Source organism: Pipistrellus hanaki, assembly GCF_964339955.1.
Source record: "Pipistrellus hanaki genome assembly, chromosome: 8".
Taxonomy (NCBI): domain Eukaryota; kingdom Metazoa; phylum Chordata; class Mammalia; order Chiroptera; family Vespertilionidae; genus Pipistrellus; species Pipistrellus hanaki.
This window is the reverse complement of record NC_140510.1, coordinates 77,493,254-77,726,150: the sequence shown is the minus strand read 5'-3', so window position 1 is coordinate 77,726,150 and position 232,897 is coordinate 77,493,254. Positions and strand designations below refer to the sequence as shown.

The following is a 232,897-nucleotide window of genomic DNA, read 5'->3' as shown; positions in this document are numbered from 1 at the left end:
TAAGAGAGGAAATGGAACTGACAGTATAGCTGCAAACAAAATTCAAACTGACAAGCAAAGGAGCCAAGAGAGATCCTACATAGAAATAGGTTGAAGTCAGCAAAGAGGCCAGGATTTAATTTTCTTATATGAAAACTAGAGGCCCAGTGCACAGATTTGTGCACTGGTGGGGTCCCTCAGCCTGGCCTGCAGGAATCTGGCCCGAACTGGCTCTCTGATACCCCCCGAAGGGTCCTGGATTATGAGAGGGTACAGGCAAGGCCAAAGGACCCCACCAATGCACAAATCTGTGCATCGAGCTGGTTTCAGCCTGACCCCCACAGGCCTGGCCGAGGAACTCCACCAGTGTACAAATCTGTGCACCAGGCCTCTAGTCCTATATAAAAGCCAGCCTCATGGCTGGTGAGTGCAATGGTGGTGGCAGGAGCCTATCCTGCCTCCGAAGCAGCACCAAGGACCCCTCAGGGGATGTCTGCCGAGGGGTCCTGTACCGTGAGAGGGCACAAGCTGGGCCCTCCCCCTGCCCCAGTGCATGAATATCATGCACTGGGCCTGTACTATGCATGTAAGATATTTGGTTAATCTCTTCCAGCCCTCCCCCCTTTCCCCTTCCCTCTGAGATTCACCAGTCTGTTCCATGTTTCCATGCCTGTGCATTGAGTGTCTGCCTCTGGTGGTCAGTGCACATCATAGCTACTGGTCAAATGGTCAAATGTTTTAATGGTCACTTAGTCTTTTATAGATAGATAGATAGATAGATAGATAGATATAGAAATATAGATAGATATCTAATGATGGCCTACAGTTCAATTTCCCTCATAGGAACCCCCTCACACACACCTCCTTCAGCTGTTGAATCAAACTGAATACAGAAATCCAGAAAACAGAAGGGAAGGGAAACAAGAGAAAAGCTAATAAAAACAAATGTTATTAATGTACTTTTTAAGTTGTTACATCTTTTCCTTTTTTTTTTTTTCTTTTTACAGAATTTGAAGGGTCATCTTTGGATATGTAACAGAGCAAATTAGACCAACTCTAAAAGTATCTGGTATTGTAATAAATATAAGAAGACACATGATGTCGGTATTTAGGGAAGAATAAAATAGAAAGATTTACTTCAGTCTTAGATAATATTATGCCAGACAATTAAATAACAGTGACAGCGCACACACACACACACACACGCACACACACACATCAGAGTTCAATTATTCTCTGTATCCACTCATATAATTATTATCAATTTCTCATAAATACTTTGGTATCAATTGTTATTTTTTGAACTACAATAAAATAATGTCACTCATTGTGCCCCTGCCTATACATCCTTCTGAGAGAACCTGCTTCCTCCTGCAGATGATACCTAAAATATGGGCCTGGGGGGCCATGTTTGCTCAGATTTTCTTATTGTGTTGGCCTCAATTGATTGGGCCAGGATAGACACACCTTCTTCAAGGAGAACCAATCAGATTTCCTCTTACTCTTAGAGAAAAGAAAAAGGGCCTGAGGAAAATGGATGAGTAAGTTGGTGTGTAAGGGATGGTAATGGTGGTGAACTCGAGAAGACCACTACGTTCTGCCCATGACCCTGCAGAGCTGGCCACCACCCCCATAAAACCTGGTGTTCACTGGGTTTCCTTGGTTTAATTATCTTTACAATAAATCACAATCTGACTTTAGCTTAGATTGAATAGGTTTCTGTTTTGTGACACTAGATGTGGCCTCAGTTTTGAAAGAAAAGGATAATATTCTTACATTATACTTACACGGCATGGTTTAAGTAAAAGTCACAGTCTTTTATTAAAGCAGTAGCAGTCAAACCAATATGCCCGTGGATTTTTTTGTTTTAAGCCAATAAAACCCTTCACAGATGCCAAGGAGGACATTTTGAAAGCCCAGGAGTCCTGTAAAAACTGCTGATATCTGTGCTTTCTCTGTCCTTTTAAATCGGTCTTAAGATGCACCTTACTTTCTGAAACTTCAGTGAAATATCAGCTGCTGCTTCTGATCATCGTGATTCCAAACCATGACTAACGTTCCCTTGTTTTCAAAGTCAGCACTTCCTTTGCTGTTATTGTGAGGAAATCCTAAGGTCTGTCTGTGTAAAGACTTTGGTTGGGGTTTTGTACCCTAATCTTACCTCTGCCCCTGCCTCTCCCTGTGGGGTCCCCAACCAAAGGAGTGTGAGCACAGGAATAAGAACTGGTGGGAAGACACCAGGTGCTCTACACACAGCTGTGCATGCGGCGATTGCTCCTCAACATTCAGGGCTTTTTTTTTTTTTTAAATTTCTTTATTGATTAAGGTATCACATATTTGTCCTCATCCCCCCCCCCATTCCCATCCCAAACCCCTCCCCACGTGTGCCCCCACTGCCCCTGTTGTTCATGACCACTGGTTAGCCTTATATGCATGCATACAGGCCCTTTGGTTGATCTCTTACCTTCCCCCCCACCCTCCCCTACCTTCCCTCTGAGGTTTGACAGTCTGATGGATGCTTCCCTGTCTCTGGGTCTGTTTTTGTTCATCAGTGTATGTTGTTCATTATCTCCCCATGCTAAAATGGAGTTCGGTTGGAAAGTGTGACCGAGACCGAGAAATCCAAGCAGAGCTTCCTGCTCCGCTCCCCTTGAGTCAGGAGTGCCAGTCACTCAGCAGCAGGAGCTGGTGGAAAAGCTGGAGCAGAGACCACACATCACCTTTCAAGGCAGTGGCTCTGCTGCTGAGTGAGCGGCATTCTTCCCAGCGGATGTCAAGCCCTGACCAATCAGATAACCAGCTGCTTCTCTAGGAAGAGAGAGATGTGGGCGGAGTTTCTCCTCTTTGGGGGCGCTGGGAAGCATGGGGCCCATCCCCACCAGCTGTACTTCCCAGGATGAATATGAGCCATGTGTCTCAGAACCACTGTAGGATGACCCGGAGGCTCTAGGAGAACAGAGCAAACTGATCTTAATCACCATACCCACTACCACACGTTTGTCCCAGAGTAATATACAGCACAGAATCATGTCAAGAGTAAAGAACAGTAGGCTTTCCCCACCCCCACCCCCCCACCCTCACACACCTCTTTATCCATGGCTTCATTTTTTGACGTTTCAGTTACCCGTGGTCAACTGTGCTCTGGAAATATTAAAAGAAAAATTCCAGAAACAAAGCAATTCATGCATTTTAAATTGCACGCCTTTCTGAGTAGCATACTGAAAACTCAAACCATCCTGCTCCGTCTCTTCAGGGACATGAATCATCTAGTTGTCCAAGGTCTCCACCCTGTATACACAATCATCACATCCCTCTTTGTCATTTAGTAGCTTCTTACTTATCAGATCTACTGTTGAGGTGTCACAGAGCTGGTATTCAAGGAACCCTCATCTTACCTCGTAATGGCCCGAAGTGCAAGATAGTGATGCTGGCAATGTGGACAGGCCACAGAGAAGCCAGAAGGAGCTTCCTTTAAGTGAGAAGCTGTATAGTAAAGTAAGATATTTTGAGAGAGAGAGAGAGAGAGAGAGAGAGAGAGAGAGGGAGAGACATTTACATAACTTTTATTATAACATCTATAATAATAAAAACATAATATGCTAATTAGATCAGACATCCTTCCCGATGTCCTTCTGGAAGACGTTCTGGATGAAGCTGGGGCTTTGAGGAAAACCCAGGTCCCAGGTGCCTGCCGTGGCGTGGCCTGAGGGAAGTCCAGTTCCCGAGTGCCGGAGGGAAGCTGGTGCAGCAGCCAGGGGAAGGCAGGCATACTCTTGCACGAATTTTGTGCACCAGGCCTCTAGTATTACTATAATTGCTCTATTTTATCACTTTTAGTATGAAGATTCTTGAGCACCTGAATTGGTCAATGCCAGAAATCTGCTCACCTCTCCATAGGGCAGCACTCAGAAAAGCATTCCAACCTCCCTCTGTTGCTAGTACCTTTGCTATATCTTGATGCAGATATAATGAAATACAAAATATTTTAAGTATAATTTCAATTTGGAGTCTGCAGCGCTTAGCTTAGGTATAATTTCATGTGAGATAGCCTTGCTGTCTTCCTACATTCTCTTACCTGCTCCCAGAAAATCAATAGATTTATATAAAGATAATCGATGTTTTGCCCCCTCCACCTGACCCCTTTTGCCTCATTACTAACCTATTTTTATCTTTTTAGTGTCCCACCTTCCAGTTATTAAGAAACCAATAATGTGATTCTAATGCTTTTCAAAAATAAAGGATCAATTGGCTATGCTAGGATATCATACCCACTTTTCAAAATAGATTTTTATTATCAGACATTCTAGAATAGATTAGTGACTATTTATCATTATTATTTTAAAATATATTTTTATTGATTTCAGAGAGGAAGGAAGAGAGAGAGATAGAGAGAAAAAGAGAGAGAGAAAAAGAAGAGAGAGAGAGAGAGAGAGAGAGAGAGAGAGAGAGAGAGAGAGAGATCAATGATGAAAGAGAATAATTGATCAGTTGCCTGCACAACCCCCACTAGGGACGAAGCCCCCAGCCAGGGTATGTGCCCTGGTTCATAGGTGGATGCTCAAACACTGAGCCACACCTGCCGGGCACCATTTATTATTATTGTTTTAAGTGCCTCTACTGGGACCAAAGACAGACATTCTGGCTCTCTGGGTACCACTCATTAGTATTATGCCTGTGCTTAGTTCTTAGTTTTTTGAAACACATGTTAAAATTGACTCCCTACTTCCTTGGCAGCCTAAAGACATTATTGACAAAGTTCTAATACATTTGTGACACGTTTTTGGTTTATAACTCCCTTAGGATTAGAACATGTTTATTTTTAATCATAATCCAAACCTCTTAAAAATACATTTTAGATTATAGTTAAAACTTATGAGGAAATGTCTCTTTGTAACAAATTATTATTATCCTTTTGAAAGCTTGCATTACATTCGGTGCCTTTATAAATTGTATGACAGTACCTCCGTATTTAGAAATGAATTAATCAAATAAACTAAATTCCAGCCCAGCCGGCATGGCTCAATGGTTGAGCATCAACCTAGGAACCCAGAGGTCATGGTTCGATTCCCAGTCAGGGTTATGGGCTAAATCTCCAGTGTGGGGAGTGCAGGAGGCAGCCAATCAATGATTCTCTCTCAGCACCAACGTTTCTATCTCTCCCTCTCTCCCTTCCTCTCTGAAATAAATAAAAATAGATTGTAAAAAAAATACTAATAATAGACTCCAGTCCTAGGTCATTCTTACCTAGATGGTCAGGAAGGAGCCTGCTACCTGGGATGGAGAGCCCTCTTACTGTTTCTAAGCGCTATCGTCACCGCTGCCCTTCAGAGCACCCAGAAGTTTTCCTTGCCTCTCCTACACCTGAAATTAATACGGAAACAGAGATGCAGGAGTGGCATTAAATTATTCAAGATCTTTATTACTAATGAATGCACTTCTGTGGGGCCCTTAAAAACAGTGTAGATTCAATGCCACTGTTTTGCATGCAGTTGCTGGGCCGTCGGGAATGCCACATCTGGGAATCTGTTATCACTCAGCTTTTCTTCTTCCAAAACTGCTGAGTAATTTGTGCAGAATGTTTGACTAAAATGATTCTTCAAGGACGTGGAGAAAGGTAAGGACCTGGGGTGGAGGCAGGGGGATTGCACCTCCACGGTCATGTTGACCGTCAGGAGGCTGGGTTTTCTGCACCTGCTGAGGGCTTCAGGAAGAGCTTGGGGAGCATTTTTGCACCAAGAAGGGTTCTTACTGATTCCACTTCATATGACTTTCCAAACAGATTTTACTTGAATGTATTTGAAACTTTTTTCCTAGTTTTGACAAATCTGTAATCACCATTGCTGTTATATTTTTAAAGACCAAATGTTATCAGTTTTTGCTTCAGTTTCTCTCTTTGTAAAATACGATTCATCTGTCCAACAATTTGTCCTTAATTCATTCACTAGACGGGGGAAAGTACTATTTAAATTTGATTATAATGATTATAATGTAACTTTTTAAAAAAGTTTTCCACGGCTCATGTTAAGAAATGTCTTTTTAAAGAATTGTATAATGTTTTCTTATAGCATAGCCCATCTTTTTTTGTTCAAAGCAAACACATACACATATATGTGTATATATATTGAGTTTGAACAATAGTTACAACATGTAACAGTAGCTAGCTAATTTACTAAAATTAGATTTACTAACAGGAAATAGTGACTAAATTCTACATGTAGAATTGTGTGGCAACGCGTTTAAATGTATATAATATTTGTCAGGAATTTAATATGCAGAATTGTTAATTTTGTCCTTCAAAATTCAAGTAAAACTACATTTTGTTGAGGTAAGAATCCACTTTACTCTTGAAATGATAATGCCTAAAAAGTTCTAAGTAGTCATGGTATTGGTTTCAGGAGCTGTTCTCAGTTTCTGAGATACAGCTCTAAGTTCCAGAGTATGACCTGTATGAGAAGCTTCTACCACTCTGGTCCTTATTTCTTTCCTCCCAGGAGACTATAGAGTCTTCCTAAACACCTCGAGTTCTTGTTCCACAGGTGAAACAACTTTTAGTTGCCTGTTTGTTCCCCTAACCCTATTCTTCACACTGCAAAACCTTCTGCTTAAAATGTTGGTTCATTTTCAGTTTGGATGACCTTCTTGCCATCCACCCTTCTAAGAAACTCTTGAAATGGACCCAGACAATCAAGGTGAGCATTTTTGTCAAGTTTCTGAGCATAGTTTGTATACAAAAAAAATTAGGCACAGATGTTATATTTTCAGACTTCGGAGTTGCAGCAGTGTAGACATTTGGCAATTTTTTGGCTGAAAAAGAGACTATTTGGTGAATTAAAAGACTTTTTCTTCTAAACAATGCCAGTGTGTGTGATTCTCAGCATCTGAAAGGGGTTCAGGAATCTGTAAAAGGGGCTGCTGTAAATTAATCAAGAGTCCAGAGACAAAACATAATTTTGGAAGGCATTTTGGGGAGCCAGAGAAGACTGAGCTAAAGAAACCAAGTTCTCCTGTCACTCTGGACCCCTTGCTTTTTATTAACAAAAGTTGTCCTAGGTCAAAATAGATATACATTAAAGGCAAGGTTTAATATACAGAATCCATTGTCAGATTGGGGGAACTGCCTTTGGCTGTTCAGGTGGTTGGCCAATAAGAGGCAGTAACATGTACATTGAAATGCCCTCAGTTGTCTGGCAGCAAGCAATCATCTATGCAAATCTTTAGGTGTGGGGGAATGCCCTTAGCCATTCCAGATGATTCAGAAATTCATATTTAAGAATATTTGGTCTATTGTCAACAAAGCATCCAAATAATTTAACAAATTACTTGTTTTCAATATAATTATATTTCAATTACAAGTTATTTTTAAATTATTTTTAAATTATTCTTATAATTTACTGTAGAAATGTTCATTCAGGAGTTAAGTTCCCAGTACTATGTGGGCCCAAAGTCGGGAGAAATATCTCACAGCTATAGTTATGTGAATATTTGATAAACAAATGTGGGGGGACCAATCCCCCTTTCTTTTAACACATCTGAATGCCAGCTTAGGCCCAGGACTGGTCTAGGATATTTTTATTGGTGGGTCTAGTTGCAGCCCCTAGTTAAAATCTAGATTGTTAATTTTAATTGTTCTATATAAAATTCAATAATAACTCAAGCTATTTATCTAAAACAACAAGTTGAGTAATTCAAATTATCTTTAGGTTTCCCAAATTTAGACCCTCATATTAATAAGCTTAACACAGAGCAGTAGATAATGTATTCAAAGCCAAATTCTCTGTGCTAAAGATGTGTTTTTTTTAAATTTAGTGTGTAAGCATCACATGTAGTGTTGGTAAAAAGACTGGGATTCACCTACAGAGTTAGTGCTCCAGTTGGTCCAGGGTGGGGTCCAAGAATTCATTTCCACAAATTCCTAATATTGCTCATCTAGGATACTGATGATACTGATGTTGCTCAACTGGGATCACACTTCGACAACCACTGACCTAAAATACCTATTTCTGGATATCTAAATAGATTATGGCAGTTGAAACCGATTTTATTATATTTTTAGTATCTGTAGAAAACGACACATAGTGATTTGGCTAAACAAAATTAAGAATCATTTAAAGCGAAACACATTTCCCAGTCCAGACTATATGTAACTTGCATTATTTCTGTAAGCATCTAAAAGTACTTTGTTCATAGCTTTGGGCTCAGTATGTCTAGTAATTTTTCCTTTCTTGAATTTCTTCCACCAACAAGGGGGTCGGGAGCCTTGAGGAAGCTGGGCTGTGGTGAAGGCCCTGGGCTGTGCATACTTTCCCACACGGCACTGTATTGCAGCCGGCCACACTATGCTGCGTCACTTCATCAGATGACACTGCAGAATAGAGCCTGGCCCGAGGGGGATGGGCCAGATGGTAGATAAGTTACAGAGTCACTCTTCCTCCAAGAACAGCACCTGGAACCTGCAAGACCCCTAGTTTACTGATTCTCTGTATTCATTTGATACATCCGAGAGCATAAAATGGGCCAGTTTCTAGGAGGAAACAATAATATTGGGTATCATGCTTTTGTAAAATATTTCCAGGCTATTATTATCTCTATTCCCAATTTGTTTTACTTCCAACATAGAGCAGAGGTGTTTCTCACTTCAACTATGCTCTAAGTTTGGACTCTTATCTGGAAAGAAAGTATGTTTTAAAAATAAGGACACATTAAATGACAAAAACTTTAGAACTAATTGTAGGGTGTGTGTTTATATATATATATATATATATATATATATATATATATATATATATATATATATATATATATATATATATAATTGAGGCACCTGTTCAAAAAAGAAAAAAAAAGTGGAGCTTTTTAAACAAGGTTCCTGGTATTGGTGGCATTTTCAGGCACAGCCCACATTCACCTGAAGTGGGTTCTTTGACTCATAATCATATATTGATCATTGAGTCAATGTATGTTCAGGCAGAGGCATTTTGTGGGCTCCAACTCCTCCAGGATGGGTCTGACCCAGTCCAGGGTAGAGCATAGTGCCTGGTATTCAACACCCAAACGTGTAACACATAGAACTTGACTCCATGACATTCAAGGGCAAGGCATCCTTTTCCAAACCAAAATGCAGTCACTGTGGCTTGGCATGAAATGGACAGTGAGCTAAGTCTGGGAAGAAGACATCCCTGTGAGACAGACAGAGACTCTAAGGTTTTTATCCTGAACATTTGGTCTGAAGTGGTCAGAGCATCTGGTCTGAAATGCCATCATGACCCTCACTTGCTGTATTTTTGTCTTTGGCTTTGGGGTCCACTTAAAGACACAATACTCCCTGTTAAGACTGAACACAGAATCTGGTGGAGGGGAGCAATGGGGGGGAGGAAGGGGGAGAGGAACATTTGTAATAGTCTGAACACTAAAGATTTATTTTAAAAAAATAACTAAATAAATAAATAAATAAATAAATAAATAAATAAATAACTAGACTGGACACAGAGATCTTTGTGTAACCTAGCTCTGATCTCAACAGTTACACCTCGCAGTCATTCTCTGTACTTGGTTAATCATAAAAAAGCAGGCTGTATTTAGCCCATAGCTGATGTCCTTGTGGCTTCCAGATACTGAGCTATTGGCTTGTTTCTATCTTCTGAAACTCATCTTCCTCGGCCTTTTTACTATTGTTATCTCCTGGTTTCATTGGCTTTCACTTCTCATTCTTTCTCTTAAATTTCTTTCTTAATTATGAAAATAATATAGGATAAAAAATTTAGGTAATAGCACCAAGTAGAAAGAAAATAACTATGAACACTAATAATTCAAGCACCCAGAGATACCCACCACTACCAATTTGGTGAATGCTTCTAAGATTTAAGCTCCACACGGCAGGGATTTTTATCTGTTAACTGCTATTTTTTCAAGGGCCTGGAATCATGCCAGGGCCATATATAACAAGAGCTCAATAAATATTTGTTAAGTGAATGATTGGATGGATAGCATTTGAATTGCTATATATATATATATATATATATATATATATATATATATATATATATATATGTGTGTGTGTGTGTGTGTGTGTGTGTGTGTGTGTGTGTGAATGAGTAGAATATATTAAGAAAATGGAGTTTATATTCTACATTGAGTTTTTTAAAATATATTTTTATTGAATTTTAGAGAGTAAGAAGGGAGAGAGAGATAAAACATCAATGAAAAAAACACATTGATCAGCGGCCTCCTATATGCCCCCTATTGGGGATTGAGCCTTAACCGGAATCAAACTGTGACCTCCTGGTTCACGGATCAACTCTCAACCACTGAGCCACACCAGCTGGGCTACAAAGAGATCTTTATTCTATTTGTTTATAAGATTGTTTCCTCCTATAAAAACATAGATTTGTGGGGGAATCCTCACTTTTGGTGGATTCCTTAGTTTGGTGGACTCTGACGGTGAGTCTAGGGTCCCCTGCAGCCTAAGATTCTGTAGTGTAGACCATCAATATTTGTTCCTAGATGAGAAAGAGAGCAAACTAAAGTGGGGCTATATGATCCCTAGGACTTCCTTCCAGGATGTGGGATTTATCTAATGAGATGATCATTTATCCATGTTATTTCATGTTTTCTTTACAGATGCTCTCAATAGTATTGAGAATTCCATTTATAGAACAGCCTTCAAATTAAGATCTGTGCAAACCACCTGTCAATGTAAGTAGAACAGTCTGAAATACTGGAAATAATTGGATCCTTATGCACTATGCAAATTCATAAAGCAAATCAAAACTCATGTGAGTGAGGTCAGACTACAGAAGTTGGATCTGTGCATTTCTACCACTTGTAACAGAGAAGATGGAGGGGGAGATGACACTATGTGTGTTCAACCTAAGGGTAGCTTTGTTGACTGAAATAGAAAATGATTTTTGGATGAAGATTTTTTTCCCCTATTTTGTTTCTGCAAAAAATTTTTTAAAATGTTGGTTTTCTTTTCAGGATAACGATATTAACACAAAATAAAATTACAAAATAGGTTAGTTTAGAAATCTATACTTGTAGATTTAAATTTAACATTTTTAAATTTCTTCTACCCTGTAAGATTTTCATTTTCAAGTTGTACTTATCTCTCTGAACATTTAAAAGTAGGTTCAGGTGAATAATCCTGGGGCCATAAATTTTAAAAACGATGTCGAGAATTCCCTGTGAACTGCTCTTTTGTGTTAAACTTAGATCTGATTGAATGCTATGGTTTTCTCTTCCAATACTGTTATCTAAGCAAAATAAAGTAAATGTTGTAAAAACATTTATCCTGGCCTGCCAAGCATGTCTCAGTAGTTGAGCATTGACAGGAGGTCACAGTATGATTCTGGTCAGGGCACATGCCAAGTTGGGGTGCTCAATCCCCAGTATGGGCATGCAGGAAGCAGCCAATCAATGATTCTCTCTCATCATTGATGTTTCTAGCTCTCCCTCTTCCTTCTTTTCTGAAATCAATAAAAAATTCTAAAAAATATTTATCCTAAAAAAATTCTCCAACATGAAGTAAATTGGGTGTTGGCTGTGAAAAGCAATAGGCATTCACCATACCTAAACTTACTGATTTCTAATAAATCGTGTATTACATTTTAAAAAATTACTTTATGTGAATTTATTTATGACATTATTATATCAGACATAAAAGAAGCTATGTTATAAATATAAATATAAATATAAATATAAATATAAATATAAATATCCTATCTAATAAAAGAGTAATATGCAGATTGATCATCACTCCAACACACAGGATGGCTGCCCCTATGTGGTCAAAGATAGCTGCCCCCATGTGGACACAAGATGGCCACCACAAGATGGCCAGCAGGGGAGGGCAGTTGAGAGGGACCAGGCCTGCAAAGGAAGGCATTTCAGGGCAATCAACCCTGCAGGGGAGGGCAGTTAGGGGTCGGCAGAGGAGGGAAGTTGGGGGCAAACAGGCTGTCAGGGGAGCAGTTAGTCATCGATCAGGCTGGCATGGGAGTGGTTAGGGGTTAATCAGACTGGCAGACAGAAGTGGTTAGGGGCAATCAGGAAGGCAGGCAGGGGAGCAGTTGGGAGCCAGCAGTCCTGGATTGTGAGAGGGATGTCCGACTGCCCATTTAGATCCAATCCTGGTGGGGTCCCAGATTGGAGAAATGCAGGCTGGGCTGAGGGACATCCCCCACGCTGTGCACAAATTTCATGCACCAGGCCTCCAATATATATATATATATATATATATATATATATATATATATATATATATATATATATATATGAAATTTTTCCTAAAGGTTGAACTTTTTTGTATTTTCCTTTTTGCCTAATAAGTTATATAGACCAATGAATTTCAAATTGTGCTTCACAACAGTTTGTGCATGGGTATGATGTAGGACACGAAAGGGTTAGCAAGGTGGGAAAGGAAGGATAAGCAACTCAGGAAAACTCAGAAACCATCTCCTCCACCAGAACACCTGTATTTCTCTATTTCCCCTACTGCCTTTCTGTGTAAGGGTCTTTTGAAGCAGGGATTCTTGACAAAAAAAAAAAAGGAAAGGAAGAAAGAAACCAACAAAAATCCCTGATTTAGACAAATAAAATCACTTGTAACTAGTATTTGTTATTCCAGGGATTAACGAAAGCCAGAATAGGCACACTAAAAAAATACATCCTCAGTTATGCTATTTTCTTAGAGAATTTCTCCCATTAAAGAAAGTTAGCAGCAAATGTTTATATAAGCCTCCATCCTTTCTGCCTGGGCACCAAGAATGTAATTTGAGGGCATTCCTTTTTGTACTTCTTATTATCCCTGGCATCAGAAACAGTACATATGAATAATACTCATGGGAAATATTAATAAGACACAAAATTAGTAGTAGGAAAGTTCTACCCCAGGAAAGATATGCAAAGGAAAATTTGAAAGCAAAAAAGCCCATATACAGCGATAAAGCATGCTGGGAGTTCCAGACGGCAGGACCCGGGGCACATCGCTGCATGAATCTGGTAGTGAGATTAATGGACACCGGTGTTATCTGCGCTGCTGTAATACCGAGCCCTCCTCCCGCGTGCCGCTCGCAGGGCCCAGGCGATAGGCTTTGCGATTGAGTAACGATAAAAGGTTTGGCAGCCTGCAGTCAGGTTTTTATTAAAGTCACATCCTGGAACCTACTCCTCGCTTCTTTAGACTCTCCCCTTAAAAGCAGCACCAGAGAACAAATAAAAATATTTTATTATACTTGCTAGATTTCTTATCTGCGAGATTGATTTATGAAGCAGAGAAAAGCACAGGGTTTTATCATTTCACAGGCTGAGGCAGTTTAAGTGCCAGCAGCTCTTGGTGCCACCAACATCCGCATCTCTCCGATGATACAATTGGGTGTTTATTAATTTTGTCTGTCACCCTCCATCTGTAAGAAGCCATAGGGTTAGTTCTATTTCATTCGTCCTTATATTCATTGCCTCGTAAAATGTTTAAGAGGTGATAAAAGTATACAGGAAATAACCCGTTATTTTTTATAAGCAACTTTGGTTTTATTTTGTGCCTTCCTCAGATAATAATACTAATGGAACCAAGATAAAAAAATATAATAAATATTACTGAGGCAGGGTGGAACCCAAAGAGTCTGATATCAAATTCAACAACTGCTCGGCCCTGGCCCAGTATAACTTCTACTGGTCCAGTATAACCTCTACTGGCCCAGTATAACCCGGCTCAGTTGGTTAGAACATCAACCAGTTATGCCAAGGTTTCAGGTTCAATCCCAATGAATGCATGAATAAGTGGTACAACAAATTGTCATTTCTCTCTCTCTCTCTCTCTCTCTCTCTCTCTCTCTCTCTCTCTCTCAAAAATCAGTCAATTAATCAATCAATAAAATTATTTACATTCAGCAACTGCTCTTATATAAATATCACTAGGTTTCTTAACTAAGACAATCGCATTTTGACACACACCCTATTCTTCTAAAGCTAGGCTATAGAAAGGAAGAACAATATTTGAACATAAAAAGCTAATTTGCTCAATCAACCTAAAAAATACAGTATTGTTTTCCCCAACCTTTCCCTGGGGGGTTCTAAATTCCTTGGAAATTCTGTTTTTCGAGTTTGTCACTTTTTCTCCTCCCAACATCATTTTATAAAGTACCATCCTAGAGGTTATACAGGACGTAATGTTATAACTGTGCTTTACTAGCAGACACACTTTCCACAGTCCGATCCTCTGCCTGAATTATTTGCACAAGAGACAGGCACCCCAATAATGGTCATATCTAATTTTCTTTCAAGGAAATGGCTACCATTAAAAAAAAAAAGTCTTAATTAAACACAGGTGGCATTTGCCTTTCGTTCCCATCAGAAAATCAGACTCGACTCTCCATTTGCTTTCTACAGTGGACTTGATTGACAGTTCCCAGATTCAGCACATCCTACTACGCCCGAGTTTCTGGGAAGCACGAGAGAGCCCGCTCTCCATGCAGCATCTCTTCCAGGCCCTCCAGGAGCTGTTCCAGAGAGCCAGGGAGGGGCCGGGCCACGCGCACCCCGGGGCCGCGGAGCTCACCCTGAGCCTCCTCATGGCCATGTATGACAGGTGAGGGCGCGGGGGGCACACGGGCCTCAGGGGCAGTGTTCGGTTGCCACTGGTCGTCGACTATTTGGCGTTGTCTAATGTTTGCTTACGGTTTTATGTAAAAGATGGCTTCTTTGTTTTCCACATATGAACTACTCATTCTGGAGGGCGATGAAGAAGACACATTTATCTGCTTTACCAACACAAGTGACCCATGGATTGCAAAGAGGGGGGAAAAAAATCCACATTACTTTCTCTCATACAAACTGGTTTCTGCTCTAGAGACCATGGGCACCCTCTGCTGTGGCAATTGTAAGCTATGCATGCAAAAATGTACACTTTTCTTTTGAGAAACCTTAGGAAGCAAAACTATCTGCTCTATGGAGACAGGAAGGAGCCCTAGACCACCTGTGCCTAGCACAGTGCTTAGCAGGGAGGAGGCACCCCGCAAATATTAGCTGAGTACATGAATGAATGAATGAATGATTAAATATTTTAATTCAATTATTAATCTTGTCAAATTCTAGATATCAGAAAGCAGACAGTGGAAGACTTGAACTTGTAACACCATGTCAGAAACGTCCATTAACAGTTCCATTTTTTATAAGCCACTTCACCAAGAATCACCCTGCCTTTCCCATTCTTGTCTCTGCGATTTCTTACCATACAGCACAGGAACCGGCTTTCTCAAGCTTACACCTGCAGCTGCTGCCCTGATTGCCCTCTCGGGGGACAGCCCTCTTACAAAATACAGAGGTAAGACCCACAGGAGTTTTGAGTGTCTGAAATTCAATGGCCTCCAAATCTCAACCACATTATGCTCCTCACCTGCTACTATGTCCCAGCCACGTGGTTTTTGTGTGGCATACACTCAGCCCGACTTGGAATTTTTCAAGATGTTGATCTGTGCTTTCTACTTATTCATTCCTTCGTTACCCTGGGTACTCATTTGTGTGAGGATAATTGACACCAGTGGTTATTATTCCTAAAGGCTGGGACTCTCCTCGCATTTACCAACCTGGTCTTCAACATGGCTGTGCTGAATTACCAAGGGGTTAAAATGTGGATTGGGTTTTCAGTAGTTATCAAATTATCTAGCTTGGGAAGCCTTCAAAATAGAAAGCAAAGAATCAAGAAGAGAACTTTTCATTTTTCCCCCCTTCATACCCACAAATACACTGTTTAGAATTCAAAGCACATACTCTTCAAAGATACATTGCATGCATTTAATGTAGAGATCTTTTCTCCCTTATGTGTCTAGCTCTTTTTCAGCTCTATGCAGAAAACAAGAGGGGAGGTTATGATTCCGGGGCACGTATGACCCGAAGGACTTTGAGGAACCTACTAACAGATCTACAGCAGGTAAATCTCTAATCTTTAAGAATTTTTAAATTTGTTCCAGATGACAGCCACATTATTAAAGAACCTGATTTTTAGTGTCAAGTCCACCTTAATAGAAGTCTCCATGCAACTCCTCCGCTCCACAGCCACTGCTACCATCTGAGCATAGGTCTGACCTCCTGCAATCACTCTTTAATGGTTTCCTCAACTCAAGCCTCTCCTCTTGCCAACTCCGCCTCCACACGACAGCCAGTGACTCTTCCAAAATGCGTATGTCACCCTCATGCCCAACATTCTCCATTGGCCATCCTTGTCTACGGGGAAAAGCCTACCCTTAGCATCACACCGCCTTAAGCTAAACAACAAAGAGAAGCTCTGAGCTTCTGAGTCAGGGAGGCAGGTTATGAGAAGGTGACCATGAAAAGTCTGGTTCAAGGTTTGTTATTCAGGTTTAGTTTGCTCCTTCCCCATTAATAAGTGTTGTAAAGAGTTCTCTTCCATGATACCTTTGGCCCATGGAAGTTCCCTTTATAAATGCACGTTCTGTTTACAAAAGGAAAATGTGTGCCCTATTTTTAGAGCCTGTCCTGCATTGATTGGTTCTCAATAGACTTTAGCTCAAATAACTCATATGCCAAAGAGGTATATTTTGAGTGATATATTCTGCTGCCCATCAGGACCAGGGATTCTGGACTGGGGATAGTCATGATAGGCGTGGGGAGTAGGTATGTAGGAAGGTTATTGAATTCTAGAAAAGAGACTATGGTTAGGAACAACTATCCAAATACTTACCCCAAATACCTCTTAATATTAATGTTTCATGTTCTTACTGATTGTAATAATGTTCAAGTTATTCTGAAAATTCCAAACAGTGTTCAAGATGTTCCTATTTCTTAAAGGAGTAATAACTTTGAACACATGAATTAGGTTCAAGCATCAGGCGTAGTTCTTTCAGGGCTTTTTGGGCGGTTGTGGCAGCACAGGGATCTCATTGCCAGTTTCCTGCTGACGCCCAGGCAAGCCTCAGGGAGCTACCGCTTCAACAAGCCTCACATCCCAGGACTCCAGCTGGTGGGGAGCCAGAGGGAGCGGAAAGTCTGTTAGCTCATTTACATACTCAGACGTGTAAGCCTGGCATGTGGAGGTGGGTGTGAGGGGAAAAGATGGACTAAGAGCCATTTTCCTTCTCCTGTACACATCCTGTGCTTGCCTCCTGACTACTGTCGCTGACCTCTAACACCCTGTCCACCCGGCCGTAAACATCTGCCCTTGTTTCAGCCTCAACTGAGGTCAGTGAGCTGCTGAAATGGCAGCTCCCACAGAGCTGTCTCCCCCACAACACATTATCATGCTCCTGAGAAAGCTTCGAGGAAGGTGGAAATTTGCATAGCAAATTACCAGCCCATGGAGTTCCATTAAGAACTCCGGGATGGAGTCCCATAAAATTCCAGGTCCCACTCTGTGATTCAAATCCCGCCCCCAAGAATTCAAATGATCATTCCGAGTGGTGTTCTGCCTGTGCCAGCATGTCATCGAGTCATGTTCAAGTCTTCCACAGAACACCTGCAGGAAACTGGTCACCAGGGCAATTCACCCACAAAATCTTTGTGTACACACATAAGGCAAAAACTTGGTTAAAACCCATTGCCGAAGTGAATTTTCTTCGGACTGGTGTCAGAATCACAGAGCTGGCAGGCCAGTCCCATCCGAGACACTTTCCTTATTTCACAAATCAGGTTAACCCCCGTTCCCAGGGCTCAAGGACAATGTCCACACGAGTGGTCCGGTGAGTTCACCAGCATTCACAGGCTGGGTGATGAGTTATTTTTTTCAGACAAAGGCTAAAGAACATGGGGAGTAGTTACTCGTGTTCAGCTGGGGATGGGGTTATTATCAATGTGCAGCACAAGCTGTCTTGTCAAGATTACACAAATGTTTGTTGACTTCTGCCTGGCTAATTGTCAGCAAAGTGGTTCTAAGTGCCACTTTCCTGATTAGAAGAATGTTTATTCGGGTTGATGGACTCAGCGGGGGGGGGGGGGGGGGGTCTTTGAAATTACCTCTGAGTTTGCAGGCAGTGCCTGCTGAGCAGCCTGTGCTGCCCAAGACATCAGACCCAAAATTAGGACCCCCCACCAAATAGGCATAAATAGAGGTGACAAGTCAATGTAAATGCACATATTGAGAATGTCAGATCCAAGTCCCTGGCCATCTTGGCAGCCACAAGGCATTCTTAGTCCCTTCGCTAAACTCCTAATGGTGAAAGTGATTGAAAGATGGAGACCACAAAGGGCGTGCAGACTGAGCCATTGGAATACACATGAGTCTGGAGTGTGACAAAGCTTGGTGAGAACCCCTCAGCAGAGTGAGGAGTCTTGGAGCGAGATCTCAGTTCCGTAGCTCTACCTTGCTCTGATTAACCTTGAGCAAAATAACAAATCTCAACCAGTCCTTGCTTTAAACAAGAACAATTATCCGTGCCTTAGCCCAGAACCTGGCATTTGTTAAAATGAGATGTTATGGAAGTGTTCAAAAACGTTTTTTTAGAAAACTACTCTGAACTTTTAATACAGTATCATTATGCGTAATTCATAGGTAAACAAGAGCAAAAAAAAAAAAAAAAAAGAGGGAGGTGTTAAAGTAATTTGACGGGGATCCTAAGAAACAATGGAAGCTGGCCCTGTATTGCCCCGATTGCCAGACTTTTCTCTCCCTCTCCTTCCTCCTCCCTGCTCCACGTCTCCCCACTTGTTCATCTGCTGTCTCTATTCACACATTGCACAAACCCCGTACATTGCTTGTTTGCTTGGATTGAGACAGTTCGTCCAATCTCCGACACCCAATTCTTGTGACTCCATGGCTGGAGCACCACCCAGCAGGCATGCTGGTGTCAGTGTGCACAGGTTTCTCCACTTCTAACGGCTGACACCGGGCTCCTTGCCTCTTGCAGATCCCAGCTGTCGTGGGTGAGAGCCGCGCTCTGTGCTCGGTGGAAAGTGCTACACGCAGCTGCTTCCAGGGGGTGAGTGCCACGCAGATGCCCCTGGGAGTGGGGCACCAAGGTACATTACAGAACCATCACTCCACAGGGCACCCCAGCCAACCTGATGGAGGAGGTAGGCCTTGCCTTTGGCTTCTCACGCAATGAACGTTCACAGCACAGCTCACGGAAAGAGCCAGGAACGATGAGAGTGCACAGCTCATCTATCCTGGAGACCAAAGTCACTTCTAGAAACACATCCACGTGTGCTGCTGTTTTTCAGGTGCTGAGCCCAGCGATCAAAGAGGAGAGATTCCTCTCTTGGGTACAGTCTGAGCCTCCCATCCTCCTGTGGCTCCCCACCTGCTACCGACTGTCGGCCACGGAGATGGCCACGCACCCTGCTCGCTGTGGCATATGCAGGAACTTCCCCATCACCGGGCTGAGGTACGGCCACTCGTCCGTAACACACGGACAGTAACGTCAGGTCCGAGTCATTCCCCAAATGAGTCCGGGGCTGTGTCTCTCCAGATTCTCTTGTGGTTCCTTGCTGGAAACCAAATCAGTTTCACTAAAAAAGAGATGTTGACAGGAAGCCAGAAAGGCTGGTCAACAACCTTAATTGCTCTAACCTTTAGTTGAGACATTGTTAGCTAAAACAGAATCTACAAGTTTCTGTTATTTCCTGCCTAAGGGCTACATGTAAATTTCTGTTTATGTTGCTTAAGATGTCTTCCCCAAAGCCTCAATAAGAGGGATGGCAGGGCCAGAGCAGGAGTAGTTCTCCCACTAGAGTTGGACTACCGCCTGGCCCCCCAAATCGTCAAATTGAATTTCTTCAAGTCTCTTTTCATTTGTGTGCGGCCCTTCTCCAGAACCTGAACCCTGAATTGGAACTCTTTCTACGCGGGCCGTGAAAGAAAGTCCTATAGTTCCTCCTGACACATCTGAAACTCGGTTGATTTGGGGGAGTCAAAATTTCCTGGAGGGATCCTGGCGGAAAATAAATATTTTATCTTCTGTAATTAATGGAATATGAATTCTTCCATTAATATGTACTCTGACCAAACACATTTTTATTTCTCTAAGGGAAAATATATTTTGTCCTTTGTTTAAAAAAAAATCATTTCAAATACTTCGGAGCCATTCATAATATAAACAATAATTTTTGCCTTTATGAAGTGTTGAAAAAACTATTAGATTTAAATAATCAATGTGGTTTACGTGGATGATTTCATTTATAACTCTCTGTAGAAGGTGGTGTTATTATCTCTGATTGGCAGAGAAGCTAAACAACTAGCTCTGGTTCACAGGGTTAGCAAGGGGCAGAGCCTGGCAGTCTGAATGCGGAACCCTTGTTTTCAATCATGATGCTATGCTGCCCCCCTGTGGAGAGAACGGAGAACACGCCTTGGGCTCACTCCAGATCTCTCTGCCTAGACTGGAGGAAAGGGCGTATTTGAAAGCTAGGTTTGCAGGTAGGAAAGACAGATCTTTATGAATGACAGCCAAAATCCCATCTTAGAGGAAGAGTGTTATAGGGCTGCCATAAATAAAACAATAGGGAAGGGAAATTGGAATTATTATTAAAGACTTGGGGGGAAGAGAATGAAACCAACAGGTGTAAGCCAGGCACGGGGATGCTATTATCATGATGAGTGAACACAGGTGTAGAGACTGCAGATGTGGAAGGACTGAAGACCTGGGACAACCAGGGAGCTACAGGAGCAGGAAAAAAATTCTTGTTCTTCTATGCTTCCAAGTTCTTCTGGCTGGACTAATAATCTAATCATCAGGAGGCAGGTTTAATAGGGCAAAAGGACCAAATCTATTACTTATGTTTTTATAGGGATTCCATAAGAATAGGAGGTCCAAAGACACACTGGACAGCCGAGGCTTATATGCCATGCTGGACCAAAGAGAGAAAGGCAGATGAGAAAGAGCAAACATGGAAAACAAATGCTTGGCCAACCACGAACAATGGGACACAGGGGGACCAAACAAACAGACTTGCTTGAATCCTCCCTGTCTGCCATGTTTAATTCAAATACGCTATGGTTCCCTTCCTGGAGCAGGTTTCCTACCTGAAACCCCTGAGGCAGGTAAGGGGACGGAAAACAAGCAAAAGACCCTCTTCTTGAGCTTTGATTGTTTTCAGCTCAGGAGACTGTGCAGGCCCAGTTGGCACACTCTAAGGAGGCTGTTTCTAGACTCTTACACCCATCCCTAAAAGCAAGTCAAAGGGGCAGGAATCCGGGCCTGGCTCCTGCTCACCGTTTCCCGGTTCCTCCGTGCTCCCAGGTTTAATGAGCCCCAGACCTTAAACCTGCTCCCCACAGGTAGAAAGTAAGTCTGCTGGGCCCACTAAAAAAAATGCAAATCAGGTTTTCATTTTGCTGAAAATATAAATTGGGTTTGAAAAGACTTCTGAGGACACAGTGAAACTCCACTAATGAAAAATTCTGCAAATAACTGAACTTTAAGCAATAAAACATATAAATGAACAAGGCTATTGAAAACCAAGTGAGCCAAGCCAAAGAAATCTCCACACCACAATGAAAAAGATGTTCTTTTCATATTTGACTGGAGGCCCAGTGCATGAAATTCGTGCACTTGGAGAGGTGAGGGGGAGTGGGGAGGGAGTTCCTCAGACCAACCTGTGCCCTCTAGCAGTCCGGGAGCCCTAGGGGAATGTCCAACTGATGGCTTAGGCCCACTCCCCACCGTGAACCCAGCTTGTGGCTCCTGCATTGGATGTCTGCCCCCTGGTGGTCAATGCGCAATGAACAGCTGTTCCACCATTTGGTTGATTTGCATATTAGCCTTTAATTATACAGGATAGTGGAGGAGCATGAATATTATTTACCATGTTATGTATATAGTATAATCATTTAACCAATAAACAAGTATAGATTAAGCAGTTACTATATGTCCTGCACTGGGCCAGGTACAAAATTCACTGTAATTATATCAAACACAACTTTCTACAAAAATTTTTCCCCCCAAAATCATATGTCTAACATATAGCAGATATTATTATTCCTATTTTATAAAAGACTTTGAATGACTTGCTAAAGTCACTCAAAAGCAAGCAATGGTAGCCCGGCTGGGTAGCTCAGTGATTGAACATAGACTTACGGACCAGGAGGTCACGATTCAATCAATTCCTGATCATGGCACATGTCTGGGTTTCGGGCTCCATCCCCAGTGTTGGGCATGCAGGAGGCAGCCGATCAATGATTCTTCTCATCATTGATGTTTCTATCTCTCTCTCCCTCTCCCTTTTTCTCTGAAATAAAAAAAATAAAAAAAATATTTTTAAAAAAACTAGCCAAAACCAGTTTGGCTCCTCAGTGGATAGAGCGTCCGCCTGCCAACTGAAAGGTCACAAGTTGGATTCCGGTTGTGGGCACACCCCCAATAGGGGTGTACAAGAGGCAGCTGATCGATGTTTCTCTCTCATCGACGTTTCTAGCTTTCTATCCCTCTCTCTTCCTCCCTGTAAAAACTCAATAAAATATATTTTTTAAAAAAACACAAACTAGCAGTGGCAGAGGGCAAGCAGGACCACACTTTAAGTTTTGGATTATGTCCCTATCTATTCAGGAGGCTCACTTGTTCTTAGAAGACCATCTATGTGAACTATCTCTCCTAGACATTCAAGGCCATGCACAGTTCTCACATTATGAGCCCGCTGGGTGAGCTGGGCAAGGCCTGTATCCTCTCTGAGCCTCAGTTCTTTGTAAGGAAAACAGGGAGGGGTGGGTCAAATGATGTCATTGGCCTCTTTTAGCTGTAACCTTCTGAGTCTATTAGAAATGGCTTCAGTGCATTACAATCCTGACCTTAATCCTGTGTTTTGGGCTCTCGTAAACTCCCAACCACAGCCTCAAGGCTTTTCATTTCAGTGAGCTTAATAAAGTCATTTCAGAGTAGTGTTCTCAGATCTGGAGGTAGCAGGAAGAGGGCAAAGACTTGACCTTCTAAAGTTAGAGGAAGTACAAAGACTCAAGGTTGTTCCTGAGCCAAGAGTTATGTGTTAGCAGGATGTGTCCCATTCATGCTCTGTAATAGCCATTGAAGGCGGGGATGGGATTGGGGGAACCGTGGTTCTCTGTGGGTAAAGGCATCAGCGACAGGCCAATCTCATTATCTTCATTACACTCTTTCTCACAAACCTGCAAGCAGTTTCAGAACCTAGAGTTGTGGTCTGCAAACTGCGCTCGTGAGCCACCTGAGGCTTTTTGGCCCCTTGAGGGTGGCTCTTCCACCAAATACCACGGCCTGGGCCAGTCTATTTTGAAGAAGTGGCGTTAGAAGAAGTTTAAGTTTAAAAAATTTGGCTTTTAGCCGAAACCGGTTTGGCTCAGTGGTAGAGCGTCGGTCTGCGGACTGAAAGGTCCCAGGTTCGATTCCGGTCAAGGGCATGTACATTGGTTGCGGGCACATTCCCGGTAGAGGGTGTGCAAGAGGCAGCTGGTCGATGTTTCTCATCGACGTTTCTAGTTCTCTATCCCTCTCTCCTCCTCTCTGAAAAAAATCAAAAAAAAAAAAATCAAAAAAAACAAAAAACAAAAAAAAAATATATATATATATATATATATATATATATATATATATATATATATTAAAAATTTGGCTTTTACACGAAATTTTAATCTTTGTACTGTTGATATTTGGCTCTGTTGACTAATGTGTTTGCCGATCACTGACCTAGAGGAACTAATGCAAGGCTAGGGTCAACGTACCATCCTAAATGAGTCAACCGCAACCTTAGGCAATACTGGATAAAGCAGCCAGGGCAGGGTATTATTCATTTTCCTTGTTCGCCTGAATATTATTTTCCTTGTTTGCCTACTAGTAGTGATGCCAGCCCCCCTTCCATTTTCATTGGCAGGTACCGCTGCCTGAAGTGCCTCAACTTTGACATCTGCCAGATGTGTTTCTTGTCTGGTCTCCACAGCAGGCCCCACCAGACGTCTCATCCTGTGGTTGAGCACTGTGTCCAGGTAACACCTAACCTATTATCCCAATCTACTCCTGAATCGTGTCAGTACCAGCTACAGCAGTTTAGAAACTTTCCCTCTGGAAAAACCAGAGTCTGCTCCTTTCATCAGAAATATTTATGACTAAGGAGGTGAACCTCAAATAGCTCTCAATATAAATGTGTTTTCTTTACATTGTAAATTTAAATAAAACCTCTTGGGGACCGGAAAAGGCCAAACTGAGTCCCTTCTGAAGCCATTGATCCCAGACTGTGGGCCAGAAAATGTCTGCTGCGTCAGAGGAACGGGGCGTTGGAAACGGGGGCGGGTTAAACAGAAAAGGCTCTGCTTGGTAAAGGTGATGCAACAAGGTTCTAGCTGCTAGGACATTTGGGGAGTTTTCCTTTTTAACATCTTTCTCCTGAGTCCTAAATGTCAAGTGCTTTTTCTCAGAGAAAAATGACAGAGAAAGGTAACTGTCTCGGTTGTTAGTGGAAGATGATAAAACCAAGACTTTTAAAGGAAAGTTTCAGTCATCAGCAAGAGAATTCAGATCTTTCTAAGAAGAAAGGGAAATGGGAGAGTACATTTCCATCAAAGAGCGTTTAAACTTTTCCAGAAAGAACTCTTTCTTCTCATCACAGATGACGTCACCCTCAAAAGCCACAATGGTGAATGAAGTGTCTTGATTAGCTCGCTTTTCAGAGCACAGTTTTCTCTCCTTTTCCCCTTTAGCCCACATGGTCCACAAAGTCAAGTGTCTGCATCTTGCCAAATAACTCCCAGTGGGCATTGCTTTGCTAAACTTTATCAACCCAAATCCTCAGGCTCAATGGCCTGAGATCTGTTTGCAAAAGCCTGGAGAGAAATAGTCTCATCGGTGTTAGACTGACACCGTGTGGCCACTTTGTTATTAGACCTAAGATTTTAAGTGCTGAAAATTTCAACAATTCATTGCATTCCTTCTTTGACTTTCCTTCTTTTTCCTCTCTTCCTTCCTTCCTTCCTTCCTTCCTTCCTTCCTTCCTTCCTTCCTTCCTTCCTTCCTTCCTTCCTTCCTTCCTTCCTTCCTTTATTTCTTTCTTTCTTTCTTTCTGTCTTTCTTTCTTCCTTTTTGGCAGAGGTTCTTAATGTGGGGTTGATGGGTGGACTTTGGGTGGTCTGAGCATATTTCTGGAGATAAACCCAATTCTCAAAGGAATCCATAACCCAAATGTTAACGACCATGGACTTAGTCCTCTTACATTCCCCCCTTCTAGCTTTAACATCCCACAATCCTGGGTGGCTCAAAGGGAGAAGAGTTACTGTGGAAGTTGGGGGATATGTGCTGTGTACCCATAAACACAGAGAACATAAAGAAATGCGGATAGTAAGAAAGTAAGATGATTTTTCTGAGGACATAAAGGCAGGTGAGGTAATTCCAGGGACCCTCACTGCAGCCGTCTGCCAGGTAAGGGAAGGAGACCCTGTTGAGACGGATCTGAAGCTCCTTTGTAACATTGGCCATTCCAGGAGATGTCCGCAAAGGAGTACACCAAACTGCTCCTGGGGACCCTCAGGAGCAACCTGCTGCAAGAGTGCTGGTGGAGGAAAGAAGCTGCGAGAAGGCAGCGGCTGCTGAGCCTGGGGAAGCCAGAGGCCCCGGCTGACCGCTCCCAGGCCAGGTGAGTGTCTGTGAGCGTCAGCGGGGCAGAGAGGCAGCCCAGGCTGGAGCAGCAGCTCCCATGACGCTGACGACCCTACGAAAGGCAGGAGGAACAGGGGAGTGAGCTTTCATTTTAAAGGAGAAAGATGCAAATACCTTCAATCAATTATTTAGAATTATTTCAACAGAAGGTGTCAGCCACTAAAGATTTTAATATTAGAGTATTGGAATAGCTTTGTTTCATATACCTACTTTTAGTTTGTTTGCCTTTGAAAGCTTATTTCAGAATTAATATTAAAAAAAAAAAAAGGAAAGGAAAGGAAAGACAGTATTCCATCACTCACAGATGAATGCTTTTCACACATTAGTGTTCCAAAACAGGAATTGTGCTATAAGTACAGTTTTTCATTCTTCTCTTCGCCTGCATTAAGTGAAGAGCTTTTCCCATCTCATTAATTTCCAAAATGTCGTTTTTATTGGCCTGACACTTATAAAGAAGTGCCACAATTCACAAGCAATTCATTATATCATTGAAAATGTTAGTTATTCTCAAATTTTATCCCCCTAAATTCTGTTATCAACATCCCTATACACGTATGTTCCCATACTTTTATACACGTATATTCCCATAACATTTTTAAAAGATAAATTTACTCAAGTAAAATCTTGGGCCAAAAATGTGAATGTTTTTAACTCTCAAAATTCAGGATGCCAAATTATGCTCCCGGGGGTCATCCCAAAGCACTCCGCAGCCCCCCCTGGTATAGATCACCATCACACAGCTGATCATCGCCAAAGGTGGCCTGTACAAGGTCTCTGTGACCTTAACTTCTGAAATAACCCCTTCTTCATAATTTAAAACTTGAGAAGGTAAAGAGAACAGAGGGTGTTTCCTAGAGCTTATGGTCATTAAACTTTTGGTAGGCAGAAACAGAATTATTTACTCCCGTTTTACCTACTGGGAGAAGAAGAAAAGATCAGTTTAAATTGGTATTAATTTGTTGATTTCTTTTGTAATTCTCTAATTTTTCTCAGGCATCCACCAGTAAAATTCTATCTTAACCCCAGGCCATATTTCTGTGGTTATTTTGTCATTTTACAATTTGGTATAATTAAATATATGTTTTAGCTCTTTAAATAAAAAAAGTACATATTTATTGACTTCTCAATTAGAGGGCATTTACTATGTCTGTATCACATTTTCTAGCAGGTTGATATCAATACATTCTTATAAAATTTGTGTATCATTTGGGTGTATACCTTTAATAGAGTACAAAGAAATGATGTTGGACACCCCCAAGGTATTAAAAATGATCTTAGCCCTAATTGGTTTGGCTCAGTGGATAGAGCATCGGCCTGCGGACTCAAGGGTGCCAGGTTCGATTTCAGTCAAGGGCATGTACCTTGGTTGTGAGTACATACCCAGTAGGGAGTGTGTAGGTGTTTGATGTTTGTTTCTCATCGATGATTCTAACTTTCTATTCCTCTCCCTTTCTCCCTGTAAAAAAAAAATCAAAATCAAAGAATGTATTTTAAAAAATAAAATAAAAATGATCTCAGATGGGGTAAGAATAGAGCCTGACACTCACAAGATGCATGACAAAGAAGTGATGGGCTATCCTGCTTTTCTACCCCAAATTGCCTACCCCTTTAAACAAATAATTAAATGGGCTATAGAAGAATAATTGCTTCTTTTCCTGATTGTCCTTGAATTCTGTTGAAAGAATCACATTATGTAAAAAAAAAAAAAATGATTGTCTATTTGTCTGTTATTAGTTGTGAAGTCTCCGTGAACAAGGAGTTCTCTGCTTCCTTAAAAAAAAATATATATATATATATATATATATATATATATATATATATATATATATATATATTTTAATCTGCAATAACTCAAGATGGTAAGAGGTTTTAAATAGTTTTTGAATAAAGGAGTGAAAGGAAATGAAGTTCTATAAAATGGAACACTCCTGACCTTAAAATAGTCTGCTCTATTCTATGTTCTTTCAGATGCGACATCATAAACCCACAGCTGCACTTAGAGCCCCGAGTATCTGACCTGGACGAGATGACCTAGGAATTTCCTTAGTCATCCCTGAATGTCTTTGCATTCTTATTTCTGGATGGTCAAGTGTGTGTGTGTGTGTGTGTGTGTGTGTGTGTGTGTGTGTGTGTGTGCTGGGGAGGACTGAGGGGAGGGGAGAGAGGAGGAATTTCCGTTCCTATTATTAGGTAATTGACTATCAACTGAGTAGTTGGAAAGAGCACAGAGAAAAAATGCTGGGCTATTTTATTGCTATTGTTTGGATATCAAATTTAATATATGATTTAACATTTTCTTAGACTCTCCTTCATGTCATGCCTGATATTAAAAATTATTACAACCTCCCGTAAAACTCTCCTTTACAACAGGCTCTCCATCCAATATCCAATTGGTCCAGTGGAAACAGCTGCCACGAAGGCTTCCAAACGAATAGGTCAAAGGATGTCTCAGGGCCAACAAACTGATGACGGCGGCCCACATCCCCAGGTGAGTCCAAAAGGGAAAGGAGCCGTGGGAAGGCACAATTGGTGTGGGCCATTCCATAACGATGCAGTCAGATTCCGTGAATCATTCCCGGGTTTGGGGAATATTTTCAAAAGAAAAATCTAGGAACATACTTTTAAAATAAACTTTTTAACTTCAGTCATGAAGTGCCACATATTTATTATGGAAAATTTGGAAAAGTTATAAAAGAGCAAAGACTAAAGTCAAAATTCCAATCAATCCCTAATATAACCATCGTTAACTAATATAATTTTTCCTGCTAACATTTTTAATATAGTTTATATCATATCGGGTATATAGTTCTTTATCAATATACTAGAGGCCTGATGAATGAAATTCATGCAAGGGGATTGGCCCTTGTGGCCCCGGCTTCATCCAGAAGGTCATCCGGACGGTTGTCCAGCAGGTCATCTGGATGGTTGCTCTGTTGTTTGGTCTAATTAGCATATTAGCTCTTTATTATATAGGAAGTTATGTTGTGAGAATTTTCATTGCCATTACAGTTCTTCAAAAAAAAAAAAATCTGAATGGTTGTATAATTTTTATTTAAATGAACTTAACATTATTGAATACCTCTGTTATTTGGTATTTGGGTTATTTTTGATTTTTTATTATATTCTAAAATTTTACTATCTCAATAGAAATAAAACAAACAAAAAAGGAAACTATTAACATTGGGTTCCTTTGTAAACAATTCCATATGAGCTAAATTGATGGTGTGTAAGATCATATAGAAATGCAGTTTGAATAGAAAAAAATATAATAGAGAAAACTTGTTCTAGAATATTGTTTTTGTGTCCAGAAGCAGGAATGCTGAATCACATGACAGTTTCATTTTTAACTTTTTGAGGGACCTCCCTACTGTTTTCCATAGTGGCTGCCCCATTTACATTCCCACCAACAGTGTGCAAGAGTTCCTTTTTCTCTACAGCCTCACCACGTTTGTTATTTTCTGTCTTTTTTATAATAGCCATTCCAGCAGCTGTGAGGTGCACTCTTTATGGTTTTGATTTGCATTTCCCCAAGTGACGTTGAGCATCTTCTTATGTACCTGCTGGACATTTGTATGTCTTCTTTGGAAAAGTGTCTATTCATATTGTCTGCTAATTTTTAAGTCAGATTATTAATTATTTTTTTTTTGTCATTGAGGTATGGGATATATATGTATATATTTTTATACTAGAAGCCCAAAGCACAAATTTGTGCACGGGTGGGGTCCGGCTGACCTGCCCCAATTGGGGCCAATTGGGCAGAGCTGGGCCAGCCAGGTGGAGGAGCTGTGGATGGTTGGCCGGCCTGCCCTACCCGCAATGGGGGGATATCAGTTGGGGGAGGGACCAGTGGGGCGAGGGGCTGCAGGCAATTGGCCCGCTGACCCCACCCCAGATCAGGATGGAGAGAGCTTATCAGGTGTAGGGTCAGCTGGGGGGAAGGGGTTGCAGGCAGTTGGCCGGCCAGCCCCGCCCCCTGGTCACCTAGTCAAAAACACAATTTGCATATTAGCCTTTTATTGTATAGGATATGTGGGATATCTATATATAAAAGGCTAATATGCAAAGTATCCCTTCAGGAGTTCTACCAACTGTGAGTTTGATCTCTTGCTATGACATGTGTTGAAGGAAGACCCTGGTCAGCAGCTGGCAGCCAGAAGGCCCCAATCGGTCCTGATCACTGGCCAGGCCTAGAGACTCTACCCATACATGATTTTCATGCATGGGGCCTCTAGTATGTATATATTGATATATGTGCAGGATATATATATATGGTATACATACACATGTTTTCCTCAATGAACTCTCAAAACTTTGTGCTAGTTCAAATGCTGTCTTTGTTTGCAGTGGCCTCCTGGCACCTACTGCATGCTGGGTTCTGCCAGTGTTCCAAGATAAGCTTACTTTCCTATCATCCTATGTTCTCACTAGAGCACCCTGGGTATTTATGTTTGTTGCTGCTATTGTGAATAAAGCCCTTTCTCATTTGTATCTTTTTCTTAATTATTAGTGATGGCATATTACAAAGTTATAATTTTTGAATAGTTATCTTTTAAAGAGAAACCTTTCTGAATTCTCTTAATAATTTCAAATATTTGTTTAGTTTTAATCTCTAAGTGGTCTGGGTCAAAAAGATGTTTTGGTCTCTTACTGTACAGTACTTACATCTCTCAGTTCTGTTTCATGTCTCCATTTCTGAAAGACTCCAAATCTTTCAGAACAATTGAATAATACAATGGGGTAGATATTTATCCTTCAATGGGATTAGATTTAATGTGGGCATTTCCCTAGTGTTTCTCCATTAAATATGCTGCTTGTTGTTGATTTGAGATTCTTTTCAATGAGGAGGAAATCATTTTCTTTTCCTATTTTTTAAGTGTTTTGGTACACAATCAGAAGTCATCGAATTTATTTATTTTAAATACCTTTTTAGCATCAATCAAAATTATCCCATGTTTCCCTTATTGGAAGTATTGCATTAGCAAATAGAATCCTTGATAGCAAACATCCCTGGCATTGCTAGAACCAAAAGCTATATTTGTTTGTAGTGGATTATGCTTTAAATCCACTTTAAATTTGATTTGCTTGTGTTTTAAAAATTTAGAATTGCAACATGCAAATTAGAATAGTATATTTCTCTCTCTCTCTCTCTCTCTCTCTCTCTCCTTCTCTCTCTCTCTCTCAATACTATCTTTGTCAGTTTTGAGAATTTGAGTTTTGGTGGTTACATTAAGCAGCTAGCCATTTTTCATCTTTTGTTGTCTTTAAAACAATTCATCTTACATAAGTACTATTTATTTAACAATTACCAGAATTCAAAAGTAAAACCCCAGGACACTGGACCCTTAATGATATTTCAAGACATTTTTCTGGGTAGAAGTGTTTTGGTACACAACCAGAAGTCATCAAATTTGTTTATTTTAAATACTTTTTTTAAAAATTAAAAAAAAAGGGTATGTAAAATACCTTTATGGATATGGAAGAACAGAAGGTCTTGTGACCACCCACTGATGCACAGCCTGTGCGGCTGCCTCTGGGATGCTCCTTCAGGTCTGTGAGCATGTTTGTCACTAGCTCCTCAGACACCCCTCAGAACACCTGGCGTCACTTGGCAGCGAGCTGAATTACACTTGTGAGGACAGAGGAAGCGCTGCTCCCAAGAAAAGAGGAAGAAAAGCCATTTCACAACACAGAATCATTTTTTTCTTTTCTTTTCTTTTCACTTTAACATGTATTTGTTCTGAGGAAGAAATTTTAAAGAGGTTTTGCTCTTTGAGTTTTCCTCTATTTTACTCTCCTTTAATCCCTTGCATCTCTTTTTCATTGTTAAAGTTGCTGCAGCCTATCTTTCTTTGATTAAAAAAACAAACATCTTTAACAACCTAAATAACACCTGAATCAGTTTGTCTTATAAAAAAGTTAAAATATCACAGGTAAAGGTAAAGTCCTTCTGAACCACAATTCTCAACCCAGATCTGGTCCCTCGTTCCCCAAAGGTAATCTGTTTGAGTTATACCTTTGCTGACTTTGTTCTATGCATTTTCAAAAATGCATACGTGACTAAGTATTTGCAGAATGTACACTTTTAAAAAACCAAGAAGCATTTCCAATCCATTAGCTGAAAAAATTTCATTGGGAGAAGCTCAGGGAGCGTAGCCACAGCTGCTTACAAATGTAGAGAAATGAAATCTTATCTCCCATCCAGATGTGTGGGAGCCAAAGGCTGGTACATGGTGTCCCAGGAGCCAGAGCCAGCCTGGGTCAGGTCAGGACTTGCACTTGGGTTTCAGAGTCTGACGTGAGAGACAAGGTTTTGTGGCAGGATTCTAAATGAGAGTGGAGCTGACCGTTATTAACTCAAAGAGACGTGGTGAATTCCAAGAGAAGTGATGATGCAAAGTACACATCCAATTAGGCATCAGTGGAAAGAAAGTTTAAGTAGAAGGTGGAAGATAGAAGTAAAAGATTTCTTGAGCCAAGAGAAAACAAGTGACCCAACTGCTTTGGCATATGCCTTTGGAGAAGGAGATGTCCTGGCAGCAACTTAACTTGAGCAAAAGACTATTATAATTTAATTTTAAAACCTAAAACTCACCTGGCTGGTGTGGCTCAGTGGTTGAGCATCAACCTATGAACCAGGAGGTTACAGTTTAATTCCTGGTCAGGGCACATGTCTGGGTTGCTAGCCTGATCTCCAGTGTGGGGCATTTAGGAGGCAACAGATCAATGTGCTCATCACTGATGTTTTTTTTTTGTTTTTTTTTCCTCTCTCTCTCTCTCTCTCTCTCCCTTTCTCTCTCCTTCTCCTTTCCTCTCTGAAATAAATAAAAATATATTAAAACAAACAAACAAAAACCCTCTAAAACTCTTTTTTTATGTTTAAATCTCTTTAAAGGAAATTTTTATGTAAAAACAATATTATGTGACTACTAGGGGCCCAGTGCACAGATTTGTGCACTTTGAAAGGAACTTTGGGCTGTGAGGCTGCGGTGGGCACAAGAGGGGTCTCAGTCCATCCTCTGAGCCCCCACCCGGCCCCTCCTGTTGTGGCCCTCAGTTCTCTGTCTGCCGGCAGCCCTGCTACCATGTGCTGACAGTGCTGGCCCCACTCACACCACTGATGGAGCAGAGCAATTGGGGCCAGCACTAGCAGTGGGTGCATGCGGCTGCTGCCCCGATTGCCCCTCAGGAGCAGGGGGAAGTGGAGAAGTCCTCAGGGGCAATCAGGGTGGCAGATACCACTTGAACCCACTCATGGCGCCAAGTGATTGGGGTTGGCGCCAGGTGCCAGGCTCCAGCAGTGGGTATGAGCAGTGGCTCTGGTGTCAGCAGTGGAGCTGGCACTGGCAGTAGGTGAGAGTGCCCAGTGGGACCGTGGTGTTCAGGAGCAAAGAATTTTCAATAACTACCAGAGACTTGCCCCAATGACAGTGACTGGTGCCCTGCCATGGTATGGTGCCCCTGCTTACCTGCTCCACCATCCTGCTACAGCCAATGTCTGCCATGTTTCACATGCACTCCCTGGTGGTCAGCACATGTCATAGCGACCGGGTTGTTTAGTTGTTCAGTTGTTCTGCCGTTCGGTCTATTTGAATATTAGGGTTTTTATATATAAAAATACTTTGAGCATAAGAACAGTTAGATGACATAAACCCAAATGTTAGTCATGTTTAAAAATAGTAACTAATGAAATTTTTAAAAATAACATTATTTTGTTATGGCGAATTTTTAGGAATGAGGATTCAATTTAAACCGAAAACTTATTTTCTCTGTTTCTTGCTTCTTCAGGCCCCAGTCAGCATTAGAAATGAACTGTGGAGGACTCATGAATATATTAATGCGCTCCATAGGGAAAGAAGGTAGGAACCAGGGGCATGCACAGATACTGACAGCAGAAACAAATCAATAGCGTTTCTTTTTCCTTTTATAAAAAAAATTTTCTGCCATGATTTTACCATGATTTTTTAAACCTAGGAGATATTTCTTAGAGAAATCCTATGATTCCAGTATGAAGATGAAAGGAGGCTTTATCTCTATGTGAATATTTAAACATAGCAGAGATCAACCGGCTAATTGAATCATGTTTTGAGTTTTTATCTCAGTCCTGGAAAATTGGTTAAGCATTTTCAGCAAAGTTTGATTCTGTGTGTGCCTGGTGTGTGTGTTTTTCCTTCTTCTAAAGAAATCAGTACACGTCCCCCAACGGCATCCAACTTTCTACCAGGTTTATTAGGTTTGTTGGAAACTGCCGACCACCTTATTGTGTCTCAAGGGATTAATTATTCCTTGAGTTCCTGTCTCCTGTTGTCATTTCTTTAGAAGATGGAATTTATGATCCTCAATGAGAAGTTTCCCCTAAGGGAAGACCTTGATTTCCAGGCACAATGCTTGTTCTTTAGCAGATGCTCAATATATATGGAAAGAAAGAGAGAGAGAGATGTGTTCCATACTATAAATGTATGACAGATAAGGGACATTTAAAAAATCTGTGATAATTCATGAAAATATGCTTAACAACACTTTCAAAGAAGTTAAATAATTCAAATGTTAAGAGCAATTTTAATCTTGTTTATGGTGTAAGGAAAATAAATTAGAAATAAAATTAAGGAAAGTAGTGTGGCAATAGAAAGGCAGTTCTGATTCTTTACAGCTTAATTCTTAGAATAAGTATTTTAAGCTGATTATTTTAAAATAAGTTATTTCCTTTTATATGATTCCTACACACTAAATATATACATCATTGGTCTCCTGGTAAGGTATTTATCAACAGAGTACACCAAAGTGTGAGGCTGATTAATGAATGGATCTATGTGAAGGCTTTGTCTTTGTTTCTCTCTGAATTATTATTTGTATCAATGAATTGGGTAAAATAGTAGAGGGTATGCTTCTCAAATGTGTGTGATTTGATACCAGATGGCCTAGACAATAAGCTGAATGACAATCTGGGCTCACTAACATGTGATAGCCTAGAACACTCGGGCAATTAATAAAGACCAAATTGTAAAGAATTAAATTCTACAATTACAGGCAAGTTCTACAATTACAGGCCCATGTTCAGAATAAATAGTCTGGAAAAGACCTGAGATATATAGTTAGCTAAGTTCAATATCAGCCAATATTGTGTCACTGGCTACTTAAAAGGCAACTCAGATTACACTAAAAGGAAGAGCATCATTCGATCACTAGTTCCCTGTTTATTACTCTGTCCTCCACTAGGTGCTGATCGAGGAACGAAATTACTGTGTGTGTGAATCACTGGAGCTGGAAGTGTTCCCATCCTATTTGAAAGCCCATTTACAAGGGAGATTCAAGTTAAAGATAAAAGATTTTTTAAATTGTCGAAAAGAAGATTTTAGATCATTTGAAAGGAATATTTCTCAAACAATCTGAATTGCTTGTGAACAATGGATATTTGCCTGGAAAGTACTGAGCTCCCAATTGCTGTAAATCTTGGTATCGGGTAAATTATATTCATCAAAAACTCTGCAGGAGAATTTCTCCTTTAAAAAATATGGAGTAAGAAAATAACTATACTTTGAATAGAGTTGTAGCTACTTTCACCTGGATTGTGGGAGGAAGGAGGTACATGGAAGATGGCCGAGAGAGAGAGGAGAAAGAGGACAGGAGTTGGGGGGCAACATGGGAGAAAGAGAAACTGGCATCACTAGTGGTCATAACAAGCACATTCGGCCCGGGTGATACTGTTAGGAAGGCCTTCTGAGAACGGTTAATTGTCTGCAACATCAAATCCCTGGGCCAACTTCTTTCTGAAAACCCACCATACTACCTAATAAAAGAGTAATATGCAGATTAGCCACCACTCCACTCAAGCCATGCCCACCAGTCACACCCACCAGCCAATCAGAGTGTGTATGCAAATTAACCCCAACCAAGATGGCTGCAGCCACAGAGAACAGTTGAGAGGTTTGGGTTTGCCTGGCAATAGAAGAAGCCAAGCTTTCCACACACCCTGGCTGGCCTAGGCCTCCACTCCAAGATACAAAGTTTCAATTATAGAAGATAAATCCCAAGAAAAATGGTGGCAGCCACAGAGCTGGAAAGAGCAGGATAGGATTGCCCCGGCAATGGAGGAAGCAAAGCTTTCCACCTGCTCTGGCTGGCCTAGGCCTCCACTCAAGGCTACAAAGTTTCAATGATAGAAGGTAAACAAATTCAAACAGAAATGGCAGCAGCCACAGAGGGAGCAGGAGGCTTGTCTTCGCTCCAGGCTACAAAATTTCAATTGTAGAAGGTAAATAAATTCCAGAAACCAGGGCCTCTGCTTGGGTCGCCGAGGGACGTGGCCAGCCTGCAAACCACCACAGGCCCCTCACCCAGGCTGCCCCATACCCCAAGGGAACCTCCACCCTGATCCTGGACACCCTTCAGGGCAAACCAGCTGGCCCCCACCCATGCACCAGGCCTCTATCCTATCTAATAAAAGAGTAATATGCAGAATGACCATCCTCCAACACACATAGCTACCCCCATGTGGTCAAAGATCCTGCCTCTATGTGGACACAAGATGGCCACCACAAGATGGCCAGCAGGGGAGGGCAGTTGGGAGGCACCAAGCCAGCAGGGGAGGGCATTTGAGAGAGACCAGGTTTGCAAGGGAGGGCAGTTGGAGGCAATCAACCCTTCAGGGGAGGGCAGTTAGGGGTGGCCAGGCTGGCAGAGGAGGGAAGTTTGGGGCAAACAGGCTCGCAGGGGAGCAGTTAGATACCAATGAGGCTGGCATGGGAGTGGTTAGGGTGATCAGGCTGGCAGGCAGAACTGGTTAGGGGAAATCAGGAAGGCAGGCAGGCAAGCAGCTGGGAGCCAGCAGTCCTGGATTGTGAGAGATGTCCCAGATTGGAGAGGGTGCAGGCTGGGCTGAGGGATACCCCACACCCAGAGCACAAATTTCGTGCACTGGGCTTCTAATAAGGTTATACTTGAAACTTCAGTTACGATTCTGGAATTTAGAGTCAGGCTCCTGTTTCTCCAGAGTGAGACTGTCTGGTAGTGTGAAGGCCAGCCTCTAGAAATGCCTGCTTCTGACGGAAGCCCAAACTAAATTCCAGGAGCTCTCCAAGGTTTGGAGCAAATAGGAATTTCAAAGACTAACCGTGAAAAATGTTGCATTTCCCCACCAGAGAGCCCATTTCTCCAAATTCAATAAACATGTCAACGCACTGATCAAAGAATGAGATTGTACATTTCTCCAAATTCAATAAACATGCCAACAGCACTGATCAAAGAATGAGATTGTGCTTTAGTAAGCCACTTTGAACTGTGCACATATCTGTAACAGGGACTATTGCAGGCCTCGGTCTGAGGACATGGCAACAAGCAAAACAGAAAGGAAAAAAAAAGTTGCCAGAATAAAGAAACAGTAAGTAGTTATTAAGTAATAGAGTAAATCATATATTAACACACACACACACACACACACACACACACACACACACACAGGTTTTATGTCATGTAAGGCTGGAGACTAAGTCAGAATCTAAGATCTCTTCACACTGGGGCAATTCGATAAACAGGCCATGGAGATACTTAAAGAAGGGGAGGGGGTGGGAGGTGCTAGAACGGATTGTGGGGACTCTGATCTGCAATTTCAAGTAGGGTAGTCAGGGACGACCTCTCTAAGAACATGGTGGTGAGCAAAGACTGAAGGAGGAGAGAGTGAGCCAAGCAAGAACCCGAGGGAAAGAGGGTCCAGGGGAAACAAGGATGAAGCCTTCACAGCACCTAGCAAAGTACAGGTGTCAGGAGGTTAGCCATGGCATGTCTACTATCCTTTACTTGGAGTATTTCTAGACAATATGAAAATGAATAAAGTCAGTATTCAGATTTGAGTGCCTGGTGAAGGTTTGCATGATGAGTTTTCTAAAACCTCTCAAAGCCAGTGAAATTCTTAGTGGAATTAGGTATACAATAGACCAGAAGGACAGCTGCACATGGTGCACAGTCCTGTATAATAAAGAGGTAATATGCTAACTAGACCCAACAGCCGAACAACTGTCCGGAGGACCTTCTGGATGAAGCTGGAGCTGCGAGAGCCGGCTGGGGCTGCAGGGAGCTGCGAGGGCCGAGCCCCTTTCACGAATTTCGTGCATCAGGCTTCTAGTGATAAATAATAGTCAAGGCACAGACTTCTCCGGCATCTTGTCTTATGGAGGAGACCTGGAGTACATCTTGGTACACACGCCTCTACTTGGTCTGCTGGCCCCTTGCCCTTTCAATCCATTCAGACCTGTTCTTTTCCAGGTTCCTTAAAAAACAGTTAAACCGATACAAAGACAAGTTGCAAGCCTTATACACCTCCCAAGAAGAAAAATGTAGCAGATTTGAGACAAAGATTCACCAACTCACAGCCAACCAGGACAGTCTGTGGGCCAAGCTACAGCAACTGGGACGGGAGTCACAGGTATGAAATGTGGCCACCCAGACCACCTGAAAGTCTGACCTCCAATCCTCTGGTCAAGGGATGGCTGCAGCCTGACACTTCGCATCTCACCTTGATCAGCCTCTTCCTTTTCCCTCTCCTCTTCATAACAGGACCCACTCCAGCTTTCCTTTTCCAGACTGTCCTCCTGCTTCGTGAAGGTAGTGCCATTGGGAGAGAACAGAATTAGTACCATTTAGAAACAATAGACCTGGGGCAACGAGGTTCTTTACAGCATTCATTCTTAAACCTTTTGGTCTCATTATCCTTTTACCTGCTTTAAAAATTCTTTTTAGGATTCCCAAGGAGCTTCTGTGGGTTATATCTATCACTATTTGCCATAATCAAAATTAAAACTGAGCCATGGAGGCCCTGGCTGAGTAGCTCAGTTAATTAGTGCATCCTCCCGATATGCCAAGGTTGAGGGTTCAATCTCAGGTCAGGGTACATATAACAGGCAACCAATGATTACATAAATAAGTGGAAAAACAAATTTCTCTCTCTCTCTCTCTCTCTCTCTCTCTCTCTCTCTCTCAAATCAATAATAAACATATCCTTGTATCAGGATTTAAAAATTTTAGTAACAATTTTAAGCGGTAATCCCATATTTTTAAGACTGAGAAATATAGCATCATTTTGCAATTTTTAGAAACCTCTTTAATATATGGCTTAATAAAAAAATAGCTGGATTTTCATGATTGCTTCAGCATTCAATCTGTGGGAAGATGTTTTGGTTGAAATTTATATATATAGATTCCGCAGGAGGAGGTAAGATGGCGGAAGAATAGATGGGCGGATTCTGAGCCCTCTCCCGAAGCAGAAAGAGAGAGCAACTGAGGGTCGTGTGCTGTGAGTGTTTATTGGCAAGCTGGGAGACAGCGAACACCAGAAGAAACTGCTGGGGGGCTGCTGACAGAGGTGCCCCTCACAGGGAAGCACCCACGCGGGCTGTGTCCCTGCCCGGAGCTACCTACCGGCTTGGACGGGGAAACCTCGCCATCTTGAGAGGAAGATAGGATCGTGTCAGAGGCCTGAATATCCACAGCCGCAGCGACCACCAAGCATCTGTGACCCCCAGAACGCGGATCCCAAGCGGCGCGAACACTTGCCCTCACAGGATTGCCCCACTGCTCAGCGAAAAGGTCAGATTTCGCGGGGAGAGGGTGGAGAGCACTCGCGGCGAAAACAAAAAGCCTGTGCGCACAGAGCGCGCTCCCGGAAGCTGGAGGACAGGGGTGGTGATTACAAGTAGAAGCCCCCGCTGTTGGGCGGTTGTCACCCTTGAAAGTGGACGGGGCTCCTAACAGGGGAGATATCTAAAGAGCAACACATTTGGATCCGGCTCGGAGGGATATCGGAGAGTTGCGGGAGATTGCAGTTGCTCGGACCTGCCCCCTCCCCCCCTCCATAGTTCCAGCTTCAGAGAGGACGGAAAAAAAAAAAAAGCTGGAGAGGCTTTAGAGTCTGGGAAGTCAACCTAGAAACACTGCCCCCAGAGGCTAATTCACAAATTGACTCTAGTGTAATAAAAACAAAGCAAAACCTGCCTAAAAATCAGGACTGGATCATAACAATAGAGGAAGCGAATGACCTTCATTACTGCTAATTTTAATTAAATTTTTAAAATTTTATTATTATTTTTTTTTAATTTTTAAATTTTTGTTTTTTACTTTTGTTTTCATTATTTGCAACGTTTACTCAAGAAACTATTTTTTTTCTTTTTCCTCACTTGATTTTATCTTGATAATTATTACATTGTATATGTAATCAACATTATTACTACTACTAATTTACCTTTTTCATCTTATTTTCTTTTGTTTATTTTTATTATTTTTATTCCATTTGATTATATATATATATATATATATATATATATATATATTTTTTTTTTTTTTAATTTCAGGATTACTGTTCTACAGTCTTTATCTATCCTTCTTTCTCCAACGCTTTATTCTATCTCAACCCTACCTTTATGCCCTCACCCTCTTTCCAATCTTTTCCTTTGATACCCTGTTTATCTTAACCCTTTCCTGCTCTAGATTTCCCCCATTCCATCTGTCTACCCCCTCCTAAAATTTCACCCTACTTGTATATATCTAATTTCCAACTACCTACTCCAAACCCATTCACACCTCCCTCGCAATTGTCCTAAAAACAAAAAAAAAAACAAAAAAAAAACAAAACAGTCTTACTCTCTAACTCTGAAGTTGTATGTTGAATGTTAACTTTACTGAAGTTGTATGCTTTTCTTTTATAAGATTGATTTGCCTATGCTTTTTGTTTGATTGCATGTTTTTGTTAGCTGGGTTCTAGTCACCCTTATTGGTGGTTATTAATATCGCAAACACATTTCGATTCAGTGCCTTGTGTGTTGTACCTGGTTGTGTTGTATTTTGTGCCTTTAAATCAAAGCAGGAGAGAGAGAACTACACAACCAGACATCATAGATCATGGGGAGACCAAAAAACAGCCCGCATATGAAAGAAAAGCAGGCTTCACCAGAAAAGGAAGTAAACGATATAGAGGCAAGCAACCTACCAGAGCAAGAATTCAGAGTAACGATCTTAAGATGGCTAAAAAGAATGGAAGACAAATTTGACAATTTGAGTAAGACCCAAGAGGAAATGAAAAAAACCCAAGAGGAAATGAAGATGACTCAAGATGAAATGAAAAATGACATCGCTACTATGAAAAACTCAATAGATAGCATCAAGAGCAGACTAGAAGAAGCAGAGGATCGCATCAGTGAGCTAGAAGACAAGATAGAAAAAAATACCCAATTAGAGCAGCTTCTAGAAAAAAAAATTAAAAAGCAGGAGGAGAGCCTACGGGAGCTTTGGGACAATGCAAAACAAAACAATATTCGAATAATAGGGGTTCCGGAAGGAAAGAAAACCGAGGTAGACATGGAAAATGTATTTCAAGAAATAATGACAGAAAATTTTCCTGAGATAGAGAAGAAAAAACCCACACAAATCCAAGATGCTCGCAGAGTCCCAAGCAAAATGGATCCCAGAAGACCGACGCCAAGACATATTATAATTAAATTGGCAAACACCAATGACAAAGTTAGAATCTTAAAAGCAGCCAGAGAGAGACAGAAAGTTACATATAAAGGAACCCCCATCAGACTAACAACTGATTTCTCAACAGAAACTTATCAGGCCAGAAGGGAATGGGATGAAATATACAAAGTCATGCAAAGAAAGGGTCTGAATCCAAGAATACTGTACCCAGCAAGACTATCAATCAAAATTGAAGGGGAAATCAGGAGCTTCACAGACAAAAAAAGACTAAAGGAATTTATCTCCACCAAACCAGCAATGCAAGAAATGCTCAAAGGTCTACTGTAAAAATAAATAAATAGGAAGCGAAGAAGGAACACAGGGGTATAGAATAAAAATGGCATCAAATGAGTACCTATCATTAATAACATTAAATGTAAATGGTTTAAATGCTCCAATCAAAAGACATAGGGTAACAGATTGGATAAGAAAACAAGACCCATACATCTGCTGTCTACAAGAAACCCACCTCAGAAAAAGAGATGCACACAGACTGAGGGTGAAGGGATGGAAAAAGGTTTTCCAGGCAAATGGAAATGAAAAGAAAGCTGGGGTAGCAATACTTATATCTGACAAATTAGATCTCAGAGTGAAGGACATAACAAGAGACAATGAAGGCCACTTCATAATACTAAAGGGAGCAATCAAACAAGAAGAAATAACCCTGGTAAATATATATGCACCCAATACGGGAGCACCCAAATACATAAAAAAACTGCTGGAGGACATTAAGGGAGAGATTAACAGCAATACAATCATAGTAGGAGATTTTAATACCCCACTGTCACCCTTCGACAAATCATCCAAACAAAAAATCAGCAAAGAAATATCAATCCTAAATGACTCACTAGACCAGATGGAATTAATTGACATCTTCAGAACATTCCACCCCAAAGCCACAGAATATACATTCTTCTCAAATGCACATGGGACATTCTCAAAGATAGACCACATTTTGGGACATAGGCAAAGTCTCTTCAAATTCAAGAAGACAGAAATCATATCAAGCATCTTCTCAGACCATAATGGCATAAAACTGGAAATTAACTACAATAAAAATAATCCAAAGAAATCAAACACATGGAGACTAAACAGCATGCTATTAAACAAGGACTGGGTTACCAGAGAAATCAAGGAAGAAATTAAAAACATCCTGGAAACAAATGACAATGAAAACACAACAATCCAAAATCTATGGGACACAGCAAAAGCAGTTTTGAGAGGGAAGTTCATATCCTTACAAGCCTATTGCAAAAAACTAGAAAAAAGTGTAACAAATGATCTAACTCTACAACTCAAAGAGTTAGAAAAAGAGCAACAAGAAAAGCCCAGTGTAAGTAGAAGGAAGGAAATAACAAAAATCAGAGCACAGATAAACGACATAGAGACCAAAGAAACAATACATAAGATCAACAAAACCAAGAGCTGGTTCTTTGAAAGGATAAACAAGATAGATGGACCTCTAGCCAGACTAACCAAGAAACAAAGAGAGAGGACCCAAATAAACAAAATCAGAAATGAAAGAGGTGAAATAACAACAGACCCCACCGAAATACAACGGATTGTTACAAAATACTATGAACAACTCTACTCCAACAAACTGAACAACCTGGAGGAAATGGACATATTCCTAGAAAAATATAATCTTCCAAAACTCAATCAGGAAGAATCTAAAAATCTCAATAAACCAGTGACTTGGGAAGAAATTGAAACCGTCATCAAAAAGCTTCCAGCAAACAAAAGCCCAGGGCCAGATGGCTTCACAGGAGAGTTTTACCAAACATTCAAGGAAGAACTAAAAACTATCCTCCTCAGACTATTCCAAAAAATCCAAGAGGAAGGAACACTTCCAAATTCCTTCTATGAAGCCAGCATCACCCTAATACCAAAACCAGATAAAGACAACTCAATGAAAGAGAATTACAGACCAATATCCCTCATGAACATGGATGCTAAAATCCTCAACAAAATTCTAGCAAATCGACTCCAGAAGAGCATCACAAAGATCATACACCACGACCAAGTAGGATTTATTCCAGGAATGCAAGGATGGTACAATATCCGCAAATCAATAAACGTGATACATCACATAAACAAATTGAAAGATAAAAATCATATAGTCATATCAATTGATGCAGAAAAAGCATTCGATAAAATCCAACACCCTTTTCTGATAAAAACTCTTAACAAGGTGGGAGTACAAGGATCATACCTCAACATAATAAAAGCTATATATGATAAACCCACAGCCAACATTATACTCAATGGGCAAAAACTAAAACCATTCCCTCTAAGAACAGGAACAAGACAGGGATGCCCACTCTCGCCACTCCTGTTTGACATAGTACTGGAAGTACTAGCCATTGCAATTAGACAAGAGGAGGAAATAAAAGGCATCCAAATTGGAAAAGAAGAAGTAAAGTTATCCTTATTTGCCGATGACATGATATTGTACATAAAAAACCCAAAAGACTCCATTAAAAAACTAATTGACTTAATAAATGAATTTGGTAATGTAGCAGGATACAAAATTAATGCCAAGAAATCCATGGCTTTTCTATACACCAACAGAGAAACTGCAGAAACAGAGACTAAAAAAGCAATTCCATTTACCATCGCACCAAAAAAATTAAGATACCTAGGAATAACTTTAACTAAGGAAGTAAAGGACCTATATGGGGAAAACTACACGACACTGAAAAAAGAGATAGAGGAAGATGTAAGGAGATGGAAGAACATACCATGTTCATGGATTGGTAGGATCAACATCATCAAAATGTCCATACTTCCTAAAGCAATCTATAGGTTCAATGCACTCCCCATTAAAATACCAACAACATATTTCACCGACCTAGAAAGAACTCTCCAAAAGTTCATTTGGAACAATAAAAGACCCCGAATAGCCACAGCAATCCTGAGAAAGAAGAGTAAAGTAGGAGGGATCTCAATACCAGACTTCAAACTATATTACAAAGCCACTGTTCTCAAAACAGCCTGGTACTGGCACAAGAACAGATATATAGATCAATGGAATCGAATTGAGAACCCAGAAATCAACCCAAATCACTATGCTCAACTAATATTTGACAAAGGAGGCACGAATATACAATGGAGTCAAGACAGTTTCTTCAATAAATGGTGTTGGGAAAATTGGACAGACACATGCAAAAGAATGAAACTAGATCACCAACTTACACCATTCACAAAAATAAACTCAAAATGGATACAGGACTTAAACATCAGACGGGAAACCATAAAAATACTAGAAGCATCCACAGGCAGCAAAATCTCAGACGTATGCCAAAAGAACTTCTTCACTGATACTACCCCTAGGGCAATGGAAGCTAAAGAGAAAATAAACAAATGGGACTACATCAAAATAAAAAGCTTTTTTACAGCAAAAGAAACCATCAACAAAACAACAAGAAAGCCCACAGTGTGGGAGAACATATTTGCAAATGATACCACTGATAAAGGTTTAATCTCCAACATCTACAAACAGCTTATACAACTAAATAAAAGGAAGATAAATAATCCAATTAAAAAATGGGCAATGGACCTAAATAGAACATTTTCAAAAGAAGACAGAAGGAAGGCCAAAAGGCACATGAAAACATGCTCAAAGTCACTAATTGTCCGAGAGATGCAAATCAAAACAACAATGCGGTACCATCTCACACCTGTCAGAATGGCCAACATCAACAAATCAACAAATGACAAGTGTTGGCGAGGTTGCGGAGAAAAAGGAACCCTCGTGCACTGCTGGTGGGAATGTAGACTGGTGCAACCACTGTGGAGAACAGTGTGGAGTTTCCTCAAAAAACTGAAAATGGAACTCCCATTTGACCCAGTAATCCCACTTCTAGGAATATATCCCAAGAAACTAGAAACACCAATCAGAAAGGATATATGCACCCCTATGTTCATAGCAGCACAATCTACAATAGCCAGAATTTGGAAACAGCCTAAGTGTCCATCAGCAGATGATTGGATCCAAAAACTTTGGTACATCTACACAATGGAATACTATGCGGCCATAAAAAATAAGGAATTCTCATCATTTGCAGCAAACTGGATGGAACTGGAGAACATCATGCTGAGTGAAATAAGCCAATCAATGAAAGAGAAACACCACATGACCTCACTCATTTGTGGATAACAAAGAGCATTATAAACTGATGAACCAAAAGATAGATATAGAGACAGTAAATCAACAAGTAGACTGTCAAATTACAGCAGGGAGGGGAGGAAGATCTGGGGGAGATAATAGATCAACCGAAGGACTTTTATACATGCATATAAGTATAACCAATGGACACAAAACTCTGGGGAGGGAGGGGATGTGTGGGAGGGAGGGTGGGGGGCAAAAAAAAAAAAATCAATAAAATATATTAAAAAATAAATAAATAAATAAAATAAAATAAAATAAAATAAACTTATTCCAGATGGCCAAAAAAAAAAAAAAAAAAAAAAAAAAAAAAAAAAAAAAAAAAAAAAAAAAAGAAATTTATATATATAAAAGGCTAAGTGACCGGCCAACTGGCCAGTAGGTATGACTCACACTGACCACCAGGGGCAGACACTCAACAGAGGAGCTGTTCAGCGACACAACTTTGCAGTGTGCCCTCTTGCACCCCGGGACCCCTCAAGGGATGTCAGACTACCCGTTTTGGCCTCATCCCCTCAGGTGAGGCTGAGGGACCCCACCTGCCCGAGGGATCCTGCTCACTCCACAGATTCTGGGGAAGGACCATGGGAGATTGGCTCCAGGGCATGTCTGGCCCATCTCCCCCAGTCCCATCCCACCACCACCTTCTAATTAATTTCCTTTCATTGTGCACAAATCTGTGCACCAGGCCTCTAGTATATTAATAAATGTGGCCTCAGACAATTTGCAGTTGAAAAGAATATTTTCATAGATTTTTTAGGTAACTGAAGAATTTCTTTGATACTACACTAAAACATACGAAATTTTTTCTTAAAGGAAATTGAATATGAAAACATATCTATTTTATACTCCATTTTTAATCTATCAATTCAATAAAGGCTGATGTTTTCAAAAATTCCTTACAATCTTAGGATCTGACTGTCTAGAACCTAAAATTTTTCAAATTCATTCTGATTATTCCCTGTCATATTTTAATATCTGAGCTGTTTTAACTTTTGTAGGCAATTTTAGGTTGATATCAAATTAACAGTATACATTAAGATTAATGTATTAAGAGAGCAGAAAAAAATGGCACATTACAATTTCCTTTTGGAATATTAAAATAAAATGCATGTATTAAAAAAGCAAGATGAGTGTTAATTTCTTCATAAATAAAGCCATTTTTTCTCCAGGCAAAGTTTCAGCCACTCCATCCAGCTTCCTATCATATGATTTCCAAGGGTGACCATGAAAAGGGTAAAAAGTTTTGGAAGAAAGAAGATTCTTCCCAGAACAGGGATGCCAGTGTGGATGGTCCGGAATGGAAACCTCTTCTTAACCCCACTGTGATGGACAAAAGTCCACAGAGTCAAGCAAAAGGAGAGCATGCTCTGCCAAATTCAGAATCACCAGAGGCCATTATGCAGCCAAGGTCAACGCAAAGCACCAGGGCACAAAGCCAAGCACAAAAGACCTCAGAGGAAATCTTTAGCTCCCCAACCAGTCCCCAGGAAGAACTGCTACAAGAAACCCCCCAGATTGCTCCTACAGAAATCAACAGTCCTGCTCTGGACCCCATGGAAAGGAAAGAGACAGTTAACATCCAGGAGGAAAAGGATGAGCTGGAGGAAGAGGAACTGCAAGAACTGCTATCAAAACTTATGGATGCCTTCACTCTAGAAATGCCAGCAGGTAAGATTTTCACAACCAATAGAGATAGTGATGGCCTTTTAAGCAGCCTTTTAAAAACACTTGATTTACAGAGAAACATCAGTCAGAATGTCAAACCTGAGGGAAGGAAAGGGATGGTGGGGGTAAGGGGAAGAGATTAACCAAAGGACGTACATGCATGCATATAAGCCTAATCAATGGACACAAACAATAGGAAGGTAAGAGCATGAATGGGGGTGGGTGGGTAGGGGGTAATGGGAGAATAAGGACACATATGTAATACCTTAATCAATAAAGAAATTAAAAAAACCTTGATTTTATAACATTAGTCCAACAGCTACAATTCATCTAGAAAGTACAATTCATCACCAATCAGAGTAGTGAATCTTTTGCACATCAGTAGCATCTCTCAACATGATTTCTAGTCCTGCCTAATTCATTCTAGTTGTTGTGAGCATGAAATGTGATAAACCATCTGAGATTTTAGTCTAACACTTGGCACATACCAAGAATTCAGCAAATGTTCATTACTTTCTTATTGCAATTACTATTATCAATAGTATTAACACATATAACTGGTCAGCCTGATGTTACCATTTAAAAATAGGTAAAAATTATGCTCTATTTCTAGAGGATAATTGGTTAAGGTTTCTATGTTATAAGTGGTATCATCATTATATTCATCATATTCTTCATAAACTATGACTAAATTTTAAAGGCTCTTTTTTCCAATCCTTTTTTCCTGTAGTTATTTATTCTGTTTTGACATGATGTCTTTTTTATATTTTGTTATCCTAGCATATTGATATTGATATCTATATCCATTTCTTTTTAAGGAAACCTAAGATCTTTTATGTTGGAGTACAATTCATCTAGACATCTAGGTTCTAGAGACTTGTGATAAAACAAAGGATAACTTCCTCATGTGTTTCTACATCACAGGAGGTCTTCTCAAAATATTTCTGAGTTGATATGTTAGTTTGCTAGAGCTGTCATAACAAAGTACCACAGACTAGTTGACTTACGCACACACAAAAAAATGATAATAATAAAATGATAAGTAGATAGATACATTACACACACACACACACACACACACACACACACACACACACACACACTTTTTTTCTTAGGGGCCTTGGGGGCTGCAAGTCTGAGATTGAGGTGTCAACATCATTGATATTTTCTAAGGCCTCTCTCCTTCGCTTGAAGATGGCTGTTTATCGCTGTGTTTTCACACCATTTTTCCCTCTGCGCATGCCTCTATCCAAATTTCCTCTTCTCATAAGGACACTACATAGTGGTTTAGGACCAACCCTTAAAGCTTCATTTTAATGTAATTAACTCTTTAAAGACTCTACCTCCAAATATAGTCACATTCTGAGATACTGGGGGCTAAGGCTTCAATTTCTGAATTTCTAAATTTCAACTTAGACCATTACAGGTAGTAGACTGTAAAATGAATACATAGTGTCAGTTGGATATTGAACTTGGTAGAGCCAAGTCCATTAAGTAATTATTTGGCGAGTCCAAATTCTCTACTGTGAAGGGAATGAGAGTTATTGTTGTATCAAAGGAACAGCATCACAAAGATGCCAGAAGTATGCCCAGACTGTCTGAGACAAGGATGGCATAGGAACTCCTTGTGCTTGATTCTTAGGCTGACACAAGATTCCACCCACTGTATTTCCATCTAAACATCACTGGGGTCATGATAAATATTCAAAGCAAAGTCAACATCCACTTGACCTTTTCTTATTTCTAAAATGTTGTGTTGGGTCAGCCATAACAAATGTAATCCGGCTATTTTGCACAGTTCAGATTCCTCATAGACTAGATCTATACATATTTGGAAGACAACATCCCACACTGTGTTCAGGTTGAACACAGTTCATAAAGATAAAAGAATTATGGTGCCTTTGTTGTTGTTGTTAATCCTAACCCAAGGATACTTTTACATTGATTTTTAGAGAGTGGAAGAGAGAGGGAGAGCAGAGAGACACTCGAATGTGAGAAAGACTTATCGATTGGTTGCCTCTTGCACATATCCTGGCCAGGGCTGGGAAACCTGCAACCAGGGTATGGTGCCCTTATCTTGACTGAAATCGAACCTGGGACTGTTCAGTTTTTGGGCTGACACTCTATCCACTGAGCCAAACAGGCTAAGGCAAGACATGCATATTTTAAATGACTTTATTAAGATCTTTCAAAATCAACCACTAGAGGAAAATCATGAAAAAGTAAAGTTTACTTCTCGATTCAGACGATGTAATAATGAATAAAGATGCAATTAGCAATGTTAAATAATGTAGAAAATATAAAAGTATATGTCTGAAAATTTTTCAGCTACTCACATTTACAACCAAAATAGAAACACTGAAATACTTATGCAGAAATTATGCATTATTATATTAAAGTGATGCACATTTTCCCTTTTTGTTATTAGGGTGCTACATACTTCATGATTATTCAGCAAACACTAATGATCAGATTTTAACTTATAGTGTAATCTACATATATAAAAGCCTAAGCGACTGAACAACCAGTCGACTGGTTGCTATGACGCGCACTGACCACCAGGGGGCATGCACTCAGCGCAGGAGCTGTTCCCTGGTGGTCATTGTGCTCCCACAGTGGGAGCGCCACTCAGTGAGCTTAACAAGCAGAGGCAGTGGCAGGTGCAGCAGGGCCAGGATGAGTGGGAGCAGCAAGGCATCCAGCCTTGGCTCAGGTTCTTCCCTGGCTGCCTGTCGCTTAGCACACTACTACATCCCTCAGGGATGTCAAACTGCCAGTTTTGGCCTGGTGGTCTGACATCCCCCAAGGAGTCCAAGATTGTGAGAGGGTACAGGCCAGGCCAGTGCATGAATCAGTGCCCCGGGCCTCTAGTTTATTTTATATTAGTCTTATTTCTTTGAGGCTTTTAGGCATCAGATCTATATTAACCTTCATGGTTACTGTTTGCAATTATTAAACACTGCCATCCTTCACTTAAATATTTCCTACATTTTATGTTCTTATTTAGTCTGGTATTGAATATGATCCTGTTTGTAAGTTCTACTTAGCCATTGGTAATTAGAGGTCAGGTGGCTCAGTTGGTCAGAGCATTGTTCCATATACCCAAAAGGTTGTGCGCTCGATCCCTGGTCTAGGTGTATAGAGGAGGCAACCAATTGTTGTTTCTCTCTCTCACATTAATGTGTGTGTGTCTCTCTCTCCCTTCCTCTCTCTCTAAAATCAGTAAAAACATCTTCAGGTGAGGATTAAAATAAATAAAATTAAAAATTGCATTCCATAATTAATGTGGAATGTAATGTATGGATGCTCACTAGAATTACCTCAAACTTAATCAGAGACAGAAGCATGATAACCATCCTGATGAAGATGTGTGAAAAGGTAAAGAAATTAAATTAAGGTATTGGTTACTTTTGTTTTATTTTTGTCTCTGTCATGAATGAATCAGACCATAGCAGGAAGTTTCTGATAATTTTACTGTCCCACTTGTGTGTGTGTGTGTGTGTGTGTGTGTGTGTGTGTGTGTGTGTGTTTTAAATTGAGGATTGTTACAAAGATTAGAAAGAGCTACTATTTGTAATATGTTAAGATTACTCACACAGCATTAACATATCCACCCAGTGTTGTGATTATCCTTGTGATCAACCTATTGGATTGGAGCTTTACTAAGGAGTCAACACATTTTGGAAATTAAAATGACCTTTATATCACTTAAGGCTTAATAAGATTAAAATAGCAAGCCTGATGGTCAGTTTGGGGGTGATTATTGACATTAACTGAATAGTCATTCAGTCTCAATACTTAGGATAACAGGATTTTAAAAGCCTATGGAAGTTTAATAGAAAAGAGAAAGTATAGAAAGGGACTCTCAAGCCTCTAGAAATTTCAAATGTTCAATTGAAAAACCAGTAGCAGTTTGTTCAGACTTTCACTAAAGGGATTAGATTTGAAATAACATCTAACAGGACTTGCGTCAGTGGTGATAAAAATAAAAAATAAAAAAAAAGAGACAGGAAAAAAAAAAGAAAAGAAAAGGACATAATACTCTAGTCTTACTTTCTCATTAAATTATTTTCTTTCTAGTTTGAGTAAAATATACTGTGTATATCTGAAATCCTTTTCCCAGTTCCTCTCCCATCCCTTTTTGCCATCTATTTGCCACTATAGGTTTAAAGGATGAGAAGGCAAAGGAGTAGACGGATGGCATTAAGGGTGGAAATGCTGGATGTCTATTCCTGTTCTTTTCTTCTCCTCTGGAACCAACATCTAAATTCTTATTTAAAGCTTGAACTTTAGCAAATTGTAATAAAATAAAGAACAGAATGTTAGCAACCCAGCAATAGACATTGGACTCTGTATTTGTCTCACTTATTTAGAAGGCAGTCTTCTCAAATGTTGCCTGGAAATCATGCGTGCATACATTCATGCATTCACTCATTCATTCATTTATCACATGGTCATCCAGCATTTACTATGTGCCACATGCTGTGCTTGAGGCTTGATGTATCTATCTATTTTGAGATAGTGTTTTTGAAATACTCTCACATTGTGTGGAATGTGGCTGGCAGAAGGGCAAGAGGGTGAGCAAAGAGACCAGGTAATAGCCTGCTGCAGTCTAAGCAAGATGTGATGGTGGCTTGGCCTGGGTGGATGGTGATACACTATTGCCATGAGGGAAGCTGGGCACATTGAGGTGGAGGTGGGCAAATCAAGAGTTCTGTTCTGAGCACATTAAGTGTGCATTGCCTGAGAGACATGAAAATGGATGCATCAGAATGGCCATCAACATGTACCATCTGGAGCTCAAGGGAAAGGCCTGAGTACAGTAGATATTCGTTTCTATTGGTTTGCTCAATTAATTATTGTTGAAAGGAAGACATGGACTCAGTATTTCAGTTGCCCAGAAAGGTAATCATAGCCTCACTAACCTAATACTTTTAAACTTCCATAGCTGTCAATCTGATAGCCCTCTCCTTCACCCTTGATTCATTCAGAGACCAGATAGATTTTTACTAACATTTAAGTAAAATTATTTTCTCATTTTGATGTCTTCTGGACTATTGATTTCATAGATAATTTCTAACATTTCCACCTATATGCTATAGAAATTCAGTCCCTATACGTACTGAATTCCAAATGTATGCCAAACCACATGCTAGGTGCACATCTCTGGCTATTGTTAACATTTCAAGAGACTGGAACTTAAAAACAACCAAACAATGAGAAAAAACTTCCATGCATAAAATGGATTATTGCTTCCCTGTTTCTTTATTGCTATGTCTTAAATATTTATCACTGTGGGCTGAGAAACAGAATATATCAAACAATAAGTTTGCCTCTGGACAAGGTTTTTTATTCAGGCAATAAAATACTGTTTATTCAAAGTCCTTATCATTCTGGAGCAATGTTAGGAAATGATAGAGTAAATAAGGCATATAACCTCTCTTATGTTCAACAGAAAACATTATCTCAAGTGTGTAACTAACAAAACAACCTTTCCATGTTTTCATTGCCTGTGATCTTTTTTTTTTAATTAATTACACAAACAATATTATATGACATGCTCATCATAAAATTAAAATGCCTAAGCAAAGACTTTTTAAAGAAATGAATTCATCATCATGCCCTCCATTCCTTGCTATCTGTTTTGCAGAGGTAACTAGCGCTAACAGTTTAGGGAGTTTTTCTTTCATCCCTTTTTTTCTTCCTATACAGGGTATCCCCCCAAAAATGTATACATGTTTTAATAGCTGTTGGCTCAATTTTGAAAATGAAATGTATTTTAATAAACACTGCCTTTATAATTATTCCAAATGTGTGTGTACGTTTTGGGGGAATGCCCATATGTATCTTTGCTTTTTTTCACTTGACAATATATCTTAGACATTGAGCAATGTTATTTTTTTTTAATGTGGCACAATATTTCAGAGAGAGAGAGAGAGAGAGAGAGAGAGAAAGAAATTTACTTTAAAGAATTGGCTAAGAGATTATGAAGGTTGACAAGTCCAACATCTGTAGTCAGCAACCTCAAAGCCAGCAGAGCCAAATGGTAGTTCCAGTGCGAAAGCTGGCAGGCTCAAGACCTAGGAAGAGCTGATGTTTCCTTTTGAGTCCAAAGGCAGAAGAAAACTAACATTCCAGCTGGAAGGCAGGCAGAAGAAATTCCCTTACTCAGATTTTGTTCTCTTCAGGCCTTCCTTCAATTGACTGGATGCCATCCAGCCACATTGGGAGGGCAGTCTGCTTTATCTGGTCTACTTATTCAATGTTCACCTCATTGAGAAACACCCTCACAGACACACCCAGAATGGTGTTTGACCAAACATCTGGGCTTCTTAGTGCAATCAAGTTGACACATAAAATTAACCATCGTATATTCTGAGTCAGAATTCTGGGTAGGAACTGGCAGTCTTTTCTGACACTTCCCAGGTGATTCTGATTGTACACCCGAATGAGTGGGCTTTCTGACTACTCAGATCTGTGCTTAGAGTCATGGGAAATGCCTTTTGAGAACCCACAATCTGGTTGGATGGGTCATTGATCCTGGTAAATAATAGTTACCTCATTTGCCAGCTACTTTAGAGAGAGTGCATTGTCATCAGGAACTGAGGAGAGGTGGATTCTGCTTCTTCCCTGTCCTGGAGCTTTATAAATATCAGCTTGAGAACCTACAGGTACCTTCTCTGAAGGACTCTCTTGTTTATTGATTTCAGATCCTCAGTCTTCCATAAACATGGACCTGTATCGTGGAGCTGAGCAGGTGAGCAGGGCCTTCTCTGCCCTTGTTGATCAAATCACCTTGCCCAACTGGAAGTGAAAAGAAGTCCAGTCTCAAAAGTCCCTTGGGGTAATGAAGAAAAGTATTTTCAAAATCTGTACGGAAAGAATTAAGCCTCCACCCTCTCTCTCAATAGTCTGGGGTGAAGCATGAAGAAAGTTTTTTCTTACTCATGTGTCAGTTCTTAAGGTTAAAGCCTTTGGGAGTGAGGGATGGTTGAGGGAAATGGAAAGAAGAGGCTGAATCCAATCCGGATGTGCTGAGTTTCCAGTAGAGGGCCATTCTTACTTTAAAATCGTCGGAAGTAATATTCAAGTCTGTGATCTAAATGAAGTTGTGTAACTACCTTCTTTAACAACATTTAAATTACTGAATTGATGAGCTAATTTTCTATCTGGTTGCTCTTGCTGGAAAATAAGCTCACACCAAAAAAACCCTAAATACACTCACATATAATTGAGTGCACTGAGAACTGGTGAAATCTGAATAAACTGTTTGTACCAATTTCCTGGCTGTATTATTATGCTATCATTATGCAAGATGTTGTCACTGAGGGGAAGCTGGATGTACTGTCTATAGGATATCTCTGTATTATTTCTGACAACTGTATATAAGTCAACAATGATCTCACGTTTATTTTTAAAACATGACTGTTTCTCTGTAAGACCCCATTCCAATGAGGTTGGCCCAAGTACCTATGTGCCTTCTTTCTCTGTATGTATAATGAGGATGTAGATGCTTAATTTAATGATGTCCAAAGTAATAGCTAACACTTTTTACTATGACAGCACTTTGTTTCTAAGTACCTTGTATGCACTAACTCATGTAATCACTACAACAAACCTAGCAAGTGGATATTTCATAAGAAAACTGAGGCACAAAGAGGGCCGGGAACTTGTCCAAAGTTATTTGGTCGGTGCATAAAGAAGTTGAGGTTCAAATCCAGTTCCTAAGCTTATCCTCTAACCCACTGCTCTGTACTTTCTCTCAAAAAATATTGTTATGGTTTCATTGCTTTACCAATTACCTTAATGAATAGTCCATGTTGCATTTAGAAAGGCCTGAACTTTTATTTATATGACCTATAATTTTTAGTACTGTTTCCAGAGTGAAGCAATGTCCAATTGGGTAGGATTAGGACTAAGTTATCCCTGTTCAATCTCATCCTAATATTTGCTTTTCAGTTTATCACAAACTTTTTATTTTAGTTTTGTTGCTCAATGTATCGCCTCCTTCTTCCTTCATCCCAGCTTGTTCTTTGCATGTTCTGTAAGCATGCCAGGCAGCAAGCTACAGCCAAGGGAACAGCTTAGCTGCTGCTGATTTTGCACACGCTATGATCCAAGAGTGGTTAGGACATTTTCTTTTTAAATAATGGGGAAAAAATCATGAAGAATAATTATTTTGTGACACTTGATAATCCAATTTCAGGGTCCATAAACAAAAATTTCATTGGAACACAGGCATGCTCATTTATTTAGGTCTTATTTACAGCCACTTTCATTCTACAAAGGCAGAACTGATGAGTTGCAACAGAGACTGGATGGCCCTCGAAGCATAGAATATGTACTTTCTGACCCTCTAAGAAAACTGAGGCAGCAGGTGTTGTGTAGACAGGTATTATAAGCATCACAAGAGTGGCATCATTTAAACAATTTATAAGAGGTAATGAGTTTGTATGATGTTTTTAAAGAATGTGATTAAAGACACTAGAGAAAGTGGCATGAAAGCAAAACCATGCACCCATGTAGAAATGGCAGCCGAAGTCTGGCAGCCTCTGATGTGCTCGTTCTAAATGAGAGAAGCCTGGCTGGGCCCCTCCTTCCCCTCTCCGAGACCTGCTTCCCCAATTGCAGGGCTTGGCTAAGCCTCAGGTGCTGCTGAATCTTCTAATAATAACCATTTAGAGTTTTAGTTTAGGGAGGGCCCAGCCTAAACCTTCCTTAAAACATTTACCGAGGTTTCCTTTGGACCTGAGAAAGCAAGTAAATCGCTAACGTAGCTGAAGTTCAAACTGGTTCTCAGTCATCGGTTATCATAGAATGATTGGAAAAATAGAATAATTATATGATATTAAAAGAGCAGCCGAAACTGGTTTGGCTCAATGAGCATCGGCCTGTGGACTGAAAGGTCCCGGGTTCGATTCTGGTCAAGGGCATGTACCTTGGTTGCAGGCACATCCCCAGTAGGGGGTGTACAGGAGGCAGCTGATTGATGTTACTAACTCTCTATCCCTCTCTCTTCCTCTCTGTAAAAAACTAAATTAAAAAAAAAAGAATATATATATATATATATATATATATATATATATATATATATAAAATTTTATTTTATTTTATTTTATTTTTAAAGAGCACTGTGTCTGGAACTCATATAAGCTTGCTAATTGGATTTCTCTGCTATGAACCTCATTCAGGCCTGCTTATTTTAAGGGGGAAAAATGCTTACAGGTAATTTTCATATAAAGCTGTTCATTTACTTTTAGCTTGCTTTTCAATGCAAAGTCTAATCAATTATAAAGTTTTCATAGTTAATCAGACAAAAAATACGCTTATTTAGAAATAACAAACTTAATGCTTATTTATTTGTGATTTGATTATCATTAGATAACATTAAATATTGAAATAAAGAGACTTCAATAATATTGACTGGGGTCCAGAGCTTTTATTAATGTTGTTTCCATTAGAAGAATTTTTTATTCACCAGGTGTTTTTTTGTTTTTGCATCATTCAGTTAAAATATTCAAAAATATTCTTTCAAAGAAGCTTCGGGTATCACAGGTCATCAATAACTGCTAATTAACATGCCTGAACATAAGCAATCCAGTGGTTAATGGCTTGGAAGTCATGCAACATATTCAGGTTAAATGTATGGCACTCTATTTCATTAACAATGTCATGCATCCCAAAACAAATGCTCAAAGTGAATACAAAGAATCTGATTATTCTTGAACCTCTACTCATCCTTGAAAGCTCTTTTAAGTCTTTCAGATCATCACATTTGAAAAGAACATGCTAGCAGAAAGGTCAACATTTGAAGGAACATGCTAGCAGCCTAAAGGAATGAAACTAAGTACTCTGTGGCTTAATATTTATCTCTGGACATTCCCACCATTTCGAGTGAATACATGATCAGTAGTCAAGAAAATATATATATATATTTTTAAATTCCAAGACTTGAGTTATCTCTGAAGTTAGATTTATTTTCTCTTCATTTCAAGGCCACTGCTTGCTTTTCTAATTAATTTAGACCGTCTCCTACGTATGTACAAGCTTAGCAAATCTTCAATCTCTTTCTTCTTCAGGGAAGGAATTCTTGGTTGCTGAGAATGTGCACCTGAAAGTAGAGAAAATGAATGAACCATTAAGTCACCAAATATTTTTCAGGTTAATTAAATATCAATAAATTTGTTTTAAAATAAAGTTTGCTGTTTCTGCCATTCCACTATCAAAATTCTGTATAAATTTACTCCAGAGGTGGATATGTAAATATGTGTTTATGCAGTTTTGTGTCCTATGTAGTTCAGTTATATAAATTTAATTATAATAAATACATTTCCTTATTAATATGTATTAAGATATGTTTCTGATTTAAAAAATAAATATGGGCATCATATAATTTTTGGTATAAAAATATGAAGAAAAATCTTCAAGCCATCCATAGCATAATCTTCCAAAAATAACCATAGTTTTATGCATACATACTTTATATCATACTTTAGTTTACCATTACCCTATTATGGGTCATTTAGACTACTTTCAAATTTCCTGTTAATATAAATAACACTGCAGTGAAGAGCCTTATACTGCATCCTTGATTACATCTCTGAATGTCTCCTTAGAATAGATTTCTAGATGGGTAATTTCTGAATATGCTCCTTGGAAAATTTCTTGGAATAAAATAGAAAATCAAGCATTTGTAATTTAATTATTTGTATATCTGAAGCATTGTTTTCTCTTCTGTTTTATGTTTAAAAAATAAGCAGTATCGCCCAGTGTGGAGCAGTTGGTTTAACATTGTCCCATGCACCAGGAAGTTGTCCATTTGATTCCCCATCAAGGCGCATGCCCCAGGAAACTCATCTATGAGTTAACCACTACTCTGTTATTTTCTATCTGAGAGTTATCATGAGTCTACTCTTTTCCTAAATTAATTAATATCTTCAACTTTCTCCATCTCTCTCCTCCCCCCTTCTTTTCTATCTTCCTCCTCTCCTTCTATGCCTTTATATAATTCATTATAATTTAGTGGGTAAGCCTTGGTACACCATCCTCACACCTCCCAGATATTTCAGCATTCAATTATTAGCTCTTATCTTTCCAGACAAAATACCAATGATCTTTTGAGATTTTTCTCAAATGATGTCTATCCTCAGAGTTTTTGGAACTCTCATTTCATTTTTGGACTTCCTCTGTTCCTGCTTATCATTGTTACAAACAACCACGGTGTCCAGGTCATCCATCACCCTGGTGGATAAGCTGTCCTTGGGTAAAGCTCTTCTAGATTCTTTTCAGAATGAAATACATACCTTTTGTACATTTCATTCTTTAGACACACAGAACATTAGAACCGAGGGCCTGTAGAGACTTTATGGGTCATCTAATTCTTTCTATACCCCTCTTTTCCAGATGAAGAATCTGATGTCTAAATAAATTAACTTGCCAATTACATAGCTATTTGATATCTATTGTTTATACTTGTTGGCCCAATTTTAACAAATATAACATTAACACAAGTATATAGGAGTTTTGTTTTTAACAAAGCATGATTTAAAGCAACATCTCTCAATTTATTTAAACTATTTTATTCCAAAACATCAAAGTAATAAGAACTTTTTGCATATTATGCAGGCAGTTCTTGACTTCTGTTCTGATGATTTCCCTGATTCTTTGATTTTCCTGAGAACAACAGAGACTAACACCTCTTCACCCTCATCCACATCCTGACCTGATAGCAAAAGAAAAAAATTGTGCGGAATTTGTACAGGTACATCCAGGACCGATTGAGTCACTAGAGATTTAATCAAACCTCTTGAGATGAAATCTCAATGTTCCTTCCACGATTTAACTTTTTGATATAGTGTCTTCGTGACCCAAGACACTCTTTCATTATAATTGTACAAACTAAGTGGAAGATCTGTTTCCTGATCTTCAAACAATTGCTTATGTCAGATGTTAAAACAACTTCAATAAAGTGAAAAGTTCACCCTTGTTACTTGCGTAGGTAGCAACTGCAGTTAAAGTTTGTAGACCAGCTGGGTCAATAGCAACTCTGTATCAAGAAGGAAGTGGCTTTCAAAGCTGAAGTTAATGGAGGATGGAAATGCCATGTTGAAGTATGCCAAAAAAAAAAAAAAAAAGTCTTAGACTATTCAGGTAGATGAGGAGAATATACAGTCCCTACCGAGTCTGATGCCTTGGCAGCCTCTGTTCAAAATATTTTTAAATATTTATAACAAACATTTAGACACTCATTTTGTCTTTCTACTTTAAAGCTAAGCTGCCAAAAGAATATTTCCTCTAAAAATAAAATTAGTTTAAGTTATAATAACACTGGCTAAAATAATAAATAGATCTATAAATAATATCAGTGAATTATCTGGCTTTATGGATCAGCAAATCATGAGGATTTTTAGTTACTAAAAATTTTTAGTGAAAACAAACTAGACATAGAAAGGCTCTACAATATCTTGGGAAAGTATTCATCTGAAACTCTTTACGGTTGATTGCTATTGTAAGAAATTATGGTACTACATAAGAATTCTCACAATAAAATGTAGGCATGCAAAATTTAGTTATGCCTTAGTGTTCCACTTGTGTATAAATAATTCTAATTTTATAATTAAATAACTTAATTATTAAAGTGTATAATTCTAATTTGCTAATTCACTGCCACTCAAACCGCCCTTGCTGCAAGCATTGGAAGCTCATTAGTTGAAACACCACCAAGAAAGGAGCAAAAGCAATATGTATAAGGCTAAGAAGGTATCTCTCAACTTACTCCAGACTAATTACCCATCATCCTAATTCTCTAAAAGACATTTCTTCTAGTACCTTCAAAGAAGACTGTATTTTAATATAATATTTACTGATGTGAAAATCTCTAAATTTATAGGAAATTCCAAATTATTAAATATTAATCATTCAGCTTGCTGGAAGTTAATTACTTGAGATTTGTTTAAAAAGCCATGAGGAGTGACTTTGTAAGCCAGCCATTTTTTCTAGCTTTTACTTTATCAACTAAGTACATCTCAAGGAGTCCTTCCAATTACATGAAAGCAATGTGTTTGCTGTTTGTTTTATTTAAAAGTGGCAACACTTATGTGTTTGTGAACATTCCCCAGGTTTATATTCAAATCTTTCCAAATCTATAGTAAGTAAACACAGGTTATGACCCAATATTCAGGCTAATGGTAAAAAAAAGAAAAATGTTAATGTGGAGGCATCCTTTATAATTTCATGTTACATTTTGAGACCCTTCCTTTTCCCTTACTCATCTTTCTGACTTTTTCTTGGTGTATAAGGATGAGGACAATATTCTAATATAAATAGCTACTATAAAATACAAGAGGAAGTACTATCTATTTTCTTATCACCAGTGTGCTTGTAGAGTTCACCCCTGAGAGGAACATATGTGGCAATGGGTCAGTCTAAAGTCACTTCCCTCTTCCTCACAATTTAGCACATCTATCCTGGATTGACCCTTTCCAGACCCGGGACCCGGGGTTGACCACCTTGTTTCCTCCCTGAGTGCGGTGGATGCACTGCAGAGATCTCCTCTTCCTCTTCGGTCAATTGCCTCCTTCCTAAGCCATGGTTCCTGGAGAGGACACAGTCCACATAGATGTCCCAGAAGAGCTGCGCCAGATCCCAAAACAGTGCCCCATGCTTCAGGTTCTCAGATGATCTCAGGTAGATCATAAAGTCCCAGAAACCTGACACGGTGTTGGAAATCCGAGGCTTCCGCATTTCCAGGAGGAGCACTGAGGAAGATTCCCAGCACTGGGGATCAGCATGGTGAAGAGCCAGCAGGTCTGTCTGGCTTTGACAGAATGAAGGAGACAGACAGCACACTCCCACAATGAGCAGGGAGCAGGTGAGGCTCAAGGGACGGTAGATCCCTCCTCTGTTCCCAGGATCAGCCATGGCCCTGAAAATGCACATGATGGAAATATCTCACATGAGTCCCTGCTTGTGCTCCACTAAGTAAAGAAAAATAATTATGCCTTTAAGAACCTTGATGACAGCAAGGGAGACACAAAATTGCCCCTAGGAAGTCTTACCATTTTTACCATATCACAGGCACTATTCTAACTAAAATGATTCATTGTTCAGCCGGGTGGTGTAAAATTAGGAAATATAGACTAAGAAATAAATATGTACTCCTAAGATGTACACTCATCCTTTAAGATGAATGAGTGAACACATTTTTTTCTAGCAAAGGAATATAATTTAAAAGATCTTAAGTGAAATTTTAAAATCTTGTTGCATGGCTTTCATTCTTCTACAAAATCATAATTCAGCTTAGCTATCCTAATCAAGGACTCCTGTGCAATTAAGAATTTTAACATAGCCGAGACCGGTTTGGCTCAATGGATAGAGTGTCGGCTTGGGGACTGTAGGGTCCTGGGTTCGATTCTGGTCAAGGGCATGTACCTTGGTTGCAGGCATATCCCCAGTAGGGGGTGTGCAAGAGGCAGCTGATCGATGACTTTCTCTCATCGATGTTTCTAACTCTCTATCTCTCTCCCTTCCTCTCTGTACAAAATCAATAAAAAAATATTTTTTTAAAAAAGAATTTTAACATATCTCACCCTTGGATGCTTTCCTGTTCAGGCAATTTTAATTTTTAAAAAATTGATAAGAATTGTAAAATGTTGTAAATAAAAATAAACAGGAGATGGTGTGCCAAAAAGTATGTGAACCAAGGGACATATATTTAACCCATTAGAGTAGACTCAATAGACATTTTACCAACACCTAAAATATTCTCCAATTCTGATATAACTTTCATAAAATGATGTTTTCTCATTTCTCTTTTCTTGCTATAAATCTCAAAAATTTTAACAAAAATAATTTGCCTCATTAATTTTTTTCTAGCTATCAAAAACTGTTACAATAAAATCAAGGCATCCATATACCAATTTGAAATTATGCTACACTTAAGACACGTGCAATGGGAAATGATATCCTTAAAATAATGATAACCTAATTTTTTTCCCAGACAGAAAGGATATCTGACTCTTCACAGACTGTACAAAATGCATCCCAATTTGCACAGGAGGGGGTCACTTTCAGCTTTACCTTACAGTTCCTAACATTTTAGATGTTGGTTTCATGGAGGCAAGCAGGGTACAGCTCGTGGAAATACATCTATATTGAAACATTTAATGATAACACCATAATATGGGATCTTTTCCTCCTGCACAGCAGCAGATCGTATTGAGACACCCTCACAACGATATCTCACCAACCGTCTTTGAACAAGTATGTTCCTGTGTTTGAGGAGGCATGTTAGATTATTCAAAAATTGTTCACCCTGCATTTCAGATCATTTACACCAGATCTCTACCTGAACCAAATTCCATTCCAGTTGTCCTCCTCTGGACTAAACTATCAGAGCGGAGGGGCGCCAAAGTTGAGAGGACTGGTCCATGATGCCAACGCTAAGTTTAAGACAGAGGGCGAGGCGCTGTCCAGCGTGCTGAAGTTGGCGCTCTCCGCGTCTCCCTGGTCCCTGGCAGCTTGGGCCACAGAGCTCTCATTTGGGCTCCTTTAGGAGAGCCCTCCTCCAGCTTGGAAGTTCCTCAACCCCGGGGTCCTCCGTGCGCCCACCTAAGAGTCCCGCGCTGAGCCCGGTGCTGCGTCTCGCCCCGCACCTGGTCCCACAGCCTCGCCCTCCTGAGAGCAGAGCTGCCAGGGAACCTCTGTGTGTCCTTTGTGCCCCACTAGCCTCCTTACTCCACGCCTTTACTCCCAGGGCACAGAAGGGCGCCCCTCCGCACTTACCTGCCCAGCCCGTCTGGATTCCCGGAAGCGACTGGAGAGAAGAGGCTCTGGCTGCTCCCGAGCGAGTGCAGGTCCCCAGCTGCGGCTCCTGCCTCCTCTTAAGCAGTGGGAGTGCCCCGCGCCTCTCCAGGTCTACGTCAAAGCGCCGGGAAACGCCGCCACCCCTCGCCCCCAAGTCTGTCTCCAACATCCTCTCCACCCTCCCTCTCCCCCCCCCCTCGAAGATCTCACTTCAGGAAATGAGCAGACTTAGCCACACACACACTCACTGACCGTGACCCACACCCACTCTCCACTCAGCGGAATTGAGCCTTGGTGCGGTTAGTTTTGGCTTTTCCCACCGCTGCAGGTAGGAACTGGAAAGTTGAGACCCAGCCCCAAGCAGGTCTAGGAGTGAGAGGAAGTCCCCAGATCCCACTCCCCAGGCGTGTCTTGTTTGGGAATCAAGAGAGAGAGAAGACCTGGACTCCTAAAGTCGGGGAAGGCACGTGGGAGCCCTCCCCTCAGTCAGAGAGGGCTGCAAGGGCATTCCTTGGTGTGAATGTCTCCTAGTAAAACACTGCTGGGGCCAGGATGTGGGTAGGGGTGTGGAGCTGCTGGAAGCTCCTGGCTGGGTTCAGGAAACCCCTTTATCTCCAGCCCAGGCTGCTACTGGCTTAGCTGGAGTCAGCCCACCGCTCCAGCTTCACAGTGGGGTCCCTTTGACTCTGGACTCGCACTAGTTAATATCCCAGCCCGGGCTGGAGTCCTTCTGGCTTCCACTGACCATGAGCGTCCACCCTAACTGGAATATTCCTAGCCCAGAGACAGGAGGCAAAAGACCTACTACCTTTGCAAGTGTTTCCAGATTTTGTGCCCCATGTCAAATCCCTCTAAGCATCCTGAAAACCACTTGTAGTATCCATTTAATTGAAGGCTTTTATGCCAGCTCAACAGTATCCATGGTTACCTTCCAGAGGGGGCACAGGGAGGAACCAGACTTGTAACCAGGTTTACTGAAGACATGGAGACCCGTTCCTACTGAAGTGACAGGAAGAGACTATTCCTAAGGGAGTTCTCCTGTTCTGGAACTGGATGAAGTACTTCCATTTCTCAATCTGTGATCAGAGCGTACCAATGAATGCTTTACATTACATCCTAAGGATATGGGAAAAGATCCTAGGTGAGGTCTCGGATTTGCTTCCTGAACTTCAAGGAGCCCCCAGCCTCTTGGAGAAGGTCATTAGAGAAACACAGTGCGTGTGCACAGGGACAGAGTGTGACATGAGAGAACCCCAAGAAAGGGATAATGAACGGAGGGGACAGTGAAGGTATCTTTGAGGAGGTGACTGGCAAATCTCCTGAAGAAGGAGTTACACAGGTGTTCCGGAGGCCAAAAGTGAGGGAATGGTCTCCTCCAGTCAGAGAAGTCAGCATGAGCAAAGGCATGGAGGGAGCATTCAAAAGAAAGGAATGTAGAGAGAGAAGGGAGAACAGAGGTAGGGATGTGGGAATTTAATTCTGATTTGGGACATGTCAATAGTTGCATTCCCCTTAAAAACATCAGTATAAAATATGCAGTGCTGACTTTATTTTTAGTGCCTATGTGCCAAGCATTATTCTAGACATTGTGTATATAGAAGGAGCAAATCAAAGTGCCTGTACTCAGGGAACTTACATTCCACCAGGGGTGGAGAAATACAATTTATATTTTATGATTTAAGTTATATAAAAGTATACTGATTTGTGTTTCTAGTTTCTATGTTGAACAGTGAGAGTACAGCTATGTGTCAAAAGCAAACACATCACTAGCTAATTGTGTAAGTAAATAGTGATATGCATGAATCAATAATGAGATTCTATCTATTATTCTGAAACCCAAGGAAAAATGTCTAATAAGAAAGAGCAGATGATCATCAACAAAAGGTAAAGCAGGATTAGAAAAGGATAATGGAGAATAGTTATTTTATATGGAATACTGAGAAGCCTTTCCTAATGAGGAGATATTTGAGTAAAAACCTACGGAAGTGAAAGAATGAGTCTCATATATGTGTGAAAAAAAATGTCCCAGGTGAGGACTGAGAGAAACATGGAACAAGCATTTTTGTGAGAAGAGTGTTTTCTGAGTATAACAGTAGGAGATGAGGTCAGAAAGGTGGTCTAAAATCCATCCTGGCTCCTCGAGGATAGAATGGAGGGGAGCAAGGGCAGAGCAGGGAATTCAGTTAGGAGCTGGTGCAACAATCCAGATGATATATGATAGCAAATGAGATAAAGGTGTTAGCAGTGGAGTCAGTGAAAGTGATAAGATTCTGAATGCATTTTGATGGTAGAGAGAGCGGGATTTATTGATGGACTGGACATACAGTTCAAGACAAAAGGAAACTGAAGATGATTCCAAGTTTGGGAGGCTAAGCAACTGAAAGTCTAGAATTTTATCAGCTAAGAGAGGAAAAAATGTTTTTGAGTAATAGTTTGGGGAAAAGGGAATCAATAATTTAGTTTTCAAGATGTTAGGTTTGAAATGACTGATATCCACGTGGAGATGCTGCACAGGCAGGGAAAAGGTGGGAACTGAAGATAAGCACTTGGGAAATAGTGCACAGGAATGAAGTCTAGACTTGGGGGTTGGATTTGCCTCTAGTCAATGGTTCAAACCCTCATGGAAAGTATGGAAAGTGGCCTGAGGATAGAAACTGAGAAATGTCATCCTTTACATGATCAAGAAATAGAGTTAAAAGGAATCAGGAGAGCTTGGTGCCTTGAAAGCCAATGAGATAGAGATACTTTAAAAAAAAAAGGGGGGGGGGGGAGACAAGATATCAACCACATCACACAGATTCAGAAAAGGAGTCAAGAAAATGAAGACAAAAAAGTCCATGAGGTCTAAAAAATAGGAGGTTACTAAGTTGCTAATTATTAATTCAATTTCAACTGAGTGTTAGGGGAGAAGTGGTGAACAAAGGCAGAAATGGGAAGTGAGGGAAGGTAGACAGACCTGTAAAACACGATGGAGTTTAGAACAGGAGGTTAGTGGTTGGGTCTCTGTCAGGTTTACAGGCTGGGGGAAAGAAATCCTTAGAAAGGGAGGAGTTGAAATTCAGGAGAGAATGGCGACTAACAGTCTCTGAGGAAACAAGAAGTAATAGGGGCAAGAGAAGGAGGAGGAGCCAACGTTGATCAGAAATGGGGATAGTTTTCTCTCTGAACAGGAGGAAGGCACGCTGTCCCTGGATATGAATATGTCTATAGGTAGTATGTTGGGTCAGGAAGCAGCAATTGAGAGAGATGGTGACCAATGGTTTCAGTTTTCTTAAGGAAGTAAGACCCATAGTCATCCACAAAAAGTGAATGAGGGAAGGTGTTAAGTAAGAAATTTAAGGATAGAGAACATATTTTTGAATAATCATTGAAGAGAAGAAGAGAGAGAAAAGATAAAATAAGAGAGAGGAGAGAGACTAAAGAAAGTACTAAAAGCCCAAAGTTTGAGACCAGAAATTAGTAAATAAATAAATAAATAAATAAATAAATAAATAAATAGAAATTTGTAAGCTTGTGTGGTTTTTATGAGGCAGAATAGCATAACAATGGAGACTGCCTGGGTTTGTGCCATGACTCCCTCACCTGTCATATTTCATTGATTCTTAGATGCATCTTATTTTTACATTTAACACTGTTGAAATCAAGATGTATCTATCAACTGATGGCACCTTGCAATTAGAATTGCAGCATTTTCTTTTGCTTTGTTAAAATAATAGGATGTCTATAATTGATGGTGTCTTTCATATGATGTAATGCTTTGAACAAGTTACTCAACCTCTGTAAAGCAGTTTTCTTGCCTGTAAAATGGGCAAAAAATCTCCCTAATGGCTAGTGAAGATAAAATGAGATAATATACATGGAAAACACTTAGAACGGTGCTGTTTGTTAGGAAGTACTTGATAAATGCTTGTTATTATTTTTTTTTCTCCTGGAGTGCTTATCTGACTAAATGTAAGAGAAAAGAAAGATCATTATTACATTGATTCAGCATTAGAGCTTTATTGGGTTAATGCGGATGAAGAAGAAGGAGGCAAAGGAATCAAGGGTAAATGAAGATCAGAAAAAGAGAGGAGTCTAGGGTAGACAGATGAAAGACTGGGAAGAAATGGGAGGAAACTGGAGGTCTCATTAAAAGGAAAAAAAAAGTATAAGAGGAGTAAAGAAGGTTACTTTATGATCGCTGACTTGCATATTTTTCTCCTTTAGGGAATATTTTAAGAATAGGATGCTTCTTCAACATTTAGGATCAGATAGCATTCTTATATGTTCAATAGCATATAAAATGTTTCATTCAAATGGTTTGGTGGTGGCTTTATTTTTATCTAAATGTGCTATCTCACTCATCTCTCTTCACTATATAGTTTATCTTTACCCTCTTTATTTGCTCCCCAATACCAACTGGGAGGGAGTATATGGCAGCTTCAACTTAGAGAATACTTTTACCAAGAATCAGCTTATCACATTATTCTGACGTATTTTTTTAAAAAAGCCCGTTTGGCTCAGTGGTAGAGCGTCGGTCTGTGGACTGAAAGGTCCCAGGTTCGATTCCGGTCAAGGGCATGTACGTTGGTTGGGGGCACATCCCCAGTGGGGAGTGTGCAGGAGGCAGCTGGTCGATGTTTCTCTCTCATCGACGTTTCTAGCTCTCTATCTCTTTCCATTCCTCTCCGTAAAAAATCAATAATATATATATATTTTTTAAAATCAGAACAGCAATGGGTTCATTTAAAAGTACATGATACTAAATAACTGGTTTTGACTGGCATTTCTCATCCATGGAGTTGTTTCACTTTTATGCGGTTGCAGTCTAGAGAGAAAGAATGACTAGTTGAGAAGTAAATTGTAATTAGCTGAATGTGCCCCATGGATAGCTTTTCTGATTTTTGCCACTTGAGGCAATTCTCAAAGACATTAAAAAAAGGACTTCCGATTAATTTTAATGAAATTGGAAAGCAGTTATATAGATAGTTTGCATCTTCAGTGGTGCATTAACTTGCAAATGGTTGGGACAACCTTTAAGAACAGGGTGCTTTTTAACATTTAGGATCAGATAGTAAAAATAATTACTTTCTCTCATTCTATTATGCTTTCTCATCATTTGAAGATGGCAATAAACAAGGACAATTTCCTGGAATGCCCACTGGGGTAAGTGGATGAGTCAGTAAGTGTGAGTAAATTCATAAGGACAAGTTGCAATGAAGTAGTCAGATGATATTGGACATTGTTTCTAATTCTAAAATGTGTGAGAAAGGAAAGTTACTTGGGGATACAGGAATAGTTCATTCATATTTTTCCTGCTTGTACAAATGCAGATACTGTAGCTGTAATCATAGATATAATGGTGGTTTCTTTCTAGGGCACTTCTCAGAATACACCTATCCTTGGCCCATTTTTTCCAGTAAATTAAAAAGACCCTATGAAGTTTTATGGCTTTGTCAGGAGTTGAGTTTATCTCTTGCAATAACCCCCCCATTTCAAGAGTGACCAATATAACTATCAGCTTTCAGAATTGTCTTGTGCTTTTGAGCTACTCATTTTCAAAGGAAACTACATTGCAGTAATATGTTTTCAATTTGGTCTTTGTACCAAGGCAACAATGACCAAGATCCTAGTAAATCTCTTTTTCTAAGACTTCAATTATGATGGAGTAGCAGAAAACAGCATAGCCTCTCTATATCAACACATATAAAAAGAGAGGAGGAATTCACAGTTCAGAAAATCAGGGGTCCAGGGACACCTATTGACTTCTGTCAAGAAGAAACATCTGTAAAAGGACAAGAAAGGACATAGACCGATATGTTGAAGGCACAAAATAACTTACAATGTAATCAGAGCTCCTTGGAAGATAAATTTTTCCTTGGCTTGTGTGTGTCTAAGGGAGTTAGCTCTGCTCTTCTCTAGATTCCTACACAATTTTGCTCATACTTTCATTATGCACTTACTGTGTTCTAATTGCTATACGTGCTTCTCTGTCTCTCCTCATGAAACTGCCACCCCAACCACATTCAGCTCCTTCAGAGTGGGAATCATGTCCGATTACTCTCAGCTTTAGAGCCCAACACACATATAACAAGTTCATAACCATTGTTGGTTGGACTTATGTATGAGAATAGTCTCATTTTGAACCTGAGTTGGAGTAGTGATTAAATTAATCAACTTTGCACTAATAAAATATCTTTTGCATGTATTGACAAAGAAATTAAAATATAGGTCTGCCAAGTAAGAATTTTAAAAATTGATTTTAGAGAGAGAGAGGAAGGAAGAAAGAGAGAGAGAAACATAAATTTGTTGTTTTACTCATTTATGCATTCATTGGTTGTTTCCTGTGTGTACTCTAACCGGGGATGGAACCAACAACCTTGGGGTATTGGAATGACACTCTAACCAACTGAGCTATCCAGCTAGGGTCTAGGTTTTTTTTCTTCTTCACCAGTGGCCAAACTTTTTATTACACTTTTGCTGAATGTAGATATTACTTTTATGTGAGTATGAGCACATCATCTGAAATGGAGTTTTGGATTGAAAGATTATAATCTAAAAGTAATTGTATAAAAGTATACAATTACTTTTCCCTAAGGGGAAAACCACTTATCATTCAATAACAAGATTCTAATTTTTAGTCATTGGAAAATATGGAACATTCCAAAACTAGTTTGAGACCATTTTTGTAAATTATATATTAGTTAGGAATGCATTAAGCTACAAGTAACAGGAAACCTGACCATAGTTGCTTAAATTAAAAGGGGGTTATTTTTCTTACCTAATAAGAAGTCTGGAGACACGTGACTGCTGGTATTAGTTCAGTGGCACAATAATATTAGGCCCTATGTTTTTATGATTCTTGTAGCCTTACCTTAGACTCACAGGGTAGCCACCACAGCTCCAGACATCATATTTACATTCAAAGCTGGAAGTAGATAGAACGACTGTTCTAGCTCAGACATATCTGATACTTTTTAATGAAGAAAGTAAAGGTATTTCTATAATCCTCATCAGTGGACTTAGGTGTAAACTCAGGTCACGTGGTCATTTATAAATACCAATAAGTCTTGGGAAAAGAGCTGCAGTGGGAGACAGTAAAGCACTTTGTCCATGGAATTGGAAATGGGTTTCAGGGAAATAATTAGAGAAGTCAGCCCCACAAGGCAATGTGAACTGATGAAAAAAACTATGCATTGAATAAATTCAACTTTAACCCTATATTGGGATAACTCCTTTACAGTTTGTCTTTTTTATTTTCTTAGGTCTCAATGTCTTTACCTTAACAATGGATGTTTTATTATTATTTACACAACACTGCACATTTGAGAAATAGAAGATACAACTTGAGAATGCATCTGAAAACCCCTTGTTTCTAAGACTTAGAGCAAATCATTGTATCTCTCCTATGCACCAATGTTCTCTGTAAACTAAATGGGTTCAATTAGATCATCTCAAAAATAATTTCTGCTTTACAGTGTAGTATTCTATCATTGTGGCAATAACTCATTCATTAAATAAATGACTAGAAATTCTGGAGCTTAGAAAATTATTTAAATCAAGAATTAGAAGCAGTACAATCACTGTAGAAAGGAGTTAGACATTGGTATACCTCATGAGTAAACAATTACACTCGTCAATACAAACACCAAAGAAATCCTTGCATTTGTATACTAATAAATACAAAAGAATGTTTGCAGAGACACTATTCACATAACAAGTATTCAGAAACAACTCAAATGCACAGAGTAGGAAATAAATACATGGCAATATGTTCATACAATTGGAACATCATGGATGGTTTTATAAATATAGTTAGTATTGAGAAGGAAAATACAAAAGTCTCAAAATATTATATACAAAATGTCAATACCATTTTTATAAAATTTAAACAACTGAAACCGAACCATGCATTTACTAAGAATATGTAAAAAAACAAACTATGTACATCTCCAAGTGGCAATAATATTATTATAAGAATCAACATAGTAATTACATTAGAAGGGAGGATCCAGGACACATGGAGAAGTTTCATATAAACAATATCAGTTACTATCAATGTTTTAATTACCACATTGAATAAAGATTTATAAATACTATGGGATTTTAAATAAATAAGTAGATAAGTAAATAAATATATACATGCATACAAAAGGCCAATGGGCTAATAATAGTATCAAGAACCATGGATTATGATAAATTCCATTCTGTTTACTTAAACTTCAAGTGAAAAAAATTAAAAGTTCAACAGCATAGAGAATATAGTCAATAATATTGTAATAACTATGCATGGTGCCAGGTGGGTACTAAAAATATCAGGGGGAATACTTTGTAATGTATATGATTGTCTAATCACTAGGCTGTATACTTGAAACTAATCCAAAATAATACTGAAAGTAAACTGTAAGTTAAAAAGTTAAAAGTCCATATATCATCTATGGAATGTCTTTAAAATAAAGACCTTAAGCTAATATTCTTCATTCCTCATGTAAAACAAATGATACAAAAATTCATTTACCAAAAATAGTAGAACTTCTTGGTTACTTAGGATGTCCTCTATTAGAATAGCTGGTCATGTAACTAGTGCTAATAAAACCAAAAGGCAAACCAGAAATACATCACACTCTGCCCTGAACCCCAGTCCCTCTTGGGATGACAGCCACTTTCTATTCTCTTTGACCACCCCTGTCCTAACTTCTGGAGTAAGGTCAGGACAGTGAGATGTGAGGGTCCATCCATAGCATCTTCCTGAGGAGAAAGACGATTGCTGAGATGACTGAATACTTGTTATTTCAGAGCATGTCCTCTACGGGGTGCAATGAGAGATCATTCATATATCATTTAAACCACAGATGAATCCATAAGCTAATGGGGAACACAGCAGATGAAGACAGCCAAACCTCCTCTTTGTGTGGCATTGAGAATATAATTTTGAGACTCAAGAACAATTACCAACTTTTTTTTGGTTTGAGACATATACCCAAACCAAAGCAATTTATTTGTTCAAAACACACACACACACACACACACACACACACATTCACACACTGTTATGGGATATATATATATATATATATACACATTCTTTGCTCTTATAGAATTTGTGTTTTACTGAACAAGACCAACAATAAGCAGTCTTTGCTCTTATGGAATTTATATTCTACTGAAGAACACTAACAATATTTAAGTAAATAAGTCATTTAAAAGAGCAAAAGTGAAATGAAGAAAATAAATATATGCAATGTAATAGAGACTGAGAAGAAAAACATTGCTTTAGAGACAAATGACTTCAATCCTCTTTTTAAGACCTTCACACACTGCAAGCTTTGAGACTGCATTAGTGTTCATTCAAACAAGCTCGAGGCCCCTTATGCTTAAGGCTGACTTGCATCAACTGATTCAAGTGTCATTAGGTACACACATCTGAAACTACTGAAACCTGACAAGATATGTGGAGAGCATAAGCCTCTTCACCATTAAGCAATCAGGCTCCTTTTAAACCCTTCCCGCACCTCTTCCTTGGAAACCTTCAGAAAGCTAGGTGACTCACCCCCACCTGTAATGACCAGCTACTCCTGAAGAAGAGTGAATTTCTTTTTACAGGCTCCATACTTCTGACCTATCTGAGCTTATAACTTAAGGGAATTTAAATGTATATATAATTTATATAAGCACAGATTTGGAAGAGCATGTAACATATTCAAATATATATGTGTATGTGTATGTGTATGTGCATGTGCATGAATATGTATGTATATGTATATGTACTATATCCATTCCATCTTGGGATACCATATTCAGATGAAGTTTCACACCTAAAAAACTTCTTGGGAGGACCTAATCATACAAGGCTTTGAATTAATAATCATGCAGAAAACTTCTAAACTCTAAGTGTGACATCAGCCAATACATTGATTAAATCTTAGTGAGACATTTACAAATTGCTATCTATAATCTTGTAAGTTTTTTTCTACCGGTAAACCTGATCTAAAGTGGCTGCCAGAAAGCTGACCACCTCTGCTCTTTGACATGACATCTGCTGCTCGCCAACCTGGTTTGTTATCTCTGACAGTGAAAGAAATTGTATTTTGGGATAAATTTCTTGAGGTTTCAGTTCAACACTTCTTTCTCACTAGGCAACAGGAATAAGTGGGAGACTTGTAGAAGAGATCTTTTATACAAACATTGCAGAGATCTCCTTGAAGATAGAAAGATGCCTACATATCAGAAGCACTTGTGTTAAACATTTCATCAAATACCTGGCTGTTTTTTAAACAGTTTGGTGAACTGTTGGATGTGAAGACTGTTAAATCTCTTTCTTACCTTCCCCAGTTGTAAATGATTCAGACAGAAAACCATAGAATTAGGGAGAAATAAAGACAACAAACAAAAAAAAGTTAAAATCATGATCATCTGCTAATAGACCCAACCCCTGTCTTTCTCACCATTTGTGAGAAGTCATATTCACATTTCTAAATCACCATAGGTTAGCCATAATCTGTCCAGAACCATGATCCCAGTAGCTTCCTGACACCACACTGCTCCCTTGCTCTAAAATGGTCCCCCATAACACATCCTATAGAACAGCCCCACTGAACAGGATCCTGAAGGCATTCTCAGGCTCTTATAGATTGAGGGATGGGGGTAGTAGAGGGATTGGATTATGCAATTAGAGATGTTTCCAGGGTATACTTTTCCCATTGTGGGGAAAAAAATATCTTGTTTTAAAATCAAGGTGTCAACATTATTTTCAGTTGTCAATCACGTACAAGGAGTTTATTTTTTTAAAAATATATTTTATTGATTTTATACAGAGAGGAAGGGAGAGAGATAGAGAGTTAGAAACATCGATGAGAGAGAGTCATCGATCAGCTGCCTCTTGCACACCCCCTACTGGGGATATGCCTGCAACCAAGGTACATGCCCTTGACCGGAATCGAACTCGGGACCCTTCAGTCCCCAAGCTGACGCTCTATCCATTGAGCCAAACTGGTCCCGGCAAGGAGTTTAGTTTTAGATATCGACCATTGTTTAGGCAAGGAATTCAAAATGTATCTTTCACACTAATAAAAGTAAATATATACAAAGCTTTGTAACCCAACTAATTGCAAAACTATGTAGCTAACTGTCAAGATATTACAGGAGAGTCAACCAAATAGGGAAGTGATCTATAAAATATTTTAATAGTTCACTAATATCAGTGATATATGATTTGTGGATATATTAATTGCTTGTTCTTCTGGGTAACTGACTGGGAATTGTACAGACTTGGATAGTCAGAACACTGTTTCTAGAGACATTCATCTGTAGCTCATTTACCTATAAAAACCCAAACATTTTTTATTTCATATGAATAGTTACCCACTCATGAATATCCTGAGAACAAAGCAAAAATAGAGTGGATTGACTAGATTTTCCTCCTCTCATCTGAGTGCTTGGTCTCGTAGGTATTTTAGAACAGACCCTAGAGTTTTTTTTAACTTTAATAAAGATAATTATATTTCTTTATTTTTAACCAATGGAATGTGGCTCTGGGCCACGAAAGGAGAGGTTAACAACTTTCTGAGAACTCAAGGAACTTGAAAGCCGTTTTGAAATACAGAGTCACCTGTAACCATGACTTTCTACTTAGATTGGCTCCTTTCATTTCTATGTTCAACTCATATTTCTTAAAATGCCTTAAGCCTCTTCTTTGTGTGGCATTGAGAATGTAATTTTGAGACTCAAGAACAATTGCCAACTTTCTTGTGTTCCACCTTTTACCAATTATCTACACTGATGCTGTAGATGTCCAGAAATAACATTTTTCTGTGGAGAATTATCATGATGCTATTAATAAACAACTACTCTGCTGATAAATCCGTATTTGGTTTCTAATAAGCATGGGAGTGTCGTCCTCATCTCTTGTTCCTGGAATGCCAAATGATTATAATTTCAGTTTTGGACTAAAGTGCATTTATGGTTATAGTAATGGAAGTACAAGGTTTTCAAAAATATATATTTTGTTCTTTTACTATAGGGAGATATTGTGAAAAGTTCCAATGTGAACAACCCAGCTTCTCTAAAAACAATTTCAGATATCCTAGTGAAGGGCCTGGGTTTTTGGTAATTAAGATGTATGTTGCGCTTTATGGTAAGCCATTATTGATTCCATATCATTTGGAATCATGGCTATAGCAAGAAGATCAGACTCACCCTTTCATGCTATGTTCTGTTCTTGGGACCAACAGAATTTAGGTCTGCTGTAATTAATCTTTTAGGACATAGTCCCAATTTAATGAAGGTAATATTTTTCATTGCATTCATTCCATATTTTTTCTAAATATCTTCAGCCCTTTCTCTCCCCTCTCCCATCCTTTTTTAGCCTAATAACTCCTTAAGAAATTGCCTCTAACTTTATGTCTTAAATTATTACATCTATAATTGGTTTTCAAGTAAATTTTTCCATCTTAACTTCTATAAAGAGTTGTACATTTTCATTTCAATAGCCTGCTGGACATTTTCAGCTAGATTTCCTTCAAGCCCCTCAAACCAACAGATACAAAATGGAATACATCTCACCCAGAGAATTTTGTTGATCTCCTTCCTATACCCCTAAAGCAGGAAGTAGTATTTTCCTCTGCTGATCTTCCATAGAGTTTACCTGTATTTTTTTTTTAACCTAGTATGACACTTTCATCACAAATGGTCATGCTCAGCCCCTCAACTAAACTCTAAATATCCTTCCTGTAGAGCAGCATCTGGGCATATTTTCTGACCCACCATATCTAACAAAGACCTTTTATTTTATAGATGTCTTTATTACTCATTGACTCAATAAAGTGTTTTTTTCCCCTTTTTAATATAAGATTGAATGTGCCATTTCTGACCCTAGCTGATTTAGCTCAGTGGATAGAGCATCAGCCTGTGGACTGAAGGGTCCCCAAGTTTGATTCCAGTCAAAGGTATATGCCCCAGTTTTGGGCTCAATCCCCAGTAGGGGGCATGCAGGAGACAGCCAATCAATGATTCTCTCTCATCATTGATGTATCTATCTCTTTCTCACACTCCCTTCCTCTCTGAAATCAATATATATATAATGGCCTTGTGGTTGCGCCTCTTGTTTCCAGAAAGAAAGAAAGAAAGAAAGAAAGAAAGAAAGAAAGAAAGAAAGAAAGAAAGAAAGAAAGAAAGAAAGAAAGAAAGAAAGGAAGGAAGGAAGGAAGGAAGGAAGGAAGGAAGGAAGGAAGGAAGGAAGGAAGGAAGGAAGGAAGGAAGGGGAGAAAGAAAGAGAGGGAGAAAGAAAGAGGGAGAAAAAGAGAGAGGGAGAAAAAGAGAGAGGGAGAGAGAGAAGGAGAGAGAGAAGGAGGGAGGGAGGGAGGGGGAAGGGAGGGAGGGAGGGAGGGAAAGAGAAAGGAGCATTTTTGTAATTCTCACTTCTGAGTTTTATAACAGAAAAGTGTTATCTCACTCATCAGAGATAACAGGAAACCCCATCTCTTCTCTCACTTAACTTTCTGCAGTTACTCCAAACTGGTTAATATATTCTCTCTCAGGAGGAGTGCCACAGGAATAAATTTTTAGCCTTTTCCTTTGGTCTTGCTATCTTCTCTTTCACTAGTTCTAACAAAAGGTTAAGAAATTACATTTATAATACAGATCCTGTAAACTTGGACACTCCCTCCATGTCCTAGTGCTGACCACAAGCAGGGAGTGGTTCCAGCAGTATTCCTAGCAGAAGCATCCCACAAGGGTGAGCAGGCAGGAGGAGGTTCCCGATAGCTTCTACCCTCTTGCTCATCTTTTTGTGTTGAATGTCCTGTTTCCTGTTCTTCTGGGTTCAGAAAAGGATCCTCAATTGGACTGCCTGAAGCTGGCCCTAGCACTTACAAGAATGGTGATCTCAAGGAAGGTGTTAAACCTCTTCAAATTTGATTTTTTTTTTTTTCTACTGGAAAGTGGAAATATAAGAGGGAACACAGGGTGATGTCGTTAGAGCATGGACTTTGGAGACCCAAAACCTGTCATTTCATCCCAGCTCCAACACTAACTGGGGCCCCCACACTCCCTGGACCTACCTGGAAAGCTACAGAAGGATAGGAAAGACTTTGTGAAGGAAGTAGTATTTGAGGTGACATTTAGGGATGCATAGGAATTTGGGGGCACTGGAGAGAGAGGAAGTCTTCCCAGAAGAGGAAACAGGCTGAGCCAAGACCGAGAGGCTAGAAAGTACTTCTTTGCCTTAATAATAATTTGTCTGTCCCATCCATTTCTGCATTTCTGGAACCAGTAGAACATAGAACATGGTACATAGAATGCACACATATGTAAATAAGCAGGGGAATGAAAACACAGGTTCTCAGGGAGACCCACTTGCTGCCTACCTTTGTGGGCTGATTCTTTGGTGATGGTGGAGGTGGGGGGTGTTAGGAAATTAATAAAGTATTAGTGGAAGTTACATCTTGGTGATTAGATTGTAGTGGTTTTAATTTTCTTTACATTTTTTATTATTTTGCAATTTTCTGCAATAAATGTGCAGATTTTCATAATTACTCAAAAAAATAAAATAAAAATTAAGTTGTTTCTCCCTGCTGGATTTTTCAGCTTCTATAGTGCTTTGCTCAAGTCTCTTTTCCACATTTCCCTGGACCCAGAGGATTATAGAAACCTGAATTAGCCGGGTTGGCTGGTTCACCCCTATGTCCAAGTGGCTTTGAGAGTCAGAAAAAGACCATCTTAAGATTTGTGCAGATCTAGTTGAGATACCTCTGGTTGCCAGGCAGCAGACATCTACAATCAATCACAGCATCATGTCTGATGGTAGACATGGCTTAAGATCCAGGCAGCCACTAAGTATTGAGGAATGAGCACTGAGACTAAGCCGATTTGCCTATACATGATTTGTTCTCCCACAATTGAGCACATTTTTTTAAAATCAATCTTTATTGTTCATATTATTACAAAGGTTCCTCATTTCTTCCCCTCTCCACCAGGTTCCCACCCCACCCTCCGCCCCCTCCCCATCCCCCATTGTCCTCATCCATAGATGCAGTTTATGTTCAGTCTCTTCCTCCCTCCCTTTCCCCGATAGTAAATCCCTTTTCAGATAGTAAATCAGTTACTTAGCATTTTCTCATATCAATATTGAGCACATTTGAATAAACTTAGCACACAAAGCACCACCAAAGGGAATACCTCAGGCAGGCTGCCTTCCATACTGGCTGTCAGTGTCTGCTCCTCAGCCACACAAAGTAACAGTAAGTCAACACTGAAAGTGGCAGCTCATGTGAAGGCCTCTTCACATGGCCCACCTGACTGGGAGCAAGGCTGCATCTTTGTACTCCCTGGAACTATCAGAGGATCCCAGGGACCACACATGAAAATGTCTCATCAATGTATGCAGCAGTTACCTACTAGGGGCCAATAGGCTCACTCCTACACAAAGACAGGTTCTGTTTGCACGTCCTTGATCCACACAGTGCTATTAAAATATAAACAGGCTGCATAATTCAAAAATGGAAATTTTACACACAAGGATGGATTTCCGGCTTCTCTAAACAATATATGGAAGGGGACAATTTGCTGGACAATGGTGACAATTGGCTGGAGCTGAGTAGAGACAGGGTATGTGCTCTCCAGCTCAGCTCCAACTCCCTCACCCCTTGTGTCCCCTATACTGGGTTGCTCTGCTCATCTTGCACACTGGCGTCTATAGACCTTAATTTTAAGGCTTGCCACCATGCTGTATAGCTCTTTCACCTATGCAGGAAAAGCCATTTAAACCAACTGCATACAATTCATTCTCTGTCTCTACGGGAGTCACGGTGATTCTGCAAAGCTGGGTCTGCTGCTGCGGAACAGAGTCCTCGGGATGTCACGTACACCCACATTATACCTGCTCCAGTGAGTCCTGACGTAGCCAGGAGCTCTGCCGCAGCTCATTTACCTCCTGAGGCTGGAAGCTATTTACAGCTCCAAAGAGATCTGAAGAACTCTTGATATACTCCTCATCGTTCCGGATGAAGTTTGTTTTTTGTTTTGTTTCGGGTTGTTTTTGTTTGTTTTGCTTGTTTTGCCTTGATTCTGTAGGTCCAATTGATTTACTCAGCTTATATTTGGTTTTTAGTGATCATCACAATCATATAAATGCTCTCATAGGATAGACTCGGTGGGGTCCCAAATGCAGCCTTTGTAGCCACACCAGGGCAAGGGTGGGCACACACAGGAAATCAGCTGGCAAAGGAGCATCGCCAGGTCCCAGCAGGACAACTGTTTTCAGGTAAGGAGTAATTATGGCATTACCTTCCTCTCAGGAAGTCATGGTGGCTTAGAACTTGTTCTGGTTAAATAGCCTTTCCAAGGCATAAGACAGATACACACTAACTGTAGTGGACTGGAAATGCAGCCGCACTTGGAGAAATGATTTTGACCCTTCATTAACTGAAGGGCTTACTAAATGATGCTTTAAAAACATTTATGGTTCTTATCCACCCCCTTGCTCCAGACCGAAATTAGCCAGGGATCTTTATGAAATTAGCCAGAGGCTTACAGGTCAGGTCAAAAAGCCCTTTTTGTCATTTCTGACACCACCAAACATTTAAGGCTGATCCACGATGAGCACATCAATGAGAAATTACCTAAAAATATAAGCTTTTGCCTGGCTGGTGCAACTCAGTTGGTTGGAGCATCATCCTGTGCACCTAAAAGGTTGCCGTTCGAATCCCAGTCGGAGCACACAACTTGGTGTTGGGTTCAGTCCCCGGCTGGGGCACTGGGGGCGCTCTCTCTCTTCCTCTCATACTCTTTCTCTCTCTTCTTCCCTTTCTCTTTCTAAGCATGTCCTTGGGTGAGGCTTAAAAATAAACAAACAAACAAAACAAGCTTCTGATGGACAACCTTGTAAAAATCTTCACACAAGCAAAAGGAACCCAGATACCTGAAGTAGAAAGTTAGACTGAACATCACAGTTTGTTCTTCCTCCAAGGCATCTATGGACTTCTACCAACCACAATGAGCCCCGGTTAAACATGAATGATTATAATTTGGGTCCAATAGCACAACTTTTTGCTCAAATGTCACCTTCGCTGTGAAAGCCTCCTTGATCTCAAAGGCAGGGACCAGAGTTCCCTCCTCTCTTCTCCTGAAGCACCTAATATTTATGTCTATTAGGGCACTTACCACATGTATTTACATGTGGCAGCTTGCTCAGAAGATTGAGAGCTCAGCATTACGTTCTTGAGACCTGGCCCAGCAGTAAAGGGTTTCTACACAGGAGGAAAGGAGGGAGTGCAGGAAGGAGGATGGAAGGAAACACAGGCCAGAGGGATCAGATACTGAGCATTACTTACACCAAGGGTCTGAGCTCCTCTTACGCACTGCTTTCTGTTCACTTTACTAGATCGGTGAACTCTTGTCATCTTTCAACATTGTTCAAAATCACTTCTTTCAGGAAGCCGTCCTCATGCCTCCTTCACCTTCCCCTCATAAGTTTTTACTCTGTTCACAATTTATCATCTTTACCCTTTGTATCTCCCAGCTAAATTATGAGCAACTTTAGGCCAAGAATTGTCTTTTGTTCCTGTAATTTCTAGAAGAAATCCTTGATATACAGGCTTAATAAATATTGGTTGAATTAATAAGTTAATGAATAGCAGTCACTAATGGGTGTTTATCTTAAATTTCAAAAGTTAGTTAAGATTTCCATCATGAGTATATGGATCATCTAAAATTATTCACATCAAAGTTTTAACTCTAGGACTGCTGTTCCCCAATCGAGAAAGTTCTGGGTCACCTTTCTCATCAGTTACCAAGGGGTCATGGAATAAAATTCATTTCCATGTCAACCTCAAAAACACAATGACTTCAAGGAAAACCTATCAAAAGTCAGGTTAATTATTTTCAAATCAAACATAGCATGCTTTCTGATTTAAAGTGTAATATTCATGTCATTTTAAGTGTTTCTATATTTTTTATTATATGAACTGACATAGAAACAAATGGGTTATGGTGAGTGGACATAAAATTTACATAAGATTATTCAGACCAGGCTAGAAGAGACACTTTTAGGGAAATCTAAGTAGGGTGAATAGGAGAGTGAGAGAGAATAAGAGCCAATGAAGGCTAAATAAACAAGGTTGAAGTCATAAAAGGCAGGCAGAAGTTTGTTGTCTTATTAGGGTTGGACTTTATCCTGTAGAAAATGGAAAGCCCCTTCAAACTTTCATCAGAGAAGCAAGATATCAGGGCAGTGGATATATGAGATATCTACATTTTATATTTAATCTAGGGGATGAAGAGGAGATATTCTGAAGAAAAAAAAAGTCATGAAGAAATGTTATTTGATGAACAGTTCCATGTGATGTGCAAGAAAATACCCTTATTACAATGTTTTTACAATGTTATTGATAACACAGGTTGAATAACAAACACTTTCAATTTTCTTTACAGCTTGATTGTAATGTTGGTACCAGGTCAACAGTGTGAATGTCATTACTAGCCACCCCCTTTGAACACAGAAGAGCACGAGTAATGAGCAAACTTGGCCCTCGCCAGTCTGGATCAGTGGATAGAGCATAGGTCTGAGGACTGAAGCATCCCAGCTTTGATTCGGTTGAAAGCTCCCCTCCAGCCCTGTTGTTGGTCGGGGTATGTGCAGAAGGCAACTAATCAATGTGTTCCTCTCACATTGATATTTCTGTCTTTCCCTCTTTCTTTCCCTCTCTCTAAAAATCAGTGAGAAAATATCCTCAGATGAGAAAAAAAAAGAACAAATCTAATCATGGTGTGATTCTAAGCTGTTTTTTCTGGTTTATGAGATGCAAAGCATTTCCAATAAACCCAATGAAACTGAATCCTTATCAGGATTATATTTATCACTACTCAGAGATTTATTTTATTTTGTTCCACTGATTGCTTAAATGTTCAGGGAGCATTTAAGAGAGACCTGGGCTAAAACACTTGATGACATCTGGCACATGGCCATTTATTCAACAACACCAGTGAATACAGGAAGGGGGCTATGATAAATGACCGAAGTACAAAGCCGCAACATTTATGTTAACAAAAATTTTAATACAGACTTGACTAAAAGATGCATACAATGAGTACTGAAACTCCATTCATAGGCAGTCTACAAGATTATGAATGAATTTAACTTCAAACAAAGCTCCAGGTTGTGTACTTAAAAAATTACAAGCCACTTAAAAATGAAAATCAACAATGGAAGGAACGATTGTAAAATACGACGGGATGATTTTAAAGAAAGGGTTCAAGTATTATTGGTAAAATTCTTCAGACACTGGTCTTTGAAAAGTTTGTGCATTTCCCATCTTTGCATAGTAAAGGGGAAACAAAAAAAGAAAACCAAAAAACACGCATACCACTTGGTCAAACTCCGCAACCCTATGTGAGTCATGTTTCACAGCATGCACCTATGTGTACTGCTTGTTTATCTAATAGGAGTAGCTCTAAGTGAGTGGGCTCATGCAGTATCCTAGGTGAGCAATGAAGTTGGCCTACGTTTCCTCATCCATGTGTTGTTCTTTAATGCAGTGAACATATAGCGGGTGAGATGGGAACTTGTCCTTACTTAACACTAACTCTTGTTAGGTAACATTGAATGGTGATAATACTTGTGCTTTGAGCTCAAATGAACAACAAGGATTCTTCACATCACAGAAATCAGCAAGTGAACAGCATGTGCAAGAGAAAGTACAGCTGAGTTGAAAACTACATAACCTAATACCACCAAAAATAATTTGAACCCATAGTTTACAATTGGTATGGTTGCAAAATCTTTCATATTCATACACACAGCTTAAAGCTTGTGTATTTTACATATACACACAATTAATTTAACATTGGAGCATAGGTTTCGTTACCTATGAAACTGCCAGTGTAACAAAAAGTTACACAGACATTTGCCTTATGTACATAATTTTTGGGGACCACTGTGGTCTGATTTAAAACTTAACATCGCACATTTACAATGTTGTTTGTGAAATGCTCGAAAGTTAATGATAAAGATTTAACTTGTTTTGTAACCACCATGGTAGTGTTTCTATTAAGTCACAAGGTGCCTCTGGAAGAGCAGTGAAATGTACATGGTGGACTCAGCAGTGGCTGAGAATCCAGGAGTGAGTTAGGACCCAGCAACAGAGACAGAAATATGCAGCGACAGGAAGAGATGCCAAGTAATCTGAGTTCCTCGGAGGTGAAAGAGCCATTGCCACTAGGGAAGGGATATGCACAACCTGTGTCTTAGGAAGCCAAGAAGAAGGCTGGTCTACCTTGTAGAGAAAGAACCCTGTTTGCACAATAGACACATACAGCTAGCTGTATATAGAGAAAGACTGCGTAGCACCTAGTACTCAGAAAGCAACAGCAGGAGGAAGATGTTAGGTTATGGTCAATTGTAGCAGATAGAAAGTTTCTGCTCTACGACTGTGCTACCTCCATGATTTAAAATATATGGGAAAGGGGGGAGAGGGGAATGGGAGAGAAAAAAAGCAGGGGCGTGGTGGGGGGAGGGGAACAAAACAATATATGTATGGGAAAAACTGTAATGTTTTAAGAGCACATTTTGAAGACAGAATCCTATCCAAAGTCAAAGCCAAGGTTGTGAAACGAATGTCATGAAGCGTGCTGAAAAGGGACTTACAGCTCACTGCCGTGGTTGTCATGATGTGAATAGTATAACTGATGTCCTGTTCCTAAAAAATGGTCGCTAGAGAAGTATGGGTATGTTGGAGTCTCCAGGAAACCTCATCTCTAGATGGACACTCAGTGAATGGATCATGTACAAGTTTTACATTCAGAACAAAGTCGGGACCAAGTTTCTCTATTAATGTATTTAACACTTGATTGGAAGCGATCATGAGCTTATTAATGGAAGAAGAAACCTCAGTGAAAGTCAACTAAACTCAGAGGGATGTGGGAATCCAGATTACATCTGCAAATCTTCCTGGAGGGAAAAGAAGGTGACTCTGTATATATAGTAGAACCCCGCTGTGAGCCAGCGCAACTATCCACAGACCAGCAGCACACCATGGGCCCGTCAAGGCTTGTTGAAAACACAGCACACAGAAGTAAAGGCTATGCCAGCAGTGCTCACGGAAAGGGGATTGCTGTTTCTGTCTCATCGCCAGTGTTACAGTGGGGTTCCACCATATATATTTTGAGGCAGGAGGATGAAGCATGAATGAAATATTGATAATAGATACGAATAAAATGGAGAGCTTAACTTTTTTCCCAAGCTTTCAACACTGAAAAAATATTATTATTATTTTTAATTTAAGGCTTTAAGTTTATCCTCCTTTCACGTTAAATACAGGGGGGGAAATTGTCAAAACCAAACACTAACGTCATGAGCTTGGCACTTTAGTGATTAATTTGAAAGGGTGTCTACTTTCTTACATTATATACATATGTTTATAATGACAACAAAATAATTTTAGAGACTTACCAGTACATGTATTTGCATTTACATAATTTTGGGGTTTTTAATATGGGTTATTTTGTTGTTGTGTTTCCCTCATCTTTTGTTTATTTTTTGTTTCAAAGCATTTTGTTTCATTCAAACATTTCTTTAAATTGCACTCGTTTTGTGCCCAAACTCTTTGTATCTGTGGCCACATCGTTTTTAAGCAAGCCCAACAATCACTGTACAACATGTTATAAGAGAGAAGGTCAGAGACAAAGAAATGGCAAAAAGGATCCAAAAAGATGGGGAGCAAACAATGAACTCAAATTCACAGAGAACCTTTGCAAGAAAAATATTTCGGTACAGACAAGTGAACAGTATGTGTCAAAATCTCTTATTTCCATATTTACATTTATAAAAGAACTATACAATAGTATCCACGCCTAAGTCCCAGCTCCTGTGTCCCATGGCTGCCTGGTCCAAGGGAAACTGAATGGGACAATGAATCAACAAGTGCAGGGAGTTGGTGGCCTGGTCTAGACTAGGGGGCGGGGCCAGGCAGCTTCCCCAGGTTCACCTGTCATCTCCACCTTAGGAATTCAGTTGCAGGTTTGGCTGCGGATTGGCTTGCTAGCTGCTTGTTGTAGATATGCCATGCAGGTTTTACCCTTTCAAAAATTATGTCTTCATGCCACTGGAGTGTGTCATTGGTAGGAAAAGAGAAAAGAAATCATGCCAGATCATTTAGAAGTTATTAAGTGCCAGCAGGCTGAGGAAGAAAAAAAAAAGTCATTTGCTATTTTAATGGTTCATTTATTGCACTTAATTGTTGATGTTGTTGTTGTTCCTTCTTCCTTTAAAAATAAAAAGAGATTCTGAAACAGTTCATTTTAGAACTCTGTCTTTTGCCCCCCCTTTTATTGACAGGTGGCGGGAGTTCACTGAAATTATTTCCAAAAAAGACAGTTTTCTTTGACCTCATCCAGGTCATCCCAACTTGAGTTTCTACAGTCATGACCACCCAGTGTTCTTGTTTACAGACTGAACAGTGCTGGCAACACTGCTGAAAGCGTGTCACGTCCAGAATCCAACAGTGTGAGGCACCGTTCGTCCGCCGCAGCTGATTCAGATGGGGCCTTGCTGACTCGGATCGAACCTCCTCTTCTTGACATTTCTTCCCAAGTGAGTCAAAAGAAGATGCAAGGGGAAGCGGGGGGAAATCCACAATATTAGTCAGATCACGATAACAGGAGGGTGATGATAATGACAACGCTAGTTCCAGAGCAAAGTAATCAACTCACACTGAGGCAGATTTTCTAAAATAACTCGAAATGGAAACACAGAACCTCTTACACTTTTGAATGTCTTGACAACCTCTCCACTAGAATGCATTCATTTGTGAAGATCAAAAGAGGCTTGCAGTTGTTCATTTGAAACCACTGACAGTCTCAGGAGCCCAATTTGTCTCTTATTTCAGAAGTAACTGACAGAGCTAATTGTCGCTGGATCAGAATTATTATATGGAGGGCTCTTCCATTTCGGGGCTATTAGAACTCTGAAGGTCTCGATTCCTTCCAGGATCTGTGAGTTCAGTATCAGTGAATCAGCCTTTGCCAAGATGGCAAAACACCTTGTTCTACTCAGTGATTGTGCTGCCTTGGCGTGTGAGTTCTTACCACACTGTGGAACGAGCATTTTTCATGTCGAGAAAATTGAAGGTCAGAGTGCACAGGGAGAGAGCACACTCTGAGGAGAATGGACACAGGCTCAGGTTAGTTAAGCAAATGCAGCAGATTAGCTTAGTTGAAAGATACAAGTTAAAATGTCTCGCTCACAGTGTCCAGTCTCCTAAAAAAGTGGTTCTGATGTTTCAAAAGAGAAAAGAAAGAACCAGCAAGACACTTGTACAAGGCAACAAGAATTGGTTGCAACCTCCCCATGGTCTGGTTTCATGTGGGGCATCAAGCAAAGAGGCTCATGCATTTAATCTGCGCACTGGGCGGGTGCCACGCTGCTGTCACCGAGGCATCATGCAAAACTGGAGACCGAGGAGTCCCCAGGAGCTCTCGTTCCCCTGCCCACTCATTCGGGGCAGCTGGTACAGCCCTAAGTACCAAAAGGATTACAGTATGTTCTTCCTCACTTCTAGGTAATTTAAAATAAAAATAAAATAAAAATAAAAATAACACCAAAGTCCAAAGTTCAAAGTTGATCCTGCAAAGTTCTTATTTTCCCCCAAGATGACCACTTCGATGCTTTTTTTTTTTTTGAACTATCACATATAAAAATCTTCAAAGAAAAATTTCCTTTCCCTTTTCAAAGTTTTCATTGAAACATCTTTAATGGCCTAAGCACATGGTTCATTCACCTAGCAGGAAATCCATTGCAGCAAACACTATTTCAACAGTGCTCCTTCCTTTTCTTCGCTATCACCCACCACCACCTTACAACCCTCCTGGGAGCCAATATTCTCAAAAGCATGCATTGCTGATGCTGCCCTAGAAATAGAGATGGGACCAAGAGGGACATATCCCATAATGCATCTGTCCCTGAGTTTGCTCCAGAGCACAAGCAGTGCATCTACTTTCCATGATCATAGCCCTTGAAGATTAAGTGTATTAGGAACCACACTTCCAGTGAGTCAGGTGGGAGAAAACAGGGACTGCTTGACCTTGTAAAATAACCCTGAAGAACTACTAGTAAGCTATGCATTTCAAGAGAAATGTTAAACTAATGTCTTCTCAATTAAAATGAATGTAGGGGAGATATCAAGCAACCTATTGCTATGCATGTAAATGACTATATTGCCCACATCTAAATTTCTTTATTCAAATGCAGGGAATGTCAGGTGAACAGTCATGCCCAAGGTCATAACTACAATCCAGTTCACTTTTAAACGGAGATATGAAATCCCACTTCAGCACGACATACAGGCCATCTCTGTGCTTCTTCTAAAAGTCAGTTTTTGAAGCTTAGATTGCATTTTTTTAAAAATAGAAGCAATGTCCAACAGGGTGACTAGGTTCCCAGGCCGACCAGGAGGCTAAACCATGTTACAGAACCATGTACTTATCAGGAAATAGCATCTGCATACCAACAGGGGACTCTGGGGCCATATATCTTCCCCGATGAGGATGAAAAGGACACTCCCATGGCAGGCTCACCGCGAGGGTCCCTCACATAGAAGCTGTAACCACCATAGGCTACTGTACGTTGACAACGGCTTGTCCTGAATTTTCTATATCTAATATTTTTGTTCAATTGCAGTGTGAGAGCACAACTATCGTAGGGATGTACTTATTGTTTTCCTTCCATGACTGTCTCACCTGAATATTCTCTGTTCACTAGGACTGTGAGGCAATTAACTTTCTCAACATAACCTGTAAGGTATTTCTGGATCGTTATAAAATATTACCATAAACCTCAATCCTTGCATTGACCCCGTTTTCATTAACTTTTACTACTTCTGAAAAACCTGTACTTTTGTCCACGATATATATGCACATACATGTATACAAAATAAGAGTTGTATTAAACAACTCTTCAGTTAACAACAACCATCTCAGATTGTAAAGGCCTTAGACCTTTCAATGGTCTACTGAGCCACTACTATCACCTTTTTATCTCTCTACAATGAGTCCTTGCCCACCCACCAAAAAAGCCCTCCCTTGACCCTTTCTAGGCAACCTTAGACTGAGTTCTCTTCCTCAACTCCCGAACTCAGTCCTCCTGGCAAGCTGAGAGAGAAACTGCCTAACACAGGAGCAGCAGGCACATGGGAAGTTTTGCACTGGGATCCGGTCATGGAATTCGGATAAGTAACAAGTCTGATTATGCTCCTCATGGAAAGACCGGGTAACATCGATCCCATTTCCTAACTCTGTAAAAACCAAAAGCAAATTTTAAAAAAAGACATGTATTCTTTCAAGAAAATACAATTAGCTATATTAAGTTCCTTTCCAATTTCATCCAACTTGACATTCAAACAATTTAGTTAACTTCCCTTGTATTCATCTAGATGGGGTCCTTTAAGTTTTCATTTATGTGAGTACCTAAACAGTCTGTGCTTTTTTCCAAAATCTAATAAAAGCAACAGCTCTAATGATCTGACCAAGTATATTATTACACAACATTGGATAGAAGCCCTGAGTCCCCATGAGTCAGGACAGAGTTTGCAATCCTCTGCACCACAGCATTAGTCTCTGTGTGTAGGTGTGGAGAGGATAAGGAGCAGGGGGTAAGGGTAAATAAATGCAGATATGGGTAAATGTTGGATAAGTTGGTATGCCAAGAGTCTAGATTTATTTTCCACAGGTTGTCTCAGAGAAAAATTCTAAAGACCCAAAAGACTGGAAATATATAGACTAAACCGTGGTCGGCAAACTGCGGCTCAAGAGCCACATGCAGCTCTTTGGCCCCTTCAGTGTGGCTCTTGCACAAAATACCACAGCCTGGGCGAGTCTATTTCGAAGAAGTGGCAGTAGAAGAAGTTTAAGTTTAAAAAATTTGGCTCTCAAAAGAAATTTCAATCCTTGTACTGTTGATATTTGGCTCTGTTGACTAAAGAGTTTGACAAACCACTGGACTAAACCATCCCTTAGAAACCTCATACTTTTAGAGTATGAAATTAAAGATATAATAAGGTATATCTACCACATTGTTCAATAGATTAGGATATGCCAAATAAAATAACCTATCAAATAAAGCATTTTTTTTTTCTTTTCAGGAAGTCTATAACCTTGCTTATGAAAGTCATATTCTCATTAAGCAAAGCTTTCAGACTCTATGACTCTGCTATGAAGTAATATAAATTTATATTATTTTTTACCACAATAATCTTAATAAACCTTCATTGTCACCTTACACACACAAAGGTACATGTACCACACATGCGCACACACTCACATGCACTCTTGCTTTTTACCACTTATTTCAGAGGAAATATGGTTTAAGAGGAAAAAAACATTAAAAAATGGCAGTGTGTGTCATGGGCCAAAGCATTGCTGTATTTCTCATTTGTACTTGAATGGCATGACCCTTCTTCCACATCCATGTCACTCACAGTGTTGTGCCCAAAGACACCTGATGTTAGGGAAAAACCGCACTTCCCCTGAGCAGTTCATACATTTGGAAGTTTGTGGTGCCCTCCAATTCTACAGGTTATTTTGTTAATGTCTCTTCTAGCAATAAACACCTGGTTCAGGAGGGATGTCCAATAAAGGTATGTAGAGCAATCTTTCTTGCCAACTATTTTTCAACTTCTGCTTCTAAAAGGAATCTCTTTAGTACTTTCATTGAACTCAATGAAAGACGCAAAGGCTTTCAGTTCAACTAGCAAATAATTATACTTCCAAAGTATATAATCATCTCCCAAACTGCCCAGGTGGTGAGAAAACCTAAACTTGATCATTCAGCACCCACAGTCTTTCACTGCAAAGTTGTAGATCTTTCTTGTTGAATATAAACCATGTAGCTACTATTAAAGTTAAAAGCAAATTCAGATCCTCATGGAGCAACCAATAGCACAAAGAGCAGCAACTTCTCCACATCTAAACTCCTAAAATGACTTCACCCCTTCACTTTTTTCCCCCCCAGAATTTAAAAAATTTACTTCAGCCGAAACCAGTTTGGCTCAGTGGATAGAGCATCAGCCTGTGGACTGAAAGGTCCCAGGTTCGATTCTGGTCAAGGGTATGTACCTTGGTTGTAGTAGGCACATCCCCAGTAGGGGGTGTGCAAGAGGCAGCTGATCGATGATTCTCTCTCATCGATATTTCTAATTTTTGATCCCTCTCTCTTCCTCTCTGTAAAAAAATCAACAATATATATATATATATATATATATATATATATATATATATATATATATATATTTTTTTTTTTTTTTTTTAATTTACTTCACACTGTTCTACAATGTTTTTCTTTATGAAGGTCGTAGGGCACGGGAAGTGACATTGACCTAGCATAGTGGTACACACCTATGCAGCAATCCCACAGCTGTTTCTCACCTCACTCAATGCCCATCTCCCCACCCACCCTTTGTGTTATGTTAATTAGATGTCTCTCTCAGATTTAATTAATCTGAACCAGGCCTAATCCACTTATATACACAGTGATAAAAAGGCTTTTCCATTTTTTCCCCCAAAGAAACATGCAATTCAAGCTGTGAGCTAGGCCAGGCCACTGTTTTGAGGTCCTGCTACAGAATTGTGCTATCTCCAAATGTTGAGATGGGAAATTTGATATTGCTTGCGGCTGGATGGCAGGATGGCAAAGATGCACAGTGGGCTGTTTTCCAAGCCCGAGCATGAGCCAAATTTATTTTCCTTGAGGCATATTTAAACGGGGACATTATAAACTAATGGATCATTGAACAACTGTCATGTACAGTGACTTGTTTATAGTAAGTAACAAGGCACTGAGAAATATTTTCGTGAATTAGGCCAGTCCAAACAAAAACACGTTATTCTGCCATGTGCCACATGAGTGAGTGACTCAGTATCTGGGCAATGTTTGATTAATATTGTGATGGGAAATTCAAACATGAGTTGCATACTGGGAGTGTGTTTTTGAAAACACACTGATGTTCCATCAAACATTAATGTTCCATCAAACAAGTTCAAGTTTATAAATCTCTCTGTGGAAAAGAGGTACTATTTGATAATAGCTCCCAAGTTGAAAACACTCAAAAACTTGCAGGCTTGAATTAATTTAAATCATCTTTTGGTTTTTCTTTCATAATCAATTTCTAATAACATTTTAACTGGTTTAAGTAAACAGAATTCAGGATATAAAATATAAAACTGACTAAACTCCCTAATTAAGGCAATTATTCAGACAATTCAGGTCAAAAACTTCCTCAATTGTGTAACCAGATGAAGGCAAAGTGGGCTTTGAATTTGGCCAATGGTCTTACTTCCCACTTAAATTTGTTTCTATAGGTCTGGTTGAAATGTAATTTATCACAAGGAATACTTTGCATAGTGGTCTAATTTACAAATTGTGAGTCAACACAGCACGAAAAGCTATAGAAAGGAATTACCCAATGATTCTGAGGTATAGAAATATCCAAACTGAGTAAATTAGGTTTAAAGTTTTGGATTATTTGTGATTATCTGGCACGTCTATTGAAATGAACTTAGTTCCATGATCAATATATAATCCAAACTAAAAGGGTACTTACTATGAAGACACACCAGGCCTACCAATCATGCCAACATTTGCAGTTAATTAGAAAATATTGAGTATCAAAAAACTACACCTTAAATTCCAAAGTGAAACTAATTCAGGTGGTTAGGGAATTAATGAGAATATTTTTGAAAATCTGTTTTTATAAAATAATGAAGCTTTTAAAATCCTAAAGTTACATACAGTATGATGTGTAATGATGAACAAATGGTTACTTGGGTTGTGAAAATTTCAAAATGTCAATGGACTGTAAACCAGTTTAAAACAGATACAAGGAGTTTATGTCCACCATTTCCAACTGCACAGTTCCCTCTCAGACCTGTGTATTAATAAATATCTCTCAGAATGCTCGCCCCTAAAAGCTGACGGTGAAAGAACTTCCACTTTCTCTCTTTAACCCAGTGCATGTGAATTCCTTTCTCATTTCATGTTTCTCCACTTGCCTGAAGATGGCATTGGTGTTTTCATGTTTCTTCTTTTCTGACCCGTTTGTGAATGAGGTATTTTTCTCAGTCTTACTGTTAAGACTTGTAGCAGGAACTCAAAACTTGGTTATGTAAGCAGAAAAGAGAAGTGCCAGAGCCACTGAGAAGAAGGCATGCCGCGTTGCTTACTTAAATCCCCATCCTGTGCCCCCAAGGACAATAGCTGCTACCAGGATGGCACCAGCGATGGAGCCTATTATGAGATTGGTGGCACTAGGACCTGTGACAAAGGATCATGGGAAGAAAGTCATATGAGCCAACCACTTTCGTTACCACAAGGGAAAGGCAGTTGAGCGGTTTCAGGAAGTCAATACCCTGCATGAAAGATTGCTAAACACATAAATCACCTTTTTGACTTAGCTTAATTTCACTTTCCACACTGTGGATAACGACTGCTGGGGTCTGAATGCCTTTACATCTGCAGCTTCTGCACCACTGACAATTAAGTTCCATTAAATCCACCTTTCGCTGAATTTGAAGCAAATAGGCGCCAATGGCTGTCATTGCGCATCTTTCTTCTTCTCCCCTTTCCCAATACCACGAATCAAACGAGTCAAAGAGCGCATAAAGAATGCGATTGCATTAGAATTAGCTCAATCTGCTGGCAAACAAGGGCATGAAAAGAAGGAAATATTCTACTGAAGTGTTCTTTCAAGCAGCCCATAAAATTGTCTGAATGCTACAGGTTTTATGCCCCACAGGGAGACAGTTAAAATTCAGAAGTCAGAAGGAGGTTACCAATAAAGATCTGGCTTGGAAGTCTAGTTCTCAAAGATATATTTCTTCACGGCACAGATCCAGGCAGTGTTCAAACAGCAGCATGGGCTTCCAGAGGCAAGATATAAAGAACGTGTAAAACTCACTGGGTAATTTTGGGGAAATGGTAAAAAGAAAGTGGAATTCCCACTGTTTGAGGGAGAGTTGGCATTACTGTGTATTCTCTCCACTCACATGGCAAACACCTGGGCTCCCTCTTTTTACAGGTAAGCAACATTCACATTAGTATGAGAATTATTTTAAGTATCATATCATTCAGGATGCTAATATGCAGGTACAGCGCCCTATGCCCCTGTTCCCAAGGTCACAGGGCCCATTTTGCTAGCTCCCCTGGAATCCTCCTCAGGTTTGTGTGTGCATTCATTGCCGTGTAAAAGATTCTCTTTTCTGCTCACATCAGTGCTCTGGACTGTGTACATAAATGGATGCCACTTTCAGCAGCCATGAAATTGTGTTTTCACCCAGTGTTTGCGTAATGGGGGTTACAATGGACATCTCAGGGATGAGGTCTCTTGGGGCTCCAGGGTTTGGACAACCCCTTAAGACTAACCATTGAGGTTCTAGAGAACAGAAATCTCAGTGGCCTTTAGAGATACAGCCAAAATAACCTAATTAGAAAAAGCCACTGGCTGTAATGCCAGAATGACCAAACGACGGGCCACCAGGAGGTGCACTGATGGGTCCTGCAACCAAGGTGGAAGGAGGGATTCTGGGTCCCACAGCAGCGGCAGGAGGGACTCTGGGTCTTGCATGATTTCACACATTAAGCCTCTAGTAAATAATAATGAGAGCCGCAAAAGCTGGCTAACTACTATTCACTGTCCTGACGATGTGGGTGCACTTTTAAGCACTTGGCATTATTATCTCATCTGATTCTCACCAAACCCTAAGAGGTAGGAACTATGACTAGCTTTGTTTAACAGATGGAAAAATAGAGGCTTCTAGAAGTCAATACATGACAGAGGCAAGATTTGAACCCAGATGTGTTTGACTCTAAAGCTTATAGGATACTCCAAGGGGCAGCAAACTACAGCCCACGAGCCAAATCTGGCCCTGCTGACTGTTTTTTCAAAGAAGCTTTACTGGGACACAGCTAATTCATCCCCATGCGGTTTACAGCTGCTTTTAGGCTAAGAGAGCAAAGTCACAAGGTTGGGACAGACATCCTGTCGCCGGCAAAGCCAAAACTATTTACCATCTGCCCTGTTACAGAGTTTGCTAACCTCTCCACTAAAGCAACACTGTTCCATGTATACGTGTTTCCTCCGCAGAGCTTAATAGGAACTCCAATATTAAAACACTTAAAAAATATTTATATTACCGTGTACAGAATGTATGCCTTAGACACGATTTGCACCTTACTGGCTCAGAAAACAGGCTGGAATTAGAATCAATGCATAACCCCTGAGAATTAATTCCTGATTTACAACGATAAACTAGTAGGCACAAAAGCAAAACAAAACAAGTCTTTGGAATCCTTAGGGATGAAATGACATTACACTGCTGGTCAAAGTAGGAGGCATCAAGACTACCTTGTAAAAAATAGATAAATAAATAAAATAAAAAGCCGAAACCGGTTTGGCTCAGCGGTAGAGCGTCGGTCTGTGGACTGAAAGGTCCCTGGTTCGATTCCGGTCAAGGGCATGTACCTTGGTTGCGGGCACATCCCCAGTAGGGGGTGTGCAAGAGGCAACTGGTCGATGTTTCCCCCTCATCGACATTTCTAGATCTCTATCTCTCTCCCTTCCTCTCTGTAAAAAATCAATAAAATATATATATTTTTAAAAAGACTACCTTGTATTATGTGGATTTTATTCTACTTTTTAACTAGTATTTACTATTTACTAAATTTAACTGTATTTGCTATTTTAGCAACTCTGGCAAAATTTAGAATTTAAAGGGGAAAAATCAGTAAACTAATAGACAACAACAGTGTATACACCAAGAATAATAACATCTATGTTTAGAAATATATATATATATACACACACACGTATACAGACTTACCTGTCATAACCAGAAATAGCCACAAGCCAACAACACTGGCAGGGAAGGAGCACAAGGACTGTGCCTTACCACAAAGCTCCCGGGTCCTGCCTAGCTCTAAGACTCAAAGGGAACATTATTAAAGTTCACCCCTTCCGTTAGCATAGTCAATAAATTACATTTTTTTTAAAAATGGAATTGGAATGGTTTTTAAAAAACGACCTTTCTTCCCAACGAGAAATTTCACATCAATGTGTGTGTGGAATTTCCCCCTGGGAAAGGAATGTTCCTTCTACATCTAATCCAGTCAACAGACCCACGTGAAGTTTTATAGAAGTTTGTTTTCTAGAAATATTTTACTTCCCATAAACTTTTCTTTCTAACAGAGATGGAGAAACAAAATATTTTTTCAAATACTTCTAGCTTCCCCGGGGTTAATTAGCTTCAGAGTCCATATGGATGGGATTACAAGATCCAAGTGTAGTCAAGATCCAAGTCTAGTCAAAGCCCTTCAACTCAGGTGAGATTTAGGGAATCAATACCACCTGGGACCTATGGACCTCCCTCTTCATGCTATTTCTTTCCAGCCCCGGGCCTCCCAGACCCAGGCTGAAAGGAGAACATCTGTGAGCTGCCACCAATGGGACTAAGGAGAAATGTGAGTGATGTTCTCAAGGTGCCTATGGTTTGGTCTGATTGAGTGCAGGTTGCCTGGCGATCCCTGAAGACACTAGCAATCTGTTCCTGGGCCACTGTGAGTGTCAGCATCACCACAGTGAGCAGAAAAGACAGCGTGCCAAGGAGTGTTTTTGTAACTTGAAAAGGCTCTCCCTGAAATTAGAGGGGGGGAAAACCACAATAATCTTTTAGTCTACATGTACATTGGCAATCTCATGGAAGCAATAGCCCATGGAGAACTGACAGCTATTCTGAAGATATAGATCAAGTGCAGAGCAACCTAAATAGAGGCACCTGGAGAGCTCAGTGGGCACGGGCATGCAGCCACAGGTTTATACTCTGGCTCCTCAAAGGACAAACCCACCAGGTGTTTTGCAACTGCTCCCTTAAAGTTTTGCAAGTTTGGATTAAATGTCTGTTCATTCTTACTGCTGTTTGCTCCCAAATACTTATGTAAATATTAAGTTGGAATTATTAACCTATTTTATTAAAAAAAAAAAAAAAGGCAATGTCCTAAATATTTTTCCTTGTAAATACAAGCTGAAGCTTCCTTTAGCCCTCTCAATCAACGGAGAAAATATTAGTGGCTATCATTCAGATTACCCTTAAAAATATCTACAGTTGTTGATAATTCCTAATTGTATAAGTGAATCTATTTGACTGGTGATGATTCAATTAATCATCAGAGTCCTAATAAAACACTTCTATAAAAGCATTTTTGCCAATAAATAGTAAAAAAAAAAAAAAAAAAAAAAAAAAAGTCTGTGTCTTAGCATTACTTTTCAAGTGGAGGAGCAATGGAAGCTTCTGGACCCTGGCCTCCACGGTGAAGACATCATCATCACCCAGGATTACGTCATGCCCCACATTGTTCCAGACAGGAGAAGGTTCTCCACGACACAAGACAACCACACGACACAAACACGTCCAAATCACAGCACAAGTAGCACCACCACGGGCAACACATCGACGAGACGACACGGGGAGTCAGGGATCGAGGTCTGCTCACACACTGGGGACCAAACGGAAACACTCTGAAACTCAAAAAGATGCTTACTCTATTCCCCACCCCGTGCCTCCAAAAATCACCCCCAGGGCCAGAATGGTGCCTGCCACAGCGCCTATTAGCCTGCTTGTGGCCAGGTTCACTGTGTGGAGGGAAAAACGGAGATTTAAAAAAAAATAAAACAAAAAAATTTTGATCACACTGATTTCACTAACGTACAAAATCATCTATTCAGGAAGTGCTTTGAAAGTCAGTTAAATATTAAATTGTTTTTGCTTATTAAGCTCTACATACACACTGAAAATATTCAAGGATAATCTTGTATTTACATTCCAACTCCAAAAACTGTAGTTAAACACATGTCTTACACTTTTACATAAAGAAATAAGCCAATTGGAGTGAAGTGAAATTAAAATGTAATTTAAACTGCCAAGCAACAAATCTGTTTTCTAATTCAAAAGTTATAAACCATTAGTATACTTTTTAAAAAATCCTAAAACTATAAAATATGCCTAAGAAGCTATTATTTTTTTTAAATCTAAAACCTACTCAATTCTGTGGAAATCCTTACATGTTTAAAAAGAGAGTACCTTTAAAATTAAATGCATCGTTACCAGGGAAGTTATTTTACCTGGAAAAGTATATTTCAAATAACTCCACAATGTTTGTGTTTCTGCCACAGTATTTGGACATCCAGATTTTTGTTTATAGTCTGCAGTGGATAAACTTTGCACTGAGAGAAAGTAAGGGTCTCTGGGAAAGTGTATTCATTGCTTCAAACTATGGAGTGGTCAATTACTGAGGAGACACTCAATACCTGCACATCACTGCTTCTGTGTACAGCGTTCGCTGTAAAATGGGACTGGAATGAGCCCAAGTTCCCAAGGTTCTCTCTGCACAGGCAAAGAGTTGTTTAGTGTTGAAGTAGGAAGGCATAATATTTATGGTTGAGTGTGTCTGTGCATCTGTATGTGCCTGCAAACGGGACATATAAGCACTTGATCTCACATTCCAAGGGAATCACAAGTACTGGCTTCATATCCCTTCGCCAATGAAAACAGAGATTAGCTTCTACAAGGCTGCACTCACACAGACTGTGCCGTGAAACAAGCAAAGAACCACAACTGGAAGTTGCAAGTTCTTACTAGTAAGGCTTAACATTGGGATCACTAACCTTTTTAGCTAAATATTCTCCCAAAGCATCTGGAGAGAACCTTAGATCTCTAACTGCACAATTGCTTTATTTACCATAGGGCAAATCGTATGAGTGAGAGATTCTAGTTTCATCATTAACTAAGTTCAACCTGAGTTGTTCTTGAAAACAAAACAAAAAAAGATGGGAGCACAACAGAAAACATTGGGAGGCTATTACTGAGAGCACGGAGGGGAAAGGAAAAAAAGACCAACATCTAAGGTGGTAATTTTTTCCAAATGTGGCAATACATAATACAAAATAACCTAAACTCTAGCTCAGATTTCCAAATAGTAGAGGCAAATACTGGGATAAAAGCTATGCCAGATATAATGCCTCATTTTTTTTTTAAGACCTTAGAAAATCATTGCTTTCAGAATACTAAATTAACTAGGATATATATATATATATATATATATATATATATATATATATATATAATTATTTTATTAAGTTTTAGGCATTGGCTCTCAAAATACACAAGAGTCCTATTAACTCTTCAATCTTTATATAAGCCACATGCAAAATTATAGGAAACACACTCCTGTGAAATGTGATGCTGAGTAAAAATTTGTTAATATTTTTAAAATTATAGTAACTATGAATGATGAAAATAACTAGTAAGGCTTTTATATTTGCTACGGACGTGATTTATTACTGCTGAATCAAGAAAATAAGGCAATTCACCATGTAAGGCAATTCACCATGTATTATAAGTGTTAAACACAATGAGAGGAACAAGATATTTCTACAGATGCTTCAAATACGCACCCAAAAGAAATAGTGTTTAACCTCCACTGATCAAGAATAATCATTTCCAAATTCTTAACTGATAAGTAGGTATCCTTAGCACCAAAGCAAGATAAAAGTGGGAAAAATAGCTTTTTCAAAAGTATCCTCTCCCCTCCTTGTTCTCCCTGCCTCCCGTGACTTTAAAATCTACTAATTTGAAAACATATAAACTCCATTTAATTCTTTATCAGGATACTTAGCAGAGTAATCTCTTCAGTCTGTAGTTTCTCAATCTGTTTTCAAACTGACATGGACGAATGGCGTGGCTCACAGGTGGGTAGGTTTTGACAGGGGCCATACTTGTATTCTTAGGTCTCAGCACTTCTGCACAAAGAACTTATCATCTCATTGGAAAGAAATTCCTTGGACCTTTGGAGACCTATACTCTGGTTTTCTGTACTAATTTACTTCTTATGTAACTATATTTGTTCATTCATTCACTCACTCATTCATTCATTCTCTACTACATGCCTTTTTCTCCCAGCAACTATGCTGGGCGCCAGCCTTCAACCCACCAAACCTGAAGATGGGACTCTTCAAGATGGGACACACTCAGCACATCAGGAACTGAACTTTGCTCCCTAACTCTTAGACACACTTACCTCTCATTGTAACTTGATTGATTGTGGAAACTGTTTATTACCTAGCATTAGGTTTTCATGTTTGTTTACTTATTTCTGTTGTTTGTTGGCTTTTATTATCACTTTTAGTCTTGGCCCCTGCTATCTAGGTTCATATGTGCTAAAAGGTAGTCTTTTTGAGAAGTATACAGTATTGAGAATAAAACTATGACTTTTTTTTTTTAAAGAATTTCTATTGGATATGTAGAAGTCTTCCACAGATAGGGCATGCTTCAGACATTTTGACATTGTGAATGGTTGGGTTTTTTTTGTTTGTTTGTTTGTTTTTCCTTTTCTTACTTTTAGAGAGATTCTGAAACAGAAAGGTGCATTATTTAGTTCATATGATTCCAATGAGCCAAAAGGAGCTATAATCCTACATCCCTTAATACTTAAAAGACAGGAGGCATCAATACATCGTTTATACTCTGTGGACCAAAGTTCTTTCTTTATCATTTTCCTAAAAGTTAAGATTAGAAATAAATACTAAATGTACTCTTTATATCTTAGAGTATCATATTGGCATGAAAAATAGATATTTTATCTAGCACCATATTTCAATATGTCAGACGTACACTCAAATCCTCTCACTCTTTTCCAGAAAATAATAATAATAATAATAATAATAATAATTAATAATATGTTAATTTTGGAATACACAGGGACAAATATCTAAAGGAATGAAAAATAAATTAATTTATATAAGAATATTAATTCAGTCAATTTAGCTGTCAATAAAAATATCATGGCATTTTTCTGAACCCAAACAAAATAAAACTCAGAGTTATTGAAAAAAATTAAAATTTGTTAAACCCTTATGTTAATGATGAGGCTATTGTTAGTGAAAAAAATACCTAAGTGAGATATAAATACACATGAGCATAATCACATGATAACCATAACATCTCATATAAAATCACAGATTTGTACACTCACAAAGAAACTCAACTTTTAAAAAGACATATGCAAAAGGTAAATATTAACTAATACTCCTCAACCTATTAAGACCAAAATTATTGTTTTCAAAATACTAAATGCTAGTATGTACTGGGTCAGCTAAGCTTAATCATTACCTGGTTATTGTTTCACCCTTTCTACTTATTCCTGTGCTATAAGAACCAGCATAATAAGTCAATACATACTCAGCTTTAAATGAGGCAGTGTGCAATAACAGAAAACGCCATGGGCTTCAGATCAGGTCACCTACATTTTATTCCTGGCTCTGCCCCTAACTCTGTGTTAACCCTGATAACTAAGTTAGTTTTCTCATCTGTAAAACAATGAGTGTGAACTAAACTGCCACCAAGGCCTTTCTATCTGATTTAACGACTACGGTCATGATGGGGGGTCTGAACAACACTCCCAGGAAGGCTCTCTGTCCGTCCATGTCAATGAAAATATGTGACAGGGTCCAGTATCCTCTTTGCCCTCCTATATGGTGATGTAAATCAGCCAGTGAGAAAAGTTCTATTGTATTCCATAATCAGCACCGTGCAAAAATGCCTACGAACTGACAAAAAGTATGGGTACTTGACTTGGTTCTCCCCACAGCAGGTGAGAATCCTAGGTCCCTTAAACACAGTTCAAATGTATGCTCCCCTGGCAGAACAAACCAGAATAATATCTTCCAGTGAGTTCAGTGCAAGCAAGCTGGGAGAGGGCCCAGAAGAATCTTTGTATGTAAAATAAGTAGCAATGCAAAAATAATGATAACGATAAAGTGATATGTAATGGAAAGTCTTTTTTTTTCAAATCATTGTTCACATTATTTTTGCTTTGAGATCCTATCCCTTCCCTTTTAATATATTTTATTTGAGAAGTTGGAACAAATTTTTTAGCATGCTTTAATAAGTGGGTGAAAGTGGACAGTGTTAGCTTGTGCGGGGTGACTGAAATGGCAACACTTTTATCTGTGTTTTTAGTTCCTACCCAGATGGAGAGGTTGAGTTTTTAATTCTTCCCAGGAAGAATTTGTAATTAAAATGAAAGAAATATCCAAAACACATTGGTTCCTTTCTGACAGCCTCCATTCAATAGAAGCCATCACAGAATTCACCTATATTTTTATTAATTTGGTCTTGATCCAAAGGGTTGTAGTTGGGTACGACTTCTCTTTTATGCCAGTGTTCATGATTTAAAAAAAAAAAAAAAGGCAATAGTTTCTATTTGCTTCTTGATTTTTTTCTCCACAACAAGGAAGTATAATGAAATTAGATAAAACTATGTTGTTGTTTTTTAATTCTATCTCACTGTATCTATACAGAAATTCCTTCATCTAATAGATATGACAGGCCTGATTACTGTGAATGCTGCTCACTGTGTATGGCAAGCATCTGGAGAGGACCCAAACATAAAATTCAGTAGAGCAAGTGCCAGTCAAACCAATTCAGTCTTGAGAAAACTGTTCAGCATTCAGCTATGGAGAAAAACCTTTAGCTCTTCACATAGCTGCTGAACCCACAGTTAAGAAAGTAATGACTGGAGGAAGCATTAGAGATCTTGCTTCCTGGCAATTGTCATCGATTTGGCTAAAATAAACTCTTATAAAAATTTTTTTTTAAAAAACAAAGTACCGTTTTAATATATCTTGAACTCATTACCTATTACTCTTTCTCAAGGCAATATATCACATGGATACTGCTAAGTTGGAAATCAGCACTACTATGTAGCATTTCATTTACTTTACATATTGCCAAAGGAAGGGTTGTAACATTTATCGAGTGCCTACTATGGGCCAAGGATGTGCTTGTCTTTTAAATAGTTGACACTCAATACATATTTGCTATCTGGATAAAAATATAAATATATAGTTTCTTTCTCATCATCTTCTCTGAACCAGAATATCAAAGATAAAATCATAAAGCCTACAACAAGGTGTTATAGTTTTGATTTCTGGTATTCACCATTTTCCTTATACACCAGCTGATTTTTCTATAGAGGCTGAAAAGACATAAATAAAGATAAAGCTATTATTTAGTGTACTGTTATTGTTTGACCTTTCTGGAAATCTAATAACTGTTTTATATATATATATATATATATATATATATATATATATATATATATATATATATATATATATATCAATTGCTGGCTTCCCCCCCCCCCCAGTTTAATGAAGATTACTAGAGATCACAAGAATTTTAACAATTTTAGAACCCATGGTTATGTTACCCTTACTCTAGTGATCCACTGACTTCACTAAGAATGGGGGGGAAATACAACAGGAACAAAATATGCTAGAATGCTTATGTTGACCACCTCTGAGTTGTGGAATGAAGAGTGATTTTTTACTTTCTTTTTCATCTTTTCTGTATCTTCAAAATTTTCTACAATAAACATGTATTATTTGAATGATCAAAAAGGTTATCTTTAAAGATATTGTAGAATAGCAGTGCATTAAATACAAAGAAAAAACAAATACTGCTTGAGTATCTTCTTCTCTACAATGGTACTGTTCACTTTATGCCTCCAATTAAGTTTTCTAGGTCTGGGCGGGCACAAGGACTGAGGAGTAGAGTTAGGCAATTAATAATCCCTTAGCCTGCCTAATGAAAAAGACAGAGCCTAAGGCAATTGAACTCTGCTCTTCTGCTCAGGCAAGTTTATTTTATACTTTCCTGGAGGAAAGAACATCTAGATCTTTAAGAGAATCACAAGGATGCTATGGAGAAAACATTTGGAAAAAAACGAACCTCTGCATCTCTTGTCTGAGTCTAAATCTTCTCTACATCCAACTTCTGAAAGTGGATCTAAGGATTTTTTTATTTAAGTTTCAAAGTAACAAAACACTATGTGTAAAAGTGGCATTGGCTCCTTTTTAGTAATAGGAGAAGAAGAGAAATAGATTGTGAGGGTGTGATTATGATTCTTATAGCATTTTAATATCATGGGCACATTACGCAAATGTATGAAAAGTATTTTAATACACCCACTATTACTGAACATTCCGCGTGCACTTGAATCAGCCTAAATCTCTTCAGCAATTGAGGGCTCTAGAGCTTCGTATGCTTTTGAAGTTCTATTTTCCCCATCTGAGCAATAATGACACTCAGAGACTTTAAATGAGCTCTTATCCCAAACTAAGCAGATCAAAATGACACTATCTCTCTACGTGTTTTTCCACCTGCAGGAAAAAGGCATGATCATTTTTTATAAGGCGCTGTTAGCAGTGCCATGAGAAAGAACCTGATGTACAATGTCACTGGGACACACCATCCATTCTAGTGACTCCTTGGTTTCTCAGGTATGTACATGCTGTAGGTGCTACCGAAAGCCTATTGCAATTGATGACTTTTCTTGGCTTTTGAAAGTCATATGGGCTGGGAAAGGGGAGAATAATGGGAAAGTGATTACCAAATCAGGATGACACAGGCCACATCATAACATGACATAACAGAACAGAATGGGCCTGATAGTGGGTGCCTAGGTCCTGCCTCTGGTTGCTGGGGTAAGTATAGCATGTCTCCTGACCTCAGGGTCTGAGTGTGCTCATCCACAAAATGAGAGTGGTGTAGTTAGTTGGTCACTGAGTCTCCTTCTAATTCTAAAATTCTAATTTCTCTCTTTGTAATGCCTGATTTGAACAAAGGTACAGATTGTTCATGTTCTCTTTAAGAATTTAAGTTCCATGAAAAATTCCAATTTCTTCCTAAATCAAAAGTGTATTTAAAACACAGCATGGAAGTGGGGATGGTGGGGGTAAGAGGGAGATATAAACCAAAGGACTTGTGTGCATGGATATAAGCATAACCAATGCACAGAGACACCAGGGGGTGAAGGCATGAACGGGAGTGAGGTGGGTGGGGGGCACTGGGGGAATAAGGACACACATATAATACCTTAATCAAAAAAATAAAATTAATAATAATAATAATAATAAACACATCATGGAAGATGAAAACTTCCATGTATTTCACTTTTCAAGGATTGAGGAATGACCAGAGTCACATGTCATCCAAAAAGATTTCTCAATTAGAAAACAGACATAGATTAGACAAACTATAAAATGATTAGCCTTTGTGATTATGAAGGGGAAAAAAAGAGAATGAAGTGTAAAGAAAAGAAAGGAAATTAGTATATTTACTTCTTCCTCATCTCAATTCTAGACTAAGGGATCATTCAAATATATTTTCCAATATGACATACTAGAATCCTTAATTCTGCAGTAACATGAGCTATACATTTTACAGGCCAAAGAGATATTCTTATGGGTCTCCTTTCAAATCTATTAAGTTGTTCTATTGGCTCCATATGATGAATACCAACAAATGCAGTGTGCTGGGAATTGAAACTGAAATCACACAAACCCTTGGGTCCTTCATCCTTGGAGGGATGAAGGTTCCTAACCGGATCCCGGATGCTGCAGTCGGTTCCCGCCCAGGTGAAATCACAGATGCAGGTGGCTTCGTTACTACACACCTGTGAAGAGCAAAGAACAGAGATGGGCCATTTTCACTGCGCTTGGTAGAATACACTGGTGATGAACGTAACAGAGACACAGGCCAGGTAGACACTTTAAAAGCCATTTGGAATTTTTAAAAAGTCTCCCACAGTTTTAGTATCAGATAAGGGAAAATCATGCATGGGTCAATGGTAGTTTGTCAGTTAATTACAAAAAGAAAAGATGAAAAAGGAAATAATTGTAATTAAATGTTAATTATTTATGTTGCTATTGTTAAGTACACAAATGTCTGACAGTGTAGTTTATTTCATAAGTAGTTGTTTCTAGAACCATCGTTTAGAAACATGTATGCTTAATTCAAGGAATTAACAGATACTGGGCTCAAGAGACAGCCAGGGACAAAGACCTTGAGACATAAATCACCATTTTCAACACCAAATTCATTTGGTGGCTCTTTCCCAGCCCGAGCATCCCTCCCACCTTCCCTGCCTGCCCACAGTCTTCTCTCTGTCGGCCAGGCTAAGACCTTCTGAAAGTGATTATCTCCTCTCATCCCCTGGGGACCAAGCAGCATGCTGGAATGGACTTGTCATTTAGATGAAATAAATAACCATCCGCAAACTAGAGGCAGAGTAGTTTAAGCCCTTATCTGCCTGAGAAATACAGTCAGAGACAGATTATTAGAGGCGATCAAATCAAACTTAAGCCTATTAGTGTAAGAAGCTTTTTAATCTGAAATGTTATAACACTGTGATTATGATGAACAAGATTGGATTTGACCTTTTTTTAACAAGATGAAAAAGTGGGAAGGAGAGCAGGGAGTCAAGAGCCCTTTTAATGCATTAAATTTCATAATGCTTACAGAGCAATAACTGAATAATGAAAGGTTCTGTCCAGTGCTTTTATTCTCCTGCAGCTATTATTGAGCATTTGCTATGTGCTAGGTACGTGAGCTGAGTGATTTAGGTATAGCATCTCATTTATGTTCACACTAGCAGCCTGACAAATGAGAGCGGTGGAGTGACTCGCCCAAAGTAACTGGGATAGTAAGAAGCAGAGCCAGGATTCCAACCCGGGATTCCTTCTCACTCCCAAATCCATGCTCTTGATCACTATACAGCCTCCTTTGTGAGCCTATGATTCAAGCAGACCTGAAACCATACATAATCGTTGGGCATATGCTTCTTAGGCCTTTCTATCTTGTTTGATTCTACATCACCTGCTTGGCTACCTATATTTTGGATTCTTTTTATCTTCATTCCAGCATCTCCCTTTTATATTATTTCTCTCAGTGCCTTTATGTTTCTTTTATCCATTCCTGAGGTCTGCATAAATTTTGAAATACTTGTCTTTTATTTAGCCAAATTTAAATAATGGTTGAGATTTGTTTTAGATAATTCAGCTTAGGTTTGCCAAGTGTGTCTGCCCAAACACTCTGTCCACAGCATTAAAACTATATGCAGGTAGAGGGAGCTTCTGCTCTCTGTCTGGCACTGATGCAAACATAACGGTAGAACTGTAAGCCTGTGGATTATATCAGCGAGTCAGTGATCCAACCTTTAGTCTGGTATGACCTTGCACACACAGATAGCCAGGATGCATGCTGAGTAACTGGAAGGGACTTATTGAAAGGGTTTAACTTATTTCAAATGGCAATCACAAAGTAATCACAGAAATTGGGTCTTTACAGAAAATCTTATCCATTTTCATCCAGTTTCTTAGATGTTAAACTATATCTAGAGAATGAAATAGCCACTGATAAAAGAAACAATAAAATACACCATATCAACGCATCCGGTTGTTATTGTTAGCAGACAAGGGCACTAAGAAAATAATCATAGCCCTGCTGGTGTGGCTCAGTGGGTGAGCACTGACCCATGAACCAGGAGGTCACAGTTCGATTCCCAGTCAGGCTTGTAGCCCAGTAGGGGACATGCTGGCAGTAGCCAATTGATGAAATTTCTCTCTCATTGATGTTTCTGTCTCTCTATCCCTCTCCCTTCCTCTCCATGAAGTCAATAAAAAACAAACAGTATTTTTCAAAAAAAGAAAAGAATCATAGTCAATGCATCAATATTGGCAACAGCCTCAGAGGGAGAGTGGCTGCACTGGAAATCTAACCACTGTGAACTTTAGGGATGCCAGTTTGAACGGGAACACTGATGCCTACTTACCCCATGGCCTGAGCAGACTTTGCCCTTGGAATCGAGTGGGCAGCTGCTCATATTCAGGGCCTGAATCTGTAGGCACTTCCGATCTAAGCACATCATAGATGGGCCACATGGCGTTCCATCCTCCACGTAGCCCACATCTGTATCATCATCTAAAACCACGTGAGCACCACTGGAAGGAGAAAGATATTCAGACAGTCATTAGCACCACACTTGGAAATACAACTTCAATATGAATGAGCCTTGCTCTCCTGACGCTGAAGAGGCTGTGATTGGACAGGGATTTCTCCTAGCATTTCTCCACTTTTCCTGCCCTCCTTTCCCCACATCTCCTTAATAAAAAAGCATGATAAAGAAAACTACCTTTTCTTATCACTATTATACCACACGTCACAGGAAAAAATAAGTCAAGTGTATTCTAAACCTTCACTTGTTTTCAAGGCCAACATTGAGACAAGGGGAGTGGATAAGAGAGGTAATCTTATCATTAGCTCTCCAAGGTTTTCAGATGGGTCACAGTACAAAAAAGGCAGAAGTGGAGCAAAAATACCAAAATGAAAACCATTTTGGAAATTATTTTTACTTTAGAGGATTGGATTGTTCATGTTTGAAAAAGTAAACTGGTTCCTCTCTATTGATATTTACTCCTAAAAATTTCAAGTTAGGAACAAGTTGAATTTAAATAATAGTCAACGCTATAATTACTAATAGAGTACCTTGCTGAATAGTTTACAAATATACCAACTTAAAATATAACAATATAATTTAGCAAGGCTGTTATTTCTAGAGACATGTGAAAACTTACAGATTCAAAGGAGCTTGTGTGCATCAAACTACATTTGAAGACCACAAACTTATTCCAGGAAGGATCTTGCTGTCTAAGATCTTGTTAAAATTGCCTTCAGAGCCATTTAAAAGACTGAAAAATCATTTGATCAAGACAGCATTATGCAATTTGGTTACCCATGTATTTATTAAATTTTGTTCAAAAAAATTTTGGGTTGTTTCCTGATCTTATATGTTCACTCACGTAAGATAGAGGTTTGCCCCTCTGGGGATACTAAGGATAAAAATTTGCAGATGCTAAAGGCAATTCTGTAGGGGGAGATCCCAAAAGTGTTTTAAGCAACTTTTTCAGTACTATTCGAATGAGAGCACAGCATCTTAGAATTATGACTACTCTGAAGGGACAAAGATTATTTGGAATATAATATGACTTGCTGGCTCTAAAAATAATCCTCATATTTTCGGTGTCTTGTGCTCATAGGTAATTGGATATAAAACGTTTGTCTCTAGCTATAAATAATATTTTAATAAATATTTTCTATAATCGATGAAGTATTTATTAAATCATCTTCTAAATCAGACAGGTCTGAATGAAGTAAAGCTTAAACTTTTTTTGCCATAAAAAATAAAACACACATAGTGTTCAACTAGTGACATATTCCAATGCTAAAAGCTTTAATCATGGGTCAAAATAGATAACTTAATTCTACTCTTCAGGTTATAATTACAAAGAATGTCTCCTACTAACAACTGGTACAGTTTTTAAACAAATGTAATTTGCAAATCTAGATAATTGTTTTTAAATGACTCTTAACATGAAAGGTGATAATAAAAATTTCAATCAACATTTCCCTTGTAAGGAATAGAGAAACTTCCCTTGATTTTTCTAAACTTGTAATTCTCATGGTTCTTTAGGGTTTTTCCAGTACTGAACACATTACCTGCAGTCGATCACCCGGCCTTGATGATAGAAGGAAGTTGGGATGATCTCTCCCTGAAGCTGACCAATACGTGGAGCTCGGGTAAGGTTGGTACAGAGTAGAAATCCACAGAACACATCACTAAGCAGGTTAAAATTAAAATTAAAATTAAAAAAAAAAACACAGAATAAGACAAGAGGAATCATGCTATAAAACAAACAAAAAAAAAACACCTAAAACGATTCAGTCCATATATATTAAAAACATAAAAATATTATCTTTCTTTCTAAACAAAAACACTCAATCAGATATTGTTGGTTTCCTATGACGCCCCTCCTTCCTAACTAGCAGGATCATAATTTTGTTTGGGAGCAGCAAAGTGCTCAGCCCTGAAAGATGTGGTGACTGGCATCTAAGCTGGCCATGCCCTTCCACTTCCTGTACCCTCTTTCCTGGCCACCCCTCCTTCTTTTCCTCCTAGAGCTGAAGGTGGCCCCTGGGTGTTGAGAAGTAAGAAAAAGCTGGCTAGGAAGCTGCTGGGAAAATTTGATTTCTGGATAAAAGGTTATTTGCCTAACAGGAAGATCCTTATTCCTACCCCTGCTTCCTGCCTTTGAAGGTGGAGCCTCTACAGCTAACTTGCAATTAATTTTTTTAAATATATTTTATTGATTTTAAAATTTTTTTTTTTTTTACCGAGAGGAAGGGAGAGGTATAGAGAGCTAGAAACATCGATGAGAGAGAAACATTGACTAGCTGCCTCCTGCACATCCCCCATTGGGGATGTGCTCGCAACCAATGTACATGCCCTTGACCAGAATCGAACCTGGGACCTTTCTGTCCACAGTCCGATGCTCTATCTCCTGAGCCAATCCGGTTTCAGCTAACTTGCAATTATTAAGTTCATGATCATAAGGGTCCAAACGCAACATGCAATGGATTGCAGAGCAGAGGGGAGGAATTATCTGGGTCCTCAGTGACATTATTAAATGGTTCACCCATCATGATGGCATCTACCTGTAGCCTATTTATGTAAACAATATATTTCTTTTTTCTTTTTTTTTTTTAAGGGGGGACTAAGAATAGAAGGACTTCACAAAAATAAATAAATAAATAAATAAACAAACAAACAAATAAATAAATAATAAAAGGAAATCCATTGTCTAAAACATGCATGAAAATGTGCTAAATTCCATCTGTGATCAGGGAAATGCAAATTAAAACCACAACCATATAGCAGTTCACACCCACCAGAACAGATAAAAGTAAAAAGCCTGTAACACCAAGCTCTGGTGAGAATGTTGTTACAAATTCTCACTGCTGGTATGGTTTACTAGTACAACCACTTAAAGAGAAAACAGTGTGACACCACTTGGTGGCACTGAAAATATGCATCCATGGTTTTGTAATTTTTCTTCTAGGTAGGGGACTTAGATCAATGTGTCCAAATGTGCACCAAGTTACATGTAAAGAATATTCACAGTGGCATGGTTTCTAATAGCCAAAATGTGGAAACATCTAAATGTCCATCAACATAGAATGGAGGGATAAACTATGGTATATTACTAGGAATACGAATGGAAGTCAAATAAATGAACAAAAAAATTGAACTTAAGCCAAATGCAAACTAATACAGAAATTATGATTCCTTTTCTATAAAGTCACCAAAACTTTTTGCAAAATACATCTTTAGAGATGAAAAGCTAGTCAGTAAAACTCTAAAGAAAAGCAAGAGAGAGAGAGAGAGAGAGAGAGAGAGAGAGAGAGAGAGAGAGAGAGAGAGAAAGAGACTGCCATAAAATCAAAATGAGAGGAAGATAATTTTCTGGGAAGCTTCAATGTTCTATATCAGTGGTCGCCAAACTCATTAGCCAACAGAGCCAAATATCAACAGCACAACGATTGAAATTTATTCTGAGAGCCAAATTTTTTAAACTTAAACTTCTTCTAACGCCACTTCTTCAAAATAGACTCACCCAGGCCATGGAATTTTATGGAAGAGCCACACTCAAGGGGCCAAAGAGCCACAAGTGGCTCTTGAGCCACAGTTTTCCGACCACGGTTCTATATCTTCATCCAGGTAGAGGTTACATGGGAGGTCACTCCCTAATTATTTGATAGAATGTATATTTGTGTATTATTCACTTTCCTGTTTTTCTGTTATATTTCATAATTGTTAAAAGGTTCAGAAAACTGATTTTCTTCAACTCAGTGGTGGTTGGATATTCTGTTACCAGATATTCAAAAGCTGTATTTTACAATGATCTAATAATCCAATACCTCCAAAACTTTTTGAATACACAGAGAAATGATCAGATCTGTCTAGGATAGGGGTGTCGAACTCAATCAGAGAAGGGGCCAAAATCTAAAATCCAGCCTAAATCGCGGGCCGAATGGTTTACTGAACAGTCATAAACTGACAATGTCATAAACTGACAGCGGAGTGCAGTGATGACAGCGCGGTGCGGGCCACATTGCAAGGCCTGGCGGGCTGGATTTGGCCCGCGGGCCTTGTGTTTGACACATGTGGTCTAGGACATTGAGTTAATGAATAAACCTGATCTAATCTAGAGGTTTCCCACCCCATGGACTTTGACAACTTTGGGTCCCACTTTCTCTTACTCCCTTGCACTTCAAAGGCTGAATTTTGCAAAATTTTGTAAAGTTCCGCATAGAAACCATAAACTAGAGAAATAAAAACTTCCATTAAATCCTTGCTCTGCTTCAAAATTGGGAGGAAGAATCCTCATTGTTATGGAAGGAAAACAAAGGATCTTTGGCCTATAACCTAGAGGTCCCATAGATCCAAGTTACTGAGTTAATAATTAAATGACAATATTTACTTTCCTCAACTAATCAAAGGGAAAATATCACTGATGGGCTCTGAAAATATGTCATTTCCTCAGTAAAGACGCCTCCGGTATGCACTAAATCGATGCTTTTCAGAAGAGAATAAAAATCTCTGATACAGACATTAGATCTTCAATTCAATCAAGTGGTACTGTACTCTTGAAATGACCAACAATATGTTATTTTACTTTGAATGGTCCCCAAAATATAAAAGGCCTAGATATGTTGCTTATAAAACTCTGTATATACTAATATTAATTTGTAATCCCTTGGCAATGTATCTCTTCAAAATAAGCATCACGTAAAATTATATGAGAAATAGTCTGAATTTTAGAGTAATGATGTGATTCTGTGCATAGAAAGGTTAGTCTGTGGCCATTTGCTTCTACAATAGATATACCGACGTATTTTTATATGCAGACTTTAAAATTTGAAACAACAGAACATTATAAAAAATCAGTAACATTCATTTTGTGCCATTTCACACTTGAACCAGGCCTTTCCATCCGCTCACTGGGCCCCGAAGTTGACCACTCACTGTTTGCTGCACTGAATCCATCTGTCTCCGTCCTTCCCACAGTTTCCCTTCTCCGTGCCTTCGGTGTTCAGCTTTTCGTAGCAGAACTTGTCAGACCCGGAAGCCTCTGTGGAGAGGAGCAAGAGAAGATTCATTTTAGTCATCTTTGTTATCTATAACCAGTTGTGCGCTGGTAAACGTTTGACAACTGATTCTCCGAAACATTAAACTTATAAAAGGATTCTCATTGGTAGCATTTACCAGTTTCCATGGTGTAAATACCATTATGTGAATTTCCATGGTGTAGCACATGGCTAACTTCAAGGTCTCGGTGTGTTGTCAACTAGCTTCTGAAAGTCCTGATATTTTGACAGTTGGCTCTCACAAGCTAATGCAAGACAGCTCCAACACACCCCTACTTTTGAGAAACAAATGGACTCCCCATTCTTGCTGGCAGGTTTGAGAAGAGGAAGTAGGAATGATCACCAGCAGAAATTAATGCAGACACATAGAAAAACATATAAACGCACTTAGTCCTGCTTTATATTAATAGTAGGAGATACCACAAAGTCTTAGCGGACTAAAATTTTACCTTGAAAATTGGATTTTAACATTTAAATCTTCTTTTTTTAAAAAAAGAAAAAAATATGCCTCTATTACCTTTTCTGGGTCAAAACTGAAGGCCCAAAAAGTAAATGTTCCAGGTAGATGGCATTTGCCAAACACTGACAGGACTGTGCAAGGCCTGTATCCCCCTTTGGGGTGCTTTCTGTGTCTTCGGGGTCACCAGCCTCAGCCAGCAGAGCAGACCCACTCCTCTCCCCTCCAGTCTGGCCCTCATTGTGGCAAGTTCACTGGGAGGCGCTGCAACTGTCAGCATGATAACACGTGCATTCAGAGGCAGGGAACGTGCCGAGAATCATGCCCATGGACCCGAATCTTGATCTGTCTGCCCTTTGGGCAGTATCTGCATTTCTTCGCTTCACACTGACAAGAGCAAATTACAGAATTTTAAAAATAAGGCCTGGAACTTTCCTGGGGTCAAAGAACAGACGGCTAAGTTTGGGGGATAAATGTTAAATCCAAGATACAAAATAAATTATGCAAGTGGCTGGGTAACGAACGTGACCGCTGCTCTCAACCCGATCTTGGCATGGATGCACGGTCCCTTCTCTTACCGCCACGAGCCCTGAATGGCACTCTTGGGTTCTCACGCAAGCCCCCAACTTCAGCCGATGTTCCTGTGGTCCTGTGAGTAAGATTCACAGTTCTCTTTATTTCACCCTTTTCTAGATTTCTTTTTTTTTTTTTAAATACCTCACTCCAAGCTATATATCTCTCTCAGCAAAGCAGGCAAAGGACAATACGAAGAGAAACCTGTGTGTGAGCATCAACCGGAAACATCACCTACTTGTTCCCCAGATGTACTGACACTGGTTGTCCCGGGTCTTGCACTCCCCGCTGTAGCAGCGACCCTGAGAACAGGAACACACACACCTTATGAGGCACAGGGAGCAGTTCTGTTTTCCCCCAAATCTTCACAGTGAAAATGAGAAGCACAAACAGCTTCAGACGAGCAGAAGAATAACAGACAGTTAAAATCTAAAACTCAGAACAGACCTCATAGTACAGCTCTTTAAATCTAATCCTCTAAAATTTTAAACGTGATGGTAAACAGCAACTGCTAAATTTCTTTGGGTGATACCAAGATGATTTTTAGCTTCTTTTGTTTGGGAACAGTTAGGTTATAACACGGCTTTGGGTGGGGCGGACCCACGTAAGAACAGATTGCCATATTTTTTTCAAAATAAACAGACTGGTATTGAAGATAGTCACAGCTCAATAAATTAGATTCCTAATTCTTGCCCATAATCTGGACAATTTGTCACCAGAAGTAAATATAATACAGTTAGCATGTGGTACGACACAAAGCAACTCTGCATCAGAGCACCACTGTAATAATTCACTATTGTTTGAGTTATCATTTCCTTTCAAGCTTGTATTTATTTAAAACAAACACCTAGCAAACTAATCTTTTTAAACTGAACACTTAAAATGTATAGCCCAGCATACCTGGTTTTGATTGCATGCATATCCATCTTGTTTATGAAGATTTGGTGGGCACTGAAAAATATAATCTTTTAAGTTAATGCTCATCATGTTAAGTTCCTTCAGGTTATGTGCACAATATGTAAAAACACACACACAAAAAAAAAATCAAGCATGGTGAACATATAATTGGAAGTGCTTTAAAATATATGACTAACTCTTTAAGAAGATTATCCAAATTAATTCTCCCATTTTTGGTAAAGATAAATGAATGAGGTCCACGCTGTGGTGCTTTTTTGTTTCTCTGTTCTCCATGAAATAGACTGGAATAATAACTTACATTCACTCGCCTACAGAGTGAAAAGCAGAAGGGATTAAAATGGACAATGACAGGATATGAGTCATCTTGTGATGTAGGAGTGGACACATTCAGGAACTAATTTACAGGCTGGCTGAGCTCTGTGAAAAATGTCAAATCTACATCTGACACCCACGACGCTCACCTCGAGGCCACATTATTAAAAAAGAAAAAAAACACCCTGCCTTTCAGCTCAGTGTAAGTGACGAATCTCCGTTACATTTCTGACCTCCTGAACCGCAGCCCTGTTACTAGAACAATCCTGATGTGATGGAAATTTCCCTTTTCAGGTCTATCTATCAAATAATTATTTTAAAGTACACTTCATTTTTCACCCCAAATTACCCTGAATACATTATGTTGAAGTGTTTACCACATGTAAGAGAGATAAAAAAAAAAAAAAATTCAAAGTCTGCACCACAGTGTTCAAAGCAAATATGAAAAGGGGGAAAAATACACAGGTGTGGCAAGTCAGTAAGAAACACAGCAGTATGCACTGAGACCTCCCTTGGTTTTCTGTCACCTCCTCAGTAAAGGATAGTCAGTCCTACTCTTCCAATTATTCAAGCCTCAAATAATTGGAGGCATCCTCTACTTCTCTTTTTCTAGCTCATCAAAAAATCCCAATAGCCCTTCCTTCAAAATGCCATTACTGCCTGACCACTTTTCTCCGTCTCCACCGGAAACGCCTGGTCCAACCCTTCACCATCTCTCACTTGGATTATGCAACAGTCTCCAGGCCAATTCCCTTGCTTCCACCCTCCTCGCCTTGCAGTCCATATAGCTACCGGAGTATCCCTTTAAAAAACGTGAACCAGACCGTGTCACCTCTCTGCTCAGTGGCTACCCAACTTACTCATGGCTTTCCAAGTTCAACACGATCTGCTCCAATGCTGCCCGACCCCATCCTCTCCCTGACCTCATTCCCACTCTGCCATGACTGATCTGACTCCACGTGAAGGTGCCGGCCGAGCATCCTGCCACCCTGTGGCCTTTGCCCTGGCTCTCCCTTCCATTGCCCACCCACCCTCACCCCCGATTTCTGCATGGCTCACTCCTTCGCCTTCTTTAGGATTTTGCTCAAGTATTAGCACCTCAGAGAAGCCTTCCCTGACCCTGATCTTCAGAACTGTAGCCCCTCCCAGGCTGGCCTTCTCTGTTCCCCATTCTCTCTTTTGTTTTGTTTTTCTTCTCCATCGTACTTATTAGCAACCGACTATTCATATACAGCAGGTCCTCGAATACCGTCATTTTGTTATAACATTGATGAGAAAGAAAAATAAAAACGGATCGCCAGGCAGGGCCACTGGCTGTGTGGAGTTAGCAGGTTCTGGCCGTGTCTGCAGGAGTTTTCTCCCGGGACACCGGTTTCTTCCAAGGTCTCAGAGATGTGCACATGGGTGATTGGCCTAAGTGTCCCAGTATGAGTGAGCCGGGGTGGGTGTGAGCGCGCCCCACATAGGAGGGTGTCCTGCCCCGAAGAGTTCCCGCTTTGCATGATCAGGGTTAGGACAGGCTCCAGGCAACCATGACCCTGAACGGCAGTAAGTGGGTTGGAAAAGAATGATCTGATTTATTTTTGCTCATCCTTCTTAAAATATCTGTATAGCTCACCTTTATTTCAATGTTTAATATAAGAAGTGTTGTGGGTCCTTAGAAGTTGGGTGATGTCTCTGTGACAAGAAAAGGTCCATAGGAACTTAGGTCTTGTTCTTGTCAATGAGACTCTGGTAAACTTGGTCCTTACACCTAAAATCACCATTTCCAAGAACCTATCGATGACGTTAGGTGAGGACCTACTACTGTATTTTCCTTATTTGTATGTCTATTGTCCTATCCTAACCAGAGCTCCATGCAGACACGGATTTTGTGTTTTGTTCCCTGCTGCCTCCCCCGGTGCCTAGAACAAAACTGGGCTCAATTATTATTGAGTAGATGCTCAATTATTATTGGCTGACTGGGAAAATAAATAGAGCAGCCATACAGATACAATTAAGTTATTCTATTCTGTTATATATCAAGCTGCTTTTCAAGTTCACTACAGAAAGCTAACAGAACTAATTTAGAATTGCTAAGAAGCAGTAACTTGCTAAGGAACACGTTGAGATCAAGTGGTTGGATTCTACATCTTTCTACAGATTATCTGACTTATATAAGCTTTTATTCACCACAGCTTTTCATTCAACCTGGTGGTGACTATTCAAAGGATATAATTACCAGCCCTGAAACCTGGCATACTTGGCCAACTGCACAGAAATCAGAAATCCCTGTGGTCTCTTTCGTTCATCCAAATCCACTCAAAACACAGTCATTATCGTATTAATCAACTAGCATTAATTATTCACTTACTTCAAGACAAATACAACCACACTGAGCAAAAATGAAAAAGAAATGCTGCTACCATAATAGGCACATCAGGGTCTAAAATTAATTTGTCATATTTGTGATGTTTCAATAGGAAAGAACTCACAGAATTCTTTACTAATGAAAAAAAAAAAAGCCTTACTCCACCTAATTATAAGCTGTCATAGCTACATGCAAGAAGATTTCCAATCAATTTATGTTCAGTTTAAGCTAATAAAAAGCCAGTTGCTTATCGTTGAAACATTTAACAAGGGAAATTATGGAATGTTTTATGGTCTCTGGAGACATTTAAAGCAGAAGAACCACAAATCTGTGTACTTTGCTCTGCCTGTGCAGTAATACGCCTTTGGTACAGTTTGGTCTCCAAAGGCCATGCTAGCCCCCACCTTTATGCTGTACGAGAGGGTTCACTTGAGGCAGACTTCAACAGTCCGATAGCAGTTAAATGGGCTTATTTTAAATTGTTTTCTAGCCGAAACCAGTTTGGCTCAGTGGATAGAGCATCCGTCTGTGGACTGAAATGTCCCAGGTTCGATTCCAGTCAAGGGCATGTACATTGGTTGCGGGCACATCCCCAGTGGGGGGTGTGCAGGAGGCAGCTGGTCAATGATTCTCTCTCATTGATGTTTCTAGCTATCTATCCCTCTCCCTTCCTCTCTGTGAAAAATCAATAAAATATATATATTTAAAAATAAATTGTTTTCTACTACCCATTTAGATGGCATACTTCATGGTGCTAACAACAAAAAAAAAAATTTCCCACTTCTTCCAAAAACATATCTGTCGTGTCATCCAGTATTGTTTGCCAAGGAGTTCTCTCAGGATTGTTTATTCTGTTATCAATTGTGAACTTAAAAAACAACTCAGGCCCTGGCTGGTGTTCAGTTGGCAGGAGCATCGTTCTGATACAGCAAGGTTGAAGACTTGATCCCCAGTGAGGGCACATACAAGAATCAACCAATGAATGCATAAGTAAGTAGAATTAATAAGTTGGTCTTTCTTTCTCTTCTTCTTTCTCTCTAAACTCAATAAATAAATAAAAGTAGCTCAAAGGTATCAGTTAATGCTAATATCAAAATTAAGCAAAAATATACTATGAGATAAAAGAGATAAAGTCATAATGTTGCCAATAATACTCATTCTCAGAGATGCAGAAATTCTCAGAGGTCACAATTTCTTAATCATTATTAAACATTATTAATATCAATTAAATTTAAAGTTCGCTGCCTCTTACAAAGCCCAAGAATTTGAGGGCATTTAACTCCTTTCCCGCCAATGATCTATTTCAGGTTCATTTGGGTCATATAAAGAAATTACTACTAACAGAAAATGTTATTCTAATATGATACTGAGAAATCAAGAGTACAATTTTTACCTTAGATAAATGAGATTAAAAATCACATTTTAAAAAATGTAGACAATAAACTATTCAGTTGAACACAGAGCCCTTATTATAAAAGCCTTATTTCTGGTAAATTCTATGGCAATTCAGGAGTTAAAGGTTGAAATGGAAAAAAACACACTTCTAAAAGAGCTGAACACAGACCCAGAACAATATATGATGGGAATAAAAATATTATCCTACAAAACTAGAAATATAACTCAGTGGAACAGTAATTCAGGAATGTCAGTTTACTTGTCATGAAACAGAGTCCACAATTCTTATATTTTGCCACTATACTGTAATAAAATTCCAAAGAATATGTTTTACATATTTATTATTTTTTTATTTTTTTAATTTACATATTTAAATATAAGAAAGAGATGCTGCCTGGCCAGCCTGGCTCAGTGGTTGAGCATTGACCTATGAACCAGGAATTCACAGTTCAATTCCAGGTCAGTGCATATGCCTGGGTTTGGGCCTCGATCCTCGGGGTGGGGCATGCAGAATGCAGCAAACAATGTTTCTCTCTCATCATTAATATTTCTGTCTCTCTGTCTTCTCCCTTCCTCTCTGAAATCATTAAATACAGAGGGAAAAAGAGATGCACAGAAAAATCATAAGAGAACAGCCTGGCCTAAACCGGTTTGGCTCAGTGGTAGAGCGTCGGTCTGCGGACTGAAAGGTCCCAGGTTCGATTCCGGTCAAGGGCATGTACCTTGGTTGCGGGCACATCCCCAGTAGGGGGTGTGCAAGAGGCAGCTGGTCGATGTTTCTCTCTCATCGACGTTTCTAGCTCTCTCTCTCTCTCCCTTCCTCTCTGTAAAAAATCAATAAAATATATTTTTTAAAAAAACAAAAAAAACCTGCCTGAACACATTTCAAGTGTGCCATATCCTTACAAGGGTCCACTTGGATGGAGTCTCATGATACACACTGAGTGGCCAGATTATGATGATCTCTGAATTCTCTAGCCACTCAGTGTGTGTGTGTGTGTGTGTGTGTGTGTGTGTGTGTGTGTGTGTATTTGTGCATATGCGTGAATTCGTGCATGGGTGGGGTCCAGCCAGCCTGGCCAGGGGGAGGGGACATGGGCAGTTGGCCAGCCTGCCTGCTAGTTCAACTCCTGGTCAAGGGGACAATTTGCATATTAGCCTTTTATTATATAGGATATACACTGAGTGGCCAGATTATTATGATCTCTGAATGCAAATAATCTGGCCACTCAGTGTATATTGAGAACTTCCAAAGAGGTCAATTAGGAACTTTTGTTTCCCTCTCCTCCTGTCCTTCCAGTGAAGGAAATTCAGTGTAACTCCAACCTCTCTCTGCGCTTTATTCACTATTTCCCAGAAGGTAGAGTGGTTGATTGCTTGATAAACTTGGGAGGAATAATTGGGCATTCTGGCTCAGTTCTGCCATCCTCTCTTGCCCACTCACATAAATCATACTCTCTCTCCATGACATGCAAGGCAAGGCCAGGCTCTGCAGGGAGAGGCCACTCCAGACCCAATTTTGCCAATTACCTGTTTTGCAGCCTGAACCTGGGATCTATAAAGAGGCCCATTTAGCCTCACACTAAGCTATGACTTTTATCTTGGCCATTTTCAATTATAAAAATGATATTCTGGCCTCCATCTGTACACTATTTATTGGTAGCTCCTTGGATAGCACAAAACCTGGCAATAGGTAACTCTATTAGAAACTTACCCTAATTAACTAACTCCCAACAAGAAAACAGTCTTAAAAATGCATAAAGGTATTCACTGTCAGCTTAATTCTAATTCTAAAAAGTTGCCAAAAATCTAAATATCCACCACTGGATACAGAAACCAACTAATACACGTGACAGACTCTCATGCAATCGTAAAAAGGATTTGTATGTAATAAATGTGTCATAGTATGGGAAAAGGCTTTTCAGTGATGTCAGAATGAATATGAAGGTCCAGCAAAATCTAGAGTTCTTACCAAGTTCCTACCCATCCTGATTCCTGGCTTCCTCTCTAAATGCTCCCATAAATCTCTTCTCTTTCATTCCATTTCTTGAAGAAGCCAACTTCCTGTACTTGCTGCTTTCTGCCAAGCTCCTGATTAGCTGTTTGTACTTAAATGCCTACTCCTCCAAGAAAATATACCCGACCACTCCACCTGAACCCCCACTCCATCGGTTTTTGCACATCGCCTTATCTTACTCTTAGCTCTTATCACCCTCTGGCCTTTTTGTTCGTTCGTTTGCCTTTCTCCACCCCGTGGAATGTTAGTTCCAGAAGAACAAGCACTGTCCATTGGGATCCCTATCACATCCCAACTTTTACAGCAGAGCTTGCCAAAAGTAGGTGCTCAAAAATGTTCATATGAGTGACAAATAAAGACTTGAAATAACATGACATAAATGTTTAAAGCGTGCGAATTACATAAAGAAAGAATGTTACAAGCCAGCATTAATTATATGTTATAATAATTTTAATGGGAGAAGATCGTGCCAAAGCACATCAGCCATGCCACCGGACAGCTATAGAGCAGAGAGGGCAGGACTCCTGCTCCCAGTCCCACTTCACCAGAGCAGTGCTGCTTGCTTCCTGCTTTCTATCTTGGGCTCCCACCCAAAATTCTGGGGGGTTTTTGTGTGTGTGTTTTTTTTGTTTTGTTTGTTTTTTTTTTTTAAAAAAAAGGGTTTTGTGGCTTTAAAATGTTTGTAAACAGTACATTAGTGCTTCACTAGTGGTTTAGATGTGGGGACCAAGAAAGAAGAATCAATTTGTTGGGTATAAATCATATAAAGGCAACTAATTATGAAAAGGAAACTTGGAAGAAAAAGAGATTCCTAAAATAAAGGCAGGCTGGAAAACAAAACAAAGGAGCCAAAGCATATTCACACATGTAATCCAAATGGAAAGCTTTAAAATGTGCATTTACAAGTCAAATGGATTACCTAAACCTCAGTTTGCCATACCTGGCCAGAGTCCCCAGTACAATACTCGGTGATATCACACCCATTCACAGCGTCTCGACATTCGTATCCTCTTGGCTGAAACTGCAAATTGAAAACCAATGTTAGGAGCTAGTACTAATTAATCTTTCTTAGAGTTAGCATTCTGATGTTCACCGGTAATTCTGATACTCTCTCACAACCATCACCAAACTCTTTGTATGAATTAGCAAGATAGCTGTAGGCCCAGTTCTCACTCTTTGTAGTAAATATGAATCATTAACCAAGACAGTAAATGTTTGGATTTCAAAACCCACTGTCTCGGAGTATTATTTTTAAAAGACCATGTAATGGCAATTATGTAAAGAAGAAACACTGGTGTGGCTACAGACAAAGAGTGACAAAACACTAAAATACAAACATTTAAGATTTCTCTGGAGGTTTATGTACCCACCTAATGTTTACTAATTAACTTTATGAACCTGGATGTTAATCTTGCTTTAACTAAATATATACAATCAAATGTCAATGGTTTCCTTTAGTAACACCAGTGGCTGCCTACTGTATACAAGACATTTGGTTGGTCTGATTGGGGATAAGTAAAAGATTAAGGAATTACCTGCAGGCAACGTATAACCTGGTAGGGCACATAAGGTGAGTATAAACTAAGCTGGAACCTTCTAGAATACTATAGGTATAATACCTATTGATAACGAATAAAATAATCAAATTGTGTAATTCTATAGGTAAAAGGAATATTAGAGGTTTTTATAGGTGAGAAAAGGTAAGATTTTTTAAAATGACTTTTTAAAAATTAACTGGTCTCTATAGGTAGAAGTAACTATGTGTCTACACACATATAGACATACAGTCATGCATGACTTCCTCATCTAGTTTTTTTTTTTTTTTTTGGATAGGGGATTTAAAAATCCAAATGTAACACGATGAGCACGCAGCTTTTATGCTCAGAGTCTAAAATAAAAAGACCACAGGGATCGTCCCTCTCCCATTCAACCATTTAGCCTGGTTTTCATCTGCCTTAACAGGAAAACTCTGAATGTTTATTTCAGAAGGACTCCGTTTTTTAAATGTATACACTGAGATATTTGGCCCATGTGTCCGTGCAAAGAAAGACGAGGCTGCCAGGAAGCTCACCAGACACGAGGTATTGTTGCAGCAGGGCCCATCGCTGCAGTGGGCCCCATTGGAGAGCGAGCACTTCTTACAGCACAGTCCATAGCATTCCTGAAAAAAGCACTCCGGTGAGTGAGTCAGGACGCCTCCCGCTGGCCCATTCAACATGCCCTCCACGTATGACTTACCCATAATCCACATGAGGGGGTTCAGACAATAGTAAGCAAGTACTTCAGGAAAGAATTAATCACTTGGACAATGACAGATTCCTCCCTGCCCTGTTTCTCAACAAAGCATGCTCTTCCATGAAAGGGCTTCTCTGCCAAAATGTCACCTTATTCGTTAGCGGCCATCCCACCCTTGGCTAGCTCCATTACATTTTTAATACTCAGTCTAATTTTATACAGACAAAAAAATAATACACAACACAGAAAGACTGTTTTGTGATTTGGTAAAACTAGTCTGGGGTAACGGTGAGCTATGAATTTTTAAGAGGTAGGGAATTTCATTAGAAGGATCTATGAGATTTTCTCAGACAGGGCCACAAGGACATGATTAATTCTGACGCTGTGTCTGAGCGGGGATTAAGCATTGATGAGCAAGATCAGAAAGAAAGGCAGCGAGACCACAGTGAGTGATATTGCAGGCATCTCACTAATGCTGTTCGTGTTTGCTCTGTGTAGGTGCTGTGCTGAAGGTAAAAAAGAACTCTTATACCTACCACATGGAAACCACAATCACATTCCTCCCCAGCTTCTACGTATCCGTTTCCACATTCTGTGGGCTCAAATAGCTGAGGGCCATTAGGGAGAGAAAGGAAAAACATTTTAATTTATCACAGAAAATCAGCACACCAATCAGGCCACATATATGGCCATTCAATCAGCTATCCTGTGATATTCTTTTTGTGATCTGTTGCAATGGCATCTTATAAATGATGTCTGTTTGGGAAATACTATTCCCTTATTAATAACACTTATAAAACCCATGTTTTATGTTTTTAATATATTTTTATTGATTTCATAGAGGAAGGGAGAGGGAGAGATAGAAACATCAATGATGCAAGAAAATCATTGATCGGCTGCCTCCTGCACACCCCCTCCTGGGGATCAACCCCACAACCTGGGCACTGGGGACCCTTCAGTCTGCAAACCGAGCAAACCAGCAGAGGTTTGAATGGGGCAATATCTCTTGGAGGATTCTATGGTGGTGGGCTCTAGAGGTGACCTCCATCATCCCAGTTACTTTTTATGGAGATAAGCTATCAATAAGAATGGATCAATTCTCATATTTGCTAATGGAGCTAAGGTGCATTGCTAATAAGGCTCATATATCTAATTTGCTGGCTTATCTCAAGGCAGCTTAGAAGATACCAAATTGTCAAAAAGATAAAAATATTTCAGTCCAGCCAAATGTGATATATACAATCAAGTAAATACAAATAAGCTTAGAAAAAAAATGTGGCTAGAAATCCACTCCCATCATTCTCATTGAAAATAAATCCATACTGCCTGAAGCATATTAAGTACATATGCAGACATATACATGGATGTACAGAAATCTCTCAGTCCTTCCAGGAGCAATGGAAGAGTCAACTGTCTACAATAAGCTACCCCCTGATGCTATGAACTTGCTCACCAGATACACACTATTGCAACCAATTGTGGAAGCAGTTGATTGTTTATGGGGACCATTCCTATTTCCCTTAACCTGGGCTGGGCAAGATTCCTCTGTGCATGTCTAGCACATCCTAACCCAATTCTCCAAGCCATGAATAGGAGAGGGAGAAAGAGACTCCTTCCCCGCCAACATCACATACTCACGCCAGGGGTGGCTTTCACGGAGTCCACCTGAGAAAGATCTGCTTCCCCTTCCACTTCCAGGAAGGAGAACTATTATAAGAAACAAGGAAGGTTTCCAGCAGACTTGGTGGGACTGCCCAGTGGACAAGTCCAATGAATGAAATCAACAGTCCCAATGCCTGCAGTATTTTGATCAGCAAGCAGAAGGAAATGAAATAGGGAAGGGCAGACCAGAACATGTAACCTTAGGACTCTCCTCTTGAGAAAGGTCACTGTGGCACAACACATGGAAAACATGTGGGAAGGTACCCACAGCACGAAAAAGGTGCACATCGGTCATGTAAAAATACATAAAACGTGCATCCATACGTTCATTGACTGAAAACACTTGAAAAAAGTCAGATACATAACAAACTCTTTCACTGGAATCCAAAGGGGCTTTTTAAAAAAACATGCTAATATGCTGTTTTAAAAGAAAAACAATTTCATATTTACTAACTTTAAAAATTAAAGGTAGATGGTTACTTTTATTTAGTTTCCAGCTTACTGGAATAATTTTCTTTCCACTCACAGGCAATGTCAGACATTTCGTGATGGATCCTCATACACACTCACTCGAAATCTTAACCTTTCCCAACAACTCGATGTTGTTGCCTCACGTGTGATGCTTATAATTAGTTGGTGAGCTACTGGGCAGGTAAAAGTGGCCACGTGCATTGCATTCAAAATACCGATTGCTCACATTAATTCATCATTACCCACTGCATCCATTTTGTACACTCTGGAGTTGCCAGGTTTCTGTTGCATTGAGATGAATGTCATAAAAGGCAGGCAGCCAAGTTTTAATGATGCAAGTTCACTTTAAATTTCCTATTTCTTTTTCTGCAGCCGTACTAAGATTCTATACAAATGTCAGGCATCAAACTACCATCCGCTGGCTATAGCAGTATCACTTAATTATAAGGATAGGAATAAATTATTCTGTCAGTTGCCCACATTAGTACTGATTTTTTTTTTAAAAGGCTAACACGATTTCACTACTCTCTCAATTTGCAAAGTGTTAAACAGTTTGTATAGCAATGGACTTGTTTTCACTTAAAGGAAATATGAAATGTGCAATGTTAGAATGTCTATACCATTTGCTAATTAGCACCGACCTTGACTTTTTGTCTTTTGAGCAAGTTCTTCTAAACATATTACTATAGGTCTGTAGTCCCATACCAAAAACTTTATATCTAGTGAATTTGAGGATTCTGGCTTTTCCTGGATTTTAGAAAAGTATGATGCATTTACCATGTTCCATGTAATAACCCTGAGGAGCCTGGTGGATGCCCTATAATCAAACATATTAATATTTCCTCAAAAAGATTTACAAATATTCACACTATGAGGGATAAAGATTTTCAGTTTAAGACAAGTGTCACTGTCTATTATGTCTTCTGCAAACTCATAAAAAAACATTTTCAATTTTCAGAGCTTTTGAATGAAGGAATTTGTGGCAAGGGATTATGACATTGTATATATATGAACTTCAATGAAGTGTCAATTGACAATGCGGACCTTCCCAAGTAAAGAGACTGTATAATATAAATACATATATGTGTTAATGAGATCCATAAATACTTGGTCCATTTTTTTAGCTCTCTGATATTAGAAATGTTTCTTTTCTGGAAGAATAGACTATGAGAGGAAGGAAGGAAGGAAGGAAGGAAGGAAGGAAGGAAGGAAGGAAGGAAGGAAGGAAGGAAGGAAGGAAAGGAGGGAGGGAGGGAGGGAGGGAGGGAGGGAGGGAGGGAGGGAGGGAGGACGGAGGTGGCGGGAGGAAGGCTGGCGTGGCTGGTGTGATTAAGTGGTTGAGCACTGACCCATGAACCAAGAGGTCTGTTGTTTGATTCCCAGTTAGGGCCCTTACCTGACCCCAATAGAGGGCTGTATAGGAAGCAGCCAATCAATGTGTCTCTCTCATCGATGTTTCTGTCTCTCTATTTCTCTCCCTTCCTCTCTCAGAAGATCAACAAAAATATATATATTTTTTTAAAAAAAGATAGTTTGGATGGAAGGAAATAGGGAGGAGAGGAGAGGAGGGGAGGGGCGGGGGAGGACAAGGGGAGGAGAGGAGAAAGGGAGGACAAGGGGAGGACTAGGGGAGGACAAGGGAAAGGAAGGGGAGGGAAGGGGAAAAGAAAAGGGGGGAGAGAAGGGGAGGGGAGGGTGAAGATATTAGTTATAGCCCTAGAGAGAATGTTAAAGGCAAATAGAATTTTTGTCAGAGAAATAAGTTAAAGCAATGTATTTTAATGTAACCCTCTATTTCTTAGCAGCAGGGTAAAAACCCTAACATGAAATTTCAGATATATTTTCATTAAAAGACTGTTTGGGGGAGAAGGTTGGGAAAGAGTACAGCAGCTAACACTAAAAAACAGATTCAGAACAGTAAAACTATAATTACTTAAACAGGTCTCAGTCTTCAACATGAGAAAGCCTTTGGTAACTAAATATTAACCTATTGACAACAACCCTGCTTTTCAAGACAAGTATCTGATACTTGGCACTGTTCCATTTGTGTGTGTGTGTGTGTGTGTGTGTGTGTGTGTGTGTGAGAGAGAGAGAGAGAGAGAGAGAGAGAGAGAGAGAGAATTACACTTCCTAAGTTACTAACCTTTGTTGGCCTATTGAAAAGGCAGGCTCCACCCCCTCTCTGTAAAAAGTCTCTATATTCCAAAATGCTGCACTTTGAGAATTTTCTGGAATGGGATACCCTGAGGAAATAAAGAATCAACTATGTAAAAAAGAAGTCATCGGAGAAGAAAATTAAAACCCTAAATTTAGAACAAAACATTCACTCTGGACTCAGATGATTCCACACAAATTCTGACAAAGTACTTGTGTTCATATCGACGAAGAAGTATGTGTGACTGAGTTTATAAAAATAATCCGGGGCAACCTCCTCAGCATCCACGCTCTGTCATGCCTGGCCTTCCAAGAGTTTTCGAAAAGCTCATTACAAAACCTCTTCGTTAAGTCTGAATTTTAAAATGTGGTCATTTTTTTTTTTTTATCTGTCTCAGTAAAGTTAGGCACTTTTTTGCCTCTGTCCTGAATAAACAGACCCCAGCAACCCACCGGATTGTTTTTTTCTTTTGAGAAGGGAGTTGTAAGGGTCAATTTATTAGTGATTATATAATGCAAGCTTTAGCAAAAACAATTCTGGTAAACAAGAAAACCCTAAAAGGATGTGTTAGACCATGTATGTCTGGGTGTATATGCATTTATGCTTTTAGTGTACATACACACAATACAAACAGAATTAGAGTAAGCTCCTGTGAAAGATACCTCCCTGTTCTCAATCACAAATACTATTATTGGGTGACATTCATGATTTAGTAGGATTACAGTATGAGCTTCTCTATAATTTGATTAATCAAATTACTATCTCTATGTCAGTCAGGACAGAGGGGAATGTTATACACAGTCAAGGTTAAACTAAATCATGCACATTAATTTCTTGAGCATATTTGTAATAGTACTTGATTTGAAATTTGAAAGGCCACTTATGGCAGGAGGTAATCCAATAATTCTCTGTATCCTGATATATGAGGGCAGTGTATGGAAGAAGGTGAAATCTGCCATTGTTGACAGTGATTTCTTACAAGAACTGCACAAAAATGCGTACTTGAAAAAAATACATATTAATCTTAGTTTTATCATATCCTATATGTAGTCTTCAAAAATTCATTTAAAGGGGATCAGATGCAGGGTGATGGAAGATGATTTGACTTTGGATGGTGGGCACACAATGCAATATGAAGATCGTATATCATAAAAATTTATACTTGAAACCTATGTAATCTTATTAACAAATATCACCCCAATAAATTTAATAAAAAATCATTTTGAAATTGGGAGTTTAGATACCTACTTCTACAATATTATAAGCAGTGTTACTTTCCTATAGCAGTCCTCCAAAAAGCCTGCTCAAGCCATAATATTACTAAAATATGGTTCAACAGCAAGGAGACCATGCAGTTGCTGTGTTCTAAAACAGCAGGCTCAATGGCTGACTCTCTCTCTCTCTGCAAACCCTCATGCTCCCACTCCTGCTTGTCCTCTGAGCTGAACTCCTGGTGGGAGAATAAGAAAGGGACTCTGTCCAAGCAGTTCAGATTTCTGGGAACTGGGCCTCTTCGGGATGGGGGTAGCACTGGAAATGGCCGATGTGTGGAACAGATGTTGGGAATGGGGCCAAGAAGTAGGGGAGGCACCAGGGTGAGAAACCTCTCCCATCCATAAGGAGAAGGTTCTAGCTCAGGGGGCCTTGGGACAGAGGTTCCCATGGGCGAAGGGTCCCCGGGAAAGAGAGCAATGTTTCCAGGCCTTGGCGCACAGGAGCAATGGAAGCTCTGGGGCAGAGAAGAGTTAGATGAGAAAATGTACAAATGTCTATCCGTAGAGTCTACATAATTTAGACACGGCCTGTCTTAATTTTAAAAAATTTATTGATTATATACACAATATAGTACAATTTTTATTACAGCAACGTATCTATTGGCGAGTGCCTTAAGATATAAATTGATGATGAAATTGATTTTCACTGACTGCTTCAGGTAGACAACCAGCTTTTATTCTCTAAGTGTACTAAAAAATTAATATCTCTATTCAACTTAGAAGCATTTAATACTGTGCTATCTTTAAGGGTTAATAGACGTAGAAGTAGTTACTATGTCTTACCCTTATCATCAACTTTAAATAAAAAATTAAAATATAAAGTAAATGAGTCCTTTCATTTTTAAAATATCAGATAATTAATTATTGAATTTATACTAAGTGCTTAGCCTAAAAGACCAGTACCGAGAGATTGTGCATCTAATTACATGCAGCAGTTTCAGTGAAAGACATTCATCAAAAGCACGTATATGCACATTTACCCTGTTTCCTCCATTATGCAGCCTCCCCAGGATTCCGTGCAGTCACATTCTAGTCCAAGGAAACAAAGCAACAGAAGAAAAGAGAAACAACGAAAGTCACATCTGTCATTTGCAGCACAGCTCTTCAATAATTTCTTAATTCTAATTCCACTCATAGGTACAGACAGTGACGTCTCACAGAGCAAAATCGACTTCCTTTAAATCAATATGTCTTCATTCTCTCCAGAAGGAAAGGTCACCTCCTAACAGCGGGCAAGAAATACAATTGTGCCTCTCCTCATTATTGTAACCCGGAGAGCTCAATTAAATCCCTCGTTCCAATGTTTAATGAAAAGTACCCTGGTCTGGACAGCAGAGAGCCTGCGTTGTGGTCCACGCTCTCTCCTTGGTGAAGGGGTCCCCTAGGGAAGCGACTTAGCATGTCTTGGGGTTCAGTGTTTCCATCTCTAAAATGGGGAAGGTGGCTCTCTGCTTAGAAGCCAGGGTGTACCTGGGCCTCCCATGATGTGGTAACCTGTGCGCTTTGTCCACTGCACAAATGCAATGAGCCATCATTGTCGTCCTGCTCCCAGAGCATACCGGGAGTGAAAGAGTCCTATTTGCTACGGTCAGAACAAGGATCGGTCAGAGACTTGAAATATGCTAGGCTAAAAGGTTTGGTAAAAGAGAGCAATCTAAAATAGACAGGTAAATAATCACTTAAATTAAATAACAACCATGAACGTAGACACCAAAGATTGACATATTGATATTGTGACGGGTGATTCTTGTCACTTATATTTTCCTATTCTCTTTTCTATCATAATTTTAAAGAAAGACGTACAAATTAATTTTTTTATATATAATTAAAAGCTCAGAACTAATAATTATCTGGCTAAACAGACAATTCAAAAAGGAATTAAGAATTTTAGGAAGGAAGGAACTATGCCAGGCATTCATGAACACTTATTTTTCACCTTATCCCATCATCCAACTCAGTAACACCTCTCAGCTGACCCCAGCACTGGCCTCTTCCTGGCTTCAGGGTTTTCAAATAAGGTGGTAAACTTGGTCCTACACCTTTCTGGTGTTAAGGCATCTAAGCCAGCTGATGAACCTCCTTTCGTGTGTACTGTTTTCTTGGGAAAGCAAATACTCTGAGCAAGATGCTGATAAATGAATGTCTGTGGAGATAAGTGCCACTAGGCTTAACATATCCATAATGTGATGCCCACAGAGTATCGAGAAGCTCTTAGATATTTACTTTAAGTGTCCATAATACTATGCATTAAGGACAATTCTTTGACAGTAGTCAAAAAGTATAAAATGTAAATGTTACAATACATTTCCATTCTTTCCTTCTTTGGGGAGGTTGGGAACCGGGAATATTTACGCCTGGTATCTTCCATTTCATTCCATTTCATTCCAAATTAAGAGAATAATTTGAGCGAACACCTTGGTCTTTCCTTCCATGGGATTGCATTATGTGAGTCCTAGGCACATTTGCCTTCTACCACAAAATGTATTAGAAATTACATTTTACTATTGTGTTGGTATAAAGAGAAATAGAATCCACACTGAATTTTATTCTGGTTTTTAAAGAAATTAAAATTTTTCATGGACCCCTAACACTACTGTGGGCCTTCGGCACTTTGCCACTGGAAACGCAGGTCTGCCTTTCCATCCACCTCTCGTCTGGTCAATGACCAGAGGAACACCCCCCAGTCACTGGCTGCATTTTCCTATCGGCTGGGATCCATGGCTGTTTTGCACTCCTCTCAGCCCTGCCTGCCCACTAGAGTATATCCTCTACCACCTGCCCCATGCTCACCAGGCCCTGGACCAGGGTCCTGTCCAGGAGGCTTCTTCTTTATAGTTTCTTGCTGGGACTGGTGGAAGAGTTTAATTAGAGTTAGGTAGGGGGGTGAGTTGAGTCTGGGTTCATTTTTACTCCAGATCTAAGCTATTTCCTGATCCACTTGTACTCTTATTAAACTAGTGAAGGAGCCTCCTCCATGGGGCATCATGTATCCATACTCAGGTGGTTAGGACCCAAAGGGTGAGGTGTCACCACTCCAACACTCCACAGTAGGAGAACACTGATCACACTCTGAGAAAGCGAGTATGTTTTTAGGGACTTTAAAAAAAAAAAAAAAAAAAGACATTTCTACAACCCAAACATAATGAGAATTACCTTAAGTTGCTCATCTTATCATTGTTTTAGAGGAAGGAGATACACTGCAGTTAGACTACAATGACTTAGAAAAGAAAACTATGTATTTGTTAACTGGTCATGCATTACACAGACATGCAAGTGAGCAAGAAGGTCGGCGTACATACTTGGCTTCCTGCTAGAAGGTTCCCATTGGATTCCAAGGTTTTGGGCCAGGCTCTGCGATAATACTTGTGCCACTGCCATTGGAAGACCATACTGTTTTTCAGAGTTGAAAGTGTGTGGGAAACATTTGAGAGAGTGCACAAAACTAGTTATTATTACTTCATCATCACCGTGTAACATCTCAGTCCCCTAGCTAGAGCCTCACAGCATCAGAAAGCAGCATCTGCCCCCGTATCACTCCTTCCTGGCAACTGGGCCCGGGAAGCAGAAAGCCTCGGTGACTACATGGCACCTCCCCAAACTTGATGCTCTTCTCCTCTCACATGGTATCGTAACATACAAGTCATAAAAGGTTGTGCCCCAACTCAATTCCTATCCAAGAATAAATTAAACTTCCTAGAAGTGTGTCAAGAGGACTCCACGGAAGGATGGTTATGAGGATAAGCTGGAATACTCTGGTATGGATGAAGGTTTAGATACAGTTGGTTCGGCTCTTCAGGTGCTATTGCCAACTGTTACCAGAATTTTCTTTACGTAAATGAAGACACTGAGATTAAAGAAATAATTGCTTCAATTACCTCTATAGATAGGTAGGTAGAAGGCATAAATATTTAAAAAAAATTTTACATAGGGACAAAACAGAGATGCTAAGTAGATACAATCACAAATTCTTTTATATAAATGAGTTAAACCTAATTTGGGCAAAAGAGCATTATAATTGTCAAAAATAATTGTAAGGGATTAACAAGCTCGTAAAAAAAGTACCTAAAAAAAACCTCTTTGGCTTGTACTTGCCTGACAAATAGGAGAACTATCGTTATGAAATGAAGCAATACCTCTTTTCTTACAAGGCTTATTTATTATTATAAACATTCATGCTGTATTCTTGTCATTATCCTTCTAAACAGGCCAGAGGAAGGATGTAAACTGGGCCACAGGATGGGGCAGGGGGGCAGGGGGGAAGGGATCAGATCAGATGCAAAGATAAAGCTCTACTTTAAGAACACTGCCAAATTTTACCTCATTCACACCAACTCCCCTTGTGCGAGAACAGACACCTCCGAAGTAACTCAGGCTGCTTCTCTTATAGTGGAATGTCACGCGCCTTCAGGGAGAAAACTAGTTTTAGGAAGCCAGTGTAGTGACCATCACATAAGCTCTCCCAAAACACATAAGCTCTCCTACATTGAATAACCCCACATCATCCTCCTTCACAATAATCAAAAGCTGCATTTTAAAAACAGTGAAATTTAAGCTGTCATAAAAACCTTTACATTTACGTTATGTTAATCTCAGTGGAGCAAATATTAACTGAACCCCTACTAAGCATTATGTAGGAGCTCAGGATTGAGGACACAAACTCTTGATTTTCTTCCAATAGAGACTATCTAGTAGTTATACAAAATATTGCCGACTATTATAAAATGTTGATTAAAGACTGGAAGAAAAGATAGTAAACAGTAAAGGTGAGAGGAAAGGAAGGAAACTTTGATTGGCTTGATGCCAGGAGAGAACCTTAGAGAACTGTCTGAAAACAGCCTCATCGTAAGTGAGCAACACCTATTACACACCAGAAAATATGGTACCTCTGTTTCTTAGTGATAGAAGTTCAATTTCATTCAATAATTCACTTGTAAAGTCTGTATTTCCTAGCCTCTCTTGCAGCTCAATATGGCCATATCAGTAAGATTTCGCAGCCCTGGCCTGTGTTCCTCAGCAGTTAGAGCTTAGGCCCGCTCACCAAAGAGTCTCAGATTCGATGGTCAGTCAAGGGTTCATCCCTGGCACAGTTGGGGCACATGTGAGAGGCAACCAATTGATGTGTCTCTCTCACATCTATGTCTCTGTTCTTCTCTCACTTTCTCTTCCCCTTCCTCCCCTCCACTCTCTCTAAAAAATCAATGGAAAAAATATCCTTGAGTGAGGATTAAAAAAAAAAAAAACAAATGATTTCTTGGTGAAACTGATGCGAGCATGCTTTCAGGGAATCTGCTTCAAATGAACTAATTCAGCTGGAAGACATGCCCTCCTGCAGTCCTCCAGGACCATCATTCCTGCCCTGTAATGGAGGCTGGAGCACCAGCAGCCACCTTGAATTAGGAGGTGACCTTGTGGATGGCAGGTCTGAAGGTAGCGATATTCTCTGAAGGTAGATCTAAGACTATCGAACCAGCCTCCCAGCATCAGACAGCCTACCTCAATGCTTCTCATTTAATGGAGAGAGGAATCAACATCACTTTATTTTCTTCTTTTAATATATTTTATTGATTTCAGAGGGGAAGGGAGAGGGACAGAGAGATAGAAACATCAATGAGGAGAATTACTGACCGGCCGCCTCCTGGATGCCCCCTACTGGGGATCAAGCCCACAACTCAGGCATGTGTCCCTGACTGGAATGGAACCTGGGACCTTTCTGTCCGCAGGCTGATGTTCTATCCATCAAGACACACCAGCTAGAGCTCAACATCACTCTAGTTCAAAATTGATATGTTGATATAGAACTTAACTCATACAATAAAGGGATAAAGACCAACGTCAAACCAAAGCTGGCGGGCACGTACGAGATGAGATGCACAGCATCGGCGTGCTGTTTGATACGCTGCTGCCGGTATTTGGAGAATTCATGGAGCATCTGCACAAGGTTGGTGGTGATGTCGATGTGATCCTTCTCAGTCCAGGTCTCCACAGCCACTAGGACAACCCTGGTATTGAGCTGCTCCTTGTAAATCTGAGGGGACACAACAGGACAGGTGCAGGAGACAAACACTGGGTCAAACGTGCACAATCAGTGACTCAGAGGAGTCGGTGGGAAGATGGGAGGGAAGGGGAGAAGAGAACACGAGGTCATAATTAGCTCATCAGAGAGCATCTTCATTTCCTTTCCATTTTCCAAGAGCAAAATATAAAAATGAACAATCACACAATCTGGCCTCTGCTATAGATTATTTCCATCTGAAATCAGCACAGTGAGTGGCCAGGCATCTCCCTTCAGGATAGATAGGAGGGATGTCAGGATTCTGAAGCCTGGATGTAAATTCCAAACAGCGCTCAGAAAAAAACACCCTCCAAACCCTCACGGGAGGTAACAGGTTGGAACCGCGTCCATCAGCCCTGGGTAGTGTAGTATGACCAGATATTCCTGCAAGACTGGAACAGATCACTAAATCCTTGGATGAACACCAACCGCATGGCTGGCTTGCCCTCGGATGCTTTGTGAAATGAAAAGTAAAACAGCACTGGGAAAGAATCCCAGCTCCGAGGCCAGCAGAGGAAAGAGCAGATTTGTATCACCATTTCACCTTCACCACAGGGTGGCATCACTCACAGCATTTCCATTGTGTCTCTCCCGCTCTCTTTTCTCTGCTTTAGGCCCGGCTGCTAAATAATTCACATAATTAAGCAATTTCAATGAATGTTGTCATTTTGTCCTATTTTCAAGCTAATTAAGAAAATAACGGCTGACCTTTGAACACACTGCGGAGCGGGAGGCGCAGCACGCCTAAATCAACCTGAAGCAGAAATGATTTTTGCGAGGAGCAAGTGAAATGTAATGTCTTTTCAAAATCAATTGTTCAGCTTCAGAACCTTATATGGCAATCCAAAATACAAATTACACTTTGCAAGATGTGATTCGGTTCAATCATGCTGAAATGACTAACAGAGGAATGCTGCCAAGTAAACAGCTTTGGCAGGAGGAAAGGTGTGTTTAATATTCTCATTTCCATATTCACTTATAATTTTCCTCTCAGAAGACTGACAAGAGCTGAAATTAAAGGAAACCAGGTACAAAGTGGCTTTCAGAATTTCAATCCTAACTCCATATGACGCTCTGTGCCCATCCAGCTGTGCCTACCAAGCTTTCTAGGCTAGGAGTCTTTAAAAGGTTGGGGGTTTTAGACTGTTTAAAGGGTAGAAAAGAAGGCAGTTCTTTGGAGAAAATAAGTATCATTTTAAGTATTCAGCAATTTATAAAAAGGTTCCCCAACCCCCTAGTTAAGAGGGAACATAACAATAAATATCAGATAAAAATATATTCAGCTGAACAAAATAGCACTTAACATTAGCATGCACAAAATAGTATGCTATCTTTAATTGATGACTAGTCTAATGAACAATTTATTGGAACACAATGAATAATATTCACATCTATGGAGTGCCTACCTAACAGGAAAAAGCAAAGAAAAATCTTAACTACCATTCCCTGTAATTTACAAAATAAGAGAAAAAATTATCCATATAAAAGTTTTTAGTTTGAGGTCTTTGTAAGGAGATATGTATTTTACTGTTTCAAATTAGTTTTGTGTGGGGACACACTGAATTCTGTCACCTGGAAATGAAGTCTGAAGCATTCTACTAAGGGGAACAGTAAGAAGATAAATTTGAGTTCTTTTAAAAAAGTTATTTTTGTATTTCCTATACCTTTCAAACATGATCCACCTCAGCCTATGAGAGTGCTTCTGCCATATATTTAAATCAATAAGCTCAATTGATTACTATGAACAAAGTCTCCTTTGTCAGGTTGAATTGACACTCTTCTTGGTAGCTCATTTGCTCCAGTATTTTTGTCCTCCTTACACACTGGAGACAATGAGGTCCAGACATCACTTAGAAGCAACTCTCATGGATTTTTGGAATTCCATGAATAACTCAACAGTCCCCCTGAAACTCTGACAACACCACTCTTTGTAAAGCAGACCACTCCATAATCCCTCAGCCAGATGAACTGAAGGATGGCATTTTTACTTTTGCTCAAGCAAGAACTAAAGGAACAAGTACGCACATAGAGAGAGAAAGCATTTCTTTCGCCTTGGAAACAGAGGTTCAAGAAAATGGGGATACGTACAGAATCTACGAGGTTGACCACAGACTTTGCAAAGTTGTTGGTGTGCGCATGAGAAGAGCGATACTTCTTGTACTGGAGAGGAAAAAAGACACACCAGTCACTGCCAAATCATAATTTGTTTTTCTTTCTATTGAAAGGATTGGGGTGATACTGGTTAGCATAATTATACAGGTTGTATGTGTACAATTCTATAACACATCATTTGTACACTGTATTGTGTGTTCACCACCCCAAGTCAAGTTTCCACCCATCACCATTTATTCCCCCTAGACCCTCCTCTACTTTCCTCAACCTCCTACCCCTGGCAATCACCACACTGTTGCTCATGTCCTGACTTTTCCTAATTTCCCCCCCTCTTTTGCTTAATCCCTCCATCTCCTCCCCAGCGCCACCTTCCCCTCCAACAGTGGTCAGACTGCTCTCTATCTATGAGGCCATCACTGCTCTTTGGAACAATATGGATGGACCTGGAGAGCATTATGCTGAGTGAAATAAGCCAGACCGAGAAAGACAAGTACGATATGATTTCATTTACATGTGGCATCCAATGAACAAAACGAACCAAACATAATTTAATGGTAAATACAATATAAAAATTCTATAAAAGCAGGAATCTCATAGCAGCAGTAGAAATTGGGGATAAAAAATACATAATTTAGTGGATATGGTGGTGTTCTTATTCAATTTCTGTGTTAGGCAGCAAAACTCTGATGATCTATAACACCTAGGATATTCCAGGTAACACAGAGGGCCGATAGAAATACGTGTGAGAAGCTTTACTCCTGAGAAGGAAGTTATTTCAGTCTTAATGTCTTATAAATACAACCCTTTCATTTTCGATGAAACGACTTTCCCAGCTTATAACGGGCTTACATTATGATAAATTTAGTCCTAATTGAACACCCTCCTCACTTTAAACTCAAGGCCATACACAGATCAAGAAAATTTCTTAGGTAACACTTTAAATATTGTCCATTATATGGAATGTATCTGTCATCCATTCTAATCTATTCTTTCAGAAGAATGCCTCCTCCAAATGAAGCCTTTTGCTTTTGACTGCTGAAAATTAGAACAAAGAAGAGACATAAAGTAAAAGTGAAATGTGAAGATAGCTTGTGAAGATAGCATTTGAGAAAAAAATAAATTAATGGAAGAATTGTGAAACAATATCTGAAGGGCTACAGTTTTAGCAAGGAGTAGTTTGCTTAGAATGTCTTAGAGAGGATATTTAAAAACAAAAATCTACACAGTGGGGTCATGCTCTCTATTGAGCAAAAAGAACATTCCCAAACTACCAAATCAAATTTGCACCATAAGTTTTAAAATTGTGCTTCAATTATAACTATTAAAATAATGCACCTTTCATAAAGATTAAAAGCATTTCCACATTGGAAAACCATGATATACTTTTTTTTCTCCTTTTCCACTTTCACATTATAAATGTATTAGACTCTCTCCATGTCATTCTTTAACTCTATATTTTTTACTATACTTTTAAAGAAAGAATATATATTTTAATGCTTATATTTCTGGCATTTATTTTTTATACTACTAAGCACACTAACCAGTTCATGGTAAATGTTCAATAAATTAGTATTGTGTTTGTTATTAGTAGCATTCCTTAATTTATATGTCTATAAATACAACCCTTATATTTACAACATTTGCTTTGGTGTGAATGTTTGCATCTACCCCAAAATTCATATGTTGAAATTCAAACCCCCCAAATGATTGTATTAGGAGGTGGAACCTTTGTAAGTACTTAGGTCATGAGGATAGAGTCCTCATGAATAAGGTGAATGTCTCTGTAAAAGATGGTCCAGGAAGGTGCCCTAGTCCCTTCCACCATGTGAAGACATAGAAGGACATTTTAACAGGTTTGTGTGCGTGTTTTTTTTTTTTAACAAATGGAGCATAAAGAAGTTGCTATAAGTAGCTCAGCATTTTAAGTTGCCTATTAAAAACACACACACACACACACACACACACACACACACACACACTCTTTATTGTTGAAAGTATTACATATGTCCCCCTTTTTTCCCCATTGACCCATTATAGACCCCTCCTCCCTCCCCAAACCAGGCCTCCACTACCCTACTGTCTGTGTCCATGGATTATGCAAATATGCATGCAAGTTCTTTGGTTGGTCTCTTTCCACCTCACTCCCCCCTTCCCCTCCTCCCACTGAGATTCATCAGTCTGTTCCATGCTTTATGTCTCTGGGCCTATCTTGTTCATCAGTTTATTTTGTTCATTAGATTCCACATTTGAGTAAGATCATGTGGTATGTGTTGCCTGTCTTTAAAAGTAAAGGCAAAAGTCTCTTTGGGGTGATGAAAACGTCTGGAATTAGATAGAGGTAATGGCTCACCACTTAGTAAAGGTACTAAATACCACTGAATCATATACTTTTTTAAAAATATATATTTTATTGATTTTTTTTACAGAGAGGAAGAGAGAGGGATAGAGAGTTAGAAACATCGATGAGAGAGAATCATTGATCAGCTGCCTCTTGCACACCCCAAATTGGGGATGTCCCCGCAACATCTATAGAGGCTATGAAAGGTGAGAAAAGAGAATAAAAATATGTCTCCTAGGCTTAGAACTTGAATAGCTATGGGGATGGTGGTGCCATCTAAAATAATGAGAGAAACTAGGAGAACCTCACTTTAAACTCAAGGACTTCAATTATAAGAACTTATATACTTACATGCATAGTCCATGGACATGGGCAATAGGGTAGTAAAGACCTGGGAGCAGAGGTGAGTACGGGTTGGGAGGAAGAGGTAAATGGGAGGGAAATGGGAGATATCTATAATTCTATCAACAATAAAAATACAAAAGAAGTTTAGGACCCAGGAACCAAGAGTTCTGATTTAGAAATGTTAAAGTGAGATGCCTATTCAATATGAAAGTACAGATGTCAAGTAAGCAGTTGAATATGTAACTATAGAACTCGGAAGGTAAGAGGTATGAAGAGTGATGAGTTTAAGTCATGATTATTATTTGAAGACTTGAGTCTGGAAGTGGTCATTTTGGGGGAGAGTTATAGAAAGGAAACAGAGCCCCAAGCCAAGCTGTAGGGCACTCTTATAATTCTAGAGGTCAGAGGTGAGAAACTCAGAAGAAACGGCCTGTGAAGTGGGAGAGCCGTTGTGTCACAGAAGCTGAGAGATGAAGAAAATGCTTCAAACAGGAGGGAATAATCAATTGTGTCCAGTGCTGCTGAGAGAGTGGCCAAGTAAGATAAGGACACGGTGAGCATTAGGATTTGTTCACTTGAATTTCTAGTTAATTAACCACATACCATGTACTAGGACCTATGATAAGTCTTTCTCTTACAAGAAATATTTGTTCCTCACCACTCTATGAGGTGGGTTTTATTATCCCCGTTTTATAAATATGGAAAGTAAGGCTCTGAGAGGATAAGCCACAATCACACAACTGGAATTCAATGGCTAATTAGTCTGGATTGAGATAGGAAGTAAACTTGTTCAGTCAACAATTCTTATAAAGGAGTTTATGCATATTCCTAATAAATCATGATTATTAATAAGAACTCTCAATTTATTAGGTACCTACAAAATATAGTAGTTTTCCACTACGTTTTACTTCTAAAACTAATATGGAATAATATTGAATATAAACTGTAATTTTAAAATAAAATAAATAACATAATAGCTTTTAAATTAAAAAAAATGAGGTTTAAATTGAAAAATATTTTAGCTATTACATTTTCACTTACTGACATACACATAAGAATAGAGCAATAAGTGTAAGCAAAACATTTTTCATGCACTTTAAAGTTATTTCAACCATTTTTCAATTAGAATATGGTTTTTAATATTTATGTTTCGATTACTGGCTCAAAGAAATGTTTGCCGACCCTTATCAAGGCTATAATTGGCTCACAAATTAGGTTCCGCCAGCCAGCTACTAAGATGCTTCTACAAAATTGAGGGATTTTTTTTTTTTTTTGTCTAATAAAATCCACTGATATAATGCTTGTTCAAAATAAGATATGGGCTTTTTTTCCCCAGGAAGCCAATATTAGGTTACTCTGCATTAAAAAAGTAACCTTGAATATAAATGTAGTGCAATATTTCTATTTCCTTGCATGAATGAGAACTAATTTTGTATACTAAGAAAAGTGTTCAATCTCCATTTATCATAAAAGTTACTTTAACATGTTCTGATGACTGAAAATAATTCACATTTAAAGTGCCACATTTGCCTTTTCTTCATAAACACATACAATCCTTAAGAAGTTTGTTTTCTAAAAATATTAGAGCTTGATTTTCAACCTAAGGGTGACATGTATCAACATAACTGTGCTGCCTCATTTAGCACAAAGATTATAAGATGAGTACTCTTAGTGGGATCATTATTCCAAAACCCAATAGCAAATCTCCAGATATTGAAAAGCAGATGTAAATTATTCTAGTTCAGTTTGTTAAATCAAGCTTTTTTTTCCCCCTCAAAGAGCCAGGTGTTAAAACATTTACCAACATGCCAAAATTATTGGGTATACTAACAAATAGCCTAGTGATTAATGCTCTAAGCTTCAGCCAAGATATTTTATAAGAGAAATGGTTAAGCCCTGTTCAGTGGCTTAGTTGGTTAGAGCATCATCCCATACTACTGGGTCTCAGATTGGAATCCCAGTCAGGGCACATATCCAGGCTTCAGGTTTGATCTTGTTTGGGGAGAGTATGGCAGGCAACTGACCCGTGTTTCTCTCTCACATCGATGTTTCTCTCTCTCTACTTCTTTCTCTCTAGAATCAATGAAAAACATATTCTTGTGTGAAGATAAGAGAGAGAGAAATGGAGAATAGAATATGGTTAAGAAAGTCTCTACTTTATCTTTGCGAGAAGCCAATGGAGAGTAATAACTATTTTTATATATATCTTTTTTCATATATCTTTTAAGTGTTACTTAAAACCACATTGTTTCACATTTTACTTTGACCTTCATCTTTCTAGTATTTAAATAATCAGTTAAAGATAGTCTCTTTGGGTATATCTTTATTACATATGCTTATTTCCTATAATTATATCTGCTATAAAAAATAATTAGTAAGGAAAAATAACATGCTATCAGAACAAAGAAATGGAATAAAATTAGAAAGCAGTGACTAAATACATAAAGTAGAGAATAAGAATTTTAAATGAAGATAAGTAAGAAATGCCACACAGTTAAATCCATCAATTACAATCATTATTAAACAGAGGAAGTTGAGAGTTCTGAAATTTCTATAAAACCCAGTGTTCCAAAACACCATACAATAAAGGAAGTCATTTGATATTTCCAAAAAATGAAGCATCTAAGTATCTTGCTTTTAAAAAGTCACAAATAATAATTGAATATAAAATGAAGTGTACTCTTTTCTCAAAGAAGCTGTTGGGTTCAAAACCCATTGGTTCTATACTCTTACCGTTTTGTGATCATTAACAATCATAAGTTCCAAATATTTCATTTCTTCAAACACACCACGAGATGGCTGTAGAAAATAAAAACGTATGGTCAGAGCTAATAGCACCTTCTCTGAGGATTGCTTAGTTGTAGGTTGACTATGAATTTCAGTAGAACTCTTTGCTGCCTATTTTATAAACACCCTTGAAGAATCTTGCTCAGAAAAATAGAAGAAAAAAAAAAGTGATCATAAGCTGTGAGTGAACATTCAAATAGTCAGAAAAGAACAATATCTAAGTATCATTAAAGTACTCATTAAGACAGAGTATAGAACCCCATGTTGTTTTTATATGATTTCTATATGTAAAAATACCCTAGAGAAAAATGTACAGTATAGTTCTGTAAAAGCAAATAATATCAATTAAGATGTAACAAAAATTCACATCTATTAAAATTTCAAGGAAAACCTATGTAACAAGAATAGTAGAGCTCATCGAGAAAAGTTACCAATGTAGTAAAACAGAAAACTTAACTCAGTGGAGTGAGATTCTAATAATCCTATATAATGAAGAGGTAATATGCAAATTGACCCTCATACCCTCGCACAAGATAGCCACCCCCATGTGGTCAAAGATGGCCAGCAGGAGAGGGTAGTTGAGGGTGATCAAGTCAGCAGGGGAAGGCAGTTGGGGGCGACTGGGTCTGCAGGGGAGGGCAATTAGGGAGGTCAGCAGAAGAGGGTAGTTGGGGGTGACCAGGTTGGAAGGGGAGAGCAGTTGGGGGCAATAGGACTTGCAGGGGAGCAGTTAGGCATTGATAAGGTTGGCAGGGGAGTGGTTAAGGGGTGATCAGGCTGGCAGGCAGGGGAGTGGTTGGGAGCCAGCAGTCCCAGATTATGAGAGGGATGGGCCTAAACCAGCAGTCAGACATGTCCCAAGGGTTCCCAGATTGAAGAGGGTGCAGGCTGGGCTGAGAGACCCTCCTGCCCAGTGCATGAATTTTGTGCACTGAGCCTCTAGTAATGTACTAATTCTTAAACACACAACTTCTCATAGGAACAAATGCTAATAATTACAATATTCTAAATTCTTCCAGATTTTTATTATTACTAGATAATCCATTAAGAGCAAGAGCTAAATATGTCAGCCATTATTTTGGACTTCTATTTCTTTTTTCTAGTAGAAAACTACAAGGTCACTGATCATTTTACATTTGGTAGGGGTGGACTTTAGAGAAATGTCATTAACCTATGTAAAACTTATTATTACCAACGACATTTTTAAGAGTAAGAAAAACATATCTCTATTATGAATAAAAAGAAAAAAAACATAAACATGTATCCATAATCACCATAATACAAAGATAGGATCATAAAAAAGAGGATGATTCCACCTACAACTAGGTTTTTGATAGCTGGAGATCTAATTTTTTCACACACAAAAACACATTCACCAAAACTTTATCTAAAATGTACAATTTCCAGGATAATTACTTATTAAATTATCTATTAAATTACCATGCAATCTATATGCTGTGGAATTAATTCTTGGTTACATAGCATTCACCATGTAATTACTAGACAGTCCTGATCATTACAGCCTTCTAATCTATTATGAAAAAGACTAAGAATATAATTTCAGTTACAAAGCCCCTATACAAGTATCAATACATGGGAGCCAAAAGACAATTGTTGATTATATAATTACATGATTCTTATTTAATAACTATCATAATGCTAATGGTCAAGTAGATTCATTCTGTTCAGAAAAACACATCCAGCTTTAAAGTTCGGTATAACAGAGTTTTTAATTTGAAAGAAATAAAAATAATCATTATTAGCCAACACTTAAAAACCTAACTCCTTCCCCTATATCTCTTATTAACAAAAATGTTTTATATGATGCTATACAAAACATATTTTAAAAGTCAGCTATATTTTCAATAGAAAAATAGACACTGCGATTTTCATTTAAAAACAGAGCTAAAATAACATATTCCTTATGTGACCACTAGGGCTCAGAGAACACCGGAATCAGTTTATTACTGTAAATAGGGAAAGATGAATAAAAAGCAATATGCCTATAAAACTCAAGGTTTGGGAGGGTTTGGGCTTGCTGTTTTTGTGTGTCAGATGAAGTTGCCCAATTCAAAGTGTTTTAGGTACACTTAAATACTGTATGATGACAGGCAACAATTTACGGAGTGAAATGGCCCCCTGTGGCTTAATGCCACACTCACATTCACTGCTCTCTTCCTTCTCCTTTTCAACCACTGTAATTCAGATAGAAAGGGCCACTGATCACTGTTTTCCACACCTGAGTAAAAAAAAAAAGGAATATCAGAAATTATGCTCGACTGTACTTGAATGAGAGTATGTTTTTCAAATATTCTACGAAGGCAGAGCAGCCTGGAGAGCATACTTCATCTAAAATCAAAACGAAGGTGGAAAATGCATACCAATCAATAAACACATCATAGTCTCACAGTCACAAATAAACTTCAATTTGTAATTAATAAATCATAATATAATTCAAACATAATTTTCTTCCAAATATCATCAATAACATAATGAGCTTTTCAAGACTCATTAGAATATGCATATTTGACTTACAACTACCTGACCTCAATTTCTGAAAATTTAAGAGCATTCTACAGTTTAGTATATATTAAGTATATAGTTCATTTTAGAATTAAAAATAATGTATGCCATGCCCTTGCTGGGTGGCTCAGTTGGTTGGAGCACTGTCCCGTACACCAAAAAGTTGAGAGTTCGATTCCCAGTCAAGGAGCATACTGGAAGCAATGCATTGAACTTTTTCTCTCACATTGATGGTTCTCTCTCTCTCTCTCTCTCTCTCTCTCACTCTCACTCTCTGTTTCTATCTCACTTTCACTCTAATCAATTAAGAAACATATCCTTGGGTAAGGATTAAATAAAAAAATAATAATGTATGCCATAAGCTTTTGCATAAATTATTAAAGACTATTGGCATCAGTATACAGAAGTGGTAACATCACGCACTACAATAATCCAAAAGAAGCTTTTGCAAATCAGCATGCTTAAGATCCCTCAGAAAGAGACATAAAAGAGAGACAATGCAAGTTGGCTGAAGAGCAGTAAACTGCCAAGGATATTTAAGTATGAGCCTCACTGTAAATCACTCCTAAATTTGGCCTTACTCTCTGGTTCCTAACACAGCCATATTCCCGGCTTCATTTTTCAGTCTCTCCGTGGAAAACTATCCACATCTCAACACATGAAAGCCACCATTCACCCCACAGCCCACCACACTGTTCACTCTGGATCTCAAGTCAGCTCTGCTTCCCAGCAAGCCTGCCTGTCTACCTAGCTCCACCAAGTCACAGCTCCTATCAGGCAAAATAGAATGGCTACTTGGATTAAAACTTACTGAGGTTCTTCATTTGCTTAGGAAATTGTCCCGCCAAGGTTTTCTGGATTATATGTGGTCGTCCTGTGCTTTTCTGAAACAAAAACAATTGCAGACAATTGAAAAGCAGGATGTGATTATACCTCTACAGAATAGTATTAGAATTTTCCTTAATAGCATTCCTACAATCGCTAATGTTTTAGCTATCAAGAATTAAAAGTATAGCCCGGTCAACATGGCTCCGTGGTTGAGCGTCAACCCATAAACCAGGATGTCATGGTTTGATTCCCAATCAGGGCCCCTGGGTTTGATTCCAGGTTGTAGGCTTTGATCCCTAGTGTAGGATGTGCAGGAGGCAGCTAATTGATGATTCTCTCTCACCACTTTTGTTTCTCTCCCTTTCTCTCTAAAATCAAATATATATATTTACACACACACACACACACACACACACACACACAGTGACCAGATTATTATGATCTCTGAATGCATAATCTGGCCACTCAGTGTATATCCTATATAATAAAAGGCTAATATGCAAATTGTCCCCTCAACCAGCAGGCCGGCCAACCGTCCATGTCTCCTCTCCCTGGCCAGGCTGGCCAGACCCCACTCATGCATGAATTAATGCACAGGGCCTCTGAAATATATATATATATATATATATGTGTGTGTGTGTGTGTGTGTGTGTGTGTATGTGTATATGTGTATATGTACATGTATATGTGTATATATATATATATATATATATATATATATATATATATATATACACATACACACACAAACACACACACACACACACACACACGCACACACACACACACACTGAGTGGCCAGATTATTATGCATTCAGAGATCATAATAATCTGGCCACTCAGTGTATTTTCACTTAGAGACTGAAAAATATATGTTGTATTGAAACTTCAAATAGAGTATCATCCAACTGTTCCAGCTTAGATAAAAGCAATAGTCTTATTAGCTACTCTTAAGTCTGAGCTTTCTCCAAAGACATGAATAGGATATTCCTAAGAAAGAAACACAAATAGCCAGTGCATTTATGAAAAAATGATGAATTCTTTAATATTTCATCAAAACGAAAAAAAAAAGTTTAAAGATATACAAATTTGTGCCTTCAAGTTGGCAAAGGTTTAAAGATTATGATAACCAAAGTTAATTATAGCTACAAGGCGAAAAGTACTCTTCTACACTGCTGGTAGGAGAAAATTGGAAGCATAGTTCAAAAAGAAATTTAGCAATTCTATCAACAGCCTTGAAAACATTAATATCCTTTCCCCTAGAAATTACACTTCTAGAAATGACTTATTTCCATGACTATTACTACTATTAGCTCCCATTACTGGGTGCATTGTATGTGCCAGGCACTGTTAATGAACACATTACGCAATTTAATTCTCACAAGAACTCCATACAGTGCATATTTCATCCCCATTTTACAAATAAAAATATGGAAGCTCAGAGAGATACGTTATTGAATTAAAATTATATTACAAATAATGATCCAATTTATTTTTAAGTATGTGGGGATATATCTTGGAAAAGTGAAAGAAATTCTCTGAAAAGCGAAGAGAAGTTATTTCTGGGGGATAGGATGATATGTAATTAGTGTTTTGTAAAGTTTTTGCTTATTTTTGCTTTTCTGAATTTCCTATATCAGTCTTATAATCAGAAAATTGGTTTTTGAAAAAGCTTTCTTAATAGATTACACAAAAGGCTTATAATAATTAAGAGTTTTAGTATCCATTCACTGTTTAGCAGATAACAAATTCTCATTAGAAGCATCCTATCCTTATTATTTGAGTTATTATAAGGCATACTAAAATTAATAATAATAAACAAAATATCAAAAAAAATTAAAATTGAGTATAGTAAACTCTTAATTCCTGGAAGAGGTGAAAAAATGCCTAGAGTAATGACACAACTAGTTTAGCAACACAATTTTAAAACTAATTTAAAGTTTCAAGTGCTTTCCCTCCCCTGGTGGTGAAGATAAGGACAAATTGCTACATGAAGTGATAGAAGTAAAACAGAGAAAGACAACTACCATATGATTTCACTTATATGTGGAAACTACACACACACACACAAAAATAAGTGAACAAACAAAATGGAAAACAGACTCCTAGATACAGAGAACAGACTGATGGCTGCCAGATGGGAGGGGCGTTAGGAGGTGGGTGGAAAAGGGAAAGGGATTGAGAAGTACAAACTGGTAGTTACAGAATAGTCATGGGGATGTAAAGTGCAGCACATGGAATATAATCACTAATGCTGTAATAACTATGTACGGTGCCAGGCGGGCACTAAGTGTATCAGGAGGACACTTCCTGAGTTATGTAAGTCTCACCATGATGCACCTGAAACTAATAGAAAACTGAATGTCAAGTGTAACCGAAAAAAGTAAAAATGAAAATTGGAGGACAAGGTAGGCAGTAAGAAAGGAGGCAAAAAGGAAATAGCTCTGAGCGTGTAACAAGCAATCCTAGAAGGATAGAGTTATGGACATAACGATGCAAAGTCAATGCTATAACTATTAGGATAGCAGCTGCTTATATTTATAAATCTCCTTAATAGTTTGGTAGATACAATGACATACATTTGTTAAGTCATCAAATCTACAAAATTGCCCTATTAGGAATGTCTTAAAAAATAATCTCAAGGCTTTAAAAAAACACACAAAACTCTACTAAGGCTTAGGGGGTTGCTGTTGTAATAAATTTGAAAGAGAGGGAGAGGGAGAGGGAGAGGGAGAGGGAGAGGGAGAGGGAGAGGGAGAGGGAGAGGGAGAGGGAGATGGAGAAAGGGAGGAGGAGGGGGGAGGGGAGGGGGAGGAGGGAGGGGAGGAGGAGGGAGAGGGAGAAGGGGAGGAGGAGGGGGGAGGGGAGGAGGAGGGGGGAGGGGAGGGGGAGGGAGAGGGATATCAATGCATTGCCTTCTGCAAGTGGCCCAGGAGGGGATCGAATCCACAACTTGGGTATGTGCCCTGATGGGAACTGAACATCCCGCCCCCACCATCACCATCTTTCAGTACATGGGATGACTCTCCAGCTAACCGAGCCACACTGGTTAGGGCAGGGAGTTATTTTTTGGTTTTGTTCTGTAGGTTTTACTTTATTTTGTTTTTTGGGGGGTAAGAGGGTATTAATTAATGCCAGAAATCAGAGTTAATTTTTCACTGAACTCATCAAATTATTTTGCTATATACAGGTTTTCTACCTACCACTGTAGTACAGGACAAACATTTTACTTAATCAAAATGTGTTTATCTAGGTGGTGTTGTCTCATTATCTGTTTTTATAGTTACCAGTTGAAAAATTATTTAGGATTATTCACACATTTACCATTTAAAATTTAGTGACTTTTCTGTCTCAATTTTGAAACTTCCCATATTCATTCATTGCCACAACAAAGAAATAAAATGTTATTATCAACATACATGACTATTACCGGTTTCTTTTTTAAAATATATTTTTATTGATTTTGGGGAGGTAAGGAGAGGGAGAGATAGAAACATCAATGATGAGAATCATTGATCAGCTGTCTCCTGCACACCCCCTACTGGGGATCCAGCCCACAACCCAGGCATGTTCCCTGACAGGGAATTGAGCTGTGACCTCCTCTAGTTCATAGGTCAATGCTCAACCACTAAGCCATACCAGCCGGGATACCTGTTTCAAAATTTATTTTTTCTACATTTGAAATCTCTAAAGATCAAAATAATTTTCTGCTCCCCATCAAATGATTGCAATATTCTGATCCTATCACTCTCACAATATGTTCCCAGTAGCAGTGCTTTTCACTGACATAGCTTCCCTACTGTTACTTCTCAGTGCCTTCAAAGCTACCATCCCCCTCCCCACTTTCAACTCCTCTCCAACTTGGGTTCCTTTAACTTCCTACAACACACTGGGAATAGTCCTGCTCAGGGCCTTTGATTGGCTCTTCTCCTGAAATTTTCTTCCAACTCCCTAATGTCTTAAAGGTCTTCATTCAAAACTACTATCCCACTGTGCTCTTCCCTGGATAGTTACAGTGAAGGTCTAACTCCATTCGGTTTCATTTTTAACCCTTAGCATGTATCACTGTCTAATATACCATATGTAACACCCAGCCTGGTTATTCCTGTCTGCCCCTGAAGACTATAAGATCCATTAGGCCCAGGATCTATATCCATTTCGTTCATCATTTTATCCCCAGCACCTAAAACAGTACCCAGCATGTAGTAACTCTCATGACAGTATCTGATGAACATATATCAGATTTTAAACTTAGCTACATACTCTTAGTGAGCATCACTATTAGATTGTATTGAGATATCATTGACATACAATATGGTATAAGTTTAAGGGGTAGAGCATAACGATTTGATGTATGTATATAATAATGCAAAATGACCTTCACAATAAGTCTAGTGAACAGCCATCGCCTCACATGATACAAAATGTTTTCTTGTGATGAGAACTAAGATCGACTGTCTTAGCAACTGTCCAATATACAATACAGTATTGTTAACTATAGTCACCATGGTGTATATTACACTCCCAGAACTTAATAATCTTATAACTGGAAGAATGTACCTTTTGACCATCTTTACCCATTTCCCCACTGGCCTCTGGTAACCACTAATCTGTTTTCTATTTCTGTAAGTTGTTTTGGTGGTTTTTTTAGAGCCCCTACAGATAAGTGACATTATACAGTACTTCTCTTTGCCTGATTTATTTTACTTAGCATAATGTCTTCATGATTTTTTTGTCTAGTTGATGGCCTGTGAATGACTCTAAACATTATTTTCTCCCCTACCTCTAAAGAAACCTAAATATTAAATAATATAATCATAGTTCGGCCCACGAATTTCCCCACTGAAGATTCTCAGACTCACAAAAGTTACGTACATGCTTAATAGCTGTACAATTATATAAAGAAGGAATGAGAATAAAAGCTAGTTTAGCCATGGCCAGTGTGGCTCAGTTGGTTGGAGGGTCGTCCCATACACTGAAAGGTGGTGGGTTTGATTACCAGTGAAGGCATATACCTAGATTATGGGTTCAATCGCAGTCGGGCATGTGTCACAGAAATGTTTCTCTCTCCTCTCTCCTCTCCTCTCTCCTCTCCCCTCCCCTCCCCTCCCCTCTCCTTCTCTCTCTCTCTCTCTCTCTCTCTCTCTCTCTCTTTCTCTCTCTCTCTCTCTTTCACTCCCCTACCCCCCAAGTTTGAAAAAGGTACTACATATAAATGCACATTGAAATCTACATTATGTTCTCTTTATTGCTCAAAGGCAAAGATGCTGAAAGAAGAAAACATCACAAGGAAATTGATGTCACAGCCAGCCTTACCTCATCATGAGTCAGCTCCAGTGGTTCAATCATATACACAAAGGTATCATCTTCAAACATACCACTGCAGCGCAAGAAACCACACAAGGAGAAAATTAACAATTACAGCAAACAGCAAGAAATAGCAGGAGAGCTGCATATTGCATCTTTAAAAAGAAGAGTATATCTAAATAAATACCTTTATACTGCCTCAAACCTAAACTACGTATTTGTACAGAATCCCATGGTGGTCCCCACCCTACACTAGACGGCATCTAGGATACACAGGGTGTGAAAAGTATACACCAAGAGCAGACAAATTATGCATGATATAATTAATTTTTTAATTAAATGGACAGATTAGAAGGTTAATCTGGGATTGGACTGTTCATGCAGTTCCAGGATCGCGAGTTATTTCTCCAGAATAACGCACGACTAGTCCAAATTTCTTGTTATGCAAATCCAATACCATCGGTAAGAAAATAGTCAGGTTCTTCATGTGTAACAATAATCTAAAACCATCTGATTTGGAAGAGGCAAATGAAGGATCTTTACGCTTGCAAATTGTGGATTTCCATTAAGCAGAATGCCTCTGTGCTGAAAATCACATTTAATTTTTGGAGATACAGAAATTTTTATTACGTACAGAGATCAGGATTTCAAGATCCTTTTTCTTTACATGAGCACAAACAGATCTTTCCATGGCGTGTTTTGTGTTCGGGTCTAAAGGCAGCTACAGGTGTTTTTTAAAGCCTGCCTCAGAGCCAATGCATGAGCTCCTCTCTTCACAGCCCCCTCACCTGGCTAATGCCTAATTATCCTGAGGTCTGATCCGGCTGATATGTCCTCCAGCATCCACCTCTGGGAAACATTCCTGGATCTGTTAGGTCCCTCTATAAGTCCCTGCCCTTCCCCTTCACAGTACCTACCAAAAAGGCAAATTAAATACCAACCTGTGTAATCTTTTGTTTAATCTAGGAATCTTTAAGTGTTAGGAAAACAGAGACTATGTTTTCCTTGTTCATCATTCTGTATCCAGTCCCCAACCTGGGACTGGTGCAGAAGAGTCACTACAAGACATATCAATGAAAGAAACGGTAGAAAGGATGAATGGATGGCAGCAAGCCCATTCTCCCAATGAGAGCCCCACGTACTGAAGTCCATTGCAGGTCGACAGAGCTGCCCTGGAGTCCTTGACACCTCGGATGCTTCCATGGTAGTAACAGTGCTCTCCACCCTACAATGCAGAAGGTTTGGGAAATTACGCTTTCTGCAGCACGATTTAGTCTTTGGGACACGTCTATAAAGCAAAAACAACTGTGAGGGTGGTCTTAAAGCCTCCTCCTGGTTAACATGAAATCTCAAAGAGCGCCAGGCAATTTTTCAACTTTCCTATGACAAGCATGTGCCTATAAAATTTAATGAAGAAGAAAAGCCTTAATGGGAATAAGAGACCAATGCCACTAATACAACTTATATACCTTTCTTAAGCATGGAAGGGAGTAGATACTTAACGGAAACTGTTTGGAATAAGGTCCTCTACCTAACTGAGGATCCCACTGGTGTTATTTGTAATAATTTATTATGGAAATTTACATAAAATGTTACCAATTCCTTTCCTACTATTAAAAATTAGTTTTTAAAAAAATTTTGGAAATATAAAAATTCCTTTTCAAAATCAAATAGTAACTATACGGCCTATTTTTTTTTTCACTATAGCTATTTCCTTCCGCCCTCTCTCCCCACCTCCACAACAATCATTTTTAACTGCTTCTTCTGCTGTTTACCTATGTATTTCTGAATGGACCATTTTTACTCCCATGTCCTGATTTCACTTTAGAAATATCTCCCTAATACGGAATCTTAACCCTCTTGCTCTCAATACATTCCAATACGCATCACCAGTTTTGGGTTAAACTGATGTTCAGTGTTTCTATTGCAACTATGCAAAAATTGTACATAGTTGTGCTACTGTGATTACATATTCTTTTTGCTCCATTTTAAATTTTTTCAAGAATATTTTGTTTTCTTGTTTGCTGGTTTTCCCATGTATTTAATAGCTCCACTCTCTAAAATATTATCTACAACTCTCCTCCTATCTTCAAACATATCAGGTAGTAATTTATCACATCCACTTTGTTCCTGGAGACACCCTTACGGTTACCCTTTGACCTCCTACTAGGCCTGATACCTACCTGCCGGCCAGGACTTCTCTGCAGCATCACCCTGGGAACTGCCTTCGCCCACCCCTGCTATATTGATTCCTACACCCCATGTCTTCTCCATCCATTATCTCAACCTCCCCTTTTCTGGAGGCACACATTCTCTGGTACTCTCTTGAAAAAGTGTTCCTGGGAGATAAAGTTGGTGAGAACTTGCACAACTGAAAATTTCTTTTTCTATCTTTAAACTTGAGTGATCATTTGGGTGGGTAGAGAATTCAAGATCAGAGAATAATTTCTCTTGGCATTTTTGCATAGTCTCACAGCTTCTAAGTTCCTGTTGTGAGCTGGATGTAATTTTAATGATAGACATTTTTGATTGTATCTATTTTCCCTTTTCATGAAGACTTTAAGAAATTTTATTTAACCCCATATTCATAAAATCTCATGACAAGCATTGGTGTGGGTCTTTGCTTATTATGTGCTGGGCACTCTGTTATACCTTTTAATCAAGAAAATGCATGCACATGTATGGAAGTGGTGGGGGGCAATGGTAAGATATGTATACATGTAATACCTTAATTTAAAAAAAAAGAAAAAAGAAAATGCATGCACTTCAGTTCCAGGAGACTTCTGTTTCTCTGATAATTGCCCCCTTTCCATATTTCTCTAAAAATTGACTTCTGCCAGAGTACAGAAGATATGGCTACCTGGCTGTAACAGGTATGAAGTAGGTCAGGGATTTAAACAGACTCCAGACTATTTAAATCAGGCAGTCTTTATTTTTATTTTTATTCTCTCCTCCCCCCCCCCCTCTCTCTCTCTCTTCCAGGCAGACTTTTAAGCAACCTTTCTGTAATTCCTGAGCCTTTCTGGGTGAAGAGACATGAGCTGGCTGGCTTCTGGGTTTGCCCAGAAGAACTTGGGAGAGCAGGAAAAGCTCAAACCTCAGACAATTACTCCTCATCCATTTTCTCTCTCGTACAATTTTATGGACATCTCTCATCTGCTTGCCCTTTTTATTTCTTAACTGCTATTTGAGTGAGTTATAGAAGGGAATAAACACAAGCGTTGAAGTCACATGGTTAACCAGAAATTTCCTATTCATTTTCTTAAATAGAATATACCGGACGTACTTTGACTTTTTATTGATGATTTATAGTCATTCTGATCACTGCTTATTATACTGTACTTCAATAGCCTCAGAGCATAATACAAATCTTCAATGTTGGTTGTCTAAATTTGGTATTATAACCCTGTTAATATATTATGAAGGGTTGCTTTTCAGTTCTCATACAACAACCTTGTATATAAATTTTAACTTGTATATAATACGTCAAATTCTATTTGCATATTCAACTCGGTAACTTACAAGGACAATGGTATCACCCATCTCAGCACTTTCAGAATCCGGGTCATGACTCAATAACTAAACTTTAGACTCTTCACATGATTCTAAAAACAGTCACAGGTAACTGCAAAGTCCATCAAACTGGTTACTTAGCACTTTGTATCACACCAAAGGCTATCTTAAATCAAGTGATTATTAGAAATGCATAGCAAACGCTGTCATATTTACTTGACCTTTCTAAGAAAAACTGTATTTTCCAGATACTCCTAAAAATATTCATTTTTCCCCCAGAAGACATTCCCAAGTTCTGGTTTAGATTTCACTGGCATTGGAAACTGAAGGTTGATGCTCTCTCAGTATAAAGGCCATTGTTACCTGTCTCAATTAAGGCAAGGTTCTGTCCGAAGGAAACTGCTTTAGCTCCCTGTATATGTAAACATGGAGCACCATATTTTCCGGACCTCAAAGGAGACTTGAGGTAACATCCAATCCCTGATTTTTATCATCACAAAAAAGTGTTACTGTCTAATTATGTACTTATACTAGTTTGGCAGGTTCTAATCCTGTGTGGGTGTTAGAAGTATTAAAGGATTTTCTACGTTACTAATTACTAAATATATACCAAGCTTTCAAAAAAGCATTACCAGTGAGACACTATTTGGCAACTCTCTATGCAGCATCTTGTAAATACCACTGCGAAGGAACATCCCGAGGTATTTCATATTAAATAAATCCCAACTGGAAAGAGGCATTCCCTCCTGGGTAGCAGGGTAACAGCAGTGGAGCAGGCAAAGAGGTCACTTCTAGTGGGCTTTATCCACCGTGGCACTGGGCAGTCAGCTCTGGGGTGCCTTCCACACAAGAGCTGGCCATCTTGAATACCCATTACCTTCACAGGAACCACTATCTCCATGTACAGAGAGGGAGACAGTGTTAAAATGCTCTTCCAACAGCAGCAAAAGCCACAATGAATCCCACCTCTTCAGGCTCTCGGATTAGAAAAGAAGGCCTCAAGCAGCTCCAGAGCGCTGGCCAGTGGATTGGAGACCACCGCCTAAGAGGGGCCCACGTCTGTAGGCAAACAGTAGGGAGGGGCCACAAAGGGCTCTTCGGCACAGGACACAAGACTATGTGGGCCCCCGGGGGGTATTTGGGGGTACAAAACAGTTCATTAAATTGAACAAAGTGGAACACCTGATAAGTGAGCATTACTGGCTAGTCAAAGGAACTTAAAAATCCTAGGAGTATGGTTCCAACTCTCTCAGCCTTCCACTGGCACAGAGCTGAGTGCTCCATGGCCAAGTGATGCTCTGGTGATGGACACAGCTCCACAGGCTGCCAAGCTAAGGAGTCCCCTGGAAACCACCAGGCCACTCCTGCAAATACTGAAACCCTGAAGCCATGTGCGCCCTAGGAAACACCTCATAATCAGACGTGGCTGGGGCAGCAACTCTGTGAGCAAAGATTTGGTCCCCAGGTATCATTGATCAAATGAAGGAATGGGTGTTTTGTGTTTTGTTTTGTTTTTATTCTACTCACTTTAAATACAACCTTTCGGAAAACGAAACCAAATCCTTCAATTTACTTTACTCTAAAATGGCCCCACCTTGATATCTGTTTAATGATCTCATCTGCTTCAGCCAAGTTCTACCGCCCAGTTCATACCATCTTCCTTAAGAAACTCTCATAAACTCAGCCGTTCATGGTGACCAAGCTCTGATTTTGGTCAATCCACTCCTGAACATGTGAATAAACGTTTGAAAAGAAACTACATAGGCCTCAGTTCCTATTTGATATTCCAGGCTTTTATTTCTAAATATAACAATATATTCACTATTCTATATGCATATCTTTAAACTCCTCAGACTTATCAACCAGCAGGGTGTATCAATCCTATTTAATAAATCAGTGGGCTGGTAAGCAAAAGAGAAAAAAAATATCTATAATTGGACACATATATATGAATTTGAGCTTGGCAGAATAAGAAAATGAAAAAATATTTTAGAGAATCAGAGAACTTGTGACCGTAACACCAGTTTAATTATTTACTTTCATTAAACTGAAAGGGGGGTAGGGGGAAGTGGGCAGTGATGTTCAAGTATGAAAACAGTTTGGCTGTACCAATGCCATATAAATTTTTAATAGCTCACACAAAATTGTACCATTCAAACTTAAAATAGCTTTGTGAGGAGCCAGTACTGTCTGCTTTCTTGATTTCATGGGGATTTTTTCTTAACTTTCAGATCTGCCCTGAGCCACGCCCACCGAGGCCCAGTCCCTCTGACAACCCCTGCCCGGAAGTCTTCGGGGAAGAAGGAAACTTAAGTTGTGCCACAGTAGAGATTTGATAAAGAAAGCACACAGAAACACTGTAGGAGGGTAATGTGATTACAGTGATAAAAAAAAAAAGAAAAAAAAGAAAGGAGACAAAGATTTGTATCTATTTGATTCACTGACATATACCCAGCACCTGGAACCTAATAAATAAGAATGGTTTATTCATGAGCCTAAGTGGCAAAACCAATCTTAAAGGAGCAGAAGATGGATGTTTGTTGAGAAGAGAGGCGAATAAACCACCATTCCCCTACTTGAGGCTTTTTTCCTTTGAGATATAATTGACACACCATAAAATTCCCTCTTTAAAAGAGTACACTTCAGTGGTTTTCAGGATATTCAGAGGGTTGTGAAACCATCACCACTGTCTAAGTCCAGGATATTTTCATCACCTCACAAAGGAAATCCTGGACCAGCAGTCATTCCCCATTCCTCCTCTGTACCACCCAATAAGGTCAAAGGAAGTAGGGGTGGGAGCACCCACAAGCCCTTGGCAATCACTAATCTACTTTTGATCTCTATGGATTTGCCTATTCTGGACATTTCAAATGAATGCAATGATATAACATGTGGTCCTTGGTGTCTGACATCTTTCACTTAGCATACTGTGGCATGAATCAGTACTTCATTGTTTTGTATATCTGAATAATATTTCTTTGTGTGAATATACCACATTTAGTTCATATACTGGTCAACTGATGAACATTTGGGTTGTTTCCAATTTTCTGTGATTATAAATAATGCTGCTATATATATATATATATATATATATATATATATATATATATCCATGTACAAGTTTTTGCTTGGACATATGTTTTCAATTCACTTGGATATGTAAGGGTTTAGAAGTGCTGGGTCATAAGGTAACTCTAGGATTAACATTTTGAGGAACTGTCAAACTATTTTCCAAAGCAGCTCCACCATTTTACATTCCTACCAGCAGTGTAGGAGGGCTCCAGTTCTCCATTCTTGCCAACACTGGTTATTGTCCATCTTTTTCATTATAGCCATCCTAAAGGATGTGAAGTGGTACCCAATGAAGTTTAGAACCAAATAAGAGTGACACAGGACTGAAACAGATAAAAAATATGTCACCTTCGTTTTTGATAGCACCATACTGGAGGAGACGATTCACCAAGAATCCAATAGGCCTGTTAATGCTACACCCCAAGTTAGCCAGACTTACCCACCCAGGCACAGACAACATGGGGAAACCAACCCTTCCCCCTCCCCTCCTCCCACACACACACCAGGCGGCCACTGTACAACTGAGAGCATGGAAAAGTTACAGAGAAGGTGCTCTTCCTGTAGGGAGGTGATAGCACACAAAAAAGAGAGGAAGGGATTACACAGTCATGCCCAAGCCCTTCCCACCAGTTAGATCGCTCTTCTGACCCTGGGCAGGAGTGAGCAAGGGAGCAGGAAGAAGTCAGGATGAGAAAAATAGAGCAAGCAAAGGACAATTTCCCTACCCAATAAGGGTTGGAGCACTGCAGCTCCCTATCCCATCTTACACTGCTGGCCAGGTGGTAGCTCTTTTTATAAGCAGAAGAGAAATCAAAGTATTAGCAAGCACTTAGAGCAAATGGTTCATCTTAAAGGGGTTTAATAGAAATGTGCTACATTTTAAATATTCTTTGATACTGTCATATGGATGTCTAATTCTTTTATAAGAATGAAAATACTAACAATTAACTTACTTTTAGTTGGTTCATCAATGAAGTTGATCAACAAGTCAACAACACTGCTTAATTGTACATTGTGTGCAAAGCACAATGCTAGAAACTCCAACAAAAGCTAATTTTGTGTCGGGTGCAGAACTAACATCTCTCCTATGTACTTACTGACGACCTGGCACCGAGGCTATGTTACCTACTTTGGTGGTTGACCTCTCCAGTTCCTATATTTGCTTCACAAGGAAAGGTCTTTTCATCCAGAAAAAGTAAAGGCCTAAGACATGAGCCCCTTCTAGCTGGGAGTGGGAACTAGGCAGGAGCCAGGCGATGATGAAGTAGGAAAACCTAGACAAGCTTCACAAAGTATGGATTCATCACTTTGTTTCCAATTAATTCCCAGAATATTTTAAATGTCCATTTATATTTAACTCCAAAGCCAACAGGCTACTTGTGAATCTATTTCTCTCTAATTATGTGAATCATAGTGTATGTGTGTGTGTGTGTGTGTGCGTGCATCTGTGTGTGTGTGTTTGTGTGTATGTGTGTACTGTGTATGTGTACATTTGTCTAAAGAGTTCTGAGATCTTTAGAAGAAGGTTTGCACAAAGCAGGTTTATTTAACCCAGCCAATCTTATATGTTAACTTCTGGTACTCTGTTTAATATTTTCTTAATCAACATGAAATGCAATGTGAAGTTTTTAAAACAATGTTTTTAAAAATATGTATGTAATAGTGGTGGGAATGAGAATTTATATAAACTTTCAGAAAGAAAAGTTCAATATGTACCAAAAGCCTTAAAATAATATGCCCATCTTGACCCAGAAAAATCCCATTATCAGAATTAATCCCTTAAGCAATGATCAAAGATGTGTTCAAATATGTCTGAAAAGCCTTTATTTAGATTAGAAACAATCTAAATATCTGCTAATTTGTGATTTTAAAACAAATTATAGCAAAATAAATAGGAAAGAATATAATGTATTTTTTTAAAATAAAAGTTTAGGAGATTATTTAATGTACGCTAAAATACTTACAATGTTGTTAGTTTAAAAAAAAATCCTGCTAAAGATATTTAAGGGGCATATCATTTAAGATTGGGGGAAGAGGTTTATATATAACAGATACAGACATAAAAACAGATGGTTACCATTAATTCATCATATATGAAGCGAGTTTGGGTATATGAGCTGTCTGAATAAAATGGATCATAAGCCAAAGCCGGTTTGGCTCAGTGGTAGAGCGTCGGCGTGCGGACTGAAGGGTCCCGGGTTCGATTCCGGTCAAGGGCATATACATTGGTTGCGGGCACATCCCCGGTGGGGGGTGTGCAAGAGGCAGCTGGTGGATGTTTCTCTCTCATCGACGTTTCTAGCTTTCTATCCCTCTCCCTTCCTCTCTGTAAAAAATCAATAAAAGAAAATTAAAAAAAAGAAAATGGATCATAAATAACAGAAAAGCAATGAGCACAAACACAAACTGCAATGAACTCATATTTGGCCAGCATTGAACTGCCCTTTGTTTTAAATTTTAGTGTCAACTGATACAAGATTTGGCATGTCTCACTAATGATAAGATCTCCTCTGAGGACCTCCAATGACCTCTGGAGGCCATTAGCTATTCTGCTTCAAATATATGTATATATACACACTTCTTAGTGATTAGTTTAGGTCAGGTCACTGCAGCCTGCAAAGGTGGCTTGTTTGCTGAGTCTATAAAGTTCTCTGCAATCTCTACTCCACACTCATGACTCAGCATCCGCAGTGCTCCCAGCCCTGGCATGGGGACAGAGCTGTGGTTTGTCCAAGTGCCAGGAAGCACCATTGCCTTGCTTGATTTAGCATTTCTGCTCACTTTCCACGGCATTAACTTTTAGGGAGACTAAAACACCCCTTCCCCCCTCCCCAAATGCAGCCTCAGGCAAGATCTGACGGACCAGTAAAAATAGCATATGGACGTCCTTAATCTGTGGCAGAAAATTTCACAGGTTTAGAACACACATCAAATCACAACTGTGCCCACTGTGGATGGGACAGTGATAAATGCTGAGTAACGCCATGTCCCCCAGGGCAGTATTAACAAGTAACTCTTTGTTGCCAGGCTATCAGACTGACAAACCCAGTTCTCTGTGCTGCACAACCCGGCAAACCCACACATGAAAGGTCCACTTTTCTGCCAATACTCTAACAATTTAGAAAAAGGAAAAAAAAAAGAATCCAGTGACTGTCCCCACTTTGGTTTGTTTCCCTCTGTGTCCTCTCTCGTGCCTGTGGTATCTGTGGACACTGCTTCGGCTCAATGGCATTCTGTGGACTTTCTGCAGATCTGAGTCTGGATGGAGCCATTCCACTGGCAGAAATCACCGTTCCTTCCATACAAATAATCCACCTCTGGTTTTCATCTAAACCCACGTGCTCCTTATTGAAGGGAACAAAAGTTAGCCTCCCACTGAAGGAAATCAAGCACCCAATTACCTTTCTGTTACAATGCTTGCTGGCAGGCTTATTTGCCTTCTCTCTGCCTTCATTTCTTCCTTTGCACAACAGGAATAATAATATCCGCCTCAAATAATTGTTGTGGAGATGAAGAGGGAGGGTGCTCCCTAAATCTTCCTTCCCCTACCCATCCTCTGCCCTTCTCGCACTAAAGTCACTTGGATTAAACATTCATTCTAATGACCCACCCAGTCTTGCCATTCAGTTTCTATGACCATAGCCTGGTTATCTACTAATTTAAAATGCTGATACGGAACTGGGTAGCTCTTTTTACCATTCACTTCCATAAAATACTGTACGTGTAACCAAAACAAACGTTTCTTTACTGCCCTACATATACTTAATTTCTACTGATATCTTCAACCCTTGGAAGTTTTAATAAATTTCTTCTAAATGTACTTTAAAGTTAAAACGTAAAAATTTTGGGGCCATTGTATAAGAAGACAGATACTTTTACTGAGCTAGCCATCAAAACAATGCAGTGTGCCTTGACCAGGCCCATGACTAAGTCTATTTCTACTACAGGACTTCATACGCGGTTAACCGTACCTTAGAGTACTGCGGCTTCCCATTCTCATAGTGAATCTCCACGTAATCAGAAGACAGCAAGCCACTACAAAGGAAGGACAAGAGAGTGAGTCCTGCATCTAAGATTTTTGGAGGTTTAAAAATAATCAGCTCAGTAAAGGGATACGAGGGGCATGTACACCACAGACAAGTAGCTACAGTCCAGAGAACAAAAAAGGTCATTGTCAAGTCTCAAGGTTATCCAGCAACAAATCCTCCCTCAGTCTGTTTAAAAACACAAGACAGAGGTATTTAAGGGAAGCTTCTTTTATACACACTATCCATCATTTGATTGATATGTCAATTAAAATAGAACAAACAAAGAAGGCAGGGAACAGGAGGTGTTAGGCCCTGTAAAATCCCACTAGCGTGCTCTAATAATTAGAATCTCATAAAACATAATCTCCGAGGAGGAGGATAGAATCAAGGCCGGGTAGTAGGTTGCTCAGGCCACACGATCCCTATTACAACTATTCAACTCTGCTGTTGCATCACAGAGCCAGCCACAGACAACATGCAAATAAAAGAACACTGCTATGTTCCCGTACAGCTCATTTATGGCCATTGAAACGTGAATTTCACATAATTTTCACACAAGGTGAACTATTCTTCTTCTTTATTTTTGGTCAGTCATTTAATATTGTTAAAAACATTCTCAGTCCAGGATTGTACAAAACTAGATAGAACTGGATTTGGTCCAAGGGCCATAATTTGCCAACTCATAGTTATGTATATAGATTTTGAAGTCAGACAAAGTAGGACTTAAAGTCTAGCCCAGCCCCTTAATCATGGTGTGACTAAGGACAAGTTACCTATCTGCCGTTATGGGAGTCAAATGAAGAGGAGAAAGATTGTGAATCTCACAGGACACTGTGAGGATTCAACGAAAACGCATATGCAGTGCTTAGCCCAGAACTCAGCACGGAACACGCGCTCAGCAATGGCATTGAGGCTGTCACTGTTGATTTTAACTCAACTTCTTCGAACATGTTTCTCTGTATACAACGTGGGACATGCAAAATATGAAAGCACACTGGGCTGCTTTAGGGCATTTGGATTCTCGTTTGAATTCTGCTACTAGAAGTAATAACAAGTGATAACTCGAGTTTACTGAACACTTACTATGTCCTAGGTACTGTGTATTAACTCATACAGTCCTAAGGGTAACTGAAGGACAACAGTAGTTCTGCTAAGAGCGGGATGTGTGTCTTAAATGTAGGCCTCCATTTCCTCTTCTGCAAAAGGAGGGACTAGAGCAGAAGAAACCTCGGGTCCCTTCCTGCTCGGACAGTCTATTTTCTGTGATTCTACCTAACTGTAGGTTTTCTAACTGTAGGAACTCTTGACACTACTCCTTTAGCCAACATATGATAGGACTCAATGATTTTGCAGTTCTAAAATGAGCCAATGAGGATGCTGGAGGAGGATCAGAGCCAGTCAGCAGAGTTCATGGGAGTTGCCCTGCGCATCTGGAATGGTTTCCTACATGAGCCAAAGGGCAGCCTTCCCAACACAGAAATAAAGCACATGCCTATGCCCTGGACAGGTTTTTTTTTTTTTTAATGGAATTACTAATTAAATGTGTGTACCTCTTGATGATTCTACATGGCACATACTCACTCCCTTTTAAAATCTAAATAATAATCAAAAATAACAATTCTTCACTCTATATCCTTGGGAATACCTTCTTTCATATCTAGCTAATGAAGTCAGCTAGCAGCACCAGGAATATACATAAACAGGGCTGTTGATAAGAACATTTCTCTGAGGAACACTTCCTGTCTCGCCAGGAGACAGAGAGGTTGCGCTAACTGCATTCTAATTACCTCTCTCTACAGGTAATTCATTATTTTCAAAATTCTCAACCACACAGCCACTGGAGCATGTCTAAGGGTGGCAAATAAAAGTTCTTTGAGACTGCTACTTTTGCTTGTAATTACAAAGGCAGATGGCTTTCTAACCATTAACTGCCACATCTGAAAAAGGTCACTTTAATTATTCTATTTTTCCATTTTCAAGGGCCTCTCCCTCCACCCCATGACCCAAGTGACACACTTCTTTCTAGTACTGACTGCTCTGGGGAATATTAAAGAAGAAAAACAGCTCCTTTTCTAGGAGCCTGTGACAGACACTGAGATGGACATCAAAGGACACCGTATGCTCCCATGACCCGTTACTCCACCTTTCCACCTCCTACAAATAGCACACATCCCCATTTGCTCCATCCTTTCCTCCTGGCTGACCAGTTATCCCTCCCTTGAAACTTTCTTTCACTCATTGCAGCATCCTTAGCACTTGTATGATGCCTAGCACACAGCAACCCTAATCAACATTTGCTGTGTGAGCTAACACCAACCAACAGCTACGAGACGTCAGGCCCACACCATGAAGGGTGAGTGGCTTCTAGTGTTTTGGAAAATAACTTGGATCCTTTGCTCTAAAGAATGAAACACGTGCTTTCTTTTCGGTAACCTTGTTGTGAGAGCTGGTGAGTGGGATAATCAAGCATGTTGTTCGGAATGAGACAGCATAGGTAACGGGGCCTGAGGCGATGAGGAAGACTTCTAGGAAAGATGGGCAGTGGGCCCCAGGTGAACCACCTGTTCTCCATGAGCAAAAATTCACTCAATTTGCTGCAGCACATAGTGGAACTACCAGTCTCTAGAACGTCCAGTTCTGAAATGAGCAGGTTGAGCCCTCGGGCTGTATCTCTGATGAGTTAGTTCATGGAGTGGATTGCTGGGGGCATAACCAGCTCTTCTGAAGGGACCTAGAAGCCAGCAGGGCGGGCTTTCCCTCACCAGCAGAGCTAAGGAAAACCTAGGAGAAGAGTAGCAAGCACCAAGGCTTAACAACTGGGTGCTCCATCATGTATCCAAAGCAGGCCATTTCTGGGAGGCAAAAAGAGGTGTATTAATAATTATGCCAGGACAACAGACATACATCAGGAAGGACTGTTTTGGTTACATAAAGGTCAAATGTAAGGTACGCACATTGAGTTCTACCTGAGAGCTGTCAGGCATGTCTATGGGTGAAAAACACTCTCAAGGTGAGATGCTACTAAGCAAGCAGTGTGAGTGTGTCTCCTCTGCCAGTTGTTTTGGGTTCTGTCATTGCTTTACATGCCATTGTTTTATAGCAGTCTTGAGTGGGCACCTCCGTTTCTCTTTCTCGGCACCTAATATCAGCAGGCAGCTATTGGGAGAGGAGTGAGCAGTGGAAGGTGTGGAAGCTGGGAAGCTGGGAGTCCACGGTCACTAGCAGCCTGGACTTGTCAGGTCTTGACTCGCCATGCAGTGCGACACAATGCCTTTGTTCTGAAGTGGACAGTGGCACAGATACCCTAATTCCAGTCTCCTGGGTGAAACACAAATCAGTTTCCATATGTGTTCAAACTGGAATTGGGACAGAAGTCAATATTTATGTGAACAAAGAATGAAAAATTATGTGTAGAAAGAAAGGAATGCCGCTAATATCCATTTTCATAATGCTCTCACATGATTATCCTCTAACAGTGTTTAAATTCTCAGTATTGGGAGCCCTGATTATCCCAAATGGCCCTTAACAGATTCACCCAAGAAGTCTGCTGCCACCCTCCCCACCAGGTCTCACATTTGTATTTAATGACAATAAATGCTGGTCACTGTGGATATTCTCAGCTTCATGGCGCTTCAAGCATCAGAGCATTGTACAATGAAGCACCATGCCTGCTCCCTCATTTACCCTACAGGCTTCTCTCTTTTTCTTTTATTAAACGTAAGTATTTTTAATTTATCCAATACTATAAACTGCAATGAAAAGAGACACAGAATTTAAACTTGGCACATTCATACACACATAAGACTGTAACCTTACAATAATCCTTCTGCCCTTCCATTGCTTCTTCTTTTGAAAACAATAGACTTAAAAGTAAAATGATTTTTCAGTCACTTTTCTCAGGTTTTAAGTTTGATTTCATCCCACCTAAAAACATTTTTACACCAAAAGTTGTTTCAACTAGAAGTTATGTACTCCTTTGGATACAATACAGTAAGACTTTTAAGCTGTGTTAAACTATTGTAGGTATGGAAAGGTTGGGACTTAAGGGCGTAAAAATATGTTAAGTGGATGCAAGTAATTATCGGTTGAATTGAGGCTTTGCATTAGGTCAAACAAAGGTGGCCTGCCAGGCCGGGGCTGGGGAATGTGGGCACACCTCATGGGCACAGAGCTGCAGGTGGAGAGCATGCCTAGTACAAGCAGGATGGAGGTGTCGGGGTGTAAGCTTGTTGAAGGGTCACAGCAGGAATTTAATGAGTTCCTAAACCACATAAGAGGTTGCAGCAGAATTTTAATGAGTAGGCACTCCTGCATCTCAGAGGTAATGGTTCCATGCACCATAATACAGTTAAGAACACCCTAGTATATTACAAACGGGAAACAAATGCAGGCTGCAAGTTAGTAGAAAGGGAAGTAGAGAAAGAAGATGTTAGGAGGGAGAAATGGGACAAACTTGAGGCGCTATAACAGCTGAGCACCCTGACTCAAGCTGGCTTGATTTGCCAATTCAGAATTCCTTTCTGAGAAGCCAGCACCAATAGAAACACTTCTAATTAAATAAAACAGAAAGATGTTCAATTTCTCTCCGACTTTTAACTTCGAACACATGACTGCCAGTATCTCTGGAAGTGGAACAGTAATTTTGAAATTCCTCTATGATACAATTATAGTTATTCTCACATGTGTGGTTTTACAACCCCATATGTCATGAAACAAAAAATTTTAAACACAAAGAAAACTGCATCCAAATAAAGGTGACATATTTTTCGAACACAGTTACACATAAATGAAATGCTTTAACACTTTTCAAATAATGAATATTAGAGTTTGTCAAATATTGCTAATCCAGGGTATGTTCTGATCTGCCCAATATTTAGTTACACCAGAATGAAACCAGGCATTACACGTAGTGAAATTGTAGGGAATGGATATGCATCCATTACTATCAAGCTGGCCTTCTAATGACCTTGTCCAGAGAAATGACTTTCCTCCAAGTCCAGTTCTTACCACATCCTAGAACAAGAACTCCCTGCTTCTACCATTTTTAGTACATATAGAAAAAGTGCACATTTGTTTACACAGCATCCATTCTTCCCAGGTATGCATGCATGGTTATAAGATAAACATGCAAAAATAAAATGTATTTCTATGTGCACCGTAAAACAACCTAGGAATAACTCTGGGGGAACATTTCTGCTAACAATGATAACAATGGCAGCAAATTTAACATGTGTATGATGTATATATATAAAATATGTATAAGAAATTTTGTTAAACTTCACTTAACAAAATTATTCTAAAGTTCATCTTAAAGAAAACTACCCAAACATTTTTTTTTTTTTAAAGAGGAGTGGCAATAGGACCTTATACTAGTACACCACGACAGTAACCAAGATACAGCGAGCACTGCCCAGAGGGCAGAACACAAAGTTGAGAAGAGATTCAAGTTATAAGAAATATGTCTCTGATTTATCTTCATAGAAAAGAAATAGCATGTGGCCAGGCGGCTGCTAAATTTCCCCAGAGCAAACAGGACATGGGGGAGGGGAGAGAGGCTAAGAGCTGTACCTGTGGCTGATAACACATGTCCCAGGAAGATTTCCCTAGACAAAGGGAGGTGGAGGCAACTAGAGAAGGCCCAAGCCCATTTTTTTAAATAACCCAATAGGAAACAGTAAGAACTAGGCAAGCATTTTTCACAAAGTTCACAGCAAAAATGTAAAATGTAGAAACAATGGCATTTTAAATTGGTAGAAAGGGAGTAAATAAAGAATAAATATGTTTGGAAGACCTGACTAAACGTTTTAGGAAAGTTAGATCCTTACATCAAATCTTATACCAAATAATAATATAGTTATTAAAGGAATGTATGTTTAAAAGGAAAGCCATACATTTACTATAAAAATATAGCTGCATATTAAGGAGACGCCATTTTAAGCATGACATTAAACCTAAAAATCATTTTTTAAATGACTATAAAAATTTCTTAAATTTTCATAAGTTAAAAAATACCATAAACAAATTTTCCAGACAAACTGAGAACAAAATACAGAATATGAAAAACAACGCGTTGCTATCTTTAACACAGGAGCCAAAAACAAGTAAAAGCAAACAAGCCAACAGAAAGTGGGCAAAGAACATGGGCAGATGATTCGCAAAATAGAATGTACTAGTACACAACGCAATTCACAGAAAAGGAAAAAAAATACTAATGGTGATCAATCACATACAAATCTACAATTATATTAGTAATAAAAGGCCTGTAAGTTAAAATAGCCATGAGGGACCACTTTCCCCCATCCGTTTAGAAAGTAAACATGAATGATATTAACCAGAGCTGGCAAGAACAGAGGAAAACAGGCACTCGGCGCTTGCTTACTGTTGGGAACATGAATTAATGTAATATGCCTTTCCAGAGGGCAATTTAGCAATAGCCATCAAAAGCCCTGAGAGCATGTTTGCTCTCTAACTCCGAAAGTTTTTTATAATCTTATAAGTGCTACTTATAAAAATTTCCTGAGGAAATAATTAAACAGGAACAAATAACCGCATGCACGCACACAGCTATTCTCTTCAAATGATATAGATGTGAGTAGGTTTCTATGTTTTCACAGACTCTGGGAAAGATGCAAAATATGTTCACAACATCATTCAATAAAAAAAAAAAAACACAAATGAGGAAATATTACATTATGTTTGGTAAGTTTTTTAAACTATGTTTCTATATGTATGCTCACAGATAGAAAAAAATATCTGCAGAGACATACCCAAAAATATAATAGTGTGTTAATGCTTCCTGTAAAACTTACAATGGTTTTTGTTTTCTTTTGTTGACCCATAATTCCTCAGGTTTTTACAATGAATGTTTTCCTTGTTGGTGTAAAAAAACATGCTTTTTAAAGAAAGAGAAACAGGAAGGGAATTGACTAATTTCAGGCCCAAGAAAGGAAATGAGCCCCAGACACTGACAATACCACCACCACCGTCCACACTGGGAGTAGTGGCCCCACCTGGTCACCTCTGCCCCCCTAACTCAGTAAGACCAACATCTCCTGAACACCAGAAGGAAGTTTGGGTGAGGACAGAAGCGAAACAAAGGACAGTCCGTAGCCTCAACGTGGGTATAATGTCTTAATCCAGTGGTCGGCAAACTGCGGCTCTCAAGCCACACGTGGCTCTTTGGCCCCTTGAGTGTGGCTCTTCCACAAAATACCACAGCCTGGGAGAGTCTATTTTGAAGAAGTGGCATTAGAAGAAGTTTAAGTTTAAAAAATTTGGCTCTCAAAAGAAATTCCAATCGTTGTACTGTTGATATTTGGCTCTGTTGACTAATGAGGTTGTCGACCACTGTCCTCATCAAAATAAGACAAGGCAGCAAATACCCTAACATCGTAACAAAGTTTCGAGGGTTCCAAAGGAAAAATTAATTTCCACTGAGAGGATGGGGAACTTTTTAAAAGAGAAAGCAGGCCTTGGCAGGTCCAAAACAAAATATGGACAGGAACATATGGGCAGGACACAGCAGGTCATACGGACAGGGATCAGAGTGTGCAAGCACATGAGGCAGGAAACAGTTGAGACCCATACAGAAGCAGCTAGAAGTCTAGCGCAGCCAGGGCATCAGTCACAGGGGAGACAGAGTCAGGGTCAGATTTGGGACCCGACAGAACACAGGTTTAAGCAAAAAATTGGGACTCTGAAAGCAAAGGGCACTCTAGGGTCAGGACTCAGAACTTGGAAGGTTGAAAATGGCTCTTGCCTTTAGAAGAGCTGAGAGCAAGTAGTACATTTCCGTCCTCAGAAACTGCCCAGACTTGAGGGCCTGAGAAGGGCTGAACAGACTTGTTCCTTTAGCGAGTCAATTAGAGCCATCTGCAAAGTAATTAATGCTAGCAGCAGGAGACGATGGCCAGAGCCCAGCGAAGGCCCTAAGAAAAGGCCTTTCCACATGTACAAACCTGTGGCTTTAATTTCCCTTCACTCATTCAATTAATGGCTGAAGACTGGATGGGAGAAAAACAATGAGGCAAATGAGAGTCAAAGGAAAGATGAGCAAAGATTCAAGATAGGTTCAATATTTCCATTTGTTTAAATATCTTTGCTGTAAACCAGCGATGTTAGTCCTAACACTTGTTATGCAAATGCTAGTATGAACTTTGCAATTTTATGCTGTTTTAGTAAAGAGTTAAGTTTTGCATAAAATAACCACAATTGTCTTTTTTAAATATATTTTACTGATTTTTTGCAGAGAGGAAGGGAGAGAGATAGAGAGCTAGAAATGATGAGAGAGAAACATCGACCAGCTGCCTCTTGCACACCCCCTACTGGGGATGTGCCCGCAACCAATGTACATGCCCTTGACCAGAATCGAACCCGGGTCCTTTCAGTCCACAGACCGACGCTCTACCACTGAGCCAAACCGGTTTCGGCCACAACTGTCTTTTGTGTGCTCTTTTCCTGCCTTTTTACCCCACCGAGGTCTCCTGTCTCCTGCTGCCACAATCTGAGCATGCGTGGTATCTCCTGGCTGAACTGAGACCCAAGTCCTCTGCAGAGCAAGGAGTCCCAGGAGACGACAGATTAACGACAGGCCTGCACAGCCCTGCGAAGGAAGAGGCACTTGAAGCTGTCACTGCACTACGGTTTCTCTGTACTAAGCACAGACAACGCTGTGCAATTATGGTACCCTTCATCCATATAACACAGGCACACTGAGAAATAACCATAGTCTTCCCAAGTATTAGGAATGCTTAAGAAATTATCCCAATGTAGCAATTAGAAACATATCAAACCAACATGGCAGGTAAGAGCACAACATGGCAAAAAAAAGGGAGGAGGAAGGAAAAGAACTTTTTAATGATTTTCTCAAGCAAGTACAAAAGGATTATCATACAAAATGGCACCAATTTTTTAAAATTACCATTTAGGGGGAAAAAATGATCTTCAAACGTATCACACCTTCGGAGCACATTTATTAGAAAATTATTCACTGAGTCTTTGATTGTTTAAAAAAAAAACAAGAAGAAGAAGAAAGAAACTCATAATGTGTGTAAAGGCTAATTTGTCCAACCAAAGAGGATTTTTCATTCTTCCAAATTATGTACCACTTCAAAATAAGAAGATAACAGACTTTTGAAAATGACAGGATTTGTTGGAAAAACTATCCTTCACCTGGAGCTCCTCTGGAAAGGGGATCTCTTCCAACCAGTGTGCATTTCAGATTTGATGTGGCTTATCGGAGCGCTAAGTGGGCCTTTTTCGTTTTGCTCCCTGTTACAGCCTCAGTCACGGGAGAATGCCTGAACTAAGCAGGCAGCCAGAGCTATTTGTTTGGTGAATGAATTAACATAAATCAATGAATAAGTGGGTAAACAGGAACCAAGAGATCCAATTCCTAGTCTTTCTCTGCCACTGACCATCTCTGAGATTGTGGAGCAAGTTTTCTTCCTAATAACAACACTAGATTACAACATCTCTAAAGAAACTTCCAACTAGTGAATGTGAGCATGACTGCCATCATCTACCCTAAAAACATGCCTGTGCTAAGCTGGATCTTGAGGGCTATGCCTGCACACATCTCATCCATTTGCTACAGGCTTTGTCAAATAATCAACTGTCCGTCTACTGGGCCAGTATGCTGGGACTTCAGGTTGACCCTTCCAGATGGTGCTGAAAGGACAGTTCCATTCATGTCTCCGTACATACTGTACAGAGCTGCTTTATAATGTTTTCCTAATTCTTCGTATTTGTACCTCAACCAAAAAAGAACACCTCAATTCTAAGGTGTGAAGTAATAAACCCTTTCTACACATCAGATTAATAAAGAACAGAAAACATTTTCAAAGAAGCTAATCTGAGAGCTAATGATCAAGGTCTGCTAAAGCCACATTTGTGTTAATACCAATTTATTTAAGTGGTGTGTTGAAAATCAGACAACCCAACTACAAAACCATTACTTCATGGTAATTAAAACTATTCCAAAATTTAAAGTCACACTAGCATGCTTTATCATAAAGATATGAAAAACCAAGGGTAACAGAAAAATAAGTACTTATGATAAGTAGCTTATGATAAGCAAATTTCATGAGATGTGATGTCACTTTGAAAGACTTGTATAAAACAGTGTGTAGAGGGCCCCTTGGGAATGCACATGGATGACCTTTAAATTAATGTCAGCGGGGTTCAAGGTGACTGGCAGGGCCGTCCCCTGGAAACAGCCTCCCAAAATGTCAGAGACTGTAATCAGTACCAATTTCTTATCTTTATCCATGTGCTTGGAATGAGGAATGAATAGGACCTTGACTTACCCAAGTCTTGATATGCTAAATCCCAGGAATGAGGGAATGAATAGGACCTGGGCACACCCAAAACTTCTATAACCTTAAACCCCCCTCTGGAAATCAATAAATGCGCTGTGCTGTCTGTGGTGGGGGGTTGACTATCTCTCCATCAGAGTGGCAGCCCCCACCCGGATCCCAGCTTGATGAAACTATTTCTGCCTCTTGATCTCTTTTTTCCCCCTTTAATTTCTTACTCCCCAGCTCCTCCACTCAGGAACCTGTCGTTTTCCGTGAGAGTCACGGAAAACAGAGAAACAGCCCCCTACACAGTGATTACAGGTTACCAACTTAATCTATTCCAGTCTAACTATACAACCTGAACATTTTGTGTAATACAACAATTGAATTTTCATCTTTTAAAAGCTACTCACACCACTAAGTATTCGTACTTGATTTTCTAAATTTATTTAAAAGTCTTTTCAAATAATTTATAGGCAGACACCTTTCTTCTATTTTAATGCATATAATGTCCCAGTAATCAAATCAAATCAATGGTGGTAGAAAAAAAGTAGATTTGTAAATCATATTTTTAAGACGATTTCTATAAATGAGCTTTTCCTCCAGCCAGATAATGTTCATTAAATTGTCTAAAAATTTTAGGCCCATGTAGACAATCTTATCCATTCACCATTAAAATGCCTTTCACTGTTTGGACCAAAGCAAAATTTTTGTAAGATTCTAAAAGCAGTCAAATCCCAGGGAGACTGACACAGAAAAAAGGAGAAACTTCTCTATTTAGATCCTTTTAGAGAAACTATTTTTAGTTTAATCTTAAAACCAGATATTTTTAGAACCCTGGTGGAAATTGTAATAATTGTATGTGATCTATAATGGCAAATTCACTTTGTATCAATAGTAGGTTCCAGAATCATTACTGGGTAGGATTGGTGATGCTGAGGAAGGAGAAAAATCCTTCATATGTGAATTAATTCATATCTAAGAAAGCCATACCAAGGTGAGTAACTTGCAATAAGGGTGGAAAATAAAGTGGACTACATTCAGAGAAATGTAGTAAAAATCAGAACCTAGCAGTCTGGTATAGTCAAAACTCTAGGTCAAGAGAATAATCAGCAGTTGAAATGGATGTGGAGGCTAGAGGTCACACCAGCAGGTAAACATCAGATAAGAAAATGAGATTCTCCAAACTACCATCCCACATAAAGGGCAGGTACTACGTTCTCAGTATTGTTGCCTACTCAGAGGGGGCAGTCTAATGCAGTTTTGTTGATAATGAGTCAATAATCCAGGAAACTCAGAAGAAACAAAAGATAAATTGGCATAACCCACTCCACTCCAAGGAATCCTCAGGAAGCTGAGTGTCCTCCCAGCAGAACTTAGCCCTTAGGTAAGGAGGGTGGGGCCTCAGACTGGACTAGCAGAAGCAGGAAGAAAGCCTCTTTCTGTCTCATCTCACCAATAAGTATCTGTGAAATCAAAAGCCAATCCCAAGGAATGTATGGCTGAAAGAAGAATGGAGGATGGGAGCAGATGTGAGAGGAAGATTACTCTAAGGGCAGTTCTCATTATAATTTCAATGCCTACCTAGAATTTTATGAAAGGTGTGTGTGTGTTTGTGATTTCTTATTGGACAACCCATAATAAACAGTAAGACATGGGAATTCTGCTAGGATCAGGAGTCAATGAGGCAAAGAGAAATTGAGTGCTCTCAAAATGGTTGACCAAAATAGAACATTTCTAATTTTTCCTTATAACATCAGACAAGAGAATGCTGGGTGACAGTGCACTGAATATTTTTTTTTATTATTGTCTAAAGTTTTACATAAGTCTCCTTTTTTCCCCAATTGACACCCCCCCCCCAGCCATTCCCACCCCAGACAATCCCCCACTGCCCCATTGGTCTGTGTCCATTGGTTATGCTAATATGCATGCATACAAGTCCTTTGGTTGCTCTCTAACATCCCCTCATTTATATTATTCTTTGAGATGTAAAAATGTATCTCTACTCTTTTATGTGTATAGCTCATAATTGTAATAAATTAAAGGAAAAGGAATCCAAAGCATCTATAAGTCATAGAAGCAGAAGAGCTCAGTACAATTCTGACATTAAAAATTTTGAGACAAACTGAGCCAGAAATGGACCAAGGAAAAGGCATCTAGCATGGGAAAGTTATCACTACTAAGACCAGAGGAGAAAACTCTAAAGCATATGTGGGAGGTGAAAAGCACAGAGAGAACAAAAGGCAAAGAACTTTCTCCTTCTCTTAAAATAGTAGGCTTATTAGGCCATTTTTAGACTACAGTGTTCATGCAGGAGCCCATTTCTATTAAAAGAGTAAAACTCAGAAAGGGAACAGTTCTTGGGATATACCAAAGTATGAAAAAGGAAAGTATAGAAATGTAGCGAAATGTAATAGTCCTGACAGGATTTGAGCTACATGTGATTTTTATTTTCAAAATATTTAACTCTCAAATGACAGGGTTAAAGAAACAAAAGATTAAAGGGGTGAGAGAAACATAACCCTTGCACACACCGATTTTCCATGGAATTATATTAAAACAGTGAAGAATGTGGGTGGTGCAAGGTTGCCTAAATCTCATAGAGAGTGCTGTCACCACAAATAACTGGTTTCAAAACAAAATGGCAGCCCTGGCTGGGTGGCGCAGTTGGTTGGAGCATTGTCCCATGCACCAAAAAATGGTGGGTTTGATTTCTGCTCAGGACACATACCAAGGTTCCAGGTTGGATCCCCAGTCAGGGTACACACAGGAGGCAACTGAGTGATGTTTCTCTCTGTGTGTCTCTTTCTCCCTTCCTCTCTTTCTAAAATCAATAAGAACATATCTTCGAGTAAAGATTTTAAAAAATGGCAGGTGATACCATCTCCTACCCATTATTAAAATAACCTAACGGCTTTAGTTTTTAAAAACGAAATCCTTGTTTTCAATAACCAAAACTGCCATGGCTGGAAAATACCAATCTCAGTTGTTTTCATTAATCACTTACAAACATTTGTAATTCTTAATGCATACAGCTGTCTTCCTGACCTAACTCTTACATTCTCCCATTGTTTATAAGATTTATTTGTACACAGGAAGGTGGAATTCATGGATGACACCACCAACAGTGGGTTTAAGGATAAGTAAGAGCTGGCTGCAACTATAGGAAGATAGACTCACATTATACAATTCAAGCCACATCTCTGTTATATGCTCAACAAGGTAAGACCTTTTTCAGAGTTCCTATTTTTTTCATCAAGAAGCCTGTATTACATTGTTAGACATTTAGAACATCCAATAATTCTGAAAATTGGATTGTTCTAAGAGTGTTTTCACATGCATGCTCAGAAGGTCAGATCAATATTATAAATTGCTCTATTTTTATACACAATGTTTAAAATTCTGTGGCCATGTAATGACATTTAACAGCCCTTTTGGATGACTAATAATATCTCAAACCAGAGGATACTTTTGAGATGACTAATGACTTAAATACCCACATTAAGATGCATCCAAAATCAGAAAGGGCTGAGTGAAGTAACAGTGTAAAGAGCTTTCTTCCTTTTTTTCTGTGCCTCAGGCTGATCCTTCCTATGTTCTTAACTAGAAAGGAATGTTAGTTTATCCTTTAAAAGGATAGTAAACAGGTTGCTTTAAAAGTTAATTCTAATTTTTTATCACATAACCTCAGATAACATGCATGTGGATATCAGTTCTCCTTGCTCTTTCATCTGGATTATAGATATTGCATCATTCTCTACAGTTGCCTAAATGTCACCACAGGTGTCATTGAAAGAATGATCTAAACACCCTCAATCCCAATCATCTCTACCAAGTCTTAGATAACTCAGTGAAAGTTACTAGACCTTTATTATTACCAAGTGAACCTTTCTATAAGTCCAAGGCTGCTGCCACTATAGCAAACCCAAGGGAAGTAGTGCATAATGGTCAAATATTTCCAAAGACTGGAAGTGCTTTCCTCCGTCTCATTTCCCATCTTTGACTATTATAGATCAATTTGTTTTCCATGTTCCCATTCCTGACATCTATAAACTCTTCATAAAAAACAACAGGGGGATAAAAACAGATTAATTTTTTTTTTAAAAATAACTATGAAGCTACATACTGGGAAATCTGAGCCATCACCCAGCTCCCCAGAACATGAACAGGCCAAAGCCTTTCAGAGGTGACGTGAAGGAGGTGAACCTGCCAACACCTACTCACCCCACAAAGCTCAAAGGAAACGCTGCAATAACTTCCACAGAGCCCTTCCTGACCCCACGGAGAGATGTGCCTCCCCACAGGAGAGTGACTGACTGGCCAGGAATGAGGACAGCAACAAACCCAAACACGCTGTGGGTCCTGGCTCATCTCTCCCTCCCAGGCTGGCTTCCCCCCTCACTGTGCTTCAGCAAACAGCTAGCTCCATGCACAGAACCATAATCAAAAGGTAATGAGCAGGGGACTTGAGCACAGATCCTGAGGAAGACAAGAAGGAAGCCAAAGCCCAGGAGATGAAGGATGTATATATATATATCACATCCCAAGGAAACAGAGGAAATGATCAGATAAACACTGCTCTATGGCCTCAAAAAAAAAAAAAAAATACAGAAATGACCTCTTTTTTAAAAGGAGCTCAGAGAAACATAATAAAAAAAAAAATAGACTATGATGGAAAGGAAACTAGCAAAGCTCTAGAGGGGGGGTGGAGGGGGGGATAAGCATTACAAGGATGCAAATCAAGTTGGAAACAGGAAAAGAAAAAAACAGGAATCAATGATAAAATGAAAGAGATGAGACAAAAGTTAGCATAAACACATTGTTGATATTCCTGAGGAACAGAAAGAAACACATGGAAGAGGAAAAAAAAAAAAAAAAAAATAGGCAAAACCAGAACATAAAATCAAAAGAGAGACTTGAATTTGCAGTTCGAAAAGGCAAACCATGTTCCTGGAAAACTTTTTAAAGCACCATTAACACTAAATAGTGTTTTTAATCTGGGAAAGTTGCTAATAAGGAAAAAAATACACATACACACACATAATCGTGTAAGGCAGGGGGAAAAAACAAACGAAAAAAAAAAAAAAAACTCTCTAAAGAGGGAAAACTAGGTTGCCTCAATCTCATTCACAGCAATTCTCAACACCCCGACAAAATCCCCATAAAGTCCTGGACAAAGTATGATGCCAAAATTTCCTATCCAGCCAAACATATCCTCTTCAAGTACAAGGATAATAAACAAACACTTTCAAGCATTCAAGAATCATGAAATATAATACTCTAAAATCTATCTTGAACAATATACTTTTCAGCCGAGACCGGTTTGGCTCACTGGATAAAGTGTCGGCTTGGGGACTGAAGGGTCCCGGGTTCGATTCCGGTCAAGGGCATGTACCTTGGTTGCGGGCATATCCCCAGTAGGGGGTGTGCAAGAAGCAGCTGATCGATGACTCTCTCTCATCGATGTTTCTAACTCTCTATCTCTCTCCCTTCCTCTCTGTACAAAATCAATTAAAAAAAAAAGTTTAAAAAATATATATATATTTTTCAATTAATTTCAGGCAAGCAAAATACAAACAGTCCAGGAAGAATGAAGGGACCATGGTAAAAGGACTCAATGATGGGCACGAAATCCCTTAAGAACCGATGCTCCTTGTGGGAACTCTGGTTACTGACCAACATACAAATGTTATAAACCCTGAAGGAAAGGATTATAATATAGGGGAGGAAGAAGGTAAGAAGAAGTAGAAGTATGTTCATTTTTCCTCACTCAAATACACAATCTAGTTAATGATTACAAGTAATGTTCTTCACAACTTTATTGGGACTTCTTTTTGTATTTTTAGCAAGTAACATCTCTTGTTATGAAGAAATGCACATCTGACCTTCATCAACTCCTTTAATTTCACTTGTTTTTTTGAAAATTTGTATCCTCTTGCTGATTAATTCTGAAAGTGAAAACCAGATCTAAACCATCCTGGTGAGGAGCCTTAGTCTGCCAATATATATGACTTGCAAATTCAATAACTGGCAGGTTTGATAGTCCCTTCTTCCTCAGCAAGCCACATGGCTCTGCCAATATCTGAAGAGGAAATCTTATGGGAATCACTGGGTACTTAATAGCTCAAAACCTACATTCTCAGTCTCGGAATACTTACCACATTTCTGATATACTCATTCTTCTTTCCACTTAATCTTTACTATTTAAATGATTCGAAATACTTAGGGGCAAAGTGTACAAAGTATTACTCAAATGGATAGTTACCTTCATAAAGTTATTCTGTTATAAAATAAAATAATACCTCTTTATTCCCAGGCCTCAGATTCCCCAGCCTCTTAAATGTGGTCAGCATCAAAGACACATGGCAAAAAGGCTCATAAAGCCCTAGCTGGTTTGGCTCAGTGGATAGAGCATCAGACTGAAGGGTCCCAGGTTCGATTCTGGCCAAGGGCACGTGCCTGGGTTGTGGGCTCGATCCCCAGTAGGGCCCGTGCAGGAGACAGCCAATCAATGATTCTCTCTCATCATTGATGTTACTATCTCTCGCTCCCTTCCTCTCTTAAATCAATAAAGAAATATATTTTAAAAAAAGAAAGACATCTTATTTCTCAAAAAAAAAAAAAAAAAAAAGGCTTATGGAGTCAGTGAAATCACTATTTTAAAGGCAGGACACTTGGCTAGAGAGGACCTCAAGTCTCTTTATTCAAGGTTACTAAAACTTGATTTGCATAAAATGCTAATAATTTTGGTTATTTCTCTTTCTGCAACATTAAGAAGCAACAATATAGTTAAGAGCTGGGCTGAAAGGGCAGGTTCCCTGACAGCAAAAGTTATAGCCTACAGCAAGAAAACAGACACGAGATCTATTATATAGCTGGTCAACCAGGCGAAACAATAACCTTGAATATTTCTTAAAGTTAAATTATATCTAATATATATTCTATCAAACAAACAGGAAATTATTTAACCCATTTTAGAAGGATTTTTCAAAAATTACCCTTTACTATACCAAGGAATAAGCTTTAGTTACCTGGAAACCCCACTTAATATAAAACAATCCAGTCCCCAGCAACCTTATATAAATGAAAATTCACAATATAAGACCTTTAAAAAATAGCCTGGTATAGGTTTTAGGAGATGGGAGAAAAATAGGTCAAAATTTACATAGTTTCAGCAAACATAAATGTGTAAGTGGAACTGCGATAATTCTGAGTGGTTTTTTAAATAGAACCTTACTATAGTTTTCAATCAAGGGCTTCCATGAATAGAAAAATAGAAAATAAGAGACTGCTTAGAAACCCTTACCCTAGCCATCAAAAAGACCAAGACCAGAATCAACTTATGACAGGATATTTGAAAAAGTTTATTAATGGGCAGGAAATAGAAACTGCACTTTGTTGAAGTGTATTATTCCTGTTAAGGGTCTATTATACGTGCGGGTCTCTTTCACATACCGCACCTTGGTTAGGCCTCCCATCAGTCTCAGACTACAATTTAACAAACTGAGGCTCAGAGTCATTCTATGATTTTTCCCAAGTGGCAGAATCAGAATGCTATAAATGTAAATTGTATTTTTTCACCACACCACAGGAGTAATTTACTCATCACACAAGTAACTACTGCACTCTACCTAGTGCTGATGGACCATGTATTTCTTCACCTCTCTTCCTTTTCTCATCTCTGTCTCCTCTCAACCAACCTTCAGACAGTGCCTTTTTATCTCATTTATTATAAGAAATCATCCAGCCCTGCTGGCATGGCTCAGTGGTTGAGAGTTAACCAATGAACCAAGAAGTCATGGTTCAATTCCTGGGTCAGGGCATATACTTGGGTTGTGGGCTCCATCCCCAGTATAAAACCTGCAGGAGGCAGCTGATCAATGATTTTTCTCTCATCATGGATGTTTTTATCTCTCTCTCTCTCTCTCCCTTCCTCTCTGAAATCAATAAAAATATTAAAAAAAAAAAAAAAGAAATCATCCACATAAACTTTATTCTTATCCCACAGGTACCAATCCCTCTCTTACCTTTAAATAAACATAAATACAATTCTGCAAAGTGAATATGCTTCTCCTTTTTAATTAAGCTAACTTTTCAAATTAGCACCATGACAACATCAGACAACACAAGTGCACTGGAAGAGGAAAACTCCATTTCCCTGAGGATCAAAGTAGCTTGACCAAATTAATGCAACCCCAAGGGGCCTAATTTATACTGCTTCACCTCATAAGATTTAATCTTATATTTCTGAAATCATTATCCAATGAAAATAAGCAATTAGCTTCCCAACATAGCGAGAATAACTATGCCTAGAGGCGTAAAAAGTCACTTGGTCCATCCCACGAATGAATGGGATCTGAATACTCTACCAAACATCATGCTTTGCTCAAGAGTAGACCAGCGCAGGCTTTCTGCAGGGCAATTCTGCAGTACTTCCTCAAATTAAGTATATACCTGTCCTATCAGCTCGGCTCATCCTCATTTGTTGCTTTTTAATGTTACAGCCAGAAAAAAAAACAAAAAACAACCAAATTTATTAGCATTTGGTGTAAATCAATATTTACTAGTAGTAACCTTGAATAAAGACTTAAGGTCTTCTCTAACCAAGTGTAAGAGATGTCCTGCCTTTAAAATTGTGATTTTATAGACTCCATGAGCCTTTTTGCCTTGTGTCCCGGATGCTGCACCTGGGTATATGTAGCAGAGACATTCTTATACAATTCCATAGGCAACTGGTTCGCAGGTCTGTTACAATAGGAATTGTGGTTGCAGAGAGCCAAAGGAATCCAGATTTCTCCCCCTGGGGAAAAACAGAAGAGTGTTGGATACACTCCAAAGGGTCTCCTCAGTTAGAAATAATGGACTAGAGGTATACAGTTAAAGATATAGATCTTTATTTTTTTTTAAATATATTTTATTGATTTTTTTTTCAGAGAGGAAGGGAGAGAGATAGCTAGAAACGTCAATGAAAGAGAAACATCGACCAGCTGCCTCTTGCACACCCCCTACTGGGGATGTGCCCACAACCAAGGTACATGCCCTTGACCAGAATGGAACCCAGGACCTTTCAGTCCGCAGATCGATGCTCTACCACTGAGCCAAACCGGTTTTGGCAAGATATAGATCTTTAAATGCTGTGCTGAGTAGAGATCTACAACATAACACTATTTATATATAATAAAATTATATGTCCTAAACTATAATATATATAGTTATAAGAACACATACAAATAAAAGATCATGTAAGACACTTTGGGCTGGCTGGCTCATTAGGACAGAGGTGGGGAATGCAGAAGGGGACTGGAAATGACAAGAGTGAAAACATTACACAATATTGAGGCCTTGCCCAAACCAGTGAGAGAGCGTGCCACGAATGAGAAAGATGATGAATGGCCTGAATGTTTGTGTCATAGCAACCACCTGAAGTTCATGCTAAAATTAAAAGGATATCAGTCATAATCACCCAAGTACGGCATGCTGTTTACGAGTGTTCAACTTCTTTCCTTCCGTTCTTCCAAGTCCATGGGAAATACAGATTTTCACCACTGTTATTTGTGTTACACAGTGAAGATTCCATAAACAACATGCTATTGAAAAAAAATACATGTTTTGTTTTTGTTTTTTCCTTAGGAAGAAAATGTTTAAATTCTGAAAACACAGAGGAAACGTTTTTGCTGGCTCACAGGTAACAGGAGAAAATAGCTACAACTATTCATAAAATGTTTTTACATAAAATCAGAAGGTGACCTGCTTAAAACAAAGACAATGGCCAAATACTTAGCTAACTTAAAGGGCACACACTATATACAGATGCCTGCTGTGTGAACGCAAAAAGAGAATTTTTGATCAGATTTAAATGGTGGGTGTGTTAATGCTAATAAATACAATAAATAATAAATCTAAAGGTATGGTATTTTATACTGATGGTTCTTAAATTATTTTCTATTCACCACCTTCACTCTCCAATAAAATGGGAAGCTAATGTGGTTTTGATACTATTCTTCTCAAGATAATCAGATCAGATACAGATTAATTTTTGCAATCAAATTTCATTTTTAAATAGCTTAATATTTTCTCCAAAAAGGACACTTCAAGTATGTATAAGTTACTGCATTTCAACTCTAACCATAATGCTAAAATATTTTTTATATTTCAATGTAATTTTAGAAATAAAACTAAATTATATTTAACACATTGGGTTTTATATCTATTAATGGGTAGTTATTTATTAACTGTTTTACTGACTGTAATAAGTTCATCTGTAATGATGTATAAGACTGTATAAGCTCATCTATAAAACATAATGAGGCAGCAAAAGTCTGGCAGAATTCAACCTGAGATTGCTCTCACCTTGCAGAAAGTTCTTACAGACTTCAAAATACCATTTTTTAGATTGCAAAAAGCTTCTACTGTTCCATAGTACTGAACACTGGCAGGGAGAAACTATAAATAACTTCTAACATGCTTAAAAAATAGTACTTTTCAAGTATTGGAAAAATTATTTTTATAACTTTTCAGTCTTTTCTACTTAGAAAATTACCCATATTCTCATCTTGAGTTCCAGGTGAAAACCTGGGAAGAGACTCTTGGCTACTTAAGGGGAGGGGGAGACAACAGAATCTCAGAACAGGAAGTCTCCATAAGTGAGTGACTTGTAAGTACAAAGCTCAGGCCCTACTGGTTTGGCTCAGTGGACAGAGTATCAGCCTGCGGACTGAAGGGTCACAAGTTTGATTCCAGTCAAGGGCATGTACCTTGGTTGCGGGTATATCCCAATAGGGGGTGTGCAGGAGGCAGCTGATTGATGTTTCTCTCTCATCAATGTTTCTAACTCTCTATCCCTCTCCCTTCCTCTCTATGTAAAAAAAATAATAATAATAATTAAAATATATATATATATATATATATATATATATATATATATATATATATATATAAAAACAATAAAATAAATAAATAAATTGCTTCACTCTGAAAAATAAAGTACAAAACTCAGACTGGGAGGTAAAGGAATTACAGAAAGACAGAAAGGACTTGATGAGTCAGCAGAGCCTGAGAATCAGCTACCTCAGGTCTAGTGGTGCTCTGGAAACCATAGAAAACTACTCGGTGGGCATACGAAGAGATTTAAGAGTCAGCCAGGAAGTGGCACTGTGGGGTGTTGAAGGCTTTCTCTAACTCCCACCTCTCATTACTCAAAGGAACCCCCTGGAAGAAGCTGCAATGTGTTCTTGGAGACGGGAACCAAACACACAAACATATATGCAATAATTTTCATTCAGGTGTCAAATGAAAGCTCTTTTAATACAATCAGCAGCCTTTATAAACCCTTCCAAATTCATGGAGGAAATTCAGAAGTTATACACTTTATCCAAGTCATAAAACGGTGGGAAACTCACCCAGTTCCGCCTCCTTTAATACAAGAAACAAGTGCTTTACAAAGGAAATTTCCGTCTCTAAACTCAGAAAAGCACCAGAATAAGAAATAATTTGCGATGCCATCCAACTCTCAAAGGTAATTTAAATCATGCTTTCTTTGAATAGTATGGAAACATCCTTTTAAAAAGTTGCTACCTTCAGATAATAGATCAACCGAAGGACTTGTATACATGCATATAAGTATAACCAATGGACATAAAACTCTGGGGAGGGAGGAGATGTGTGGGAGGGAGGGAGGGGGGCAAAAAAAATCAATAAAATATGTAAAAATAATAAAATAAAATAAAAAATTAAAAAAAAAAGTTGCTACCTTCAAAGCCCTAAATTAAAAGTGTGAAGATGACAGAGGGGTCACGGTGGGTGGAAAAGCGTGGCAGGAAGATACCCCCCAGCTAATCACAGACTTTCCTCACAAGGCAGAGGACCCTTCCTCTCAAGTTCTTGGACTTCCCTTGATGCCAAGAGCAGAGCAAAGACAAGACCGAGGAGAGGACAGGGCCATCTAACACTGCTCCACGAAACGCATGCTGCCGTGCTATTCATCCGTCAAATTCCACTAAGAGAAGCATTCCGGTTTGATCCCAGAGTCTGTTTCATCTACTGTGTCAGAGCTAAGTCTCAGTCACATAAAAGGGTTTGTTTCCTTCCTAATGGCCATTTTTCATGAATGTACCGCAGCAATATCATCACCCACAGGAGATGCCTTGCTAGCATTACCAAGCACCACACATGCTGAGCAACACCTAAGGATTTGTGGGGCTTTGTACTTTGAGAGCCATGTAATTTAATTACTCCTTTGAGTGGCCTTCAAGGAAAGAGCCAAAAAGACTGGTTTTCTTTTGGCTCTGGATACAGCCCTGGATACAGTGAGCACAATGCTATGAGTACTCTACACTGGCATTAGCATCTGACCGAGGCATTAAGCAAGCCATATATTCCGGGCCTTACAGGAAGAAAGGAGAACTTCCTGAATGTAAAACAGAAAAAGAATAATATTTCAAACAAGTCATGTAATATTTTAACTACAGAAAGTACCTCCAAACAGCCTATCTTGAGGAGAGCCGTGAAATCAAAGCAAGGAAGAGGTAGTAGGGTGTTTGTTGACAGTGCCATGTACAGGAAACGCTTATTGCCTATAAGCTGCAGACTGGGCAACCTTGTCTCAAATTGCTGTTATGGAAAAAGAACAGTTAACAGTGTCTTGCAGTTTGCTCATTTTTTTATGGTTCACCAAATTAAAAAAACAAAAACAAAAAAAACAACCAAGGTGTTCAAAGCTGGGTAGAAAGGTAGATTAGTTACTTCTGAAAGTATCACTCTCACTCAGTGTTTACACACTGAGGCATGAGTACAGTCATGATTTCATAGGAGCAGAGCTAACTAACCCTTCCGAAGGAAAAAGGGCACGTATGCATTTTTAACCACAAGAAAATGAGTTCTTCATCTTTCCGGCTCATAAAACTGCTTCCGGCTATTTGATACCAGTGAGAAAAGCAATGCGAAATAACTACCCTGTAGCAACAGCCCATCACTCGTATATATCCAGGGAACATTCCATATGAGATACTGACTCACCAATACAAATAAATGAGTGCTCAAGAGTTATTGCTCCTCGCCTCATCTCAAAGTATTAAAAGTAATTCATCCTTGAATTACTCATCCTTCAAAGCTCAGCTCAACCATCCCCTCCTCAGTAACTTCCCCTGATCCCAACCTAAATTGCAGTCTCCTTAGAGACTACAACTCATTCTTTGTTTCCTGGTAATTTAGCATAGTGTGGAGGACAGAGGCAGGGAGGATGAGCAAGTGCTAATAGTCATGTACAGAAGCCTTTGTCACTATCTGAAGCTTTAAAGAACAAGGCATCTCCTTAGGGTCAAGTACCAAGTTAGTTAGCAATAACGAGGAAGCTTCTGATGCAATTAAGTCTCTAAGAAATTCTAGGAATTTATAAGAGACATAGTCTTGTCCTTGTGCTATAAGATCCTTCTATTCCCATAGTTTAGTCTATTGCATGTGAGGTCACTTGGACAAAAAGTAAAGGAGAGAGAAATGAACTGTACATTCTACAATGTGTTAGAGATTTCCAGCCTCTTATTCGAAAAATATTCCATAAGAAAGACAACTATGTTTTTTTTTTATTTTTAAATTATTTTAATTGAAGTGAGGAATTGAAACTTTTGGCAGAAATGGTCTTATAGAAAAGCCCATATAGATTGTTTTGTTTTAAAGTACATGGATATCATGGAAAATAAATTAGGACTAATCACTTAAAGAGAGGACTTTTATAAATACATCATAATAAACCATGGTTAGAATTCTAATTTAACAATTAATTTTAACAAATTGGGGAAATGACTCTATATGATGAGTCTAGTCTATAAATTATCAAAAAAATGGTTCTAGCCGAAACTGGTTTGGCTCAATGGATAGAGCGTCGGCTTGGGGACTGAAAGGTCCCGGGTTCGATTCTGTTCAAGGGCATGTACCTTGGTTGCGGGCATATCCCCAGTAGGGGGTGTGCAAGAGGCAGCTGATCGATGACTCTCTCTCATCGATGTTTCTAACTATCTCTCTCTCTCCCTTCCTCTCTGTACAAAATCAATAAAATATATATATATATATATATATATATATATATATATATATATTTTTTTTTTTTTTTTTTTTTTTAAATGGTTCTAGCTCTGACTTGGAGGCTCAGTCAGTTGGAGGCTCAGTCAGTTTTTGGTCCCATGCACCAAAAGGTTGTGGGTTTGATTCCCAGTCAGGGCACATACCTAGGTTGTGAGTTCCATCCCTGGTCAGGCCATGTACGGGAGGCAATCAATCAATGTTTCTCCCTTCTCCTCTCTCTCAAATCAATAAAAACATATCCTTGGGTGGGGATTTTTTAAATGGGTCAAAAAATAACACAATTCCTACTGGCAGCAGAATTGAATAAATTATTGTTTGGGGCTAGATTTATGCCAGGAACAGAAATAGCAAAAAGTTAGCAAAATATAAAAAAGGGAAATAATATAAAATTTATTTCTCTAAGGTCCATTTTTGTAAAGCTTTTCAGTCATAACTTCAATTGGACTGTTACTGTTGTGGTTAGCTCAGTTATTAACAACAGGAAGGAGCAAAAGGGAGGCCAGACATTATGGGCATGTCATTTGGACAGCTTCACCAGGAAGCTGAAACTTCACACTCCCCAGGGAAAACACTGGTTCATTCCTTGAGGAACACTGAGGGAAGGAATCCAACAAAGGGGAGATGAATGCATGGGCAGGAAAGTTGGGGTGACACAGGAAAGATGCCTGTCAGTCAAGTCTGGAAACAGAGAACATTGGCCCAAGAGGGCAGAGCCACTTCAAGCCCATGAAAATTTGGGGATACATAATCCCCCCGAACAAAGGAGTTTGCTCTCTTGGCTCTTGGCTCTCTTGTTCCTCTGGCTTTGCTCCTGCCCATGTCCCCTCCATAGCCGTGGGGCCCTGCGGACCACACACGCAATGGACTGATAGACCACAGCTGAGAACACAAAGCTTAGCTAGCCTGATGCTGAGTGGACTGTGCAGGCATGGAGTGGAAACTCTGGGCAATGGCTTTAATCCTAGCTCTGCTGAAACAAAATGGGACTTTTTCCCCAGTGGGATGGAGGGAAACATCAGGGGTTTGATTCCACAGAAATAACTCTTTCTACAATATCTCATCCTCCCGTGCAAGTCTCAGAGAAAAAATTCCTTTTCTTGTGACATCACAAGAACCCAACTTGCCGAAATCGGTTTGGCTCAGTGGATAGAGCATCAGCCTGCAGACTGAAAGGTTCCAGGTTCGATTCTGGTCAAGGGCATGTACCTTGGTTGTGGGCACATCCCCAGTGGGGGGGGGGGGGGGGTGTGCAGGAGGCAGCTGATCGATGTTTCTTTTTCATCGATGTTTCTAACTTTCTATCCCTCTCCCTTCCTCTCTGTAAAAAATCAATAAAAATATATTAAAAAAACAGAAAGAAAGAAAGAAAGAAAGAAAGAAAGAAAGAAAAGAACCCAACTTCCCCCAGCAACAGATGGGGACATGGAGAGCTCCCCACTTACAATAGGATTGCTTCATCACTGAAAAATATCTCAACGCCCCGAGTTCTGATCCTGGTTCTATCACTTGGTAGCTGGGTGGTTTTATTAATTTCTCCAAGCTTGTATTTTCTCCCACTCCATGCCTCACCTCTCTTGCTTAGGCTCTCACAATCTCTAACCCTTTGCCTGGCCAAATCTTAAGCTTTAGTCTGAGCTTAGACATTTAGCTCCATAAACTCTTTAGTTCCTTATCTACTCCCACCCTCCCATGAGGGATAAAAGCCCACCACAGACTTCTAACTATAATTTAAATGCTGTAGAGCTGTCTTTTCCCCTGCATTGTTCTGTAAGCTGCATGAGGGAAGCATTTCTCTCCAGCAGCTTCCAGGGCATCTGGCACTTAGCTGGTAACTTAATAAACATTTCTGAAATAAGAAGTGTTTGGAATGGTTCATAAAAGGCTTCAATCAATGGAAATCTATTGATCAATCCAGTGAAGTAAGAAAGAGCTTTGTGCATTTGGCTTTCACAGAAGGTCAATATGAGAAGTCCATTTAAGTAACAGCCTGGTCATTCACAAAACCATGGTTATGGACACTAACCATGATGCTACTGAATGTCCTGCTACATTGAACTAAAGAGATAAATTTCTCCTGGATTATCAGATAATGGGAATTATATATACCCCAGTGTGTGGTCTTCCTCACTTAACTGCCAGAAAAATAAGATCTAAATTCAGTAGGTACTGTAAATAACTCATTTACAGATGTCCAGTAACACCAAATCCTGTGTAATTTTCAATATTTTGCCATGATTAACTTCTGCTGCAATTTTCATACATTAATTGGTTTTCAAAAGGCCAAGAGTTCTAAAGAATGAATCAAGTTCAAGTTTTATTCGCCTATAGTCTGCACTTTTAATCCATTGGTCAAGAAATAGTCTTTTAATTCATTAGATATGTATTTTACATCCTAGATTAAGTAAACAGTACAATGTGATCCCATTGACAGATAGCTTTGATTTTTGTTAGAAATTCTTAATGCCTTTTTTTTTCCTCCTTGGTGCTAGAGACTATAGCGTAGACTCTCCCTTTCTAGGCAATCAGTTTTCTCATTTGAAACGTAGTGAATCTAAATCCAGCTCCTATGGCCCTCCTGATTCCCTCTGCCTGGTGTTTAATTTCCCCGGGTCCCATTCATCCACAATAATTATTATCAACAGGCGAGAGGGCATGGGGGCAAGGAAGCCATTTAATGCAGGTAAAGGCAAACATCCATTGCCCTTCACCACCCAGAAGTTGTACAAGATCTTGTCCACTTATGAAAATCAAGACTCATGCATAAATAACAATGGGTTTCATTGTCATTTTACTTTTGCTGCTTCTGCTATTATTATGTTTTATAATTATATATAATTCTGTTTTATAATTATAAAGGTCATTATCAAACCACTTGAAACGTAGGTCAAATACACCATCACCCCCCCCCCCCCCATAGAACTAGAACCTATTGAGACAATCCTTAATTTATTATAAAATTTTTCAAGTGTTTCTGGACTTGATCTACCAACATAAAGATGCATCATCAAAAGGTAATAATAATAATGACTACACCCAAAGCATTCAATGCCCTTTTTTTTCTCCTTGGTGCTAGAGACTATATTAAAGGGTTAACTCTTCAATCAGAATTGCCCAAGGAGACCTAATAGGTATGCATTTGATAAAAAAAAAAAAAAAAAAAAAAAAAACCTATGGCAAAAAGAAGAGCTAATCAAAATGCTTATAACTATTCAGGAAAGGATGCCTTAAGGAGAGAAAAACCCACAGCAACTCATCTCTGTCAGCACAGGAAACCATAGACCACTACTGAGCCTCTAGGACAAATAAAAAGCAATATTCATCTACATCATATACACATCACTGTGGCAATCAATACTTATGGCATCTTTGGGGATCCTTGCCTCTAAAGATTCCTTATTATCACAGCTAATACCAAAACTACCAAAATAGTTCCACTCTTCCTAAAGTACATAAAGGTAAAAGAGACCATAATCTCTCAAAATGCATAAGGAAATTGTAGTAAGAGTATTAGCTATGAGAAACAAACAGATTTACCCATTACCAGGAACTACTTAATGCTCAATGTCTCAATGCAATAAGTAAGCAATAAATGAGCATTAGAATGGGTATAAATTTGCTAGGACTGCTTTAACATAGTACCACTGGTGGCTTCAACAACAGAAACTTATTTCCTCACAGTTTTGGAGGCTAAAAACCCCAGATTAAGGTGTGGGTTGGGTTGATTTCCTTCTCCTTGGCTTGAAATGGCCACCTTCTCATTCCATCTGTGCACACACATGTCCATGTCCGAATTTCCCATTCTTATAGACACCAGTCATATTGGATTAGGATCCACCCTGAAGACTCCATGTTAACTTAATCACCTCTTTAAAGTCCTTATTTCCAAATATGATTCCTTGCTGAGGTTCCTGGATATTAGAACAACAACATATGAATTGGGGACGTGGGGGAGGGGAGACAATTTAGCACATAACAGATGGTTGGCTCAACAAATAAGATTATTTTAAGTGGGGGCCTTCTGCATTTTCTTCGCATTGTTAAAAATTGCCTCAAATTGTTCAATTCTTCTTTTCTCACTTAATCTGAACAGATGAGCAGTCATTAGGATTATGCCAGGCTCACTTGTAAACTGATAGTCCAATGCTGTGATCAAAGCAACCACATAAGAAGAGTCCAGATGGACAGCCCATGCTGCATGCCAGCATGTGACTGCCTCTCCCCGGGCCTCGGGTTACTCAGCTGCAGAATGGAGATTATCACGGCCTCCTCGCAGGGTTATTAAAAGGACTTAAACTTAAGAATGTGGGCAAAGGGCTTAGCGCAGTGTCTGTCGCCGTCATAACTCTTGCAACAGAAAGGCTTCCTTATGCAGATCCCTGAGTAAAGGAAATAAAGCCTTTAGCCTGTGGGTGAGCAGCATCTTAAAGACACGGAATCCTGAAATGCAGAGCTATGCTACCCATCATGCCTCCCTCTATGGAACTAAAACCCAGAGAGCACGTCTCAGCTGGGGAAGGGAACCATCACTGCAGGTCAGTGCAAATGTCTCTGCCTAGGAGAGCGCTGTAGTTGAGAGGTCTGTGTACTTCCCTGCACTGGGGATGCTTCATCTGCTTTCCTTTTCTAACATTCCTGACAGCCCAACCTCAAATGTCACCACTAGCTACATATGTGTGACAAAGCTAAACCCAGACATGCCCTACGTCTAGCAGCGTCTCCCCATGGGGTTTGTCAGGGGTTACAGAAGGGTTAGGATTTGTTGAGATGCCAGTAATCCCTCTATGTTTTCATCAAAAGAGTATGTACACAAAATGATGGAGCTGAGTGGGACAAGGTTTAGCCCCCAATTACAATTTTCCTAACAAGAGAGAATGTGGCTGGCACCTTTGACTACAGAGGTAGACTGATTTGGCCTCACTACCCAATTGCAAACAGAGGAGCTAGAATGACGACAGCAAGTACCTGAATATTTGTTCGGACTGCTGAGTGGACTCAGCAGGTACCAAGGGGTTCTCATCTCTCCCAGGAGCAGATAGTTTAATATATTTTTATTGATTTCAGAAGGGAATGGAGAGGGAGAGAGAGATAGAAACATCCATGATGAGAGACAATCACTGATCAGCTGCCTCCTACATGCCCCCACTAGGGACCAAGCCCACTACCAGGACATGTGCTCCTGGCTTATAGGTTAATGCTCAACAAATGAATCACACCAGCCAGGCCAGGACCAGATATTTAGTGTGAGTCGCCATCTAAGCCCAGCTCCATCATTTTAGATTAGCAAGCCTAGGGCTCTCTCCCCCTGTGGAGGAACAAGCAGTGGCACAGAAAAGGCTGGGACTGCCTCACTAGAACTTCTCTGAGAGAGTAGAAAGGTTCTCAGGGGTCCTCTTCTCCTGGGTGGTTGACATGAGAATGCAGGGAGAGACGCAGAGTGTATCTTCATGATTCGGCTACTCATCTCCAGCGATGCCCGCGCTATCCAAGGCCCTGCTTGGGAATGATCCCTCAGCCATCACCCTCTCATGGAAATGGAGAAACAGAGAAGAGCATCCTCCAAAGACACACCTGTTCATCACACCTCCCCTGCAGTCCCCCTAGAGCAGCCCATTCCTGGAAGAACCCTCTGCTCACACTGCACTGTGGAATGCCGACCATACGCAGCTGATAATGGCACATGCACAATGAGATTAGCTCGCACAGGCTTGACAGTAACAGTGACACAACTTTCAGCACTTTCTCCAGCCTCTCACCGGCATGAGAACTGCTTCTCTCCTTCAGCCCCTGATGAAGCCAAGTCCTTTCTCTCCAGGTTTCAGGGCCACTCCTCAGTTTTAGGCTACAGCATCCAACGCAGATGTCTTACACCCATTTCCCCCAAGTCAGAGCTCTCCTGCACTGTGTTCAAGGCAAATGCACAGGTGAGGCTGGTATAGCCCCCACAGTCTCTCACTAGAGTACTGTTCTCTTAGGAACACGCTGATGCTTTATCAGCCAAGGCTTTACCTCAGATGCCTCCTTAGATTGCTTCCCCCTCCACACCGAGCGGAGGTCAGAAGGATCACAGGGATTCACTGCCCAGTAAGCAGGAGAGCAGGCTGAGGGCCTGAGCAATCACATCAGACACAGCCAGGTGGCCTGGAAAGTTCAATATCCGAATATCCAGTGCCTTGCAAGTCTTGTCATGTTCTCTAACGCCTGCCTAGTAAAGAGCTGCAGGACACGTGGAGGAGTACCAACTGTATTACAACTATATGTTTTTAACTCAACAGAAGTATGTTGTCTAAATTCTTAATGCTCATTACCTTCAGTCCATTTCAACCATGGGCCTGTCAAATTGTCTCTGGTTTTTTCTCCAGTCTATTTTCAGTCTATTTCTCCAGTCTATTTCTCACTTACAAGAAATAAGGAGGGGAGGGGGAGGGGGGACAAAGACTCATTGTGTTGCTTTTATGAGAGCACGAATTCCATGAGGTCAGCAGCTCTCTTCTTCAGTGATGAATCCCCCAACACCCAGCCCAGTGACTGCCTTGCTGTGGTAATAATAATGAAGCATAAATATAAATATTCGTTGAATGTATTAGTCAGCTCAGGCTGCCATAACAAAACACCATGGGCTGGGTGGTTTAAACAACAGAAATGTGTTTCTCACACTTCTGGAGACTAGATCCAAGAACAAGATGCTGGCTGATTCAATTCCCGGTGACGACCCTCTTCCTGGCTTACAGATAGCTGCCTTCTTGCTGTGTCCTCACATGGAGTGGGGGGATGTGAGGAGAGATAGAGAGGGTGAGGGGAGGGGGGGGGAGAGAGAGGAGAAAGTGAGAGAGAGGGGAGGGGAGAAGAAGCAGCAGCAGCAGCATCTGCTGCTGCTGCTCTCTAGTGTCTCTACTTATAAGAACATTAATCCTATTAGATCATGGTTCGACCCTATGATCTCACTGCACCTTAACTACCTCCTTATAGGCTCTACCTCCAAATAGTTATGTTGGGAGTTAAGGTGTTAAGGTTTCAAAATGGGAATTTCAGAAGGACACATTCAGTCCACAACATTGAACATGTCCTTTCAATTTGCAGACATGTGTAAGTGCCACACGTTATCTCATCTAATCCTTACAATAACCTTCAGTTTAGGAAGGACCCTAAAGCTTAAGAAAATTACAGAGTGGGGCAAAGAATAGGTTTACAGTTATGAGTACATGAAACATAAAGTTTAGTCTTATATTATTATTTATTAATTATTGTATTATTTTCCACTGTATACCTACTTTTGCTCCACCCTGTATATTTACACAATGAGAAATGATTCAGTTACAACTTGAAAAAATTATGCTAATAAAACAAGTCAGTCACAAAACAAAAGTCATATAATTCTATTTATATAATATAAAATAGAGACAGAAAGTAAATGAGTGGTTGTCAGAGGTTGGGGGGAAGGAGACTGAGGAGTGGCTGGTCCAGGTAGGTACAAGGTTTCTTTTTGGGGCAACAAAAAACGTTCTGGCCGAGGCCGGTTTGGCTCAGTGGATAGAGCGTCGGCTTGGGGACTGAAGGGTCCCGGGTTCGATTCCGGTCAAGGACATGTGCCTTGGTTGCGGGCATGTCCCCGGTGGGGGGTGTGCAGGAGGCAGCTGATCGATGACTCTCTCTCATCGATGTTTCTAACTCTCTATCTCTCTCCCTTCCTCTCTGTACAAAATCAATAAAATATATTTTTTTTAAAAATGTTCTGGAACTAGATGGTGGTGATCATTGCACACCTCCTAATATAATGAAAGCCACTTCAAAGGAGGGAACTTCATGGCATGTGAACTATATCTCATGCTGTTATTATAAAAAGCTGAGAAACTTGCCCAAGGTCACAAAATAAGTAAACAGCAGCCCCAGATTCCAACCTAGGTCTGTTTGACTCCAGAGCCTGTGCTTTCAACCATGACGTGGCTCTGACCACAGTTATTCCCAATACACATTTGCTGAAGACACCAGCAAATTTAATTACAGGTAATAGGGCCTATGGCATAATTCCAATCATACACATAGAGAAGACAATCCTCAGATCCCTCCCCACCCCCACCAGGATTTCAAAGGATCGATAAACATTAAGAATTATTCATCTCCTAATCCTTTTTAAACCTTCAGTAACTTGAAACAATGGTTATTCCGGAGGAGGGGAGGGGGGGGGAACAAAGCAAAATTGAAAAGGAGGGTTCTCTAAAAGGAATAAGACCGAAGGCCCTCAAAGGCCACAATGAGGACCTTTTGGGCCAAATAAAATGATGACATGGCATCCATGCTTATTGCCCAATGCCTTCCCACCCAAATGCCTCACCATGGACCATGTTCTGGCTTCCTGGTTCTCTCTGGTCCTGTCTCCTCCTACCATACCCTGGCCCCCACTGCACTCCAGGCACTCGCCTCTGTCCTTCTTGAACATTCCATAGTCTCCTCAACACTTGCTGTCTTACTGTCCCAGCTGTGAGGCATCCTTAGCCTTCCAGCCGCATGGGGTGGCTCTTCTTTGACAATCAGGTCTCAGCTCACTGTCCCTCCTCAGACAGACCTTCTGGCTTCTGTGACATTTAAATAACATTAGTCACCCCAACCTACAATCCCTCTCCATTGCATAGCCCAGTTGTTATGTCCTTCAATGCACTTGTCTTTATTTAGCGGTTCACCATCTGCCTTTTCCCCTGGAATGACGCTCCATTAGGGAGGGGAGGGACCTTGTCTATCTTGTTCCCAGCAGCATCAGCACCTACAGCAGCCATGGGCACAGAGCAGATGTTCCCTCCATGTTCGAGGAAGAAATAAATAAAACCCACACCTCTGCCATAAGATGCCTCAGCAAGCCAAGGCCTCCCTTGTTCAATCTAGGAGAACACAAATGGAAAAAGACTTTCCTCTCAGGAACTCACATCAAGGTAATTTTCCCAAGCTGATGGTCCAGGCCTGGTGAGGAGATTAGCCATTTAGATTCTATGGTCACCACTTTGATTAGTTTATTTTAGCACACTGCGCACCAGTAGTTTTATTGCTAGCTTTACCCAGTGGCCAGATAAGCTTCTAATGAACAAGTACAAAAAAACGTTTTACAAAGTATCATACTTTAAAAAGACCTGAGCTTGTAAGAGCACGTAATAAATAACTTCAAAATGCAATGGGTCTTTAATTTTAAGGTGTGCCTTTCACATTGATGTAAAACACCGTGTAATATGAAAACACAAGAATGCCCGTAATCCACCCGTAATCTGTTAACATCTCTACGCTTTCACTCCTTCACTGAGCCCATATACTTATCACATACCTTTTGCCTTTTCCCTTCTCCAATGATTTTAATTTGTTGTAAATAGCCCAGCTGGCATGGCTCAGTGGTTGAGTGTTGGTTTATGAACCAAGAGATCATGGTTTGATTCCCAGTCAGGGCACATGCCCGGGTTGTGAACTCGATCCCCACTGTGGGGAATGTAGGAGGCAGCCCATCAATGATTCTCTCTCATCATTGATATTTCTATCTCTCCCTTTCCCTTTCTCTCTGAAATCAATAAAAATATATATTTTTAAAAATAAAGTTGTTGTTAATCATGTGGCAATGACCACCCAATAATAGAAATGAGATTCCTCTTTTTTTTATTTTTTAAATATTTTATTGATTTTGTACAGAGAGGAAGGGAGAGAGATAGAGAGTTAGAAACATCGATGAGAGAGAGTCATCGATCAGCTGCCTCTTGCACACCCCCTACTTGGGATATGCCCACAACCAAGGTACATGCCCTTGACCGGAATCGAACCCGGGACCTTTCAGTCCCCAAGCCGACGCTCTATCCATTGAGACAAACCGGTTTTGGCAGAAATGAGATTCCTCTTACCTCTGAAGCTCTTTTCATTCCTCCGTGACCGATTAAAAATTTCTCTGGCCCAGCCAGCATGGCTCAGTGGTTGAGCATCGACCTATGAACCTATAGGTCACGGTTCAATTCCCAGTCAGGACACAGGAGGCAGCCAATCAATGATTCTCATCATTGGTGTTTCTCTCTCTCTCTCCCTCCCTTACTCTCTGAAATCAATAAAAATATTTTTTAAAAATTTCTCTGACTCTTTAAGTTTATTCTAATGTGTATCAGATTTTTTAGTTAATCCCAGTCATTGAAAGTTAGTCAAACCAGACACCCACCCTAGTCAACACATGTCATATGTTTAAAAAGTACAATTCCCTTGTCTCCAGGTCATTTCACACACCCATTTTGTCCTCAAATGGCTCAGAAATCTGCATAGGAAAGATGCCATGTGATTAGACCTCTTGTGGTCTCACTCCCACTGCATTTACTTACTTTTTTCCATCTTTATTGTTGAGAGTATTACAGATGTTTCCCTTTCTCCCTCCATTGCCCCTCTCCACCTGGTTCCTGCTCCATCCCAGGCCTTCACTACCCTATTGTTTGTGTCCATATATCTATATCTATATCTATATCTATAATCCTTTGATTAATTTCTTCCCACACTCCCCCACCTCCATTCCCTCTGAGATTTATCACTCTTCCATGTTTTCATGCTTCTGTTTCTATTTTATTCATCAGCTTATTTTGTTCATTAGATTTCTTGGTATGGTTTTCAGATTCATTTGTAGATATGTATTTATTGCATCCCCTCACTGTATCCCTCAACACTTCCTGAGAATTCAACTTCTGTTTATTCCCCTTCATTTTTCATAGTCTAGGAGATAATGGACAAGCACTTGAGCATGGCATACAAGATCTTCCAAGACTTGAGCTGTCGCTAAACCCACCTTTCCTGACTCATTCCCCTTGCCTCAGTCTTGTAATTTACCCTGAAGCTCAACAAAAGACTCATTCTCCTTTAACATACCACACTGCTCCCTGGCCTTATCTACTTAGCACACACTATCTCCTCTAGTACATACACCATAGCATTCCACGTTTATCTCTAGTACAGCAAATTTCACTCATCAAAAATTATATATTAATCTGATGGGTTTTCCCAACTAAATTATAATCCTAAAGGCAAGGATTGCTCATAGCAGAGCTCAACTTGGTTCCTTTACACGTCAAATATTAATAAGTAACCTACTGATATGTTTCCAGACTTGTATATACCCTGGACATCCTACATGATGCTTCCTCAGTCATTTGATTGGGAGTTTCTACTGTGGCCATCAGCCTCAACCAACTCATTAGCAATGTTGGTTGTTAATGCCACACTACAGTCTGCAATGACAGTCTCCATTGCAGTAAGAATTAAAGGAATCAAGGACAAAAACACTAAATTTAGCCCTAGCTAGCTTCTCAACATAATCTAAGATTTGGCAAGACAAATGTCTTAGGCAAGCACAGTGCTGACACAGGCTGGTAGAAAGGAACTCAACCAATGTTCAGCAGACTCAAAAGGGGAAACCTGCAGTACCTTTAACAAAGGGAGTTTTGAGTTTTGCTGATTCATTCTGACTTAAAGCTGCAATAACACTTGAGTAAGGAGCACCCAAGCTGAGTCTGCATTTTTTTCTGCAGTGTTCACAGAATTTGGCATACAAGAAATTTAATAGTTCTTTTTTAGAATCCTTTGCAATTTATCTGATATTGATTGTGGTCACCTACATTATAGTGTCTGATAGCATTACATGGTATTTTTTTTTTGGCAAAGATGCAGTCCTGGTCAAAATACTGATCATAGTGGTGGGAGCTTCTTAAACTAAAGACACACATACAGGAAATCCCTTTCACCAAAGAAAGATCACTGCTTTTGTCAACAGCTCTTGCCCATGTTTTGTAGAATTACATCTGTGCAATGAGTTCCAACTTAGAAAACAGCATTTAAGTATCAACATAAACTTAAAATGCTCAGAGAAAAATCAGGTAAATTTTTATCAGGACCAAAATTTTGAAAAGACCCATATGAGAGCAAATTACAAAGCAAAGAACCTCCTCAATATATTTACAAAAGTCATCTTTTTCTTTGTATATTCATAATTGCAATATAATATGAGAACTGTAAGGAAAATTGGAAGAAAATTTTACATATGAGTCAGTAACTTATCGTGCTTCCTGTATATAATAATGATTATAGTTAACATTTAATTAACTAGCTTTACTTCAAATATGTATTAAAATCCTACTCTCTAAAGAACTGTACTTAAGATTCTTAACAAGCTAAATGTTAAATGCCTCTTCTTCCAGGAAAACAAAAATAATTAACTTTAGACTTTTTATGTTTTACTTGAAGTGTTATATGGCATCTTATCAGTGTCAATATTTTGACTGAACCCTTACCATGAAGTGAAATTTTATTGCACTTACTTAACAGGATTATGACTAAATACTTACTTGTTCAGTGTGAGGTCAAGAATAAACCTGGAGCCAAAGGCCTGAATCTGGAAGCTTGCCTGGGCCAGATGGACAGCCTATGGATCCAAAAAAGACAGAAAAAGTCCTTAGTTTATTTTCCTGTCTTTAAAGCTGATTTATATCAATAACAAGAATGATATTTAATAAGAACTTTCTTATAGATTGATTGATTCACTTCTTTAGAGATCCTTATGTAACAATGTATTTTTCTTTAAAACGAGACTAGGTGCCCTGTCATGGCCGTACTTGGAAGACCTGAGTATTTGTGCATCAAGAAACTAACTGAAAGTCAGTGAGTCCTTTAAAATGAACACATCGTGATAAAAATCAAGAGTATATTCAGCTGGACTTACAAAGTGACCGTGATGAATTATGCAAAAGCCGGACTAATTAAAGCTTGATTTCAGCCTACTTTGTGCACAAAGCTAACCAATTCTTTTTGCACACCTAAGTGAAAAACCATGTCAGCTCTCTGCTCCTCATCAGGAACTGGAACTTTCTCTAAAAGATGTATCAGCAGAACGGGACAGAAAAATGGGAGGGCACCACCTTTCAGCTTCAGGAGCACTTAGGACCAGGCCCTTTGCCAGGACTGAGCATTTAGGGCCCCCTTTACAAGTCACACATTTATAAATATCGTCGTTATTGTGCCTTAATTCAAATTCAAAGATAATCTCATCTAAACACAAATCATATGTACTAGATGTTAAAGATTAATCTTCAGTGATGTAAATGAACAAATCAATAAAGTATTGCCAAAGTATTATCCAAGATAAAACTCTCCTTTGTCACCCTATCAGAGGAAAAAAGAGCAAGGATAAATATTCATTTTTTATTTTAATTTTATTTTTATATAACTTTTTTATATTTTATTGATTTTTTACAGAGAGAAAGAGAGAGGGATAGAGAGTTAGAAACATCGATGAGAGAGTATCATCCATACTCTCTCCTGCCTCCTGCACACCCCTTACTGGGGATGTGCCCACAACCAAGGTACATGCCCTTGACCAGAATGCCCCTCCTCCTCCATTTCCGATTATTGAAACCCCACTCTCCTTCATGGAAGCTCTGCTTCCCCAGCTTAAATGAAAATGAACTCTTCATCCTCAAGCCTTCAGAAAAACTTTATTTGTACCTCCCCCTACAGGCAGTTGTGCTCCCAATTTGGCCCTGTGCCATTAGCGCCACATCTCACATCACAAGCATCTTGCAAATAGTTGTAGATTGATGACCCTTCCCCGAAATATCTGAACTTTCCATTAATTAAGCAAATATTTATTGTCAAGACTTCTGTCATGCCAAACCTATAAAATACTGTAAACCATGACTTCTTGTCAAGCACAACTGCTGAGGAGATAGTCACGCCATAATAATCAAGAAATAAAATGGAGAGAAAATTAACAATCATGAAATTTTAAACACAAAACAGTGGGAAGGCGCCTGAATCCCAAACACCTTGGTGATAGCATGTCCAACCCCAAACAGCCATGCAGAACAGGGTCGTCGTACCTGACCTGGGTTTTCCCACCCAGACAACTATGTGAGAAATTCGTCTTGTCGAGTGTGGGCTCTATCATTTGCAGGAGAAACTCTGTCTCTCTAATACATTCATAAATAGTCTTTAATCTAAATGGATCCTGTGTTTTAAGGCACTAACTTTGCATGAAGATTGTCATGTTGATGAATAATTTGTACAAGAGAAGATTTTTTAGCTCTGGATCCCAAAAGCCTAAACACACACACACACACACACACACACACACACACACACACACACACAACTTACTTTCTGAGAATAAGATAGGTCCTTAGGCAGGTTTTCTCTTAGGAATACTAAATAGCAGAGAAGAGTTCAGTAATAGCACTCTGACCTTGCCCAGTCAGCGTGCCTCCGTTGAGCATTAACTAACAGGTCACATGCCTGGGTTGCGGGCTTGATCTTCAGTGGGGGAGTAGGCAGGAGGCAGCAGATCAATGATTCTCTCTCATCACTGATGTTTCTAACTCTCCCTCTCCCTTCCTTTCTGAAATCAATAAAAAATTAAAAAAAAAAAAAATAGCACCCTGGCCTAAAAGTGCTGGCAAATGGACCTCCTTGTGCATCTTTATAAAAATACTAAGAAAAATCTGACAGTAACCCAGAAAAAAGAAGAAGAAAAAAAAAAAGCCTCATTTTGCAGTAAAAAAGCAATGAGACAAGTACCAACCCCAAAAAACCCTATTGCAAAATGAAGCAGCCAGGTGGTGACTGCTTATCCCACTGGATAGAATTGTTGGAGTTATACAATTTGATCATTGCTAAGTAGGTTTATCCCAAGTCAGTGTGACAAGATTCAGCTTAACAGAGTTTAATGAAAGAGCTAGGAAATAAAATTAATATTGGGATTTCCCTTCGTTTTTCCGGTCATTTGTTCCATGCACACGTGTTCACTCCCAATCTGCGTGTAAAGACGGTCAGGACACAGCCTCTGTGCTCAAAGACGCATCAGGCTCTGGAGAAGGCAGGGAGCTGCTGGCCTCCCTGTGTGTCTCAGAGCCACAAGGACTGAGGCTCCCTGAACGATGAGATGTGAACAAAATTTCAAAAGATGATTAAGCATCCACCTGCCAGGAGAAGACATTCAGGTGTGGGGGCAAACATTTAGAAAAACTAGCTGAAAAAGAAATAGGGAGGGGCAAAAAAACCCCTTTTTTTAAATTTCCTTTATTGATTAAAGTATTACATATGTGTCCTTATCCTTCCCTGACACCCCCTCACCCCACCTGGGCTCATGCCTTCACCCCTCTGTGTCTGTGTCCATTGGTTATGCTTATATATATGCAGACAAGTCCTTTGGTTGCTCTCTCCCCCGCAACATTATAGCCTGTGGTTTCCTGGCTTTGGAAGGAAACAACAAACAATGGCTTAAAAAGGTGGGCTGGACAGTGGGGCTTTGTGTGACATGCTCAGTGGCGTGTCTGATCACATCTGCATGCATGTGGCAAGGTAGCAAACTTTCCTCTAAACATCCCCCACTTAGCACAGTGCAGGCACATGTCATTATCATCACTGTCACCGTCATCATCAATAACAATAACATTATGATTCAACCCTATTGACAGATTGCTCACCACACACTGAAACAATTACAACGCCATCGACAACCTTCCTGTTTCTCCACGGGGGGGAGGGGAGGAGAAGAATTAAGATCTGATTATATTACATTTATTGTAAAATGTTATAATATTTTAATTTACTTTAATACGAACAGGCAGCACATTTCCTTAAAGTGACTTAAGATTTCCTCAAGCATGCATCTTCCTTGCACATACATCAAATGGAATTCGTATGTTCATTTTAAGTCATCTCAGTACAGTGGTACGTGTTATTTTTCCTATATCCTGTTTCCCTTTCCATTGCTACACATTCTGCATTTGTGCACAGAGTACCGGCTCCTCTCTCTATCACAACGAATGTCTGACAAAGGCTACTTGTCCCTGTCATTCTGTGAGGAATGCGGTCCTGACATGCTCAAATGAGCTCTCACTTCTGCATCCTCCATTATCCCGTATCAATTTTCTTCTTTAACAAAACATTATCCAGTTTTGATAACTGTCCATCTTACAGACATTTGCAAATCAAGTAAATGAGTCCTCCTGATCACTGTTGTTTAACAAATTATATTTTTTATGTTATTTGTTTTTACTTCTTATTAACCCACTTCGTTCAAACGACAGAAAGATTAGAAGAATGGCCGCGATGAGCAGAGAATGTCACACCGTACAGCCACACCGCGGTTTAATAAATAGCGCTGACTCTCTGATCAGCATCACTGCCACTCACGGAAATACGTTGAGCATTGCTTTTCTTTAAAAAAAAAAAGAACGAGGCAACAAAGTTCAGAAACGGGTTCAATAACACGGAGCCAGACCATGGGAATACTTGGGAGATGAGTTCATGAACATGCATGCGGTCATGACACGTTACTTTCTCCTCCAAGATCCGTTAACTGGGCTTGATGATTAACACCTGGCTTTGCAAGGACAGTCACCAAGCCCGAGCCGTGGAGAACGCAGGGCTTTACAGACAGAGTCATTTCACGACGGGAACACGCACAGCCCTGGGCTCAGAACTGCCACCCTGAAGGGATGAGAACAGCTGTTGCCTAAGCACTTCGATATTTTTCTTTTGACTCAGAGTCTGGCACGGGGAAATTACGAGAACCCCGCAAACAAAAACAACGGAGCGCAATTATATACACAAACCTCCTCCGCGGCAGAGCGACTCACCCGTCGCTAACAATGTGCTTTTGTTGTCGATGTTTCCTGTGAGTGGATGGCACCTAACGGCATCACAATAAATAGGGGTAGAAGACGGTTAGGTCCCTCTGCTTAGACTAGCTTTGCCTCTCATGAAGCCATGGCATGCTGTGCAGCCATCGGATATGCCGGGCTTTGGGTAAGGGGCATTATATTCCCTGAACAGACACGGTTCTGTTTTCTTGGGACTTATAGTCTAAGGAAGTTGACTTTAATATGAAGATGAAAACAAGAGGGGGGAAAAGATGACTATCTACTTATTAAAAAAAAGATAAAGCAGGCATTTGCAGAGTACATGTTTGCATGCAAAAGGGTTTCACACATAATGAGCACTCAATCATTCCTCTTGACTGCCTGGCAAGGCCGTGTGAGTTCTATGAAGCAGGCATATAACTGGAACTAATTACAGGAAATGAGAAGTTTACGCTTTCCCAGATTTCGGAAAATGTCCTGAGACCGAATTTCATAATTCAGGAGAAAGTGAGCAACCTGAATTGAGGTTTGTCCAATTCAGCATCCTCAGAGCACGCGTTTTGCTTTAGAATGCTCTCTAATGGATGTGGTTTGTGCAACAGAGGAACATGTAGAAAGGGTTTCCCTGCTCTTAAGAAATATCCCCTTTATTTAAGGAGACGCTCATTAAGTGACAAAGGAAACACAGCCGGAGTGACATCTCAATAAGACGAGAACGCGCTCTCCTATGGAGGCAGGAGCCGCAGCGGCTGTCACGCGGCCGGCGGCGGGTGGTTCAGGTTCCTCCTAAGGAGGAGGCCATGGGTTTCCAAGGAGAGAAGGCGCTGGAGAGAGCAGAGGCTGCGATGCTGTGATGGAGAAAAAAGGGGGCACTGTGACACTTCCAACAATAAGGATACATTTCCTTTTCGATGCTGCGATATCAGAAGGCTGTTTTAATAAAACCTGAAGTCCTCCGTGGAAGGAATCATGGAAAAAGGAAAACATGAAATAGTTGATGACTAGTGAGGCTATCGGCAATGTTTTCCTGTTTTTTTATTTCCCTTACTGCTTTGATAATATTGCCGATTCTGTGTTCATTCAAATGTCAAATAGATACATTGCAATTGCGTGTGTATGTGTGTGTATGTGTGTGTGTGTGTGTGTGTGTGTGTGTGTACACACCATCACTGTTACAGGAAGTCTTTTCCCTCCCTTTATCTCTTTGCTTAGGATGTTTTCTCCTCCTCTTAATGATTTTTTTTTTCAATAGACATTTCAAGAGTTTCTACCCCTTTTTCTTAAAATACAGTGGGAAACGTTCCCAGAATCTCAGACGCCGCCTTCTTTTGAGATGCGGGACATGTTATGGGGTTGCCGAGAAGGCAGGTTTGGAAATCCACCGGCTGAGAGGGAGGAGGGGACGCGGCGGCGGGAAGGGCGCTTTGTCTGAAAGGCTGCGCCGGGAAGAAAGGAGCTGCGGCCCACTCAGCGCGTCCCCCTCTTCATGTGCGAACAGGGGACGGAGCGTCCGGTGACCCACGTAATTAAGTCCCAATAGGAATCAGACTGTCACGTTTACACTGAAATGCGTTTGAGAAAAGCACGCCACTTTCTTCAGATCATGTAGGCTTTTCGATAAATGGCCAGTCTGGGTCTGTCCCTCTAACGCTGGAGAAACATAAAAGTCCAGCTTGTGGCTCTCTCTGTGGAATGCAAAAACTCAACTGCGTGACTCTGTCTTGGGAGCTTTAAAATCTAACAGAAAACATCAATAGACTATTTTTAATTATGTTAATCTTGTCCTAATTCCTCACTCTAAATTTGCACATTGGTAATCACCAATGTGATCCATCTCCCATGTGACAAAAATAAGAATGCCTTATGTTTCCTGTGTTTTAATTATCCAATTATCCAGAAGAGGATAGCGCCCCGTGAAGTGAAGCCGGGTAAATATTTTTATGACCCTTTTATTTAAAAATAAATTTTTGTTCAAGACACCGAGAGGTTAAATGATGTTTTTATCGGACGTCACGTATCCAAGGAAGAAAGATGAGGTGCTTGCTTCTGCTCGGTGAGAAAAATGCCAAGTTCACAGCAGACATCCTTAAACTCCAATGTTTCCTGGCCACTGAAATACAAATAATAATAACTTGCCAGCAGGATGTGTGTGAGGATTGAATTATATAATAATGGGATAAAAGTTCCTGGGAAAGGTTGGCCACACAGAAGGAGCTCAGTCATTGGGGAAGGGTGGGTGGTAAAGTAAAAGGAAAAAGAACAAAAAAAAGAAGAAACTCTGTTAACGTTTTTGGAAATGTTATCAGTCAGCTCCACCTTAAAAATTAATTTTCAATATAGCTGATCACCTCCTAGGAAATCCAATGTGCATTATCCTCTGCAAAATTTGCAAATTTTATGTTTTTTCACTGCTAATTGCCATCAGGTATTATGCTTTGACCTTGTTCAAGTCGTCATGTCTTTAAAATAATATGAATCATTTTCCTGGGATGTGGAACAGCTGCAAATGTGAGATAAAGGCAATTTTGCAAATTAAGGTAATTTGCTGAACATTCTTCCCTAGATGAATTTAAATAGATAGCGTGTAGGACAGAATATCATCATCACGTTTCCTTCCAGCATGCTCCAATAAACAGGATTACTGGTTAACCCAGTAACAAACTGACAACTGAACCCCTGCCTGCGTGAGATTCTGTGGCAAATGTAAAGATATAGAAGAATTCATATTTATATCCAAAAGTGTATAACCTGGCTAGGGGAAGGAGGCGAGAAACAACAAAGTGTAGGAAATGCAATACTTCCATGCAATAATAATAATAATAATAATAATAAATATTATTTGTAAAGATGCCACATACAATGTAAGCATGATGAATTACCCTAATACCAACAAAGGGTATGGTCTGGGTAACAAACGCATTAAAATCTGAGGAGCAAGAATGCTGAGGGCCGGAGAGAGCAAGGAAAAGCTTCCTGGAGAAGTTTTTCTCGGTATGAAGGGGTAGAATTCAGATAGCTGCGGGACTGATTGAATAGAAGGAGATTTCAAAGGGTTTCTGAGTGTTAGCTAATTAACAGAGACTTAAGAAACACGCTTCTAAAGGAAAGCCCCGGCGCCCTCCGTTCTGGAGCGTTGACTACGCTTTGGATTGTGGTGAGAATGAAAACATGGCAGTTTCTTATAAAAGAAAGCACTGCGCCCGATCAATAAGTCACGGGAACGCATGCAAGCCCCCCGGACACCAGTGTGTTTTGCTAATCAATCCATCCCCTCGCCTTGCCGGAGACTACAGACACAACCCCGAGCCGTCGGCAGAGCACACGCTTCTCCGGGGCCACGGGCATCCGTGTCTCCGCGGACCTCGCAGGCCATCCTTTGACCTTGGTCCCGGTGCCAGCCTCGCCGAGAAAGGATAGGGCTCAGGCTCTGAAAGGAATCTGGCCAACATTCAATTATCCGAGCTGATGACACAGAAAAAAAAAAAAAAAGAAAAAAAAGAAGGACGGCGTGTTGAATTTTAACATCTGCCCAAATCTTTTACAAGAGCCCTTTTCTAAAGAAACCAATTTTGAAAAGAAACCAGTTTCATCTTCCTCCTTAACTACCCTCAGTGTGAAGTGCTCTCAAAGTTTGATACAGACAAAAGACAGGCCCTGCAGAGGAAGAATAATGGCATTGGCAATCCGAACAGATACTCCGATGAATAAATCATGAGCTAGCCGTGGTAAAATTTCATTTTTTGCATTCCTCATAGGCAGCCAGAGAAGAGAAGTTATATCTAATGTTATTTGGGGGAGGGGGTGGGGGGTGTCTTTGAGCCCTAAAGGGTCACACTAATATCTTCCTTCGTGATCACTTAGCAACCCGGGAGGACTCCGTAACAATACGCACTCACGGACAACACACATCTTCGGACATTTACGCGGGCCGCCTTTCTATAAATTTATCCCCGATGATTAATGTTTGCTGGATATTAAACCGACAATGCCAGCTCAAAAGAGAGATGAAATCATAAGCCTTCGGAGCTCCTGCTATTTGAAAATGGGTAAAGCATTACAAGTATCACTACAGCTCTATTATTTAGCTTTCATATATTTTCCGAAGGACGAATAAAAATACAACTATGACAACAGTTGCCATGGAAGCAGTTCCTTTCTGCTGCCTTCCTGAATAGCGGCGTTTAATTTGATGCATTAATCTAGTGGCTGAGGTGTGATTCACTTGTTCTTTTTCCCCATCAATTCCTCCATCGCCAAACTGCACAACTCCAAGCGGTGCTCCTCTCCCTGCTGACACTGTTGTCATCAGGGGAGAACCTGCTTCTTTCTTTCTAGCCAGGGTTATTGAACACCCAGTAAATAATTTAAATAAAAGAATAGAAACAAGGTGTAAGTTTTGGAACGCAAACCACACCAAGCGCCACGCATAATGTCTGTGACTCATTACAGGGCAGTGTTTTTTAAAAAAATTGTTGCTTATATAATGTTAGTACTGCCCTGCAAGTAGAAAGCCTCTGTAAGGCAGCTATCCAGGAGACGGTCCTGGTCTGCACGCCCCGGCCCTGGGGATGCTGGCTGCCACAGCCCAGCGGACTCCCTCGGAGCTCTCTAGAGCCCTGGCCTGCGTCCCTCAGTGGGTTGAGAGTCATCCCACATACGGAGAGGCTGCCAGTTCATTTCCCCAGTCAGGGCACGCGCCCAGACTGCGGGCTTAATCCCCAGGAAGGGGTGTGCAGAAGGCAGCAGCTCGATGTTTCCCTCCCTCTCCCTTCCTCTCTCTCTTTAAAATCAATAAAAACATATTTAAGATTTTTTACTTCAAAAAATACCTACCTAGAGCAAAAGAAGCGTCTTTAACTTGGATCTTTATGGAGACCACATAAGGATTAGTCAAGAATGAATGAGCTTGGAATACAAAATGAGGTTTATGATACAGTAATTACACAACTCACTTGAGCCTTGTTATATCCAGCAAACCATAAATGCTATAGAGGAAATGGAAATATTAATTTTCAGCTCTCCCTCCCTAAGAAGCTTCTGAAAATAGATAACCAAGGGAAGCTCAACACCTGCCATGCTAGCTCTCTCTTAAGATATTGTGATCTGGTTTGGTGGATCTTTCGCTGCTCTTGCCCAGAGCTGCTTTCTGTTGGGATCTCTAACACCAGCCGTTATTTCTATGTGAAGAAAATTTTTAGGATCCGCTTATCAGTTCATCGTAAATACGCAGCTATTTGACAGCGATGTTCCTAAGAGGGCTTTGCTTCCCTTAATTACCTTTGGCGAGTTGTGTGCCACGCGTTGAGTGTTACTGGAGGGAAGCCTCTTTTGGTCTACAGGGACCCAGCTATGGATTAGAGTCCTCAGCTGTGTCTGGATCTGTCCTTTGCTCTAACTTCTGACCTTAGCTATGACCATGGATGGATTGCATTCTGTTCTTTGGGATGGAAAAAGTAACTTTCAGATTGGAGGCCAAGACCAAAGCGGATTTTCCCATTTTACAAACAAATGCCAACACACTTCCCTGGGAACACTAGTCACACTATTAAGGAGCACCTGGACATAGAGGTTCATAATTGCCGTGTATCACAATTTTACTCAAAACAAATATCATGTGTGCTGTACATACTTTACTCAAAGCTAGATGTGGGAAAGCTAATATTGACGTGACCTCATTTTCTCTAACACTCAGCTTCCATAAAATTCTGCAAAATGCCAACCACTCAGCCTGGAGTCACATAATTTTTAAAACTAACATTTAGGATATTGACCGTTACACAGAATATCCTGCCTATTTTGGTAAACAAATGATAGACTCGCCATGTCTATGGAATGTTTTAGGTTCATTAAAACTCCATTTTTATTTCCAGAATCGCATGGAAACTTGGAGACATATAAACATAATAGTATTCTAGAATACATCTAATTCCTCAGATTACATGATACCTCACTGGCTTCTGCATCAGGTATAAAATCATTTACTCAATCAACAAATAATTTTTCTACAAGAATAGATCAATCTAGAAACAAATGGTAAAGGAGAGGGGTTAGAAAGCAACCAAAGGACATTTGCATGTATATTGACATAACCAATGGACACAGATACAGGGGTGGTGGGGGCTTGCCTGGGCTGGGAAGGGATGGGGGAAGGGGTCAATTAGGGAAAAAGGAGATATGTGTAAAATCTTAGACAATAAAAGAAAAAAGAAAAAAAATAATTTATCTACCATGTTTCAAGCAGCAGAGAGAAGTAATACAATCAACAAATAAATTTAAAGCAAGTTAGAAGGTGATAAATGCTATAGAATAAAGTAGGTAAGAGGCAAAGGTAGTAGGTATAGTGTCTGGATAAATGGCAATATTAAACAGAGAAGGACTCTGAAAAGACGCCATTTAAGCAAAGATTGGGGAGTGCAGGAGAAAGAGAATTCCGGGCTAGGAGCAGCTACTTACAAAAACCCTGAGGCAGGAGCACACTTGTACGTTAAAGAAAAGTAATAAGGCCAGTTTGGATCGAGGGGAGTGAGTCCAGGGCAGTGTCCGAGGCAATGAAGTTAAGGAAGTAATGAGGGGTCGATTGTGTAGGACCTTGTGGGTCACTGTATTGAAATTTCAATATGTTTTACTCTTAATCAAAATAAAAAGTTGCTAAGGAGTGATGCGATCTGCCTCCCAGGCTAATGTGTTGACAAGAGAGTAAATGTGGGGAAGGGGTGGGCAAGAGAGAGCAGAGCGTCCAGTTCAGACACTATTGCAATGCTCCAGGTAGGAGTTAGCGGTGAATTTGACTTGGGTAATAATAGCAGAGTTGATGAGAAGTGGTCAGATTCTGGGCAGACATTAAAGCATTGTCAAGAGCAGTTGCTTACAGATCAGATATAGGCTATGAATGAAATAGAGCAGGAAAGGAAAACTCGAGATTTTAGGTCTGAATAACCAAAAGATGCAAGCTATGAGGTGGGGCACACTGGAGGGGAGGAGGAGGAGGAGGAGGAGGAGGAGGAGGAGGAGGAGGAGGAGGAGGAGGAGGAGGAGGAGGAGGAGGAGGAGATGGCAGTGGAAATACAGGGCTTCTGTTTGGGATCTATTACATTTGGTATGCACACTATGTATCCAAGTGGAGATGTGGAATAGGCAGTTAGATAGATATAAGGCATACATGGAGACATCTTTTAGTTAGCATTTACTGAAGAATTAAGTGTATTAAGAAACAATGAACAAGCGAATGATTAAGCATATGAAAGAATGAGTGAATAAGTGAATATTGAAGATACAAAACCTGATAGTAAAAGAACTAACAAGGAGAATATAATTCAAATTCTGCAGACAATTTACTGTTTGAAATAGTTATATACCTTAAAAGAGAAAACTACGATAATTGGGTAGGAAAAACTGTAAAATCAGTACAAAATAACCCACTCACTGGGTTTTTAAATAACATTTTCAATTTAAACCGCGTCACTTTGGCACAAAGAGATATATTATGCACTACAAACGCTCCCAGAAGAATTCCAGTCCAAAAGCATCATTCTTAAATGCCTTCTGTATGTGCTAAAATTACAAAGGAATGCTCAGCAAATGAAGATGTTAGTTCTCCAGCAAACCACAAGGGGTATATGCGCGAATATATATAACAAACAACACAATGTTGTCTTTGATTTCCCAAGAAATCAAAGTCATACTATCTTAACTGCTTTTAATATTTCAAACTTGTCACTGCTTTTAGACATACATGGTCATGTACCTCATTTTAAAGGCACATGTCCAGGTGGTGGGCTCAGTCCCCAGTAGGGGGCATGCAGAAAGCAGCTGACCTACGTCTCGCTCTCATTGCTGTTTCTCTCTCTCCCTCTTTTTTCCTCTCTCTCTAAAAATCAATAAGAAGTCTTTGGGGGGGGGGAGGGGGAGAAAGTTTACATTTACTGATTTTAATTTACTAACTGTATCTAGCATCTTAGGGGGCTGATCTTAAGGCAGGGAACCAAGGCATACCCCAATCTTATGAAATAATGTAGGTTTCTCAAAATCTCTAACCAACTTAGCAATTAACGTTTATACTGCAAACTCTATGAATGAAAAGATTTGAAAGACTTGCACAAATCTCCTCACTCCTACAGCTGTTCCTTGGGCTTCTACTTAAACTAGCAAATGACAAAAAGGAGACTTCTCTTCAATATTTTGCTAAAAATCACAATGCTATTTCAACAGTGCCGAGGAGTAAAAAATAAACAAAGCCATTTCAGTTAGTCATTTCAAATGAATTTTTTTTTTAACCTGAAGTAAGCAAATAACTATATCAGGGCAGTATTTAACTAGTCATAACTAGAGAGGTCAGAATGTTAGTAACACTGGGTCAACAGTCCAAAATAAAAGCTGCTCATAGAACATGAATTTTTTTCTAAAAATATAAAACCATAACAAACTTAACACTTTTAGCCCAAGAAAAGAAAAAGCCATTTAAATTAAGTCCTCAAGCCACCTCTTCTTTCTGCCTTCCATTCTAATTAACGTTAAATTAGCCAGCGTCTCACAGAATGAAAAGGATGGCATCTGCCTCAACACTGTAGTCCTTAAGGCAGGCCAGCAAGACAGAGTCTGCTGGCTCAGTGCTCATGCACATTTATGTAGGAAACAGCATATGTGTCGAGGGACAGAAAGATAATAATTCCCATTTTCCTAACCTATAGGTTTACAAGTTCAAGAACAGGCTTTCTGAACCTCAGCACTACTGACATCTTAGGCTGCACTCATCTTAGAGGTGTTGGGGGGGCGGGGGAGAGAGACAATCTGTCTTGTGCACTGTGGCATGCTTCGCAGCATCCCTGGCCTCTATCCACTAGATGCCAGTAGCATCCACTCCCCAGGATGACAACCAATAATGTCTCCAGATATTGCCAAACGTCCCCTGGGGGAAGAGCGAAACGGCCCCTAGTTGAGAACCCTTGACCCGCATGTTCAGGAGATGTATGATTTTATATCGATTCCTCTAGGTGTGTTGCCTTTATTAAATATGTAACCTTAATTTCAGAACTCACGTTCGTTCAGCTGTCACCAAAGCCCCTGAGATAAAACAGCGAGAAGCAACTGAGACCCACAGAGAAAGGGAGTTTGGTTCTTTCAAAACTTAGTTATCTATCTGCTCCAAAGCAAATTCTTAAACATGTATACCCATAGAAATTTCCCCAAAGTAAACGATGAGTTTAAATCTGTTAAATGAGCTCGCATGTAGTCTTGAAATAAATAATAAAGAAATGCTGCAACAGTGCAGAAATTTGGCGCATTTTTTATTTTTATTTAAGTATACTTAATGTTGCTTTTTTTTCCCCTCCCAAAGTGGCAACTTCTTATCTTTTGAAATGTCGCTTGGTGACTCAAAGAGAATAACTCTAATTTAAACAGCAAGAGGTGAGGGGGAATAACTGTATGTGGTCTCGGTGTGGAAGCTAATAAGCTGTCCTTCCGTAATTAATGTAATATGTTTTCTCCGCGGGTATAAAACCCCAGGTCTCTAAATACCATTTATATGCTGGTGGCGCCCGCATTGCCATCTCGTTCCAACCTGCCCCTGAGACCACAGCCCGTCAGCGTGGGTGACCCGCAGTCCGCCTGCATAGAACAAGCTCAGGCTTCTCTACGCCTTCTTCTAACTTTGCCCCCCGCCTTCCCCGTGCTGGGAAGAAGGAGCACTCCTCCCCAGGAAAAAGCCCTTTACAGTCATTCGTGACTTCTGTATTAATTTCCAATCACGACTGCCACCAATTTCCATCATGTTGTGACTTAAAACAACACATATTATCATTTCGTGCTTCTGGAGTTCAAAGGTCCAAATTAAAAGTCTAGAGTCCAATATTAAGGTGTTGGCAGGGGGTCCCTTCTGGAGGCTGGGAGGGGGGGGATCAATGTCCTTATCACCTCCAGCTTCTGGAGGCGCCTGCCTTCTGCAGCGTGTGTGTCCTTCCTCCCATCACTCCCACCTCTGCTTCCGTCCTAACATCTCCTTTTCGGACCCTCTCCCAAGGACCTTTGTGGTTTTACCCTGGGCTCTCCCAGAAACCCCAGCATAACCTCCCCATCTCAGGATCCTTAACTTAATCACATCTACAAAGTCTCTTTTGCCACGCGAGATGTGATTTATAAGAAATCTTTCTATCTGGTCATTCGGAGGACCAAAATGTATTTCTCATACAGACTTGGTCTTCATGCAAGGTTCCTGGCTCGCAGCTCCCAAAACCCTTGGGATTTTCTAAGCAATACATGTGAGGATAGCTATTTTTGTCCTATTTGGTTTCTTGTCCTGTTTCTGAAATCACTTCAGAGTCTGGAGGGGAAGGATGTATCTGGTTATTCATAACAAGCCCCTTTCCACACCCCTGGGTCTGTGTCAACGAGATGACTTTCGGGAAAGCACTTGAGGATGGGAGCTGGTTACCAGAAGCACCCGCCATGAATAAAGGGTTGGAACTTTCAGTTCCCACCTTCCTTCCCCTCCCCCCCGGAGGGGGGCTCTCTGGAGGGGAGAGTGACTCAAGGTTCAATCGATCGCCAATGGCTAATGATTTCATCAATCATGCCTGTGTAACGAAGCCTCCATAAAAACCCAAAAGTAGGGGTTGGTGAACACATGGAGAGGTATGAAGAGAGATACTTCTCTTGCCCTATGCATCATTTCTATCTGACTGTTTCTGAGTTATAACCTTTTACAATAGACCAATAAACGAGTTAGTAAATGTGTCTCCAAGTTCTGTGAGCCATTCTAACAAATTAATCAAACCCAAGGAAGGGTTCCTGGGAACCTCTTAAGACACAGTCAGTCGGAAGTACGGCTACCTACTTGGACCTGCAACTGGCATCTGAAAGGTGGGGTGGTGGGGCGGGTGCGGCGACGGAGGAGGGAGTCTTGTAGGACTGACCCCTTAACCTGTGGGATGTGGTGCTATCTCTAGATAACAATAGTGTCAGAATTGAGTTGAATTTTTGGACACCCTGCAAGTGTCCCAAGAATTGCCTGTTGGTGTGGGGAACCCCTCCACACAATGAAGTTTGCTGATCGGAACCACCTTTTACCACATAAGGTAACTTATTCACAGATTTGGGGTATTAGGCTATGAACACCTTTGGGTGAGGGACATTGTCCTATCTATCACTACTCCTCTCCTTTTCTAGCCCACCACCCCCACCCCCGCCAATCAACAACAATCTGGGGGCTCTACCTCTGAAATAGATCCCAAATCCACTGCTTCCCTGTCATTCCTCTGCTACCTGCCAGGAAGGCCATGCAGACTCTGCTCGGGGTGCCTGTGAGTGCCCCCTCGCCAGTATCCTTGGTGCCACTCTTGCCCCTCTACAGCCCTGGGCTCTAAAGCTGCCAGAACTCTGATCTTTGCAAAACATAAATCAAAGAATGTTCTTTCCTTGTTCAAAACCCATCAGGGGCTTCCATTATCATCAGAACAAAATCCTAATGGGCCCTTCATCCTCTGGCCCCTTCTTACCTTTAAAAAATAATGGAGAGGGAAAAAATATACGCCACTTTTTCCTCCACAGAATTTCTCACCCTCAGCCTTCCCAGGCCTTGTACAATGAGCAGGAGCTCTTAGCACTTATCAAAGGGAGCTGCTTGTGTTTCAGCCGCCCCTTCCGAGTCTCTGATTGTATTTCTCTCCCCCAAGGCAGAAGACAGCAGCTAGCTACCTCATCCTAACCCTAAGCCCTCCCTCTCTCCAAGTCCATTTTGACTGCCAAGTTCTTCATAAAACTACCAGGATTTTTTAAATGTGCATAAAAAAAAAAATCAGAAGGTAGGGAAAGAAAGGAAAAAGCACACAACATAGTGTGATATATACGCTTCACGTTTCAGAGCAGGCAGACAAAAGAAGCTATCTTAGGTTGATAGATCTAAAATAGGGCAGAGATAAATTATTTAAATGTTAAAAGAACTAAAAATAAAAATGTAATAGTCTTCAGGAGTGATGGGAGAGGAATTTTTACTTTTCATTGTATTCCTTTATGAACTTTGAATGCTTAGACCATGTAAATAAATAGAGTAAGTACTAATTTCATACAAGATTTATACTAAGTTTGCACGTGAGTGTGTACATGTTTATATATGTAACATTTCTTCCCTCTGATTCCAGCTCGGCTCTTTGGAATTCCCCCTCCATATTGTCCCGCCAAGGATTTCTTGGTGATAAATGAGAGGGCAGTAGCACCCCACCAGCAGTTTCTCTGTGGAACAGTGTTCCTTAGGCCTCCTCTGTCTCTATTTTTAAATACTCTTTTTTCCCTGAATTACCTTTCACCAACCACTTCTGGAGCCAGCTACTCTCTCCTCACTTTCCAATAGTAAGATCTATACTTTATAATTCCTACTCTTGCCCTAACTAGATTGGCTCAGTGGATAGAGCATCAACCAGCAGAATGAGGGTCCCAGGGTCAATTCTGGTCAAGGGCATGTACCTTGGTTGCGGGCTCGGTTCCTAGTCAGGGGTGTGCATCCACAATGTTCCTCTCTCATCGATGTTTCTAACTCTCTATCCCTCTCCCTTCCTCTCTGTAAAGTCAGTAAAATATATTTAATAATAATAAGAACTCCTACTCTTCTTCCAACACGCCAGCATTTCAGGGAAGCAGGTATACCACAGATGCAGACCTCACATGGAAAAATGAGCAATCTCTAACTCAATCACTTCTATCTGTATTTCTTTACCTCAAAGGAACACCCAGACAGCTCTTAGTAGAGGATACTTCGCAGGATTTTAGGGCCATAAGATACTCTAGAGGACAAACTCACCCACATCAAAGTCACCTGAGATATAAAAATACATACCAGTGCACGTCATACAGATCTACAAACTCAAATTGTTTTCAACAAGATCCAAAGTGGTTCCAATGCACATAAAACTTTGAGCTTCCTCAAATCTAACACTATCTCCTTATTTTTAAAATTAGGAAAGTCAATTCTAGAGAGGTAAGTGGTTTGCCCAAAATTGCCTATCTAATATACAGCCAATTCATTATTCTACTAGTATATATTCCAGTATCTCTTTTAAAGAAACCTGTGAGATGAAAAAATGCAAAAAGTATAAGAAGGAAACTACCTCAGCATAAAAAAAGGCCACATAAGAAAACCCCCCACATCTAACATTATACTCGATGAAGAAAGATTAAACTTTTTCTCTCCAGGATCAGGAACAAGACAAACATGTCTGCCATTGCCACTTCCATTCAACATAGTTCTGGAAATCCTAGACAGAGCAATTGGGCAATAAAATAAAATAAAAGGCATGCAAACTAGAAAGAAATCATGAATTATCACTACTTGTAGATGACATAATCTTATATGTAGAAATTCTAAAATTACACACAAACACACACACATACAAAAAAAACCCAAAAAAACACCTAATGGATATAATAAATGAAGTCATCAAAGTTGCAGGTTACAAAATCAGCACACAAAAGTTAATTTCATTTTTATACATTAACAAAGTGAAATCCTAAAATGAAATTAAGAAAACAATTTACAATAGCATACAATAGCATCAAAAAGGATAAATACTTATGAAAAACTTAGCCAAGGAGATGAAAGATTTGGATACTGAAAACTATAAAACACTGATGAAAAAAATAAATCAAGCACAAATAAATGGAAAAACATTCTGAGCTCATGGATTTGAAGACTTAATAGTGTTAAGATGGCAATACTAATGTGAGATTGGGGGAGATGAGAAGAGATAAACCAAAGAACTTATATGCTTATTTGCATAGCCTGTGGACACGGGCAATAGGTTGGCGGTGATCTGGGTGGCGGTGGTGGTGGGGCTGGGAGGGTAAACGGGGGGAAATGGGAGACATGTATAATACTATCAACAATAAAAAATATATTTTTTAAAAAGATGGCACTACCCAAAGCAATCTACAGATTCAATGCAATCCCTATCAAAATCATAATGACATTTCTTGCAGAAGTTTAAAAATACATTCTATTCATTTAATTTTAATTTTGCAGAAATTTTAAAAATCCATTTCAAGGGTCCCTAATAGTAAAAAAAATCTTAAAAAAGGACAAAGCTGTAGGTCTCACACATTCTGATTTCAAAACTACTACCAAACTATTATAATCAAAACAGTGTGGTACTAACCTAAGAAATAGATATATAGATAAACAGACTAAAGAGCCCAGAAATAAACCCTCTCATATTGAGTCAATGAATTTTGACAAGCGTGCCAAGACCATTCAGTGGAAAAAAGACCTTCTTCCTAACAAATTGGGTTAGGAAAATGGAATATTTACATATAAAAAATGAGGTGGGACCTTTAATTTACACCATTTACAAAAATTAACTAAAATGAATCAAAGACTTACATAAAGCTAACACTATAAAACTCTTAGAATAAAATACAGGGGGAAAGCTTAATGACATTACACCTTGTGAGGACTTCTTGGATATAACACCAAAAGCACAGGCAAGAAAAGAATAATAGGCAGGTTGCATTTCATCAAAATTTAAAACTTTTGTGCCAGGTACATTTTCACAGCACAGTAAAAAACAAACAAACAAAAAAAACACACAAAAAAACCAAAAAAACAAAAAAACTCAAAACCCAATAAAAAATGATCAAAGGATTGAATTGATGTTCCTCAAAAAAATAGATAAAGGCCTATAAATAAATGAAAAGGTGCTCAAAATGACTAATCACCAGAAAAATGTAAATCAAAACCATGATGAGATACCATTTCATACCAATTAGGATAGATGTTATCAAACAAAAACAAACAAACAACAACAACAACAAAAAACAGAAAGAAAAAAAAAAACAGAAAACAAGTATTGACATTAATGTACAGAAACTGGAACCTTTATGCACTGCTGGTGGGAATGTAAAATAATACAACTACTATGGAAGACGTTTTGGTGATGTCTCAAAAAATTAAAAACAGAATTACCATATGATCCAGCAATTCCACTTCTGGGAATATACCCAAAAGAATTGGAAGTAGGGGCTCAGCCCTAACCAGTTTGGAGCGTTGGCCTGCAGACTGAAGGGACTCAGTTTCAATTCTGGTCAAGGGCATGTACTTTGGTTGCGGGCACATCCCCAGTATGGGGTGTGCAGGAGGCAGCTGATCGATGTTTCTCTCTCATCAATGTTTCTAACTCTCTATCCCTCCCCCTTCCTCTCTGTAAAAAAATCAATAAAATATATTTTTTTAAAAAACAAAAAAAAGTAGGGGCTCAAACAGAATATTTTTATATTCATGTTCATAGCAGCATTATTCACAATGGCCAAAATGTGGGACAGCCCAACTGTCCATCAATGAATGAATGGGTAAACAAAATGTGGTATATACAATGGAAAAAGGGAGGAAATTTTGATACATGATACAACATGGATGAACCTTGAAGATATGCTAAGTGAAATAAGCCAGTCACCAAATGCCAATACTACATAATTCTGCTTCTATGAGGAACCTAACTAGTCAAATTCACAAAGGCAATAAGTAGAATGGTTGGTGCCAGAGGCTGCAGAGAGGAGTGAAGAATTGGAATTTAATGAGTACAGTTTCAGTTGGAGAAGATGAAAACATTCTGGAGATAGATGTTGTTGATGGTTGCACAATAATGTAAATATACTAAATACCACAGAAATGTATGCTTAAATGGTTAAAATGAGCCCTAGCCAGTTTGGCTCCGTGGATGGAGCATCAGGCTGCGGACTGAAGGGTTCTGGGTTTGATTCTAGTCAAGGGCACATGCACAAGATACGGGCTCAATCCCCAGTAGGGGGCATACCAGAGGCAGCCAATCAATGATTCTCCCTCATCACTAATGTTTCTATCTTGCTCTCCCTTTCCCTTCCTCTCTGAAATCAATAAGAAAATATATTTTTTAAATGGTTAAAATGGTAAATTTTATGTTATACATATTTTACCACAAAAAATATTTTTAAACATGCGAAAATTGAATTACTCATCTTCTTTCTCTTAAACATTATTTTGTTTTATTCATCTAATAATTGGTAAATCTCAGCTTCCAGCAAAACTTGTCCAAATACTCCTTTAGAGCAATTATCTTTAGAACCTCAGCTGATGCCCACCTTTCTGTGATCCTCCTCTCCCCATGAGGCTCAGAGTGTGTACTACAATCTGTTTCCTAGGGTCTGACATAAGAGCCCCCTTCCAAACATTCTGTGAAGACTCCTGTCACCACACAGAAGCTTCTGTTCTTTGGCCTCAAGCAATATCCTCACTACTAAGAAGTAAGAAAGCACTGCTCTTCCTGGAAATAAAAACTGTGATCCTCAGAGTTAATTTTCGCTGGTAACCAAACTGATGAAGAGAGGGGGGGGGGGGGAGTCACTCTGAATGATTCTCCAAATGCATGTTATTGAGCTGAGGCGTGACGTGGTCCAAGTTAGTATATAAATAGATCACTCTGCCTGATGCATATCAAACAGACTGGAGTCCGAGTGATGGGAGTGGGACAAAAGCAGAGACACAAGTAGGGAAGATATTTTCATTAAACCAGGGAGAGGTGATGGTAGATTAGACCAGGTTGGCAGCAACGGAGACAGAAATAGCTGGGTTCTACATGTCATTGAAGCGAGAACCAACAAGGTTGGCAGTAACACTTAAGGTAAAGAAAATGGCCAGAGCACGGAAAGATGCTCTTCCATTTACTCAGGTGGGAAAGAGTGTGGGCAGGGCAGGTTGGGATAGGAGATATGAGAAGTTAGAGTTCTGTTTTGGACATGTCAGGTATCCAAGTGGAGATACGAGATAAATAGTCAGATATGTGAGTATGGGTATCAAGGGAGAGAAGAAACCAGGATTCTCAAGCGTTCCATCACAAGCAAGTGTTTCTTAAAACTAAGTCCAATAAGTTCATACGCATTAAAGCATTAGGGTGTTAAACCATATTAGGGGATATCCAAAAACTCTAGAAAAGTAAAACGAAAGGACAATTTAAGATCTGACAGGTAAACAGGATAGCTTATAATTATACTATTTGGGTAATTATCCTAAAATGACACAGTAGGTCTTAAAAGGATTAATGTCCCAAATAAAATAATAAGAGAAAAATATAAACATGGTTTGTTAGGAAGGGAAGGAATAATAGTTAACTGTTTGCAAAAAGTGTCTTATTCACCATTGAAAAGCCAAAAATGACAAGACAGCAGCAGCATCCCAATGTCCCTCTGGTTCTGAAGAAAACAAGTGATTGTGTTTTGCTGCCCAACAGTGATAAACGCCTCTAACTGTAGTCTGAACATTCCACAGAGGTGAAAGTTCATGGCTTTGGGCAGGGCAGACCATAATAATTAGCAAAGTAATTAACTAACTGTTCACTAATAGAGTTTGCTAACTCTTTTTGCCATAATTTACAAGAGAAGGGGAATCAGTGTACTTATGAATTCTTCTTGGTTAGGGCAGTTAAGATGCAATGCCCAAATTTTTACTTCTTGGTTACAGTATGTTCAATAAGATCCCAGTGTGAAAATAAGAATAGAATTTTATTTCTGATATGTTTACCTGTTCTGTTCGGTGTTTCTGGCTGGGAGTCTTCTATGCTATTCTAATTATCATGGTGTTATAACTGTTACACTGCATTCCAAAGCCAGAAAACTATCAATGGCAGAGGAAAGTATTTCTTGGGGGGGTGGGGGGGGTTGTTTGAAGAATTCAGGAGAAGGAAGAGAGGTGGGATATTTCTTATAGAAATGAGCATATGAATATGTGCTCTTTATAGTATTTGGTGACACATTATGCCCGCATTAACAGTTAGCTCCACAAAGAAAACAGATCACATTACAACTCCCCAAAACACGCGATTCCAAGCCATTCTCCAAATGCATGTTATTGAGCTGAGGCCTGACGAAGGTTTAGGGAAAACTCCAGGCCTCCCAAGTACAAACGCCATGCTGACAGACCACTGCCTCACCTTGGCTCAGAGGACTGCAGCCTCTAAAACATCCCACATTCTCAAGCATTCACTCCACTCTCATGGGCGGTGAAGCATTCCATTCATCGGCAGCCATGGAACCAGGAAAACCTTGAATCACAACCCCCCACCACACACACACACACACACACACACACACACACACACACACACACCCTCACCAGTACTTCTAAACTTATATTCGTTATTCCAGCTTCTTTTTCACTAAAACAACCCTTCATTCATAAAAGAGCAGTTCACAACTTGGGATTCCCTAGGCATCTAGTCAATAATGAATAGGAAACATTTACTGAGTATATTCTGTGTGCCAGGTACTATGCAAACCATGCTATAGGTAATGCCATTTCAGTCAGGCACAGCCTCTGTTTGGGCACTATTATTATGTCCACATTATTGATAGGAAAGAGCTTAGAAAGGCTAGGTAACTTGCCCAAGTCTAAATAGCTGGTATTAGTAGATCTGTCACACCCTGGATGCAACTCCCCCACCATTCTTCCCCACTGTGTGGCAAAGGAGTTCGTAAGGGAAGTCAAAGACTATCTGACCATCTAAACAGCTTTGTGCACATCACGTTTACCCCACAAATAAATGCCTCTACTGCATCATGAAAATGCCAATTTCCCTGTGTTGTCCTTAAATAACAGCAAGACTGTGTAGAAACACTGGTTATTGCATGTGGACAAAAAAGTTTAGATTGGATGTTAGTTAAAAAAATCAGAGGATAAACTAACCAGCTCCTTTCTATCCAATTCACCTTGTTTTAAAGATCTATTTCATCAGGCTACAGAAGTCTGAATTAGAGCATATTTTTTCAAACAAAAGAAAAGTTTTTCTAGACTATTCTAATGTCTGACAATGTGGAAACACCAAACGCGAACACTCTTCTTCAGAAAACAAGGAAGATCGGGAAACTGACAGAGAAAAAGGAAAGTTAAGGAAGATCAACAAGGAAAGGTAAGCAGGTCAGCAAAGTATTGCAAACATGTCAGCATTTTAAACAAGATTATATTTCTGGAGCACTCATTTAGAAAAAAGAAAAAAGGAGACCAACAGCTGTGGAGGAAGGCCAGAGCGGGGTGTGTATGGTTGTGTAGCCATGGGGTAATCAGTTCACAGGTCCTTGTCATTGACAGAAAGGTGTTTAAAATGGACAGAAACTTCCCTTTTCAGCCCATAGATGTGGTGTGACAAGAGAATATGGAACCAGAAATCTACTGACCCAGGTCTGGTCATTCTGGTCATGCCAATAATTCCTGATACCTGGACCAATGGACCTGGCCTCTTTGGACCTAGTTTTCTCACCTAAATAATAACCATCTAATATTTACATTTGTGTTATTGCTGTGAGGATGTTGTATGATTATAGGTATAAAACTATTCAGGCTCACTGCAAAAGAAATACATCATATTGTTATTACCAGCATATTGCAGAATGAGTTGCAAGTTAATCTAATGAATTCACTGAGCTGAAAAAGGAAAGAGCAAGGAGACATGAGGATGGGCACGCCCCCAGTGTTGATTCATTTATATTATTAATGTTGTTAATGGAGCCATCTGCAATACAACTATTAAGTTTGGGAGTGTATGGTATTAGCAGGCCTGTTTACAATTAAAAGGTAGTATAAACCACCCAATTAAGTGATCCACACTACAACCAGATAGAGCAAATTCTGGAATATCCACACCCAGGGAAAGGAAGCCCTGGAGCAGAGACTGGAATTCAGCAGATGCTCAAAAATCCATGTCTTCATGGCTCTGGCATGTTTTTTATGATATGCCTCTAGGCATGCTTAGATTTGACTTCTAAAATTAATCTTCAGCCCCATGAGGGCAGAAGGGGTGGTCCTGGAGCTTGTGATTATCTTGTGCCCACTACTCTGTCAGGATTGAAAATGTGCCAGGATGACCCCTTCAAGTGGACCCTATCATGCAGATAAGAAAGAGGTGGATGTCCCCGGCATATGGCCATAGATACAAGCTGAAGAGCAGTCCAGCCACTGGTCAAAGGGCCCCATTTACAATTCTGTTCATTGGTCTGCTTGAAGTTAATTCTCTGTAATTAGTGTCTATCAACAGAGGCGATTATTTTAATTTCTCTCCATCCTTTTCATTTCTAAACAGAAAGCTTGGATAGTGTTTAGCGTTAAGGTAGAACTTGTTAACAGATAAATGTATTTCACAATAAAATGGAAAGTAGCGCCCTAATCCATTAATTTATAATTTTCCAGGTGCAGAAAGTAACCTCTGTCTACTCCTCGGCCAGAGAAGACACCTATTTAACAGAACCTTCTTTGGAGCATCAAGCCAATCCACAGGTTTGGCTCCATCCCAGACGAGTGCCCGGTGATGGGAAATGCACCTCTCACGTTTCTCCATAAAAAGCAAACACTTTTTCTTAATTTGTTATGAATGAACGTGATTGATTTAACAGCTCATTATTCCAAGTAAAACACGATAACTGGATCTATTCTTTTATAGTGGAGTTCCTCGCATTAGACTTGATTAAAATTGTCCTTAATTTATATAAATTCTAAATACAAAGACCCCTTTGTAAAAACTGCAAAAATCACGTGCTCGGTGGATGTGAATGAGTGAATTATGTGAATCAATGAGTCTTTCATAAGGTTAAAGGGTACCCACGTCACTTGTGAATTAAGTACTATGTGTGAATAAAGCCTTATGATTATGTACATTTTTGAGAGGAGTCAAATATTTTCATTCAGCAAACATATACTAGGAGCAACTAATTCCTCAGGTCTTAAAGATGGAGACGACAGGATCTTCTGAAACAGGAATTTAACCGAATTTTAAACCTAAAACAAAAGCCTAAGAACATATTACTGACAGGTGAAGCTGTTATCACTGATCACAAGGGATTTCCATAACCAGTCCCAGAATTTGGTCAGAAATGAATGGGATCATCCAGACAAAATTGCCTCCTGCCAGGGACTGGCCTTTGGGTAAACAGGCCTGGAAAAATGCTAAAAGGAGAACAATGTGTGTATGCCGAGGGGAGCGGCAGCTTTTCCAGAGTGCTTCCATCTCTCCTTCACTCCACAAGTAAAAGGCATTGAGCTGACATTATGCTTGTTGCATGAGGATAAAGGGAGTCACGTGAGAAATAAGTGTTCCGCGAAGATTAATCTGTCAGCGGTGGGACTGATGAACTGACAGCGAGGGAGAAACAACGGGAGATGACAAGAACACAATGCAGAGAGAGAAAGAGGGATGGATTCAAGGGAGAAACTTCAAGGCTTAATACGTGACTATTAATAGACAGAAGATGAAGGCGAGAAAAGAGTCAAAGATGACTCGGAAGGTTCACTCTCAGAGGGCTAGGAAAGCAGCGGTACCACTGAGAAGAAGGAGCAAGGCAGGGAGGATGGCTCTCGTCCTGTCTGACTTCTTCAGAAGAGTGATGCCCGCAATCCTGGGCAATGCCAACAGGCAAGTAAGTGCTCCTGGGTTGTTTTTTGACTGGCTGTCGAGAGAAGGACAGTGGCCTCATAGGTTAAGAAAAACAAAAACTGAGAATAAGTAAAGACAGAATGACAGGAGTTATTATATAGGCAGCCGGAATAAGTCAACGCAGGAGCAGAGAGCAAAGAATGTTGTGTAGGGATACATGCTGAAGCAAGACTTTCGACAGCACAGTTTAGCCTTGGCCTGTTGGGAAGCATGGAGGCAGGCAAATCAATCCAGGCTGAGATGATCACAAATGGTCCACACTCTAGAGAGAGAAGGATCAAAGACCAGGGTCCACACTCAAATACTTCCAGAGACCAGACAAGTAACAAAAATGAAGAAGGGTGTGAGGTAACAAGGAGTGGAGGGGACTGAAGAAAAGGCTCATGCCCACCCCCATCTCAAAGGAGGGACAGTAGATGGGTTACCTCCACCCACGATCATAGGCCCAGTCTTCTGACTTTTCAAGAGAAATCATCCCACTCACATCCTCTACCATAGATATGCTTTCATCTTCTACTTGGAGCACTTGTCAATACCTGAATTCTTTGTGTTGTTGTTGTTGTTGTTGCTCTTGTTGTGTTTATGATCTGTCTCCTCCCACTAGAAGATCAATTCCCTGAGGAGCCATAGAATTGGCCATAAATCAATGCTCAATCAACGATGTGCTTACCTCCTGCCTTCTCAGGATTTAACCATTTGATAGGGAATAAATGTGAACCCCTCCTCTGTTACAGCCTTCACAACATTTCACATCCATTACCTGTCACTCCCTACTCTGCAGCACAAGCTCTGCCAAGATAGGACCTGTGTTCAAATTCTGACTGATACTTCCTAGCTGTCTGTCCTTTTGAAGACACTAACCATGAATCTCAACGGCTACATCTATAAACATGTATGTTATTGGGTTTCCAGAGGAATTGGTTTTCTCTAATTGACTACAAATGTAATATTAATGCCTAATTCTTTTACATTTCCCACTCTTGGGTTTCTCTTCCTCACGTTCACCACATCAAATTCCGTACCACCTCCCAGTCGGCCAGAACCTTTGCCTCTGACTCTGTGGGCCCCTCTCCCCAAAACTTACCTCCTAATGGCTAGGTAGAACCAGCTCAATTGTTTCTTCCTCTGTGAGTCTTTCTTTGACTTTCCTAGGTGCCCTCAACCTTTGATTCTTGCAACTAGCAACTGGACTGTCATGAACCATGCAGCACCAGCTGCCTTTTGCTGATGCCCATTCAAGTTATGAGCAAAAGTAGGAACTAAGTGTTCCTTTTCATCACTCTTACCAGAGTCCAGCATGGTGCCTAATTCAAAACAAGTGTTCAGTAAATGTTTGCTGGCCCAAACAGAACTTAACAGTTGACAGATACAAATCTAATTTACTAGGTACTATGTGAGTGGACACCTCTTGCTCCAACGTTGCTCCAATACTGAGAAGTAACCCACGGCAATGACAACTACCACCACATGGTCAGCTCTTGATTAGCCACATTAATTGTGGTGGTGTCAGTGATAGAGATAATCTAAGAACTGTTAAGGTGTGATTTATGCAGTGCTAAAACACACACACACAAAATTATCTCTCCTACTAATCTGTCAAATGCTTAACAGCAACTTGAGGCTCTTTTGAAGGTCAATTTGATTAGAACATAAAACTGCACAGAAAGCACTGCACTCTTTCAAACATATGAGTGTTTAATCATCAATTCATTCAACAGATGTTTACTGAGAGCCTATTATATGCCAGACATTCCAAGCAAAACCACTATGATCCTGAATTCGATAGATGGTAATTTTCTAGATGCTCAGGAAGACCCAGAAAGTTGGGGAGGCTCTTAAAGCCAAAACAAGAGTTTATATTGTCCTGTAGCCTAATAGCTGCCATTCTACCAGTTCTGAGAAAGGACCGTGTGTGTCTTTCTGCTGTCCCACACCCAGAATAAAGGAGCAGCTGGCTTCTGCATGGCCCAGAATGTGGCCCTGGCTTTGTCCTGAAGCAGAGTAGCAAGCAATGATGATCATCATGATCTAAATTAATTCAAGCATCTCTCTTCTCTCTCTTCAGCTTGGGGTGTTAGGGAGTAGGGATGCTGAGAAAACAACTTTTGTTTTCCTGAGCTGCTGCATAAGTATTTTACAGTATGACAACTCTGCTCACACCCGAGGTCTGAACGTTTAGATGAAGACTTTAGGATTCCCGCCATAAGGTCCCACTTTGCTTTTACACATTTTAAAATAGTTACTTAGAATTAAGCCTGAGAAAAGTTAGTAACCTCAGCCCAACCACCTATGAGTAATAGGCCTGGCCTATGTCTCCAGATGGCTCTCTGTCTCCAGATGGCTCGGGACCTGGGATGGGACCTGGGATGGAGGACTGGCCTTCTCCTAGCTCCCTGCCTCCCCACCCCATTCCTGCTTTGGGAATCTGTAATACATCTTTGACTACTTCCTTTGTGTGAGTGTACTAAAACTGAGCCTTCAATCAAAAAGACCCCCATGGGTTTCACTTCCCCAAAGTGGGAGCTCAGAGGCTGAGGAACTACCTGCCTACCAAGTGTGGGTTGCTGTGCCCTCTCTTTCAGTTGGACATGGTCTGCCTATTCTTAATTCAAAGTACCCGCTCTTTCTCCCCAGCGCAGCAGATAAGTAACAAAAGATTGAGCCTAAGCAGGCTAACTAGAGTCAGAACAGATGACATTCATTGTCCCCAGTCCCTGTGCTATGTATGCACAGTGTACCTCATCCATCCCTTCGTATGTGGAAGAGAAAAGAATCCCAAGACAGTAGGATATAGGTCCAATAATTTTTGACTAAAAGAAAGTTTCAGGAAAAGGTGTAAACAGGAGCAGAATACACCACCCGTCTCCCTCTATGTAGCAGGAAGAGGAGGGTGACTAAAATTTCTAGAAACTTTTATCAATGGAGAAGGCAGAGACTGAAGTCTGCATAACAACCTTAACCTTGTTTATAGTGCTTTCCCTGTACCCTCCCACAGCCGGTTCCCCATCTTCAAGATCTTGTCTTTAGCAGGAGATGTTATGTAAGGTGATGGCATGGGCCATTTTGAAGAGTTACTCAGTTTTCCTGGGCCTCTCCTACATAACATGTTTTAAATTTCTGTTTGCTGTTCTCCTGTTAATCTGACTTTTAACACAGTGTGTGTCTCGGCCAAGTACCTAGTAGGGTAGAGAAAATAATTATTTTTCCTCCCCCACAGACTAATTAGCATTTTAGGAACAGACCTCAAAAAAAATTATCTCCGATTAAATGAATGAAGGAAGGAATGTAAATAGTTTTTCTCTCTTTTTAAATGTATGTTCCATTTTATTCATATATTGCATTAATGGTTAATAAAATGCTTACATTTAGTAACCATAAAAATTCTGTTTATGCTCATAAAAGTATCTACAAATGAAGAACATATGTCCTGGTAAAAAATCAAAACTAAATTTTTCCATTTCAGACCCTAATAGTTCCACATGGTAAACTGACACCTTAGCTAGTAAGAAAATTTTACAATAAATCATCAAAAAAGAAAAGAAACTATGAAGAAATTTGAATTTGAATAAGCACCAAAAACAAATAACCACTTAGAACTGAGGTGACCACATTCCCCTCTGCTCTGGACCATCTTGGTTTATGCCTCTTGTCCTGGAATAATTATTAAGTGTGTCCTTTTTCACTCTCAAAAAAGGAGTACTTTGGACAAATAAGCCATCTATCAGCCTATCTGGAGATAAAAAGATTCTGATAGAGCCCAGCCAGTATTACTCAGTGGTTGAGCATCAACCCATGAATCAGGAGGTCAAGGTTCAATTCCCAAACAAGGTACATGCCCAGGTTGTAGGCTCGATCTCCAGTAGGGGGTGTGCAGGAGGCAGCCAAACAATGATTCTCTCTCATCATTGATGTTTCTTTCTCTCTTTCTCACTCTCTCTCTGAAATCAATGAAAACACATTCTTTAAAAAAAAAAAAAAAAAAAAAAAAAAAAAAGATTCTGATATTTAGACAGGCATGAGCAGAGCAGGAAGAGGCCAGATACAAAATGGCACCAGGGCAGAAAGTCCTGGGTACCTAGCAGCAGGCACCGTTAGAGAAAACAACTATTATTGGCTAGGGCCTGACCCTCAGGGTGACTTTTTCTCAGAGTGATGCTAGTCATCCAGGTTAGACTCCCTTAAAGGAGGGAAAAGGGGCCAGAGAACAGCCTCAAACAACTTCCACCCAAGTCCTTGCATGACCATTCCTTTAAGCATTAAGCATTAGGACAATGAGATTCTAATCAGCATCAGATAATCTTAGGAACAAAACCTTGGATCTATGGACCACAGAGACAGAGTTTTGGTCAAACTAGAGATAATATCTAGGCCTCAATTGTGTTTTAGCTCCAAGGCCAGAAAAACAGTAAAACCAAACCAAGCAACAACATGACTGGCTGGCATCAGGACCAGATGCAATGACTAAAAACCCTCTACCCTAGTGTCCACCAATCAGTAGAAACCACAACCCTGAAAGGACACACAATTGGAAAGCTAATAAACATTCTATTGAGATCCTCCAGAGAACTCACCTAAAGTTTTCGCCTTTGAAAAATAAATAAAAATCCTTAAGATGAAGGGCACAGGGTGTGCTTGTGCAGACTGAGTCTCAGTCTCTCCTCTGTCTCTGTCTCTATCTCTCTTGCTCTCACTCTCACTCTTTCTTGTCTGCACTTTCTTTCTCAGGCAGGTACCTTTGCTTTCTTTCTACCAAGTTCCAAGGGCTCTTCTTTTGCCTCTGTAACTTGTTTCCTAAGTCCATACGGCCCAACTGGCTCACTACTTCAACCTCTGTAACTTTCGAAATAAACTTTCTCTTGTATCAGAGTTCTTTGCTCTGAATTCTTTCTTCACCTAACTCAAGAACCGAGGTTTAACTCTAATATTTTCTTTTCTTTTTTTAATATATTTTACTGATTTTTTTTGCCCCCCTCCCTCCCATACATATCCACCCTCCCCAGAGTTTTATGTCCATTGGTTGTACTTATATGCATGTATACAAGTCCTTCGGTTGATCTATTATCTCCCCCAAATCTCCATTAACAATTTTTAATTTTAATATTTTCCATTAACAGTTCCACAAGGAAAACCTTAAGGTTTTCAAAAACACTGGTATTACAGAGATGTTTTGTACCATCTGCTCTGGAACTCACCAATTTTGAAAGAGTTAAACATTTTAACTTTCACAGCTGCAAAGTAAGAAGGCTTGATCAACACTGAATGTTTATGAAATAAACTCAGAGCTCTACCTTGCAACCTATATCTAGGACTTTACCTCTCCATGTCTACCCCCAAACTATGAGAATCCAGGAGAATAGCACAATGATTCAGCATTTCTCAGACATTCATTAAAATATGTTTGAGTGCAATGAAATCAGGGAAGAAAAAAAAAAAGGTGCATACTACAGAGATATTAAAATCAAAACTTATAAAATAAAAAAATGGTGAAATTCTGTACTTCTTCTCTTACTGAAGTATTTGTAAAGCAGCGAAACTAACAAGTTCTATCATCACAATTATTAGGCAAGTCATCAAGATACAAGCAGAAAGCATTGGAAACTCTTTTGGTCGACTAATTCAAGAGACGCTTAAAAACAGAAGTAAGAGTGAAATCACAGAACACAACGGGAAATTTCAGGAACTGTGCCATTTAAAAGAACAGTTTATAACTGTATAGGAGCACTTCTGAGAATATTGCTTATCTCATTTTTGTGTCTCCTGGAAACCATATATGTCTTATTCCTCCTGGTTCCCTTTACCTCTTATCTCTGAATCTATAGCATAGTACTTTGCACATAGAAACATGCAACCAATGTTTATTTATTAAAATAATTTAAAAAAAGGAGGAAAAGTTCAAATACAATTTCTCTGTAAACATATTTTTAAGATAAAAAAAAAGGAGCCTGGGGAATGAAAGTGGAGAGGTAGGATCTCCAAGAAGTATGAGGTGCATAGTGAAAATCTATTCTTCAACTTGAGTGGTGGGTGGAGTTTTAACAAACCCATTAGCATAGAAACTCAGACATATTGTAGTCAAACCATGTACTACCACACAAGGTTAGACTATGCGACAGGCATCACTCGTGGCCTCCAACACCTGAGTTACAAAGAAGTTCCCCTGAAATTTCTTCCAAATCTCAGCTCAGGAGGGCTTGATTCTTTAAATCAGCCTTTGAGGCCATTTTTATTACTTCCTCCAATATCTTATGCAAAGACACAGGAGTTTGAAAGCTGGCCACTTAACCATAGAAGGTCTCTTTAATTAGGAAAGCCATAAAAAGGGCCTCAAAGCACTCCTGGAGACAGCACTGGACTCTTCTACTGTAAAGACACCACCCCTAGAAACAAGACGAATGGGGAGATATGATCCAGGAATCAACCCTTTCTGTAAAATGGAGCTGATGGGAAAAGGACTGTACGATCAGAGGCCCATTCCTCTCAGCTGCAATGGGCAGCAGCGACTCCACAATCCTGTGAAACCAAGTTAACTTCTCCAATAATAATCAGTATGAAGGAAGCATTTTCTCAGGAACCTGGCTTGTAAAACTTAACTATTCAGGCCTTCGGAATTTTTATATGAGCCGTTTTACAATCTTGGGACAGTTCCCCTCAAAGTCTGACATTTCTAATTCCCCATTTGATAAATAGTTACCATTTATCTCTATTTTAGAAAACTAATAAAAACAATCATGTAAACCGCAGATACTTTTCTAAAGTTCCGGGTGTTTAGACGGTTACTGTTCTCAACTAAACGGAAATGATCCAAAGGAAAATATTTGACACACACAGACTCAATTTTCTGCTCCTGATAAAGAGCAGAGGCACGGATAACCCAATGCGTTCATCCGCTGGGGTCCAAAACACTATGAACTCAAATAAAGAATAGTCAGCGAGGGAAAAAGTCCCTTAAAGTCTTTGGTGGATGTCAAGCACCTCCACCTGCCCCACCTGCCCCACTCTCTGAACCAACCTGAGAGAAAGCAAAGCGACCACTTACAGCGAATGCAGGTAAAGTCTGAAGGATTATGTTGACCGAAGCCGGTCGCTACAGTGTATAAATGGTTTTATAGTCACCATAGTCTTTTTCAATGTCAATTTCTTTACCTACTGAAAATATAAGACAAAGTGTTTTTTTCCCTATTGATTCATTAAAGAGAGAGAGCGAAGTTGCTTAAACTTAAATACTCAACTTCTATGTTCATCTGCAGCCAAACAGCCTCGTCTTACAATCGCCTGTGTCCAGACTGTACAGCGATTGTCATCATGGGAGGGAGCATGCTGCACCCTCACAGGAAGCCTCACAGATGTAAGTCAGGGTCATAAACATCGTCACTTTACTATCTGTTCAGTGTCCAAGGCACCCGAAAGATACGGGACCACATGTCAGCGGCTGCACTTAGGAGGCCACTGAGAAAACTCCGATTCCAGTTCAGAGTCAGAGAAGAGAAAGAGCAAACCCTCTTCCAGGACAGCCCAGGTGCAGTCCCTCCAGGCTCTGCCCTACCGTGATACTCACTGATTGCCCAATAAAAACGCTTCGGTCAGATGTGTGACATCAGATTCCGGCAGAACCTCAAACCAAAAGGGACTCTTTGTGGCAGCCGCTTCCGCACACCCAGCGCCCTGCCTACCTTGTTATGTTTTTGCTGGTGCCTCGCCTTTGTGTCGAGAACATGGTAAGGGCTTTCGGAGTCTTGGTTGATGTAATAGACCAGCCTGGAGGGCAGTGTGATCTCTTTCTGCGTGGCACCGCTGTGGCTGGTGTTCCCGCTGCTGTTCTGTGGCAATGTGCTGCCTTCCTCTGCTGCGGGTCCCAACTTTCTTCCTGCAGTTTCATTCCAAAGCGGAGCTGCTTGGAGAGAAAGGGGCAGGAGGCACAAACACACACACACACATATATATCCTATAAACGCCTAAGTACCACAGTGCACTTTTCCATTAACGGCAAACACAAGGTTTCCTATCCATAAGCAGGTGAGAAGTGGACACATAATAGGAAAGCAAGTTTATGGCAACAAGGAAGTGGCCTGGATAAGCTTAATAACCAGGAAGGCTTATACCATAATGTACTGTTTGTTTTGTTTTATGTGTTGTATATATATTTCTAACCAGGCTCCAATCTAGACTTCTAAGTATGAGGAGAGAGGATGGGGGGAGGGGGGCTGTGACCTTTCCCCAAGTCCACAGAAGCTCAAAGGGACTCTGACCAGGAGTTTCCCATCTAAGAGCTAAGAATGCTCCTAAGTTAACTCCAGTGCGGAATTAACTCCATTGGAACCGATGGTTTAACAAAAAGGACAATTCCCTTTTCTTCTAACTTGCAGATGAGCAAAACTCCTTTGCCACAGAGGAATGCAGACGCTGGCAGCTCTCCAATTCCTTTTTATGATCCTGCCAAGGACATCTTTCTGCTTTTCACTGATTTTCGGTTGTATTGAACATTATTATTATCTGAATTGTTCACGATAATGACAAGCACATTTTGAGAAATTACAAACCAAAGGTTTATATCTCCAAAGTTTCTCTTCCCCACTTTTAGTCCAACAGCAGGGGATGAACCCAGAAGGGGATGTGCAGAAACAACACATGCCCACTATGATCAGGACACCCTTCCGCATCCCCAGGCAGGCTCCTCCACCCTCATTGCATTCCCCACCCGCAGGGCTCCCCTCGGCCAAGTTGCACAGAGGGGCCCAGCGCCCACTAGGTCCCTTCCAGTGGGACCGGCAGCCACCAGAATGGGTGTTTTTTTTTTTAGTGAATGCAACGCCAATGAACTTCCAAAAGTGAAGTGGGCTAAGTGGGGTCTGAGAATGAAGAGAGGAGGCAGGCGGGCAGGGAGGTGCGGAAAGGCCGAGCTCGGGACGTGTCAGGAGCGCACGGACCCGCGCGTCCTTTCTCTTCCTTTGCAGGGCCCGGCAGGCAAGGCAATGCAAAGGGCACCGGGGCCATACCCACCGCTGGGTGCAGCAGCCCCCCAGGCGCGGGGCCAGGACGCGGCGGCGAGAGGAGGCAGCAGGAGCAGGACGAGCAGGCGGCCGGGCGGCGCGCGGGCCGGGCCGCGGGGGTCGCTGGAGGCTCCCGGGAAGCTGCAGCCCGCGGGGGGCGGCCGCCGGGCGCTGCTGCCGCCGGGCGGGCTCATGGCTCATAGCTCCGGGCGCCGCTCGCTGGGACAGGGAGAGCGCCGGGCTGGGCTGCGGGGAGGCTGCGGGCGGAGCCGGTCACGCCGGCTCAGCGCGCATCGTGCGGCCGCGGGCAGGGGTCAGGGCTCAGGGCTCGGGGACTTGGGACGAGGCGGTGCCCCCTGCCCTGCTGCTCGCGCCTCGGGCCCTCCCCGAGCAGCGCCGGAGAGTCTGGGGGGGTCCCAGTGGCTCCGCCAACTTGGAACCTCCCCAGATGCTCCTCCCTCCCTGCAGCGGGCGCGGTCGCGACTGCGGGGGCTGCTGCCGGGGCTGAGGATGCGGAGCCGGCGCGGGAGCGCGCGGCGGGCACGCGGGCGGGCCGGCTCCCTGTCCCCGGGCGCGCGCGGCGGGCGCGCGCGGCTCCGGTCCTGATGCTGGTGCTGATGCTGTTGCCGGGACGCACCGCGCATGCGCCGTCGCGAGGGCAGAGGGAGGGGGAGGGAAAAGCAGCAGCGTGATGCAGCAACCCCGGCGGCCTCCGGGGTGACGGCGGCACCTGGAGAGGCGGGGGGAGGGGAGCTGTCAGTCGGGGATCAGCCGGGAGGAAAGAAAGAATGAGGCTTCCAGGCCAGAGTCAGAGAGGATGAGCTGCAGAGAAATCGACCTGCCTCCTCCTCCACTGCCCCACACCGCTCTCTAGTCCAGCTCCCTCCTCCTGCAGGAATACACTGAGACCAAGCATATCTTTCTTAACCCTTCCTTCATTTCCTTCCTGCAAATAACTAGAAGGGGTGGCAGCGGGGATGCAAAAAAAAAAAGCGCGGCTGCTCATTCAGCTCGCGAGCCAGAGCTGGGAAGCATGTTCACGTGTGGCGGGCTGAGCGTTACCCGCCCCCCCTCACCCCAGGCAGACCCCCTCGCAGGGATCCCTGGCACAGGGAGGGGGTGGGGGAGCGCTCCGCCCAGGCCTCTGTTCCTGGGCCTGGGCCTGGGGGCTCTGCGGGGAAACAGAAGC

General features: G+C 39.9%; 4 protein-coding genes across 6 annotated transcripts in view; 2 read left to right on the top strand and 2 right to left on the bottom strand.

The window, feature by feature from the left end:
• MDH1B (malate dehydrogenase 1B) overlaps window positions 1-1,310 on the top strand; it is a 16,843-nt gene extending 15,533 nt beyond the window's left edge. The window contains exon 13 of the mRNA XM_084892192.1: window positions 987-1,310. Within this exon, the coding sequence (XP_084748318.1) occupies window positions 987-1,015 (29 nt within the window). The 3' untranslated portion in view covers window positions 1,016-1,310. The remainder of the gene's footprint in view (window positions 1-986) is intronic.
• Window positions 1,311-6,649: 5,339 nt separating this feature from the next.
• On the top strand, window positions 6,650-53,680 carry DYTN (dystrotelin; the record flags this gene model as incomplete). The annotated part of the gene is made up of 14 exons (XM_084891335.1): window positions 6,650-6,668; window positions 10,597-10,671; window positions 14,362-14,560; window positions 15,210-15,295; window positions 15,801-15,901; window positions 18,831-18,902; window positions 19,144-19,307; window positions 23,758-23,869; window positions 25,358-25,509; window positions 27,903-28,020; window positions 33,318-33,388; window positions 37,788-37,947; window positions 46,371-46,869; window positions 53,577-53,680. The coding sequence occupies 14 exons, from the start codon at window positions 6,650-6,652 to the stop codon at window positions 53,678-53,680; spliced, it is 1,932 nt and encodes a 643-aa protein (XP_084747461.1).
• A 3,160-nt stretch (window positions 53,681-56,840) lies between these two features.
• FAM237A (family with sequence similarity 237 member A) lies at window positions 56,841-60,786 on the bottom strand (the record flags this gene model as incomplete). The annotated part of the gene is made up of 2 exons (XM_084891334.1): window positions 56,841-56,977; window positions 60,375-60,786. 2 exons carry the CDS (start codon window positions 60,784-60,786, stop codon window positions 56,841-56,843), a joined length of 549 nt encoding a protein of 182 aa, XP_084747460.1.
• A 22,371-nt stretch (window positions 60,787-83,157) lies between these two features.
• On the bottom strand, window positions 83,158-232,294 carry ADAM23 (ADAM metallopeptidase domain 23). Of its 3 annotated transcripts, none has more exons than XM_084892190.1 (26): window positions 231,719-232,294; window positions 230,392-230,609; window positions 196,998-197,074; window positions 160,232-160,295; window positions 150,818-150,900; window positions 149,685-149,748; window positions 144,352-144,424; window positions 143,180-143,256; window positions 140,964-141,029; window positions 135,524-135,595; window positions 133,242-133,408; window positions 131,701-131,785; window positions 130,683-130,773; window positions 128,364-128,412; window positions 126,098-126,197; window positions 122,358-122,429; window positions 121,658-121,747; window positions 120,527-120,607; window positions 113,495-113,545; window positions 112,833-112,896; window positions 111,443-111,548; window positions 108,076-108,195; window positions 106,352-106,520; window positions 104,083-104,194; window positions 96,221-96,311; window positions 83,158-85,223 (listed from the first exon to the last, which is right to left on the bottom strand). In XM_084892190.1, exons 1-26 carry the CDS (start codon window positions 231,900-231,902, stop codon window positions 85,175-85,177), a joined length of 2,475 nt encoding a protein of 824 aa, XP_084748316.1. In that variant the 5' UTR covers window positions 231,903-232,294; the 3' UTR covers window positions 83,158-85,174. The 3 variants fall into 3 exon arrangements, with proteins under 3 accessions (XP_084748316.1, XP_084748314.1, XP_084748315.1); XM_084892188.1 differs by lacking the exon at window positions 96,221-96,311 and adding an exon at window positions 91,852-91,942 and having other exon boundaries at window positions 231,719-232,292; XM_084892189.1 differs by lacking the exon at window positions 96,221-96,311 and having other exon boundaries at window positions 231,719-232,293.
• Window positions 232,295-232,897: the final 603 nt, after the last annotated feature.

Bases quoted from the DNA above. Each gene is read 5' to 3' on its own strand.
- ADAM23 (XM_084892190.1), bottom strand. From the start codon at position 231,902: ATGAGCCCGCCCGGCGGCAGCAGCGCCCGGCGGCCGCCCCCCGCGGGC. The intron at 141,030-143,179 runs GTGAGTGTGGCA...TATTTTCTACAG, and splicing joins GAAGGAAGAGAGCAGTGAAT to CCATCTCGTGGTGTGTTTGA. The intron at 120,608-121,657 runs GTGAGCTTCCTG...TTCAATTTGCAG, and splicing joins GCAACAATACCTCGTGTCTG to TTTCAGCCAAGAGGATACGA.